Source organism: Manis javanica, chromosome 4 (genome assembly GCF_040802235.1).
Source record: "Manis javanica isolate MJ-LG chromosome 4, MJ_LKY, whole genome shotgun sequence".
Lineage (NCBI taxonomy): Eukaryota > Metazoa > Chordata > Mammalia > Pholidota > Manidae > Manis > Manis javanica.
The window spans coordinates 19506175-19788638 of NC_133159.1; the positions used below are offsets into that span (position 1 = coordinate 19506175).

Consider the following 282464-nt stretch of genomic DNA (forward strand, 5'->3'; position numbering starts at 1 on the left):
TATAGCGAAGAAGTGGGGGCCAGAGTGACACTGTAACTCTGTTAAGGCCCAGACAAATGTGTGTCCCAGGGTATGGGTGGGCCAGTGAGTTTTAGTCAGACCTTGGCATCCAAAGAGTTTTTCCAGGCAGAGGTGATTCGCAGTGAGGGGACAGGTGGCTGGGCATATGAAGTTGTCTCAGTGCAGGCTGCCATAACAAACTACCGCAGACTGGGTGGCTTATAAACAACGTAATTTTTTCTCACAGTTTTGGAGGCTGGAAGTTTGAGATCAAGGCACTGGCAGATTAGGTGTCAGGTGAGGATCCACCTCCTGGTTCACAGACAGCTGTCTTCTCTCCATGTCCTCACATGGTAGAATCCTATGCCATTCCTGAGGGCTCCATCTTCATAACCTAATCACCTCCCACATGCCCCAGTACAATCATATTGGGCATTTGGATGTTGCAGGAACATGAAAATTCAGTCTATAGCAGAGGTAGAATGGATGACTCACCAACCTCCAGCTCCCAGGAGTCCAACTACTGGCCTGAAATTGAATCTTCTGCGGGGAGGAGCTGATGAACCACCAAAGACAAAGGCTATAGCCCCAGCAGCCCCTGGAGGGCTAGGCAGGGAAACAGAGGCAAAACTCTTGTTGGGCCAAGACCACTGTGGCAGATATTACAGAAAGGCCAGGTTCACAGGGTCTCCCACAGGCAGTACAAGTAACTCCCACGCCCACCCTGTGGCAGAGCAGAAGCTGGGTCCTGGAACCAACAGATGGTGTCCCTGAGACATAGGTCCTCCACAGCTGAAATAATTCTAACCCCCAAAACATTTCAATTTAACAAAATTCTGGTTTTCCTAAAATAACTACTCTGCTTTTTTAAAAATCAAATTCCTTCAGGAAATATTTCTTTGGCATTCCTGCTGTGGTCTATTGGATAATCTAGCTTTGGGATGAAGCTTCAATTACATTCAAAACTAGGGAGTGCTTAACTTACGGGCCAGTATTTTCTTTTTTTTTTTAATTAAGGTATTATTGATATACACTTAGGAATGTTTCACTTGAAAAACAATGTGGTTACTACATTCACCCATATTATCAAGTCCCCACCCATACCCCATTGCAGTCACTATCCATCAGTGTAATAAGATTGGGCCAGTGTTTTCTAAAATATATTTTGTGGGACACCAGTGCTATGGGATTTCAATAGACATTACACTGAAAAAAGGCGGGGCAGGGGTTGTTTTCTATTGTCAAAAAGATGTAGGAAAAACTGGATTAAACAAAACTGTTCTTGGCTGCAGTACTTCGCAGAACACTTAACATTCCACTGTCCACTGTAACTCCCTTACAAGTAAGATTTTTAAAGCAGATTATGACATGTATTTCCCAAGAGTATCTGTCTCCAGAATCCTCATTCTGAGGGACATTTAGGCAGCACCTGGGAATATTCACTGTTGCAGAGGAGGGGAATTCAGATGACAGTTGAGCAGGGCTGGGCAGGTAGAAGTGACTGGGGTGACAAGTCCAACCCAGGAGTGTTTTAGTCAAACCCTGAGTAGGTGCTGGCTCATTAGAGAGTTGTCCCCATGTCAGCAAAGTCTCTAGGTGAGGCCAGGGCATGTGCCTCACCAAGCATTATTCTACAATGCTGCATGTGTCCCTCCACAGAAAATGTAAAATATATCATTGTGTTTGCATGCATTGAGAGACAGATTTTCTTTCTGTGTTAATTTTTTCTCAGGTAAATAAGAACATGGACTGTGCAAGATAGACTGGGTATGAATTATGCCTCAATTTCTTCTGCTGGGGAGAAGAGCACATTTACTTCATAGCATTGTTTGAGTATTAGCTATTATTAATATGGTTATTTGGGATTCTGTATCACAATATACTCTTGATTGTGATAGCAGAAAGTTATGTGACTGACTTAAACCGCCCCCCACAACACACACTGGTACAAAGTACCTGCTCTTAAATTATAACCCATACCTCTGACTAAACATGCCTGCCAAGATACAGACAGTGAGCTCTTAAAAAGGAAAGGAAAAAAACCTTTAAATACAACTAAAACAAGTCCAGAAATGTTTTACAGTAGTATTTGCATAACATTTTGATTTTTAACAACTAACTTTTAAGCAGTTCATCCCAAATTCAATAGCAAGTGTGAAAAGACCAGTCGCAGTAAGAAGAAAAGGGTTAAGTACTAGCTTCTCATTCATCTCCCAAAAAGCACTGGTGTTTGCCATGTCAGGACACCTTGTGGTGTACATAGCAGAAAACAAACTAGTTGGCTTGAGCAAAATAAATTTTTAAAGTACAACTGAGATCATGAAATAAAATAAAACCAAGTTTGTTGGCTCTTAAAACTAAAAAGTCCTGAAGACGACTTAAAGACCCTCCCTCCCTCACAGCTCTCAAAGGTGCTCCCTCCCTCCCCTCAGTGCTATTTCTTCATGAATTTAGGCTTTTACGAGAGCTTCTTTACATTGACTTCAAGCAATTTAGATGCTTCAGAAACTGCTAAGGTCCAAGCTACCTGTTGGCATGAGAGGGAAATCAAAGAACAATACAAATTAATATCTCCAAAAATAAAAACAATCTTGCCAGGCAAGTAACACACACCAATGGGACTGGCTAATGGAAAACAGGGGAATTTATTACAATGGAGTCTCATGGAGACCAAGGGTAGGCTCCAGCCAGGGTCTTCAGGGACTAGGCCTTGGAACTGGGGAAGTGGCAGGAACCGGGGAGTTGCCTCCCTCTCTCCTCAGTCTTGCTTCTCACATTCTGCATCTGCACAGCTTTGCTCCTCTCTCCCCACACCAGCTTTTCCTGCCTCTCGGTACACGTGACAGAGAATGGCTGCCTGGAAACTCTCAAGCTTTATACTGATTGCCTATAAGTAGGAGCCTCACTTTCTGTGAGGGGAGTGTTATTTAAGGGAGTCATTGCAGATTGGATTAATATCCCCACAATGTCTCCTCCACCCAGATTAGAACTAGTCCCTCTTCCTGTGGCATCATCCCAGGAGCCTCAGGAGACCCCTGCCCTGGGTCTTGTCCTGCAGAACTGTCCTGGGTATTGATGGCCCTGCATTGCCAGCCACAGAAAATTAAGGTGGTCTTGAGCAGCTGCTTCTTGAAGACTCGCCACTGGGTCCTGAAGGAAGGCGCCTTCTCAGCATGCTCCAAGGTCAGCAAGATAGAGGAAGGTCGCAGGTCTTCACCATGGAGAAGAATGAGGATACTTGTGGACTCCCCCTCTCTGTAAGCAAGCTGGGAGGGGCTGCCTGATAGGAATGTGGGAGTATGGGGAGATAGGGGGGTTGGGAAATGAGTGATCAGCCACCAGACCTTGCTTTATTTTAATACCATTGAGGAATAATTCTACAGAATAGTCAGATCGCCAAAACCAGACATTTTGGGGGACAGACCGTGTTGTTCCCCATCTGACTGGAAAGGCCCTTGTAGATGGTGCCATGTTTGATGGATGGGGATATTGGTTTCCAAACTTCCCAGCCACTGAACCCTTTAAAATAATAACACAACCAATATTTACTAATTTCTTACAATGTGCCATGTGCTGGAGGTCAAAATCTTTTTTACATGCACTATCTCATTAAATCTTCACAATAATCCTATGAAGTTCTCGTTTTACATGAGCAATCTAGGGCTCAGAGAAGTTAAGGGATTTGCCCAAGTTGCACAGCTAATTATTACCAGAGCTAGTCTGTGCTCCTAACTGCTCATGATGCGGCCACCTCCTTTCTTTGGAAGGGATCTTACATAAAAGCCAAGTATAAAAATAAATATGTAAAAGAAGGCCAGCTCAGACTGAATGGGGAGGGAAGAAGGGTCCCCTGTTGGGTCAGCTTCCCCTCCCCACAACCAAGGTGGGCTTTCATGCCTCCTCAAGGAGGCTCTGGGTCTCCCCAAGTTCAGTTTAAAAACTAGAGTTTGTCCTAACGGGGTGATTTAGTTCCTCCCAGTGTCTACCATTATTTTTAGTTCTGCCACCCAGAGATTTATGGGGTCTCTTAGGTAATGGAACAGAGTTCGCAATTTCAACATGCAGGCACTGAGTCCACAGATACGTGCCTAGAACTCTCCATCAGTATTCTTTTTAATAAACTGCTTTATTTATAGCAACAAAACAAATCATTTCGATTCTTTTAAAAGATCCTATGGAAAGTAAAAAATGCCAAAAAGATATCCAAATCTTGGGATAGGGACCAGAACTTGGCAATTTTAACAAGTTCCCCAGTGACTTATTTATTTATTTTTTTCCAAAGGACTCTAAAATGCTTACTGAAATTTGAGAACCACTGGCACGGAGGTTAAGAGCATGGGCTTTGGAATCAGACAGATGTTGAATTCTGGCTCTCTTGCTTGCTTCGGCAAGTCTTTCAACTTTCTAAGCCTCAGTTTGCTCTTCTTGTAAAATGGGACTAATAACAGAACCCTCCTCAGAGAGCCGTGTTCAGGCTCCAGTGCCTGGCATACAGCACATGCCCAGCAAACTTTAACCATTACTTTTATTTAATTAAACAGTTTGCAGTGAGTGAGGATGAGAGAAGAAGGTGCTTCCCCCTGGAGATCTGAGGTTAATGGCCACCTCTCTGTTTTTCCTAGACCAAGTACAGCCATGCCCTTTATTCTCATGCAGGTTCACCTAGACTTCATCAATCTGACTCCGCAATGCTCAGTTTAAGCTACACGTATCCTCTGATGACGAACATCAGCCAAACTCACCCCTACCCCGTGGTCTCCTTTCCGTGAGTTTTTTTCTGTCAGCTGCCTCTCAGGCTGAGCCCTGCTGAGGCTCCCGAGTTCATATCACTACCTCTAATCTAGGCGAAAGGAGTCAACACCCTCAGGATGTTGGCCTTGCCTTGCCTGCCCGCCAGTCATAGGTACCTCTTAGATTGAGACTAGTCGATTTCATGTAGTCCTGAAAACAACCCTATGAAGTATTATTTTCCCTACTTCACAGATGAAGAGATTAGAGAGAGTTCGGAGAGTTTACATCACTCAAAACACTAGTGGAAGGAAGAAGATGCTCCTGTGAAGTAATGCATTATGGGTTGTTTATGTAAATTACCTTGGGGTAGGATGGCTTAGATGGCTTCAAGGGTCTTGGGTCTGGGGACCCCATCTATGAGATGGCCCTTCATTTTTTAGGAGGTTTAAAGAGTGTCCCTCTCCAGATTTACTACTATCCATGTTCTGGGCACTGGAGACAACATCATCATCCTGGGCATCTTCACAGACTCTCAGCCCTCATCTCCACTTGAGAACAAACTAGTTCCCCTTGGCAAGCCTCTCTACGTAGTCCTCAGAGCCACAAGCAGTGATCCAGACAATTTTGCTCTGGTGACCACCAACATCTCCAGGACCAGTGCTGTTAAGGCCACCTAGCACTTTGTGAAGGAGAGGTAAGTGTCTATCAGGTCCCAGTAACTTCCTGCCAGTGCCAGACTAGCTCTCGGACTGTGGCTTGTGCTGGGTATTTTTGTACCCATGAGCCCAGATCCTGTCACTCTTCTTTGTATCCTCGGTACAGAAACAGTGGGAGAAAGTAAGTGCTGGGTGAATGTTTGTTGAATGAATGTAAGTTATTATTATCATTCCCATTTTGCAGATGAGTACATTAAGGCATAGGGAGGTTAAGGCATATCTAAGATTATAGCCAATAAATGTATTCATTCCTTTTATTCTTTCCTCAAAAAATTACTGAGGAACTATAATGATAAAAGTAAAAAACAAAAACAAAACTAACATTTCAGAGTACTGTACACTATGTAATATATTTGTCATGCATATTATTGAATAGCTACTACTGGCATAGCATTTACCCCATGCCAGGTACTGTTCAAGTCAAGTCAAGTTACTTTACTGTATTGACTCATTTAAGCCTCACAGCATACTGTGTGAGATAGTTGTATCTTCATTCCCATTTTATAGATGGGGAACCTGAGGCTCAGTTCACATAGTTGGTAAGTGGCAGGCCTTGCTAAGTGCTGAGAATACCGAGATAAGTAAAGCCAAGTCCTTACCCCCAACAGATTGCAGTCTAGAGAAGGAGTGGAGTCTCCTGACTTCTAGGTTGCATTTATGAATATTAGTAAGTCTTCATAAAGCACAGTGATTCATCCATTCCTCATTTAGTCCTGAAAAGAACCCTATAAAGTATTGTTTTCCCCACTTTACAGATGAAGAGATTAGAGAGAGTTAAGAGAGTTTACATGACTTGACCAAGAACACACGCTGTGTCTATTAACACTCCAGAGTTCAGGTTCTGCAATATCACCAAATCTGTCCCAGCATGATTCTTCCTTTGTCAGGCTATAGAGCCTAGGGCTCAAGGGTATGGGCAGGCACAGCAGCCAGGCTGCTACCTGAAGAAACCTGGGCAGCCTACTTAATCTTTCTGAGCCTCAGTTTCCTCTTCTTTAAAAAAGGAAAGGTCTGTTGAGGTGGAAACTAGAATGGATTTATTGATGGTAAAGTTGAGCCCTGGAATAAAGGCCCAAGAGTAAAAAGACTAAATAGGCTTTGGGGAGTGAGACAGAAATCAATGACACCCTAATGCCCATGGGAGGTAACATCTATCTGGAGAGCTAACTCAGCAGGAAAGTAATTTGTTGTCCCTAGGCTTTTGCATTGGCTGGTTTTCCTTCTCGAACCCTCAACTCTCTGATACCCACAGGTAAAACTCACCTCCTTCAAGTCTTTGCTAAAATATCACCATTCAATGGAGCCTTCCCTGCCCAAGCTATTTAGAATTGCAACTACCCTCCAGTCTCCCAGTCTAGATCCCATTTCCTTCTACTCACCACCTCCTAACCATATGCGGTTTTACACAAGATCATTTACCTTCTTTATTATGTTATTCATTTATTTATTTTTAAAAGAGGAAAGATTTTTATTTGCTTTCACTGCTTACCATTTGCTATAATTTTTTTTCAAGTCTCTACCACATACTCCATTATAGTCACTGTCCATCAGCATAGTAATATTATTACGTTATCTGTCTCTCTTCAACTACAAGAGAATAGGAGGTTTGGGTCTGTTTTCTTCATTCATGTTCCCTAATTCTCCCAAGCACCTAGAACAGAGCCTATGTATAGTAAGAATTTCTTTCTGTCCATGGACTCTACACCACAGGCCTATCCAAATATTACCAGGTATAGTGAAGGGGTTACATTTAGGTTATTGTCAACTCAAAAGAAGTCACCATGACAGTAGAGTGGACAGTGCAGACTACTATCTCCAAATCCCTTACCTCAGAATTTTCGCTATCGGAATTTGCCACCAATCCCTACAATGCCCACCACCAATAACAGATTTCCTTCTTCAGTCTGAAGCAGTTATTGCTAATAAATGATCACTGATAAACTATGCCCACTCAAGAAGCAAACTTTACTGAAAGGAGCCTTAGAAAGACCAAAAGATAAAATTAAAGAAAAACAAATGGTCATCTTGCTCTAAATTACTACCATCACACCATCAAAGTAATACTAGTGAGGAAGAAGAGGAGGAGGAGAAAGCAAAGGACAGAGGGAGAGAAAAAAAATGCAAAAAGAAAGAAAGAAAGGAAGGGAAAGAAAGGAGAGGGAGGCAAAAGTGTTGTCTTCCGTAATTCCCACTCATCCAACACCAAATGCAATGGTGTCTTTTTCCCTACATATATGTATTACAGTACCAATATTACACATAGCAGTAATAGTAGTATTAACTTCATTTGGTTTCTGGACCTGATTCCAATGTGTGTAAGTATGTGGGAGGGCATCTTCCTATACATACTTACACCAAGCAAGGCCAGCAGGATGTTGGAGAACTCAACTCAATTCTGATGCTGTCTGCCCAGAGACAGCACCAGATTCCAGGTTAAGGGCTCCGACCTACAAGACTGCCCTCCACCCCCCACCCGAGATGCCGGTCACAAGCCCTAGGCAGTTCCCTGTGCTTCCGACCTACCCGCTACAGATTGGATGTTCCCATGACCTCCCCCTTGATTAATTTGCTAGAGCTGTTCACAGAACTCAGGAAAACATATTTACCAGTTTAATAAAAGGTACCTTAAAGGATACAAGTTAACAGCCAGATGAAGAGAGACATAGGGCAAGGTCCCAAATAAACGAGCTTCTATCCTTATGGAGCCTTGGGGGCCTGACTCGGTGGCATATGAAGGCGTTCTGGTACCCCAACCATAGAAGCTCTCCCCATCAGAGAAGCAGGATCCAACTGAGCAGAGCAGAGCAGAGCAGAGAGAAAGTAAAGAGCCCTTCCTCGGGAGTTTTTCTGAGTGCTTTATTGCACAGTTTGATTGATTAAATTATTGGCCACTGGCTGATTCAGCCTCCAGCCCCTGCCCTTGGGTGGGGGGTCTAAAAGTCTCCCATTAACATGACAAAGCACCCATTTCACCTTTAAGACTGCAGTGTTTTCAGGAACTGTGAATGAAAATCAGATATACCTGGGAAGTATATATCTGGTCATATGGATGACCAAATACGTATTGCTTATAATTCATTATATCACATCTTCCTTCTAGGACTGATGTGAGGATGAAATGAAATAAGGCATGTAAAGTTCTCAGTATGAGACCCAACATTCAGAACAAGCAAAAAGGGGAAATCAATATTTGTCCATCCACACCACAGGCTGCAAACCTGGGCTCCTAACAGTGGGTGACGCTGCCTCTCCCCACAACTGCTCAGTCAGCGACCGGCTGCTCGGGGATCTGCGGGCCAACGGGGCGTCTCTGCCGGTGACTCTGGCCTTCAACCTGTTCGGCTTTTTGACCAGCGATACGCTCTACCTGCACGGCCGAGTGACCCAGTGCGATAGGCAGGCGTCCCGCCCGTGCCAGCCGGTGAGCGGGCAGCCCGGAGGGTTCCAGGCAGTCGCGGCAGCCTTCGTTGCCGCTGCTGGGTAGCCCGCAGAAGAGCCAGACCTCGAGCAATGCCGTTGCCGTCATCCTGGGGGCGGGACTAAGGAGGGCCCTGGAGGGCAGCGGTGCTGAGGATTGGCCTATCTGGCCGGGGCGGGTTAAGGGGCGGGGCTTATGGGTGATGGGGGCCTGAGTCCGGTTGTTAGTGAACACAACTGGGGCTACTTGGGTTCTCCAGCAAAGGCCCGCCCTGGCTGGGGCGGGGAGGGACCTCGCTCCCCTTACGTTCATGTTCCCCCCGCAGACCTGTAGTCAAAAGCGTCCACCTGGAGGGAATCGGGCCTCGGAGATTCCATCGCGGCAAGACCTGGAGAGCTGTGCCGCTGTAATTATATAATTAAGATGAAGTTAATTTCCTAATTTTCCTTGATTAAGTTGGGGTGGGACATACCTGGCCAACTCTATCCTTTTCATGTCATGTCAGGTAGTAGTTCGGATTTAAATTATAAAATATGCAAGAAGTCTTTTTTTTTGTTAAGGTATCATTGATATACACTCACATGAAGGTTTCACATGAAAAACAATGTGGTTACTACATTCACCCATATTATCAAGTTGTGCCCATACCCCATTGAAGTCACTGTCCATCAATGTAGTAGGATGCCACAGAGTCGCTACTTGTCTTCTCTGTGCTACACTGTCCTCCCCATGACCCCTACCACATCATGTGTACTAATCATAATACCCCTCAATCCCCTTCTCCCTCCCTCCCCACCCACCCTTCCCTTTTGGTAACGGCTAGTCCCTTCTTGGAGTCTGAGTCTGCAGCAAGTCTTTATGAAATAATAAAGTAACTGAAGATTTAAGAATATCTCATACCTAAAAATTACAAATACTCTCTGAAAGTAACACCATATGTCTTTGTCAAAATAGAAATGGGTCGGAATAAACCTAACGAAGGAAGTGAAAGACCTATATTTTGAAAACTATAAGACACTCGTGAGAGAAAGAAGATACCAGTAAATGGAAACACATCCCATGCTCATGGATAGGAAGAATTAATATTGTTAAAATGGCCATCCTGCCTAAAAGCAATCTACAGACTCAATACAATTCCTATCAAAATACCAACAGCATTCTTCAATGAACTAGAGCAAATCATTCTAAAATTCATATGGAACCACAAAAGACCCCGAATAGCCAAAGCAATCCTGAGAAGGAAGAATAAAGCAGGGGGATTACACTCCCTACTTCAAGCTCTACTACAAAGCCACAGTAATCAAAACAATTTGGTACTGGCACAAGAACAGAACAATAGACCAATGGAACAGACTAGAGAGCCCAGACATAAACCCAACCATATGTGGTCAATTAATATATGATAAAGGAGTCATGGATATACAATGGGGAAATGACAGCCTCTTCAACAACTGGTGTTGGCAAAACTGGACAGCTACATGTAAGAGAATGAAACTGGATTATTGTCTAACCCCATACACAAAAGTAAACTCGAAATGGATCAAAGACCTGAATGTAAGTCATGAAACCATAAAACTCTTAGATGATAACATAGGCAAAACTCTCCTGAATATAAACACAAGCAACTTCTTCCTGAACGATCTCTGTGAGCAAGGGAAACAAAAGCAAAAATGAACACATGGAAGTCCATCGAACTAAAACCTTTTGTACGGCAAAGGACACCATCAACAAAACAAAACGGCATCCTACAGTATGGGAGAATATATTTGTAAATGATATATCTGACAAGGGGTTAACATCCAAAATATATAAAGAACTCACATGACTCAACACCCAAAAAGCAAATAAACCAATTAAGAAATGAACAGAGGATATGAACAGACACTTCTCCGAAGAAGAAATTCAGATGGCCAACAGTCACATGAAAAGATGCTCCATATCATTAATCATCAGGGAAATGCAAATTAAAACCACAATGAGATATCACCTCACACCAGTTAGGATGGCCAGCATCGAAAAGACTAAGAACAACAAATGCTGGTTGAGAATGCGGAGAAAAGGGAACCCTCCTACACTGCTGGTGGGAATGTAAATTAGTTCAACAGTGGTGGAAAGCAATATGGAGGTTCTTCAAAAAACTAAAAATAGAAATACCATTTGACCCGGGAATCCCACTCCTTGGAATTTACCCAAAGAATACAAGTTCTCAGATTCAAAAAGACATATGCACCCCTATGTTTATTGCAACACTTTTTACAATAGTCAAGATTTGAAAGCAACCTAAGTGTCCATCAGTAGATGAATGAAGAAGAAGCGGTACATATGCACAATGGTATACTATTCAGCCATAAGAAAGAAACAAATCATACCATATGCAACAACATGGATGCTAGACAGTATTATGCTCAGTGAAATAAACCAGGCGGAGAAAGACAAGTGCCTCATTTGTGGAGTATGACAATAGAGCAAAAACTGAAGGAACAAAACAGCAGCAGACTCACAGAATCTAAGAAGGGACTAGTGGTTACCAAAGGGGAGGGGTGTGGGAGGGTGGGTGGGGAGGGAGGGAGAAGGGGATTGAGGGATATTATGTTTAGTACACATGGTGTGAGGGGGTCACAGGGAAAACAGTGTAGCACAGAGAAGGCAAATAGTAAATCTGTGGCATCTTACTACACTGATGGACAGTTGACTGCAATGGGGTATGGGTGGGAACTTGACAATATGGGTCAATGTAGTAACCACATTGTTTTTTCATGTGAAACCTTCATAAGAGTGTATATCAATAGTACCTTAATAAAAAATTATAATAAATAAATAAACCAAATGACATGCAGAAATCCTCAAAAAATGCATATATTTATACATAAGTAGGAGTCACATAGACACTGAGAAGGGACTAGGGGTTACCAAGGGGGTGGGTAGAGGGAGAGGGTGAAGGGGATAAAGGGGCACAATAATTTGCAATCAAAATATAAGGTGTTCATGGGGACGGTAGTACAGCATGGAGAATATAGTCAATGATTCTGTAACATCTTACTATGTTGATAGTAACCGCACTAGAGGGGGTGAGAATTTAATAATATGGGTAACTGTTGAACCACTGTGTTGTATATTTGAAATCAACATAAGATTATATATCAATGGTACTTTAATAAAAAAATATATATATAAATGGAGTCATTCACTTTTAAAAATTAGTAGTATGATAATGGAGTTACTTTTAAAATATAGATTATCTGTTAGAGAAAACAGTACAAATGTACTGTTTACCATTTATAAATTTTAATCTCAGCACTTTCACTGTTTCCAGTCAGGTTTCTCTTACATTCTCTGCATCTGCTCTTCAAATCCTCCCCATTCTTCTCAGTCCTACACGACCCTGTTCCTGCCTCCTCTCAAATGCTTTTCACAGAAGAAATAGAAGCCATCAAGTGAACGTGTCCACCACCTACAGTCTACTTCCTACCAGAACACAAATGTATTCATTTAGACACCTATCCTTTCCATTTATATTTTAACAAAGGCTTCTGGCCTTAATTTCAGAGAATACCCTCTAAATTCACCTATCACATCATACCCAGATTCATTATCCTTAAATCTGTATTATGCCTTCTATGTTCGTTCTTTAAAATGTTACAGAACAGGGCATAGAACTTTGGAGCACATCCTGAGTCCTTCCTCTAGAGTGAATTTGATCCAGTAATTAACTCTGTCCGGTTCTTCAAAGTTAAGAAATCACACTTTTTAATGCCTTTTCCTCCCAAGATGTTTCCAGATACCTAGAATTTCACTATCCTTTGGCTAATGGCTTTGTTTCTCCTTTTAAACAATTTCCCTGTCTGATTATTAAGTATTGTATATATTAATGCAAATGAGCTTAGTTTCTTTTCTTGCGGACTGAGTTTGAGTAGGAAGGCAAGGATAGATCCGTTACCTTTTAATCTGAGTTCTGGTCATGGACTGACCACTGATTCTAACCCAGCCCAAGCCCTGACCCTGACAAGCCAGTGACCCAGGCCACTAACTCCTGGTCATGACCTGACTCGTTACAGGTAGTACAGCTAATGTGGTGGGGAATGGGAGGAAAGTGCAGCAGGTTGGGTGGGATTCCCAAATGATTTGCCCTGGCCGGAAACTTATAGATCCACATAGGCCCCGCCAGCCACTCCAGGCCTGGGTGAGCAGGGATCCACTCACAGGTGAGACCCGGCGTGGGGCTGAGGTTACAAGAGGCGGCGGGGTCATGCGCAGGGAGAACCGGCCGAAAGCGGCGCCGAGTGGCGTGCAGGGGCGGAGCACCCAGCGGCCCGGCTCCTGATTGGCTGCAGGCGAGCAGAAAGCGGCGGGGGCGGGGCGGCGCGCGCTCTGAGGCGCGCGGCCAGGCGGGTGTGTAACGGCCGTTAGCCCGCGGAGGGATTGAACCGCCGCCCTTGGCCGACGTGGTGGCCCCAGCCGGTGTCCCTGAATGAGGGATTTCGCTGCCCGCTTTCAGGCCCACGTAAGTCCTCCTCCCCTCGGGCGCTCCGGTCGGACTGACAGACCCTGCCACACCTTGGGAAACCCCAGCGGAGCCTCAGACGCTCGGAACCTACCTCGGGGTACGGGGGGTGGGGTGGGGGTGGGAGGCGAGGGAGCGCGGGGCGCATGCGCAGAGTGACTAGGCCGTCCCCTTTGGTCTCTCAAGCCTGTGCTTCCTAAAATAAAGCCACGCACACGCCCCGTCGTGGCTCAGTTGCCGCCCCGTCTTCGCTGCCTTGCTTTTCTCCCCGTCTTTCACTACCCAGCAGTTGCTTTACCCTCGTAAACAGTAGGCCTTGTGCCAGTCACCAAGGGGGCGGCGAGAAGCACGTTCCTTGCCTTCGTGGAGCACACAGTCCGTGAAGAGTGGACGTTAAGCTGGTGATCACCAGGTAGCCCTCGGTAATGTCGGTTGGAGAATACGAAGACATAGGAAGGCGCTGGTGTAGTGTGAGGGGGCAGGGAGCCCTCCTTGAGGAAGTGAGGTTTGAGGTGAGATTTGAACAATGAAAGTTTGGGTACAGAGAGCACTTAACGAAGGCACAAGACTAATGTTTGTGAGTCCGCACGATTTTTGTACCCCACGGGATATTTGACAATGTCCGGAGACATTTTCGATCATCACAACTCGGGGACTGTTTCTAGCATGTAGTGGATAGAAGTCAGGGATGCTGCCAAACAGCCTATAGTGTGCAGGACAGCCCCCCATAGCAAGGACTTACCTGACCTAAACCGTCAGGAGTGCCGGGATGGAGGAGACCTTCACTAGACCAGGAGAGGCTAGTGCTTTGGATGAGCCATAAGCTTAGTGGGTTAAAGCTAATTTGTTAAATAGAGGGTGTTGGGCACTTCGTTCATTGCAATAAACCAGGACGTTCAGAACAGTTTTTTATACCAGTATTTTTCCAACACATGGCACAGCCAGGCAAATAATAGGCACTGAGAAAACTTTAGTTGATGAATTGAATACTGTGTGCTAAGTAGGGAGGAATGGTGATACAAGGATAAATTAGGCAACCATGGCTCATTACTTGCCCATTAGGCTTTTAGGCTTTGTCTGATTTTGTAATGGTCTAGTGGTAGTGTATGTCACAGGACTTGTTCTTTGTAAAGGCAGTTTCTCAGCAAGGATGTAGCATCTTCTTTAGGTCTGGTTTAATGAATGATCAGGGCCATGAAAATAGCATAATGGTGTGAGATTCTTACTGTGTCTGTGTCAGCTGTCCGTGTATCCCTTCAGATCCTCTCCTGTCTTGATGTGGTTCTGTCAACAGCTACCAAGTGCAATGTTCCATACTGAGATTATAATTCAAGGGGAGAAATACTTATTATAACAGTCAAAATCTAATTCTTGATGAGCAGTTTGGGAAATAGAACCTGGGTGGTTACCAAGAGCAAAGTGAAGAAATTATATGAACTCCTAATAGCTTTGGGGCTTGCAGCTCTGGCTTCATCTGAGGCAGAAACTCCAGTTTGTGGTGTCTTAGTAATTTCCTTTATTCTTCGTCCCAGACAGAAAGACTACCGACTAGACTATAGCATTTCAGCACAGTCCTGGCTTTGAAGCCTCTTCCAAGCGATATGACCTTCACCTCTCTAAACCTTTATTTTCTCATCCATAAAATGAGAATATTAGTAACTGCCTCATAGATTTGATGTGTGCATTAAACATAAGACATAATACCTATAGAGAATTTAGCACTGTGCTTGAATGGTAGTAAGTACTGAAAACATGTTGTTTGTTGGATGAACGAATGTTTCTGTAGTTAAAGTGCATTGAAGATAGAAACTAATGTTGGGTTGTTTTTTTCTGTCTGTTTTCACTCCTGCTTTTCTTGGCTGTATAATTGATTATTTGTGGTATTTCTTGTACATTCATTTCTTCACTTTTATCTCAGGAAATCTTTATCTCCTTCAAACGGCTCTAAAAATTTCCACCAGTAGTCCATCTATTCTGTAGTGTTTTACTGCCTGTCAGAGTTCTTTTTAAAAGTTGAGATAAAATTCACATACCATAAAATTCAATATTATCTGTGTACAATGCAGTGGTTTTAGTATATTCACAAGGTTGTGTAGCCATAGCCACTATCTAATCTCAGAACATTTTGATCATCTTGGAAAAGAACACCTATCCATCAGCAGTCACTCCTCATTCCCCTACTGCCCTCCTCTGAGTCTTTGGCAATCACTAAGCTATCAGATTTGCCAATTCTCCCAGATTTGTACATTTCATATACATGGAATCATACAATATGTGGCCTTCTGTGTTTGGCTTCTTTCACTTAGCATAATGTTTTCAGTGTTCATGTTGTAGCATGTATAGTACTTCATTCCTTTTTACTGCTGAAAAATACTCCATTGTATGGATATACTACATTTTATTTATCGATTCATCAGTTGATGGACATTTTGAGTTCTTTCAACTTTTTGGCTATTGTAAATAATGCTGCTGTGAACAGTCATGTACAAGATTTTGTGTGAACATACGTTTTTATTTCCCTTGAATATATACCTAGGAGTGGAACTGCTGAGTCATAGAGTAACTCTTATGTTTAACTTAGATTTCTTTTGTCATCTGAATTTGGAATGGTCTCAGAATCCGATGGGCCTACTTTATAGTATATTTTTATACTTTGTTTTTATTTTTCATTTTATTATACTTTATTAAAAAGGGGGTGAAGAAAAGGATTTTGATATTGACATGTAATATCATTAGTTGGTAGGTTATCTAATCCTTCTGTGTCACCATTAACACACTGAATGATACTAGCCATAGTATAAATTGAAGCTTTTATTGCTATACAAATCTTACCTAGTATGTGAAGACCTGGGTTTTCAGTGGATGGCACTCTTTCTATTGTAGATGCTGTGAATTAGTGAGGGTTTGGGTTTGTTACTAAGAAAAAACTATAGAGGTCAGTAAAATGCAGAGAAATAGGACCATGTATCCTTTTGTTTTCCCTGCAAAGTTGAATCTCATCTCTAATTGTATTCTCTCAACAGTTTGTCCCAAACTCTTGGGGCTCTTAAAATTCAGAGTTTCTGAATTCATACCTTATTTTCCAGGAACCATACTATGCTACTTTTTATGACATAAACTGCCAAATAATAATAAAAACATTACTTAAGCACTTAGTATGTGTCAGACACTGTTGTAAGTTAATTCTAAATGAATTAGCATGAATTAGGTCCTGTATATCCACATTTTTATGTTAAGGAACTGAGGCACAGAGATATTAAGAAATTTGCACAAGGTTTCACAGCCAACAAACTGCTAAGTCAGGCTTCAAACCCAGGCTGTCTGATCGAGTGCATATTCTTGAGCCACTTCCTGGTACTACCTCTCAGTGCTGTGCAAATGTAAGATATTATTATTTGCTGCTATTAGTTAAACTTAATTAAAGCTTTTTATTTACACATATAGTCATCAGACTTCAGGTGAATTCTCAGAACCTACTACCAGAGTAAATATAAATGTTTTAAGGAGTGGAGAAATAGAAAGAAAACCTCATGTTCCCAGCTGAGGATTGGGGTTCTGCTTATGACTAAGAATTTTGTCCATCTTTGTTCATCATATGACTAACTTTCTTTACTGGAGGAATTGGACAATTTGTTTTATGTTTATCATAATTGAAGCTATAATACTTCACTGTTGGTTTGGTTATTGGATTCTTTCGGCACCCTACCCTCCTATCCTATCCCCAACTAAGAAGATCTATGGCAAAATTTATTAGAAGTAATATTATTTTAAATTTTGCAACAATTGGAAGAGTTCTGAGATAGGATTGGCATTGGGAATCACTGTTTGGTTCTAGGTTTTCTCTCCTTGCTTTAGGAAAAGAAGTAGGATGGAGTATTGGGAGTTGCTTTGCCTTAAAAAATATCTTCAGGAGTAAAACATGTGGAAGAATACTTGAATACTCTGGACAGTTTCATTTGAACAGGAACAAGTTACAGGGGATTAAAAGAAAATGGAGAGATCTCACTGGTTATTCCTTCCTTCTACAGTTGGCTCAGATAACTGTGTTGATGGCCATGCAGGAGAAATACCCAAGGGAGAGGATCTCTCATGCCACTTCACCAGGTGAGTAGTCAAAATTTTCTAGGTTAAATTCTGACCTTTGCTCTGTTATTTCATAACAGTTTCCTTTAAAGGAAATACTGAGCAAACAAGCATTTGTTGAAGTGCTGGTACTGAGACCGAAAATAACATGGGGCTTCATTGAATAGAGAAACAGATCTCTCTGAGAGAACAACTTAATTTCTGGTGCCACATGGCTTCCAACAAGGCCACATGATTGATTGGAAGGGGAGAACACATAAAGGACTGGAACAGACTGACTTTGGGACATAGTTCCATTTGAAATCAGAAAAACACAGCATAAATTACTGTGTTCTGTGTTGTCTTTGTAGTCCAATGGGTGTGTGAGTCATCTGCTAGCCCACAAAGATGGGGATTCTTCTTGGATGCCAACAGTTGTAGTTGTGTTGTCACTACAGACTCAGGAATTTATCTCTAGAATGAATTGACCAGATTTTGAAAGCTCAGTAGATATATTAAGTGGGTATATTAAACGTATAAATATATACATGTACTCAATAGACAATATAGATAAGGTATATTCAAATAGTAGCATTTTAGAAAAGTAACTTTTTAATTCTGGGGTATTTATGAAGAATGGTACATTTTATTCAACAAGGATATGTTTTATTTAATTTTAAAATTCCACAGTTCCTTACAGCAGTTAGTAGATATTTGTTATACTCTGCTAGGCACATTGCCTAGAGTAGGCACTTTGAAAACTATTTCCTGAATCACTTCGGTATTCATTCAGCAAATATTTATTGAACATCTGCTCTGTGTCAAGCACTGTCGTAGGGCTGGATTGTACAATTTCTTATGACAGTTATGTGTATAATGCAAGTTTTTGGAATGTAGCAATTCCTAGCAAAGCTCACTGCTTTTCTGATGGCTTTGTCTTCAGTAGTCTCTCATTTCATTAGTAATGGTCTTAATATTTGATAAGGATGTTGCTGATAGGCCATGTGAAGTAACAAAAAAAATTTCATCTTTCACTGGTTAGCCAGAGATGGGTAAGATTCCTCAAGGGAGGAACAACCTAAGACAGGCACAGTCGCAGGGGGGCCATCAGGTGAGAAATTGGGGATCAACAGTGGTGAGGCTCAGAACCTCACCCCCCCTGTTTTGAGAGAAATCTTCTGCATCTGTGGATGTTTTAATGCCCTTGTCTAGCTTGGATTAACACATAGTCTACAGGCACACACCTGATCATCTACATTTGCCCTCTTACAGCACTAAACTATGTTTTCTACCTTTATCTTGCATCTACCTACCACTTCAGCATTTTATTAAAAATAAAAATAATAATAATAATAAAGGGAGAAATGTGGGATCCACATATAAATCAAGTATAAAAATCAAACGAATATTCATATTTGACCTGATTGTTTATAGTTCATAATGCGTGATCAAAACCGAAAGTGTCTGTGATGCCTGCCCTTGTACTGTTCACCATGTAAGAACTTATTCACTATGTAAGAATTTGTTCACCATGTAAGAACTTGTTCGTCATGCTTCAGAAGATTGGAGACTGACGAGAATTAGGCTTGGGGTGGATTAATGATTGTGCATTGAGCGTTGACTCCCCTATACAGAATTTTATTGTTGTTAACAACCATTTGATCAATAAATATGAGAGATGCCCTCTCAAAAAAAAACAAAAAAAAATTTCATCTTTCAAACTAAAATTTTGAAAGAAAGCATAAGCCTCTATAAGTATACCAAAACATACTTTTATATATTTTAACAAATATCTCTTTAGAATTGATGTATGGAATTGGTGGATAGAAAAGTGGTAGTGGTGAAGAATAGAAGATTAGTAGCAGTAACAGAAGTGATTTCCAATAAGGATCCAGGAACATGGTAATAGAGGTCCTCAGTCAATTTTCACTATTTCAAAAGGTCTAGCAAATTATACATTGACTAGAGTGGTAACACCATATGGACTCACCAAGAAGTCAAATTTCTTTGCTTGTCACAATTATTCTTAGTATAGTAGCACTGGCTAATCTTAGGCTGATCAGAAGCACTGATTAAAGCTGTGTTTTCTATTAAAGATTATTACAGATTAGTGCACTCATACAGATTCTTTCAGATCAGGAAGTCCACTGTAACTCAAAGAATAAAAGGAGTCCTTGGGGAATGTTAGATTGCCTTCAATAGAAAGCAGAAGGAAGGGTAGCAAAAAAAGGGAGAAAAAGTAGAAGACAGTAGGTTAACAAGATGGGAGAAGCACTTAATTTGGAAGAAGGGAATAAGGTGATTCGTGTTCAAATGTTTGCTTCCCACTAGATCAGAGAGTCTAGAACCATATATTTTCTGATTTCAGCTCAAACTCTTACACTGTAAATGGATAAGTATCCACTGTTACCTTCTTGTTTGTTTGTTTACATGGATCATCGAAGATTTAGGAAAATTATAGTGATTTTTAAAAAATAAGGTGAATTGAAGTCTTTGCTAGTATGTTCGTAAATCAAGTATTTATTGAACTCTTCCTATCTACCAGTCCTTAATGAGCAAGCTAGCGAAGTCACAGAAGTCTCATCTATCTTACTTTGTCTTATACACTCAAAAATTTTAGTGGATTCTTTGCTTTGCCCTCAAAGTCTTAAACTCTTCAGAGTGACTTTCAAGACTCACCTTGATCTGGAGTCACTGCCCATACAAGTACCCTGCTTCAGTCAAGCAATTGTTTTCAACAGGGGCCTGGACTACCTGTTAACCTGGGAGGCATTTAGAAATGTATGGGTATTTTCATATTTCATAGTGATGATGGGATGGGGTGAGGGCTGCTACTAGCATTTAGCAGATGGCCAGCAGAGATGCTGAACCATCCTGCAATATGTAGACACACATTGAATAATTGTCATGCCTGGAATGCCAAAAGCACCTATTGAGAGACCCTGTAAGAAGGAAGAATGTGGGTGTTGGAATCAGAACAACCTGGGTTCAAATCTCAGCTCTGTCTTTTCTAAAAAAGGGGTAATAATCTTGTCAGTAAATTAGTAGATGAGATCATGTTGGTAAAGTGCAGTGGCTTCTAGGCTTCAAAAAGTGGTAATTGCTATTAAATATTACTGTTGTCTGTCCCAGTACTCTGGATTCTTGGTGGGTCTTATTTCTGTCTTTGAACATTCTCACCTCTTATGCTATTTCTATTTAAAATTAACTCAGTAGCAGAAATAGGCACAGAAGAGAGAAAGGGGTGGGATGCTGCTATTCTCATAGGTTTAAGTGATTTTTTTTTAAAGTCTTTTGGGGGTACATCAGCTGGTTTACACTGAAGGTGGGAAATGCCACTTCTTTCAGGTTCCAGTGTGATTCAGAAGGGCAGTTCCCTAGGAACTGAATGGCAGACTCCAGTTATCTCAGAGGCCTTTCGGAGCCGCTTCAGCCGCTGTTCAAGTGTAGCTGACAGTGGAGACACAGCCATTGGCACATCGTGCTCAGACATTGCGGAGGGTAAGTAGATTAATGATTCAGTTATCGATATGTATTGTCATTTTCAGATTGTGTTCCACATCTGTTATCTTTTCCAGAAAATTCATAGGTCAGTCCACTCAGTCAAGGAGTCTGTTTGATTCCTGTTACCTCCCTGCTTCTCACAGCTGGTCCCTTCTTCTCAGTTTCTACTGTTTGTCTTATCTGAGACAACTTTCTAACAAGTTTTTGGCCTCAAGTCTTTCCTTCTGTTGCTAGATGAATCTTTCTAAAAGCTTGATTTCGTAGTTTCCCTTTCCTGTACATCCTTGATTGTTTCCATTATGTAGAATAGAGGCCTTGGTTCTTCTGTGATCTGGCCCTATCCCACCCATTCAAATACATTTCTTACTGTTACCAGGTGTGTTGTCTATGCTGTGAAAGTACAGAACCCTTTTTTTTGGATGCCTGAGCACTTTGCTTCTTTAATCTGGGCCCATTTGTGCAGTTCCCACCTTCTCTTGCCCCTCCCGGCCATACTGGTCTTATTTTTCACTGGTGAAGTAAGTGTCTGACAAGACTTTTCCCATCTCTTGCACCCATTACTGATCTTACTCTTTGCAGTCTTGTGTCTTTATTGTTTCTGCCACTTGTTTTTTTTGCACTTAATAACTTGCAGGCAGTACTTTAAGAGTATTTTGCTTTTTCATTTAGGGGATGAATTTCTAGAAGATGGAGGATGCAATAATATTAATAATTACTACTGATTAAATACTTTGTGATGGATTGTTAAATTTTTTCTACATTTTTTATTCATGCCTTTAAGAACTCTGAAATATTTTTATTTCCATTTTACAAATGAGAAAGCTCAATTTCAAAGTGATTAAATGAGTTGATTGAAGTAAAAACTAGTCACTTTGGTACTTTATCAGATGTCACACCCACTAGACTGGCTATAATCAAAAAGATAACAAGTATTGGTGAGAATGTACAGAAATTGGAACCTCTATATATTGCTGGTGGGAATGTAAAATGTATCTGCTTTGGAAAACAGTTTGGTGGTTCCTTAAAAGGTTAAGCATGGAGTTACCTTACTGTTCAACAGTTCTTCTCACTATATGCTCAAAAGAAATGAAAACATATGTCCACATAAAAGCTTGTACAGGAAGGTTTACAGGAGCATTATTTATAGTAGCCAAAAAAATAAAAACAACCTAAGTAAAATGTAGTATATCCATATGATAGAATATTATTCAACAATAAAAAGAAATGGAGTACTGATACATGCTACAAAATGTTGTAAAAAAAGATCAGTGGTTGCCAAAGCCTAAGGAAGTTCAGGGAAATGGTGTGTGACTGCTGAGGGTTAGGTTTATTCCCAGGTATTTTATTCTTTTTGATGCAATTGTGAATGGAATTGTTTTCCTGATTTCTCTTCCTCTTGGTTCATTGTTAGTGTATAGGAAAGCCACAGATTTTTGTGTGTTAATTTTGTATCCTGCAACTTTGCTGTATTCCGATATCAGTTCTGGTAGTTTTGGAGTGGAGTCTTCAGGGTTTTTTATGTACAATATCATGTCATCTGCAAATAGTGATAGTTTAACTTTTTCTTTACCAATCTGGATTCCTTGTATTTCATTGTTTTGTCTAATTGCCATGGCTAGGACCTCCAGTACTATGTTAAATAACAGCGGAGAGAGTGGGCATCCCTGTCTTGTTCCCAATCTCAGAGGAAAAGCTTTCAGCTTCTCACTATTCAGTATGATGTTAGCTGTGGGTTTATCATATATGGCCTTTATTATGTTGAGGTACTTGCCCTCTATACCCATTTTGCTGAGAGTTTTTATCATAAATGGATGTTAAATTTTGTCGAATGCTTTTTCAGCATCTATGGAGATGATCATGTGGTTTTTGTCATTTTTGTTTATATGGTGTATGATGTTGATGGATTTTCGAATGTTGTACCATCCTTGCAGCCCTGGGATGAATCCCACTTGGTCATGGTGTATGATTCTTTTGATATATTTTTGAATTCGGTTTGCTAATATTTTGTTGAGTATTTTTGCATCTACGTTCATCAGGGATATTGGTCTGTAGTTTTCTTTTTTGGTGGGGTCGTTGCCTGGTTTTGGTATTAGGGTAATGTTGGCTTCATAGAATGAGTTTGGGAGTATTCCCTCCTCTTCTGTTTTTCGGAAAACTTTAAGGAGAATGGGTATTGTATCTTCTCTGTATGTCTGATAAAATTCCGAGGTAAATCCATCTGGCCCGGGGGTTTTGTTCTTGGGTAGTTTTTTGATTACCGCTTCAATTTCTTTGCTCGTAATTGGTTTGTTTGAATTTTGTGTTTCTTCCTTGGTCAGTCTTGGAAGGTTGTATTTTTCTAGGAAGTTGTCCATTTCTTCTAGGTTTTCCAGCTTGTTAGCATATAGGTTTCATAATAGTCTCTAATAATTCTTTGTATTTCTGTGGAGTCTGTTGTGATTTTTCCTTTCTCATTTCTGATTCTGTTGATGTGTGTTGATTCTCTTTTTCTCGTAGTAAGTTTGGCTAGAGGCTTATCTATTTTGTTTATTTTCTCAAAGAACCAGCTCTTGGTTTCATTGATTTTTTTCTATTGTTTTATTCTTCTCCATTTTGTTTATTTCTTCTCTTATCGTTATTATGTCCCTCCTTCTGCTGACTTTAGGCCTCATTTATTCTTCCAATTTTGATAATTGTGACGTTAGACTATTCATTTGGGATTGTTCTTCCATCTTTAAGTATGCCTAGATTGCTATATACTTTCCTCTTAAGACTGCTTTCACTGTGTCCCACTGCCTTGTGTTGTTGTTATTTGTTTCCATATATTCCTTGATCTCTATTTTAATTTGTTCATTGATCCATTGATTATTTAGGAGCATGTTGTTAAGCCTCCATGTGTTTGTGAGCCTTTTTGTTTTCTTTGTACAATTTATTTCTAGTTTTATACCTTTGTGATCTGAAAAGTTGGTTGGTAGAATTTCAATCTTTTTGAATTTACTGAGGCTCTTTTTGTGGCCTAGTATGTGGTCTATTCTGGAGAATGTCCCATGTGCACTTGAGAAGAATGTGTATCCTGTTGCTTTTGGGTGTAGAGTTCTATAGATGTCTATTAGGTCCATCTATTTTAGTGTGTTGTTCAGTGCCTCTGTGTCCTTACTTATTTTCTGTCTGGTGGATCTGTCCTTTGGAGTGAGTGGTGTGTTAAAGTCTCCTAAAATGAATGCATTGCATTCTATTTCCTCCTTTAGTTCTGTTAGTATTTGTTTCACATATGCTGGTCCTCCTGTGCTGGGTGCATATATATTTATAATGGTTATATCCTCTTGTTGGACTGAGCCCTTTATCATTATGTAATGTCCTTCTTTATCTCTTGTTACTTTCTTTGTTTTGAAGTCTATTTTGTCTGATACTAGTACTGCAGCACCTGCTTTTTTCTGCCTATTGTTCGCATGAAATATCTTTTTCCATTGCTTGACTTTTAGTCTGTGCATGTCTTTGGGTTTGAGGTGAGTTTCTTGTAAGCAGCAGGGTCTTGCTTTTTTATCCATTCTATTACTCTGTGTCTTTTGATTGGTGCATTCAGTCCATTTACATTTAGGGTGATTATTGAAAGATATGTACTTACTGCTATTGCAGGCTTTAGATTTGTGGTTACCAAAGGTTCAAGGTTAGCTTCTTTAGTATCTTACTGTCTAACTTAAGTTGCTTATTAAGCTGTTATAAACACTGTCTGGTGATTCTTTATTTCTCTCCCTTGTTATTCCTCCTCCTCCATTCTTTATATGTTGGTTGTTTTATTCTGTGCTCTTTTGTGTTGCCTTTAACTGCTTTTGTGGGTGGTTGATTTTATTTTTTGCCTTTAGTTAGTCTAAAGGCTAGTTAGTTGGTCTGCTTTCTTTGCTGTGATTTTATTTTCTCTGGTGACATCTATTTAGCCTTAAGAGTGCTCCCATCTAGAGCAGTTCCTCTAAAATGCCCTGTAGAGGTGGTGTGGTTTGTGGGAGGCAAATTCCCTCAACTTTTGCTTCTCTGGCAATTGTTTGATCCCTCCTTCATATTTAAATGATAATCATGCTGGATACAGTATTCTTGGTTCAAGGCCCTTCTGTTTCATTACATTAAATATATTATGCCATTCTCTTCTGGCCCGTAAGGTTTCTGTTGAGAAGTCTGATGATAATAGCCTGATGGGTTTTCCTTTGTAGGTCACCTTTTTCCTCTCTCTAGCTGCCTTTAAAACTCTTTCCTTGTCCTTGATCTTTGCCATTTTAATTATTATGTGTCTTGGTGTTGTCCTCCTTGGGTGCCTGCTGTTGGGAGTTCTGTGTACCTCTGTGGTCTGATCAATTATTTCCTCCCCCAGTTTTGGGAAGTTTTCAGCCATTATTTCTTCAAAGACACTTTCTATACCTTTTTCTCTCTCTTCTTCTGGTACCCCTATAATGTGGATATTGTTCCTTTTGGATTGGTCACACAGTTCTCTTAATATTGTTTCATTCCTTGAGATCCTTTTATCTCTCTCTGTGCCAGCTTCTATGTGTTCCTGTTCTCTGGTTTCTATTCCATCAATGGCCTCTTGCATCTTATCCATTCTGCTTATAAATCCTTCCAGAGATTGTTTCCTTTCTGTAATCTCCCTCCAGATGTCATCCCTTAGCTCTTGCATATTTCTCTGCAGCTCCATCAGCACGGTTATGACCTTTATTTTGAATTCTTTTTCAGGAAGATTGGTTAGGTCTATCTCCTTCTCAGGGGTTGACTCTGTGATTTTGGTCTGTATCAAATTCTTCTGCCTTTTCATGGTGATAGAGGTAGTTGTGTGAAGCTGGCATGTGTGTCAGCTGGGAGAACGTCCCTTCTTGCTGGTTTTGTGGCCTTCCTCTCCTGGGAGAACAGCGACCCCTAGAGGCTTGTGCTGGGCAGCTGTGCGCAGACAGGGCCTCTGATTCTTGCCCGGCTGCTGTGGAGTTAAGCTCCGTGGTTGCTGTGGGCGTGGCCTATCTCAGGCTGCTGCTCCAATATGGCAGAGCCGGGTTGGAGGGGAAACAGGCAGGAGGCTGTTATCGCCGTGAGGGGCCTCTGAGCTGCGCTGCCACCCAGGGGGTTAGGGCGCCCAGAGTTCCCTGGGATTCCCAGCTGCTGGACTAAGTGTCCTGGAATGCTTACATCCAGCTGTGGGGTCCCTGTCCCTTTAAGACTTACAAAAAGCACTCGCTTTTCTTTGTCCCAGGGGCACTGGCTGCGGGGACCTGCTCACAGGTCTTACTGTCCTGTTTCCCTAGTATCCAGCACCCACGTACTGTGTGTCTGTGCTCCGGTGCGGATGGCTAGGGCTGGCTGTTTAGCAGTCCTGGGCTCCCTCTCCCTCCCCGCTCCAACTCCTCTCCTCTCGCCGGGAGCTGGCGTGAGGGGCACTCGGGTCCCGCCGGGCCGCAGCTTCTCTCTATCTTACCCACTTCCCGAGGCGCTGGGTTCTCGCAGGTATGGATGTAGTCTGGCTGTTGTCCTGTGTCTTCTGGTCTCTCTTTTAGGAGTAGTTGTATTTGTTGTATTTTCAAATATATATATGGTTTTGGGAGGAGATTTCCACTGCTCTACTCACGCCGCCATCTTGGTTCCACCCCACCAGCTTGCCCGTGTTTTTAAAGAGCTGCTTACAAACCCATACGAGAAGATGGTAGATCTGTACTCATACAATTCTGGAAAAGGTTAAGTGTATGTCCTCATTAACTGAGCATATTTGGTGTTGGTTGATGGGAGAAAAAAGAGAAACAAATTAAATTGGTAGTCCAGCCTTCTCTCTGGTTGATGTGCTTGGTTTGGAAAAGATTACCACACATATTTGAAAAGGGAATTCATTTATATGCCTTGTCCCCTTACTCAGTTTTCTTCCTGCTTAAAGTAACAGGTATCGTTCCTCACATTCCTGTTTTGTTTGCTTGCAGCCCACTGCCCCAGCACATTAGTTCTGTGACCCTGTATTCCCCATCAGACTAGAACTTGAGAGTTGGAAATATGTAGAAATGTGGACCTTCTGCAGCAGGGCTAGAGAGTTGTCTCCCAAGACTAGACAGGAGGAGTTAAAGGAAACAAATCCAGTCTGAAGCAAAATTGAAAAATCACAGTTGGATACAAACAAGGGGGGTAAGTGAAAGGCAAAATATAAAATAGAGGATTTCAGTGTGTACCCACTCAAGAGTGCATACTGTGCTAGAGTGAAACCTGAGAGTTACTAAGAATAACTTCACATATCCAGGCAGTCAGATCTGTTGTGTGGGAGCGAGAACAGAATACTGATTCTCAGATGCTGTGTTCCTTGCCCTGGATACAGAGCAGCACTATCCGGCTCGCCTTTTCCTTCAGATGGTTTAGATTCATTGCTTACCTTCACTGGAGAGCTTTTGGAGGTCACAGGATTCTGGCAGCCCTTGGAAAAGGTATTTTTGTTAGACTGGATTATAGCTTAGAGTTTCCTAGCTCCCAGAAAAGTAGGACCTAAGCCATTTCCTTTAAGTGATTTCTTTTTAAGTTTAGCTTTCAGCTTTGTTTATTGGCTGACAACATTTTTTATTCAAATACAAAGGACAGAGTATAACAGGGAAACTAGGGTTGCCTTTTGTTGGTTTGTTTTGTGAATGGCATTTAAGATCCTAGAACACACATCTTCCAGTAAGGCTGCCGTGTCTTTATGCCTGATACTTGTGCGGATAGTTCTCTCCGTGCCTGGTCTCAGGGCAGGCAGAGAACGTTTGGCATACCAGCCAAACTCAAGAAAGCTTGCTGCTTCAGTTTTAACTTATATTCTCTCCACAGATTTTTGCAGCTCAAGTAGCAGCCCTTCTTTCCAACCCATCAAAAGCCACATAACCATTCCAACAGCCCACGTGATACCTTCTACTTTGGGGACCTCTCCTGCTAAGCCAAATTCTACACCTGCTGGACCGTCTTCCTCCAAACTCTCTTTGCCAGGCTTGGCTGAAAGTGTAGCGCTGACAAGAAATGGAGATCTTGCTGCGATGAAACGTTCTCCAGGCCTACCTAGAGAATTCATGTATCTTTGTGGCACTACTGGAGAAAATGGAATTGAGCAGTCCTGGTTTCCAGCAGTGGGCTATGAAAGAGAAGAAGAGGTGAGGAGGTTTGATATTCCCAGCATGGAGTCTACCCTCAATCAGTCAGCAGTGATGGAGACGCTTTATTCAGATCCCCACTACCGAGTCCACTTCCACAACCCAAGAACCGAAACAAACAAGGAGTTATACAAAGTGTTGCCAGAGACCAAGAAGGCACCAGGCAGTGGGGCAGTATGTGAGCGGAATGGACCACATCCTAGCAGCAGTGGGGTACTCCCTTTGGGACTCCAGCCTGCTCCTGGGCTCTCCAAACCTCTGCCCTCTCAGATGTGGCAGCCGAATCCTGACCCTTGGCACCCCCGTGAGCGATCTTGTGAGCTCAGCACATGTCGGCAACAGCTAGAGTTGATCCGTTTACAGATGGAGCAAATGCAGGTAGAGGCCCTTCTTCCCTTGGATTTAGCAAGTTTTGCACAGATCTTAGAACTGCATAGGTTTTTTCCTCCAAGTTTTGACTTTTAAAGAAAACATTTGTAAGAGGGAAGATGTTTGTAGGGGGGAAATGACAGCTTATGAATGCCATTGAATCTATTGGTGGTCTAATTAAACACCAGATAGGTTCTTCAGAGTAGTGGATTTCAAGGGAAAACTCAAAAGGTAGGACACTAACATTGATTGTATACTTAGGTACCACTCACTAAGCTGTGCACTGAATATAACAGAATCCTTACAGCAGCACCCCGCTGAGGTAAATGTAGAAATTTACCAGGTTTTTTAGACTAAGTTATCTGTCCAGGGTCATAAAGCTGGTAGGTGGCAGAGCTAGGGTTTAAAAACCATCTTTGAACTCCTATATTCTTCCCACTATACCACATTTGTGTTTAAAAAAAAAAGTTGTGCCACTTAAGATGTGAAGGACAGAAGCAGGACATATTCTCCTTTCTTGTTGAAGACATCTTAGCTCCTGGTTTGCCTCTGTTGCCAGATAATGAAAGATAACTGACCTTTTCTTAGAAACTAGAGCCTTTCTGAGCAGGAGTGTCCAGTTGGCAGGAGTCTTCCTGGCAGGTTCTTTCCAGTCATGCATCAGAGCTAAAATTATTTCATAAACACTGGGCCTTCTCATCCTGAGCCAAAGTGAGCCTTGTGTGCATACCCGGCTGGGTACTGCTCGGGTATTTTCAGGTGTCTGTGGGTTAAGATAAAGCCCCTCTGGGCCTGCTTGTCTTGCAGCTTCAGAATGGAGCCATCTGCCACCATCCTGCTGCTTTTGCTCCTTCACTGCCTACATTAGAACCAGCACAGTGGATCAGCATCCTGAATAGTAATGAACACCTTCTAAAGGAAAAGGAACTCCTCATTGACAAGTAAGAGGGCAAGGGGTGCCGTAAGACCAGCATCTGCTCTTGCGTCCCCCACTGAGGGCACCTAGTGAGGTCTCCCCAAGGGCAGACTATCTCCCTCAGTTTAGCCTTACCTCATGGTAGAGATAGGTTGATAAGCAGTCTAGTCCCATATTTGACTGATGTGATAGGGCAGTTATGTATCTCTGCAGGGGCTCTGAGGAGTGCCTACAGGGGGGTATCTGGTCCTTTGCAGCTGATCTTCCCTCATTTCTCCTCAGTCAGCTTTCTCATTTGCTCTGCCTCCTGCAGCAAAACAGTATTGCCTAGAATCCAAGGCCTTTACTTTCATGGTATGGATTGTATCCGCTAAGGAAAGAGGGGGCTCATATTGCAAATGGGTTAGTGTCAGGACTTTATCTACTGGTTTTTGCAGGCAGAGGAAACACATCTCTCAGTTGGAGCAGAAAGTGCGAGAGAGTGAACTACAAGTCCACAGTGCCCTTTTGGGCCGCCCTGCTCCCTTTGGGGATGTCTGCTTGCTGAGGCTGCAGGTGAGCATTGGTAGCCAGGATGGCAGTCAGCTTGCCCTAACTCAGTGTTGCCCTGGCTTGGTACTGTTAGGTATACAGGAGATAGAATAGAGACCAAATGATGTAAGGTGTTTCTGCCCTGAAAGAATAAACATCCTAATTATAAAGTATCCCTTGTTCTGCCTTTGTAGGGTAGAAAAGCTTGGGGATAGAATCAGGTGGAAGTCCAGATGCCTTGATATCAGGATGTACTTGGGAGAAAGGGAAGGCAGAGCAAGATATGTAGTAAGGTTCTAAAGTTGGGTGATGTTCTAAAAAGTCTTAATCTGGCCCTGGCCAAAAGGAGGGAGAGGCAGAGGTAATTGGGATTTAGAGCCATTCTCATTTTTATTCTTCCATGTCTAGGAGCAACTGAAGGGACCCATATTCTTAGTGAGGTCAGTGGCTTTAAAAGAAGCCTGCTTTGTTGACCAAGCTTCTTCTGCAGTTTGGGTTTTTGAATTATGGGTATTAGACAGATTATAGTACTGGTCTGCCACCTAGTAGGCCTAAAATTGAGGTCCACAAAAGAGGAAGAATTTGCCTAAGATCATATAGGTAATGAATAGAGGAGAACCAGAACTTTAGAGCCTGGGTCTTCTGATACCTTGTTCTGTGTTCCTTACATTATGCTACAGTCCCTCAGGTATTGCTTTAAGGCAGTGGTTCTGAAATTTGACTGCATCAGAACAAGCTAGAAGGCTTGTTAAAACATAGATTATTGAGACCATCCCCAGAGTTTCTGACTCAGTGGGCCTGGGAGTTGGGCTGAAGAATTTGCATTTCTAACAAATCCGTAGATGATGCTGAAGCTGTTAGTCCTTTAAGCACATTTTGAAAAGCACTCCTTGAAGAAATTCTTAGATAAAGGTGATATTTCTCTAAGTATCCTGGGGATAAGTAAAATACATGGGACTATAAGGGGAAGGAACAGTTATGTTTTGAGAATCTTTCTGCAGGAGTTGCAGCGAGAGAACACTTTCTTACGTGCACAATTTGCACAGAAGACAGAAGCCTTGAGCAAAGAAAAAATTGAGCTTGAAAAGAAACTCTCTACTTCGGAAGTTGAAGTCCAGCTCATCAGAGAGTCACTTAAAATGGCATTGCAGAAGCAGTCGGAGGAGGGGAAGAAACAGGAAGAAAGGGTAAGCTAAAGAGCTGTTAATCTCTAGTTCACAAAGGAGTCGACATTCAGTCCTCTCCTGTGAACCTTAAGCTGTACCTGGCCCCCATTCTTGGAACCAGGAGGAACCAGTTGGGTAAGATCCTACATTGACTTACCACGCAAGGCTGATCTGCTGGAAATGGTCTCCTTTCTGCTTCATCTCCACAAAACTACCACAGACAGGTAAAGTCATATCATCTCCCATTGCCCCAGGTTGTGGTGGGCTGCCAACTGGCCTGGATGGAAAACCAGCCTGGGTAGTCATACCAGATGGTACTCCTTCAAGATACCTATAGTAAATTTACATCATTCAGCTGGTTTCTCCTCATTCTGCCTAAAAAGTAGAGAAGAATTCCTTATGTGCAACCAGTTTGGGAGCTTTTACATTTTTGCCAGTGTCCTTAGAATTGTCTTGGGGTAAGATTGGTCATCACAGAGGAATGAACTTAAAATCTTTTGGTTCTGTTCACAACTACTGTAATGCAAATGTTCTTGGGGGACTGGTTAAGTAATGTTTACTTCTGGACCACTTGCATCAAAATCAGCTAGAGTGGTGCTTCTTAAGTGCTTCTTTATATGCATAAGAATCATTTGGAGGTGTTGTTAAAATTGCAGGTCCAGATTTAGTATTTGGAGGGAGGCAGGCTGAGATCCTGCACTTCTGACAAGCTCCTCTGTGATATTGGTGCCATTGGTACAGCGAGGAACTTAGAAGCTTGTTTAAAAAAGAAACTTTTAATCAAAATAATACATGTATGTAAGTCAAATAATCAAATACCAATATGTTTATAATAAAAATAGGTATTTCTTTGCCCAGCCCCACTCCACAAACCTATCCATCCTCAACTCTTTTCTTTCTCTTGGTATATACCTCTATATTTTGGAAAAATATTCTTCTCTTATACTTTTTTACTGTTTTTTTGTTTCTTGGATGCAGTATCTTTTCTTTCTGATTATATTGCTTATACCTTTTGAGATGTCTACATCTGCTTGGAGTGTTCTGTGCCCTTCAGGTCCTTTTTATTTTGTTTTGTCATCTTTCAAGTTAGAGGCTTGGTGTTCCTTGAATGTGTAGGCACCCATATTTAAGAATGAAGTATTTAAAAGCTGAACGGAAGCTCTGGATTTGTGATAGTTGCCTGGTGGACTTCACTGAAGGATGGTCAGATTTAGATTACCTCTTCACTTGGGAACCCTTAAATATCAGAATCTGAATGTCTTATCTCACTCTCTTGAGGAAAGAATCTTCAGCCTGCTGCCTGGCTGGGGACAGGAATGCTCTGGCCTTTAGGTTCTCAGCATTGAGAAGGAGATTGGCTTAGTGTCCCACAGTTCTGAACATAGATTTTTTACTTAAACTTATTCCCAGTGTTGAACTCTCTCTTTCTGCTATGACTAATATCCCTGAGTCTGGAATCTCTAATTTGATTTCTCCAGAGAATAAATTTTCAGTCTCCTTTTGGGGAAACCTAGAGTGAGGATGGTATCCAGCTAACCTGTATACAGACTTCCAGTGAATCCCCCCCTCTTTCAGTTGTATAGCTGCTGCCTGCCTCAGAGGTTCCTGATGCTTTGAGTACAGAGGTTCTTGGGGGTCATGAGGACACCTAGTTAGTTGTCCACATTGTCAGTAACTTCCACCCACTGCAGATTGTAACTCTTGTGCTCCAAGTCATTTATCCCCTTCTACTTTCATCTTCTGAAAACACTGAAATCTCTCATATACTTTTGTCTCCTCTATTGACTTTTTTAGATTAATATTTCATTTATCCCTGTCATTTTAGAGATGGAGAAGAGAGAAACATCTGTGGGCAGTCCACCATTTCTTAAATTCAAATTTGGCTATCAGCATTTTCAATAAGTTTTCCAGCTGATTCTGATAAATATTAAAATGTGGGAATCACTGATCAGAGCTCGAAAGGTACAGATTATACCTGGGGTAAAACTTGTGGCTGATTTTCAGGGAACTGTCTTATTTTTGGATTAAATTAGGTCTGTACTTCCTTTTCATAAGTCAAATAAAAAGCCTTAATAATGAAGAAAAAGTGTCCATTCAGCTTGGTTGAGTGCCTGCTCTGTGCCAAGCATTACGCTACGTGTCAGGAATATAATAATGAGCAAAATGAGCACAGCCTATCCTCTCAAGGAGTTTATAGTCTCATTAGCCCTTCCATATGATTACTTCGGTTCATATCATGTGGAGTGTTCAGGGAAGAATGCATTACCTATCTCAACAGAACAGAACAGACTGGTTGTACATCTACAGGGAAGTTGTATATACTTCTTCAATTCAGTTCTAATGCAGACCACCTGGAGTTAGCATTGGACTTCATAGGTTTAAGCACATAGTCCCCAACAAGACTGTGCTTACTTCAGATGCCAGCTGCAAGTTCTGGGTTCCCCTGGCTACCTATACTTCTGATCAACTGACTACAAATCCAAGGGTTCCCATGACCCCTTCAGGTTCAGTAATTCACTAGAATAATTTAGAACTCAGAAAAGTGCTATATACTTAGGATTACAGTTTTATTATAAAGGATACAAAGCAGAACCAGCCAAATGAAGAGGCACATGGGGTGAGGTCCGGGAAAGTCCTGAAAGTAAGGCTACCATTTCCTTCTCCCCTTGGAAGCAGGGCATATCACCTTTCTGGTACAGCCATGTGTTCACCAGTCAGGAAACTCCACCAAGCTTTAGTGTCCCAAGTTTTTATTGGGGTTTTGTTATGTAGGCATGGTTGGAATCAACCTCCTGCCCCCTTCCCCTCCTCAGAGGAATTGGGCTCAACTCCATTGGTCTTTCTAGTGACCAGCCCCCATTCTGAGTCACCTCATAGCATAAATGCTTGGGCAGTTTTCTTAAATTGGTAGCATTTTTATATAATAAAGAATTTGTCTGGTCTTTGCTTTGGAGGAAGGAAGTTTCCTGGGAAATAACTTCTAAACTTTTAGAATTTCCCAAATAACAGGAGTGTCTTTGTTATTCATGTGAGCCAGAGTCCACCGTGGCATTTACGTATTTCCTCACCCTTTGATTGGAAAATTCAAGTGTATTAACTCCGCAGTTTATGCTCTAATCTCAAATGGCAAAATTTGATTAGCTTCCTCCTGCCTTCATTGCAGTAAAACATTTACAGCCTTAAGAGAGTGGTCACTTTGGGGAAAAAGTTGATGTTCAGTCTCCTAAAAGAGTTAATGGAGGCAGATACTTGACATTTCTGTCCTAGGTCAAAGGTCGTGATAAACATATCAATAATTTGAAAAAGAAATGTCAGAAGGAATCTGAGCAGAACCGGGAGAAGCAGCAGCGTATTGAGACCTTGGAACGCTATCTGGCAGACCTCCCCACCCTGGAAGACCACCAGAAGCAAAGCCAGCAGGTAACAGCAATGTCTGGGCATACCTGGGGCAAGCAGGGAGTGGCCAGGCAGGGTGACTTTACAGCCTCTGCTGTACGCAGTTACCTTATGGCCTCCTGAAAGGAAAATCCCAAAGGAGTCATGTCCAGACTCACATCTGTCAAATTTGTAACTGGACTGCACATTTTCTGAGATACCTAAACAAAGCCTTCCTTGGCTTATTGACCTAAGCATGGGATCCTGTCTCTCAGCTTAAGGATTCTGAGTTGAAGAGCACAGAGCTCCAGGAGAGAGTAACAGAGCTGGAGAGTTTGCTGGAGGAGACCCAGGCAGCATGCAGAGAGAAGGAGGTTCAGCTGGAAAGCCTGAGACAGAGAGAAACAGAATTCTCTTCCACTAGACGTAGGTAAGGAAAGGAGTGGGGTTGAGGAAAGAACTGGAGAGCTAGGTTCTGGTTCTGACTACCCCACTCACTACCTGTGTGACTTTGGGCATATCACTTTGAGCTTTGTTTTCTTTGGATTGTGAGTAATAGGAAAGCTGCTTATTGGGCAAGGAACAGGTTTTTGAGATGGAGTGTGTGGTGGGGGCAGTGGTCACATGGGACCTTATCACTGAATCCTTTGGAAGAATCCAGTGCAGTACTTGACATAGTCATAATTCTTGAGTATATAGTGTTGAATGAATGGGAGCATTTCATAAACTGGGAGATGAGTTATCTATATATTTGCAAAAGTAGATTCTGATGCTGAGGACTGGAGTGCTGTCCACATTTCAAACCTTGTAAACTAAGGCCAAGAGCATCTGTTTTTCCTCAGCCCTGGGGATTACTCTCAATTGCTACAACAGGTTCTGAGAACAAAACAAGATACCATAATGTATCCTCAGGGTATCTTGGGAGCCTCTTCCATATTAATAGCAGTTTCTGAAAATGTGATGGCTGTGTTTCAGTAGCCTCTTGGACCAAATCCATTTTCTAATGGGATGGATTGGATTTCTCATCCCATATTCAACCACAGTGACCCTTTGTTTATCACAGCAGACGGGCCATGGTGAAAGTGGTTGTGGGCACCCACTGGAGGAGACCACTGCTTGGAGTCAGAAGCAAGGTTAGGGGACTAAGCTGACTCAACCCCAGACTATGTGCCAAGAAAAAAGGAGGTTTTTTTATATTTTCCAAAATTTCTACAATGCACATGTATGATTTTTATAATCTAGATACTTGTGATGAAAGTTTGTTTTTAAAATATTGAAACAAAGAGTAAAAGAGCCTTGGGCAGGTAGACAACTATAGATGTTGACTTCTAGGACAGGGAGCTGACTACAACAGACCTAATACATTATCCTCAGCTATGGCTTGGAAGGGCCTAAGTGTCTTGCCCCAAAACCCACAGTAAATAGTAGAACCAGGAGTCAAATCTACATCTCTCTGACTTCAGATTTCTTGAAGAGGCCACTGTCTTTCAGCCTTCAAGATAAGCGGTGTGTGGAGATGGCCAGTGGAGAAGGTCTAGCCCAACAGGGAGAAGGTCCAAAAATGGAAATGGAGTCCTGGCAAAAGGAATGTGATTCTCTCCGAAAGGTGACTAATGGTGTCAGGGCTGTAATGGGGCAGGCTGAGAAAAAAAGAGATAATGTATTGGTAAGGAACTGTGAGTTTCTGGCCCCAGGCCATCTAAGATCTGCTGCTTAGAGCTTTTCTCTCTTTTTCATGATGTGACCCCTGTATAACAAGTTGCATTTTAGATAACTCATCCTTAGCACAGGCAGGCAGTTAGGGGAGGACATGCCTCTGAACATCCAGACTGGATGCTCCAAAATGGTGCACTGAAGGTTGGTACACTTCATTCATGACCCAGGCCCCATTGTGTTGGGCAGAGTTCTAACCAGTGATGGCCATCGCTCAGCAAAGAAGGAGCCCAGTGCCTGCCAGTGAGACTAGATCAGCAAAAAAGCTGCAGAAATGGTTCAGAGAATACCTGCGTTCTCAAAGGTTGGGAAACAGGCCCATTCAGATTCTCCCCTTGGACAGTCACTGTGACCAGTGCTATAAGTAGCAACAATTCTCACAGCCCTGGATGGAGCAGACTTCATTAGAGCTGAGTTTTTAGTCATATCCTTTACTAAAGAACCAGAATGTACTCTAGCGCTCTCTCTCTCTCCCCCGCTCGCTCTCTATGTATATAAAGTTGATTCCACTGGCCTGCAGTTATCAGGGCCCCACACCCAGTAGTGGTCATACTTCACACTACCTTCCTGTTTAAACCTCTTTGTTGAGTGGAGTACAGGAATGTGAAGCTAGTTAGGTAAGATAGGGTGTCTGGGTTAGATTTCTGTAAGTAGAGCTAATTTGTCTTCACCCTGGTATCACTATTGACTGGCTGTAGGCAGTGGGGTTAATAGCCAGACCACAATCTAGTGCAGCCTCTTGCCCTCTGACCTAACAAGCCTGTGATGACAGCCTTCCTTGATAACTTTGTCTTTCAGATTGTGGAGAAGCAACGGCAGAAGATAGATCAGTTGCGTTCACAAGTACAGGTGAGGTGGAGTTCTTGGAACATGGTATGCAGGACTTAATGATGGAATCTCTAGAATTCAGCCAATACTATTCTTTGGTGCAATTTGCTCAGCACTAGGAGTACAACCAGAATGAGACCCAGTCGATGCTTTTAGCTTACAGTCTTTTGGGGAAGGAGTTTCAGCACATTACTGTGAAAACAATGTCCATGTTACCCTGGGGAAGCATAGAAGAGTCCATGGGAAGTGGGGAGGCCGAGAAAGAGTTTTTGGAGGTCATGAGCCTTGAAGGAGGAGGAGGAGTTAGCCAGGCAAAGAGGAGGAGACAGATAGAAGGAACAGCCCAGGTAGGAGCATGGAGGCATAAAACAGCAGGTTTGCACATGGAGCTGCAAGCAGTTTGGTATTGTTGACGTAAGGTGGTGAACAGAGAACTGGGCTACAGGAGGGCTTTGTTTCTCTAATTAAATTGGCTTTTATTCTCTAGGTAGGTGATGGGAATCTACCATAGCACTTAATTGGGGTGTGATGTGGTCAGGTTTACATCTCAGGCTTAAGTGTGGAAGATTGACACTTGGAGATTGGTAAGGATAAAGGCTAGTGGACTGTTAAAGAAATCCTACTAAGAGATGACAAAGGAACCAGGCATAAGGCAGCACAGCAAGGAGGAGATGGGATAAATTTAAGTGAATTTGAGGAGGTAAAATTGAGAGGAATCAGTGATTATCAGAATGTAGGGGGTTGAAGAATAAAGAAAAAATTACAGGTGATTCCTGGTTTCTATTTTGGGTCTGAGTGGGGGAGTGTCCTTAATTGGGTTCTTCAAGAAATCCTAGGTGAAGCAAGTTCATTCAGGTTCTCTTTGGACTCAAAGAGGTTTTCACCCCAGAACAGGTACAGTGCACTCTGAGAAGCAACTGAAAGCTGCAGTCCTGACTTTGCCATTATGTGGGTCAGGCTGTTTATTTAGTTCATCTATTTCAAGTCCTAGAAGGAGTAGTTGCGCCTAGTAAGCATTCCTAAGAGTTTAAAGTATCTCAAAGTACATTCCCTTGAGCCCTGGAGTTACACAAAGGTTGAGAAGTCCAACATTTTAAATGGTACCCATGATGAGATTTCTCAGGCAAATCGCAATGTCAGGTGAATTTGCTAGAATTAGGTGGATTCAGAATGGTCACACTGGGTATTTCCTAGTTATGAGGCATTCTCCTTGGCGGTTTACATTTTTTAAATGGGGAAATTGAGAAATATTTTATATGCTTCATTTGTTCAAATCAGTTTCAAAATTGGGGGGAAATTGTGATGAATAGAATGGAGTCAGAAGATAACAAATTCCTCCCTCCTCCTAACCCTGATTGTCCCTACACACACACACACGCACGCATGCATGCATGCACTCAGCGTGCACACACACACAGCTACCTATGTAAGGTGCCTGTGGGAGTGCTTGCTTTCCTACCCCTTCTCAATCTCTGTCAAAAGCATTTAATACGCACTGTTGTCAAGGGCTTTGACAATGAGCTCAAGTACAGGGATTGTTGGGTATTATTCTCACTATCCTCAGGGCCTGTTACAGTGGGTGCTCAGTAAGTACTGAACTCAGCTGAATGGATGTTCCTTGTCTTCAAGAAAGTTATGGTCTAGTGGAGGGAGGAATCATGTGCACTCATGAACTGTGATGGAGGTATGAACAGCAGGGAGGTATTAGGGTTAATTGGATCTGATTTGCAGATTGAGGAAGGCTCAGGTGGATCTTGGAGGTTTCCTGGGTGACAGGCAAAGCAGAAAAACAGTCTGGGCAAAGTGGAAGAGGAGTGAGCAGCAGTGCTGGAGCTGGAGACTTCGGGGAAGAAGGCTAGTCAGTCATTCAGTGTAGCTGGAATGGAGACTGGAGGGCAAAAGAGATATAGCTAGAAAAGTAGGTAAGGGCCAGACTGGCCTGGAATGCCCTACTGAGGAGCTGGTCTCTATTTGGCACATGGTCAGGGACTATAGGAGGATTCCATTGGGAAGTCATAGATTAGACGTGTTCTAAAATAATCTCAGCAGCAGTGTGTGGGCAGGGTGGGGCTTTACATCCAGTCCAGGCCAGAGGTGATATGGTCTGAGCCAGATTTATTATACCCCCTGGGGTGTTCTCCCACTGCTCCTTGCCGTGGGATTCAGAGCTTAGAGCAAGAAGTGGCACAAGAAGAAGGAACAAGCCAGGCGTTGAAAGAGGAGGCCCAGAGGAGGGAGACAGCCCTGCAGCAGATGCGCACAGCGGTGAAAGAGGTGAGCAGCATCAGCCAAGCCTTTTAGCACTGCCTTCCCAAACTGATTTCTCTGGGTACCCTCCCCATCGCTCCTCCCACATCCTACTCCCTTGTTTGAAGGTCACTGTTGAGCTTTCTTGGCAGAGGAATAAGAAGGGACTTTGCATCATCTGTTATATTAAATGTCTTAAGCCAACCTTAGGATGGCCATAATTGCCCAGGAATGTCTTTTATTGTGAAAATCATTCTTTCTCCCTTTGTCTTCGTGCAACCACAGGATTGTGGGGTTGGGGAGGAAGGGTTCAAGAAGACTGTGGATTGGGTGTTCCTTGTGGAGTGAACAGAGCTGTCAGCAGGGGGCAACCAAGTTCACTAGCCAAGTGCCTAAGAGGGCATCTCTCAGAGCTGGGATTGTTATGTGGGCCATTGTAGGTGAAGGGCTGGGGCTGGAGGAGGAACTCTATTCAGTTCTTTAAAAGAGAATAGAGGTAGGAAGGGAAGGAGAGTGGGCTAAACTGTTCAGGGAGAGGGAGGGGAAGAGACACAGATCTCCATGAATAGCTGGTCTGTGTAGTAAAGTCAGACTTCACTGGGGTGAAGGTTTGAAAAGGGCAGGACACATTCCTGCACTGTATCCTCCAGGTCCCCGACTTCTCCAGGCCCCCATCCAGTGGCTACTGACTGTCATGTCTGTCTTGCCCCTTTATTCCTCTGAGTCACTCTGATCAGGCTGGCTGGTAGCCACTTTTGTCAAAGTGGCAGGGAGAGATTGAAACCAGTGTCTCCTCAGATTTCACAGTTCACGTTAAGCCTTCTCTAATAGCCTGGCTAACAAAGTTGGCTGAGAGACTGGCTTCATATAGAGTTCCGAGGATCAGGAGTATCTTCTCTGGGTCCTGAACAGAAACTTGGAGACTGATGTCTCAGAGCCTTGTGGAGAGCAGTTTTCTCCCCACTGTTGGAGCCCAACCTACAGTCTAGAACTAGTATCAGGGGTTGTGGGTGGAACATGCCTGGGACTCAGACCTTCCCCTACACACATCCACATTCATGCACAGATACTCTGCCTTTCCCTGGGCCTGGGTTAATGTGCTTGCCCATCTCTGCTCAGCTTTCAGTGCAGAACCAGGACCTGATTGAGAAAAATCTGACACTTCAGGAACACCTGCGCCAGGCCCAACCAGGGTCCCCATCTTCACCAGACACAGCCCAGCTGGCATCTGAGCTACACCAGGAGTTGGCCAGTTGCCTTCAAGATCTGCAGGCTGTCTGTAGCATTGTGACCCAGAGGGCCCAGGGCCATGACCCCAATCTCTCCCTGCTGCTGGGCATTCACTGTGAGTCCTCAGGCCAGTCTGGGACCCAGGAGAGAATTACTTTCATTTTCCTTTCACCCTATCCCACCTTTCCCATCCCTCTGATAATGTGTGAAAAGGGCTACAGAGGCCTGGTCACTGCCCTCTGGGAGTTTATGTATTTTCCCAAAGTAGATGGTAAACCTATTTTGGAAATGGGCATCTGTATGGGGTACCTGGGTGCAGGAGAAATAAAGTGTCCCTTAGCAAGTTTTCAGCCCATTATCCCTGGCTGCTTTTTTAAAAGTGCCATGTCCCAAGACCACAGGTCTCATAGGGCTGCCTATCCATAGTGCCCCCTCCACATGAAAGTGTCTCTTAACTGGCTTACTTACTAACATTTTCTCGAAATTACTCTCCTCCCCAGCTACACAGCACCCAGAGACTCAGCTAGATTTGCAGAAGCCAGATGTGATCAGGAGGAAACTAGAAGAAGTTCAGCAACTACGCCGTGACATTGAGGACTTAAGGACCACCATGTCAGACAGATACGCCCAGGACATGGGAGAAAATTGTGTCACACAGTGAGGAATGCTGGGGGTGGGACAGGCTGTATTCCGCTCCCCGGGAGAATCTGGTCTGCCGAGGTCCCATTCCAGCAGGTCCTGCCCTGACAATCTCTTGCCTCCTCTCTGCTGCTATTACCAGACAGAAGGGGTGGAGGAGAGCTAAGAGCTGGCATTTGGGGCTAAGGGCTGTTTTAGGGAACTGTGCCTGCCCTGCCCCACACTGGCCTTGCCTTGTTGGACTGTGTTTGTCCTGTCATGCTCATTCACCCTTTGAAGGTGAGTGACCAGTTAACTTTTGCAGGTTAACTGATAAGTCCTCACAAACTGTTCCCAGCCCCAGGCCAACATCAAAGGCAGACAGCGCTCTCTTCCCTTCTCCGTCCTCTGGGATGGATCCACATTCATTCCCATTCCATACTCTGGTCCTGCTGATACTGAGTTCATTAAAGGGCCCTGGAAAGGCTGAGTACCAGTAACATTGGACATCTGAGGATTCTCAGGCCCCATGTGCCAGCCTTCCTGGGAGCGAAGCTGGCTTTCTGGGTTTTCTTAAGCCCAGTCTCACTGCTTTTTCCTCAGGACTTATGTTCTCACAGGCATCCTCAGGGTGATCTATTGATTTGTAAAGTACCCCCTAGAATTGGGGGCCTAGGGATTAGAGCCAGCGCTCCTTCATCTCCTAACATGCCATTTTATAGGAGACCCCACTCTAGCTGCTCTGTGCCCTTAGGGCCCTGGCCATGTGGTTAGCAGAGCCCTTTTCCTTTTGTTTGTCAGGCCATCCAGGTAGTAACCTTCTAGGGCTTTGAGTGCAGACTCTTCTCTGTGATTCTGGGTTTGGACAGGATTTTCCCCCAGAATACCATAGGGCAGCTGTTAAGCTCTTCACCCCCTACCCCTGGTGCTGGGGCCATCACCTACCCTCTGATTTCTGCCAAACTTGTGTTTGGGGGCAGGGGTCCTTTCCTGTTCTGGACTCCTTCAGAGTTCCCAGCATATCTAGTGCAGGTCGGCTTTAAGGTACAGCTGTCAGTGTTTGCTGTGTTTTTGTTTGTTTCTCTGGGGCCTTTGGACCCTCTGCCTTCTGGTTTCTCTTGCCTCCTTGTTTAGGGAGCATCTTAAAACTGTTTGTATCTGGTTGTTGGGCCAGCCCCAGGCCTCCTTGAGATCTGGAGCCAGGCCACGCCAGGGCTGTGTGTGGGTATGGGGGAGCCTTGAGCAGAGTTCAGGAGCCCAGAGTCAGCCACTGTAAGATCCTTGCTAAGCTCTGGGCTGTCAGGGCAACATCCTGGACCTCACTCCCAGGCCTGAATGAGACTCCTTAAGTGTTTTTACAAATTCGTGTTTTATTTATGGAGTGATTTAGCCCTTTCCATTCAGAGTGGCCCCACCCAGCCACCCCTCAGCCTCTGGGCTCCTGCCTCCTAAAAGGAGCTGCCTGGTTGGGCTCCACCCTGTGTTGGAAGCCCAGTCACCATGCTCACGGGTATTTTTCCTCATAAAGTTTATAAGTAGTTATTTATATGAATCCTTGTTATGTTAACTGGTTTGTATTGCCTATTTTGATTACAAAATAAAACATTTATCAGACTCCTCGGTTTTCCATTGCCTTCCTTCACCATCATCCTACTCCACCCCTCATTTTGGCTTCGTTGAGCCAAAGCCTGGGTGTGTAGCCAAGTTCTTCAGAAAGCAGCAAAGCAGGGCCTTTGGCAAGTTCAGCCTCATGTCTGTTATCTCTCTATGACTTCTGCTCTGTCATTCTATTGGGACAGATGAGATCTCTTCCCAACTCACTTTCTATAGGGCAAACCTCCCCTGAGTCACAGAGCAAGTTTGTCACTGGAAAGCATTTCAGTAATCCTCCGAGAGAGGAAGTTGCTGCCTCTGGGTTGCTGTGAGGAAGTGGTTTCCCCAGAGCCAGGCAGGACGCTGGACTGCCTCAGGGAGCTGGGGTTTGTCTTCCTGGGCTACTATCAAAGCCCTGGCCCTGAGGGATTCTTCCAGGGGAATCATGTCCAATCCCAGGCAGATAGCTGAGTCTCTAACATTGGCCTGGTTGCTGCAGTCTCCTTCCCCTGAGCCTCCCGAATTTTTGCAGGCAGGAGTGTTTGAGAGGGTCATCTGCAGCATGGAGTTGGGGCTGAGACACCCCAAGACCAGCTATGGATTTTTAACAAGGGCCCAGGCCTCTCAGGAGTCAATACCAACCTCTGCCTCCACCTTTTCCAGACTGGCAACCTCTTACCTTGTTTTCCATCTGGCTCCTTAAGGGTGTGGCCCTGTCTCCTGCCACCACCCTTCTGTCCAAACTTGCCTATCTGATGGAGAGGATCTTTGGAGGAAATAATCTAAGCAGTGGCTGTCTCTGCTTTGGAGTTCCTCCTGCCTTGCGGGATTAGCCATGAGTGGGTGCCGCCGGGTATAACGTGGGGAGGGGTCCTTTAGAGCGAAATTCCCTAGGTTGGAAACCGTAGGTTGAAAACAGCAAGTCTTCAAAGCCCCGCGCTGAGCTGCGCTATCGTGGCATCGGGGGTGGGTAGCTGGGCGCCCCAAGCTCAGGCGAGGCTGAGGTCTTTGCCAAATCTTCATCCCTGCCCTCCCCGACCTTTCCTACCATCAGGTTACACCCTAGCCTCACTGTGAGCCCCAGATATGGGAAGGACCCAAGGAGCCGGCCTCGCGTGGGACTAGCTGGGGGGCTCCGCGCGCCCGGCCCCCGGGGGGGAAGGGCGGGGGGCGCCCGCGGCGCGGGGGGCGGGGTCGCGCAGGCCCCGCCCTGGCCTCGCGCCTGCCCGCGCCGCCCATTGGTCCTGAGATCAGTGACTCGCGGGCTGAGCAGGAAGGAAACCGCTCCCCAGCGCGGCGGCGTAGTCTCCAGGCCGTCCAGCTGCTACCGCCGCCTGTCCGTCTGTCTGCCCATCAGTCCACCCTCAGCATGAGCGGCCTTCGCGTCTACAGCACGTCGGTCACTGGGTCCCGCGAAGTAAGTGCGCGCCGGGGGCCGGCGCCGAGTTAGGGCGCGGGCGGCCGAGTCCTGGGGCTTCGGCCCCGACGCCCGGGACCCGCCCCCAGGGAGGGGGCGGGGCGGGGCGGGGGCGGCCGGGCGCGGGACACAGCTTCCCGGGTCGGGTCCCAGTGTGCGCTCGGCGGCCTCGTCTCGAGCCCCTTCTTTGGGCACCCTGGATCCTCGGTAGCCCCAGTATGAGCTGCCCACGCCCATCCGCCGTCACTCGGACACGCATTCTCTGCACCCTGACTGCCGGTCCGACCCTGACCGTGTCCTTACCCAGCCTTTCTTCACCTCCCCTGAGCGTGTACCTGGGGCGGGGGTGGCTCCTTACCAGCTTCTGCCCAGCCTACCCTGCCTTCCCCTCGCTGAGCTCCTGGTTGTCCCCACCCTGAACTTCATCCCACTTCCCTTCATTCTGACTCCCCTTCCCACGGTTGATGGTCCCTCTCTTACCCTGCACCACTGCAAGGCTGACTCATCCTCCCAACCCCTAGTGGCCAGAACCCTTCCCCACGGTGTGGACGGGGGCAGAGGGCAAAAGCCAGTGGCCACAGCCCCTCTCTCTCTGCCCAGGGTGCCCCACGTAAACCCTCTCTGCAAAGGGCACCTCCCATAAATCCTGCTCACTACCCCCAGCGCGTCCTCTGCCCCCAGATCAAGTCCCAGCAGAGCGAGGTGACCCGCATCCTGGACGGGAAGCGCATCCAGTACCAGCTAGTGGACATCTCTCAGGACAACGCCCTGCGGGATGAGATGCGAGCCTTGGCGGGCAACCCCAAGGCCACCCCACCCCAGATTGTCAACGGGGACCAGTACTGTGGGGTATGGGCCCAGGGGTTGGGGGTGGGGGAAGTGCGGTAGGACCACCCCAGCCAGAGTCCGACCTGAGACAGCACCAGCACTAGGTGACCACTTCTTGCCTCCCTTCCCCCAGGACTATGAGCTCTTCGTGGAGGCTGTGGAACAAAACACACTGCAGGAGTTCCTGAAACTGGCCTGAGCCAAACTGGCCTGCCGGACTCCACCACATTCCCCCCAGCCACTGCCACCACCAGGCCCTTGTGACCAACCCCCTGTTAGTCTTAACCTTCTGACCTTGGAGCCCCTTCCCCCATCCCAGCCCCTTCTCCTCCCTAAATGTAGCCCCCTCTCCTCCACTCAAAAAGGCAACATTCCTTACCCACTAATCCCAGAAATTGTCTTCAGCAATAGCCCAAGTGCTGGCAGCCCTCAGCCAGGTCCTGTGGCTGCCACCCTGCCTGGCACTGGCTGATGGGCACCTTGTTGGTCCCACTAGTCAGGGCTCTGCCAAAGGCCCCACAGTCCCTATCCTGGGAGCACCCTAGAATCAATTAAATATCCCATTCCATTGGCCCTGTGTCTGTCTGGTATGGCCTGGGCATCCTGGGTCCCTGCTGTGAACAAGGTTGGTAGATGTGGTTGTGCTCCTGTGAGTAGGTGGGTTGAGCTCTCACGTGTGGCACCTGTGTGTGTGTGTGTGATTTGCATGTGTTTGCATCTGTCCAGCACACACACATTGATCTTTGTGGACCAATGGTTTCTGGAGACTGTGGGTGGGTCACCCTCCTATTACATGCATGTGATGGTATCTGTGACATGCCTTTGCCTTGGTCTGTCCTGCATTTGCATGCCTGTCAGTGATGTGTGCCATGTGGCTGTCTGCCTGTGTTCCAGCAGATTGGCTAAGTGTGTGTCATGAAGAGGGTACACAGGTGCAGTTCTGCCAGTTTGGGGGTGGTGGCTTTGCACATAATGTTGAGGAAGTGTCCCCACATGCTTGTGGGTCTGTGCATATCTGTGCACAGCGATCTGCTGGCTGCACACTTGCACGTGAGGCTCTGCTGCCCCAACTGAGGCTGAGCCAGGGCTCTCCTTCCCACTGCTGGGTTGGTTTAGCCCTTCTAGGGAGAAAGAGGAACCTAGAGGACAAAGACCTGTGGCCTGCGGGGGCTCAAGTTCCGGGCAGGTTGGCACTGCCCCCTCCCTGGGCCAGCCAAAGAGGATCTCCTGGAGCAGCCAGTTTTGGGGGGCAGCACTTTATTTGGAGAGGGAGCCAGGGGCAGGCAGTGAGACCATGCGTGACCGAAGCAGCAGCGTTGCGTTAGGCACCAGGCCTGCAGCCTGAAGCGTGAGTGCATCATTCTGGTAGACGGTGGGTGGGAATGTACTGAAGATCTCAAAGGTGGTGGCATCCATGGCTCTGGGGACCCAGCAAAACAAGTCAGGCTGAGTTGTGGGGCCAGAGTCCCCCTGTGGCTGCCAGCCCCACCCCATGCCCACCTAGCCTGGGCAAGCAGGGTGCGCATGTCCCCAACAGTGTCCTCTGGCCGCATCATCAGCAGGAAGACCTGCTCGCCATTCTCAGACTTGATGCGCAGCATGGAGAGCTGGGGTGCTGGTGACTCGGGCGACTCCTGGTTCCTGTGGGCCCAGAGATGACCAGTGCCCCGGGTGGCCCAACTGCCTGGTCCTCACCTCTCCATTCTGCCCTTACCTCTCACGCTCAGCAGCCAAGGCAGGTGTCTCTACCACAATCTCCTGGATCCGGGCAGACTGTGGGCAGCAGCTCTGGAAGGCATGGACAGGGGTGGACACAGCCCTGGGCCCTGCCAGAGTCACACTGACCCCCAGCCCATAGAGGGGCTTCTCCCTGACCAGGGATGGATGAGACCCTCTGAGCCAAAGGGGAAAAGGTGTTGTCCGTAAACCAGAGCCCAAGGAAAGGTAATGGAAGGGAAGCTTTCGGAGGTGACACCATCATTCCCCCCAAGAAGCCTTGGGAACCTCAGTCTAGTTGGGGAGACAGAACCCCACACAGAGGATGACCTGGCCGGATGCCTAACCCCGCATGGATCAGGGAAGGCTTCCCAGGCAAAATAACACCTGAGCTGTGACTGAAGGATGAGGAAGAGTTCATAGAAATGGAATGGGAGGCAGGGATATTCCATATATCATGGGCAAGGACCCCCAGGTCAGGGAAGCCTTCCAAGAGAAGCCTTATATTTGGGAAAGGGTCAGGGGTTCATGCAGCTAAAGCTGGGAATCAAGTTGGACTGGAAAAAGAAAACGTTAGATGTGGAAGAGAACAAGCAAGAGATGATGAGCCCTGTGTGCCACGATAAGAGCTTGGCTTTAACCAAAGACCTTTAGAGGGTTTCAATAGGGAAGAGCCAAGATCCAATTTACATTTTTAAAGGAGCACAGAGGCTGCTGAGAAAGGTGGTTGCAGGGCAGGAGTGGTGGTGCAGGGAAGGCCAGTGAAAGGCCATGGCAGTTGTCTGGGAGAGACACTGGAGCCTAGACGAAGATGGTGGGCAGCAGGAATGGAGAGAAGGGATGGATTTGGGAGAAGTGCTGGGAATAGGTCAGACAGGACTTGGCAGTTGGGGGAAGGAGGCAGAGAATCGTAAGAAACTGGTTGGCACCTTTCACTGAGGTGGAGACATGGGAGGTTGTATCAGGAAGGGGAGTAAGGAGAGAGGATGAGGACCTCTGTGAGGGCCAGGAAGGGGTATCCAGGACCTAACTGGTTATTTTGGTCTGGACCTAGCAGGGTGGCCTGGGTCTTGGGCTCACCCCAGCCTGTACTCTGACATTCCCCCTCTTACAGCCACACTCTGGCCAACCCAGCTGCTCTCTGGGTCCCAGCCAGAGCTCTCACCAGCTCTACAATCTCCAGGAGGCAGTTGAACAGCTCTGATGGACTCATCTCTCCATCTAGAACCTCCTCAGGGGCGCAAAGGCTGAGCCTCCAGAAAAGCCACTGTTCTAGCAGGCGGGGCCAGGGTTGATGATAAAGTCCCCTGAGGAGGCTGGGGGAACTAGGGCTGGCCTCACCTGCAGGGTGTCCCGGATGGATCCCCGGATGTCAATCACCTCTCCTTGTATCACACACTTGGGAAGCCTGTTCAGAAACTTCTTGGCAGTTATCCTGGAGCCTGCAAGAAACGCATTGGAAGCTTTGGCCTGGGGAGTGACTGTGAGCAATGGTGGAGGCCACCTGGAGCTTATCCTGCACAGCAGCCCCACCACCTAGCTCAGCTTCAGGGCCAGGCTCACCTCCATGCTCCATCTTGTCCAAGGGCTTGCGAATCTGCCGGCCCACCACTTGGCCCTCACCTGGGAGTAGGTCCAGCCCATTCTCCAAGTAGACCTGATTGCGCAGGTCACTTATCTGGCAAGAGAGACAGTGACAGACCCAGATCTTTAGCTCTGGGCTCCACACCCACCTGTTTGCCCAAATGCCCCAGGAGTAGTATATGGTCTGATGCAATCCCTATTTTACAGATGAGGAAACTGAGGCCCTGAGAAAGAGCAGAAAAGCTGCAGTTCATGCTGTTATCACCCACCTGGGCCCTGCTCTGCCTACAAGCACCTCTCGCCATGCCAGCTGGAGCTGACATCCTCTTCAAAGAGCCCTCAGGAGCCAACAGGGAGGGGAGGGACCTGGGTGTTAGGAGAGGGCAAGTCCCATCTGGGAATGGACTACCTCAAACACCCAATCAGGACTTACATGATTTCCAAGCTTTAGTGGTGCTCTCTCACATGCCCTGTGAACCTAATGCACTGTCCGTAGAACACTGCCCCTGGGTTCCCATCACAGCACCAGAGGTGGGGATAGCCTGGCTCTGTTGCATGTCCTTCAGTCTCAGCATTTGCCTCACTGCCTTCCACCCCAACCAGATGGCTTCAGGAGCCTCTAGAAGCCAGGCGGCTCTGGCAGACTACTCAGGGACTCCGAGTTGTCCGTGGCCTGAATTCCTGTAGAGGCGGGGCAGTGGTCCTGTGTGGCTGAGGCTGTGCCTTCAGCTCGCCAGCAGGGGGCACCGCCTGCAGCTCAGCCAGAGGCTGTCCCTGCTGCTGAAAAGGCAACTGTGGCCCGGCAAGTCTCCCCAATCACTTCTCAACCCAATTTCAGGCTCACTCTCCTCCCAGAAGTGGTAAGATCAGGGGCCCCTGAGGTGGGGCAGTGACTTCCTGCCTCAGATTGGTTGATGCCTGAGGAAACTGTTTATCCCCACCTCCTCCAAATTCTCCATGTGGGATGGTTTGAGGCACAGCCCATCACCTTAAAGGGGACTCCATCAGGGTACAGCCGCTGGAGCTCTGAGGGAAAGAAGCCGTCCAGTATGTCTCGGAGGCAGCACTGCAGGGAGGAGAGGAAGGGGGAGGTCCAGTTGGACTACGGCAGTGCCCTCCCCCTGCTTCCTGTCTGGATGGCAGGACCTGGTCCCTGGTCCCTGGGCTTACCCAGCAGCTCACACTCTGGAAGTATTCAGAGCCCCAGAACTTGGAGTTGGGGGGACTCTCCGAGTTGTGCATGGGCCTGTGCCCATGAGGGGCCCGCTAGGCTGGGAGTGCACTGGGCCCCACCATCTCCCTGGTGAGCAGGGGAGCACCAGAGCAGCCCGAGTGTGTACAAGCCTGCCTCCCCTCCCAGCCCCCCACTCCTACCTGCGTGGAGGGATCGTGGAAGGGCCGGAAGGGCCCATCGAACATCATGATGCCATTCCGGTAGAGCTTCAGTGGGATGGGCTCAAGGACACTGGGCACTGGCGTCACCTGTGTGTCACTGTCTACCACCAGCTCGCTGAGATCCTTCAGGCTGGCCAGCAGTCTGTCAAAGTCCACCTCGGGGGGCACCAGTGAGTCCCCTGGCAAAGAACACAGACACGGTTAGGCCTCTCTTCGTGGCTGCCATGTGCCCTAGCAGCCCTGGCTTCCACGGTCCCCTCCCATGCAAGGCAGTGGCCTTAGCATCTCCTTAAGTGACTCCCTGGGCAGGAGGAAGAGTACTCACACTAGATAGCAGCAGCTCTTTCATTGTGCTAGGGGTTTAAAACCTTATCCTCATTCTCTCGCCATACCAACCCTATACTTTAGGGGCTACAACCGTCCCCATTTTTAAGATAAGGAAACTGAATGTTAGAGGTCAATGGCTGACCTCGGGATGCACAGAGTAAGTGGCAGGAACAGGATCTGATCCCAGGTCTGTGTCAGGCACTGGAAAGCAAGTGTAGGACTCCCAGCTCTAGACTGAGGCTGTCTGGGTTCAGATCCCAGCCCTTCCACTTCTACCTGTATGACCTTGACCAAGTCAGTCAGTGCTCTGCACCACAGCATGCTCTTCCTGAAGGGGATAACACTGTCTGTTGCTCAGGATGACTGCAAGGGATGACCATAACGGCCAGTGCGGAACAAGCACACTGACCCTGACAGTGACTGTAACCAACTCCACCTGGCACAAATGGCCCTCAGGCCAACCCAGAGGCTATGAGGCAGGAGTTATTTATCTCCATTTCACACATGAGGAAACAGGCCCACAAACATGAAAAATGACTTGCCCCAGGCCACTTGGCAAGCGGAGGAGGGGCTGACTCGAGCCTCTTTCCCACCCATCTGCACCATCAGCAGAGAACGGGTTGGGGTAGGGACAGATGGCTGCTGGGGAGGATGCTGGGACAGCTGTTGGACAGAATAAATTTGGGGCAACTATTTCTGGGTCACAGACCCCTTTGAGAAGCTGACAGAAGCTTTGACCTCTTCTGAAAAATGTGTTGACATACAGCTGTGCATAAGCTTCAGTGGGGAAAGGGGGTTGTGATGACAGATGCCAAAACAAAAAGGGTGGGGAGCAAGTAGGATGCTGACAGGACAGGGCAGGGGAGTGTCTTCAGTCCCTGAAGGCTGCAGCAAGGTGTAAGTCAGGACCCTGGGGACCCAGTTCCTTTCACCACAGTGGTACAGTGGCTTTACTGAGGCAGTGGTTGTGCTGGGGAGCACGGATGTGGGTGGCCCTGTTTCCTGTTGCCTTTGTGGCTGCTGAAAATGGTAGGCCCCAGCTGGCCTTCCCCTCTCCCCTACATTTCCTACCATTGTAGGGCTGCACCTGTCCCCTACTTCTTACTGGGGTCCCCTGGAGTCCCTGAAAGATTCCCAAGAAAAACTCATAGAATATCCTGGGCATCCCTGGCATTAGTCAGAACAATACTAAGACACTATTTTTCTTTAATAACCAGCTACTTTCAGGACACACTGGTAAACCTAAAGATAATAACAGAAAAGCACACCTCATTCAACGCCTGCCCCCATCCTTATACTCATACAGGTGAGACAAGTGAGGCCTAGAAAGGGCAGCTGACTTGGCCCCAGCAGACAGTGTGCTCATCTAGCTGCCTCCTGGGGCCAAAACTTTTCCAGGGAGCTACTGAGCATGAGGTGGTACAAGCCCAGGGAAGGATGCCAGGAAGCAGAGATGGAATACAGAAGTTGCAGAGGTCAGCCCTGATGGCTCTCAGCCAGGGGGGCAGGGCATGAAGTAAAAGCGGGGTGGGCCAGGCAGGTAACAGGTGCAGCAGAGCAGAGTGAGACGGGGCCAGGGGAAGGCACCGCAGCTCTGGACAAGTGGAGCCCTAGGAAGGGGAAGCCTGGGCTCTAAGGATCTCAGGATTTGTGCCAAGGAGCTCGGGCTTGATCTCCATGCCTCCCTACTCCTTTAATGAGCAGGAGCCCCACTGCCAAGACCACTGTTTCCAAGCTGTGTGACCCTGGGCAAGAAGGCCACTCTCTCTCAGCCTCAGCCTCCTCTTCTATAAAATGAGAACAAAAAAGTCCCCACCTCACAGGACTGCTGAGGCTCAGAGGAAGTGCCTGGCAGATGGTGGCTGCTGTTGTCACTTACGCCCCATCCTCTTGCTCATCACTGGGCTTAGGGTGCTTTCCCACCACCTCCCCTGAGAGGCCTTGCCAAGGAGCCCCTCCCCCTGAGGCTGGGCCCCTGTTCCTCCTGGGTTCCAGGAGCCCTTGGGCCCATTCCCCTGACTCTTATCATAGGCTGCTACCCTTTTCTGTTTGCTTGTTTGTCTTTCCAACCACACTGGGTACTCCTTGAACACAGGCTAGAGCCTCCAGCCCTGACCCTGGCCCAGAGTGGGTGCTCAAGAAGCATGTACTGTACGCATCCTGCCGTCCAGCAAATATGTCTGCAATGCTCGTGCTCTGCTAGGCCCTGAGAGTCATGGCTACGCCCATGCCCAGAGTCTAGCCCTCCTCAGGCTCATAACCAAGTGAAAGAGACAGGGCCACAAACAGTGACAAGGGAATGTGGTAAGTGCCAGTGGGGGGCATGGGGCCCAGAGAAGGGTGAGACCCTGCCACTATCAGCAGTGAGTGGTGGCCTGGGCTGGGCTGGCTCTCACCTTCCCTGGGTGGCCCATCTGCTGTGAAATACCAAGACAGTGCCAGCATGCCCTGCCCCCACCTCCTCAGGCAAAGGCTGTTGAACAGGAAATGGACCTATAGTTCCACACCTGCAAGCCAGACCCTGCTCTGGGACTTCACCTGCATCCATTCTGCTCCTCAGGAGCTGCTGACGAGAAAACAGGCCCTGGGAGTCTGGTAGCCTGCCAGGGCCACGACCAACACTGGCCCCTGCTGTTAAGCATCGCACCACCCGTCCCCACCTCATCCTGTGCAGAGGACTGTCGCAGCGTGCTCTGACCTCTCAGGCTGGACACCTGAGCACCACCTGCCAATCACATGCATGTGCATGTGCCCTGGCCTACAGGCCGAGCACTGTGGGGTACAACAGAGGCTAAGCAATCATGGCTCAGTCTTGTTCATCTGCCATGTGTCAGCCCATCCATGAGAACACACCACATGCACCATGGCATTCAGGGCTCTCAGCAGTCTAGGGGTCACCTGGACCGGCCCCTCATTTCACAGGTGAGGGCATGGACTCAGGGAGGTGAAGCAGTTTGCCCACACAGGGCTGGATCTGACCCAGGCCCCCTGCCACTCAGCCAGAGCCTCTAGAGCTTTCGCTCTCTCACAGCCCTTCCCATGGCCGGGGCAGCGGCAGGGTGGCACGGTGGCTGGCAGCGAGCAGGCGCTCCATGTAGGTGTGTTTTGCTGGAGCAGGTAGGGTTTGAGCTGAGCTTCAAAGGCAAGGAGAAAAGGGGGCCAGGCACTTCAGGGGACACAGCACAAGTCTGAGGGGAAGCACTAGCCTGCCTGGAGTCTAGGCCAAGCCAGTTCTAGGGGCTCCAGGGTGGCCCAGGGACAAGTGAAGCCAGATACAGCCCAAGTTGTCAAACTGGCTTCCAGAGCAGGGGAGAGAAGAGGCCCCCCCCAGAAGCAGGAGCATGGGGCTTGGGAGGAAGACTGGTGGGGGGACATGGGGGCTGGCAGGGGGAGGAGAGGTAGCGGGAAGGCAGGAACTTGATGAGAGGTGGGCAAGGGGAGAGGGGAGTGACATGCTCTGAGTGGACTGGAGCTCTCAGCCCTGAGGCTCAACACCTGGCCCTGGGCGGTGTGACCAGACCAGGACAGTCCCTTTCATGTCTCTGCATACCCTGAAGCACCTGGCATCCTGTTCAATGCTCAATATAGGGTTGTTGGGGAGATGGGGGATGGGGGAGGAGTGAATGATCCAGCCTGAGGCTAAGTTCTTGCAAGGCTTCCCCTTGGTGGGCCCCCTTTATGGGGTGGGAGGCAAGCGTCCCAGGCTCTAGAGCATTTGAATGGCCAGAGTGTGGCCCAGTACAGGTTCCCTGGCTCATCCATCCACAGCCGGCAGGTGGGGAGTAGCATCCAGCAGAGGGAGAACCAGAGAAAGGAGCCAGAGCATCAGGGCCAGCAAGAGGCCAGCTCTGTGGCCCCGAGGGCCCCGGGGCAGGAGCAGCTGGCACCTGAAGACATGGCAGGGGGGAGAGGAAGAGCAGAACTGGAGTCGAGGGGAGTCCCAGGAGGAAAAGCTGCTCATAATGAAAAACATGTTCATTTGGCAGAAGAGCTGAAGCAAGGACCCTCCTGTTGAAGAATCAAAAAATCAAAGAAGAGCCACAGAGGGAGCTTGTGGCCAGGTGTTCTTCACAAGTTGCTCTAGCTGTGAAACCGTCCGCTTCATTAGTGCCTTTGAGCGGTCCTGTCAGCACGCCCAGGCCCGCACTGCGCCCCCACCCCACGCAGGGCCCACGTGCTCCCCAGCTCCCGGCTCAGCTGCATCCCAGATGGACTCAGCATCTTTCCCCACAGCTGTGCACCCTGTGTTCATCCCTGACGCTCCCCAGCCCCTCCCTAAGGCACACTTAATCACCAGAGCTACAGGCCCAGACTCCCAAATCTAGGCTCTACTCCTTTTCTCCACCCCCACCACCCTCACCCTCCTGCTGGGCATCACCCCCACCCCCTGCCTGGGCAGTTGTAACCAAATCCCAAAGGGCTGCTAGCTCTAAGTCTTGCCCCTTCATTCAACAGGCTTCAGACTTAAGTGCCTCGGTTTTCCCATCTGTAAAATGGAATGACCCTGGCCCATGTGAAGCTATTTATGAAAATGCTTTGTAAGCTGCAAGTGTTGCACAAACGGAAGTGCACTTTTTAGAACAAGTGGTAAGGGAGCTGTGCCCTGATATTTATGGGGATCTGGCCAAAGTATTAGGCCCACAAAGGGCTCAAATATTTTGAGGCTGGGTGTTTGCCCAGCAGGAAACATGAAATCAAGGGAGTGTTGTCATCTTCCAAAGAGTCCTGTCAGGAGCCTGCTCGTGTTCCCATGAGATTGCCACTGACCATCTGACTGTGGAAGACAGAGTTCCCACGTGAACCGAGGACACGCAAGGTCCACACTAGATGCTCTGTGTCTGACTCCTTGTACCCTCACAGGGAAGAGGACAACCCATTTATTGATGAAGAACTGGAGGCTGAGAGTGGGAGCTGCATGCCCGAGCCACACCTGGAATAGATGGAGAAATGGAGATGAGGGCCCAGGTTTGACAAACTCCAGAGCGTGGAGAAAGACCTTCTGGGCAACCACCTCCGGTCTCAGAAGACACAGGCCTGGCTTTCAGGAAGGGCCAGTTCTGTGGCCTCAGGTTCATGGGTACATCCCTCTAGATATTAGCAGTCAAGTTAAAAATAGCAAGTGATAGGTCCCAGAGAGGCAGGCAGATTTCATGGCCTGGCTGCAAATGAATCTGGAAAGGGAGTCCAAAGAAGGGGTCAAGCCTAGAATTGAGGGGCAGCTTCCAAAGCAGAGGGATTGCTTTCAAAGGCATTTGGTAAACTATGGTGCCAGAGACAAATGAAATCTTGTTACATCTTGTACCTCTGGGTCTCTGGAGCCTTTGAAAGATGAGCAAGCAGAGAGTCTGTGGCAAGACCAGAGGATGAAAGTGGCGGCAGGTTAGGCGGCCTGTGACAGCAGCTGAGGCCTTTCCTTCCCGCCCCTCTGGGGGTGCACGGAGTGGGATGTCAGGCGGCACCTCGTGCTTGGAGGTAGGAGTAGGAATGAGACAGCCTGTGGACAGACACTAGCCAACAGGAAGCTGCTGCAAAATCCTTTGTAGGAGGGGCTGGGGGCAGACCCCCGTTCTACCTGGCTTCCAGAACTTCTTGGCTGTCATCCGGTCCCTTGTGCTATCCTCCGGGCCTGACCCATCCTCGTCCTCCTCGTCCACAGGCTCACCCACCCACAGCAGGCCGTAGTCGCCAAGGAACCGCTGTGAGGAGAGAAGGGGCGACGCTGGGAGCGCTGTCAGGTCAGCCTCTTCCCAGGGAAAGGCGGCATCAGCCCGGTTCCCAGCCTCGGACCTCAGCTCCCAAGGCCAGCTTGGCAGAGAGGATGGGCCCTGGGGGCCGGGCCACCCCCTGGCTGTGACCTAGCTCTAGCCTCAGGCTCCTCCCTGCTAAACAGGAGTGACAGCAGCTGCTCCAGCCTGTGAGGAAGGCTCAGTCAGCTCACTCACGGCAAGTACTGAGCACAATGCCTGGCACAAGTAGGGACTCCGCCGGTACAGTGGGGGGACCGTGTGGGCCTGGCCTGAGTGGCAGGAGGGACAGGGACACCAGGCTCTGAAGGACTGTGAGGACATGGCCTCCCACACGCAGCCTCCGTCACAGGAAACATTCTGAGCTGTTCACACCTCCTGTTGCTGCCTCCTCAGCTCCCTCCTCGATCCACCGCTACTGGCCGCCAGCTCCACAGTTCCCGGAAACTGCTCAGCACAGCCACCAAGCCCCTGCCCAGGCCGCACCCAGAGGGCCCTCTTCAGGCTTCATCTCTTGCAACACGTTGCTCCTTTTCAGTTTCCAAATTTCTAGCCACCTACACTCAGATGTCTAACAAGCATTTCAAAAGGAACTTGTCCCAAATGGCCATGGCTCCCTGCCCCCGCCCAGAACTGCTCCCCTCTAGTCTCACGGCACCCCCTCCACGTCGGCCTCGTCCATGCCCCACAGGGCCTGTGGGCACCAGACTCAAACCTACCCGCTCCGCCCCACTCGTTCCAGCCAGTCACCTCCCTCCAGGACAACTCAAAGTGTGCTTCTGCCTGCCTTCCCCTGGCTGCCCCTGGACCAGAAGCCCCCCTACGACTTCCCATCCAACCCCACAGTGGAGGAGCCCATGATGTGGCCCCTGTGGCCTCTCTCCTCCCTGGCTCCCCACAACCACCCACCACTTTGAGTGGCAGGTGGAGCCCGTCCTGTATTCCGCCTGGAACCCCTTCCTGGTCGCTTCCCGCACACAAGAACTCTTTCTTGTCCAACACCAGCCTGCAGAGCAGCCCAAACCCTGACTTGTCTCTACTGCGTCACCCATGTAAACATTCCACCTCCTCTCTACCTGGTGTATCTGTGCACTTGTTTATATCTCTGTCTCCTCCAGACTGTCAGGCCCAAGAGGGCAGAGCTGTTTATATCCCAAGGCCTGGCAGGGTGCCTGGCACACAGGAGCTACTTTGTAGGGGTTTGTTAAATTAATGAAACAACAATGTGTGACTGCAATGAACTTAGAACCATAGTGCCCTGCCCCTGAGATGCTGGCGGGGGCCCCACCCACTGTCGGCAGCTGCTCAGAGAAGGCCCAAGGTGGCCAACATTCCTGGCGGGCTGCTCAGGGGGCAGCTGTTTACCCACAGCCCCAGGTACGAACAGGCCTGAGCAGACAGGCCCTCAGCTGCAGTTGTGGTCTGGGGTTGCTTCTGTGGTCTTAAATTAGGTCGGGGCTTTGGAAACCCACTCTGCATGGAGAGGGAGAAGCCAGAGCCCAGGAAGGGCTTCTGGGGCAGGGCGGCCATGAGGAAGGGGGGACCCCTGAGTGCATGCCCAGGACCCGCCCTTGATCCTGGGGCCCCTCCGGTTCAAGTCCTGCGGTATGAACGGGAGAGTGAGTGGGGGCCAGAAAGGTGACAGCAGGAGAATGCAATGCCACGTTCAGAGGCAGGGGATGACTGTGACACGGTGACCAGGTCAGTAACACACATGGCCAGGCACCCGTCTAGGCCGTGCAGGGACGCACAGCAACAGACAGGAGGAAAGCAGTCCCTCCCTTCCTGGTGGTGCTCTGTCCCACAGAGGAAGAGAGAGGGGGCACTGAGAAAACTCAGGACAGAGAATGTGTCCTGGTCAGAGTCGCAGAGGCCATGGGGTAGGGCCCCCACCTCGATTTGAGACTGAGGTGAGTGGAAACCTGCCAGGGGAAAGTGAAAAAACATTCTAAGCAGAGGGAACAGCATAAGCTAAGGTCCTGAGAAGGAAAAGAGCTCCATGTGGTCAGAGAGAGGCAGGTCCCCATGGCTGGAGGGGATGGTGGTTCAAGGTGAGACAAAGAGGCAGGCAGGGACTAGCCCAGGCCCAAAGGAGGGCTGTGCTGGGCGCCAGACTCCCCCCTGGCTCTTTAAACTCCGCTTAGTCATGAGCCGGGGAACACAGGGCAGGGCCCCTGTGTGGGATGTGGGGCAAGGGGGGCCCAGTGCCTGAGGAGCAGACAGCCTGAGCCGCTGCCTTTCTCACCTCCATCTGTTCCACCTGCCGCCACAGCTTCGTGCACATTGTCTCCAGCTCCTCCTGCCGCTGCTGGGTCACCTCACCTTCAGGAAAGATGGGGAGGGGTTCCGCTAGCCCAGCAAGGAGGCTGCCAAGGACCTGGGGCCTTGGCCAGTGCTCCGCCCTGAGAGTCATCTGGAGAAGCTGCCCTTTGAGAACTGCAGGGATGCTGAGAATGGCCCCTTGGCCTCTCTCTGACCTCGAGAGGGGATGCTCTGATGCCCTCAGGAGGCTGCCCACTCGGAGAGAGGCTCCTGAGGGCATGCGCTTCCTCCATACTTTTGGTGGTATGGCCTCTGCTCAGGGCTGGACTGCCTCTGCACTCAGGGCCTCCATCCTGGGTGCGCCCAGCTGTCCAGAACCTGCCACGGGACTCAGCTTACTCCTCTTGCAGCCCTGACATCCAGGGGTCGCCAGGGAAGGGCAGTAGGAGGGCCACTGTCTGCCAAGACAGCCTCTTACCCCAATGCTTCTGGAGGGTCTGCACCAATTCCTCCAGGGCCCGAATCTTCCGGTCCTGAAGCAGTGAGACGTGGGGAGGTGGAAGGAGGTCCTGCAGATCCAAGGGCGCCCCCTCCAGATGGGAAGATCCGGAATTGTTGCCTCTGTTGGGCACTGGGGAGCTTAAAGCCCCTGCCCCTGCCATTCTTGGCACAGCCACCACCCTGTACCTAAGATGACCTATGCCTTGTGATTTCACTGAGGGGGCAGGTGAGGCACACCCTCGAGTGCCAGCCACTGCTGCCACCGGCCTGATGCCTGCAGGCCTTGGTCAGCTGTGGGGAAGACCCCCAGCCTCTCTGCTCAGGTCACAGGGATCCAGATCAGTCCCAGGCCACACCTGGCCTCAAACCGGGTGGTTCGGTAGGGGAGATGGTTCTCGAACCCATCCACCTGGCCTACGGCAGTGGTAGCCTCACTGGTCTCCCCAGCCCAGGCCCCTCCACCCCGCAGGCCGGACACTGGCCAAACCCCCATTGGGGTCCCACCTTGGACAGCAACTCATCAGTCTGGGCCTTCACCTGCCGCTCCAGATCTCGCATCTTCCTTGTCATGGTGGCCACCAGCTCCGAGTCGTGGAATACAGGGACTGCCAACCAGACAAGGTCCTAGAGCCCAGGCCTAGAGCTGAGGCTGAGGTATGGGGGTCTGGGGAGAGAGTAGGCTCCCCAGGAACAGAAATAAGAGCACTAACAACAGCTGCAACTTAGATAACAGGAACTGTTCTGAGTAATTTTCATACATCCACTTGTACAAGCCCCTTGCTATGCCTCTGAGGAAATGAGCTGTTTCAGGAAACTGAGGCACAGATTCAGTACCTGGTCTGAGGTGTATGAATAAGTGGTATGATAAGTGAGTGGGTCACATAACTACAAAGCCTTGCCCAAAAGTTGGCCTTTTGAATTGAATGGTGCCTGTAAAGTTCACCCCCAGTTTACAGGAACTATAGCAGATAGGGGAGCAAGTTACACAGCACCAAGGGCTAACAGGCAGGCTGATCCCCAATGTGGGGCAGCCTGTGAGACTAGCCTAAATTCTTCAAAAATTCAGTGGCAGTTTTTTAAAAAGCAAGTATGCTGATTAACAGGGGTGTAACAATAAAATGCAGTGCACAGCCCTCAGACAGAACTTAGATCAGGAATAAAAAAGCTGTAAGAGATATTTTAGAAAATGGGAAATGTGAATGCAGAAGAGATGTTAGACAGTATCACTAAATCATTCATGTTCTTTGGTGGATAGTTGTGGTTATGTATTTCCTTATTCTTAGGAGATGCACGCTGAAATAGACAGAGGTGACATCACTTGGTATCTGCTATTTTCATGCTGTCTGTGATAGATTTCTAAATGGTCACCCAGAAATACGTTTACAGTCATGCACTTGTTTATATGGACAGACAGAAAGCAAGTGTGGCAAAATGTTACTAATTGATGAATCCAGATGGAGGATGTATGGGTGTTGAGTCAACTATTACTTCAACTTCTCTGTATGCTGGAGTTTTTTCAAAATAAAAAGTTTGAGAGAAGAAAACAAAGGCAAGAAACAGGCCCTCTCCTTCCCTGGACGTCACTCTCTCTGTGTGAAGCGGCAAGTGCAGCAGCCACGTGGGGACGTGCCAGAGGGGGCTCGGGGGAAAGAGGAACACCTGAACTGCTGGTGATGCCCTCGGGTCACTGGATCGACAACCTGGAGCTGCCTCCTTAGGACGTCTTGGTATGGGGCACAGGAAGTTCTCCTCAGGGCTCATGCTAGCAGACTAAAGGGTTTTCTTTGACCTGCAGTCAAAAGCTTCTTAACTGACCCACAGACATCTGAGGGCTGCCAGCACGTGCAGCGTTGGGGAGCTCCCTGACGCAGAGTGTGGGGAGAGGCCGGAGGAGCATCACACTGAAGAGCTGGGAGGAAAGGCAGGTCCCGGAAAAGTAAGCTGAGAGGAAGGAGCGTGGGAGGCAGGAAGCCACCAGGGAGAGGGGTCGTGTGGTGGCCCAGAGCTGGGGTGGTCCGCGACGGAGGGAACGGCAAACTGTGTGGATGCTGCTGTGCAGAGAAGATAAGACAGGCAAGTCCTTATTTGTGGCCATGGTGGAGACAGGCATTGGCTGAGAGTAGGGTGAGAAGTGAAGGGCAGGGGAGAGGCAGAGAGGGCAGGGGGATAGCTCCTTAGGAAGGAGATGGTCACTGGGCTGACTGTTGGGAGTGTCCCCAGCTAGTGTGACCGAGACGCTGGCTTTGTGACTAAATGGCTGGGAGGCCAGACCTCCCCTTTCCAACTTATAAAATGGGAGCGGTGTTCGGCGGACGGTCGTCTCATGGAATCCCCACATTAACAAGCTGACTTTAGTGTTCTCATTCCCACTTCATAGAGGAAATGGAGATAGGAAGTTCCTTATCCAAGACATCACAGCTAGTGGAAAATCCCAGCCTCACCCCTGGCTCCTCCAGGCTCCCAGCTGCCTCTAGCCCTGCCCAGTGCTCTGCACAGCTCACCCTCCCTGCCTGTCTCCCCTCTGCCCAGTTCAGCGAAATCCAGCTCCTCTGGGAAGCCACCCCCATGAGCCCCATCCCACCGCAGGCACCTCCAGGATCACCCTGTCACTGCAGCCCTTTGGAGATGGTTTGGGCCAGGGTGGGAGGGCTATTCAGGGGACCTTGGGCCTTGCCCTGAGCCCTGCAGAAGCAGGAAGCAGATGGCTGGAGGTTGAGCTCCACTCTCAGATCCTCCATTCCTTTCAGACCCTGGATCCCGGACCCACTGACCTCCCACTGGATGGTAACTCCAGCCAGGGCCACTCCAGGGTCTCCAGCCACAGCCTGGCTAGCCCTCCTGAGCTCAGGGTGGGGCCTGTGTGGCGTTATGCCAAACCAGGCCCTGGACAGGTTTGCAGGTGCAGATACACGGCCATGGTCAGCCAGGAGCGGGAGCAACTCCTGAGACCCAGCAGGCGAGAGTAGGTGCCATGTTTCTCTGGGCCTCACCGCTTCTTGGGGGCCCTCTCCTGTGACAGGGGACCCAGACCCCTTTGGGCCACTCCTCTCACCTTGCCTACTCGCAGGAGCACCTATGCCAGAATTGCAGGAAGGGATGGAGATCTTTTCTTCCAAGCCATGTCCATCATTCAGCACGTCCACCTCATCTTCTGCAGACAGAGACCCAGGTCACTGCTCTGGGACTGAGGCCCAGAGGAGACTGGGGCCCTGGGCCGTGGCCAAGAGGAAGCATCCTATTCTTTGCCCCACAACATACCAGGGTAGAAAAGGGGATGTCTAGGAGCAAGGAGCCAATCTGAATAGGCCTCATCTTGCCTGGGTAACCTGAGTGGCCAGTGCTACTGTGGAGGGGGCAAGATGGGGTTGGTATGAAAGGTCAGCCTGCTGGAGTCCGGGCAGTGGTGTGAGGACAGGGCTTCAGGGAGCAAGGGCTGTCATGGGCTAGAGGAGGCTGTCAGGGGAAGGAGGGCTGGGGTCTGGCCCCCCTCATGGGTTCCTGGCACCCACCAGCCAACCCCACAGTGGGTGCATGGTTTCAACCGTTAGTGATGACATCTCTGCTAAGAGTGTGACGCCTCCTAATCAGAGCTACCAGGGGGAAGGCCCGTCCTCGGGGAGCTGCATGTGACACTGTAGTTGGGCCAGCTGCTCTGGCTGACAGGAGCGTCCATCACGCTCTTTCTCTCCATCCACCCAACTGCAATGAGCCCCAGCAGATGGGAAATGAGGACGACATGGGGCAGAACCCACACTTCCACACTTACCATCTCTGTAGATCTTTATCCCTTGCCTCCTGGGAATCCAGGCCAAAAGGAGAAGGAAGACAGACAAGTTAGGACCCCCTGGAGTGTCATCAAAGGAGAGGCCCTGGGTACCAGGTCTCCAGCCAAGCCTAAAGGAAATGGAGGCCAGCCTCTGCCTCTTGAGGACATCCCCCACCCCAGTCCCATCCCAGCACAGGGGCAAGCCAAGGGTCAGGCTTCCAAGAGTCCTACTCATTCCAACAGAGGATGGGGAAGAGCCAGAGGGCAGAGTCTTGGATGCAAGCCTCCCAAAGTTCTTGATCCCAGCTCACCTGTTGTCAGGCTGATCCCAGGAGCCCAGCCCCTGCTCTGCTTTGAAAGGCCTGTCATTGAACCTCTCTGGATCCCCTAGGCCTTTGAATGACTCAAAGTGGTGTTCAGAAGAGCACAGAAAGGTAAAAAATGCTCTGAGAAAATGAAAGTGCTAGACAGCTGTAAAGGAGTGCCTTTACTGAGAGCCCAGCCTGGACTATGTGCACCACCAGTGTTTGCGGAATTAACACGTGAACATGACTAGAGATGGGTGCTGAGCCACAACTCCAGGGCCCAGAGCTTCCCAGAAGGAACAACCCACGTACGTGTAGATACAGAGTAGAGCCTACCAGAAGAAAGCATGGAGAGAACAAGAAGGTGATCGGGGGAAGCTGGTCCATGTAACTCCTCATCGTTTGCCAGAGACACTAGAAGTCAATCTCCTGGTCCACAGGAGGGGTCGGGGGCATGGACATAGAGACCCAGTGAGGCGGGCTCCTTACCCTGAATTCACAGGCTCCGACTGCAGAGGCACTCTTCGGGTCTTGCCAAGGGAGGCCAAAGGTGAACTCATAGTTTTACTTCTAGATTCTAGCTGTCAGGAACTCCCTGAGAAGAAAAAAGGAAGTCAGCCCTTGGGGACAGGCAGCTCCGGACTTCAGGAGCAGGGGGTAGCCTGAAGCTTCTCCCATGGCTCCTTCTCTGAGGAGGGAGCACCATGCAGGGAGCAGCACCCTCCCTCCCTCCTGCTCCCCTGCAAAGGCAGCACGGCCTCAGGATCCCTGTGCCTGAAGTCTACCTGCTCCTCTGACAGTCTCACTCTCTGCTGTGACCCTGGAGGCCTCTGGCCCGGTAGCGTTTAGGAAAGAGCAGTGGGAGTGGGGCATGTGCAGCAATAAACCAGAAGCTGGGGACTTGCCCAAACCTAAAGCCTGGGGCATAAGACTGCCTGGGAGGCCTGGGGCTTTTGTCAAACTGTCAAGAAGCTGGTCAACACAACACACAGGTGTCCCCTACCCTCATATTCCAGAGGGGCACCCCAAATACAGGATTCGACTAAGACACAGTCCACATGGTAGGGAGGTCAGGAGCCCAAGCTCTGGACAGGTTCTGCCACCCACCAGTGTAACTTGTGCCTTGGCTTCCGAGGGGATTCAGAGATACACACAGAGCACCTAGCCCAGGGCTATGCTCAGAGGAAGCACCTAAAAATGGGAATTGCGGCTGTTGTGGCTTTTGTTGTTACTGGCGCACAGAGGGTGCTCAGGAACATTGGTTTCCCTTCCTTCCCTCCTCCTTCTGGAGAGATGCACACACACCAGGGATGAAATTAAAGGCCAGTACTCTGTTCAAGGGATTAAGTATATCATGTGGCTAATATCTAGAAACCCTAGAACCAAGGACCCCCATCAGGGCCTGACTCTTTTTAGGACAAATCCAAGATGTTCCACTTTGGAAATAAGTGGCACGGCCTCCATCCTGCCACTGAAGCTACTCAGCAAGGGGATCTGTGCCACTTGGAGGCAGCCTCCTCAGCCTTCATTCTGGAGTCTAGGACTCCTGCACCTTCCTCTGAGGAGCCTTCCAAGGACTAGGTCCAGAGTTTCCTCACCCACCATCCAGCCTCCCACATCTGCCCCAACCCGTCCCAGCCCCTGGCTGTCGTATCCAGGTTTCCTGATGGTTTGCGTGGCCAGGTGTGGTGGTTCCCTGCACCCATCTCCACATGCTGCCAGATGGATCTTCTTATACACAAAGCTGACATGTCATTTTCCTGCTAAAAGCTCCCAATGGCTCCTTCTCACGGACAGAATAAAAATTTAAAACTCCCTATCATGGATGATCTGGCCCCTGCCTGTATCTCCTGACCCCACCCCGACTCCTATACTCTGAACTGCCAGGCAAGTCTCAAATGTGCCAGGCCTTTGCACGCCTGGCTCCCCTGGCCTGGAACCCCTTCCTGAAATGGTGTCCCCACCCCTAACAGCATCCTTCCCTCCATTAGGCTAACTCCTCTTTTTTGGTTTATTTGTGTCTGTTCTTTAGTTACATTTTAACTTTTTATTTTAAAGTTACTATAGATTCACAGGAAATTAGGAAAACAGTACAGAGAGGTCTTGTGTACCCTTCACCCATGTCCCCCAGTAATTACATTTTATGTATGTATCCTTCTACGCCATTGCATCCCATATGTAGATTTCATGTAACCACCACTGTTGTCACGATACAGAACTATTCTGTCACCACAAAGATTACCCCACGAGGATCTCCTTCATGTTACCCCTGTATAGTAACACCCATCCTCCTCCCTCCACCATCCCTAACCCAGGCAATGACTACTCTATAGCCATCTCTATAATTTCTTCAAGAATGTTTTATGAAAAAAAAAAATGAATGGAAGCACATAGCATGTGACTTTTAAAAATATATTTTTAATGTTTTAATTGAAATATAGTTAATACAAAATATTACAGTCGTTTAAGGTGTACAACATGGTGATTTGACATATACATTACAAAGTGCTCACCACATGTCACCTTTTAAAAAATAGCTTTATTGAGATATAATTCATATATGTAATTCTTTCAAAGTACACAATTCAATGGTTTTTAGTATATTTAGAGAGTTGTGAAGCCATCACCACAATCAATTTAAGAACATTTTAATCATGCTAACAAGCCCCAGGCCCTGTGCCTTTAACGGCTAAAACTGCCCTGCCTGAACTTCCACCAGACCTGATTATTTCTCCCAGTTCTCATCACCATAATGGCGCCTCAGAAGAAACTGGTCAAAAAGACAGAAATAACAAGTTTTGGCAATGATGTAAGTTGGAACTTTACTGGGAATGTAAAATGATTCAGCTGCTATGGGAAATTCCTCAAAAGGTTAAACAGAGTTTACATTATGGGCCAGATATATACTCAGGAGAAATGAAAATTTATGTCCACACAAAAACTTGTATACATGTTAATAGCAGCATTTATAATAGCCAAATAGTGGAAACAGCCCAATGTCCATTAACCAACAAAAGGATATCCTTACAATGGAATATTATTCAGCAATTAAAAGAACACATTACCACATGAATGGATCTTGAAACCATGCTAAGGGAAACTAAGTCAGTCACAAAAGATCACATTTTGCTATGGTTCCATTTATACAAAATATCCAGACAAATCTATAGAGACGATGTTGATCAGTGGCTGCCTAGGGCTGGGGGCAGCTGGGGGTTAAGTAGGGGTAACTGTTAAAAGGTACAGAGTTTCTTTTTAGACTGATGAAAATGTTCTAAAATTGTGGTGATGGTTGCACGACTTTAGAATATCTTAAAAATTATTGAAGTTTACATTTTAAAGGGGTGAAGTACATAGTATGTGAATTAACTCTCAATAGAGCTATTATAGAAAAAAGAAGGACCTGGTCTCCAAGCCAAACGCAGCAGTCATCCCTCAAAATAAGCTCTTCCCACTTCCCTATTCTTAACGGGCCCATCATCTAATCCAAGTTTTTCTCTCCTCCCTTCTCTCTTAATCCCATTAGTTGCCACACCCTGCTGGTCAGCTTTGCAATGTCTCTCCCACACAGCTCCTTTCCACGCTGTTAGCCATCCTAGTGGGCTCTCCCTGCCATTCTTCGGGGCTGTCACAATGGCCGCCAACCGACTTCCCTGCTACGGCCTCACTCCAGGCCAATCCAAACACACGGCCTCCGGATTAATTTTCCCATGGATTATAGGAGACCCCTGAGGGTGACGACTGCATCTTCGCATCATTCTGGGGACTCCTGGGTAGGGGGCTGTCTCCTCCTCCCTCAGACAGAGGGGCCAGGGTGGGCCTGAGGGCAGAGCCAGGTCTACTCTCTTCACTTTGGGGACTTCCAGGGGCGACTGTGTCTTCCCCCTCAGGTCAGGGGCTCCTAAAGTTTGGACTATCTCCCCTTCAGACCCGGGCTTTGAAAGGAAGGCTGCGTCCTAAGCCTCCACATCTTTGGGACCCAAGTAAGGACTGTGCTTGATTGACAACATCCTGTGTCACAGCTGCATGGCCTGCCGGTTCCCGGCAGGCCCCAGGGCTCTCCTCCGCCAACACCGCCCAGCCGGCTGCACGCATTCACGCCCTGTATCTCCAGCTGGAAGCGCTCACAGCGCGACTTATATCACTACGTAACCCACTCTGGGGGCTGCGTTAGCCACGGTTGGCCACGGTAGGCGGGCGCCCGAACCCACTCTCAGGACGGTCGGGTCGCCAGGCTCACGGGTCCTCGGGGCTCGGGCTCCAGCCTGCGTGGGGGAACTCCGGAGGACTGAGGGCCTTGAGCTGGGACTTACCAGGCTCGGCCACGGAACCGTCCAGCGGCATCGCCATCTTGTTGTCAGGCTGTTTCCCAGGCAACAAGGAGCCATGAGCTTCTCATTGGCTAACTCCAGGGGGTCCCTGAGCAACCAGCAGTCAACTGAGGCGGGTATCGCCGTCTGTGCTCGAATTCTATTGGTCCACAGAGTCTAAACTCCAGCGGGATACCGCAAATCCCAGAATCCACCACTCTGAGCAGGCAACAGGTCTGGGAAAATGGAGGCTTGGTTGGGACCTCCCGTGAATGGGGAGACGCAGGGATGGAGACGCAGGGATTAGAGTCATTGAACTGCTGAAAGCCTCTGGACCTGAATATGTAATCTGACAGTACAACTGTTTTGCTAGATTGATTTTTGGGGAGATTACTCATCCCTCTGAGCCTGTTTCCTTATCTGATTAATACTGTGCTTCCGGCGGGCTATTTTGAGCATTACTTTGTTAACCTTAAAAATAAAACTGTCAATTTGGGTTCCTTCGGGAACAGCACCAACTACGGCAGAACCACAGGCATGTCCTGAAAGCAAAGGAGAGGAGTGCTCCTTTATAGAACGGGGAGAGTTGGGGGGACTGTTCTAAGGGAAAAAAAAAGTCTATTGGAGGAAACTGGGAGTCCCACATGTCTTGGCTGCTTATTGGCTGAGCTGTTGCTGGCAGAGAATGAAACTCTTCCTTCTACTGGATGATACAGTAGCCAAAATAGGAGTTGCAAGGTGTCCTTTTCCCTGGGGTCTGCAATTGACCAGGAGTGGTGGGCATGAGAGCTCCCCCTGCAGGCCTCCCAATTCTATGTCTGGGAGGCTTCCCTTTATTAATTTTCATGTGCTTTTGATCAAGATTGTTTCTATGAAAGCATCGTTGCTCAACAGTCAGGTTTTCTATATCTAGTGGTTTTGTCCCTCGGTACTAGGAAGGACCTTTCCTGATTCTCCTGTCCTATGTCGAGGAAAAGTGTACATAAGTAGGAAACCTCATAAGGCCACATTTGAGTAATTAAAAAGGTTAGGAGGGAGAATTCTCAGGCACTTCCCACCTATGGTCTGTATTTTTGAAGACTGTAAGCACTGGAGATCACCTGATTACTGGATATACATGACCTTTACAAAAGTTTGACAGGCAACAAAATAAAAAACTTAAAATAATCATATAACAGAAGAAGTAACATGATAATCTCAAGTTGCATTATGGTCCTAAACCAGGACCCTAGGTCTGAAAGTAGGCAACGGAAAGAATTATTGGCACTTACCCCAACTGAGGGCATAAAAGTCCTCCCTCCGGAGACAAACACAGAATCGTATGTGCCTTCTGGAAGTCCCTGAAAGCATCTATCAAAGCAGAATAGTGAATACTGCAAGAGCACACTGAAATAACCAAGTGCATTTGGATATAGTGTAGGTATTAACATAAAGCAATACCTGATGAACTCTGTGCAGAGCAGTGAAAATTAAAGACATTTTAAAACAGTATTTCATCTCAAAAGAACTCTTGGGAACTAATTGTTAACTCATAATACTGCCTGTAAAGTTGCAAATACAGAGACCATGCATTTGGAATAAGGAGTCAAAGTCAGATAATAATTCAGATAAAAAAAGACTTTTGTGAATTCTGAGCCTTCTGATCTTTCAGAAAAAGCTCACAGGATCATGATGAGGCTATTTCAAAAAAGGCCATAAGCAAAAGAGGAGGTTTCCCCCTTTTGCAAGAGTTCAGGAAATGCAGACAAGGTCATTTTCTTCCCATGAAAGAGAGAAAGGCAGCAAACTGAGAAGAGGTATACAAGCATGGTCCAGACATCTTGAGAAAACTGTCTTGCCTAATGTCATTTGTTTCAGTTCTGGGAAATCTTTATTTTCAGGTCACCAGATGGAATGCAGGCCCAATCAGGGTCTGGTGCTTTCTTTAGATGTCATGTAAACCCAACAGTCTATTCTCTGAAGTTAGGCAGTACAAGGGTTGGTTAGCAGCTCCTGACGAGGACCTTTCCAGCGAGGCTGAAGAGTCTTTCTGGGGTTGTCTTTTCCAATACACGAAATTTCTAGGTTGGGTATGACGCATAAAGTCATTGTCTCCTGAGAGTACACTGTGAAAAAATTGCTCTACCAAAGCATAGTTATTTTTAATAGAAGTCATTAGGCCTTTATAATACTGAAGATATATCTTTTTATCTGTGGGTCAGAGGAGGCAGGGGCCAAGTGCATTGGACATCCTGTGACTATTTCAAAGGGTGAGAGTCTATGAGTTCCAAAGGGGTGGTTCTGAGGTATAGAAGGACCAAGGGAAATGCTTTTGGCCAAGGTATTTGTAATGTCTATAAATTTTGCCAACTGAGTCTTAATAATACTGCCAGTGCATACAGCTAGCCCGAGGATGGAGGATGACATACACAATGAAAGTGGTGTAAAACTGTCCAGACAGCACAGACCAGTCAAAGCACTTGTCCGGTAACATGGGTTCCCCAGTCACTCTGAGCTTTGAGAGGAATTTGACAGGGAAAATCTTTTCCAACAGAAATTTTTAGCCACAGAAGAAGCACTAGCCTGTGTACAAGGGAAAGCTTTGGTCTAATGAGAAAACATAGTAACCACAACTAAAAAAAATTTATCCATGAGCTGGGGGACACTGTATGAAATTCATTTGCCAAACCTTAAATGAATGGCTCATTGGAAATTTAAAATGCCAAGGGCTGTGTGGACAGGTGGGACAAGTAAGATAAGCACTTTTTGCAGCCTCATTTCTATTTGCCCACCAATATTGGCTCATGAATGCTGTCATTTTGTGAGTAGTAAGCATGTATAGAGTAAGTAGTGGGAATTTTTGAATTTCTGGTAGGGCTGGATTGTTATTCAGTCCAAACGAGAGTTCTCGCCTTTTATCTAATCAATAATTATGAGATTTTCAATATCATATTTCCTTTTCTGGGGCCAATTTTTGGGCATCTCTGGTAAGTTTTTCCGAACTATCATTTGGGAGAACATCTCTTTGGAATATGACATAAATTTATCTATTTGGTTCCTTGATAGTAGTACTTTTGGTGGAAATATCAGCACAGTGACTTCCTTTGGCCCTCATGGAGTTAAGTCTAGAATGCCAGGAACCTTAATAGCCAGAGAAAAAAATATGGCATCTAATAAACTTTGGATATAGAGGTCATTTTCAATTTTATCCCCATTGAAGGTTAGGAAACCTCACAGTTTCCATAATCTTCCAAAGTCATGGGCTGTCTCAAAGACACACCTTTGGCTATAAAAGTCTGCAGTTTTACCTTTGGCTTAAGATACAAGCTCAAGTGAGGGAATATAACCCAGCTATGGCCAAAGTAGCTACAGGTAGAGGTGCTGCCTCGATGACTTCAAAAGGAGTAACAATAGCATATACAGCATGATGTTTACCATTTTCACACTTTAAGTAAGAACCATCAGTAAACCATGAAAAATCTGCATTGGTTAGAGGAGTTTATTGTAGGTTGTCACAGGGAATCAAAAGATGATCTGTCAGCATTCAGTTGTGAGCAATTTCCTCTGGATCCAAATGTAGTTCTATTCTGAGATCAGATGCCCTAGGTGTCGAAAGCTGAGTTTGAGCAACTGCAGCTTTTCTTTTGGTGACTTTATGTTCCTCTAAGGCCGAAAGTTTTAACAGGTGGATGCTACCTTCCTATGAAGAAGTTTGAGAAGGGAACAGAGAAGCAAATCATCTGGGTATTCTAACAAAGCAGATCTTGCAGGAAAAAAGTTGTACATCTAAATTAGCTCTTAAGGTTTGTGGAAAATAAGGAGTCTGTGAAACCCTGGGGCATTACTGTCCAGTTGTAGTTCCAGTCTTCCCAAATCAAAGCAAAAAGACACTGGCTATTCTTATCAAATGGAATACAAAAAAATATACTGCATAGATTAATTACAGTGTAAAATTTGCTTTCAGTAGGTCACAGTACCTCATGGAGTTAGGAACAGGGTGCTGAGGGATAACAAAGTTGCTTATTGCTCAGAGGTGCTGGGCAAGCCTCCATCCTCAGCCGTTAGGGGCATCACAGGGACCAGTGCACAGGGGGGAAGCCCTGAGCCTTGTCATCTATTATAGGCTTGATGCCTTGAAAAACTTCTTTATTTATAGGTGTAACTCCAGGAGGAAAATATTCTCCCAACCCAGGACGGAAGACCTTTGAACCAAAATCAGTCAAAGGGAGAAATAAGGTGGGATAAGCCCATTTATTGCCTACAAGCAGTCATCCACTTCTTCTCACCATGTCTCTCCCAACCTGGCTGCAGAAAAGGGCCCCACCCTACTTCTCTGTTCCACATATTCCCTCACTCCCCTGGTAATTACTGATTGCTATAGAGATGGACTACCTCTCTCCACCCCTTGGAAACACCTACTGATACAGAGATGCACTAAGGCCAGGTGAGAGGTTCTGGAAATATTGCAATTTTACCCACAGCCCACCCCTCCAGAAATCTCACCTCACAATCTACTCACCCCCATCTTCTGCAATGGCCCCTGTGCGAGAAAACTGGAGCACTGTAACCAGACTAACAACATGCAATAACAACAGTAATTGCTTGAGGATTATCCTGAGAATTCAGCTGAGTTCAAAATCCTATGCAGATTTAGTCCATAGCTCGCCCATTCCACAGGCAGTCAGTAGCTGAATGGGTAGGGAGCTCAGAGCAATCATCACGTGGCAGCTACAGCCAGGGGGCTAGTCCAGGCCACAGGAACTGTAGAAGAAAATAACCTTAAGGGTGATAAGATACATGTTTTAATGACATCAGCATAGGCAAGTCCTATCCATCAGGTGGTATGCATGCAAGAGAGTGGTCCTGCATCTAGGATAGTAGCAGGAATGGGATCTCTAGTACACCAGATTTCACCCCACCCCTCACCTCATGGGAGTTACAGATGGGTCAATATATAGGGCTATGGGAGGTACATGCACTGGCCACAAAGATAAAACAAAACTTCTCCACAAGATGTTCTTACCTCCTGGATGTTTTGGGTACACTACCATGATCTTTGGGGGCCTTTTGTTATTCCAGGAATACACAGGAGGCCAGCTTCCAGGCCTTTCCCCCAAGGTCCCAGAAGGGCCAGCCATCGCTGGTCCATGTGTCGAAATGTCCAGGGCCAGGTCCATTCAACAGTATCTCCAGGGCTTAATGAAGTAGGGGCTGGCAGCAGGATGTTGCTCTGCTGGCCAGAGCCTGGCTTCAATAACTGTTCTTTGGTTTGGACATACAATTGTATAGGAGAGGCAGCAGTGTGTGTGAGCATATCCACAGGAGTCAAGGCTCCTTTACGTGGCTTCTCATTCAAACACCGCAGCACTGTCCATAGGTGAACTGACCAACCCCATAGACTATTGGTGTCCTACTTGAGGCCAGATTTCAACAAACTGTTGTACCTCTCTATCATGCCTGCCCCAGTAGGGTTATATGGTACAGGAAACTTCCACTTTATTCCTAATTGCTGCACCCATCCTTGTAACGCATGTCCAGTAAAGTGGGTGCCTTGATCGCTCTCAATCACCTGCAGTTGTCCATAGGCTGCAAAGAGAAGCTCTAGGCCCCTTTTGGTGGATTGCTGATTTACATGACATGCAGGAAGAGCAGTCAACAGGCCAATAGCTGTGTCCACACAAATCATGGCACAGCAATATCCTTCTGATATGGGCAGAGATCCAATATAGTCTATCTGCCACCTGACAAGGGGTACTGGCCCCCTCACTATTGTCCCATGTTGCTGCGGGACTCGGTGTAAGTCCCTCTTAGAGCACACAGGCACTCCTTCCAGGTCTGCTGACTTCTTCAAAGGTCAATGGAAAGCCCCACTGATGGGCTACAGCCCACATTGTCTTTTGTCCCACATGCAACAAACGCTGATGTAACCATTGGGCCACATCAGAGGCAGGCTTTCCTTCTAGCCAGTGCACCTGGGCCATGTGTCTGCTCCATCATTCCCTGGGGATGCCAAAGGCAAATGGCCTGTCACATGATATACAGTAACTGACCAGAGGCCCATAGGTCTTGCCACAGCTCTTGCATTCAAAGGGGCTTGTGACCAACCATCCAGTTGGCATGGCACCATGTCGGTAGCCACAGGGTCAAGCCCCAATAGACTGCCCAGCTGTCAGTGCAAACAACTCTAAGGGAGGGCTCTCCTGGATGACCACGAACCATACTGCCTGCAACTCAGCCCGTTGGCTGCTCTTCCCATCTGCGTCCTCCATCCATATTGTCTCAGTCTTAGGATGGAGAGCCACAGCCCTCCACTTCAGGGGCTGCCCAAGACCGGAGAGGAGCCATCTGTATACCTACATTTTCAGGTATAGGACTCTCAGCAACCAATGATAAGGACTACCTCCTGATAAGGACTCTCAGCTACCAATGGTACAGAAGTAAGTTCTTGCTTTCCACTGGAATATGTCACTGGCCCCAATAAGCATTGGAATTCTGCGCTTAAGGGGCTAGTAGAGAGGGCACTATGCTGCTGTAAATATGCACCCTATTTGGCCAGTGTAGGCGTTTGTGCCACACCACTCCATGGCCTTTGGGTCCAGTCTCACAGCCACCCCGCAATGGGATAAGTTGTTATTACTGTGGTCAGAGCTGTCCTGGTGATGGGCTCTGTAGCCAGCAAGAGGTGGTACACAGCAGCCAGTTGCTTCACTATCAAAGTATACTGGACCTCTGCTCCTTTCCATAGTTGTGACCAGAATCCAATAGGTTGGTGTGTCCATTCAAGCCACTGCCAAAGGCCCCATCCATGACCCTCTTTTGTTACATGAACAGCTAGCTCACAGGGCCTTGATGAGCCCATTACACTCAAGGCGTGCATGGCCTTGACTGCTCACTCAGCAGCATTAAAAGCAGCTGCACATGTCTCATCCCAGTCCCACCTGATGCCTTTCATACCAGCCGGTATAAGGGCTTCAGAATTTGTGCCAAGTGCTGGATAAACACTCTCCAGTAGCCCAAGATACTCCAAAATTCTCGTAATACTGCCACAGTGGTAGGGGTGGGGAAAGCCTGGACCTTGTCTATGACTGCTTCTGAGGTAACTTTACTCTTACCCGGCCAGACAACTCCCAGGAACTTTACTGACAACCCAGGTCCCTGAACCTTGGTGCCGCTCACAGCCCATCCTTTCTCCTGTAGCTGTTGCAGCAGTCTAGGCACTACCCCTTCTCAATCTGCAAGAGAATCAGACGTGAGCATCATATCATCAATGTAGTGATACAAGCTCACTGTTTGCGGTTTCTTCCATGTGGCCACGTCCTGGGCTACAAGTCCATGGCAGATGGTGGGACTGTGGAGGCTTCCCTGTGGAAAGACAGTGAATGTCCACTGCCAGCCTTTCCACATGAAGGCAAACTGTTCCTGGCTTTCCTGTGCTATGTCAATAGAGAAGAAAGCATTAGCAAGGTCCATAACATAATAATACCTCCCTAGTTCATGACTGAGGGCATCCATAAGGGCTGCTATTGAGGGGACAGCAGCACGCAAAGGGAGTGCGACTTTTCAATTCCCTGTAATCCACAGTCACACACCAGGAGCCGTCTGGTTTTTCACTGGCCACACTGGGGAATTAAAGGGACTATGAGTGGGCTTTTTAATGCCACCTTATCCAACTCCTGTAGAGTTTCTCCAATTTCCTTGTGCCCCCAGGCAATTTATACTGCTTAGTATTTGTCCCTTGCTGAGGTACAGGCAGAGCCACAGGTGGGTGCTTAAGCATGTCCCCTCAGAACTACCTATACCACACATACCCTCAGTCTGAACTCACCTGCAATGGTCTGTAACCACAGGCCCTGCAGGATATCTTCCCCCAAAATATATTCAGGGATGGGAGAAATGTACACAGTATACTCCTTTGGGGGTAAATGCCCTATCCTCAATAAGATTTGGGCTTTCTTCACTCAAATTACCTTACCCCCATAGCCATCTATCACAGCAGGGAACTCAGGAAAATGCTCAGGGTTGCTATAAATCAGAGAACATTCAGATCCTGTGTCCACCAGCGCCAGGACACACTGTACATTCATGGGGGGCCAATGAGTTGCTAATTCTACATGTGACCTCCAGTCACTACCGTGTCCCCCAAGGTGGGGCCTTGACCCCCACGACAAACCACAATGCCCAATCATTCTCCTGTGAGGGTGCGGGCCCAGATAGATCCTGAGTACTGTCCCCCAGGAAGTCTGGCAGGGACACAGGCTGGACATGGGGCTTTGTCTCTGGCTTCCATGTTCTGGACCTCAGTGGCTGGAACTGCTGCTGTGGCTTTAATTGGTGCCACAGTTCTAACAAAATTCTATTGGGCTGTCCATCATGTTTCTATTTCACTACCCCAGCCTTTATCAAATCAACCCACATCTGGGTCCTCAAGACCTTCACAGGGCCCTTTGCACCTCTCCTTTCAGTCACAGCCCATACTTTCTCCCTTGCTCTTATTGTATTAACCTCCCCCAGATCTGCTAAAGTACAAGTAGCCTCACTTGTGGGTTGCTCTATGTGAGGGGCAAGAATAGAGATGGGGGAGCTGTATGTTACACCAGATTTCTTATTCCTACAGTGAACAACTCCTCATCAGGGCCCTGGGGGTCCATATTACAGATGGTATTTTTCATGCCCAACTCCCATTAACACCTGCTGCAGCTCTGCATGTTTTCCAGCTTGTGGGTAAGTAGGTAAATTACCCTGATTAGGCCAACTGCCCTGATGGCTGCTGTCAGTCAATCCAGAAGCACCTGATTCCCTGAGGTGTGACAGGCACTTTGCAACAGCTGCCAGAGGGAAAGGTGAGTCGTCAGGGAAACCATTCTACCCATTTCAGAATCCAACATAACAATGTCTTGCACCCTCATATCCTAGAGATGCAAAAGCCACATAGGCAGAAGTTCCAATGGCTTCTGCTGAAACCAGACGTTCGTGTCCACCAGCTCATCCTGGGTATGGAGTACTCCACAGTCTGGGAAGGGGGCAGCTCCTCCTCACGAGGAGCCTGTGGTTGTTGCGTTTTTATTTTCCTAATTACAGCCGGGTGGGCCTTTAATATGAGAGAGGCTGGTTCCTCAGGCAGTGGTCTCGGCAGATCAGCCCTCCGCCCCATCCCCTGGTTCTTTCCCGACACCTCCTCTACCACCTCCAGGGCTGAGAGCACCGCTCCTTCCTCCCCCTCCCCCACGGCCTCCTGCCGCGCAGATTCCCCTGCTGCCCCCTCCCTCACTGCTAACAGACCTTCCAGGGGCGTGACCTGTCTTCTCAATAACTGTCTCTTTCTTAAGGGCATCCCATAGGTCATCGCCCAGCTCCTCCAACTGATGCTGAAGTGTGTCTCTCTCCTGCCAAAGTCTCTCTCCTCAATAACCTTTTACACTGCCTCAGGAAAAAGACATCCCACAATCCCAGCTTCTACATGGACACTCCAGGCCTCTAAGCAGCCTTCTACCTCACAGGGGGCTAATTCCACAGCTTCCGGTGTCTCTAACCTTCCCCAATTCTGGCAAAGGACCCACCCCTGAGGGGGTGCTTTACCTTAGACCAGTTCCTCACTAGAGGCTCCCCAGTTGGAAGCTCCACAGATAGGGGGCTCCCAGGTGAAGCTGCACCCTCAATAGCTGCAGCCACTGGGGCCTCTCCACTATTTACAGGATGGGTTCCAGGTATCTCTCCACCATCTCTAGGGTCAGCTCACCCAAGTGTCACACCCATGAAGACAGATTTTGGGGTTCAGAGGTCCTGCCAACTATGCCAGATGTAACTCCAGCAGGGGGGGAATACTCCTTCCCAGCCCAAGGCAAAATACCTTTGCAACTGAAATCAGTCAAAGGGAGAAATAAAGTGGGAGAAACCCGTTTTTTTTGCTTACAGGCAATTGTCCACTTCTGCTCGCCCATGTCTTTCGCGACCTGGCTGCAAAAAAGGGACCCCACCAAACCTCTCTAGTCCAGATATGTCCTTGCTGCCCCTTGTAATTACCTATTGCTATGGAGATGGACTACTTCTCTCCACCCCTTGGAAACACCTACTGATATGGAGATACACTAAGGCCAGGCAGGAGATTCTGGAAATGTTGCAGTTTTACTCACAGGACTGAAGGCCATGCAGTTTCACTGGCACAGTTTCGCAGGAAGAGTCCAACCCCATAATGCATTTGGACTGAAGGCCAGCACAGTTCCAGGAGGAACAGTCCACTCCAAAACAGGAGTCATACCAAAAGCTTAGCACAATTCCAGAGAACAGCCCAATCCCCAAAGAATATGGACTGAAGGCCAGTACAAAGGCCAGCACAGTTCCACAGGAACAGTCCAGTTCTGAGAAGGAATCAGACTGAAGGCCAAACAAGTACTCTCAGAAAGTACAAGGCCTTAAAGCAGATCCCGAATTAAGTCTGGAGAGCTCAAAAATGCAAAGACAATGAAGATCAAAATCCAGGAGAAAAACTTGCCCTCCAACTCCCGGGTCAGCAAGAAAGCAGTAAACTCAATAGGCTTTGTAGGTATGGGCGTCCATTTGCTCACAAGCCTCTGAGCTGTTGGGGGTCTTCTCTGGATCCTACTTCTGATACCAAATAATATTAATGTTAAAAATAAAAGTTATATTACCAGCAAAATGGGTTTATTGGGGAACAGCAGAGAATTACATTTCAGGATAAGCAAGATAAGTCAGAGCAGAGGGCATATCTAGAGGACATAGGAGAGGAGACACTTTTATGGAAGAAAGTGGGGGTGTTGGGAGACTGTTTTAGCCAACAAGTCTATTGGAGGAAACCAGGAGTCCCATGTGTTGGGGCTGCTCATTGGCTGAATTGTAGTAGTCTCTCATTGGCTGGGCTTTTGCTGGGTTGTTGCTATGGAAGGCAAAAATTCTTCTCTCTGCCTACTGGGTGGTAAAGTAGCCAAAAGAGTAGAGTTGCATAGTGATTTTATAGCATCCTATGTTGATGGACAGTGACTGTGAATGGGTATGTGGGGGGACTTGGTGAGGGGGGTGCCTAGTGAACATAATGCCCTTCATGTAATTGTAGATTAATTATACCAAAATAAAATTTTAAAAAAAAGAGTAGAGTTGCAAACCCCTATGTTTATCACAGCACTATTCACAATAGCCAAGATATGGAAGCAATGTAAGTGTCCATCAGTAGATGAATGGATAAAGAAGATGTGGTACATATACACAATGGAATATTATTCAACCATAAGAAGAAAATAAATTCTGCCATTTGCAACAACATGGATGGAGCTAAAGGGTATTATGCTCTGTGAAATAAGCCAGGCAGAGAAAGACAAGTACCACATGATTTCCCTCATTTGTGAAGTATAACAATGAAGCAAAACTGAAGGAACAAAACAACAGCAGACTCACAGACTCCAAGAAGGGACTAGTGGTTACCAAAGGAAAGGGGGTGGGGAGGGAGGGAGAAAGGGATTAAGGGGCATTATGATTAGCACATATAATATAGGGGGGTAATGGGAAAGGCAATATAGCACAGAGAAGACAAGTAGTGACTCTATAGCATCTTACTACGCTGATGGACAGTGACTGAGATGGGATGTGTGTGGGGGACTTGATAATATGGGTGAATGTTGCTCATGTGAAACCTTTATAAGATTGTGTTTCAATGATACCTTAATAAAAAATTAGTAGAGTTGCAAAGTGTCCTTCTCTTCCTTCCTGTGGGGTCTGCAGCTCACCTGGAGTGGGGGGAGAGAGCTCCTACTGCAAGCCTCCCAACTCCACATGGGTGTGATTCCTCTTATCAATTTTTACAAATTGAAATGATGGAAGTACTTTAAAAATATTTCTTAAAACTGAATTTGTCCGCCAACTTCTCCACCAGATGTGCCCTGAAGGAACCCTTGAACTCCAGTACCTTTGTATAAAAGTTCGGCTGAGACCCCCTCCTGCCTTTGGATGAGACACTTTATGTGACTTTGGGTGAGATGCTTCCACTCCCAGCCTCACCTGTAAAAGTAAAGTGTCGGATTAGAGCAACGAGAGGCAAATCAGTTAAGAGCATGGACTTTGGCCTCAAGAGTCCTGGTTCCTGACTTGTATTCTTGGGCAAGTTATTCACCTTATTTTCAACATCTGTAAAATGGAAATAATACCCCATAGGGTTGCAGTGAGGATTAAATGAGTTAATACATACATAGTACCTATTGCAACATCCATACAGAGTAAGTTTTCAAAAATATTTTCCCACTTTTAACAGTCATTATCAGTACCTCTCTATCTTCCAGTTATGATGGTCTGGGAATCTATAATTTCTGATCTCAGGTACCTACTTTTTTATGCCTGGGCTCAACCACCGAAGCCCTGTCTCTGTGCATCCCAGACTGCACATTTTAATATTTCCATCTAACTTTCTAATCTACTGCATTCAGGAGAGGGTAGGCTCCTTGAGGCATTCTTTACACATCAATTAGAGGTTAAAGAAAACTATCAATTAATGAGCGCCTTCCAAGTGCCAGATGCCAACATTCCATGGTTTACAGATGAGAAAACTGAACCTCAGAGAAGTGAAGTGCCTTACTCAAAACTATGCAGGTAGGAAACAGAAGCGGATTCAGACTCAAAACTGTCTGCCTCCAGAATCTGTGTTCTTTCTAGAAGCTCCCACTTCAGTAAAACCAGCAAAGGTAAACCAAGGTATAGATAGTACAGTCCCACTGCCAAGGGCGGGGTTCAGGTGGAAAGTGGCTGGAGGTCAGGGGTGAGAGGGCGGGAGGGCCTGCTTGCTGCTGAGCTGCTCCCTCAACGTTCTCTGCTATTGAGGTATATGAGATAAGATAAGTTTGAAGTCATGCTGAGGCAAGTGGGGTTTTTTGGTTTGGAGCTATGGTCAGGGGATTAGCAACTTTATACTTTCACCTTGCTCATGTTCCTTCTGCTTTTGAAAGTAAGCAAGGACCAACAGTATGGGAGCAGGTGACAGGACAAGGATCCACTGCCCAATGTGCCAAAGCCAAACATACGACACTGGCTTTTGCAAAAGGAAAAGGCTTTATTGTGAGGCTAACCAGCAAGGAGACAGGAAGCAAAGTTCAAATCTGTCCCCCAGAAGCTCAGAGGGAGTGAATAATTTATACAGAAAGTTATTCATATTTCATAGAGTTTATGCATACTTAACAAGGTTGATGAAATGAACAGAGTAGGGGCACAACTTTTCCCCTGGGTCTGTGCCTGGAATGGTGTAGAAAGTCAAGAGGCCACTTTATATGCTCAAAAATATAGCAGCCAAACCCTGCCTAGAGGTGGAGATTTTAGTATGATAAAGAGTAAAGGTGAATTGAGGACATCTTGAACTGTTTCTCTGAGGTTCTCAGTCTGGTTTTCCGGTTTAGGCCCGTTGCAGGTACAATCGCAGTTACTCTCAGCTCCTTCAAATCCAACTGGCTCTGAAAAAGAAGCTTTACATATTTTGTTACTATTATTCCTTTGGTGTTCCTGGCCCACCAGTTCAGCTGGAATTAACTGTGGGGTAGTTTCAGCCTCATGAGCCCTGCCTCAGTAAAACTGGGGACCATGACTTGGCATTTATCCAGGCATCAGGATTTACTACATACCTCCTTTCAACCCAGGGCCTGCGGTGTGTCCTGTGATTCTGCAGTAGGCAGATGCTCAGCAAACATCTAGCTCTGTTGAGGAAGGTGGGGGCCCTCTAACCTGGCAGGCCAGTTTATTATTTTTTTAAATAACATCTACTGGGGGTAGTCAGAGCCCATTAGAAAAGTATACATTTTTATCTCAGAAACTTGGACATAATGATAGCCATAATTCATTAAGGATATATTATGGGCCAGGGTTATTTTTTTTGTTTGTTATTTTTTTTTAGTAAGGTATCATTGATATACACTCTTATGAAGGTTTCACAAGAAAAACAATGTAGTTACTACATTCCCCCTTATTATCGAGTTGCCCCCATACCCCATTGCAGTCACTGCCCATTAGTGTAGTAAGATGCCAGAGTCCCTATTTGTCTTCTCTGAGCTACTGTCTTCCCTGTGACCCCACACACACCATGTGCACTAATCATGATACCGCACAATCCCCTTCTCTCTCCCTCCCAACCTCCCCTCCCCCCCTCCCCTTTTGTAACCACTAGTCCCTTCTTGGAGTCTGTGAGTCTGCTGCTGTTTTGTTCCTTCAGTTTTACTTCATTGTTATACTTCACAAATGAGGGAAATCATCTGGTATTTGCTTTTTCTGCCTGGCTTATTTCAGTGAGCATAATACCCCCTAGCTCCATCCATGTTGTTGCAAATGGTAGGATTTGTTTCTTTCTTATGGCTGAATAGTATTCCATTGTGTATATGTACCACATCTTCTTTATCCATTCATCTACTGAAGGACACTTAGGTTGCTTCCATATCTTGGCTATTGTAAATAGTGCTGTAATAAGCATAAGGGTGCATCTGTCTTTTTGAATCTGAGTTGTTTTCTTTGGGTAAATTCCTAGGAGTGGAATTCCCGGGTCAAATGGTATTTCTATTTTTAGTTTTTTGAGGAACCTCCATACTGCTTTCCACAATGGTTGAACTATACATTCCCACCAGCAGTGTAGGAGGGTTCCCCTTTCTCCAAAACCTCGCCAATATTTGTTGTTTTTGTCTTTTGTATGGTGGCCATCCTTACTGGTGTGAGGTGATATCTCATTGTGGTTTTAATTTGCATTTCTCTGATGACTAGCGATGTGGAGCATCTTTTCATGTATCTGTTTGCCATCTGAATTTCTTCTTTGGAGAACTGTCTGTTCAGCTCCTCTGTCCATTTTTTAATTGGATTGTTTACTTTTTGTTTGTTGAGGTGCGTGAGCTCTTTATATATTTTGGATGTCAACCCTTTATCGGATCTGTCATTTATGAATATATTCTCCCATACTGTAGGATGCCTTTTTGTTCTACTGATGGTGTCCTTTGCTGTACAGAAGCTTTTCAGCTTGATATAGTCCCACTTGTTCATTTTTGCTTTTGTTTCCCTTGCCCAGGGAGATATGTTCATGAAGAAGTCACTCATGTTTATGTCCACTCCATCCATATTTTAATAGGGTTATTTGCTTTTTGGGTGTTGAGGCATGTGAGTTCTTTATATATCTTGGATGTTAACCCCTTGTTGGATATGTCATTTACAAATATTCTTCCATACTGTAGGATGCCTTTTTGTTCTATTGATGGTGTCTATTGCTGTACAGAGCTTTTTAGCTTGATGAGGTCCTGTTTGTTCATTTTTTATTTTGTTTACCTTGTCCGAGGAGATGTGTTCAGGAAAAAGTTGCTCGTGTTTATATTCAAGAGATTTTTGCCTATGTTTTCTTCTAAGAGTTTTATGGTTTCATGGCTTACATTCAGGTCTTTGATCCATTTTGAGTTTACTTTTGTGAATGGGGTGGGCCAGGGTAATTTAACAAGTCTATGAGGTTGGGCTCCTAGCTGGCTGTTCCTGCTCAAGCTATTTCACTGAGCCTCAGCTTCCATATCTGTAAAATATAAATATTAATAGATTCCACCTCATAGGATTATTGTGTAAATTAAATTCTCATAATATTGTCACATTATTGTTTTTAAAAAGGTGTTTTCCAAAAACAAAGTTATGAAAACAAGAGTCTAAGCTCACCTAATAGTTACTTGTCTGTTATGTTTACATTAAAGTTATATTTATATTATATAATAGTTATAGTTTTCTAACCCCCATCTTAGGTAGTTCTGGAAATCTTTTCAAGGTCTCCAGGGTCATATAAGACTTGAGTGTTGGACATGGTGTTGGCAAAACTGGACAGCTACATGTAAGAGAATGAAACTAGATTACTGTCCTCTTCCATACACAAAAGTAAACTCAAAATGGATCAAAGACCTGAATTTAAGTCATGAAACCATAAAACTCATAGGAGAAAAATCTTCTGAATATAAACATGACTAACTTTTTCCTGAAGGGAAACAAAAGCAAAAATGAACAAATGGAAGTACATCAAACTAAAAAGCTTCTGTACAGCAAAGGATATCATCAACAGAACAAAATGGCATCCTACAGTATGGGAGAATATATTCATAAATGACTTATCCAATAAGGGGTTAACATCCAAAATATATAAGGAAACATGCCTCAACACCCAAAAATCAAATAACCCAATTAAAAAATGGGTAGAGGAACTGAACAGACACTTCTTCAAAGAAGAAATTCAAATGGTCAACAGGCACATGAAAAGATGCTCCACATTGCTAATTATCAGGGAAATGCAAATTAACACCACAATGAGATATCACCTCACACCAGTTAGGATGGGCAACATCAAAAGGACAAGGAACAGCAAATAGTGGCCAGGATGCGGAGAAAAGGTAACCCTCCTACACTGCTGGAGGGAATGTAAAGTAGTTCAACCATTGTGGAAAGCAATATGGAGGTTCCTCAAAAAACTAAAAATAGAAATACCATTTGACCTGGGAAATCCATTCCTAGGAATTTACCCTATGAATGTAGGCTCCCTGATTCAAAAAGACATATGCACCCTTATGTTTATCACAGCACTATTTACAATAGCCAAGATATGGAAGCAACCTAAGTATCCATCAGTAGATGAATGGATAGAAGATGTGGTACATAAACACAATGGAATATTATTCAGCCATAAAAAGAAAAAATCCTACAACATGGATGGAGCTAGAGGGTATTATGTTCAGTGAAATAAGACAGGTAGAGAGAGAGACAAGTACCAGACTATTTCACTCACCTGTGGAGTATAAGAAAGCAAAACTGAAGGAACAAAACAACAGCAGACTCACAGACTCCAAGAAGGGGTGGTACCAAAGGGAAAGGATTGGGGAGGGTGGATGGGGAGGGAGGGAGAAGGGGATTAAGGGGCACTATAATTAGCAATCACAATATAGGTAGCTCACAAGGAAGGCAGTACAGCACAGAGAAGACAAGTTATAACTCTATAGCATCTTACTACGCTGATAGTGACTGCAATGGGGTGCAGGGGTGGTGAGGACTTGATAATATGGGTGAATGTTGAAACCACAATGTTGTTCATGTGAAACCTTCATAAGACTGTATATCAATGATACTTTAATTAAAAAAAAAAGGCTTGAGTGTTGGGAGGACATTGGAGGCCAATCTGTCCAGCCTCCAGGCTCACCCAGGATTCCCCCTAGACTTCTGCCCGAGGTGAGGGGAGTGCTGGGGGGAACTGGGGAGGCGCCACCCAGCCCCATCTTGATTCTATCACTGGGTGGATGTTCACTGATAGTGGTGGAAAGACTCTGCACTGGGAGGAGGGAGGTCCTGAGAAAGGCTCTTTCTGGGCCTGTTTCCCTCCTGTGGGATGAGAAAGCAGACTTGGCTGTAAGGTTTCAGGTTAGGAATGAAAATAGAGGAGGCATGGCTCAATGATTGTACAGGTTTATTGGAGATAAACCTGCGGAGGGGGTCTCCAGCAAAGGACTGAAGCCCCCATCCACTTACAGGCTGGGATAGATACATAGCAGAGGGAGTAGGTACTTTGGGAGGTGGGAAATTTTGTGGTGACTGTTGCTAGGGAGGTGACTCTTCTGGTGGGGTTCATGGGGGCCAAACAGGGTATTCTCAAGGTTTGAGCTCACGTGGGAAATTTCCATTCTTCACAAAATGGAGATGGTGTTAAGATGGCAAATCTCATGCTTACAATGGCCGTGGAGTTAGATGGCTCTGGAAGTCTCTTTTCTTGAGAATGGAGACTCCACTTTGGTTTTAGGTCATTTCCTGCAAGACCTTTATCAGTTATGGCCACTTTGGGGCTAAAGAGTTTATTGGGTCTTAGCAGCTCTGGAGGGAAAAATAAATAGTAAAGGAGAAAAAGGTCCTCTCAGCCCCTGCATTCTTTCAGAATAATAACCTGGTTATCTCTCTCACCTTCCCCCTCTTCCCCACCTACATCACAGCTGCCTTGGACAAGCCCTCACTAGCACTGGTTCAGCATGGTATTTAAGGCCCTCTAATTATAAGTCCTTCCCTCCACTCTTCTCAGGGTTCCAGGAACTATCACCCTCTCTCCTGTGTTCAGGCCTCTTTCAATGGGAACAGCCTCCTTTGCCTTTTCCCCTGGGAACATCCCCTTCAATCCTTCAAAAATTAGCTCAATTTTCCCCTCTTCTATAAGTACTCCAATTCCCCCAAGCACAACTGCACTTTACATTCTAACAGCCCTGCTTCCATTATAGCATTTCTTCCTCAGTGTTGTGATTATTTCAGTACATGTCTCCGTCTTGGACTATGAACTTCTCAAGAGAAGGGACCCTCACTTATTCATCTTGCCTGACACACTTTAGATGTCGATGAATTACCTGAAATGGATAGATTGGTGGATGGACAGATGGACACATGGATGAAGATTTACATTGGAGTGCTCGTGGTGCTATTGGATCATAGCCCTCTCTCAGTGGGGATGAAATATGCAAGGCAGATCATACTGTTAATACATGCTGCAACCTTTTCTCCTCCATCCTGCTATATTCCATTCTGTCATTGAACTCAAGTACAAATTAAGACTTGCCCTGTGTGGAACTGTGCTCAGCTCTGGGGATGGTCATTAAAAAACACTGTGAAACTGGGACAGGGAGTTGTCTGCAGAACACCCAGACCCTCATGTTATGAAGGTCTCAACACAAACATTTCCTCTGAGTGATATTCTCTGAACACTTACCTATTATATCCTCCTCCCTCTTTTCTCACATTACCCTCTAGACTTCCTCATAGCATTTATTGACATCTTAAATTATGATTATGTATTATTTGTCCTTCCCCTTCAAATGTCAGCCCCATGAGCAGGGGCTATGCCTTTTTGTTCACTTCTGTATCCGCAGTGCTTAGTCCATTACCTGGGATACAGATGGCACTTAATACATTTATTATGTTATAATAGTATTTTCTTATCTATTTTCCACTTCACTAATTCTCTCTTCTTTTGTGTCTAATCTGTTGTTAAACCTATCCACTGTGTTCTTAATTTCTATGATTGTATTTTTAAATTCTAGAATTTCCATTTGGTTCTTTTCTATAATTTCCAGTCTTGATCTTGTCTCATATATTTTTCAATATACCAAGCATTGTTATATGAAAGTTTGGTTGATAATTCCATTATCTGGATCTTCTGTGTAATTTTTCTTATTGCTTGTTTCTCTCATTTTTTAGGTCATGATGTCTTTACTTTCTGTAAGGGCTGGGCTATTGTTTCCTGTTCACTCTTTTTTTAATTATTATTGAAGTATAGTTGATATACTTCTATTCACTTTTATTCCTCAGGTGTAAACTTTTATGGTCCCAACCCAAAGCCTCATAGGGGTAGGGGAGCTTACAAGCATTTTTAGATCTTGAACTACAGTTTTTTCCCCCATCTCCATAAATTTGTAGAAAATTGTTCTCATTTTCTCCACTGTCTCTTCTGCAAATAACAACTACTTTTTGGAGGAAAACCAGCCCAAATGAAGGGCTCACCTCTCTCCTCCCCTTAATTCTTTTCTACATTGGTAACTCTCTGATACTTAGTCTGCTGTTTCCCCATAATAAGTACTTACTGACTGAATGAATATATGTAAAGCCTGGAGGTGGGAGTAGTTGCCCTATATTCATTAATTCATTAGCCATCCCTGTCACCTACTCTGCCATGTTCTGTTACTGTTCATGCTGTTGACAGATCAATGAGGTGACAAGATCAAGTACCCCTCAAGGGACCAGACCATATTCTTATTGTCAACAGAATCTGGGCTATTGTTTCCTGCTCAACCACAATCTGTCAATAGAAGGGGCTCTCAAACACTGAACAACTCCTTCTCTCTGAAGGAGTTTCCTGGGAGAAGTGGAAAGTTTCCCAAGAAAGGGGGCTTCTGAGCTAAGTCATGAAGAACAAACAAGAGTGTACCAGATAAAATAATTGGAGATGGGCTTTCTTTGCAAAAAAAACACACTTGTGAATGATATTGGGGCAGCTGGGGAGATGCAAGTTGTGTGGCATATATGGGCATAGGGGAAGAATGTTACTGAACCCAAAACATGAGTTTTTTCCCACCTGGGAAGGAAGGTGCGGGCCTTGAATGTCACACTAAGGAGTTTTGTCTTATCCTTGGTCAGAGTTGTGTTTTGGGGGGTGTTGACTGAGACTTCCCATCTTGCTGGTTAAAGTTGAGAAGTCATGTTTGGAGAAAATATACAGTAGAACATTAAAACTGAGAGACAGACTAGGTTCTACCTCCAGCTCTGCCATTAACCTGGGCCCTGAGTTCTCATCTGTACAATGGGGGTTTCTATCGGCTCTTTAAGCTTTATGATAAGGGTTCCATCTATCCAGGTGTAGTCAAAACAGAATGAAACTTCTCAGATCGCCAGAGAGAAAAAGGTATGAAGCCCCACTTCTTTTCTCAGGTGCTGACAAACTCCAGATGTCCCTCCATGCCCCAAATCCAATGATCCTTAAAAACCCTTCCAGCCCCCACAAGACACCACCACCACTAGCAGCTCAGGCTCACACCACAGGAGAGGTGCAGGATGTGGAAATGAAATTTCTAGGGTTAAGAAAATTTTTTACAACTATGAGCCTGGCATCTAACTATGAGCCTAGTATCTTCACATGCATCCACAGCATGGAGAAAGTACAACCTGGCTGGCCCCAGGGCTTAGCCTGTCCAGCTGCCTCTTTGTAAGAGGGAAGAAAATTGGGGTTAACATCCAAAATATATAAGAACTTGCATGCCTCAACACCAAACACCAAATAACTTGATTAATAAATGGGCAGAGGACCTAAACAGACATTTTTTTTGAAGGCACATGAAAAGATGCTCCACATCACTAATCCTCAGGGAAATGCAAATTAAAACCACAATGAGATACCACCTCACACCAGTGAGAATGGCCACTGTCCAAAAGACAAGAAATAACAAGTGGTGGCAAGGTTGTGGAGAAAAGGGAACCCTCCTGCTCTGTTGGTGGGAATGTAAATTGGTGTAGCCACAGTGGAAAACATTATAGCAGTTCCTTAAAACAACTAAAAACAGAAATACCACTCAACCCAGTAATTCCACCCCTAGGAATTTACCCAAAGAAAACAAAATTCCTAACTCAAAAAGATTATATGCATCTCTATGTTTAATGCTGCATTATTTACAATAGCCAATATATGGAAGCAGCCAAAGTGCCCATCAGTAGATGAATGGATAAAGAAGTGATACATATACACAATGGAATATTATTTAGCCATAAAAAAAGAAATCCTGCCACTCACAACAACATGGATGGACTTAGAGGGTATTATACTAAGTAAAATAAGCCAGGCAGAGAAAGACAAATACCATATGATTTCACTTAAATGTGGAATCTAAAACAAAACAAAACAGCAGTACTCATAGACACTAAGAAGTGACTGGTGGTTACCATGGGAGAGGGGTTGGAGTGGGTGGTTAGGGTAAGTGAGGGGGATAAAGAGGCACAAAAATCTCAATCATAACATAAGTTGGTCACAGGGAAGGTGGTACAGCATGGAAAATACAGCCAATGGTTCTGTAACATCTGCCTATGTTGACAGATATTGACTGCACTAGTGGCGGTGAGTATTTAATATGGGTAACTGCTGAACCACTGTGTTGTACATTTGAAACCAATATGAGATTGTATATCAACTATACTTCAATTAAAAAAAAAAAGTGAGAAGATTGTCCAGTGTGATGGAGTTCATTTTCAGCAGGGCAATCTTGGACTTCAGCAAAGGCCTTCTGACTCTGGGCCAGCGCCCTTCCAGCACCTGTTGTCCCCTCAACTCTGAGTAACCCCCAGAATCACCTACCCCCATAGGTGCACCACAGGCAGCCGAAACTTGAATTGAGCATCCGGGGAGACCTCTGGTGAAGCAGCGGGTGGGGCGGGCGATAGTGAGTACTTGAGGGCTTCTCCCACCTCCCCTTCCACCTCCCACCCAGGGACCTCAAGACTCCTGCCACCTCCCTTTCCATTTGCTGGCTTTTTCTCACCTCTTGACTCTCAGTTCTTTCTTCTTTCTTTCTTTTTAGCCAGGGCTCGAGGCCCCGAAGAGCCCAAAAGCATAGAGGGGAAGTGAGAGGGGGTTTTCTTTTACTATCTGGCATGCAAATGAGGCACAGAATAGACTGAAGAAGGGAGAGTGAGTGGGGCTGGAGCTGGGCTACGGAGCCAACCCCTGGGCCCTCCTGGTGGCCCTCCTGGTGGGGTGAAGCAAGCAGGGAGTCAAGACTTAATCCGTTCGTGACTTCAAGGGCAGTCCAAGAGGTCACATATATAGCTGTAGCTTCAGACAGACCTGGATTCAAGTTCAGATTGGACTAGCTCCACCATTTGCTATCTTGGACAAGTCACTTAATAGCTAAGTCTCAGTTTCTTCATCAGGAAAATGGGGATAATTATAGAACCTACTGCAGAGCCCCAGCCAGAGAATAAAGTGAGAGACTGTGTAGAGAATGGAACACTGTGTAAACTTTGCTTTGGGCTTCATCTCATCCCCCACCCCTCCAGGGACTTCACAGCCATCCCCACCCCAGCCCTACTGCTGCTGTTCAGTCACCTGCTTATCCCTCCACTAATCACCTTCCCCATCCTTCCTAGATTGATACTGTGAAAACTAGTACCGGGAAACGTTACTAAAAAATGGAGTTGAGAGGCCAGGATGGAGAGCTCCCATGCCATAAAGTCAATTACAGGAAGAAATGTCAATTACAGACCCCAACAGAGTCTTCAACAGGGAAGAATCATCAGTTACAGGTCCCAACAGGAAAAGATGTGCATTGCCATCTCCTGCAAGAAATCGACTACCCGCAGCAACTCAGCCAATGAGAAGCCCTTATCACCCTCAACTCCGGCTTTCTCCAGTGGCCTTCATTCAAAACAACTTCCCCCAACGTCCTCCTTTTCTATAAGATACTGGTCTTCTCCTTTGTTCGTTGCACTAGCTTATGGTTTTTGTCATAGCTTTCTTGTCTGGAGTTACACTTCTCTTCTATTCTTGAATAGGCCCATTTTTGCTGGTAAAATGACTGTCTTATTTTTAAGGTCAACATGACTTGCTATCAGAAGTGAGTTAAATTGCAGTATTTCCAGAATCTCTGCCTGTCCCTAGTTCATCTCCATATCAATAGGTGTTTCCAAGGGGTGGAGAGGAGTATCATCTCTGTATCAACAGGTGGTTACTGGGGGACCTAGGGCATATTTGGACCAAAGAGGTTGGGTAGGGAGGTTTGCAGCCACGTTGCCAGAGACAGGTGAGCAGAAGTGGACCACAGATTGTAATTGTAAACGGGTTTCTCCTATTTCTTCTTTTGACTGATTTCAGTTTTGGAGGTAATTTGCCTCAGGCTGGGAGACAGATTTTCCCCCTTGGAGTTACATGGGAGCCACAGAAGACCCCCCAACCACTCTGAGGCTAGTGAGCAAAGAGGCGCCAGGACCCACAGAGCCCCTGAGCCCACTGCTTTCTCACTGACCCTGGAGTATGATGGGAAGTCTCTCCTGGATTTCAAGCTGTGCTTTCTTTGCAGGTTTGAGCTCTTCCAGCTTGCCTTGGGATCTATTTTAAGATTTTTTTCCTTTTCTCAGTATACACCTTTTTGGAACCAGGCTGTTACTATTGGAACTGTGCTGTTTAGGAATTTTTCTTCTTGTTCTAGAGAAAAACTTCTAAAAAATGGGATCCCAGTCATCAAAATGCTTTGAGGGCACCCTCTACCCTGGGACACCAGCCAGTTTTAAGTTTAAAAACGGCAGACCCTCCTCGTGCACATTTCGAACTAACTAGACTAACTTAACCAAAATTAATTTGGAACATTGATGGCTATTATGGAGAACTTTTGATCCCCAGACGTACTTTTCTCAAAACTGAATTGGATAGCCATGGCTCTAAAATAGTCAAAACTGAATGGAACATCAATTTTGACTGGTATTTTGAAGCTTCCAAACGTTATCAGGAATTCAAGAGTGCCTCTCTACAAAATACAGTATCTAGACTAATTGAGGCATCCAATTAAAGAAAGACAGTAAGACCCCTGAAGATCCAAATAAACCCCAAACTTCTGTGTTCCCTGGACTAAGGTCAAATTGTGAACCACACTTACGAGAGTTCCCTGAATGACTTGAGGACCCCCATAAGTTTGCTGAAGAATTTAACATAGTCATTCAAACCAATTAGCAACTTGGTTTCTCAGATTTTTATCAGTCAGTCCACATGCTTGTTGGTGAGGGCCAAGTCACAAATCCGATGAAATATGGGAACATCCTGAACAGGATTTAGAAAACAAACCCTTAACTTGTGGCAAAATGCTAGAACACTCACTGAAAACCCAACCAAGCAATTACAGTTGCTTTTCTTAAGCCTGTTGATTGGAACAAAATTCAGTCTTGCATGGGGATGTAAACTAGTTTAACCATTGTGGAAAGCAGAATGGGGAGGTTCCTCAAAAAACTAAAGATAGAAACACCATTTGCCCAGGAATTCCACTCCTAGGAATTTACCCTAAGAATGCAGGATCCCTGATTCAAAAAGACATATGCCCCCCTATGTTTATCGCAGCACTATTTACAATAGCCAAGAAATGGAAGCAACCTAAGTGTCCATCAGTAGATGAATGGATAAAGAAGATGTGGTACATATATACACAATGGAATATTACTCAGCCATAAGAAGAAAAATCCTACCCTTTGCAACAACATGGATGGAGCTAGAGGGTATTATGCTCAGTGAAATAAGCCAGGCGGAGAAAGACAAGTACGAAATGATTTCACTCATCTGTGGAGCATAAGAACAAAACAAAAACCGAAGGAACAAAACAGCAGCAGACTCACAGAACCCACGAACGTGGACTAACAGTTACCAAAAGGAAAGGGACTGGGGAGGGTGTGTGGAAAGGAAGGGATAAGGGGATTAAGGGACATTATGATTAGCACACATAATATGGGGTAGGCGGAGCACTGGGAAGGCAGTATAGCACAGAGAAGACAAGTTGTGACTCTATATAGTATCTTACTATGCTAATGGACAGTGACTCTAATGGGGTATGTGGTGGGGACTTGATAATAGGGGGAATGTAGTAACCACAATGTTGTTCATGTGAAACCTGAGCATAAGATTGTATATCAATGACACCTTAATAAAAATAAAATTTAAAAAAAGATAAGAACAGTGCTTTAGTAAAGGAATCTCTTGACAGTGCACTCCCAGGAGATGAAGATCTCACCCATCATACCTTACAACTTGGAGATTTTGTCTATTGAAAAAAGACACCTCCAAAAAGACTCTCTGCAACCTCACTAGAAAGGCCCCTATCAGATATTAAGACTGACCCTTGGGCTGCCAAACTCCAGGGAACAGACTTTTGGATTCATGTGACATTTCTAAAGAAAGCGCTAAACCCTAACTGGACCTATACACCATCTGGTGACCTAAAAATAAGATTTCCCAGACCTGAAGGAGAAGACGTCAGAAGAGGCAGCTTTCTCAAGACGTCCAGACCAGACCTGTTAGAAGGTTCAGGATTCTTAGAAGTTACCCTTTTTCATCTGGACTGTAAACTGACTCTGGATTCTATCCAAATTCACAGCTTCTGAATTTACAACTCTACAGGCTATATTATTGTTAACACATTTGGTTCCAAACAATTCTTTTGAGATAACAATAGTGTTTTAAAACATCTTTGAAGTTTTGCTGTTTTGCAAAAAGTTCATCAGCTTTTGCTTCATGTTTATGCCTACACTTTCCAAACACACTTGGGCTTTGGACTGTCAAACACACTTGGTTACCCCTCCGTGGCTCCTGCAGTATTCACTGTTTTGCTTTCATAGCCTCTTTAAGCAGGGACTTCCAGGAGGCATACATCACTCCGGTTCTGTCTCCATAGGGATAAATTTTCTCCCCTAAGTCAGAATAACTGCCAATAAATATTTTCAGTTGGCTACTTTCAGACCTGGAGTCCTGGTTGAGAACCATCATACAATTTGGAATTCTCATGTCACTTTTTATTCTGAACTTGTTGCCTGTCCGACCTTTGTAAAAACAATACACCCAATGAGGAGATGATCTCCAGAGCTTGTAATCTTGATAAATGTGGACTACAGATGGGAAGCTCCTGAAAGCTTCTCCCCTCTGCCCCTCCTTGTTATGTGAATGTGACCTCAGGAGGTTTCCAGTCTGTACAGATTCCCTCCAAGTAGGTCATAACACCTAGGAGAAGGCCTTCCTAGCACCGAGTGACCAAAGACCACTGAACTGAGAAAAATGATGTTTTCAGAGAAGGATCTTGATCCAAAGAGGAAATGTGAAAATTAATAAAGGGAAGCCTAACTAACAAAGAGTTGGGAGGCCAGAAGGGGGAGCTCCAACGCTGTACCACTTGTGGTTACTTACAGGAAAATTGTCAATTACAGACCCCAACAGGAAAAGATGTACATTGCATCTCCCATAGGAAATCGCCTATCCCAGCAACTCGGCCAATAATAAACCCTTGTCATCCTGAAGTCTTGTTTTTCTCCAATGGACTTTCATGCAAAACAACCCCTCCCAACTTCTTCCTTCTCTATAAAATAATGTTCCTCTTCTTTGTTTGTTTGTTAGACAAGCCTATGGTTTTTGCAATAGCTTGCTTGTCCTGAATTATAATTCTCTGCTATTCCTAAATAAACCCATTTTTGCTGATAAATTAACTGTTTTTAAGGTCAACAAAAAAACAACCCACCTGCTACTCTCTTTATCCAAATCACAAAATGCTGGGTCTTAATAAACTTCAGAAATAATACATTTTAATCTACTCACTTGAAATAAGAAATGAAGCCTGGAGGGAAGGGGCCTCCCTAGAAGCTAGATTTCCAGACACCTAATATCGTATTCCTTCATTTTCAGACTCTACTAACCAGCTCCTTCCTGAATTTCAGTGTTCACCCAGCCTTCATTCTGAAACTGTGGAGCCCTCTACAGCTTTATCTTGAATCCTAAAACTATCCCAGCCTTTTCTCCTTCAGCTCCTGTCCCCTGCCCCAATGTTTTAATTAGGTTGCATTTAATCCTCCAGCAGCTCTTTTGTTAAAGGCTGGGAGAAGTAGAGTTTCTGGTCTCGAGTCTCAGAGTTGATAGGTGATTAAACCAAGATTTAATCCCCAGTATGCATAACTCCAAGCTCAGGACCCTATTCCACCCTGAAGATGCCCCCTTGGTTTGCCCACCTCCAGTCCCCTGGGGTTTGCCTCTGTCCCTACCCAGAACCCATCATCTGCCAGGACCTGTATCCTCAGCCCCAAGGGCACAGGAAGGAAACAGCACCCACCCCACCCCATAGGCCCTCCTTCCTCTCCTTCCACCCCGCCTCCCGTGCCTCCTCATTTAAAAGCAGCCAGGCCAAAGAGGCCTGCAGACAGGCCTGCACTCATCCCTAAACGCTGCTACTAAGACAGCCACCAAGACTCCCAGGATGAAGGGCTGCCTCCTCTTCCTATTCACCATCAGCCTCCTGGTTACGATTAAGGTAAGAGCCCCCCAGAGGCCCTGACCCCAGCACCCAGGACTCCCCAGACCCCCTGGTATGGGAGGGAGGGAATGTAGGCCCCTGGGCACCCAGCCTTCTCCCATGGGAGCAAAGACTCTAGCAGGAGAACCAAGGACTGGGGGCCCAGCTCCCAGCCTGCCAGACCTTCTTCCTGGGGTCTGACTACTTGAGAACTGTCCCTGAGCAGAAAGAAGCCTGTGCCAGAGGCGGGGGAGCACTTCCAGAGTGCCTCATGAGGTTCTAGGCAAACTGAGGCACCCATGGCTGCTGTGGACTAATACAGAATTAAGAGGCTTCGGAAGACAGAATGAGAACGGCATCACCCACAGGGAATCTGGGGAATTCGGTCCTGCTGGGAACAACCAGGAAATGTTCAAATGGAGCCTGATCTGGTTCTGGAAGAGGCAGGGAACCTCCCAGGGAGAGAAGCCTTCAAGCTTGGGGATGCAAAGATCTCCCTCCAGAAACAACAGGTTTCAAAATCAACTACTATTTCTGGAGGCAGCTCTGGCAGCATCCCACATGCCCGGAGTACTCGTCAGTATAGGAGATGGGAGCCATCGAGTTCTTGATCTAGAACAACTTCATCATGCATTGAGAACAGCTTGATCACCATAAAAAACAGCTTAATTTCCATCAAGAGCAGCTTTAGTTGCAGCTTGATCAAGCATTGAGAACAGTCTGATCACCACACAGCCACTTCCTTAGGGAAGAATTGTACCCTCTCTACTACATATCCACCCACTCATGCTGCGTCAGGTGCCTCTCATCAGCCTTGTGTCATGTGACTCCACAACTGTGATGGGCTCTTCTCCACATATAGAAGATAAGGAAACTGAGGTTCAGAGAAGCTAATCCCTTGACCCGGCTAGTAAGGTCAAAGGCTGGGGCCACAGGCTCCTGTCTTCCACGTGCTGGAGGAGCTGGTGGCCTGGTGGAGGTGGAAGGAGGGTTCCACGGGAGGCGGACCACGGACTACCTTTGCAGGTAGCAACTAACCCGCAGGACCTTGTGGCAGAAGTCGTAGTCATGAGGGACAGAGCAGTGAGGACTGTTTTATCAGGGAGGGGAAATGTCTCTAACAACAAACGTGAGGTTCAAAAGCCCCCTGCTCTTGCCCCACTTCTCTTGCAGATACAAATTGGAGTCTTGGGAAATATGACCACGCCAAGGGCCATGGAAAACACCGTGAGAACCACCAAGAAACCCATGAAGAGTGGGGCCCCCACACTCAGCAGTCTGGGCAGTGGCAGTGTCCTCATCTTCCTAACTAACACCCTCATCCAGCTCTTCTACCTCAGCTGAGGTGACGTGCTTGAGCTCTACCCCTGTGCCCCCGAGAAAGCTGCCACTACACTAGCAGGAGAAATCTCCTCTCATCCTTGGGAGGGGTTGATGCCAGAGATGACCAGGTGATGGGAACTGACAGGTAGTGCCTACGGGGAAATGGCCAACACGGGGAGGTACGGAGGCAAAAGGCAAGCAGTAACCAGCCAGGGGTCAATAAAGCTGTCTTGTGCTTGGAGTGGGGTCCTGTGTGTGGTTACTGGACATCACCGGGCACAAGACCCAGGTTTGCAGCAGAACCACAGAGCCTCCCACGCTTCCATTGCAAAAGAGGTGGTACCAGGGAGCTCTGGCCCCAGCTCCCCTGCCTCAAAGTCCAGATGCAGAGGCCCCTCCCCTTAGGATCACCTTGCAGAGACTTGGCCCAGAAACTGCCCTCCTCAGCATCCCTTCACCTGTCCCTGGGCGTCTGGGAGCGATAGTCCCCAGGGACCTCCCCCACTGACCTGGACATCCCCAGTTACAGAAGCTCAGAGAGTCCCCACCTTAGTGCCTGGATGTCTTCAGAATGACAGATTCAGAGAGAACATGCACACACACACACTCCCTAACCTCAAAGGCATCCTGTGCCCTTGTCTCCAACCACGGGGGCCTGAGAAGGATGAACAGGCAACTGTCCACTTCCTGCCCACCTGCTCCTGGGCTGGGGAGGCAGGAAGGACACACAGCTGCTCAAACCACTCCTCCCTCTTCTGGGTTTGGGGTGGCGGTATTGGGAGCTGCAGAGGGAGAAGGGAGCCACAGAGATGCTCTCAAGGACCTTGACCATCTCTGCCTCTTCCTGGAGGACTTTGGCCAAGGGGCAGAGCAGTGCCTGCTAGATGGGGGGGGTCAGAGAGAGCTGTTCCTCTCCTATGTCCTGCCCTCTTTGAGCTAGGTTAGGACCACAGCACTCCCCCAGCTTCTTTGACTGAGGCCAAGCCTTCAGGCCTTGAGACCAGAGTTGGGGGAGGCTGAGAGGAGCCCTGCTGGGCAGGCCCTATGGGGAATGATTCCTGCTCACCTCCCCTGTCTGGCCCACTGTGTCCTCATCACACTGAACTTCAAGCTTCACCCCTGCACTTGTCTGCATCCCTAGAACCTTTTCCTCTCCCACCCTCTAGGCTGGCTGACTCTCTTCCATCCTCCACATCTCAGCTGAGGTTCCCCTCCTCCAAGCAGTCTGTCCTGCACCCAAATGGTTTAGGGCCTTCCTCCACGCATCATCCCTCTGTATCCATTCTTACACTGTCACTGAGTGTATCACCCTCCCTGCTGGAATCCCCCACTGGCGAGTTTCCTGAAGGCAGGGACCAAGGTGGATCGTGTTTGTGCCCCCGCAGTCCAGGGCCAGACAACCTAAAAGAATGGACTCACCAGGTAGTCTGGTTCCAGGGCTCCCTCTGGTGGCAGAGATAGGCCTTGCAACTGAGCCCCAGAACTGGAGCTGGGAGGCAAGGAGCCCTCCCTGAGTAGGGGGAAGCAAGCAGGCGAACAAATCCTCACTCCTGCCCCCAAATATCAAGGTGCACAGAAACGAGGATGCCTGGGAGCATATTAGAAAAAGCTTATATTACAACAAAAAGACCTATAAAAACATTGCATCCCAGGGAAACCCTCCAGGGCTGGAGGGGAGGCGTGGGGTCAAAGCACATGGATGGTCCAGATCTGGGACACCCTGTCCTTGGCCAGCTCCCACAGCACTGCGTGGTCTCGGTCATAGCCCTGGCCACCTGGGGGCAGAGGTAAGAGACGGGGAGATGGTCAGAAGAGAGCTGCAGACTCCACTGCCCTTCCCCCGTCAGGCACCCTCCCCCCTCCCCCCACCTTACCCTTCACATCTAGGATCTGGCCTTCAAACATCTCGCTGCAGATGTGGCCTGATTCACTGATGCTCCACGTCTGGCGAGGCAGGCGGCTGTCAGCCCACAGCACCACCTTAGAGCCTGTACTAGGGGGTCCGATCACCTGCAGGCTCATAGTAGGGGCAACCTGGGGCCCCAGAAAGTCATCAGGCACTGTTCCTCCCCACAGGGCCCCCACCAAACCCAGGATACCCTTGAAAAACCCAGCTCTGGATCCTGACTCTTACAGACTGAAAATCTCTTCATCTTTCTGGGCTTTGGTTTCTTTGGGGATGGGAATCCCTGAGTGCTGATTGTTGTGAGAGTTCAATAGGAGAAACCATAAAAATTCTGGAAAAGTATTAGCTCCTCCAGGAAGTCTCCCATGACTGACTCCCAAAGCACAGGCTTTAGTATCAGACAAGTCTCCACACACCTATTGGCTGTGTGGCTTTCAGCCAGTTACTTGACTTCTCTGTGCGCTGGTTTCCTCACCTGTAAAATGGGGAGTATAATAGGACCTGCCCCATAGTGTCCTCTAAGGGTTATACTAGGCATTCGTGTGAAGGGCTCAGCACAGAGCCCGGCACACAAACAGTGTTCCCTCTCACTCCAAGTAAAAGAAACCCCTTCAGTGGCTGCCTGGCCTGTACCCCCATAACCTTTCTGCCCTCATCTGCTGCCATTACTTCCCTCACTCACTTCACTTCAACCATTCAGGTGGCCTTGCCAGTCCTGTCGCCAGGCATGCTCCCCCCTCAGGGCCTTCTGGTCCTGCTGCTTGGAACACTCCTCACACCTCTGCATGTTGCCTCCTGCAAATGGCACCTTCTCAAGAAGGGCTCCCCTTGGCGGAGCTACTGATACTCCCCGTTTCCTTTCTTCATTTATTTGTCCCCTATCACATTTTTCATGTTCTAAGGCACTTAAATATTTTACAGATTTAAACTGTTTCTGTTTCTTCATACTAGGATATAAGCTTCAGGAAGGCAGGAGTTCTGTCTTTTCACTGCTGTATTCCCAGCACCTAGAACCAGGCTGGCAATGTAGTAGGTGCTCAAGAAATGTTTGTATAAAGAAGCTAGCATAATTAATAAGATCCAAGCTCTGCCACAGGCTATCAGAGCTGGGAGGTCCCTTAGAAGCATCTGGTTTGTTCTTATTTTGCAGGTGGGAGTTTAGGGCCCAGAGAGGAGCCTGAATTGCACAAGGATGCATAGCCTGAATTTTCCACCTTCCCAGGATCCTAGCCAAGGATGGGTCTATTCCTAACTGGACTGGGACTCCCCAAAGTGGGATTGCGAGTGTCCAGGACCCTGGTATCCTTGTCCTGGCCCCTCAGCTGGTACCTGGTTCTTCAGCAGCCCATCCTCATAGTACCAGATGCAGCTGCCTCCAGCTCGGGGCTCTGAGACCACCACACGGCCCGCCTTCATATCTTCTACGTGGTCTGGCACAGACAGGAATCCCCCCAGTGCTGTGTTCCAGAGGCGGAAATACGCCCGGCGCTGGTGAGTGAGGGGGAGCTGAGAGTCAGGGGTCCTGGGCAGGGATGCTCCCACCAGGGTCCCCAACATCCTCAACTCTGGACCCTCAGTATCCCAAATTTCCAAACCCTCTTTCCTGCCCCTAACCCTTCCTCAGTCCTGCTTTGACACACACACTAAGGGAACCTACAGAGCACACACCCACACTCACACGGTTCCATGTCCATAGTGATACCCACAGACATGTGCAGAGGGACACACTGGCAGATACACCCAAGGTCCACGTGATCTCACCAAAGTTGGCAGCAGACACAAACACACGGATACACGCAGCCATGCAAACTCACACATCCTGACCTATGTATGCACGGGGCCCCCCCAGCCTACTCCACGCCAGGCACTTAGGTCTGCTAAAAGGATGCTTGTAGGAATACAGACATACACACACATTCATGATGAAGAAGTATCACAGGAGAGCAGTCACTGGCCTGCCAGGCATCACACCAGGCTGCGCCACAAACCAGCTGGGGTGCTTGGATAGTGGGATGGCATTACTTGTAGTAAGAATCACAGAATCACAGCTAATATGTGTTGAGTGCATACCTACTCAAGCACTGCTTCAAGGGCTTTACATGTGTTATTTATCTTCAGTCTTGCGAACAACTCCATATATATATCTTAACCCCATTTTAAAGATGAGGAAACAGAGGTCCATGGAGGTAGAGTACTTGCCCAAGATTGCAGAGCAAATCCTCATCCACTTCTCTGGGCCTGTATTTCCCCATCTGTAAAATGTGAGGGTTGGAGGTAATCTCCAAGATTTTTTCTAGCAATGATGTTATAAGAATCTGTGGATATAGAGAACCCACAAATGTCCTCATACAAAGACATACTCTCAAGAGTGTCACAAATACATACACGTGTAGTCATAATCACTCTCAGATGTGATCACACACGCAACCACACAGGCGACCTTTTGAGCAGACGGACATATGGATATACATGACATCATGGACACAGAGATACCCTCAGACAGGCACATGCACACACACAGCCCCCACACAGCCATGCCTCCACATGTATGCACATGTACACTCATGAGACCCATGTCAAGGCATGTGCTCACAGACGCAGGAGACACAAGTGGGAACACCGGGTTTCCCAGAGTGAGGTGTGCTTCCTACTGGTGGGTGGGACATGAGATAATTTTCAACCCTCTGTGGAGAAACTTACTGTTAAAAATGTAATGGTAATGTAGTTATTACAATGTCTATTAAGGACAAATCATACATACACATTGAACTCATGACTTTACAGATATTATTCCCTAGGATAAGGCTAAAGTAAAAAAAGTTGAGTTGATTTACAGAAAAGTATTAAGTAGGTAATGATTCAAAAGGAAGGACAATGTAGCAAAAACTGTGACACAAGGACACGAATGCTGAGTCTGGGAAACATGGGCAACACAGACGCATCCCCACATGGGCAGGCACAGACACACTCCACCCGACACACTACCCACCTGCTTGATGGGGTAGAGTGAACCCACCCTCTGGGTCCCGCTGTAGGTCAGCCAGTTGGTGATCTCGCAGCTGCCCACCAGCCACTGGCGGCCCCGGAAGTCACTGTGCTCACTTAGCACCCAGCTGGGCCCAGCAAGTGCCAGAGACACAGAGAGGAAGACAGACAGACAGACAGACAGACAGGTGGAGAAGACATGAAAATCAGAGCATCCTCCACCTCCTTTTCTCTCTTACTGGGACTTCTCTGCCTGGGGCCAGGGTGCCCAGAGGGGAGAGGGAAGCTGGGAAGTAGATTTGGGACTTTGCAGGGCAGAGGAGGGTCCAAAGCCTGGGAGCCGCTGACCCTCCAAAGTCTGCAGTTCTCCCTCCCTCCTGGCTGGGAGGGGAACAGATTAGAAACGGGAGGGAGAGGAGGCCAGAAACCCAGCCGTCACTCACTAGCAGCGCCCAATCCCTGCACCTCCCCACAACCCACTCACATGCCCCCCTTGATCCGCACGGACAGCACGTGGTTGTTGAAGCCCTGGGCTTGCAGGCTCCGCACCTCCCCGTCGAGCTCGATCTCCTTCCCCTCGAAGCACTCCAGTCCGTACAGGGAAATGGAGGGCTCTGAAAAGTGCTGGGGGCCCAGGGTATGGAGAAAGGGTGTGGCTGTGGGGGTTCCAGCCCCAGACTCAGGCCCCAGATAGGTATTTATGACCCTCTTCCCTGAAAGGGTCCCTGACTCCTGGACACGGCCAGCTAGATGTCCCCCAGATTCTCAGAGGCAACATGTGCCAGACTAGGCCCACCACTGCCCCTCAACACCTCCTCCCCAGGAAATGGCCCTTAAGAATAATAATAATAATATTGGTAATTATAGCAGCTCTCATATTCAGGGCTTACTACATGCCAGATTCTGTGCTAAGCACTTTACCCAAAATGTTGTTAACTTCTCAGCAACCCTATAAGGTAGGTGCTATTATTATCCATTTGACAGAGGGGAAACTGAGGCTGGACAAGATTAAACCACTTGCTCAGGGCCCTGAAGCTGGACTGCAGATATGTCTATTTGCCTTCAGAGCCCAACATGTAGTTGTGATGAGCATGGACCCAGGAGCTGGGCCTGCCTCAGGGAGAACCTGGCTCTGCTGTTAGCAGCTGTGGGAACTGGAGCAAATCACATGACCTCTCTGTGCTTGTTTTCAAGCACATCTGGAAAAGGGAGATGGTAATAGCAACAAACCCACACGGCGTGTGGTGAGGCTTAAACGCCCCAGTATGTGGAAAACCTCTTCAGCACTGCCTGGAGTGTGGTCTGTGCTCAGCAAATGTTGGCTGACCTGTGTGTGCTGCCCCCTGGCCAACCAGTCGGTCACTAGTCTTGCAGACCCCAGCTCCCTAATGTGACTGTGTCATTTCTCTCCCTCTCGCCCCAGCCCAGGACATCACTTGCACAGGCTTGCTTGTAGCATCTCTGCAGCCTTGCCCCACCCACAGCCGCAGAGCCACCTTCTGCTCCCTTCCTCCCAGCTCAGGACCAGCACCTCAGCTGTCCAGGCCCCTGTCCCCAACAGACCCCTGAGGGCTGGTCCCTACTGTCCCTGTACCTCTTCCGTATCTGCACATACTCTGCAGTGCTCCCTTTATGTCAGTGTGACCATGGGGTCCTTGAAGGTGGGGCTATGTGCCCAGGCTCCGTGCCTAGGACTCCTCCAGCGGCACACACTGCCTCTGGGGTTGCCTGGAACTGGACAAGGGTACTCACCAGGGGTACCTTCCGGAGAGAGCCCAGGACTGTGGAGGCTAGGCAGCCCATGGCCGTGAGAGTGGGGAACTCGCCCTCGGAGAGAATGTGCTGGTCACCCTCGAAGTTCTTCTCATCAAATAGGATCCAGCTGGGGAAGGGAGGAGTCGGGGGATGTGAGTGGGTATCTGGGCCTGCCCTTTCCTCAGCCTGCCCAGGCACCATGAGATACAGCTGACTGTATCAAGTGTCACTTGATCGTGACCCCCCACCACTTCAGGGGAGGTCAAGGATGAACAGCAGAGATTGAGGTCAGACTTAAGAAATGACTGAAAGGACACTTGTCTCTCTGGCAGCACAGCCACCCAGGCTCACACTGGTGTCGGATACAAGAGCTTGTGCTTAAGTAAGAAATCAGGCCTCACTGGAGACATTCGAGCAAACGTTGGACAACTATTTTCCCAGAACAGAAAGGAAACTCATGCATTATAAAAGGTGACTAATAAACATACCAAAAGAATATGGCTACACAAATACCAGAATCTGATCAGATAAAACAGTTTAAGGAACTTCTTGGAACCTACAATAAAGTTACAGAAACATGCTTTTTGGATGGTGTTAAAGACTTCACAACAAGAGAAGTAAAACCTGAAGAGACCACCTGTTCAGAACATTGCTTACAGAAATATTAAAAAATGACAAGAAAGAATATCCATGAGATTTCAGGATAATATTCAGTCATACTCAGCAGAATGAAGTCCTAGCAGCCAAAGCAGGACTCTTTGGTCAACCATGATAGAGAAGTCCTGATGGATGGACTTCTGATGAAAGATTGCCAACAGCTGTTGCCTGGAAATGAGGATTCAGCTGATAAAATCCCCTGAAAACAGGAGCCAGCATGTTAAACATCTGTCATGACTGTTTGGCAAACGGAAACCACTGGAAAAACAAAATTGCTATTTACCAGGAATAATCAAAATAAGTCTTCTTGTTCAATGAAAATAGTAAGATGCAACATTTATTAAGGCCTTAAAATTCAGAAGCTTGGCCTCTTGGTTAGAAAAATAAACCTTCTTTAGAAAAAGTGACTTCTTTGATTGTGACTTGCTTTAATTTTAAAGCAAAATTGTATTCAATCATGCATGAAATAGAGGAATTTTTTATTACTCAAAGTAAAATAAATGGAAATATCTGTGAGCAGTTATTTACACTATATAGTACCACAGTATTCTGACTGGACAACAGATATGTTGAAATGTTTTTCAATCAGGATCGTCCTCTAAGTATTCCTGTTCATTCATGTCTGCCTCAAATTGCTGGTAAATACATAAAATAGTTACTTGCTAATCATTTTAATGCATGATCCTTTTCTCGCCTCCCTTGTGTCAGGGTGGGCATCACACATTCCCATCCTAGCTACGTTTTCACTATCTTCAGGAAACATCCCGTCTGAGACTAGCTTGGGCATATTTAAGACTGTTAGGCTCTAGTGGAGACTGTGTTGTTTTGTCTTGTTCAAAACCATAGAGACCAATATGGACGATTCTGAGTCACACCAACAATGTTCAGTGTACTCTCAGCCATGACATGTGATTAGTGTAATAAAAAGGGAACCAAAGTTAAGAAAGAAAAAAGGAATGACTGAATGAAATCACACTGCCCCTACAGAGGGAAATTGGCAATATCAAGCAAACCTATGTGCAATTACTCGGCAACCCCATTTCTTGAAATCTATCCCAGCACCCCCTTCAAAAACATGAAATGACACATGCACAAGGCTGTTTATTACAGCGCTTTTTGCAATGGCAAAGGGTAGAAGCAGCCCCAATGTCTAATCAGTAGGGGATTGGTTGAACAAACTAAGAGTCTAGTATAATACAGCAGTAAAAATGGATGAAGAAGAGCTCTTAAAGGGATATAAAGTGAAATGTAAGTGAAAAAAAACAAGGTGCAAAAACACTGTTTATAGTATGCTTTTAAAAACTGAGATACAATCTGCATAAAATAAAATTCACTCTTTTAAATATGCAATTCAATGTCTTCAGTATATTCACCAGGTTGTATGCTTTTTTACATAAGAAAATGGGGGAGGAGAGAAATAAAACATATTTGGTTTCTATAGTCATATGTAAATGTATATATGAGAGTATATTTGCTTGTCTTCAAAAAGAAACAATGGATGAATAAACAAAACACTAAAAAGAAAAATTACCTGCAGGGAGAGAGGGGGGAAAAGATAGCAGGGACAGAATGGAAGCTATCGTTTTTAAGTGTTGCCTTTGACTGCGTACTGAGTTTGTGTCTCCCCCAAATTCACATGTTGAAGCCCTAACCTCAAAGATGATGGCCTCTGGGAGGTAACTGGGTTGAGATGAGGTCATGAGGATGGAGCCCCCATGATGGGACTGGTGTCATTATAAGGAAAGGAGGAGACAGGAGCTCTCTGCCATGTGAGGACGCAGCAGAAGGGCAGCCAGGAAGAAAGCCTTCACCAGGGAGCTAAATGGGCCAGACCTTGATCTTGGATTTCCCAGCCTCCAGAATTGTGAGAAAATTAATTCCTTGGGTTTAAGTCACCCGCTGTATACTATTTTGTTATAGCAGCCCAAACTAAGAATATTGTAAATATTCTACATAATTAAAAAACAAGTATCCTTTTAAAATGTATCCTAAAAATTAAAACAAATTAAATAAAATAAATTAACTTAACTGTGTATCAGGTTGGTGGTGTAACCAGACAGAAAAAAGTATTATTTCAAGTGTCTTACAAACACAATATTTTGAACTGTACATACTGAATGGGATGTTGGTGAATGTGCCAAGAACAAAATGAACCACAAGGAAGCCTCAAACATCATTCACTGGTTTTCATTGTTAGTAGTATTATTGGTATTATAATTTTGAAATACCCAACATGCAGATTTTGGTCTCTAAATACCATTTCCCGCTAAAAGGAATCAGAAATGGCTGATTCCAAGTTTGGAGTAAAAAAATGTACAAAATGATCCTGGAGTGTCTTATTGCACTAGAAAAACAAGATCCTGAAGTGTCTTATTGCAATAGAAAAAAAAAACTATTGGGATCATATCAAAAGGACGCAGCAGGCAATTTGAAGGGACTGCCATTTGTCAAAGATGTCACATAAAAGAATAGTGACTCCAACAGATTGAAGCATTTTGAAAACATAAAACTCTATGAGTTCATAACAATACTTTAAAAAAAAACTTTATTGGTCAGCTTTGGAAGTTGCTAGGATACCAATTCACAAAGTATTCTGAAAAATGATCAAGAGAAAGGGGCAAACTGATTGTTGAGAAAGGACCAAACTGCCTTTTTTATATATACTATTTCAGGTAAACAAATGGTTGCAAAGGTAAGGTTCCTTATAGAAGTGAGTTAGAGCAGGGACGTGGGACAGCATCACACCACTACAAGGTCCAGCTTGCGAACAAAGGCCAGCCTATTCTTTAACATAACCTTAAAATGTTGTTTTTCCTTCTCATGTTTTTCTTCCAGTCACACTAATCAATTAAGTAATGTCTGTGTCCAAGGCAAGAAAGAAACCTCCAAGGAACTGACCTCCAGAGCATAACAAACTGACAGAAAGTTGTCAGCTTTGATGGATAAAGAGTGCCAGGATGCAAATCAACACAGTTACCTGGAAAACCCTATCCTTAAGACAAAGACTACATACATCTTGCCTTATACTGACCACTACCCAAAAGGCCCTATAAAACTCCAAACCCTAAACCCACGAGCATACCACCTCTTTCTCTGAGATTGCCCTAACTCCTGTCAGAGTTTATACTGGCACTTTAAATAAAACCTTCCTACTCTCCCTCCAAATAACCTGTTTGGCACCTTTTCTCTGAGGTTTCCCACCCTCCCTCCTTCTAGTGTGTACTTTACTTTAAATAAAACCTTCATACTGCTTAGCCTGTTGCACTTTTTGTTTGAGTTGTTTCAAGCCAGCTAGAAGGTTACTAAGAGACCTGGTCCATCATTGGTAAGTGTCTTTGATGCTGCAATTCCATTCAACTTTACAGTCTTAATTGTGGAAAGCAGATGGAGGTTCCTCAAAAAACTAAGAATACAAATACCATTTGACCCAGGAATTCCACTCCTAGGATTTACCCTAAGAAAACAGGATCACAGATTCAAAAAGACATATGCACCCCTATGTTTACTGCAGCACTATTTACAATAGCCAAGATACGGAAGCAATCTAAGTGTCCATCAGTAGATGAATGGATAAAGATGTGGTACATATACACAATGGAATATTATTCAACCATAAGAAGAAAACAAATCCTACCATTTGCAACAACATGGATGGAGCTCCAGGGTATTATGCTCAGTGAAATAAGCCAAGCAGAGAAAGACAAATACCAAATGATTTCACTCATCCATGGAGTATAAGAACAAAGGAAAAACTGAAGGAACAAAACAGCAGCAGACTCACAGAACCCAAGAATGGACTAACAGTTACCAAAGGGATAGGGACAAGGCAGGGTGGGTGGGAAGGGAGGGATAAGGGGATTAAGGGGCATGATGATTAGCACATATAATATGGGGGGGCACAGGGAAGGCAGTATAGCACAGAAAAGACAAGTAGTGACTCTGTAGCTTCTTACTATGCTGATGGACAGTGACTGTAATGGGGTATGTGGTGGGGACTTGATAATAGCGGGAATGTAGTAACCACAATGTTGCTCATGTGAAACCTGAGTATGAGACTATATATCAATGATACCTTAATAAAAAATAATTTTAAAAAAGCAAAATGCAGCAAAAAAAAACAAAAAAAGTTACAGTCTTAAGCACAAGCCTTTTCTCTCTCCCTGTTTTATTTCAGCCAAGTAGGGAAGTGGCTGTGGGGACCTCTGATTTGGGGCCTTGCATGTTCCCCTTAAGTGGGTGACGCAGATGGGACTGCAGCCATACGATCATGTTCTTTAGCAGTCTGCCTGAATGTCTCCTTTTCTCTGCTTTGGAAAGTTCCAAGAACATAAATTCACTCCATCCAGAGTTCCAAGGCTTTCCCAGTTCTGGGGTGGTAGGGATATAATTCCTTTGCTGTGGAGATCCAAGTGGACATCGGACGACAGGTGACCCTGGCTTTATGGGTTGGCAAGGGATCTGTCCCTATGCTGAGCAGGAGTTCAGTGAACTTTGGTTTTCTCTCTTCTGTTCTTTCTTGCTTCCCATGGCCTCCATAGCTGCACGAATAGAAGAGCCATTCTTCCTGGCACTATGCAACTGTGACACTTGCGATTACTTTTACTTTAACAAATTTCTTCTTGCTTTTGTTCAACCCATTTGTGAATTCTTTCTCGATCAGTCAAGACCCTCTCCTGGGTTGAAGTTTCACCTAGCGCTCAGGGAGAGATGTTCCCAGAAGGGACTGCCTGACAACAGAAGTATTACAGCTAATCTATGTAGAAGGAATAATACAAATTCAAAAATCGTCATTTTTAACCTCTAAAGAAATAATGGGTCTAGACAATTATTACCAATGGATGCTAAAATCATTAGGTGAAAGGTAAATGGGGAAGCTTATAATGCAGGGGCTTAGTATCATTAAAAGTGGGACATCCAGACACCTGCCTCCCAATATGCTGCAGTGGCAAGTACTTGGTACCACCTAGATAGTCTTCTTACCAAGAAAACAAAATACAACACCCTGAATCTCATAAAGCCTCTAGGTCTAGCTACCATTTACAGAAAATACAGGGCATAAAGGAATAGATAAAAGACACCACCAATTAGATGAATGGATAAAGAAGATGTGGTACATATACACAATGGAATACTACTCAGCCATAAGAAGAGGGCAAATCCTACCATTTGCAGCAACAAGGATGGACCTGGAAGGTATTATGCTCAGTGAAATAAGCCAAGCGGAGAAAGAGAAATACCAAATGATTTCACTCATCTGTGGAGTATAAGAACAAAGGAAAAACTGAAGGAACAAAACAGCAGCGGAATCACAGAACCCAAGAATGGACTAACAGGTACCAAAGGGAAAGGGACTGGGAGGATGGGTAGATAGGGAGGGATAAGGGTGGGGGGGGAGAAGAAGAGGGGTATTAAAATTAGCATGCACTGGGGGGGAGAAAGGAGAGGGCTGTACAACACAGAGAAGACAAGTAGTGATTCTACAACATTTTGCTATGCTGATGGACAGCGACTGTAAAGGGGTTTATAGGGGGGACCTGGTATAGGGGAGAGCCTAGTAAACATAATATTCTTCATGTAAGTGTAGATTAAAGATAACAAAAAAAAAAAAAGAAAGAGAAGGGGGATTACTCCCTGATAAAACTAACTGTAAATGAACGATTAATGCATGCTTTAAATATCCTTAATTTTGATCACTTAAAGGGTGTCAGATGATCAGCTATGGAGGTACACTTTTCTGATAATATTCCTTTCTCTTAAAAAAAAAAAAAAAAAGCAGTTCCTGTGTGGTGACCTCCAATGAGTTCTACACAATGGTATAAAGGGCATATCAAAGTGTGGGCAAAGGGTCTGTTTGTGTTTATACAGAGGATCAAAGCCTAATTTGGCTACCCAGAAAATGAACTAAGATACGATATGAAGAAGAACTTCCAACATCAGCACTCTCTGGAAGAGTCATACCAGAAGATGATCATCAAAAAACCTCAACAAAGATCCAGGCGATGCTGCAGTTGTAGCTGCATTCATCCCACCGGTTCCTGGACTTGCCATTGGAATGAAGAAGGAGATATCTAAGCTGGCCTGTGCATACAGTAAAACAACAAATTTGACTGGATCTATACTGTTGGAACTCAACCAAGAATTAGGAGAAGTGCAAGTTGTAGCGTTCCAAAATCTTACAACTACAGACTATCTACTGTTAAAAGAACATATGGGATGTGAACAGTTCCCAGGAATGGGTTGTTTTAATTTGTCTGATTTCTCTCAGACTGTTCAAGTACAGTTGAACAATATCCATTATATCATAGATGAATTTCACAAACGCCTAGGGTGCCTAACTGGTTTTCTTGGCTTCACTGGAGATGGCTGGTAATTATAGATCTGCTTTGGTTATGTAACTGTATTCCTATTATGTTAATGTGTATACGCAACTTAATTAGTAGTTTAAAACTTATACATGCTTAAGTTACTCTAAAAGAAGATATGTCAAAGAAATAATCTTCCCATGTTTTCTTCCATCTGCTACCTCTATAGCTTTTCTTCTTCCTTCCTAATTACAACCCTTAAATAGAATTCATGCCTCATATCGAATTCACCGAGTATCATAATTCCTCCAAGTGGTAAAGATACCTCAAGACAAATGCTGGGCATAGAAGCCACAGGGCATAAATCTGCAAAGAAGTAAAAAGCTAACCTTTTCAAACAATATGGCTTCTCTCTCACTCATCAACTTTACATTTCCCTGTATGGCCCCGGAAGATGACTGGTTAGTCAGAGACGGGTAAGATTCCTCAAGGGAGGAACAACCTAAGACAGGCACAGTCGCAGGGGGGCCATCAGGTGAGAAATTGGGGATCAACAGAGGTGAGGCTTAGAACCTCACCCCCCCTGTTTTGAGAGAAATCTTCTGCATCCGTGGTTGTTATATTGCCCTTGTCTAGCTTGGATTAACACATAGTCTACAGGCACACACCTGATCATCTACATTTGTTCTCTTACAACACTAAACTATGTTTTCTACCTTTATCTTGCATCTACCTACAACTTCAGCATTTTATTTTAAAATAATAATAATAATAATAAAGGGAGAAATGTGGGATTCACATATAAATCAAGTATAAAAATCAAACGAATATTCATATTTGACCTGATTGTTTATAGTTCATAATGAGTGATCAAAACCAAAAGTTTTTGTGATGACTGCCCTTGTACTGTTCACCATGTAAGAACTTATTCACTATGTAAGAATTTGTTCATGTAAGAACTTGTTCGTTATGCTTCAGAAGATTGGAGACTGACAAGAATTAGGCTTGGGGTTGATTAATGATTGTGCATTGAGCACTGACCCCCCTATACAGAATTTTATTGTTGTTAACAACCATTTGATCAATAAATATGAAAGATGCCCTCTCAAAAAAAAAAAAAAAGACACCACCAAGAATCAGTCAACCAAATACAGAAGATGGGAAATTTACAGGGCAAATTATTGGGTTTCTTCAAACAAATAAATGGTATAAAACAAAAAGAAGGGGAGGAGGACTGTTACAGATTAGAGACCAAATCAACCAAATGCAATGTGTGGACCTTGCTTGGACCTTGAGAAAAACGAACCGATTTCACAAAGGTATTTTTGAGACAATGGGGAGAAATCTGAACATGGACTGGGCGTTAGGTAATGTTAATAAAGTACTGTTAAACTTACTAGATGTGATAATAATTTGAGCTATGTGTGCGTGGCAGGAGCAGTTCTTTCTAATTGGATACACATACTGAAGTGTTTACCTGTGAAATTTTATGTTGGGTAGGGGATTTTAAATACTCCACCAAAAAAAAAAAAAGGGCAGGGGAATAGATGAAACGAGTGGGGTTCTTTATACTATATTACATACAAGTTTTACGTTTTCCACCAAGACTTTATTTTGCCTTGTTTGTTCTAAGACTGAATGATTCAGAACATAATAGCTAATCTCAAGAAAGCCGAAGGAAGGAAATCATTGGAAAGAAAGACCCTCTTCCTTCAGTCCAGATCTCTAAGCTGAGTTAAACGCTTCTGGACGTGTGCGCCCGGCCTTCCCTCCCCCCATCCTTACCTGCCTCCGTGGACACGGCAGGACTGGGGCTGGAAGGAAGTGGGTAGGGAGGCCTGATCATCCTCGAAGGAGAAGTGGTCACCCAGGAAGTCGGGGCTGGAAAAAAGCTGAATCTGGGGGCAGAGACGGGAAGAGATGAGAAGGAAGGAGGGAGATGGAGAGAAGACAGAATGGGGAAGAGGCGGGGATATGTGAAATGAGATCAGAGGAGCCAGAGGTCTCGACCAGCTTCTTACCTTTGAGACAAAGTGTAGATTGTGCTCCCCGACCTGAAAGGAGAAACCGAAGTTTCAAGACTTAAGGAGCGCACCAACCCCTAGCCACACAGTTCCCAGGTTTCAATATTTCTCAACTCTCCCTCCTCCGTCCAGATTAGCCCCGCCCCTTCCTAGAGGCCCCGCCCCACGAGCTCCCCGCCGGGTCCTTCCAGCCCCGCCCCACTGCGGTGGGATCTTCCCCGACGCCAAGCCCTTCCCCTCTCAGGAACCCCGGCTGCTGCACGCACCTGCAGGACCGGCTGCAGCGAGGCGAGGGCGCTGTTGCCCGCCCCCCAGTCGTCGCAGTTGCGGTACACGCCCTTCTCCAACACAAACTGCTCGCCGGAGAAGCCCACCTTCTCGTAGGCCACCCACCTGCAGGAAGGGCGGGGCGCAGGTCAGAGGGGCGGAGCCGGCTCCTCTGCTGGACCACTCCCTGCACGCCCCGCTCCCTAAGCCCTGGTCACTCACACGCCGCTGAGTACGTGGATAGCCTGCGTGCGGGGGCCGTGTCGTGCCAGCTCCACGTCCAGCAATGCCTCGCTCACTTCCACACCATGCCCCTCGAAGTCCGTGGCCGCAAACAGCACGATGGCCGGGTCCCCTAAGTCCTGGGCCCCAGGAACAGTCAGGTCTCTCCCACCCACCGATGGAAACCTTGGGAGTGCCCAGACCCTAGGAACACAGCCCGCCCCCAAAGGGGACTTTGGGGTAAGGCGATAAGTGTGGCCTCAGGAAGAGCAGCAGGAGGGAGAGAGGCTAGACCTCAGGAAACGCTTCTGAGTGCTCTGGAAAACTGGGAGGGGGGCACAAATTCTTACGTCAACCAATGGTACTAGGGGGAAGTCTGGCCACGGCCAATGGCAGAGGGATGCCCCAATTGCCCTTGCTTACCGTCCGGATGACCCGGAGGGACGTGAGCACCTCGTCATAGCCTCCCCAGTGTGTCCAGTCAGTGTATTCCCCCTCCTCCAGCAGATACTGGTGGCCCCGGAAGCCCTCCTTCTCGTAGCCCACCCAGCTGCGGGAAGGTGGAGGCAGGCGGACAGACTCAGGAAGACTGATGTGTAAGACAGCTGCCCCACCCCCAGGCAGCCCAGTCACTCCCCACCCCGACGGGTAGAGGCCAGGGGGAGGATGAGGTAGAAGGCAGGGTTCTGGCGTCCTCACCAGCCCCCAAGAACTCGAAGGGACCCCACAGAGGCCAGGTGGGGGCTCTGGCTGTCCTCTGGCTGCTGAAGGTTGTAGATGTCTCGACACAATTCCCAGCTGCGGCCCTGAAAGTCTGGGGCCTCATACACCACAGCCTAGGGAGAGGGGGCTGTGTGAGATTGGGAGGCAGTGATCGGGATCCAGACAACAGACAGCTGGGGTTGGCTCTGCCCAGCAGCAGCCCAGAGCTAGGCATTCCCACTCCCTCAGTGAACCCCATTCCCTCACCTAAATCCACTCTCTTCTCTGACCTGGTCCTTACAAATCAAAAGCCAATTCCCAGTGAGCCCACTGGCTTCCACCCTCCCAGACCCAGCTTCTGGTCCCCAGCACCCTCCTTTCCCACTTTCCAGTCTAGGCCATGACGGCCGCACACATACACACACCCCACCCAAAGGCCTTCTTTGATCTTGAAGCCCAGGCCCTTACCTTGGGCTCCCCTGGTCTCTCCACGCTTGGGCAGCCCTGTAGAGGAGACAGAGCTGAGACACCCGCCCAGAGGTGGGGAGACAGATGGGGCTGGTGACCTAGGATTTACTTGATCCTGAGACCCCTAAAAACTGCAGACCCCATGTCCTCCCTCTCCTCCACCCCTCGAATCCTCCTCTCTTCCATTCTCACTCCCAGTAAGAGCTCCCAGGCCCTGCCTCTTCCCCGAGACTCTTAGGATAAGGCCACTGTCCTGCTCCTTACCAATCTCATGGGCTTTAGGGAGCCCACGCTGGGGTCTGAGGTACCCCAGGACTCTGAGGTGGGGTACTCTCCAGGTTCCAGGATGCAGGGAGTGTCCTCAAAGGAGGGTTTGGGGTACAGCAGCCACCTGGGGAGAGGCAGAGGGGCAGCTGTACCCCCAGACACCCAGGGACTGGGGATTGGGAGGTTTAGAGGGGAAAAGGTTTTGGAGGAGAGGCCCCCATCAAGGGGACTGGGGAGGACATTTCAGGCCCCCGTGATATCTCACAGGAGCCACTCCATCAGTCTCTATTCCTCTGGCCTGGCCGTCTCTAATTCCACACAACAGCTGGAAAGTCCTTTCTAGCATACATACCTGCTTAAAGACCCCAGGTAGTTCTCCCATTAGGCTCACAGTACAGCCCAGCTGCACACAGAGGCCCTTTGATCTGCCCCCTGCTTCCCTCTGGACAGCACATCTCCCCACCCGCTGCTTTCTCTGGCCAGACTGAACTCAGAAGCTTAGATGGCTCATCTCTTTGCAGCTTCTGTTGCCTCTGCTAGAGAGGCTCTTTTCCCCATTAATTCAAATAGCAAATATCTGGAGGCATCTACCCGGTGCCAGGCCCTGTGTCAGGCATCAGGGATACAGTAGTGAACAAAACATAAAATCCCTGCCTTCATGGAGCTTAAGAGTTTTCTGGCCAACTCATCCCCCCTGAGGTGTCTTCTCTAGGAAGGTTTCTCAACCTCAGTCTTCTTTGGGGCTTTTATGTGCTCCCATGCCCCGTGCTCCACCCGTCCCAGAACTCTGCATTACTACTGCTTATTTGCCTTCCCCACCAGTAGAGTGAGCACTTCTCAAGGGCAGAAACCGTGTCCTGTCACCTCTGTGTCTCCAGCACCCAGCACAGTGAATGTTAACTGAAGGGATTCCAGAACAGCCCAGACTCACAGTCCTGCGGAGACTGTGGCAGATGCCACCTGCAGGGGCCTCTCTAGGCTTTGGGAGTCCTCCAAGGCCTCAGTTAGCTTTATTTGCTCCCCTTTAAGGCCCTCCTCAGAGTACAGGGTGATCTCTGGGGTAATGTAGGTCTGCAGAAGGAGAGAGGTGGAAAAAGAAAAATGAAGTGTAAAACAAATCCCTCAGAAATTAGCCCTGCCCATACCTGCTTCCCCAGGTCTATCCAGTGTGGCTCCAAAGGGCTTCTGGGAAACTTTGTGGCCATCTCCCTAGAAGCCAGGAGCATGACTGGGATGTTCTCGCAAGGCTGGTTCGACAAAACCAAGACCAAAGCCCTTGCTGGTCCAGCACTAGACCTTTGGGGGAACTTAAGTTCCCAGCAGGAGCTTGTCAAGTGCCAGGCCCTTTGCCTTATCTCTGGATAGCCTGACTTCCAGCCTCCTGGAGGGACAGGCAGGATGGACAGCTGCTTCCTAACTTTGACCCTTTCTGTACAGTTCCTGCCCCTGTCCAGACTGGCTTCCACTTGAATGTCATCCCAGAAAGCAATAGTTCCTCTGTGCATTCTGGGAGTTTCTTCCTTACTAGGACCATATCATTCACTCACATCCTCATCAAATTTATGAAGCATCTACTGAATGCAAGGCATTGTGCTAAAGGATGTCCTACCCCATTTCATTTGGTCATCCAGATAGGAGATATTCTCCATTCACAGACTAGGAAAGTAAGTCTCAGCAAAGGTAAGTGACCTGCCTGAGGACACACAGCCTGTGAGTAGCAGGGCCAAGAATGCCGTGGTTGTTTCTGTTCACTCTTACAATCCAGCACCTCCCAAGTGCCTGGACACATTAGGTGCCCAATCAGTGCTGAATGAATCAAATAAATCCAGGTCCACTTGACTTCAAAGCCCTTGTTTTTCTCTTGTGCCTCATTACCTCCCACATGAAGGTGAATTTATTGTGAGAAGCTCACAATAAATTGTCCACAAACATTTGTGTGCTTCTAGAGTGGCTTTAAAAGCTGTCCCCTCTTTTGTGTGGCTGGGCTACTGCCTTAGTTAAAACTCGTCAACTCTTGTCTGCTCTTACCAGGACTGCAACAGTTCTGGTCTTGGAGTTATTCATCCTTCCATTAAACAACAAACAAATAAACATCTGATAGGCCCTTGCTTTTAGAGTTACTGCTTTCTCTTCTGGGGCTCCCTTGTGGCCAAGGTGGTTTTGTCAAAGTTTATTTCAGCAGTCTTTTTGTGTTATGAAAACAATATTGTTTTTTCCCATTTTACATATATGAAACTATAATATCGACCATGCCTTTTCAAGCCACACACCCCTCCCTCATAAACCAGAGTGCCCCTAGGCTGGGAATCACAGCCCTTCCTGGTCTTCCTGCCTCTGGGATCCCCATCCAGTCTTTTCTCCTCTTGGCAGCCAGAGGGATGTTTATAAATCCCTAGTCTGGTTATATGACTTTCCTGCTTCAGACCCAACCCTCGCTTGACCATGAGTCCTGCAGTGCACAGAGCAGGTCTCCCCAGCACGCCCATAGCTTGGCATGGTGCCTGGTGCACAGCGGACATTAATGAGCATCCGTGTGAGCAAATGAATGAACAAATGACTGTGACACTTCGGGTCAACTGTGGCCTGGGCACTGGGTAATAGGCAAGTGCCCACGTCCACACTCACCCATTTCTGTTGCTCTAACCCATCCCTTCTCTAGTGCCAGCTCAAGCCTCCCCAGGCTGCTTTCCCAAGCTGGGCTTGGTCACTGCCTGACCCTTGTCTCCCCAAACCAGGCTGAGCATCCCTCAGAAACCCTTTCTTCTCCAGTTAGCTCCAAGGGCAGGGATCTATAGGTGAGTCCATAATAAAACCTCTTCAGCCTCCTGCCCCATAAGATCTCTCCCAGAGACTCAACTCCAGGCATCTGAGGCTGTTGCCCTTCTCAGGGGACCTGGACTCAGGATAGAAGGGGCAACACCTGGCCTCCCACCCCCACACTCACCCAGACAACCCTCCTCAGGGAGCCAATGCCTTGGGTGCTCCATGCCGATCCCGGGACTCCGAGTTCCGCATCTCCTTCAGGCAGGACCAGCTTTCGGCCCTGGAACTCTGGCTCTTCATACAGCACCCAGCTATGAGCAGAGATCCAGGGTCAGCAGCTAGGGATTGGTGTGCCCACAGGCAGGGGCCCTGGGTAGCTGAGGATTTCCTCCCGGTTGGCCTGGACACATCTCACTGCCCTCACGTTCCCCGGGTTCACAAGCAGGCTCTCCCCACACCCCCGACCCTCCACACTCACCAGCCTCGAACCACCCTCACAGAGGTCACATGGTCCCAGCTGGAGGTATCGACCGTGTCTTCCCAGACCTCCCTGCTGCTGCCTTGGCAGCCAGCCTCTGAGAAGAGGATCATCTGGAGAAGGCACAGGGGAGTTCCTCAGGCCCTGCCCCCAGGCCCCTGCCTCCTGGCACTGGCTTGCTCCCCTCCACACACCTACCTTCCCAGGTCTAGTGTTCAGCTTGCCCTGGATCTTCAGTGCTGGGCTCTGGCATGGAGGGAAGCGGTAAGTCTTAGGGGGTTGCCGCCTTACTGCCTCCCTGCAACCTGCCATTCCAAGGATCCCACACGCCCCGTTGGCCTCCACTTCCAAATAGCTGGCCCAAGAGGGTACCATGCTTGTTCCCAACCCCCAGGGGCCTCATCAGTCTGTCCCAGGAACTGAGTGCCTATCACTCCCTTTCCCCAGATTCCGAGAGAGCAGAGTCGCCAAGCTCTTTGGAACCCACAGTGCAAACCTCCTGCTGTTTGGATAGGGAAACGGAGGCCCAGAGAGCCATGGCTTGCATAAATGAAGTCACACTGGACTAGACCTCAGATCTAAGCCTCTGTCTGGCCTCTGGACACTCTTCTCCAGTACCTCAGTCCTCACAGCAACCAAATCCTGGCCTAAGTGGGGCCAGGCACCCTCCCTGACCCACCCAGGGCCTCACTCACCCACTCCTCCAGGGGCCAGGCACATGCCGGCTTCTCTGGTGGTGGCCTTGCACTGCAGAGCAGGGGCAGCTGTCCTGGCACCTTCCTGAGCCCTGGTGCCCCATGGGGTGGCAGAGAAGATAGTTTTGTGCCCAGTGGTTCCAAGGTGGGGATGTCCTTGGTGGCAGGCACCAGACCACCAAAGAGAAGGCTGCCTCCAAGACGGGAAGTAGGCCGGCTGCCTGCCTGCCATTCTAGCCCCAGCTCTGTGTGGGGGCCCTTGGCACCTGCTACATGCCTCCTCATCATCTCCAGTGGAGAGCAGGCAATCTGGGGAGGCCTGGCAGGACGGGACTCCCAGGAGAGGCCGGACCGAGCCTTCTCCTGCCTTCGCTGGAGTTTCTCATCATCGCTCAGGTAGGGGTTCTCTGGTTCTTCTTCCTCTTCCTGCTCCTTCTCTTCCAGGTCAGGCACCTCCTGGGGGCTGGGTCCCAGCACCCATGGTCCGGGCTGGTCCTCCTCGATGGCGGGCAGGGTGGCATACATGGCCAGGGAGGAGGAACGGGGGGCTCGAGGCAGCCGGTGAGTGCGGAGGATCTCAGGGGGCTCCATGCTCCTCAGTGTATCCAGGAAGATCTCCAGGTCAGTGGCCAGGGCCACCTCATCCTCCCTTGCTGGCTCTGGGAGCATCTTTCCCTCACTGGAGTCAGGGACAGGCTGAGCCTCTGGGCTGGCCTCTTCTCCCATTGGCCCTGGGGAAGGGGGGCCTCCTGAGCTGAGGGACGCCTCGCCCACTGAAAAGGGGTCAGGGAGACCTGCAGGGCCATGGACGACCACTTTCTGGGTGGAAAATAGGGCATCAGAAGCACCAGGGCCCTGGGCACCTTCTTTTTGGGGAGTATATGAGACGGGGCTCCCTTCAGAGCCCTGGATCACCTTGTCCTCTTTGGGGGATGGGAGAGCAGGAGCAGTCAGGCCTTGAACAGCCTCGTCCTTGGGGAGGGGAGGGGAGAGGCTGCCTTCAGTACCCTGGGTAACCTTCCTTGGGATGCTAGGGCTGCCTTCTGGGCCCTGGACAACCTTGGTCGGTGTGGAGGAAGAGGAGGCAGGAGCGCCAGGGCTCTGCACTACTTCTTCCTGGGTGGGGGAGAAGATGGGGACATTTTCAGGGTCCTGTACAACTTCATTCCTTGGGGAGGATGGAGAAGAAAGACCTCCTGGGCTGGGGGCAGCCTTTCTTCTCGCAGAGGATGGAGCAGGAGGTTGTCCAGGGACTGTAACAGGCTCGCTCCTCACCGTGGGCAGGATGGTGGCAGCCGGGGGTTCCATGAGCTTTTCCCTTTTTACAGAGGGCGGTGCCTGGGGAGTCCTGGAATCAAAGGTGAGCTGGGCCCCGGGGAGAGGAGTGGGCACCACAGGCCGCTGTGGGGAGTGGGCAGGGCCCAGAGATGGGATTTGGGTCTGGTGTCTGGGAGAGGAGGGAACCGGTGCCTGGCCCTGAGGAATCTGGAGAAGGGCGTGGGCGGGGCTGGACGCTCCCTGCACGCTTGGGACCTCATGGGCCCTGGCATCTGGGATGCTGCCCTGGTCTTGGTCCAGGTTGGTTACAGAGACATCCTGGTTCTGAGGTGGGCGAGCATCCTCTGGGATGCCTGCAGGGGCCAGGGCAGATCTGTCCCTTGGTTCCACTGTCCCTACGCCTGCCCCCACTGTGCTGCCCAGAACTGGACTCCTTGGCACAACAGCCATGGGCCTGGGGAGCTGGCTGGCAGGTGGGCTACGCTCAGCCAGCACAAGGCTACTTAGCAGCTCTAGGGCCTGACTGCGGCTGGGAGAGTTCTCAGCCCGGGGGCTCACCACCACCACCCGTACTGCGCGGGCAGCATTGCGGCCCCTTGGCAGGGCCTTGCCTGAGAGCGTTGGCCCCACGGTCACAGAACTGTTCACTCGTCGGTCCACGTGCCCACCCACCACCATGGTGGTCCGCACAGTGCGAGTCACCTGCAGTTCCTCTGGGCTCTGGGGGCTCCCACTGGTGAAACTCACACGTGGGTGGGGGCTCGGCTCACGGGGCCCAGGCAGGGGCACCAAAAGGTCAGTTCTGGCCATGGCTCCTGGGCTTGGTGGCTCAGTCCTGGAGTCTTGGGGGCTGCCATCACTCTGTTCCACAGTCTCCTTTAGCCTCCCCACTGGCCTCTTCTCCTTGAGGGGTGGGGTGTACTTCTTGGAAAAGATAGGCCCATGGGTCTGGAAGCTCTTGGAGCCAGCCTCGTACCGGGGTCCCCGGTGATTCACAGTCTCTTCCCGTGGAGCAAAGCCATTGACTTCCTCTTGACGGTGACGGTACTCAAACATCTCCTCCCGGGGGGCATCCGTCTGGGCCCCTGACACCAGGGACACCTTGTGAAAACAGTGTCTGATCTCTTCTTGGGCAGGGGGCCGCTGCCGCCATGTCAGTGTGGCACTCACCACTCGGGCCTCAGCCCGAGTCAGGGGCCCACCTGCCTCCTCCATGTTGGGCCCCAGCAACCTGTTCTGAGGGGTCCTTGGCTCACTGTGATCCAGCTCCCTGCAGATGGTGCCAAGAAGAGACAGGGTCAGGGGGCAGCTCCCCACAGTGTAGAACAACTACCTCTGCCAAGGTCAGGCTTGCTAATGTCAGGCAAGTCATTTGACCTTTTGGGCCTTTGTTTCTTCACCTGTAAAATGGGCATGTACTCAGGTCTCCCACCCTTCTCCCCACTTTCAGGTGATCCCCCACGCCAGGGTCCTTCAAGGGATGAAGCTGAGGCCTGAGCCTGGAAGGAAGCAAAGAGAGAGGGCAGAAAATTGTGTCTGTCTAGGGAAGGAGCTGTGACTGCCCAAGGAGCCCTAGGTCTAGTCCTCCAGGAGCCAAAAATAAAACTGGAAAGCTAAAAGTTAAACAACTGTCCTTGACCCTGTTACTGATCATTATAAAGGAAGGGAAGGAAAAACAGGCTTTGGCCACAACCAAAGCTGGGTTCCCCCTGGTCCTGTCGCTTTCTAGCTGGATGACCTTGGGCAGGCCATTTCTCCCCTTCAAGCTTCAAGGTTCCCAGCCACAAAACAGGAAAAATGAGTATGTGCTTCATAGGGTTATTGTCAGAATCCAATAAAACAGAATGAAAACTTGCTTTATAAACCGAAAGGCTGGCTCATAAATTTCCCACTTGCACCTTGGAGAACTGGGACCAAACATTAGGTGTTCACGAACACGTGTGTACTAACACAAGCATACGGAAAACCATCAGAGCCTAGTGCATGTCTGTAGGCATCTGTGGGTCTGAACAAAGATCCGTGGGACACAGGACTTTGGACTTGAATGTACTTTCCCTCCATTCTCTCCTCTTGATTATTCCCCCCATTGTACAGATGAAGACACTGAGGGTCAGAGAAGAGGAATGACTGGTCCAGGTAACACAGGTACTAAGCTGCCCAGGCATCTTCCCTCTTGCCCCCAAGGCCAAGGCCCTGAGCACGTCCTGCCATTCCTGTGATCCTCTTCAGCAGAGCGATTCTCACCTCAGCTCCTTGATGGGTGGGGCCTGGGTCTTTCTTTTCTGTCCCTCCCTTGATCTCCCTGGGTCTCCATTACCGCCTTTACTAAGTAGGAGGGTAATAATAACTGCCTAAGAAGACCTCTAAGCACCCTATTCTCTGGTGAATCTGTTTTAACAGTAATAATAACAACACCAGCCATTTGTTGAGGGCTTACTCTGTACCTAACAGCTTGCTAACTGCTTTATGTTCGTTGTCCTGCTGAATCTTCAAAAGAATCCCATGAATTTGATAACTTACAAAGAATAAATTATAAACAAGCATCTCCATTTTGCAGATGATGGGGAAAAAAGGTTCAGAGAAGTTAAGAAATTTGCCCAGAGCCACACAGTAGTAGAGGCAAAACTCGAACCCCAATCCTAAGAGCTTAACCACCATTCCAAACTCCCTAATGTATGTATCCAGTAAACTGAGATTCTGTGGTTTAGAGGTTTACTTTTAAAGGGGTTCACAGTAGTCCTGGAGGGACCACCCAGCCCCCACCGTACTTCAGGCTGCACTGACCAGCGCAATCTTATTGTCACTCCCCAAGAAGCCAAGGGGTCAGGCTGTCCATCCCAGACTCAGGTCCACCTGTCTTCAAGTCTGCTGCTCCTCTCCACGAGGCAGCCCCCAGACCATTGTGATGAAAGCTAAGACCAGAAATGCCCCCATGCGCCCAGTTCCCCACCCTCATCTCTTCTTCCCTCCTGAGAAGCTGGTGGAACCCAGCACTTTGACCCCGCTCCATGGCCCTAGCAGTGACTCAAGTTTTATGAGGGGCAGAGATGAAAGGGGTTGAGGGCCAGGGAAGCCTGACTTGACTCCAGGACCACTGGTGGCTACGACAGGGCCTGAGTGGCCTTGGAAAGGCCTCGTATATGGGGAAGGAAGGGGGCTGAAATAGATCCCCAATCATTTCCCCAGGCCAGAATTCCTGAGAGCAAGACACAATGAGACACATGAGTTCTGACCCTCTCTCCTGTGCTCACTGAAGAGGCCCCTTTCTTCCCCAACAAAATCCCTGACTGCCTTGCTGGGACTTTCCCAGCATGGAGCTTCATCCTCCTCATTGACCCACCCACTGAGTCTCCTCTCCATTCTTGAATAACAATAACAACTACCATTGGCTGACATTCCCTCTTCCAGATGGCACTGATAATAAGTGACAGAGCCTGGGCTCTTAGTCATTTATTCATTGATTAACTGCTTCATTCATTCATTTAATGCTAGTTGTGCTAAGTGATATGCTAGACCCTGGTGAGGCTTATCCAAAGCCAACTTTCCCATAAAGGTGGTACCCTAGGGGTCCAGGGGTCAAAGAATTAGACATAAACACAGGAACCACATTTGGAAGACCCCACAGGATTTGGCAAAGCAACAGAACAGCTTCAAAGGAAGCTGCTGGTAATCAGATCAGATATTGTAAATGACCTCCCAACAATCAGAATTCAAAGCTGTTCTCAACCCAACCCAACCCCTGGACAACACCCCTGACAATCAGTCATTCCACAAGCATGTGGTCATTCACTTGTGCTTGCATATTCTAGGGACAGAGAGGTCACCATTTGACAGTTGACCTGCCCCATCCCTGGCCAGTCATGACTGCTAGAATGTTCTTCAAACTATGCTGGTATCAATCTGCCGATAGCTCCCCCATTTTGTCCTCACTCTGAAGATCACCCTGATGGCCCAGGATGCCTCTCCTAGGCCAGCAGAAGTGCTCATTTCCAGAGCCCTTTTTCTCCAGGGCCAGAGACTAGAAACAGATTTGTTGGCAGGGTGACTGTGACCTCCAAACAAGGTGTGTGGGGCTGGGAATGGGAGAGACTGAGGAGGGGGTTGAGGGACTGTGGGAGAGAGCCTTGTCTAACCCAACAAGTCCTGGATTCTCCCCGCTTACCTGTGAGTCACCCCCAAACTAGGCCAAACCAGTCCACAGGGCCACATGCCTGCAAACACATGCCATGTCACACAGGCACTCACAGACACTGGTACAGACCAACAGAGTCATACAGACACAAAAATGTGTACATAAACTTAAATAGACATACACAGATACAAACACACAATCAGAGGTACAGATGTTCAGAAACACAGCAGACACACAAGTCACGCACACACATGCACACACACATTCACAGTATATACACAGTCAATTCATAGCCCCAAGCCGTCTTCCTCTTGAAATTCACCTACCTTGAACACAGACACATACACTTGGATGCATACTTATCTCATACATTCCCACTTGTAGCCCCAGCATGGTCCCACCCGCACCCCAACGTTTGCCACTCCTGGCCCAGAGAACACTCCCCCAGCAAGGGGACCTGGAAGGAGGATATGCCGGGGGTCTGCTTCCTCCCTCCCTAAGTGAGCGCCTAGCCTCCTGCCAGAGTCTGTCATTATCCATGCGAGCCCGATTCCCCTGGCTATACCTACTGCCCTTGGCTTTCCTCTGTAAAGCTGGCTCCTCTGCCCACCTTCCCTCCCTCTGCAGCCCTTCCCCCTCAGCTGGGCCACCCAAGCTTGCCTCTGAGCCAGCCTGGATCCCTCATCTCCCTTTTCCTTGCCACAGGACCAGGTACCCTGACTCCTGCCTAGCGGCCTGGGCCTCCCGATGCTGTCAGCACAGTGCTGCCAAATACACCTCCATGAGGTCCTGGTGTCCACCAGCTCTACTCAACCCTCCACTGTCTGCTCTATGAGAGGCAGGAGAAGGAAGTGGTTAGAGCGCAGGCACCAGGGTTCAAATTCCGGCCCCTTCACTTTCCAGTTGATTTTAGGCGAGTGATGTAACCTCTCTGAGCCTCATTTCCCCTATTGTAATGGGGGGGAGGAGTGAAAAGAAGGATTCATCCTATTTCATGGGGCTGTTGTGAGAACTAAATAGAATTATGTTTAGAAAGCAAACCACAGATGACAGCTGCCACCCTCATCACTAGCAACTTTTGAGCCTGTTTGAGACCCAGTGCCCCTTCCCCATGAGTTTTAGGGGACCCACCCTTCCATCTCTGATATGGGAGAGTCATTCCAACACAAATAAAAACCGAGTTGGGAATCGGGGCGCCTGTCCCTGTAGCCACCAAGACAGAGCCAGATGAGGTAATTATTGCTGTGACTGAGGTGTTATTAATAATCATCCCTGCTGTTTGGGCAGCCCAACTCCCTGGAGTTCAAAGCATGTACCTGTAACCACCTCTTCCTTCTTCATCTCCGTCTACCAAATCTACTTGACAACTCAAGGCTCAGAGAAGTTAAGCAACTTGCCCCCAGGACACCCAGCACTTTGGCTGGGTGCCTATTCCCAGGCTGAGTCTATGGTCTCCTGAACAGAAGCAGTGAGTGGTGGGTACCGCTGAGAGAAAGTGTCCCCTCTCCCATCCCCTCCGTGACAGGCTATCACCCTCTTCAGGTGTGGATGCGGAGGAGAGCAGCCGTGGGTATGAAGAGATAGCCTGTGGGAGAAGGGAGGGAGAGGAGGGCAGAGCTGGGGTGGGGAGGCCACGGCCGAGTCAGCACAGGTTCAATAAGCTGAATGAATGGGCCTTGAGAGGGAGAAGCCCAGAGATGAGAGACAAGGCAGAGACCCAAGAGGGGGCAGCCAGGCCAGTTTCCCCACCACCACCATCACCCCACATGGGGACTGACCTCTACTCACCGTCTGTTTAGGGACCCAGGTGTGCAGCAGGCCTGGAGCTCCTGCCAATGGGCTGTACTCTCCTGATGCAGTGGGGCTCTCAGCTGGGGCTCCTTGAGCGGGCTGGTCGGGCACCCCGTGATGGGGCGGGGCCCGTGGGGAGGCTCCCGCCAGCCCCAGGATTCCTCAGGGCCACAGGGATAGAGAGCTGGTCCGGCCGGTTTGGGCTCCTCAGCCTCCTCCCCAGGTGCCTCCCCACACCCCCGCAGGACGATGGTGATGTGGTAGCGGGTCCTCCTGGCAGACGGACGCTCATGTAGGCTCTGGGCTGGCTCTGGCAGGACTGGCCCTGGGGTGACAGACTCGCCCTTTGCCCCTTCTATCTTGGGGAAGGTTGCTGGGTGGGGCAGCACGTCTTTCAGGTTGGCTTGTGGCTCAGGCCCCAGAGGAACCTCTGGGGTTCTGTATGGGGACCTGGGGCAGGCACAGACTGGGGTTCCCTCCTGCAGACATCCAGGAGCTAGCACTGGGCATGAGGGGCACCTGGCACCAGAAGGCTCTGCTGCCAGTGCCAGGCTCTCCAGCCCGCTGGAGGCATAGTTGGCCAGGTCAGAGGCACTGCCCACAGCTGGCCTCTGTAGGCGCCCCAGGAGTTGAGAGGGGCCTCCTGAGCTGTGTTGTTGCTTCCAAAGCCAGGAACCACGGCTCCCTGCTCGAAGGTCCCATTCTGAGCAGCTCTGGGCTTGGGCCTAGGGAAAGGAGAGGCAGGACCCTGGTGACAGCATCTGCCCCCTGCCCTCCAGGTACCCCTGGCTGCCCTCCTTGGCACAGGAGAAGCTGAGCAGAGCCACAGGAGCTGGAAAAAGGGGCAGAGCTCTGGGAAAGACCCCCAGCAGTTAACTCATCCTCTCCCATTCTACATATGAGGCAAGTTAAGCCCAGAAAGGACATGACTAAAGTCACACAGGCCTCCAGCCCTTTGGCACCAACTGCCCTGGGGATTGGGGGCTGCGGGGGCATACCTGCCACAAGTGCCTATGGCCTCACCTGCTCCAGGCTTCCAGGGAGCCCCTCCAAGGACCCTCCCAGCCTGATATTCCCAAGCACTCCTGGGTGAAGAGACCTGGGCCATGGGGGAGCCAGGGAGCAAGTTCCCCTGAAAGTGGGACAGACCTGACCTCTCTGCTCTTTTCCCCTAGCCTGGCTGGGGGGGTGAGGAGAGAAGACCCAGGATCCCGACCCATATGGACACTGCTCCCCAAACCACAAGTTTATAGGGATAGGCTGTGTCCTCGGCAACTAAGAAAGCAAGTCTGAGATCAAAATTCCTTGTAGCAAGAGCACTTGATCCCAAATGCCTCAATTTACCCATCTATGAAATGGGGTGCAGCACCTTGTTCCCCAGGGGCTGAACACGTCAAGAGACATACAGGAGGGCAGAGTGATTAATGTGAGGGCCTGGAGCAGGCAGTGTGAGCTTGAATCCAGTAGCTCTGCTACTTCCTAGCTGCACTATCTCTTGCGCTCTTTCCCCTCAGTTTCAGCATTATGTAGAATGGGCGTGAAACAGCACCTGCTTCCTGGAAGTGCTGTGAAGATTGTATGAGACAATCCACACAGAGCACCCGGCATATGACAAGTACTCCATTAAATGCTAGCGATTATTAATGGTGTGCAATCCATGGCTCAGGCCCCACTGCAATGGGGAAACTGTGGCCAGAAGGTTAAGCCAGTGGCCCGGCAGCAGCCCTGTGGTGGCAGGAAGTGGGGGAAAAAGGACCAAAGATAGAAGGCCAAGCTAAAGGAGAGAGTGTGGAAAAGGGGGAATAGGCACTCCCCTATAGGCCTCCCCTAAGGACCCATAGCATTAGGAAACATTAGGGAGCTCATGTTTCCTGAGTGTGTAGGCCCCATGCTGAATGGTCTATACCCGTTACTTTATTTCTTACAACAGCCCCTGAGAGACATTATTTCCCCTATTTTGCAGACAGGCAAACTGAGGTTCAGAGTTGGGGAGTGATTAGCCCAGGGACACACAGTGAAGCAGAGGGAAGACTAGAGAACTCCAACTGCCTGACTTTTAAGTCAGGGTTCCCAAGGCCTTCCCAGCCCTCCCAGAGCTTCTGCCCCCCAACCATTCTCCTCTTTGGAGTCTCTCCTACCTTGAGGCTGACATCGCTGGTGCTGCCCTGGCCATGGGCCAGGTCAGGGCAGCTCTGGCCACTCAAGGGCCTGGAAAGGAAGCACAGGGGAGGCAGTGAAGCGGCCTCCTCCTCTCCCACCCCCAGACTAGACCCAGCGGCCTCTACACCTTCTCTCAGGGCTCACCCGCAGTGAGCTCCAGGAACCTTGGGAGTAGTGGGGAGGTCTACGCAGCAGCCTCCACTCTGCTCCACTCCCAGAGAGACAGAGAAGACAGAGACAGGGATGAGCTTGGGACAAAAATGGAGACTAGGCCTGTATCAGGGCCAGACTACAGATAAAAGACAGCACCCCAATAATTCAAAAGCTGACCATTTGCTGAGGCTCTCATGGTGCCAAGGTTAGCACTAGGTATTGCTCCTACATGATTTCCTGTAAGCCTCACAATAATCCTAAAAGGTGGGTGCTAGTGCCTCCATTTTTCAGATAAGGAAACTGAGGTCCAGAGAGGTGAAGTGACTTGTCTGGAGTCACACAGCCAGTGAGTCTTGGAGTTAAGACGCTAGGACCATCCCACTCCAAGGGGATTGGACATCACCACATGAATGGGGCAAGAATGGGCCCTGGCTGCCTCTTCTGTGTACTCCACTCCCTACCCCAGGCAATCAGCAGGGTTCAGAGGCCTGTGCCTTGGTGCCCAAGTCCCATTCCCACGCAGGTGGGAACTGGGTCCAAATGCACACCAGGATGTATCGTCACGCTGGCCTGGGAGCATGTGCAGTACCTCCCCTGCCCTTCCTACCCTGACTCACCTGCACCCCAACCCTGCCTCCGCAAGTGAGGAAAGGGAAGGGCAGCACCACCTGGGCCTATAGGGCAGGTCCCTGCCAGACAGGGTAAAGGGAGAGGGCGTGTCTCCCAGGTGTTGGCGGGCAGGGCACTGGTAGGGTGTGGGTACCCCGGGGCACCCAGGCTTCCAGGCACAGGATAACTAAGCCCTCCCCTCCCCTCTCCTCAGTGTGAGAGAGCAGTACAAACCCCTCTCCTTACTCTGCCCTCACCCTTCCCAGGGCGGCTGAAGACGGTTGCCTCATGATAAGATCAGAACAAATTGCCCAGTAACTGCATAGGTACACAAACAGCAGTGCCTGAGAGCACACTCCACACTCCCTTCCTCTTTTCCAACATAAGGCCTGTGAGCTACTGGGGTCATCTTCACTACCCTCCTCCCCGCCATTCAGCTCAGCCATCCACAGAGCCTTTTTCCTGGTATGTAGACATCAGCTACCCGTGAACGGAGCTGGAAGAGATGAAGCAATTTGTTCAAGATCACATGGCCAGGGGCACCTAGGGTTAGGACACAGCTCTGGCCCCAACTTGCAGTTCTGAAATCTCTCCAGGCAACAGAGTGGCCTAGTGTTAAGATGTGGGCTCTGGAGTCAAACTGCTTAAGCTTGTATCCCAGCTCCACCACTTTCCAGCTGTGTGACTCTGAGAGGTGACATCACCTCTCCGAACCTCAATTTCTGTCCCTGAATCACACGAAATACCTGCCTCATAGAGCAGCTGTAAAGATTGAGATAATCCAGGTAAGGCACGAAGCAAGTGGCAAATCAAGGTTTATTATTACAGTCTGGGACGACAGGGGAAAACCTCTCCGTGGCAAGTGCAGTGCAGTCTAAGACAGGTCAGATGCCTCTCACACTCATGGCCAAGGGCCTGGGAGACCAGAGGTAAACTGCGATGGCAGACAAAGTTCACAGCGGCAAGAAGGGCTGCTACAATTGCCTTTAAACTGTCTCTGGAGAGGAAATCATTGTCTGCAGGCCGCTTCCCTGACTTAGGGAATTGGAAAAGTTGTTTTAAAGTTTTAAAAGAGCACAGTACTTTATAAAGACCGTTTTCACATTCACATATCCAAAATCCTGGAATATCGGCACGTACATTTTTATGCTTCGCGACAATCATACACGCTTATTTGAACATCCACTACACTCTAACACACACACACACACACACACACACACACACACACACACACACACACACACACACACCAGGGCCCAGGGGTGCCCCAAGTGGTCCTCCTCCATCCCCCTCACCTATCCCGGGCTCTGGCCTCCTCCGGGGTCCGCTTCCCCCCGCGCTCCCTCCAGACCCTTAGCCGGGCCAGGCGGCGAGCCAGGCGGGTCCCCAGGCCCCCGTGCCGCTCGGTCATGGCAAAGGCAAAGCCCTGGGCTTGGGGCGTCGGGGCACCTGACCGCTCCGGGACGCGGGGGCCACCCGGATCCGCTCATTTGCGGAGAAACGCCTCCTCCGGCCCGCCCCCCTCAGCAAACAGCGGCACCGCCCGCAGTCCGTGCGGGCGGGGGACCGACCCAGATGTTGTTGGTGCCCGGGAGCTGAGGTTACGGTTCTGTAGGGGCCGCCCCCACCCCGGGCCGCTCCGCCCGAGCCCCCGCTCCCCGAGGTCCTTCGCGCAACTTCTTATGCCTCCGGAGGCGCCTTCGGCCCACAGGGTGCGGACAGCCCCCAAATTCGGCCGGCAAGAAGTGGGCAGGGAAAGAGGGGCGAGGAGGCGAAACTGAGCAAAGGACCTCCCCCAAGGGCGGGGCTAGAACGAAGGGGCGGGGCAAAGGCTGGGGCGTGGTCTTGCTGAGTGGGCGAGGCCTAATCCGCGCGGGGCAGTAGGGGTGAGGGGGTGGGCTTGGAACCCGGACCTTCCTTGATGACTGGTGGGGCCAAAGCCGATCCTGCCATTGCTGTGCCGTGATGCGCTCCCAGTGAGAGTTCTACCTCCGTCCTTGAAACCCTTCTACACAGCGGGAGTCTCCTAGTACTGGGGCGGGAAAGCCGCTCTGAAACCCACAGGGGGGCGAATGGCGCTCCCTGCTGGAAGCTGGCTAGCTATTATTATTTCCTAATGGTTGTTTATTGTGATTATAACCAAGGCTTCCACCCTCCTTCCTCCCAGGCAGGGTCTTTTCCCACCTGACACGATACTGCCTCTCTAACTCTCGAGTGGGACTGGGAAACACCTCGCACATTTGAGGGGATCTTCTAGACTGCACGGAGAAAGCTATCAGGAGGGTCCCTGTTTCCAGACTTTATGCCAGTTCTTTCCTGCCTGTAGTCCTTGTAGGGTTTCTACATGTCTCTGAGCCCAGCACCCGCTTCTTTGCCCTCTGTGATGACTGGTCCTGGCCCACGGGGACATCATGCTTCTGGGCCATGAGTGGACACTGACATCCTTGTGTTCCTGCCCCTTAATCCCCACAGGGGGCTCACATCCAGATTTGTACAGAAGAAGGGCACACCTCATCTGACACTGGCAGGGAGTACCAGCTCAGGGGGCAAGGTGGCCTCCTAGGAACTATGAGAGGAGGTGGTGGGAAGCAGCAGACAGGCACCCGGACAAGTATGGCAACATCTGTTCAGAAAAGAGGACAACATGTCCTGTGCTTGGCAGCACAGTCTGCACCTGGAAGAGTCCTGGAAAGGCTAGTCTGTCACTGGCAAGCTGAGATAGAAGGCCGGGTCCTAGATAGGTCCCTGACAGGGAGCAGAACCCAAACCCAGCTGGAGGTGGATGGCTGCAGGCACGCCCCCCGTGTGCAGGCAGCAGACTCTTCCTGGCTGTGTCCCCTGACCTGCTCCCAGGTGGGATGTGAAGTCTGGCACATACATGGTGGCTTGCTTCTCTCCTGTGGAGGCTCAGAAAGCCTCTACTTGTCAGAGAGAAAATCCTTTAATTGCTCTATTGCTCTTCCACTGCCCCCCACATTCCCCCACCTCTGGGCAGTCCTGGCACCACTGCTTAGGCTGGTTGCCCTTTCTTTCCCCAGGATGCTGAGGACACCTTGACCTTGTTCAAGTCCCAGCCCATCTGCCTCTCTGATGGTGCCTCCACGTGCCATCGGGAAAGGCAGGCAAGAGACGCCAGGGGCAGGTGGGTGTGAGCTTGGTGGCAGGGCCGTGGGGCATGCAGCTGATGGTGCAACTTCAGGTGAATGTTCTGGGTGAAGTGGCTCATGCAGACATTGCACTGGAAGGGCCAGGACCCTGAGTGCAGGCGCAGGTGGGTCTTGAGGTTGCTGGAGCTGCTGAAGCGCTTGTGGCACATCTGAAGAGAATGGGCACTGGCATCAGCTCTGCCCACCCGGCTGGCTCAGGATATCTGCTTCCCCTCCCCATCTTGGAAACCTCTGCAACCCCTCCCCATAAGGCAGGCCTATGAGCTTTCCCCCAATGATTTCTCCCTGGGACCAACAGTCTGGCACGTTAGAGCCAGGCAAACCTGGGTTAGGGTCCTGGTTCTTCTACTCCCTATATGATCTTGTATAGATGACTCCTCTTTTCTGAGCCTTGCTCTCCTTGTTGGTAACATGTGACCATGAATACCTAACCTCATAGGTATGTTGGACTGAATGAAATAATCACATAGAACATTTATATGTGGGGCTGCAGCTTTAGTAGGTATAATTAACGTTTGCTGGGAGCTGCCACATGTCAGGAATTTGTCCCACACAGTCTTCCCTATGACCCTGGAGAAGCATAACTAAAAGTACAACTCTTATCTGACAGTGAGAAAGCAGAGGCTCAGAGGAGTGAAGCCACTAGCCAAAGGTCACACAGCAAATTGGAGACAGAGCTAGGATTTGGACCCGGAGAGCCCAGACTCAGAACCGTTATTTTGCTTTCATTTCTGCCTCTGTAAAACAGGTGAAGAATCCCTGCCCTTCTGACCTCCAAAGGAATAAGGCAAGGCTCAAAGGAGGAGGGAGCTAACATGGAGCTGATGTTATATGCAGTGTTTGTATACAGGCAAACCTCGTTTTATTGCACTATGCTTTATTGTGCTTTGCAGCTACTGCATTTTATACAAACTAAAGGTTTGTGGCAACCCTACATGGACTAAGTCTGTTTGCACTATTTTTCCAATAGCATTTGCTCACTTTGTGTCTCTGTGTCATATTTAGGTAATTCTCACAATATTTCAAACTTTTTCATTATCATTGTATTTGTTATATTTGTCATGGTGATCTGTGATCAGAGCTTACAACTGCCTGAAAGCTCAGATGATAGATAGCATTTTTTAGCAATAAAGTATTTTTAATTAAGGTAAGTCCATCATTTTTTTAGACATAATGCTATTGCACACTTAATAGACTATAGTATACATAAACAGAACTTTAATATGCGCTGGGAAGTTCACTTGGCTTGCTTTATTGTGAAGTTCACCTTACTGCAGTTGTCTAGAACTGAACCCACAGTATCTGAGATATTTGCATGCGGTGTGGCATGAACTCCTCCAGCAACCCTGGGAAGTATGTAATAGGTAAGACACTCCCCAGGACTCCCCGAATTTATTCTGCTCCCCAAACAGACATACATCTCCATTCCCTGCTCGAGGCCCAGGGACTGACCTCCGATCTTGGCCCTTCCAAACAGAGATGGTCATTTTCACCCCCCTCCACCTCTCTCCCCACCTTTCAGCCTTGCCTCCTTTCCTGTCTCCACTTGCTCAGGAGGACTGGGGAGCAGAGACTGCAGATGCCAGCCCCGCCCCCCAGCCCAGCCTGGAGCTCCTCACCAGCCTGCAGGAATATGGGGAAGGGGGAATAGGGTCTCACCAGGCACTTGTGGGGCCGCTCCCCCGTATGCACCAGATGGTGCTTCTGCAGGTGGGCGAGTTGGGTGAAGCTCTTCTGGCACAGGGCACACTGGAATGGGCGCTCCCCACTGTGCACACGCAGATGGACCTGAACCAGGTGTGGGAGAGATGCTGCCAACTGCCCAGTCCCTCAGCAGGGCCTGGATCCTCTGTGAGCCTCTACCCACATCCCCACAGGACTCCTTTTTGACATCAAGGCCTCCCAGTCCCCTTGCCTCTCAAACACCCCCTCAGGGCCTCTTTTTCATTCCTAGGGTACTCCCATTCATTCTGCTGCCCTGAGGGAGGCAAGATGGCAGTGGTCAGAAGGCCAGGTCAGAGATACCCCCTGTATAGATACCCTGAGCAGTGCTACTCAAAGCGTGGGTCACAGACCAGCAGCAGCCGTACCACCTGGGAGCATATTAAAACACAGATTCTCAGATCCTACCCCAAACCAACTGAACCAAAATCTCTGGGGTGGGAGCCTAGCAGTCTGCATGTTTAGTAGCCCTCCAGGTGGTTTCAGCCTTATTAGAGCTTAACAACTCATCCCTAGCAGATCCAGAAGGGCTGTTTCCCAATAACTGTAACTTCCTCCACTTGAGTGAGTGCCAACTTGTGCATAGCTTCCTGTCCAAGATGAGCCCTTGGTCTCCCCCTGCTGGAAAATGTGGTTTAGACTCAGTAAAACCTACCCATTCCCCCACCTGACCTTCACGTGGAGGCTTAACTGGGAATCCAGTCAGGATGGTTGTTCAGCAAAGGGCCTTTCACTAAATGTTGAGACACTGAGATCAAGACTCAACGCCACTGTTAAATAAGTCTCGGGCAAACACTTCCCATTAGGAGCCTCAGTTCCCCATTTTTAATTTAAATGAGATGACCCTATAGCCAGTCTTTTAGGGCAGAGAGGACTTTGGCAGCTATCTTAACCTAGCTCTCCTCTTTACAGAAGTGAAACTGAAGAGCCAAGTGAACCATTCAAGGCCACAACGTAGAGGCTGCCCAGGAGTTCCTTCTTGCTTTAATGCCCTTGCTTCTAGAAGCAGGATGGAAGGGGGATTGAGGATGCCAAGGGGAGCAGGGGAGCCTGGGAGGCAGATACCTTGAGGTTGGAGAGCTGTCCAAAGCTCTTGCCACACACGTTGCATTGGTACAGGATTTTGCCATTCTCTTTCTTCAGAGGGTAAGGCAGTGCTGCAGTGCCCACCCGGGAGCCCAGTGGGACCTGCTGGGCTGGAGCTGCCCTGACGGCTCTCTCCAGCCCTGGAGCTCCAGGGCCTGGATTCTGGGCCTGAGACAGTCGAGTTTGGGCAGAGGCTTGGGAGGCCCTTGGGTAGGGACTCAGGGTCTCCCCCTGGGCACTGTGGTGCCCAGGCTCTTTGAAACTCATCAGCAAGTTAGGCACAGCTGTGGTGGGGTAAGAGGTGCCTGGCGGCAGCATGAAAAAGGAAAAACATTGAACAGAAAGTAGGGCCCCACAGATGAATGCACAAGGTGGAGGCAAGAGAAGTGGGTACCCGGGAAAGAAAGGTTGGAGGTGGAACGGGGGCTCTTTGGACATGGGAGCAAGTAGGGGGCAGCAGCAGAAAGCTAAGGGGCCGGCGTTCTTTCTGTTCTCCCAGGGGGCTGGAGAAGAGCTGTTGTGAGGAGAGAAGGATGGGCAGGTGTCCCCCTCGCCAGCTCTTTCTGGATGGCTTCCCATCTTGTCCCCGTTCCAAGGGTATTTGGTTGTGACCACCGTGTCACTGGTAGAGCCGGCATGTGGCCTTGGTGCCTGGTGCTCTGAGCAGGAAGGGGAAGATAGTCAGGGCCCCACAGCCTGGGGTGAAGTTCTGTTCCCCATCTAACCTGCCCTGCTCAGCCCTGGGAGAGAACTCTAGCTTGCAGGCCTGTTGGGCAAGGTATTTCCCTTCTCTGGACCTTCCTGGTCTGTAGTCGCACTTGCTAATCACAGTGGCTTGTACTTGTGCAGTGCTTAACAATGTTAGGCAGAGACAATGATTCAGAAGCTAGCAGACATCTGGGAAGAGAAGTCAGGTGGACAGTTGGATGAATTGGTTTGGAGTTTAAAGGAAAGGTCTGAGCTGGATACATAAATTTGGGTGCCAGAGGCCTAGATGAGATCCCATAAGGGTGATGCTAGATCAGTTGTGTCCAAAATGGTAACCACTTCAGACATATGTGACTACATTTAGATTAATGAAAATAAGTACAAGAAAAAATTCAGTTTCTCAGTCACAGTAGCCACATTAAGAAAGGTCAATGGGTATGGTATTAGCACAAGTATAGGACATTTCCATTATTGCAGGAATTTCTATCAAACAGTGCTACTCTAGATAAAGAGAACAGGAGGGGAGGGGAGGGAAAGAGAGAGGAGAGAGGAGAACAGGGGAGGGGAAAAAAGGGAGGGAGGGGAAGGGAGAAGGGAGGAGGAGGGGAGGAGAGGCAGGTAGGGGAAAGGAAGGGAATGGGGAAGGGAGAAGGAGGGGAGGGATGGGAAGAAGGTCTGGGCTGAGTTCTGGAGCACGGGAATATTTAGGAGGTGAGCAGAGAAGTCTCCCTTCCAATGGAGACTGGGATGCAACAGCCAGTCAGGTAGGAATTAAGCTAGGAATAATATAAAATAAAACACTAAAAAGAAAAAACTATTAAAAGGTAGATTGTTCAGATCCTCATCTATTCACCTAACCAACTTTACTGAGCTATTTCACTCTGTGCTCTGTCCTGGGGAAATAAAGGACCCAGCAGCATAGTCCCTGCCCTTCAGGAGGTCACAGCTGCATAATGGAACAGTGTATTACATGCAAAACACCTGGAACACAGGTATAGTGAGATTCTACTTTCATGGAAGAAGAAACTGCCCTCAGTGATGTGCCCAAGGTCACAGATCCAGAAAGGGCAGAAGCCACAACTCCATGACTCCCATAATCAGTCCTCCTGTCTGCACAAACACGCTGGGCAAAGTGCCGTTCTCAACCCCCAGGACTTTGGTTACACCTATGCCAGCTCCCATACCCATGCCTGAGAAAGCCACTGCCCACCTCCTCTGACTCAGGTGTCACCACCTGGAAATCCCCCTGCACCCCCAGGCCAGAACTCCAGGCCAAAATGTGGGAGTTCAGTGTGCCTGAGGCTCTGTCCTCACCAGGGACACTGGGCCCCCACCCCCTCCCATCCCGAAACCTAATGGTGCCTCTACCTCCCGCCTCCACGGAGGTGCAGCCCCGCACCATGGCCTTACTCATGCTCAGGACGTCCTCTCTGAGACTCTTCAGGTCTGTGCCCACGGATGCCTGCTGCAGAGCACACAGGTATGGGTCCAGGCCCTGGGGGCAGGCCATGAGGGCAGACCTGGCCAGTGCCAGTGGCATGGAGTACAACCAGCTGGCACAGGATGGGCCATGGGCATCCACTCTGTCTGGAAGTGGCTGCAAACTGGGAAGACCTAGAAGGCAGGGAGCAAAGGGGTTTGGGGGGTGGGGGCTGGGACTCCTGGCCCCACTCCTAGTTTGATTTCCGTGGAAGAAGAGGAAGCTAAGACCCACCCCACCATGTCTGTCACTCAGATGGCTTCCCCTTCTCTCATCCAAAAATTTCTTTCCCTAGAGACTTTCACCCCCACCCCCAAATTGCCCTCCTCTGCCCCCTAGAGCCCCTTATATGCCCCTTTCTCCTCCCCAGCCTCCCTCATCACCCTGGTCCTACCATGTCTCAGAACATCAGCTGTTTTCAATGGAGCCAAGGTGAACTCAGAAGAAATCCTCGTCAAAGATTAGATCTCCCAGGATGGGCCTGACCCCCTCCCACTAAAGCCCAGGCCATTGTCATACAGCCAAGCTTCCTGCATGGCCCTGTCCCTTCTCAGCCCCACAGAGAGTCTGACTTCTGGGGACCAGGACAGGGGCTTTGGCACCTCAAAGGTACATCCCCATGATGTGCTGGCGTAGGAGTTCTCAGGGCCAGGAGATGATGGGAATCTAGGTCTCTTCAGATTTTCCCCACCTCTTCCCGATGTCCCCTCCATCCCTAAGCAGGCTAGCCTCAGAAACAAGTCTGGAGCCCCACCTTACCTGATCACCTGGGCAGAGTTGGCAGTCCAGGCTGGAGGATAGGGAGCCCCCTGTGCCCCCCAGGGATTGGTCTGTGGCAACACCCCAATTCTGGAGCCAGTCCCCCTTTTGTGCACCCACTACCTACTGGAAGACAGGTAAGTCACAGGTGAGCAGTGGAGGACCTCCAAATAGCAGCCTGGCTTTTGGGCTGGTTCTCCCTCTAAACCACTGTGTGACCTTGAGCCTGGCACTGTCGCTCCTGGCCTCAGTTTCCCTATCTGAAAAATGGGAGAATTGGGCTGGCTGATGTGTAAAGACTCTCTTCATGCTGACATTTAGAAGCCGATGGTGCTCTCCTGGTAGGTGCAGGAAAAAGAGACTAGCCAATCAGAGAGGAGGAGCAGAGCCAGCCTAAGCCCCTCCCTGGGGAGGAGAGGAGACAGGAAGGTCCTCATAGAGGTTACTTCCAAGTGAGCTAGCTCAGGGATCTGAGGGAACACTCCAGACTTCCTCAGGACCACAGGGAACTCTCTGGGAAGGACTCACAGCTCACCATTCTACCCCCCACAGACTCCCCCACAGCCTGCCCTGCCCCCTATATCACCCACACAGCTCTTCCAGTGGTGGAGGAAGCCCCTGTGCCCCATCACCTGGACTGCCCAGGCTCAGCTCCCCCGCCAGGACCATCTGAGAGAGTAGCCAAGAGCCCCTTTGTTCCCTGGTTAGACTGACAGGGGGTGCCCTGAGCACTCCGCTGCCCACTCAGCACCCGGCTCCTCTGCCACCTTTCACTGAAACCACTCAGCACAGGGACCACTGCGGCTTGCCAGGTGCCCTGAGAGTCCTTCCCCTGCCCCTCAGAAGCCACCCTTCCCTCCCTAACCCTGAGTCCCTCAGGCCCTCGCCCTCCCTCCAACTTCTCAGCCCTCTCAAACCCTGTCTCCTTTCCTTCTTTCCTGACTACCCTAACCCTACCCCAGATCTCAAAGCAGATACCCTAAAAGACGAGACCCCCTCATGAGGCTCTTCACCTGGCTCTGCAGAAGTCCGCTTTGGTGGGGAAGGAAGGAGGTGGGCAGGCGAGTAGCTGCCTGTGGCCAAGGCCCCACTGGGTGTGAGAGGTGGCAGAAAGTGCTACATCTGAAGTTGTCACAAGTAGGAAGAAGGGGGCAGGCAGGCTGGGGGCCCTGTGAGATCTAACAAGGGGGAACCACCCACCAGCCTTACCTGCCTGTGACAACCCTATAGGACAGTGTGCTGATTTTTGGGCCACTGTGAACTAGGGCGACTGGGTTCAGTATGTGTGTGCGGGGGGCTGATGGAAGCTGGGGTGGAGTTGCCTCCTGGTTCTTAGAGAACCCAGATGCCGAGCAGGAGAGGGACAGAGCAGAGGATGAGGTCCTTCTGCAGATGGGGGCCCAGATGAGATGGATGGGCAGTGATGATGACAGGGAAGACAGTAGTAGTGATGGCAGAAGGGACAGGAATAGGTGGCGACAAGAGCAGGCAACATGGAAGGACACCTTTGGAAGGGGTGAGACAGAGGCAAGAGCAGGAATCTGATTGCAGAGAGCACTGGCCCAGGAGGCAGCAAATAAGTCTCCCTCCTTGTCCCATCTCTGTTCTCCCTTTCCTGAGGAACCCTTTCTCTGATCCAGGGAGAGTGCTGAGGCCCCAGCAGGACAAGAGATAATTCAAGGACACAGCAAAATGCTTGTAAGGAATACTAGGTATCAAAAAGGGAGGCCCGTCATCCAGGAAGCAGCTTTTTAGACCAAGCAATTGCATTTTCCTGTAAGCAGAAGGTGCATCACTCCTGGGGCCTCACGCAGATTCTGCCCAGGTGGTGGGTTTGGGTCACACAGTGTCTGGCCCAGAGTGACACAGCCCCAGGCAGGCATCTGAATCCATGCCAGCCTGGCGGCCTAGAACACAAGGACATCTCAAACTCTCCACCACGGCCAGGGGCACTGTGTTGGTGTTTGTCCGGCAGCTCAGCCTCTGGCTGGTACTCACCTTCTCCACGGCCTCCGTCACTTCCTATCATAGTTATTTGCCCACATATCTGACCCATACATGTCTGTGATCGTCTCAAGGGAAGGAACACTGTCACCTCATTTTTGTTTCCCATGTAGACATTTGTCAGGTTTTTTGGATGCCCAGCAGCTGGGACTTTTCCCCACGTGAGTCTAGAGGGAGACAGAAGGCAGAACTTAGACCCAGATAGAGACCCAGGCTAAGGCAAGTTCTCGGTGACTAGAGGGGGGTTGGGACATCCTTGTGGAGGGGAAGTAGGGCTGAGGGATGCTCAGGGATGAGTGGGGAACACTAAGGAGGCCTCTGAAAAGAAACAGCATTTGAGGAGGGGACAAGGCCTGGAGAGTGATACAGGCTCCTCAGGCTCCTGGCTCACTGCACACTTACTATTTACTTCCTTCTTTCTGTTAATTACAAAATAATACATACTAGTGGTAAACATTTCAAACAACAGAGAATATAAAGACACAAAAGGAAGCTCCCTCCTTCCCAGTTTCCAGTGATCAATGTGAATTGTTTGGTGTTTATCCTTCCAGACTTTTATCTATGAATCTACAAACAGTTAAATGGAATTTTTGATGATGTTTTTGTACAAAAATGAAGTATATGATATACACTTTTCTGAAGCTTTTTCTATCCAACAATCCACTATGGTCATCATTTCATGCCAGAACACACACATTTGTTACCTGCTTTTTCCTGACTGTAGAGTATTCCACAGCAGGGATGGACATACTATATAGAATTCCTTGATTGGTGGACTCCAGTTTTTCCCTGTTCCATGCAAGACTGGAAAGGACCTCCATACAGAGGTAATATGCAGAGTGGTTAAGAATATTAGCTCTGCTGGATTTGATCCTAGCTCTGTGACCTTATGGCAAATCACTTAACCTCTCTGTGCCTCTTTCCTCAGCTGTCAAGTGGGGATAATAATAGTACAGTACTTGCCTTGCCTCTGAGAGTTCTTTTGAGGATTCCTCAAGGTAATTCATGCAAAGCCCTTAGAATGGTGTCTGGCCCAAAGCAAGCACTTGACAAATGTGGGTTACTGTTAATATCATACATCAGTCTTTGCCTAGTTGGGCAAATATCTGCAAGTCAGCTTCCTAAAAGTATTAAAATTGTGATGGATGTTCCTGGCTCACTTTGGAAGATCAGAATTTGGGCAGCACACTTGAAGAAATAAGCTACATTCAGTTTTATTGCTTTATTCATTAACTTCTGTTTGGAGACTCCTGATCCCATCCAAAGCATCTGAGCCTTCAGCATGTGCCAGGAACCCTGCAAAGCACTTTGACATGCTTTGTTTAACTCAAGCAGCACAATGAATTCCGCTATTCCTGTTTCACAGGCAAAAAAACTGAGATTCAGAGAAGGAAAGCAACTGGATCAAGATCACATAATGCAAGTTGGGGCTGCAACATCCTAAAGCGGAAGGAGAGCTCAGGGAAGAATCCTGGCATGACATCTATGAATGGGTAAAAAGGATCACAATGTAGTACAGTAGAGTCTGGGTTCCCTTCAGGGGCCAAAGGATTTCCAGAAAAATCAAGATGGGCAGAGCTGTGGAATTAGCATCTGGCCCCCTGCAAGCATCCCAAAAGAGTCTGTCATTCATTCACTCACTCGCTCATTCATTCACATATTTAATGATCACCAACTATGTATCAGGCATTGGACTAGTTGCTGGGAATATAGCCCATAGGAACACGATGCAGACCTTGGAATTTACAGTCCAGTTATCAGAAGACTTGCTGGATGTTGCCAAAATAGAAAGTGGTGTGCAACTATTGAAGCTTATTATTATCAGGATGGAGGTTTGGAAAGAAAAGTAGAGCCAGGGGGATCAGGCTGGCTTGTGCAGTAACAAAGAACAATGGAACCATGGGCAGAAGCCCTACTTTCTCTTTGAAGACCTCAAAAACTTCTCCAATCCATAACCACTGTCACCTCCAACCTGAGGCCAGCCAGCTTAGAGCAGGGATCCTGGAGTTCTGTTGCATGATTCCTTTTGAAGGGCATCAAGTAAGGAGTCTGGGTCAGGGGGCTGTCTGGGGCCATCATTGGTTCAAAGGGTGAAGCAGTTATGAGGGATGTGACTCCAAGTACAGGGTTGAGTGTGGGGAGCTCAGCCCAGTATGCCATGCTCTTGCCTTACTCCATTCCGTGGTTAACACCTCCTTCCCTCTGCCTGATACGCACTTTTCTCATCTCTTCAGACAGCCCAGTTGACAGTCTGTCAGACGCAATGAGTTGGCCTTTGGCTTCACACCCTAGGGTGGGGAGATCCTGAGATAGGGTGTGCCAGCTCTCACATTTGCAGAAGGGGCCTTGAGACTCTTGCGTCTTCCCCTACACCCACCTGTGACCTTCCACTCCCTCCTGCAGATGGGTCTTCAAATGACATCTGAGGTCATCCCGTCCCATTCTCCTCTCATCCTCCATTCCAAGGCGATAGGAAACAAAGAGATCACACAGGTGGAATCTAAATCCAGTAAAGTTAATATACTCTTAACCACAATGCAACACCGCGTAGTGGACATAGGTGTCCTTTCCAGCCTGTGTGAAACAGGGAACAACTGAAGTCCACCTATATGTCCACTATTATTGGAATGCTACCTACTGTGTACATCCATGTAACAGAAATTCTAGGCAGCCAGGACAAAGCAAGGTTAAATTTATCAAGTGCTTCCCATATGCCAAACTTCTTTATTTCATCTTCCTCATCTCATTTCATCTTCCTCAAAACCTTCCAAAGACATATTAATGTCCCATCTTACATATAAGCAAAGACTCAGCAAAGGCAAACCAGGTAGCATCAACTTAAATGCCTACAGTGGCCATGCAGCTAACATAGAGTGCTCCAGGAAGACGTCTAATACTTCACTCAGCCATGGTGTCAGGATCAACAGGGACAGGTGGGAACTGAGGCAAACCATAGAACATGGGCCATTCGCCATGACTCAGCAAAATAAGGAGCCAGTGTTGCCAGTTCTGACTTTCCCAGAGAATCTGAAAACCAGGATTTTTCTGTGCAATCTCTAGATTTTTTAAAAAGTTGGTTCAAATATTTAAAAATAACGTTCACCCCAATCAAGACAGACCTGTGTGGCAGGTTCAACTGCCTCTGCCCAAGATCACAGAGCCCTAGTCCCTTCCATGTTTCTAGCTGTCCTAGAACATGTTTCTAGTTATAATAGCTAAAGAGTGGAAACAACCCAAATGTCGATCAATTGATGAATGGATAAGCAAATGTGATACATTCATACTATGATATATTCTTCACTCACAAAAGGAAATAAGGTACTGATATACCCTATATTATGAACATTGAAAACATGTTAAATGAAAGAAGCCAGTCACAAGGTGGCATATTGTATGATTCCATCGACATGAAATGTCCAGAATAAGCAAATCTATGGATACAGAAAGTAGATTATGGTTGCTTAGGGATGGGGGTTCTTGTGGAGAAATAGTGAGTGTCTGCTTTTAGTATGATGAAGATGCTCTAAAGTAGATCATGGTGGTTAACACAACTCTGTGAATATACTAAAAACCACTGAATTGTATACTTTAAGCAGATAAATTACATGGTCTATGTATTATATCTTAAGACTGTTAAAAAGAGAGCGAGAGAGATGAGGATAGTCTTGCCTTCCTGACACTGTAATGGAGTTTCCAATAAATGACTCCTGCTGGGATGGGAGCTCCAAGAAATGAGGACTCAAGTGAAGTCTCCATTAAAACCCTATGTCAGCATCCCCACAGCATCAAGGGTATGCAAGCAAGAGCAGGCCCTCAGCAGGGTGCTCTGCACTGGCAGAAGAGGTGGTGGAAATGGAGACTTGGCACTCAATATCCCTTGCTCCCTCCTAGCATGCCTTCCTGTACTGCACAGGTGGAAAGTGAAAAAAAACTGTATTTCCCAGACTCCCTTGCAGCTAGGACTCTGACTGAATATGGTCTGCTAATCTAGATACATTTGGGTGAAATTCAGAAAGTGAAGAGGTCAAAGGTTCTAAGCCAACCATTTCTGAAACTCAGCAGAGAGCCCAGGGTCAAGGTTGGGGCATATATTTTTCTTTTCTTTTTTTTTGGTGTGGATCTAGTATAGGTCTGGTGCCAACAATGACAGATTCTTCACCTTTCAGAGTGTTGCAGAGGAAGCAGCTTCCTGACTGCTCAGTTCTGTGGAGTTGTTCTGTTATTCCCGGAGGCCTAGTCTAGAACAAGCTCCCTGTCCCTTCTAGTTATTTTGGAAGCACTTAATACCCTGTATTACATACCTTCCCACTTGGCAATAATAGTTTATATTATCTGCAGCTGATTCCTGATGCATTTGTGCACTTCACCAAGTGATCTTGCCTAAAGACATGCAGTCACTCTGGGCCTCTTTTTCATCGTTAGAATGGAAATAAGAAATGCCTAAGTGAGCATTAAATACAAAGTATTTTAAGTAGCTAGCATACTATTTGATAACAGTTTCAGGAACTGAAGCTATTTTTGGTTATTTATCAGGAGTCATCACAGCTGTACCCCTGTGAGGTACCAAACAGATACAGTCTGCATCCTCCTTCCTCCCAGACGTCATCCTGATCTTTCCTAAATTTTAATCCTCAAAACTCAGAGTTCAAGACTTCTGGGAAGCAAATGTTAAGAGGGAATTAGACATGGGATAGATTTATTGGGGAAAATACCTGTGAGGGAAAATGGATAATCAGCCAGAGGAAGCTGAAAGAGCTCGTGGACCACAGTGCAGGTGAGACACTCCATAGAGGACAGAGGAAGGAATTAAGTTTGGACGTGAAAAGTCTTAGACTGTCGTGCAATTAATTCTAAGAAAGTTTCAGCAGAGCCAATGTGGCATCCTTGATCCAAAACTGCCCATCAGAGAACCCCGTTGTCTCCCAGGATGGCTCCATCGTCCATCCTTGCCTACTTAGTCGCTGTCGGGGAGCAACCCAATGGAAGCTAGCCTCAGAGGGAATTTGGTGATGGATTTTGGCCATTACAGAGGGACGTGCGCAACACTTGGGTATGGCATACCATTTATTAAAGGCAATAATTATGTCACAGCAAAAGCGATCATAGAAATGTGTTGAGTTTTTATTGTATGTATATTTTTCTAATAAATATCACTAGCCTTGATTGTGTTTTCAGAATACTTCATGAAGTCTCAGGGAACATTTTAGAAAATTCTAGATTCCATGGATTCTTGGCCAAGGAATCATTGGGACTGTGGAAAGAGGACACAGGATAGAGCTGGGAGATCTGGGTTTTAGCTTGATTCTGCCACTAACTTGCTCAAGTTACTTCCTTAGTTTCCACTTCTTAAAATGGGTGCAAGGAAGAGGGGCTCCCTAACATGCCATTCAGAGTCCCCAGAGACAGACTTCAGGACAGAGGATTCCATGGCAATGTGGCTGATTTTGTGGCCTCAAAGCCTGATGCTCCTGCACTCTCTACTTGTGCCCAGGGGGCATGCCAAGCAGGGGCCTTGTTCCTTACCACCCTTTTACCCCTGGCTTCTTCTGACAGACTGGCTCGAATTCTGGTCTTGTGGTTTCCCTCTGTCAGCTCATAGCAGCTATGAGTGCTGGGAGGTGGGGAGGCTTTGAAAGGGGGTTGTGGTAGGCAGGGGGAAGGTGTCACCTTCCAAAATAACCCCTGAGGAGAGAATGTGGGCCACTTTGAAGCAGACTCTCACCACTGCCCTGCTTCCAGGAAACCTCTAGAGGCTGAGTGAAGGAGGCTTTTAAGAATGTAGCCAGGTACAAGATCATATGGCCTCCTGGATAGATGGGAGACCAGCCAAGGGTCTGAAGGTCCAACCAGATTTGGAGGAGGATTGGAGCAGAATGGGGAGGGGGAGGCATGCTCAGAGGATGAGAGCCCCAAGAGCAGGGTCTGGGTCTCCCTCATCTGACTAAGGGTTTCTTTTTTATTTCTTTATTTCAGGCTTCTTTATTATAATATACCATTCTTTTTTTTTCTTTTTGATATTGTTAATGTACAATTACTTGAACAACATTATGGTTACTAGATTCCCCCTATTATCAAGTCCCTACCACATACCCCACTACAGTCACTGTCCATCAGCATAGTAAGATGCTATAGAATCATTGCTTGTCTTCTCTGTATATACTGCCTTTCCCGTGTCCCCCCAACCACTACATTATGTGTGCTAATCGTAATGCCCCTTATTCCCCTTATCCCTTCCTTCCCACCCATCCTCCCCAGTTCCTTTCCCTTTGGTAACTGCTGGTCCATTCTTGGGTTCTGTGAGTCTGCTGCTGTTTTGTTCCTTCAGTTTTTGCTTTGTTCTTATACTCCACAGATGAGGGAAAAATCATTTGGTACTTGTCTTTCTCCACCTGGCTTATTTCACTGAACATAATACCCTCTAGCTCCATCCATGTTGTTGCAAATGGTAGGATTTGTTTTCTTCTTATGGCTGAATAATATTCCATTGTGTACATGTACCACATCTTCTTTATCCATTCATCTACTGATGGACACTTAGGTTGCTTCCATTTCTTGGCTATCGTAAATAGTGCTGCAATAAACATAGGGGTGCATATGTCTTTTTCAAACTGGGCTGCTGCATTCTTAGGGTAAATTCCTAGGAGTGAAATTCCTGAGTCAAATGGTATTTCTATTTTGAGTTTTTTGAGGAACTTCCATACTGTTTCCCACAATGGTTGAACTAATTTACATTCCCACTACCAGTGTAGGAGGGTTCCCCTTTCTCCACATCCTTGCCAACATTTGTTGTTGTTTGTCTTTTGGATGTTGGCCATCCTAACAGGTGTGAGGTGATATCTCATTGTGGTTTTAATTTGCATTTCTCTGATGATTAGCAATGTGGAGCTGATTAGGGGTTTCTTGATGGTCATGTCCAGGTCTCCCCTTGAGGTGAGAAGGCCCCCACAGAGTGAATTCTGTGTGCTGCCTTGGGGAGTTCACACAAGGCCTCTGAAATGCAGCCTCATCCACTTGTCTCCTCAGTCTAGCACAAAGCTTATTGTCATCTCCCAGAAATCTGCCTCCATCAATGATTCCTGCCTTTTATCTGCCTCCCACCCTTTCCTCCACCCCAGGGTCCAGTCCTACCATACTCCTTCCAAAGGTGTTCGCTGATTTCTAGCTGCAGCCTCCTCTGGATTTTACTGCCTGTCTTTGGCCCCCTTACCAGACTGCTTAGTCCAATTTTTAAAATATTTTTGATTAGAACTCTTCCTTCCTCCGAAAGGGGTAGAGGCCTCTAGCTAACCATCACCAGTGCACTCCTGACAACCAGCTCTATCTGAGCATATACAAATGGTCCATTAAGCAGACCACACCCAGTAAATAATAACAGCAGCCACCCCTGACTGCAGGCTGGCTGCGTGCTAGGTACAAATGCTAAAGCTTCATACCTGCCATCTTAGGTCATTCCTTCCTTCAAGACTATCACGGAGCTCCTCCTGAGCACCGGCCCTTTCTAGGTGCTGGAGATACTGCAGTTTAAAACAATGATCCTTGCCTACCTGGAGTTTACATCCTCACCACAACTCAGAGAGGTAAGCATTATTGCTCCCATTTTATATTACCTAAGGTCACAAAGCCAGTGAGTAGACTTGAATGTTCAAGCTCAGTTCTTTCTAAAGCCAAAGACTTTTTAAGAAACATGATATTTTGGATTCTACAAACTGAAATCACTTGGTTAGTAAGAACACAGCTGCTGAGTATTACTTACAGTTTATAAAACATGTGGCTCCTTGAGTAAATGGCTGATCTCAGCACTGGGCTGGGAAAGTATAGGTGGGCTTATACAGCTTGAAGTGCCAGAAGGCAAGGAAGTGCTCAAAGAAAAATGGAAACACAAGGATTCAGGAACCAGTTTGAATGGTTTTCCACTGGCCAAACTGGAGACAACTAAAGCATCAAAATAACTGATAGTAATGGATTATAGCCCATTGAAAAATGGGGCATCCATGAGTCCATTCTGATATAAACAAATGAATAAACAAATGGAGAAGGGAAAGCTCTTGTAATAAAGAGAAATAATGTAATCAGAGAATCACGGTGATCATCAAAATAATAATTGATCTAGGCCAGGATTAAGCAATGGATGCTAAAACGACTGGATGAAAGTGTGGAGAAACAGGATATTTATGCCATCTCAATGTATGACACCCTGCCCAAAAAAGATACTTATTAATTACAAAGGGAAAAAAGAGTAACCTTACAGTGGAAAAACCCAACACCTCAACCAAGTGATTCAAGTTCAACATAGAATGGTTCAAATAAACATCATTTACCTCCTGATGAGAAAAATTCTTCTGTGGTACCCCTGCCAGAAATGAAACTTTGGAATCCAATCATGGGGAAACATCAGACAAAACCAAATTGAAGGATATTCTACAAAATAACTGGCCTATTATTTTCTTAAATGTCAGGTCATGAAAGACAAAAACCAGTGAATTAATCCAGGTTAAAGAGATGAAGATGTAAGACTATAATAGAATGAGTGATTCTGAATTGATTCTGGGCAAGAAATGACATCATTAGGATTTCCATAGGACAATCGAAAAAACTCAATACTTGTAGTATATCATCCAGACTTATTGTACTATGATTATGTTTCAGAATGTCCTTTGATTTTTAGAAAATACTCTCTTAAGTACTAAGGGATAAAGGCCCATAATGTCAGCAATTTACTCTGAGATAGTTGAGTATATTTAGTATACAACAGCGGGGAGGGGGAAGGGAGAAAAAATGATAACAAATCAGGCAAATTTTTAACTTTTGGGGAATCTGGGTGAAAATATAAAGGAATTCTTTTTATTCTTCTTGTAACTTTTCTATAAATCTGAAATGACCTGAAAATAAAAAGTTAAAACATTTTACCATCAATATCCCCTTGGCTGTTCCTGTAAAAGTTGGAAGAGAAGGTCTTTATCACATCCTCATTTTACAAATGTAGCTATAAGGGTTTAGAGATCTAAGGCTACTTGCTCCGGCTGTTAAATAGTGTTGAAGTGGGATTTGAACCCAGATCTCCAGGCTTCAGCTCCAGGTCTCTTCCATGTGGGTGAGAGGGATCAATATTACCCAGTGCCTGACAGGGATGTACCCCTCTCTCAGGCTTTATCTATCCTAAGAAATCACATCATTCAAGCCATTATTACCACCACCCCCATCTCAAAATACCTAAGCAACACAAGTGGACCTGACCTGCTTTGTCTGCAACACGACCTGGGAAGGGTCTGTGGAGATGCCTCTGACTCAGGACTAACACACACCCAGGAAGGAGTTATCAGAGCCAACAAGGCCTCTCAAAGCTGCTGTGTGAGTTGGCGCAATGAAGGAACGAACTGAGTGAATGGACACCCATAAAGACTCCCATTTGGCCTTGGACAGTTTGTGGTGGCTCCTCTTTTGGAGGGGCAGCTCCAGCTCTCTGTAACCCCTCGACATGCTTCCCTGGGAACCAAAGGACCCCTCATTCCCCTTGGCATTCCCATTACCCCTGGGCCAGCCAGCCAGCCAGCTTACCCCGTGGACTACAGGGGTAGGAGAGACTGCTCAAGGGGAAAGAGGTCGGGGCTGGGGGTTGGCTGATATCTGAAGCCAGTAGGCAGGCTCTTGGAGCCCCACTCAGACAGATCCAGCTCTTAGGGGGCCTGGAGCTTTCACAGTTTAGGAGGCCCTCTGTAAGAAAAGGAATATAAGATTATAAGTATAAAATGTATACAACAAGCGAATGTTTATTTAGAATGAGAAAAGTCATGATGACACACAAATTTTAAAGTTGAAAAATACCAAAAACATCTTAAAACATTTGTATTAATTAATTGCTTGGCACACCTTTATACCACTTTCCAACAGACTAGGTGCTGATGCGTCCCATTTCAAACTCCCAACTGTGACTAAAATATCCTATTGTGCCTGTTTTATACCAGTATGTGTGCACGTGACTTGGATCCCCCCACAGCCTTGGGAGGGGCTCTGAAGCTTAAACTAAAGCTACTTCTGTTCCACTCCTTTTGGACAAAAAGTTTTGAACTTGAGGAATGAAAAGGGATGGAAAGGGATGAGCAGGAATTCTCCCTCCCAAGGTTAATTGCTGTAGAAAGGCCTCAGAGAGCTGCTGGCTCTGTCCTCCCCTTCTCCAAAAAAAAAAAAAATGCAATTAGGCCTTGAAAAGTTGAGTGCCCCAGCTGCTGCGTGTTCTGCAGTGGAAAAGGGTCAAACCTTTGAGTACAGCCACAAGCAACTTTCTTTCCCTCTGAAGGGGTCGCACTCTTTCCTGACTCAGGGTCTTGGCACATTTTTCCTGCTGCCAGAAACACAACCCCTACACGCCCCATCTACACCTCTTTTTCACACTGTCACATGGTCAACCTTTAGGCAACTGTTAAGTCTCAGTTTAAAACTTATTTTCTCAAGAGGGCTTTGTCTGATTCCTTTTTCCTTGAATCACTATAATTATTTATTTGCTGTAATCTTACCATCCTAGCACCACGAAATCTGGGATCTTACCTATCTGTCTGTCTCACTCGTCTGCATGTGTGCCGTCTGTGGCATAGGGCCTGGTGCACAGTGCCTGGCACACGGTGGTACTCAACCAACACTTTGCAATGAATGAACGAACAAAGAAACGGTTCTGTTGGGTGAGGGAAGGGGAAATATGGTGACAGAGCGCCCCCTGCTGGTTACTGGAGTATCAGGGACCCAGGACTCCGAGCAAAGAATAAACGGGCTGGTGAATTTCTTACCTGTGGGGTAATCTTGGAGACCCCACCTCATGCCAAGACTGTTGCCAGATATGCCTTCTCACTTCTGTCAGCTCCACCACAACCCTCTTCCCAATCTTCCCAGCAGAATCTGACCCCACGGTCCCACACACTGCCGACCACCTCACCCTCAAGCTCCACAGCAGCCATCGTCTGATCCTCCCTTCAATTAATATCCTTCCCTCCTGGACCTTTAGTTTTGAATAGGAAGAGGCCCAGAGTCTTCCATCGATCCTCTCTCTCCTCCTCCCTAATCAATCAGTCAGAAGCGATTGGCTGGGGCGCATGTGGAGAAGGAATGGTGGAAGCATGGAAGTTGGTGGGATGGGGGTGGGGTGGGTAGCTGTGTTTCTGAAACAGGGTCCTGCTAATGTTACGGCCAGAGCGGTAGGTTTGTTCTTGGGGGGCTAGCGGAGGCGATGAAAAAATACCTGGGATGAGATGTTTAGAAAATGGGGAACGAGAAATTCCTGTCTGCTGCTTTGACTGGAAAAGCGCAAAAAAAACTCCAAACACACTGCACATTGCGGGGTGGTGGGGAGGAGGAGTCATTGAAGGAGACTGGGCTGAGAAATGTAGGGTTTCAGCGAGGGAGAGAGGGTCTCAGCAAACAGGCTGGAGGCTCAAAGAGGAGGGGAGTAGGGGCCCAGTGCTAAGCATGTGGGCGGGGACAGAGGGGACAAGGGGAAAGCTGGGGTGAGGGTAAGGAGAAGGGGGCGGGGTCAAGGGGAGGTGCAGGCCCTCTGGTGGAGAGGGGAGAATCGCCCACACCTGTGTCTCTCCACCACGGTTCCCATCCCTGGCTCCTCCCCCAGCGGTGTCCCAAGTGGGGCTGGGGAAGAGTGACAGTTACTGAATGACCCTGAGTCCTGCCAGCTCTTTTGGGCAGCCTGTGGTCACCGGAGGACTAAAGGGGGCTGAAGCCAAAGTCCATGCTATTGATCTCTAGTCCCAAAGGTCAGCGTCAGGGGCAGAGGGAGTGGTGTTGCCTCGGGGGACCCCACAACTGTAGGGTTGTGCTGCACAGCCTGGTTTTGGTGACTACACTTGTGGTTCCCATGATCCCCCCACCACACACCTCCCCGTCCTGCCACCTGAAACTTCTTCCTGTGAGCTGTCTCAGAATAGACCCTTGGGGTCTGGATTTTTAAGTAGTTAGAGAGCATAAAAGCAGAAACTTGGGTGGAATTATTTACTACTACTACGACCCCCAAGGCAAAGCCCTGGGAGTCCATGAACTCCTTGGTGAGCTCAGTGGGAAAGCACCAGTCTGTCAGTCAGGAAGGGTGCCACAATTTGCTGTGTGGCCTTGGGCAAACTACTTAACCTCTATAGATCTTAGTTTTCTTATCTATATAATTAAGGGGTTGAATCAGCTCTAACATTTCTTCCAGATAAACAGTCTAAGATACTAAGGCATTAAGTGGGAACAGGGGCTGGCAATAGGGGCTAAGGGTAGGCATTAGGTTAGGTTTAGAAGACAGTGAAAAGGATTCTTGTACTTAGAAATAAAACCTGAATTCTAATTTTGGCCATTATTAGCCATGGAATGTGGGTAAGTCATTCATTTATTCATCTGACAAATATTTAATAAGAAATTACTTTATTGCAAGCTTTGTACTGTGTGCTGGGCCCACAGTGAACAAGAACAGACATAGTCCCTGGCTCATGGAGTTTACAGTCCAGTATCCAGTGGGAAAAAAAGACAAATAAGCAAACAGAATAAAGTGAGGCAAATACTGTTATAGAAGTGCAGGGTACTATAAGAACACATGAGAGGGGTGTTGGGTAGGTGAGTGGGTGGAGGCAAAGAGATCCCTGGATGAAGTGTCATTTATGTTGGAGCCTAAAAAATAAAGAGTGCTCAGCAAAGTGAAGTAAGGGAAATGGTGTTTTTGGCAGAGGCTTAAGCATGGGAAAACAGGAAGAGAGAGAGAGCAAAGAATATGGAGGCCCTGGAATGCTAATCGTGGAAGGAGTGAAGAGTGTGTTTGGAGGTAAGTGTGGTACAGGGGCAGAGACTTGCCTTACCTGCCAAACTGAGATAACCACATGCCTGTATTGCCTCCCTCCTTTTCCCTGTCCAAGGTCTGGTGAGATAATACATGGGAAAACACTTCACAGTTGCAAAGAGCATTGTACAAAGTAATGCACAGACAATGAAAAGAAGTTGTGGATCACTGAGGATCAAACTCAGTAAACCTGGCTTTAGGCTAACTTCCAGAGGAACAGTGGAAATTAACCAAAATTGAGACATTGAGCCTCTCACAAATTTTCCAAGGTCTCACAGCTGGGGAAGGATGGACCTGGGGTTTAAACCAAAAGCTTACCCCAGAGTCTTTGCAGAAGAGGGAGGGAGCTTGTTCCAAAGACCCCAGTGGGAAAAGGCTATAGAAGTCAGCTTCAGTTCAATGGAGGAAAGAACTTTCTAACAATGCAACTACCAGGAGATGGACAAAGCTTCCAGAAGCAGAAAGCACCCTGTTGCTGAAGGTTTGCAAGCTAAGTCTAGAAAATGGTTGGAGTTTGGGAGGGGTCAGCATGGCAGAGTGATGAGTATGGCTTTGAAACTATCAAAAAAAGTAAGGTAAAAATAACACACTCAAATGTAAGGTTCAGAAAATTTCCCATCCATGTGCCCTTTCTTGGGTGGTTGCCTGAGGTTGTGCTCCTCAGGTGTGAGGCAAGAAAGAGGTTGACATGGGGTCCAGTGGCTCTAACCACCATAGTGAGAGGTTGTGAAGGTGACAGGGTGACAGCTGTAAAGCAAGCCCAGACAGCAGCCAGAAGGGAGGGCCTCAGGAAAGAGGCTTTGGAAAAATGAGGGCCTATTGAAAGAGATAATATGATGGAGCCCTTGAAATAATTGAGGATATTTCATGACAAATATTGCAGAAAATAGAAAGGCAGTTAGAGAATACAGGGAAAGTAAAACTCAGAATAAGAAAAGAAATTTTGTCCTAGTATGCTACTTGACAATGCAGTGAGCATTTCCACACTCACAGCAATGTGGACTGGACACTGGTTATCAGTTCAGCTAAAAATGGTGATATAACTGCTGGGAGGAAAGGGAAAGGGGAAGGTGGGCCCTGTAAGAGATGTGAGTCTTCATCCACCATAACAGGAAATCAATAGATAATATCTAAAATTGATAAATCAAGGAACAGAAGTGCATGCATATTATTTAGAGATATAGAAATATCCTCTAGAAAAAAATGACTCAAAGAGTGGTTGCCTCATGGGAGTGAAGGGGGTGGGGTAGTCAGGGCACTGTTGTTTTTCATTATAATTCTTTCAATACTAATTGATTTTTTTTTAACCACATGCATTAATTACTTTAACTATAAAAAAAAAAAGTAAAGAAAAATACTGGCCTGAGCTAGACCTGGAATGCACTCTTTGTGACACATGAATCAAGGCAAGTCACTTCATTCCACTAAATTGCAGTTTTTGTTCAGTAAAATTAGGGTGGTTGAGAGCAGATGGAGACAATACACATAAAGTGTTCAGTGCACACCTAATACATAACTAGCCCTCAATAAACAGTAACCTCAAAGTCAGGGAAAGGTAGGTTAAAGGTCTAGGCTAAGTAGTATTGGGGAAATGACAGCATTTGGTTAGACACCCTGCCTCCTGCCTCTGTGACATGTGACAATCATTGGAAACATTCAAATGGGCACCAGGTGAATGGCAGCTGATGAGTTGTGACTCATAGGCCAGATTAGGTCACAGTGAGGATCACTAAAAGGATCAGCAGCCATGAGGGAAATGACAATGGGCATGGCAAGTTCTACTGCTAGAGGACACCTGGTGAGTTAGTTACTGGACAGTGGGCTACGGCAGGCTCATCATTCCCTCCTCTTGCCTGTACCTTGTGGGGGATGTGTCAGGAGGAAAAGATTTAGAGTCTGTCAGGGTGAGGGTCAGAGGTCAGCTGGGGTCAGGAAGTCTATTTCACTGAGGTCACTCTCGTCTCCTTTCAATGTGATGAAGCCATTATTGGTGAAAGCAAGTGCCTGGCATCTTGCTCTGTGAAGCAAGGCCCACATGGGGAGCAGGACTGAAAGAAGGAAGGGGACTCCCTTGGCTCATCCTCTTTCTGCCAATTCAACAGGCCTAAGAGGTGAGAGGTGCTACAATCCTGCTTGATGTGGGAAGCTCTAGTCCCTGGAGTGGGATGAAGATGACAGCATGGGGTGAAAACAGATGTTTCTCAGTGTCATTAGGAATAGGGTCTCTTTACCTTCCTCCCTCTGTCTCTGTCTCTGTCTCTTTCTCTCTCTCTCTCTCTCTCACACACACACACACACACACACATCGCATCACTTTAGAATGTCAAACATGGATAATTCAACTCCCTCATTTTTACCTTAAAGAGCAAAATGGGGTGCCTTTCTTGAAATCACAAAACAAATTAACAGGCTTGAACTACATATACTACACATTTTCCTCAATTATATGTTTGTTGTCTGCCCATCTCCTGTAGAATGTAAGCTCTATGAGGGCAGGTATTTTATGTTTCGTTCAGCATCTTACTATGTATCCCCAATGCTTCAAAGGATGCCACCTGACACATAATAGATGCTCAATAAATATTTGTTAGGTGAATGTGTGAATGAACAGATGAATGAATGGAAACAGTGCACACTTTGTATTCCCTTCCTGATGAATTACAGAGCATATTACCATAGTAAAGGCTTTAAAAAATCCTGTATAGGAAACCTAGTTAATATACTATTTTCCAAATGTTTTCACTATAGAAACTTTTTTTTTTTTAAGTAAGATCTGTTAATCATCCCATTGGATTGAGTATCCTGAGGCACACATTGTGGGAAGTACTTTTCTCAAATTCACACCATCATTCATGTTAGCAGATGGCCAGTGCTTTTACCCCAACCACCGTGGACCCCACCACAGAGTTCTTGAAATACTTCAGAAATAGGAGCTGGATGTGAATGATTGCCCAAAGGAGGACATGCTGTGGCTCTGGTCAGCTCTTTGATTTAGAAAGAAAAGGAGTTTTTGGAAGGGAGATAAATAGAAATGGCAGACAAGAGCTCTGGTCCAAGGAAGAGAAATGACAAGCTTGGGTCCTGTTTACTAATATCCAATATATAGTCTCCTTCTGCAGCCGTTTTGCTTGCATATATCTTAGTCCTCACCAGTAAATGGGGACAGCGCCAGTCATAACAGCATACTAGAAATGTGGAAAGAATGTGAGCTTTGGAGTCAAATGTGGGTTTGAATCTGCCTCCGCCATGTATTAGCTGAGCTGCACTAGGCAAGCTATATTGATTCATTAAGCTTCAGTTTTCTCTCCTGTAAGGTGGGAATATTAATATCTATTACTCAGTTATTGGTAGGCTTGAATGTGGTAAGAAATGAGTCTGTATTATTTCTTTTACTTTTTATTAAGATATCATTGATATACAGTCTTATGAAGGTTTCACATGAACAACATTGTGGTTACTACATTCACCCATATTTTCAAGTCCCCCCCACATCCCACTGCAGTTACTGTCCATCAGCATAGTAAAATGCTGTAGAGTCACTACTTGTCTTTTCTGTGCTATAGGGCCTTCCCCTACATTATGTGTGTTAATCATAATGCCCCATAATCTCCTTCTCCCTCCCTCCCCACCCACCATGAGCCTGTATTCTTAATAAATAATAGCTGTTATTATTACTACCTATCAGAATATAAACTCCACAATAGTGGGATTTTTGTTTGTATTGTTTATTATTGTATTCTCAACATTTAAAACAATGCCTGTCACAGTGGCTAATAAATATTTTTTAAATGTTGAGTGAGTAATTATTACTAAGACCTCTTTCAACTCTTCATTTTATGAAGACATGAATCTACACAAGAGGAACTTTGCAAAGTACTTTAAAGGGGAGATGTCCTTTTGTGGATACTAGACACCTCTGCCTTCTCTAAAGAGCCCCCTCTTTTTTTTCTTTTACCTAGATATTACTATTCCCAGAAACCAATACACAAGAAACTTGAAATACTTAGCTATATTAGGTCCTGTCTCTTCAACTAGACTAACTTCTTGGAAAGCAGAGGATGTTTTTTCTTTACTTTTAGGGGACACATTTTTGGTCATCACACTACTTAGTGCATATTACCTATCTGATTCCTTCACCAAATTTATGAGTTAGCACAATGACTGGGTACCTAAAAAGTTTTCATTGAGATGGAGATCCAAGAAAGGAAGATTTGGTCAGGAGTCTCCATCTTCCTATGGAAATAATCCACTGGAGAGGAGGAATCAATTATGTTGGGAGCTATGTGTCCCTTCCTAAAGCATCCTCGGCTTCCACATATACAACTTTATGAGGTCCTGAACCCCTCTTTGGCTTGTATTGTTTAGACTTTAGAGAAGCAGCCTATGAGAATAAGTATTATGACTATAACATGCATTATTTCAGTCAAAGCCTATTCAGGAAATTCTTCTTGACTGTCTTCTGTGGGTCTGGCACTGTGCTGAGCACTGGTAATTTTTGGGGAGAAGAGGCAGAAATAAAACCTGAATGGTTCCAGTCCTCAGGGAGCAAATGATCCAGGGGGTTCTAGATCATAGAGACAAGCATATGCACAATAGCTATAATAATAGTAATAATTTTCATTATTAAGAGCTAGCTATATTAAGAACTATTTTCAAAACTTTACCTACATGAACTAAATTTATCCTCACAGTAACTCTGTTAAATATTCCCATTAAACCCACTGGACAGAGGTGGAAACTGAGGCATAGAGAGGTTTAAAAAGTTGCCCCAGGTCAGAGAGCTGTAAATAGTAGAGCTGATATTCATATATGGGCAAGCTGACACCAACTCCTGTGCTCCTATGAAAAGTGATAATAATTAGGGAAATAATTTGAAAACAGAGATTAGTATCTCTACTACTCTGGTTTTCTTTGAATAAGAAGATATTATCTCCCCTTTCACCACTCTCAATGACCAAAAGCATTGGATAACCATTTTTCTGAAGGGGAGCTTGAGACAACTGCACTGCTCTCACAGAATCATGTACTGATGGAAATGCCCTCTCTCTAGTGTTCAAGAGAGTCCCTTCGTTCGTCTTAAGTGTGTTAGGATCACTGTGGGGTTGAGAATCGGGTTTTTTGGGAAGGACTTGGAGGTGGGAATGAAGAAGGCATTTTCAGAACTGGGAGCTGGGAGCTGGGAGCCAGGAGAACAAGGCTTTTAAAATTCAGCACCGTGGACAGAGCTCCAGGAGCCCTCAGCACCCTGGACAGAGAAGTTGGTCGCGCCGGCCGAGGGGACAACTCACATTGGAGAGCGGACCAAGCGAAACCAAAGCGCTAAATTCCCTTTCCCCTTCCTTTTCTTCAGCTGCACCTCAGTCACCTGCTCCTGAATCTTAGAAGCAGAGGTAGAGGGGGTGAATATATTTTAAGAGCGCTCTTAACGAGGGTGGGGGTGTGGAATAATACTCTTAGATGAAGATTATACAAATAAAAATGCCTTTAATTGATGTACTCGGAGAATTCTTGGAAGATCTAAATTCGGTCCTCAGTTGAGAGTGGGACATTGCTAACACAGTATGTTAATGACCTGTATCTTTTTTAAGCTGAATAGCAAACGGCTTCAGTTATCCTTTTTGTTACCCAAAACTCTATCCCCCATCCATTACCCTAAAATTTTAGTCTCTGGGAAAGCACTCCATGTAGAAGAGAACAAAAATCCTTCCACAGCTGCTTGCTCTTCTCCGCATCATCCCCTTCCCTATGCCCACAAACCCCTTTTCCCTTTTTCTCAAATACACACGTGCCCGCGGAAACGGGTGCAGGGTGAGAAGCGGGAGGATTCTGCACAGTTGGAGAAAATTGAATTCAGAGCGAGCGGATGCCCCGAAAGCGGGCTCTGTCCCTTTAAATGGGTTGTAGCAGTGGGGGAGGGGAACTGGCCGGAGCTGGCATTGTCCAGTTTGAACTAAGCACCGGAAGTGAAGGGGCAGGGCCAGGCCGTGCACTGAGTCCCGGGCCATTGTCCATCTCAGACGAGGGCACTAGCCAACCCCCTGGCCAACCTTCTTTATCTCCTAGAACGGGAGGCCATCTCGTCAAATGAAGAGATCCCCTACTCCAGGTCCCCTATCAACCCCTCTGCGGGGAGGGAGCGCACTTTAGGATGGGACTCTGAAATGAGGAGGGTCTGGGAACTTGAGTGTCCGGAGTATTGAAGGAAATGCATCCACCCACCTACCCACCTAGTCCCTTTCCCAGCGACGGATAGGGACCGGACGAGGATCGGGGAAGGACGAGGGCAGCTGGCAAAGAACGGAACACACTTCAAGCTTCTTGGGAACCTTCTGCTCTCTCAGGGAGCTCCACGTGGGATCAATTTTAGACACAGATTTGAAAGGAAAAAAGGAAAGATTCTTTACACAGAATCAATTAGGAGTGCTTTGAGAGATCCACAAAAACTTGGTGGGAAACTCGGAGGCAGAGACGTTCAGTTAGTCGTCAGAGACGTTCAGTTAGTCAGAGACAGAATTTGAGAGGCAGTGCCTTGCTTGGTCAAGGCTGGAGATCAGCCCTGCCGGGTCTCCAAGCCTCCTCCCCTCTTCTCCATCCCAGGCTTCCTAGTGTCCTGAACTCCAGGTCTATCTAAGCACACTGGGGTAGGGGGTGAGAGCGGGTCAGCGCCAAGCAGCCGGGTCAGCTCGGAGGCCCGAAGGGAAGGGAGGGGGAGGGGCGCTTAAGGGCTGGGGGAGGGGGAGGGGTCATCCATTTCTTCCCTGACAGGTGGTTTGTGTCTCTGATTGGCCAGCGCTGCTAGGCTCACACCTCCCTCCCCCAACTCTCTGGAATGTATAATTATCTGCACGGGGGGTGGGGGTGGTGTGTGAGTGTGAGTGTGTGTGTGTGAGCAGTCACATGGTTTTATAACTAACCCCCCATAAACACCCCCACCTGTATGCTGCTTTGGGGACCCCCATTAAGTCCATAAAGTGCAGGATCCCAAATTCCGGGAGACTCAAGACTTCTAGGGCTGACGGCCCTCTTCTTTAGATGCATGTGTGTGGGGAAGGGGTGTCAAACCTCAAGGTTCTGAGAAGGGACACCCCAGAGGTGTCAGGGGCTACAGCAGTGGGGGAGGGCCGGGGCTGGAGCCGGAGGAAAAGGGAGGGGAAAGAAAAGGGAGGGGAGGGGAGGGGGCTGCCCGCGGGGGGTTGGGTCATTGTCTTTTAGAATTTGGGAGCCTTTGAAAAGCCGTGGGCCCTCCCACCGCTATTGTGCTGGGGAAGATGTAGCAGCCTCTGCTCCGAGCCACCCCTTTGCCTCCGGACTTCTCTGGGGCCAGCAGCCGCCCGACCAGGGGCCCGGGGCCGCAGGCTCAGCCGACTACCATGGGCTCTGTGTCAAACCAGCAGTTTGCAGGTTCGAGCTCGGGACTTATTGGGGACACACCGGGCTGGAGGGGCTCCCAGGAGCCACATAAAAGGGAGGTGGGGAAGTGCCCCCCGGGTGGCCGAAGGACCCCAAGTCTGTGCGGCCTCCTGCTTCCAGGGGGCCACCTCTGGAACAGGAACCCTGGTGTCCCAGCAGCGTGCACGCCGAGGCCACGGGGGTGAAGGGAGAGAAGAGGAGGGGCCTGTCCCGCTGTCTGTCCCTGGGCACCTTGTTGTGGGAAGAGGAGCAAAACTTTTGGGGCACCACTGGTCTCAGTGTAAGCTTGGGGAGCACGGGAGGAGGCCGAGACAGGTCTTTTCTCGCGAGCTGCTTGGTAGCTGTAGCTTCCTGGGTGACCACCGCGGGCTGGACACCGGGCCTCCCTACCGGCTCTCTCAGAGGGCCTTCCAGTTCCGTGGCCCCCGGCTGAGCGCCCTCCCAACCTCCAGGTGGCTGCGCCAAGGCGCCGGAGGAGGCGCCGGAGGACGCCGCCCGGGCGGCAGAGGAGCCGCAGCTGTTGCACGGTGCCGGCATCTGTAAATGGTTCAACGTGCGCATGGGGTTCGGCTTCCTGTCCATGACTGCCCGCGCCGGGGTCGCGCTCGATCCCCCAGTGGATGTCTTTGTGCACCAGGTGAGACCGATTCTGGTAACTTTGCCGGGGGACGGGGATGTTGGTTCTCATATCCAAGGGTGAGCGGATGAACTCGGCTGTTGGATTGAGGGAGACCAAGGGCCCTCATTGTGCGTCCCTATCTTTGCCATGGCACCCCATTTCTGAGTCCCTGTTAGCTCCATAGGGACGAGAGTTGGGGGCAGAGCCGATAATCAGCACTCCCCTACCCCCTTCCGGGAACCCCTTTGGCTTACCACGTGTCTCTTACCTCTTTCCCCTGGGGCAGGGGGCAGGGAGGTGACCCCGTGTGGCAGAAACTAAGGTTGTATTGTGCTTGCCAGTGGGGGAGGGCGAGTAGGCCGGCCGGGGAAGCACATGCCCGGTCCGAGCAGGGCTTATAGAACGCCGGGTCCTTTACTAACATGTGAGTGCAGTTCCCTGCTTGGAAGAGGAAGAGGGAACGCTGCGACATCCCAACAGGGGTAAAGATGGGAAGTCAGCTGGGTCTTCTTACTCAAGTGGTCACCCAAAACTCGGGCCTTGGAGCTTTGGGTGGATTTGGCAGATCCTTGAAGGATGTATTTGGGGGCTTGAAATCTCCTGGAGAGGACTTAACTCAGGCACACAGTTCACCTACTGGGTTTTTGCTGTCCAATTCCTGCCAGGAAGGAAAACCTAAGGAGCCCAGGCTTGAGATTCCTGGGCCAAGTTGGGAGGGAGTTAGGTGGCAAACCCAAGTTCTCAGTGAAAGCAAGGCAGCACAGTGGGGGTGAAATTCAGTGTCGCTGGGCAGGGGGTGGAGGGAGATTAGCCTCTGGACCTATTCTCTTGGCATTTATGGCCCCAGACAGCCATTGATTGCTGTCCTAACATTCTGGCCTGGAACAAGGAGCCACAGACTTCAGGCTTTCCTCCTCCCTGGCCTTCTCTTCCTCTCACCGCTTCCTTGAACATCTTACAAGTGTTGCTGTGGACACCAGCCACCCCCAACTATATAAAGGAAGTTGCTGCCTGTGTCTCTTCCGCCTTCGGAGGTTTGGGGCTGTACCTAGGGAAGAAGAAATAGCTAATCCTTGGCACAGGAGGTTGACACCCACGCCGGGCAAGGAGGGGTTACTTGAAGGAGGTTGGCTTTAGGATCTGTGGGGGAGGGGAAAGGAGGATGTGGGGATTAGGGTTGGAGCCAGAGAGATGGTATTCTGGAGGGGGATGGGTGAAGAAGGGAGAGATGCTGGGTGGACTAGTTGGAGGCTGCAGGGAAGTCTCTCCGCGTGGCCCTCTGAGGACACAGAGTGGGGGAAATGAGGGAGAGAGGATGCAGGGAGATGGGAACCTGCCAGTTAAAAGATGGGGGCTGTGGTTGTTACTGGGCTGCTTGAATATATTTGCTATGAGGGTCTGCAGCAGGATGCCTCTGTACCTCCTTGCTTCACCCTGTCCTTCCCCCAACACGTACACACTTTACCCCCCAAAGGACAACTAATTCTGCTGGTGGCTTGGCCTTCCTCCCTGTCTCATTTGCATATGTGAATGATAACCCGCAGGAAGTAAGTGTGGGAGAAAGAAGGGAATTGGCCTCTTTAGATCTATTAAATCACTTTATTACAGGAACCAGCTTTGAATGGCCCTCCTCAGCAGGGTGGCCAGCTCCCCCACTCTCCCATTTATCTGATCACAAAGAGATTAAAATCTCTCCCAGTCTGGAGATGGACTGGACAGTTTGCCCAACTTTGGGAGGCTTGGAATAAAAAAGACCCAGCTTTTTCTTGCCTCCCTTCCAAAGACTGCTTGCTACACTGAGGGTAGAGGGGAGCATAGCTCTTCATATGGGGTTCCTTGGTGATACCGAAATCCCTTAGGTTTTCCTGAGCAAATGGCTCTGTCCCTCAGCCCACTTAATATTAGGATCGAAAACAACTGGAAAATACTGGATGGCATACAAGAAAGAAGGGATCCTCGGGTTTGGGGAGTGGAGCCTGTCCAGGGGCATTCCACAGTTGAATAAGTTATCAGGAGGGAGTTGAGCTGGAATAAGGAATCGGAATTGCCTCCTTAACACCCCCCCACTGCCAACAGTCACCAAGGACTGGCTGGTGGAAATTCCCCAAGCCTTACCTGGTGGCTGTGTCTATATGGTAACTCGCCACCAGGGCTTGGGTTGGTCCTCAGTCCCACCACAGTGGCAAAGTTAGACTGATGTTTACATTCCTTGCACTTGAAAAATTTGAAATAACTCTCTCGGGATCTAATGTAGAGGAATTAAGTAGATGCAGGTGATCCCTAAAAATTGTTCTAGGGAAAGAAATCCCTGAAGTGGAAGGAAGGGGAAGGCAGTCTCTTTAACAAGAAAACCTCTTTGGCTGCCGGTAGTGGACACCCTGGAGTTGGGGTGTACTGGTGGTAAGGATAATTGTCCCAAGATAACATCTGCCCAGGGGAAAGGATTGGAAGCCCCTTTCTAAGAAAAGAGAAAGTGGAGGAAGCAATTGAACATTTTATTTTCCCTTCCAAGGTTGGGCCTGTTTGGTTCCCAGAATACTGTTCACTAACGTTCTTATGTTCCCTCTCAATGCACTTCCCCCCACCCCACCCCTATGCCAGGAATGGGTCAGTGGGAAAGAAAACCCTCCCTTAGCCTTAAAAAAGAAAAAAACAAAGCAGAGAGATTTTTCTAACAACTGTTCTACCCAGTCACACATCTTGATATCTAGAACTCTGCCTGCCCCTGGGGTTTGAGGAATTTAAGAATCATAATGCATATGGCCAGTACTTAAATCACTGTTTCTCAACCTCTGCACTACTGACATACTTTGAGAAGGAAAATCCCTTGTTCTGTGCCATCCCTCAGTCGTGATGACCAAAAATGTCTCCAGACATTCTCCAAATGTCTGCTGGAAGGCAAAATCACTCCTATTTGAGAAACAGTTACAGAGGGAAAGCTGGATCAAGTAAGAGCTAAACTTGTATTTTTTCTGAGATCACCAGCATTTCCATGACCATTTTAAGAATTTGGTCTCAATTCCTGTTATCTGTGGCTCAACTCTCAAACCCCCACGATTTGTAGAGATGTGAGAGTGGGAACAAAGCTCCCTGCTTTTTCTCCCACAGGTCCTCAAAACTCCAGTAAGTTTAAAATGGCTTTCTGGCTAAAATGCTGTATTAGGAGTCCTGGAGGCAAAAGAAGAGCCCAACTTTGACCAAGGGATCAAGTCTGGATTAGAAACAAATTTTAATACTGAGAAACTGTTGAAACTGCTGCTGAAGCCATGTGGCTTACTTTTTCTGGAAAGGATGAGGGTGGGTGGCCAGAGCAACCTGAGGCAGCATCTAGTTGAGGACGCCTGGGTTTGGCGGGTAGGCAGGGTGGGGAGAAGAATGTAAAGGGATCTTTCCCACCTTGCTTATAACCTTACTGTTGCCTCAAATTACTCACTTCATACCTAGTTAGTGATGTACCTGTCTTATCTCCTCCCCCAAACTAAGCTCTTTGGAGAGAGAGACTAGCTATCTGCTTAGTTTTCTAGTATGCACTTGGTGGGCTGAAGGAATGAATACTAAATAAGGGGTTCCTGAAGAATCAGTAGTACACTAACAATTTGGGGGTCCTTGTCAGTGGAGATCTCCAGAGAGAAAGGCTGGAGATGGGAATGTTAGACTGATAGCTGTTCTCTTTCTGGACTAGCATCTAGAATAGGATCGCACTTAGTAGATGGACTATGAAAGTTTGTGGAGTGAATTTCAGTGGGTCACAGTGTTGAGCCTTAAAGAAGATCCTCTTGTTTTTGCCCAGGGACTGGAAGCCATGGGTTTGTTGGTAACTTCAGTTATTTCATTTCCGCCTTAATTGAAAAAAATTAAATTTCTCAAAAAGAAAATCACTTTATGAAGTTGGTAGAGAAGTACACAAGTGAGTTTGAGCACTATGCGATCTCCTTGGGTCCTCTTTCTGAAGAGACATGCTTTCTAGACAGTGTCCCAAGTAAAGTCTATGCCATCCTAAATAAAGCTTCCAGTATGCAAAATTTATTTATACCTTATAGTTGGTGACTATACTGCATGCCCTGTAAGTGGTTTTCAGTGGCTTTCCCAGGGCAAGATTGTTTCTTGAACATTCCTAGTCAAACTAATCACACTCCCCACCCTCCTGGAATTCCATGTTTTTTGGGGAAAACTGCCCTGGGCAAAACCTTCACCCCTCCCTTCTTCCTGCAGGCATAAATAACAATTACTATCTGTGTTAAGGCTGTCTAGGAGGTTGGAAGATGAGGGGGAGGAGGAGAAAACTTTCAAGAATAGAACATAATTAGTCCAGAATAATTTTAAATTATCTCCACTTGCAGTTACTTAATTCAGACAGGACACGTAAGTCCAAGGAGAGCAAATAAATGGCTTTTGTAAGCAGTAAAGCATAAGAACAACTGGGTTTCTGGAGTAAAACTTCCAAGATTCCTTTCTTCTCCAGAAACTTTCTTCTGCACTCCTTGAGCGGGTGGGGATCTGGTGAGAACTAAGCGCCCCATCCTTACAGGGATCCGTCCTGGAGTGCAGTCCCTTTAAAACTCCTTCCTGAGGACAGAGATTCCTGCCCCAAGGAGCCAGGGAGGTAAATCTAGGTTATCTCTTCCTACTCACAGTTCAGAACCAGGCTGCTCCTTCTCCAGCCTTCTGGATGCCTCTGTGCGGACGGGCTGATGTGCAGCACCATCTGGTGGAGAACTGCAGGCAGGAGCTGGTGGTTTCTCGCTGTGGCCCAGCAGAGGTGATTTAGGCGGTTGTCTGCCTGCAGTCTTCGGTTCTGGACAGACCTCTTTCTCCCACCCTCCGTGACACACACACACCACCAAAGAAACTGCTTCTGGGAGAACTAGTTGGTTTCCTAGCCCCTACCAAACCCTATCTATCTTCAGGAACTAAGCTAAGGTCTGACGGGGGACTCCACCGGACTGAGGATCACTGAGCTTGCTGAGCATTTGGGCAGAGCGCTTAAACCCCTCTGCCTCCATGGCTGTCGCTGTAACCTGGGGGTCATAATAAGGCCTACCTGACAGACTTGGTGTTAGGGTCGAATATTAAGCCTGATCCCCTTCTATTACAGATAATTATAAAGAACCAGAATGGGTCCAGCTTTCACAGCGCAAGAAAAAGGGAGCAGAAGACCTAAGTCCTTCACTGCCATCCAAAAAAAATTCCTCCTATAACTGTTCTGTCTTGTTAAATGTCATCTTCCCCTAAGCAGTGGGCGCCCCTCTGTAGGTTGCCCACCCTCCTACCTTGAACAAAGTAGGAAAGGAAGATGGGAGGTCTGCCTACTCCACTCACGTGTAAGATAATTTATCTGAATAAATAACCCTAATTGAGGTTCCTCTGTAAAGAGTTTGACTGAAGGCTCTTCAAGGGAGGGGGTCATGTGCCCTTCTGTTCCTAGAATGGTGGGGTGGCAGGTCAGGGAGAAGGAAAGATGGCTGCTGGCACTGACTTTGGCACACTGGCAAGCCTGACTGGGGAAGAAAGGTGTCTCTGTATCCCATTTCTCTCACAGTGACCATAACCTTAACGTGGGGAGAAAGGAAGGAACTGGTGAATGTGGTGAATGTGGGGCTGGGGGGGCCTACAGGGGGATCTGCAGCTTCTGGAACTCCAGGAATCTGACCACCAGAACCGACCAGTGTCAACTCTTTGTTTGCTGGGGTTGGGCTCTATTGGGGGAGCTCAATCCTTGCCCCTCCCCCTCGGGCCTTTTTTTTTTTGGAGGGGATGGGGAGAGGGGCGGGCCCTGCTTTGTGTGTGGTTGGGGGTGGGGTGGGGGTGGTAGCAAGAATTTCAGGCTGTTTTCTGATGGAGGCCCTGAGAGGCCAGCTCAGTGGGGCTGCATGGTGATTACCTATCTGATAAGAGAGGAATTCAAACTATGTGGTTTAGAAAGGGGTGGGGTGGGGTCAGGGAGCCACCCCTGGAGACCACCAGTCCGAAATCTTGATGGGTTATGGTAAGGAGACTGTAGGAGTAGTTTTTTTTTTTTTTTCTTTGAAAGTCTTAAACAGACTTCAAATCCTCCAGTGATGGAGTGGGTGACCTGAAAGGACTAGTCCATTTCTTCCTCTCCTCTGACACTATCATGTTGCTCTCACAGTAAGCCTATGAGGTGCAGATGGAGTTACCCTGAGCAAACAGGAGCTCAGGGAAGGGGTATTTTCCTGAGTTTCCACAACTAGTTGGTGATGAAAACCAGAGCAAAAGTTGAGTCTCTTGACACTTGGTTCTCAGTGTTAACTGCCTGGATCCAGTCTGGAGAAGTTGGTGATAATTGCCACTCACTGAGGATTTATGTGCGGTAGGCTGTGTTAACTACTTTTTCATGCATAAAACCTCACAGCACCACCATAAAAATAGTATTTACTCCACTTTGTGGGTTGGCACAGAAAGGAGGGAATCGGGCACTCCGACTCCAAATTCTTGTCTTTAATCACTTATCTGCTGAATCACAGCTGGAACTTGGAAGTGTCTCAGTTTAAGAGCCCACTAGGCAAATGGGAGAAGCTGAGATTGCCTGGGTCAAGAATGCTCTAGTCTTGCACCTCCTGACTCACTGGCTTGTCCCAGTTCAATAAGAAACAAGTCCAGTCTAACTTCACGTTCAGGGTAGTTACCCTGCAATGACACCTTGTTGACCTTTGGCCTTTCTGCAGTGCTTTGATGGCTCTACCCCTTCCCTCAATCAGCATTAGATTTGGGGTGCAAGGGTCGTCGTGTCCCTGGCTATTCCTATGGGAATAAAAAAAATGAAAGAATCCCTAACCTTCGGAATGTTTCTATGATGTAAGTGGTGGACAAAGGCTACGGATAATACATGAAGTATTCAGAGCACATGTTTCTGATGTTTCCATGCCCACATAATCTTCATTAGAGCCTCAGGTGGGTAGCTTATCATTACCCTGTTCTCTAAGGGATCTGAGGTGCAGATGTGAGTGAGGTCACACAGCCAGAAATGGGTAGAACCAATATTTCCTGAACCAGACACACCGCACCTGAGCCTGTGCTCTTAACCAGGACCTCAGTGGAAATTTTGTCTTAAGGAATACATCTAAATAAAAACAAAACCATAAATGATTGAGGAATTGGTGATCCCATTTGGCTGAAGAGCATGTTTCACCTAAGTCCCAGTTTGAAATAAATAACACCTACACACATCACCAACATAAAATATTAACTACTTTTTCATGTTCCTTCGAGCTAGGACTTAGGTATACAGTGATCCCTTTTGCTTCTCTGAACCTCGTGTTCTATAATGAGTACACCTTGTTGACAATTGATGAGTTCTTTCAATTGTTTACCACAATGGAGGAAGCTGTAATTAAGTCTGTTCTGACAAGGATCTGGAAGAGGCTGTCACCTCCATTAATGTGTTGGTGTTGATGCTGTAAGTGGCAAGGTGGAATGGGCTGTGAGCTTCAAAGCTTCTGATCCTGGGTTCTTCTGACCCTGGTTTTGCCACTCAACTGGCTGTGTGAATAACTCCCCAACCCCAATCTTTGTTTTTTAAAGGATTCTGCCAGACTTTTTGCAGGTGTCAGTATTTTGAAATTTTGGTGCAAACATGCAGTGTTTCAATGGGATTGTTCCAACCCATTCTAAATCTTTTTTTTCCCCCTTCGACAATTTTACCTGGTAATCTTTCCAAGTCAAATAATTAAAATTACGTCCTTGTTCATTAATTCATCCAAAAATGTGCTAGGCATTATTTAGGTGTCAAAATCCAGCCGTGACTTAAAGAAGGACTTTATGTTCATTTTAATGGCTGCATGGTGTTTTTTTACTAATGAGACCTTGAACATACACGGAATGCTAAATCCTGCAAATTACCTATTTATATTCTTTTGTGGTTCTTTTTTCTTTGAGTAGCTTTTTGTAGTTCTATCAGTCTATTTGTCTTTTACAGTTTTTTTTTAAACATTTAGAAATTTAATTCCTCTGGAATGTATTTTGCATACACATTAAGGATAGAACTTGCTTCATTTCTAGATGGATAGCTAATTTTCTCAACAGTTTTATTGGATTGTTTTTGTCACCTATTTGATTTCTCTGTATATACTTGGAACTCCTAATGGCCTTTGCCTTATAATTTGCCTTATAAATGCATCTGCTTAGGTCATAGTATCTTTTACCTTCAATTTAAAGGAATATTATTTTGATAAAACTTCAAATTTGAAAAAAGGTTGCAAGAATAGTACTAAAAGCTCCTATAACCTTTACCTACATTAATTAATTTGTCATTTCATCCCATGTGCTTGATCATTCTTTTCACTATATAGGCTTTTTCTTCTTAACCATAAATTGCTTTCACCTCTAAATATGTTAGTGTGTAGTTTCTAAACTACGGTCAATAACTTTCCATGATGTACAGTGATCGAGGTCAGGGAATTTAACATTCATGTATATCTACATTCCATGTGCAAATTTTAAGAGCACCTAGTATTTTTCCTGTTCCAGGATCTAATCCAGAATCAGACACTGCACTTAATTGTTGCATTTCTTTACTTAGTCAGGCTTTGTCTTTTATGACCTTTTCATTTTTGAAGCATACAGGCTGATTTTATATTTTAAGATTTTATATTTGTTGATTTCTTAAACGTGCTGTTTGAGTTTTCCTTCTGTTCTATTTTACTTAGAACTTCAAATGAGAATAGCTGTAAAAAATGTTATGGCATCTGTTTATGTAATGATTATTATATAATATATAATCTTAATGTAATGTAGATTCCTTGTTCTTGATTGTGGTGGCTCCTTAAGGCAGTTTCTTTACTGATAAATTGAAGTGTTAATTACACTTGTTCTTCCTACCTTACAAGAATATGTACATGCAGTTTTTCAGTGATAATAGAGATGGACATTAAAATCTACCATGTTTCCCTTCTCCAGAGTAAGCTGCACATGGAGGGCTTCCGGAGCCTGAAGGAGGGTGAGGCAGTGGAGTTCACTTTTAAGAAGTCGGCTAAGGGCCTGGAATCTATCCGAGTCACTGGCCCTGGTGGGGTGTTTTGTATTGGGAGTGAGAGGCGACCCAAAGGGAAGAACATGCAGAAGCGCAGATCAAAGGGAGACAGGTATGGATGGGAAGGCCATTTGCATGGTTGGTAGGGATGTGCTGAGAGTGGGGAGAGCTCTCCCAGTCTTGTGCTTTTCATGGACTAGGTTGCCAAAGATAAAGCCTGTGTTCAGTCCCTGGCAATATTAGGGATGGCTGGGATACCTGGCATTGATGTGGGGATGTGGGAGACACACACAGAGAGGGCGCTTGATGTCTAGCTCTTCTACTTGACAAGGAATTAACTCTGAGCTCTAGCTTCAACTGCTAAGTAGGGTAGTGATACTAACCTCTCACAAGATAATTTTCGAACAAGGGGAAACTGGATGGGAAAGTAGGGGCAAGATCTATACCTGGTACTTCTTCACCAGGTCTCCAGATGGCTGGTTGCTTTCATCTTGGCTTTGCTTGAACAGATTATGTAGTATGACTCTTTATTTCTTCAGTATTTTCAATGAATGACAGGCATAGTTTTAAAGGGTATGGTAGTTTTACCTATCCCCCTAATTGCAGTTCCCAGGTGGGTCTGTGATTTTTGTTTGGTAGTTGACATGAATCTGAAGATGTTATCTAGATAATTACAGATTTAGGAAGAACTTAGAGATACCTAGTCATATTCCTCCTTTTATAAGTGGGGAAATTGGTCTCCAGAAAAAGAAGTGAGTATAGTAACTAGACCAGAGCTTAGTTGTCCTCACTCAGAGAAAGGTTTCTGATCTCTTCTCATTCCTATCTCAAATTTACCATCCTGTTTTGTACTAGGTGCTATAACTGTGGAGGTCTAGACCATCATGCCAAGGAATGCAAGCTGCCACCCCAGCCTAAGAAGTGCCACTTCTGCCAGAGCATCAGCCATATGGTGGCCTCGTGTCCACTGAAGGCCCAGCAGGCCCCCAGCTCACAGGGAAAGCCAGCCTACTTGCGAGAGGAAGAAGAAGAGATCCATAGCCCTTCCCTGCTCCCAGAGGCCCAGAATTGAGCCACGGTGCATGGGAGCTATCCTTTTGCAAGCAGGAAGTTTCGAGGAGCAAGCATCAATCCGGCAGAGTGGAGAAAGTGGGGACAGGGTGGGCAGGGGGAGCTGGCACTGCCATGTATCTCAGGCCAGAGTCCACAGCATCACCCCCTCTTCCCTCTTGATGGGGGGAAGGGGTGAGGCAAAGGAACTCCATGCTCCATCCAAATGCACATGAGGGCTTTGGGGGAAATCCCTCCTTGCATTCTTTATCTGAGTCTCTATTCCCAGAATATCCAGCTTTTGAAAATGACCTGGATAGGGAACTTGTTTGCCTTTGAAGGAGAGTGTAATAATATTTCCCATGCCAGAGTGAAAAGATTAAGCATGAGACCAGATGGATGGACCTAACCCACAAGTGACTACCTTCTGTGGGAGGGAGTATCAGGGGTAAGGCAGAGTTTTTCCACATCTTGTCCCCTCACAACCCACTCTTGGGATAGGGTGTTGAGAACTGTCCCAAGCAGTGGGTTGTGAAGACAGGCAAAGGGGTGGTTGGGCGAACAGCTGCAGACTGGCTGCTCTTAAACTCACTCCCACTCTGTTCGGGACCAATACAAGTTTATTTATTTGCTCCCTTGGATAACTGCACCTTGGGTCTCACTTTCTCCAGGATGCCAGCTGCACTAGCTGTGTGCGAATGACGTATCTTGTGCATTTTAGCTTTTTTTTTCGTAATATAAATATTCTGGTTTTATATTTTTGTGTATTTTAATTGAAGGCCCTCATTCCTGCACTGTGTTCTCAGGTACATGAGCAATCTCAGGGATAAGTCAGCAGCAGCTCCTGTCTGCACAGCAGGAATACTTTTTGTTTTTATCACTAGGGAGAACAACTATTTGGAGTGTATGTATAGCTTCTTGAACTACCTCATTTTTGCCAATTAGAGCTGGCTTTTCTGCCATACTGTCCTCTTGAAACCCCTCCACCTTCAAGGCTTCATGGGAGAGTAGGTGTAACTGGGTTGCCGCATGACTTAATCTCCTGGAAGATTGGGAATTGGTCTAAGCAGGAAAAGGTGGTGGAGAATGTTAAGAGAGGCTGGGTGTGGTGAAAGGCACAGAGGGGAAGCCAAGATTTGGGGAGGGTTGTCAAATGCCTAATGAAGGAGTCCTGTTCTAGACCTCTACCAGGGCAGAGGACTCTACATAACATCCATCCTTCACTGGATTGGGGTAGGCCTACCATGCACACACAACAGGGTGTGTGTGTGTATGTAGGTAAGGATAGGTTTTAAGTATGATACCTCTGTACCCATCTTGAGCTGCCCAGGGATGGATATATGAAGCAAGGACCAAATTCCTTAACCTTTAAAAATGTGGGCTTTTCCTCTTTGGCTTCCAGAGGGACCCATAAGGTACGGCTTGTGTGTGGTGCCCAGAGCCAGTGTCCTGCCCTGCTGCAGCAGTGATTGGTGTTATTAACTAAAGGAATAATGGGGGTTTTGTTTATATGCTGTGAGATCACCACAAACCTACCTCACTGTGTTGAAACGGGGCAAATGCAATAGAACACACTGGGTGATGTGTGTCTGATTCTGGGTTCTTGTATCCTCCAGTTGCTGCCCCCCTCTAGTTATTTTATTTGTCTGGGCTTTGTAGGACTTCACGAATAGCCAATTTGGGGATTACTAGGTGGCCTAGTTTGTGTAAATACAATGTGTCGGTCTTCATGTTCTTTGGGGTTTTGTTTACAAACTTCTTTTTGTACTGAGAAAAATAGCCAAAGCATCTTTGACAAAAGGTTCTGTGCCAGGCAAAATGATCTGAAACATAAGCTTGGGAACCCTTCTTGAAGTGTGGGTGTCTTGAAACATCCTTTTTTCCCCTTCCCCTATTTCTTATTTCAGACCAGATCAGCTTCTGTCCTAAAAGTTTGACTCCTACCCTATCTCCTCTTCTATTCTCATTCCCCCGCAAAAAGCCTACACACTCATACATATGCATTTAATTTGTGGAGTGTCTCCACAGGTTTTAAATGGCTTGTGCAAAAATCAAGAAGCTAAGGACTCTACATCCCTTGTTCTCAGTCTCCTGAGTCAAGAACATTCCTTGATGTGATTCATGCCAAACACTAAAATTGCTGTGTTTGGATGATCAGACCTACTTTAATCTCTTAATTCTAGGGTAGAAAGAAGCATCGAGGGAAACTTCCATCTAGAAAGTGGGGTTGGGATACCAACATAGAGAAGGTGAATGTATATCCAAGTCACTCAGGAACTTTTATGCAGGTGCAAGAAACTTATGTCAAAGTGGCCACAAGATTGTTTAATAGGAGACAGACGAATGTAACTCCATGTTTACTGCTAAAAACCAAAGCTTTGTGTGAAATCTTGAATTTATGGGGGAGGGAGTGAGGGAGGGTAGGAAAGTGTCCCTGTCTGTCTTCCTGAACCCTTCCCCTCAATTCTGAACTGCAGGAGTCTCAGCTCCCTGGGCTAAACATTGGGGAGTGTTTATTTGATGGTTGATTTTGCTGTGCCGGGTACCTCTTTAGCATTTGCTATCATTTTTGTAACACACATGCTGACCTTTTTCCCTTTTCCTCTCTACCCTGGGAAAATAAAACGAATAAAGACTTACTGATACTGAAACTGTCCTCTTCTTACTAAGTATTTAGGGAACTTTTCTCTTCCCATAATTCCCACCTTCTTGGATTAGGACCAGAAGTCACAGAAGAGCCTTTAAGTTTGCTGTTCAACCATTTTGTTAGGAATGAATCTTGAAAATTCAGTCCTTAGCACATCATTACAGTGGGGTTTTGTTTCTAGTTAAGGCCTCTTGTCCTTTACTTGGAAGCTGCCACATTCAAGAGGGGATTAGGAGCTCGGCATGCATAAGAATGGGGTTCCCTGTGCCACTGGCTGGGATGAAAGGATGGGGCCAGGGCTTGGGGCATGAGACCCTAATAATAGTTTGTCCCCTGCTCCTCTAAGCCCTTTACAAAATCTTAATTAATTAACCCCCTGCAGCACTCCAGGGAGGGTTATATGTGGAACTTGAGAAATTGAGGCCAAAGGAGAAACACTGACGAGCTAAAAAACACATGTTAACACTTGGCAAGTTTGCTGACCTAATGAAAACTGAAGTTTTAAACATCTGGCTCCCCCTAAGGGAAGGGATATTTAGAGTCAAAGCTGACCGTGGAAGGTGCTACAAGTAGGAAACTACTACTGGGCTTCAGTAAATGGTCTTCCTGCAAAATTGGAAGTAACCGGTTAGGTTGAACCTTACTTTCCAGGTGTCAGCAGGACAGATGGAAAAACTTAAGACTATTCATGGGTGAGTTACTCATGGGGCTTTCTTTGATCGTGTTTGTTACAAGTAGCCCCTTCAGAAAGTGGAAGATAATCAATTGGCGTTTAACCAGTGTAATACCTCGTCCTGTTTCGCTTGATGAGATTGCAATCCAAACTGAAACAAACGCTCTTTGAAAATGTGTTTTTCCCTGTTCTTTTAATTTTGAGAAAGTTGAACTCCCAGTTAATTTTATGTAATGACTCAAATTCCTGCAGTGATTGTCCTTAAAAGTTTGGTAGAGCTAACGCCCTTGATTTACCCTTCAGGGTCAGTGGATGGCCTTCCTGTTTGCTACTCTATTCGTTCTTATAACAGTTTGGAGTTTCTTTGAGTAGGTCCTAAGAATCTGCAAATCCTAACATCTGAATACCTTAAATCAGCACAAAATGGACGTCTGTGGGTTGTGACCGGAGCTAGGAACTTCCCAAACGATCAAATACACTAAAATCAGAAAACAGTAAAAAATAATTTTAAATGACTGTTGTAACTAGGGCTATAAATCCCATTTCTAATGCCTTTCCCCACTTCTCAGTACTAAGCGGCCACCAGCGGCTGGCAAGTCCTTGCATTTCTGAGGTTAGGGAACCCCCAAAAGTCCGTGTAGCGGAACCCGCGTGAGGCCTCTCAGTCTGGGCATAAAAACCCCACCGCCCATCCCCATCCAATGGGCCCGACCTCGGCTACTCCAGCTGGGTCCCCAGCACGTGGCCTGTAGCCCGGCTGCCCACTCCGTTCCGGACGCGTCACAGCCCCTTCTCCCTGCCCCGGGGAGAATAAATTTCGTCCCGGAAAGCTCGCACCTCCCCTCCAGCCCGCAGACACAGGGCAGAGCCCCGCCCCCTGAGTGACGGAAGGGGGCGTGCTCCCGCGCCCAACGATGACGTGTCCTTCCAGCGCCAGGGCGTAAGGAAGTGTTGGCCCACTGGAGCAGTTGGCAGGAGCCCGCTGGAGCCGAGCAGTGGCAGGATTCAGTTGATGAACGAGAAGAGAGAGGTGACTGGGAGGGAAGGCAGCTAAGGGAGGGACAGAGGGGACGGTGGAAGAGACAAGTGAAGGAACAGCTAATTGGGAGTAGGAGATAACGGGTGGGACAACTGAAGGGTTTAGTGACCTCCAGCACAGACAATGGGAACCGGCCTGCGGGAAGATGAAGGAAGAAGCTGGGAAGGATCAGGATGTAGGCACTATGATGTGGCAGGAAGCCGACTTACATGTTAAGAAGAAATCAGTGTAGATTCCAAGGAAAACGGATTGGAAGCAAGGTCCACCAAGCCAGGAGAACCAAGGAAAAACCTCCGCATTGGAAGCCCCATTGGGTCATAAGCTACGATAGTTGAAGCATTAGAAGCTTAGACCAGTATCTTTGGACACTAATGTTGGCGGCTCTGTACAGTCCAGGTGAATTCCTACAAGTCAGGTCCTGTTTGCAAAGGTCTAGTTTCCTTTTTTTTTTCCTTTTCTTATTTTCTTTTTTTTAAAATCCAAGCCCACCTGGCTGCTGTCTTTTTGGTTTGGGCTCATCCTCTGCCAGGCAAGAACTATGTCATGGATCAAGGAAGGAGAGCTGTCACTCTGGGAGCGGTTCTGTGCCAACATCATAAAGGTGAGCAGTGGCCCACAGCACAGTTATGTGGTTAGTTGGATAATCTTGTATCAAATTTATTACTGAAATTACATAATCAATGATGTTGAGTGGTTTAGCAATGGGACCAAAGAGTCTTAGAACTGCAAGATAACCTACAGGTCTACATTTCTGGCAGATTATTGTTCTGACTTTCACATTTTCAGGAAGCCCAGGACCTCCCAAAATCATTGGGCAGCATAGACTGTTAGGTCTTCCTTATAGAGAACTGAAATTTGTTCCCTGGAACTTTGACCTATTCCTAGTACTGTCCCCTGGATTCAGATAAAATAATCTTTCCTTGATGTGGCAGTAGAGCATTGTAGTTAAGAGTTTGGGCTCTGGAAGCAGACAAACATGAGTGAAAGTCCTATCACTTATTAACTATGTGACTTTATATGGTTGTTTTGAGGATTAAATGAAACATACATCTACCTTTGAAGACTATAGTCATTCTTTTTCCTACCACTCCCTCTTGCTTTCCCAAATCTTCCTTCGGTTTTTTTCTCTAGGAATCATATCAGTATGTCCTCTGCATGTTTGAGATTGAAGCCAGTCAGCCTCGTTTTGTTTTTCAACCACAGGCTGTCAAGCAGGGCAGAGCAGTGAATTTATGAACTAGCAAGCCTCATGCCCATACAAATAGCAAGTGATCTCAGGCTAGGCCAGGAAATGGAAAGTATCTCCTCAGGGAACCACTACATTCAAGTGTTGGGAAGAGCCAGCTGCATGACTTTGACTGGAATTTTTCTAGAGGCTTCATGTGGAAGACTAAAGCAGAAGATTTCCCAGTAAGAGAAATTAAGCTAAATGTGAATTTTTGCTGTGGGTGAAAATAAAAGGCTACTCTAAGCCAGATGAGAGGTTTTGTTTGGTCCCCAAAATCTTTTTTTTATTTGCTTTGAAATGATTCCTGACTTCTATGTTTTTATAAAAACCCTGGTGCTTGGTGTCTCTTGTATAATTAGAAGATCCAGCAACTTTGGGCTCCTTTTTCTGTGTGGAAGCAATCAGATAGAGCTGAGGAGTAGATTCCTCTTCTGTGTGGAGGATGCCTCTCCATTTGCCCACACCCATCAGTATCCTTCCTGTGCCTTTCAGTTGGAGACTAACAAAACCAAGGTGGTAGATAAAAGCATTTGGCTAAAAGATGAATTCTGAAAGCACACAGACCTCACTTTGAGTCCTCACTTTGCCTCTTATTAGCTGTGTGACTTGTGCAAGTCACTTGACCTCTCTGAGCCTCATTTTTTTCACCTATAAAATGAAAATACTACTTTATAGGTTTGTATGAAAAAAAAAACAAGATGAAGTCTAAAAAGTCTAGCATAATACCTGGCATGTAGTAAGTGCTCCATAAACATATAAATAAAGTCTTTAATACCCATTTAGCTCAGTAAGTGCAAAATACCAAATTCCCTTCCTCAGGGCTTTTATCACATAACTCAAGCCTATCAGCTTGGAGTACAGGGTCTCCCTCTGTCCCTGAAGCATAAGTGATGTGTTCACCATTTATCTTCTTACAGGCAGGCCCGATGCCCAAACACATCGCTATTATAATGGATGGGAATCGTCGCTATGCCAGGAAGTGCCAAGTGGAGCAGCAGGAGGGCCACTCACAGGGCTTCAACAAGCTGGCTGAGGTGGGTGTGGTGTCATGACCCAGGGTGAACAGTCTGTGGTTTATAGCTAGAAAACCAGGCCTTGAGTTTGTGTTTTGAGAGAGTTTTTATAGCTCTTTGTTTTATTGCTTGCTTACTAGCTATCGTTCCCGTATCAACATTAACAAAAAATTTAATTGTCCAGTGAATCATCACAAGATATTAGAAATAAGAACAAAATTGCTCCCTCTTACCACCTTACTAAGTCAACAGTTTATCTTTTTCTGTGCCTTATCCCAGTCCTTATAGTATATTGCTTATTGATTTAACACTTATAAATTATTATAGCTTCAATACATTAGTTTTACTTGACATTTTGGCATGTATTTTTCTAGGTTAATTTATATATAGCCTTTCTAATGATATGTTTTAATGACTGAAGAATATTTTATCATGAGGACCCTATGTGATTTGTTTAGCTACTAAAACTATTATTGGACATTATAAATAGTACTTCATTAGAACAAATCCTTAGAAGTGGCATTTCTGGAGCACAGGTAGGGTGACTACCTATCCTGGTTTGCGTGACTGAGTAGTTTCTCAGGACAGGCCTTTTCGTGCTTAAACTGGGAAAGTGCCAGACAATCTGGGACATCACTCTAAACAAATGGATGTTTCATATTGCAAATTGGAAAACATCAAATTTAACCATAAAAATGGACTATGTCAGTCTTTGTAAAACTAACTTTAGAAGAATGGAAAATGGTCTGTAGCCCACAGATTTCAGCTTCCTGGCACATGAACGTAGCCTGATGCCAAGGCAGTGATATTTTTTGCCTCCAATGAATGGCTGGAAGGCTCTCTCCAACACTGTGTGGAGGTTTGTTGATTCAAGTTTCTCTTGTATGACTAAGTAAGAGGCAGTTTTGCCCAGGTACTGCAAACCGCAGTCACCTAGAACTCCTTGGCACCCGTGCTCTGCCACTCCCTGGTTCTGTGACCTGCAATGAGTCATACAGATTCCCTTTGCCTTAATTTCTTCATCTGTAAAATGGAGAGAGTGATGATCTCTGCCTCAGGAGATTGTATGAGATTAAACAAGATGGCACAATGAAAAGCATATGGCACAAGACCTGGCATAAAGAAGTGCTAAAGAAAATGAAGCTGTTGTTATTAGCAGCTATGTGGACTGAGGTCAGTGGTGGGTTCTGACCCAGATGTGCCAGCCAAGGTGGCTGTCCTGTAAAGCCTATAGGTCCTGAGTTGTTCAGGTGCCAGGGTGTTTCGGGTAATTTTCCTAAGGTGGCATTGAATTGGTTTGTGTGTGTGCCTATTAGCCACTCCCTGGTTCTGTGACCTGCAATGAGTCATACAGATTCCCTTTGCCTCGGTTTCTTCATCTGTAAAATGGAGAGAGTGATGATCTCTGCCTCAGGAGATTATATGAGATTAAACAAGATGGCACAATGAAAAGCATATGGCACAAGACCTGACATAAAGAAGTGCTAAAGAAAATGAAGCTGTTGTTATTAGCAGCTATGTGGACTGAGGTCAGTGGTGGGTTCTGACCCAGATGTGCCAGCCAAGGTGGCTGTCCTGTAAAGCCTATAGGTCCTGAGCTATTCAGGTGCCAGGGTGTTTCAGGTAATTTTCCTAAGGTGGCATTGAATTGGTTTGTGTGTGTGCCTATTAAGGGATTAGAAAGGCAGCTCTTCAGCTTTGTTTCTTTAGTTCTGTTTGAATGCCTTCTCTCCTACCTTTAACCTCCAAGCTTCCCATCTCAGCACTGTTATTCTTGGCTCCATTTTGTCTTCCACCTTTAGTGGGACTGGGTGAGAGCAGCCTCAAAGGACCAAGTTTAAGGGTGAGCTTCACTTTTTTTTTCACTGAAGTGTACTTTCAGTATAGTGAGATGCACAGCTATGGATTTGGACATTGGCATTTCTGTATCTGATGCATACCCCTGTCAAAGCAGAAAACATTTCCATCTCTCCAGAAAGTTCCCTTGTGCCCTTTCTCAGTCAAACCCTGGCCCACCTCCTCTTCCCCACAGCCACTGTTCTATCACTATAGATCAATTTTCGTGTTCTAGAACTTCATATGGTGGATTCATGCAGTAAAGTTATGAACTTTTGACATTTTTTTTGACTCTTTGAACCTCAGTTTTATCATTTATAAAGTAGGCATGAAAAGAATAAGGCCATTCTCAAGAGGATGTTTAAAGAATCAAATAATGTATTTGCCAATTTATGTGCTACACAGCTGAGCAGTTTTTACTTTTATTGTTATAACTCATCAGCCTCTTAGTCTAACAGAATAATGAAGTTATGCTGTGAGTAATACCTATTGTGTTTTTATATTGTTTTTTAGCCACCTTGGGAGGGATGGACTGTGATCTCATTTTACAGATAAGAAGTCTTCGGCCCAGAGAGCTTAAATGATTTGCTTATAGTCACATAGCAAGTGCATGATGGAATCAGGGACTAAAACCTGGATCTTTACTCTCAGTGAAGAGTTCCTTCAAGTAAACTGCAACAGCATCAAGCATGGTACTACTCATGAAGTTCACATTTTAGTTTCTCAAGTGGTGGTTTTCTGCTTACTTGATTCATTGTTCTGACAGAAGCACTGGTGTTACAGTAGCTCTACCCAGTTTGAGGAGGAAAAATGTCTGTGTCTCACCTCCAACACTGAGGGCCAAGGCACCTCTTAGTTCCCTTCCCTCTCTTCTAGCTCCTTGCTTTTTCCCCTCTCAGACTCTGCGCTGGTGTTTGAACCTGGGCATCTTAGAGGTGACGGTCTACGCATTCAGCATTGAGAACTTCAAACGCTCCAAGAGTGAGGTAGACGGGATAATGGATCTGGCCCGGCAGAAGTTCAGCCGCTTAATGGAAGAACAGTAAGATGCTGTCAGAAAGGAGAATGCGTTTTTCCACCCCCTCTAACCTTACCCTAACCCCCAATTCTCTAATCTGAGGCTTATTTAAGGAACACTTAACGCTTTTAATGTTAGGTGTCTGATGGCAAATATGGAAAGCCAGCTTTTCTTTCCTTCTTTCTTTTTTAAGGGGGTGTTATTTGAAGATAAAGTTATTTCACAGATTTCAAAAAGTAGTACAGCCAGCCTCAAGCAAAACTGAAACCAAGAATTGAAATCCGTTAGGTAGAGCATCTTCATACATTTACTTTCGTCTCTCTGAAGACCAGATTTCTCTGCTTCAAGAGAGCTGCCCAGAATGAACTAAATCCTTTATTTGTCCCATCTTAGATCAAATTTCTACCCCATGACTAATACATTGTGACTAGGGAAGTAGAAATGACATTGAAAAGTCATTTTCTGCTGTGCAGTCATCCTAACAAGTTACTATCTCCACAGCGTAGTCTCTTGGAAGGGACTGGATGATGTGTAAGAGGCCTTTATGAGGAAGAGTCAGTACCACTCTTAGCTATACTAGGTTTAAGCTTAGCCTAGGGAGCAAGCCAGAGAGGGACGAAGAGGAAGTTTGATTGAGATTGTTTGCTTCGAAGTGTGGAACCGTCTCTTGCCAGGCCTGCCCCAAAGTCTTCATTACAACTGTTCTCTCCCAGCTCTTCTCCACACTAGAACCAGGAAGATGAGAGAATAGAGAGCCCTAGAGCTCCAGTAGAGCTGGGCCTAGAACAGTTCTGTCATTTCAGTTCCTGTGTGTGTCGGGATGGTGGGCAGGGTAGCCAGGCTTTTCTCTGTCCATGTTAAGATGCTGGGATTCGGGGCACAGACATTGCTACCTGGTGCCTAGCAGAGCCTGTGTGGCTCAGAGTTCACACCCATGAGGCTGGGGATAGAGGTGAGGGGCACAGTCCAGTGTTCAAATTCTGTACTTCACACAAAGCTTACCTTTTATAGTGCTTATACTGCGTGTCAGGCCCTGAGCCTAACATGTATTCTTATTTAATATTCACATTATCTTGTATGAAAGATTGTTATCCCAATTGTAGGGAGAAGGAAAGTAGAAAACCAGAGAAGTTTAGGTATATATCCTGGATCACACAACTATCAGACAGGCAGAGCCAAGACAGACAGGATCGTTCTGACTCCAGAGCTGAGCTCTTGTCTGCAACACCAAATAGGAAACAGAAGGTAATATTAGTTCCTGAAAGACCAAAAATGCATGGCAGTAGAGGTACTACTAAGGTCACTGTAATCAGTCATTAGTAGAGAAGATGGTCTTAGGTTGGATAGAGCAGGAAGAAACCTTACAGTGGTTTTCCAACAATGTGCCACAGAACACGAGGGCTCTGAAGAGTGGGCGTTCAAAGAACCCTGAGGAAAAGGGTGTGGGGTGCTGCTTTGCATTTACCTATTTTTTTTTTTTTGAGAGGGCATCTCTCATATTTATTGATCAAATGGTTGTTAACAACAATAAAATTTTGTATAGGGGACTCAATGCACAATCATTAATCAACCCCAAGCCCAATTTTTGTCAGTCTCCAATCTTCTGAAGCATAATGAACAAGTTCTTACATGGTGAAGAAATTCTTCCATAGTGAATAAGTTCTTACATGGTGAACAGTACAAGGGCAGTCATATCACAGAAACTTTCGGTTTTGATCACGCATTATGAACTATAAACAATCAGGTCAAATATGAATATTCGTTTGATTTTTATACTTGATTTATATGTGAATCCCACATTTCTCCCTTATTATTATTATTATTATTATTTTTAAATAATGCATTTACCTATTTTTTATATTGGGCTTCTGTTTAAGATTTGATTTGAAGAAAGAGTTCTTCAGCTAAAAGAAGGTTGGAAAACCCCTGGCCTAGTTCAGTTTCATCAGTTGGGAAACTAAACCCCTTAGAGAAGAGAAAGGCCTGCCTGTGGTCACATAGCTAGCTAGTGACAGAGCCACACTGGGAGCCCAGATCTCCTAGCCAGGGCTTTGTAGGAGCTCCTACTCTATAGACCTCTCTGAAGTCTGTGTCTGATGTCTGAGAATAAACACATTCAGTGCTTTTATCTCACTCAACACAAGCCTACGTGGAGAGTATGGCAGGGATGCTTATCGCCCCCAGTGTGCAGGGTAAAGGGAACTAGGCTCAGAGAGGCAAGGTGGTTAAACGAGGCCAACTAGTAAGTGGTGGCGCTGGGACTTGAATCTAGGTATTCTTTTTCAGATTTTGCTTTGATTTTAGTAAACATTTGTCTACTGTAGCTCCAGTTAGTTCCCAAAAGTAGGTGATTAGATCTTGCTTGGGAAATGTGATTAAGGGTTATAGGGTGGGTAGTTTGTGGGTGTGGCCTTCAGCTTTAGATCAGAGTTCTCCAGGACCTGTCAGATCCCCCCATCCTACAGTATATTTCTTGTTATTAAGCTACCATTATTCCAAACATTAGTTGTTCAGTTACTCTTTAGCATTCCCAGGGGAGAAAAGCTGCTTGGGTAACAGTGGATTTGTGCTCAGAGTTTGGGAGTTTCTGTATGGAGGCAGTGTAATGTCGTGGGTAAGAGGATAGGCTCCAGAACCAGACTCCCTAGTTCATGTTCTGGCTCTCCACTCACCAACTATCCGATCTTAAGCAAGTTACCTAACCTCCCTGTGCCTCAGTTTTCTCATCTATAAGAGGGGAATGATAGTCGTGTCTGCCTCAAAGGTTGGTATAAGGATGGACTGTATTGATGCACATTAAGCACTTTAGACCAGTGCGTGACACTTAGTAAACATATCATTAACATTCAGTGTAGCTATTATTATCGTATTTCACCAGAAGACATAACTGATAATATAGCTCCTGCCCTTGAGTTTATTCACTTATCAAAATGGGACATAGCACAGAATATGTAAAATGCAACTTTTCAACAAGGACACATGATCAGGCACACCTGGGTTTCTGTCCTGATAGAGCACCTGATGGCTCTATGACCTCGGGCAATCCCTATCTGACAATCCCATCTGAAACTCAGTTTCCTGCTGTAGAGTGGGGAATGTAGTGAGCTCCTTTCAGAGTTGTTGAAGGGGGGCAGTGAAATAAGACATGTATAATAGTGCCTTATGCACAGGAGCGCACTCAAAAACTAGTAGAGTATTATCACCTCTCCAGCTCGGCAGACTCTGTCCCAACCCTCTCTCTTTTTCCTGATCAGGGAGAAACTGCAGAAGCATGGGGTATGTATCCGGGTCCTAGGTGATCTACATTTGTTGCCTTTGGATCTCCAGGAGTTGATTGCACAAGCTGTGCAGGCCACCAAGAACTACAACAGGTAGGCTTCGGATTTCCCTTTAGGGACCTGTATCAATCTTTGACTGCCTGATAGCTTTAGGGAGATATCCTGGGCCTTTTGTGATCTGCATTTGGTATAGTGGGGCAAGAGGGGATGGTTTGGGATGTTTATAGACTTCCTCCTAACTACAGGGCAGACTGCAGGTGGTTCTGCAATCCCATTTGTGTGTGTATACTTAAACATACAGTTTCTCGTCTTTGTGTTTTTTCATGTGCCTACCCCCAGATGTGTATGTATGTATGTGTGCATATGCACATGTGTATATACATATATGTTTTTATTTTTTTGCCTTGACGGGGAAGGGTTGGGAATGCAGCAGGTCTCATCCCTGTCTCTGAAGACAGATCCTTCAAGAAATACTTTTTTTTTGGTCCCATGCTTTTAACCCATGGATAGGATGACCTTGAGAGGTTATGCAGATGCGGAGGGGAACAGAGTTCAATAATCCAAGCTTCATTATATGTGGTTTTGGAATATAATATGTATTTGGCAGTGGATTTGTTTTGCATCAAATTTCCTTCCTATTCTCCTTTGCTTCTGTTAATATCACAGTGGATTCACATCCTCTGAAAGCTGGTTAGTGGTAGAAGGGAAAAGGTTTAGGAGGGTAATAAAAGTCATTTAGTATTTGTCTTACTACCAAATTAATAACATGTTTATTCCAAAAATCTTCAGAAAACACAAAAAATTCATAATCTCACCTTTCAGAGGTATCCATAGTTAACATTTGATGTGTTTGTTCTTCCAGGGAAGGAGTGCTTTATATCAGTGACTCCAGTCCTGAGTCCCTGGCCTTCTTCAGTGAATTACTCTGTTTGTCCCTTCTCAGGTGTTTCCTGAATGTCTGCTTTGCATACACGTCCCGTCATGAGATCAGCAATGCTGTGAGAGAGATGGCCTGGGGAGTGGAGCAGGGCCTGCTGGATCCCAGGTATCCCTAGTTGTTCAGCATGGTCACTGGTAGGGAAAACAGGCATTTACCAAACCATAAAATCTCTCCTAAGCCATGTACTTGGGCCAGAAGCCAAATCAAGGGTGCATGTGGAAAGATTTTGGGGGAATGATCACCCACAGAGAGATTCAGATTTGCTTCTTACAACCTGCTTCAGAATTTCTGTGTTCACACACCAAGAAGCCCCAGAAGACCAGTATAGCAGATAGCAAGACTGTGGCATTCAGTAAAAAATGATGCCCTCCTGGCCCTTTGACAATGTTTTTCTAAAGTTGAGATTTTAGGAATGCCGCTTGTTGGGGTATAGTCCTGTTGGTCTCACTTTATAGTTTCATACAAGGTAGTTATTTTTCAAAAAAGAAAATTAATCATCATTAGAAACTTAGTGGAATCCTAATTATTTGAGGTGGGAGAGACTTTAGAAATCATATATCCATTCAGTCCCTCCCATGCTATTATTAATCTTTGGTAATAATATTATAAACTAATTATAGCAGTGGTAAAATAAAGAAGCAAAAATAATGCAGAAAATATGCCTTGTTCTGTATGAAGTCATTAATGTCATATGGGAGAGATACAAGTCTCCATTTTAAAGATGAGAAAACTGAGCTCAGCATTGAAATGACTTCCTCAAGTTCATTCCGCTAGTGGGTGCCAGAGATGGGACTCATTTGAAGCTGTTTGATTCCAGGGTTCTTGTCTTTTACTTCTGTTAAATGGGATTGTGGTACCCAGAAATTTTTCTGATTCCCTTCTTGGGTGTTATTTGATTTACCTGGGAAACTAAACTAAAAATTGAGATGTTCCTCAGTGAGAGTGGAATTAGATAAGAAGAAAAGGAGAGTTTTTAAGGCTATTTTATGAATCCCTGTCATCCCCAATAGCTGAGGGATCTTTCAGTGCCACATAGTTCATTCATTTAATCATTCATTCAGTCAACAAGTATTTTTTAAGTCCCACTTAAAGACCAGGCTCATTGCTGTGCATAGGGGATACAGTGATAAGAATAAAAAGACATACTTCCTGCTCTCATGAGCTCTGGAAAGGGAAACAGACATTGATCATGATTATGCAAATTAGCATAAAATTATAATGGTGATAAATGCTATAAAAGCATTGATGCATGGCACAAAAAGAATTTATAAGAGCAATAGACCTGGTAGGGAATGATCTCCTGAGGAAACAAGTGACCTAGGAAGGGGAAATAAGCAGTAACTGGAGAAAGAGGTAGGAGTGTTAGGAGCTTGGCTACAAAAAGCCTGTTGGAATAATTCAACTACCTTAGAAGGGAGCTTGGCTTGTCATAGTGGTGGTAGAATAGATCAAATAGATTGCATCAAGAGCTACAAAGTAAATAAAAATCAAGGGGACTTGATACCGACTCTGGGAAAAGGATGTGTTATGAGTGACTCAAGGGTTTTTGACTTATAAAACAGTGGGTAGCTGTGGTGCCCTTCACTATACTAGGGAACCCAGAGAGAGGATCCAGTTTGACAAGGAAGGTCAGAAATTTGGTTTGAGATACACTGTAGCTATTGAACATAGATGTCAGGTTGACTGTTGAGAGGGAGATGTAGGGACTGGAGATATCAGCTTGGAAGACATCTGTGTGTAAGTGGTAACTGAAACAGAGGGCACAAGAAAGCTAAAGAGAGTCTAGAGTGAGAAGAGAGGGCCGACAATGGAGTTTTGAGGAACTCTTAAGTTTTACTAGCTGGGTAAAGGAGAATGGGCCTCAAGGAAAAAAAGACCATGAACAACCAGGAAGTAAGAAGAAAACCAGGCAGTGGGTATTACAGAAGCCAGGGAAAAAAAGGGAATTTGTTGGTGTAGGGAGGGGCCTGGGCACTGGTGGGAGCAAGAGTGTTCAAGAGCCATAGAGACATCAATTCGGATATGGATTGAAATTAACTGTTGAGGGAAAACTTAAGATGTTGGTTTAGCTGGCAGGGTGGGTCTGGACAGGAAGATGAGATATATAAGTAGCTAAAGGGTATATAAGTAGTGCAAGTTATTGGTAATTTTCTGATTCTTGGCTTGGTGATTTCATAGTTGTTCATTATTTTATTGTGCTTTATAACTAATGTTTTATATAAACTTTTGTATGAATGAAATAATAAATTAAAAATAACAAGGGACAAATGTTTGTGCTAGAAAGAAAGACAGCTGTTTACAAGCAGGTTGAATATGAATCCATGCCTAGAATTAGAACTCTGATCTTAATCCTAGTTCAGCAGGCTTTATACTCATACCACATTGCAATAACTACTCAGGGAGCTTGGTGTTCAGTTCACACTGTGCTAATCAGAGCCTGAGGTGGTGCTCTTTACATTATTCAAATTTAGACAAATCTGCATTTGTAACCGAGTCAGTGAGTCAATCACAATGAAGCTCTACCCTTCCATAGCTAGAGTTTTCCTATTTTTTCATCACTACCATTCAACTCATTTTCCTTTCTTCCAGGGTATTTTTTTGCTAACAGTCGTATTAATAGATTGGTTTTTGAGCCCAGACTTATAGAAAAAAAGACTTATGAGCACAAAGAATATTTAATAAACTCTCTTTCACTCAGTGACCTTGATCAGGTCACTTGGCACCCCCCCACCTTAGGTCTCTGTATTCCTCTTTAAAACAATAGTGTCAATAATTGCTGGAGAGATTAAAGATGGCGGTGTGAGAGGTGGGACAAAGGCTTCCTACTAAAACCGCATATAATATGAAAATACAATTAATACAACTAATCCTGAGAGAGCAACAGGAAAGGACTGCGCCAGACTGCACACACCTGGAGAAAAGAGCAGACCTCACAGAACAGGGTAATGTACCAGGGCTGTGGCCCGGCAGGACCCAAGCCCTTCCCCAACCCCAGCTCACCAGCGGGAGGAAAGGAAACTGAGCAGGGAGGGAGTGGAGGCCTGGGACTGCTGAATACCTAACTCCGGAGATCTGCTCTGGGAGCACAAACATACATTTCATGGTGCTTTCATGGTACTCTCATGATTATGGGGTTGGAAAGCTAAGAATTCCTGGAGAGACAGAGATTCCAGCCGCTTGTGGAAAGCAGGGATCCATATCCGGCTGCTCTGGGACAAAAGCTTATACCTGTGTGCTTGGCCCACTGGTTCAGGCAGTGGAGACAGGCACAGCAGCCGGGAAGCAGGAAACAGCTCTTTCCTCCCCGCAGGCACCAATACCACTCCCCTGCGGCCCCCAACATTGCTTCAGGGGCTGAGCAGCTCCAGAGTAGAGTTTCTGGACACAAGAGGGCGCCATACACAAATATGAAAGGCCAAAGGAACCTGGTCCAGAGTAAAATTAATATAACCCCTGAGAAAGATGACATGGACCTTATGACTCTTCCTGAGAGGGATTTCAAAATAAAAATCATTAACATGCTAATGGAGGTACAGAAAGATATTCAAGAACTCAGGAATGAATTCCAGTCAGTGATCCAACCATTGAAGAGCACAATGGAGGGTATTAAAAGCAGATTGGATATGGTGGAGGAGACTATAAATGAAATAGAAACCAGAGAAGAGGAATACAAAGAAGCTGAGGCACAGAGAGAAAAAAAGGATCTCTAAGAATGAAAGAATATTGAGAGAGCTGTGTGACCAATCCAAATGGAACAATATTCACATTATAGGGATACCAGAAGAAGAAGAGAGAGAGAAAGGGATAGAAAGTGTCTTTGAGGAGGTAATTGCTGAAAAGGTCCCCAATCTGGGGAAGGAGATAGTCTCTCAGGCCATGGAGTACCACAGATCTCCCAACACAAGGGACTCAAGGAAGACAACACCAAGACATACAGTACTTAAAATGGCAAAGATCAAGGATAAGGACAGACTGTTAAAATCAGCCAGAGAGAGAAATAAGATAATGTACAAAGGAAAGCCCATCAGGCTATCATCAGACTTCTCAGCAGAAACCTCAGGGAGTGGCATGATGTATTTAATGCAATGAAGCAAAGGGCCTGGAACTAAGATTACTTTATCTGGCAAGATTATCATTTAAATTTGAAGGAGGGATTAAACAATTTCCAGATAAGCAAAAGCTGAGAGAATTTACCTCCCACAAACCATCTCTACAGTCTATTTTGGAGGGACTACTATAGATGGAAGTGTTCCTAAGGTTTAATATCTGTCACCAGAGGTAATAAAACCACAGTAAAAAAGTAGAACAGCTAATTACTAAGAAAATGCAAAATTAAATTAACTATCCCCAAAGTCAATGAAGGAATAGACAAACAGTACAGAATATGAGACCTAATATATAAAGAATGGAGGAGGAAGAAAAAGGAGGAGAAAAGAACAGAACCCTTAGATTCTGTTTGTAATAGCATATTAAGTGAGTTAAGTTAGACTCTTAGATAGTAAGGAAGTTAACCTTGAACCTTTGGTAACCATGAATCTAAAGTCTGCAATGGCATTAAGTACACACCTATCGATAATCATCCTTAAATGTAAGTGGACTGAATGCACCAATCAAAAGACATAGCGTCACTGAATAGATAAAAAACAAGACCCGTCTACATGCTGCTTACAAGAGACTCACTTTAAACCCAAAGACATACACAGACTAAAAGTGAAGAGATGGAAAAAGATGTTTCATGCAGCTAATAGAGAGAAAAAAGCAGGAGTTGTAGTACTTGTATCAGATAAAATAGACTTAAAAACAAAGTCACAAGAGACAAAGAAGGACATTACATAATGATAAAGGGGTCAATCCAACAAGAAGGTATAACCATTATAAATATCTATACTCCCAACACAGGAGCACCTACATATGTGAAACAAATACTAACTGAATTAAAAGGGGAAATGGAATGCAATGCATTCATTCCAAGAGACTTCAACACTCCACTCACTCTGAAGCACAGATCAACCAGACAGAAAATAAGTAAGGACACAGAGGCACTGAACAACACATCAGAACAGATGGACCTAACAGACATCTACAGAACTCTATACACAAAAGGAGCAGAATACACATTCTTCTCAAGACACATGGAACATTTTCAAGAATAGATTATATACTAGACCACAAAAAGAGCCTCAGTAAATTAAAAAAGATTGAAATTGTACCAACCAGTTTCTCAGACCACAAAGGTATGAAACTAGAAATAAATTACACAAAGAAAATGAAAACTCCCACAAACACATGGCGGCTTCACAACGTGCTCCTAAATAACCAATGGATCAATGACCAAATAAAAACAGAGATCAAGCAATATATGGAGACAAATGACAACAATAATTCAACACCACAGAATCTGTGGGACACAGCCAAGGATGTACTAAGAGGAAAGTATACTGCAATACAGGCCTACCTCAGGAAAGAAGAACAATCCCATATAAGCAGTCTAAACTCACAATTAATGAAACTAGAAAAAGAAGAATAAATGAGGCCTAAAGTTAGTAGAAAGAGGGACATAATAAAGATTAGAGCAGAAATAAATAAAATCAAGAAGAATAAAACAATAGAAAGAATCAACAAAAGCAAGAGCTGGTTCTTCGAGAAAATAAACAAAATAGATAAACCCCTAGCCAGACTTATCAAGATAAAAAGAGAGTCTACACACATAAACAGAATCAGAAATGAGAAAGTAAAAATCACTACGGACACCACAGAAATATAATGAATTTTTAGAGAATACTATGAAAAATTATATGCTACCAAACTGGATAACCTGGAAGAAATGGACAACTTTCTAGAAAAATACAACCTTCCAAGGATGACCAAGGAAGAAACAGAAAATCTGAACAGACCAATTACCAGCAATGAAATTGAACTGGTAATCAAAAAACTACCTAAGAGCAAAACTCCTGGTCCAGATGGCTTCACCGGTGACTTTTATCAAACATTTAGTGAAGACCTAATACCCATCCTCCTTAAAGTTTTCCAAAGATTAGAAGAAGAGGGAATACTTCCAAACTCATTCTGTGAGGCCAGCATCACTCTGATACCAAAACCAGGCAAAGACACCACAAAAAAAGAAAATTATAGACCAATATCTCTGATGAACATAGCTGCAAAAATACTCAACAAAATATTAGCAAACCGAATTCAAAAATACATTAAAAAAATCATCCAACATGATCAAGTAGGACTTATTCCAGGGATGCAAGGATGATACAACATTTGAAAATCCATCAACATCATCCACCACATCAACAAAAAGAAGGACAAAAACTACATGATCATCTCCATGATGCTGAAAAAACATTCAACAAAATTCAACATCTATTCATGATAAAAACTCTCAACAAAATGAGTATAGAGGGCAAGTACCTCAACATAGTAAAGGCCATATATGACAGACCCATAGCCAATATCATACTTAACAGCAAGAAGCTGAAAGCTTTTCCTTTAAGATCAGGAACAAGACAAGGATACCCACTTTCCCCACGTCTATTCAACATAGTACTGGAGGTCCTAGCCATGGCAATCAGGCAACACAAAGAAATAAAAGGCAACCAGATTGGCAAGGAAGAAGTCAAACTGTCCCTGTTTGAAGATGACATGATATTATACATAAAAAATCCTAAAGACTCCACTCCAGAACTACTAGATCTAATATCTAGTTGCAGGATACAAAGTTACAAGACACAAAATTAATACACAGAATCTGTGGCTTTCCTATACACTAACAATGAACTAGCAGAAAGAGAAATCAGGAAAACAATTCCATTCACAGTTGCATCAAAAAGAATAAAATACCTAGAAATAAACCTAACCAAGGAAGTGAAAGACCTATACCCTGAAAATTACAAGACACTCTTAAGAGAAATTAAAGAAGATACCAATAAATGGAAACTCATCCCATGCTCATGGATAGGAAGAATTAATATTGTCAAAATGGCCATCCTGCCTTAAGCAATCTGTAGATTCAATGCAATTCCTATCAAAATACCAACGGCATTCTTCAACGAACTAGAGCAAATCATTCTAAAATTCATATGGAACCACAAAAGACCTCAAATAGCCAAAGCAATTCTGAGGAGGAAAAATAAAGCTGGAGGCATTACACTCCCCAACTTCAATCTCTACTACAAAGCCACAGTAATCAATACAATTTGGTACTGGCACAAGAACAGACCCACAGACCAATGGAACAGACTAGAGAGCCCTGATATAAACCCAACCATATGTGGTCAATTAATATATGATAAAGGAGCCATGGATATACAATGGGGAAATGACAGCCTCTTCAAGAGCTGGTGTTGGCAAAACTGGACAGCTACATGTAAGAGAATGAAACTGGATTACTGTTTAATTCCATACACAAAAGAAAACTCGAAATGGATCAAAGACCTCAATCTAAGTCATGAAACCATAAAACTCTTAGAAGACAACATAGGCAAGCATCTCCTGAATATAAGCATGAGCAACTTCTTCCTGAATGCATCTCCTCAAGCAAGGGAAACAAAAGCAAAAATTTACTCATGGGACTACATCAAACTAAAAAGTTTCTGTATGGCAAAGGACACCATCAACAGAACAAAAAGGCATCCTACACTATGGGAGAACATATTTGTAAATGACATATCCGACAAGGGGTTAACATCCAAAATATATAAAGAACTCACACGACTCAACACCCAAAAACTAAACTACCTGATTAACAAATGGGCAGCAGATATGAAGAGAGAGTTCTCCAAAGAAGAAATTCAGATGGCCAACAGACACATGAAAAGATGCTCCATATCACTAATCATCAGGGAAATGCAAGTTAAAACCACAATGAGATATCACCTCACACCAGTAAGGATGGCCAGCATTGAAAAGACTAAGAACAATAAATGCTGGCGAGGATGTGGAAAAGGGGAACCCTCCTACACTGCTGGTAGGAATGTAAGCTAGTTCAACCATTGTGGAAAGCAATATGGAGGTTCCTCAAAAATTTAAAAATAGAAATACCATTTGACCTGGGAATCCCACTCCTTGGAATTTACCCAAAGAATACAACTTCTCAGATTCAAAAAGACATGCACCCCTATGTTCATCGCAGCACTTTTTACAATAACCAAGATATGGAAGCAACCTCAGAGTCCGTCAGTAGATGAATGGATAAAGAAGATGTGGTACATATGCACAATGGAATATTATTCGGCCATAAGAAAGAAACAAATCCTACCATTTGCAACAACATGGATGGAGCTACAGGGTATTATGCTCAGTGAAATAAGCCAGGAGGATTTTCCTCTTTTGTGGATTATAACAATGAAGCAAAACTGAAGGAACAAAATAGCAGCAGATTCAGAGACTCCAAGAATGAACTAGTGGTTACCAAAGGGGAGGGGTGTGGGAGAGTGGGTGGGGAGGGAGGGAGAAGGGGATTGAGGGTATTATATTTAGTACACATGGTGTGGAGGATCACAGGGAGAACAGTGTAGCACAGAAAGCACATAGTGGATCTGTGGCATCTTACTACAGTGACAGACAGTGACTGCATTGGGGTATGGGTGGGGACTTGATAATATGGGTGAATGTAGTAACCACATTGTTTTTTCATGTTAAACCTTCATAAGAGTGTATATCAATCATACCTTAAGAAAAATAAATAATAATAAAAATAATAATAATAATTGCTAAGGTTTACTGAGCATTTACTCTTTGCCATGCTAAGTACTGCATGCATATATTTCATTTACTGTTTAGACAGAGCCTATGAGGTAGATATTACTTTTTTTCTGGTATCATTAAAATACAGTTACATGAACAACAATGTGGATACTAGATTCCTCCCATTATCAAGCCCCCACTACATACCCCATTACAGTCACTGTCCATCAGTGTAGTAAGATGCTATAGAATCACTACTTGTCTTTTCTGTGCTATACTGCCTTCCCCATGCCCGTCCCCTACATTATGTGTGCTAATTGTAATGCCCCCTTTTCCCCTTATCCCTCCCTTCCCACCCATATTCCCCCGTCCCTTTCCCTTTGGTAACTGTTCATTCTTGGGTTCTGTGAGTCTGCTGCTGTTTTTTTCCTTTAGCTTTTCTTTGTTCTTATACTCCACAGATGAGTGAAATCATTTGATAATTGTCTTACTCTGCCTGGCTTATTTCCCTGAGTGTCATACCCTCTAGTTCCATCAATGTTGTTGCAAATGCTAGGATTTGTTTTCTTCTTGTGGCTGAATAATATTCCATTGTGTATATGTACCACATCTTCTTTATCCATTCATCTACTGATGGACACTTAGGTTGCTTCCATTTCTTGGTTATTGTAAATAATGCTGCGATAAACATAGGGATGCATGTGTCTTTTTCAAACTGGGCTGCTGTATTCTTAGGGTAAATTCCTAGGAGTGGAATTCCGGGTCAAATGGTATTTCTATTTGTAGTTTTTTGAGGAACCTCCATACTGCTTTCCACAATGGTTGAACTAGTTTACATTCCCATCAGCAGTGTAGGAGGGTTCCCCTTTCTCCACATCCTCACCAGCATTTGTTGTTCCTATTCTTTTCTATGTTGACCATCCTAAGTGGTGTGAGGTGATATCTCAATGTGGTTTTAATTTGCATTTCTCTGATGATTAGCAATGTGGAGCATCTTTTCATGTGCTTGTTGGCCATCTGAATTTCTTATTTAGAGAAGTGTCTGTTCAGATCCTCTGCCCATTTTTTAATTGGATTATTTGCTTTTTGTTTGTTGAGGTGCATGAGCTCTTTGTGTTTTTGGATGTCAACCCCTTATTGGATTTGTCATTTATGAATATATTCTCCCATACTGTAGGATGCCTTTTTGTTCTACTTATGGTGTCCTTTGCTGTACAGAAGCTTTTTAGTTTGATATAGTCCCACTTGTTCATTTTTGCTTTTGTTTCCCTTGCCCAGGGAGGGAGAAGTTTTTTATGTTTATATTCAAGAGAATTTTGCCTATGTTTTCTTCTAAGAGTTTTATGGTTTCATGACTTATGTTCGGCTCTTTGATCCATTTCGAGTTTTCTTTTGTGTATGGAGTTAAACAGTAATCCAGTTTCATTCTTTTACATGTAGCTGTCCAGTTTTGCCAACACCAGCTGTTGAAGAGGCTCTCAGTTCCCCATTGCATATCCATGGCTCCTTTATCCTATGTTAATTCACCATATATGCTTGGGTTAATATCTGGACTCTCTATTCTGTTCCACTGATCTATGGTTCTGTTCTTGTGCCAGTACCAAATTGTATTGATTACTGTGGCTTTGTAGTAGAGATTGAAGTTGGGATGTAAGATCCCCCCTGCTTTTTTCTTCCTTCTTAGGATTGCTTTGGCTATTTGGGGTCTTTTGTGGTTCCATATGAATTTTAGAACTATTTGTTCCAGTTCATTGAAGAATGCTGTTGGTATTTTGATGGGAATTGCATTGAATCTGTAGATTGCTTTAGGCAGGGAGGCCATTTTGAGAATATTAATTCTTCCTACCCAAGAGCACGGGATGAATTTCCATTTATTAGTGTCCTGTTTAATTTCTCTTAAGAGTGTCTTATAGTTTTCAGGGTATAGCTCTTTCACTTCCTTGGTTAGATTTATTCCTAGGTATTTTATTCTTTTTGATGCAACTGTGAATGGAATTGTTTTCCTGATTTCTCTTTCTTCTAGTTCCTTGTTAGTGTATAGGAAAGCCACAGATTTCTGTGTATTAATTTTGTATCCTGCAACTTTGCTGAATTCAGATATTAGATTTAGTAGTTTTGGAGTGGAGTCTTTAGGTTTTTTTATGTACAATATCATGTCATCTGCAAACAGTGCCAGTTTTACTTCTTCCTTACTAATCTGGATGCCTTTTATTTCTTTGTGTTGTCTGATTGCTATGGGTAAGACCTCTAGTACTATGTTGAATAAAAGTGGGGAGAGTGGGCATCCTTGTCTTGTTCCTGATCTTAGAGGAAAAGATTTCATCTTCTCGCTGTCAAGTATGATGTTCGCTGTGGGTTTGTCATATAAGGCCTTTATTATGTTGAGGTACTTGTCCTCTGTACCCATTTTGTTGAGAGTTTTTATCATGAATCATGAATGGGTGTTGAATTTTGTCGAATGCTTTTTCAGCATCTGTGGAAATGATCATATGGTTTTGTCCTTATTTTTGATGTGGGGGTTTATGTCGATGGATTTTCAGAGATAGATACTATTTTTATCCCCATTTTAATGGTGAACATATTGAGACACCAAGAAGTTAAGTAATTTATCTAAGTTCATGTAGTTGGCAAAGTTTTGGGCTAGGATTTTAACCTGGCTCCAGAGCTGTGCTCTCAGTCACTATGGTATGCTGACTGCCATAGGAAGGTTGAAGTGAACAACAGTGCAGTATAAAAATAAAAGTTAATTAGTAATATTTATTGGATCTTACTGGAGTATGAGGCTGAGTTTATCACAAATATTCTCATTTAATTTTCATATAAAGTACTGACTATTCCTTCCTAATTACAACCCTTAAATAGAATTCGTGCCTCATATCGAATTTACCGAGTATCATAATTCCTCCAAGTGGTAAAGACACCTCAAGACAAATGCTGGGCATAGAAGCCACAGGGCATAAATCTGCAAAGAAGTAAAAAGCTAACCTTTTCAAACAATATGGCTTCTCTCTCACTTACCAACTTTACATCTCCCTGTATGACCCCGGAAGATGACTGGTTAGCCAGAGATAGGTAAGATTCCTCAAGGGAGGAACAACCTAAGATAGGCACAGTCGCAGGGGGGCCATCAGGTGAGAAATTGGGGATCAACAGTGGTGAAGTTTAGAACCTCACCCCCCCTGTTTTGAGAGAAATCTGCATCCGTGGATGTTTTATTGCCCTTGTCTAGCTCGGATTAGCACATAGTCTACAGGCACACACCTGATCATCTACAATTGCTCTCTTACAACACTAAACTATGTTTTCTACCTTTATCTTGCATCTACCTACCACTTCAGCATTTTATTAAAAATAAAAATAATAATAATAATAAAGGGAGAAATGTGGGATCCACATATAAATCAAGTATAAAAATCAAACGAATATTCATATTTGACCTGATTGTTTATAGTTCATAATGCGTGATCAAAACCGAAAGTTCCTGTGATGACTGCCCTTGTACTGTTCACCATGTAAGAACTTATTCAATATGTAAGAATTTGTTCACCATGTAAGAACTTGTTCGTTATGCTTCAGAAGATTGGAGACTGACGAGAATTAGGCTTGAGATGGATTAATGATTGTGCATTGAGCGTTGACTCCCCTATACAGAATTTTATTGTTGTTAACAACCATTTGATCAATAAATATGAGAGATGCCCTCTCAAAAAAAAAAAAAAAGTACTGACTATTATTTGCCCCGTTTTATAAGACCAATTAACAAAAGTTTAAAAAGATTACTTGACCTGCTCAAAGGCACATGTTACAAAATTGAAGAGCCTGGACTCCAGCTTAGGTCCATCTACCTCCAGAGTTCATGGTCTTTGCCATCTTTATCAACACTGAGAAATGTACTCTCCTGTTATCACAGGGCATATTTCTTTTGATCTCTCTACCTTCTAGAAAGAGTCTGCTTTTCCAAAATGGTACTGGGAACATACTAATATGTTTTTACTCTTCCTTTTTTTGTGATGCCAGGCCGTTCACCCTATTGTTGGTATTCAGCATTACCAGTCTGCCTTTCAGAGGCTGTTGCTATATATTCATTATAGGTTTTAAATTGATTTTATTTTTGGTTGGCCATTTCCAGAAATACATAGTTTATTAGGGAGGAGTCATTATCTTGAATACTTGTGCCCCTTTCCTTCCTGAAAACATGCTACTTTTTAAAAAATTGTGGTAAGATATACATACATTTTACTACTTTAACCATTTTTAAGTGTATAATTCTGTGGCATAAAGTGTGTAATTAACAACACCATTTCCAGGACTTTTTCATTATCCCACACAGAAATACTTCTTAAGAATATAACCTCACTCTAATATATACATATTCTTATAAAGGTCCTACATGTTCATTAGAGAAAATCTACAAACTATCGGATGTATAAAGATAAAGATTTAAATCTCCCAGGATCCCACCCTCAGCAACACCTGTGGCAACATTTTGATTTTATTTCCTTCTAGGTCTTCCTGTGTATCTATGTCTATGTGTGTGTATGTCTAATTAACTGTGTTGATTTTCCCCATCAGGTTGTGACAATGTCTATTACCTATGCTTGGGTTCTAGGTTTTTTGAAAGTACATTGTGAAAGACGTTTTTAGCCTATAAACTCCTCACATTCAGAAAACCAGTATGTCTGTATTTCTGAAATCTGTTTTCAGTTTATTCATTCGTTTACTTGAACACATGTTAAGTCTTTCTGTCCCAGAAAGGTCCTGTGCTAGAGGAACAGGAGTACAAAGATAAATGTGTCAAGGGGCTTGCCCTCAAGGGACTCACAATCTGGCTCCTGTACACAAAGAAGTAATCCATGGTGCTCTATGCCACTGTAATGGATGTGTTAGCAAGACCTAGTGTGAAAAAAGTAATGATCAGCTGTGGTTGGGCATTCAGCCAAAATCATCCTTTTAAAACACAAATCAAATTATGACATAAATATTTATAGCAGAAGAAATCACACTATGAAACAATTTATATCCTGAATCATGTTTTTGTTCACTTGGTGTTTACAATATGAGCATTTTTCTATATCCCCTATTTTTAATAATTCTTCATTATTTTTAATGGCTTCTGAATATATCTTGCCTTAATTTACTTAACCATTCTGCTATTTGTTGGTTATGTGAACTGTTCTTACTTTCTCCTTATTATAAATAATGCTACAGTGAAATACATGAATTTAACTCTTGCCTACATTCTGGATTGTTTCCTCAGGATCTAGTGCTGAATGTGTCCATTTCACCTGATTCTTACAAGATTTTTTAGAGAAAATATAAACTATTCTAATTTTATAGGTAAAAATTGGTATTTTACTTTTATTTAATAAAAATTATTTCTTAAAAGTCCTCATGTAGATAGCTAATGCCATTTAATGGGTTTTTATTGGCCAAAGCACAGATGTTCTATTTTCATTTTGTTAGTTTTATCTTTTCCCCTTTAGAGTTACCTCCTTTTTTAAGATAAGAATTCCACCCACTGCTTGAAGTTGGTAGAAAACCCTTTTTGCAGACACAGTTGAAACTCAGTCCAAATTGCTCTGCTTTTTTACTCCCAGAAGAATATTCCCACCAAGAAAGTTTGTCTTCTGGACCCTTTCCAAGATGCAACTTTTATCACTTGTAGATTCCAAATTCTGCCTCTGGATACTTGGTAGGACTGGTAAACAGTGTTCTCTTAATCAAATGACACCTGCCTTGCAAATATCCCCTTTCCATGGAAAGAGGAAAGAAGAAAAGTTTACTTCAGTTAAATGCTGCCAGTCCCCATTCTTCCTCCATTCCATCTCCTTTCTCAGTGTTTGCTTAGAAAAGTAACTCATCAAACACAGAAGTGATCGTTTTGCTTTTTTAAAAAATCCTAAGGAGTGTGCATTTTTTTCAGTAGTTTATGTTCCATATGACTTGAGTAAGGTCTTTGAAATGTTCTTTATAATAAATTCAATCAATAACATAAGTACACAAAGTAAGCAGAGATAGTCTTTCCTTATTTCAGAGGTAATCACTAGTAGTAGTATGGTGTATGTCTTCCTAGACTTTGTTCTTTGTTTATATATACATATATTCACATGTGTGAATATTTGAGTGTATGTGTGCATGTTTTCCACACTGTATATTTTCTGAAACTTGCTTTTTTTAATTTAGATCTTAGACATCTTTCTAAATCAATGCATTTAGATTTATCTTTATTAAAAACAATAACATAGTATTTCATTAAATTACAGGGTCAGAAAATACAGGATATTTTAATTAAAAGACAATACATAGTCTAGTGGGTACACCTGGTTTTAGGCCTACAGCTAAATGATTTTGGGCAAATTATTCATCTTGTCAAGTGTCAAGTTTCCTTATCTATAAAATGAAGATAGGAATACATTGTTGTTGTGAGGATTAAAATCATTAATTAATTTATCAGGCATTTGTTGAGGGCTTTCTGCCTACCAGGTACTTTTGACTAATATAATTGATGGTGTTCTATAAGCTGGGGAAGCCTTGTATATGGAAGTTCACCATAATAATAATCTGAAAAGAGATATGTACTTATCTTTGTCTCTTCCCCACTCACCGTAGCGATGTCTCTGAGTCTCTGCTTGATAAGTGCCTCTATACCAACCAGTCTCTTCCTCCTGACATCTTGATACGGACTTCTGGGGAAGTGAGGCTCAGTGACTTCCTCCTCTGGCAGGTAGGTAGTTTCCAGCCACTATTCTGTGTCAGCGTGAAAACTGTGACTGTGCCCACAGAATGGATTAGAGGGGCTTATTTGCACCCTCGGCTGTGCTGGCACCAGAGAACTCGAGTGAGAGGAGCTGAAATCTGGAGAAGTGTCTCCAGACCCTTTTCTATGCCTGGTAACATTTGCTGTCCCTTCCTTATCTGGCTCTGGCTCTGCCAGCCCATGGTTCTTCCTCTCTAAAATGCCAAGAGGAAAAATACAGCTGTGATAAAAAACTGTAGTGACTGTTCAGCTGTGGTGAAAACCTCACTTGTGCTCCTATTCAAGGAACTGGACTTTTGCCTTATTTACCTGAGCATATGCTCCTGCCCTGGCAACCTGCCAGGTACCCCAACACCCCTGGGCTAGATCTTGTCTTAATTAGTCTCTTCCCATCAGAATAAAGGGATGCACTGATATAAGCACAGTCCACAAGGGATATAAACTACATGCGGATTCTTTCTTGAGGGCCTGCTATTGCCTCTCAGCTCAGTTTACCCAAGTGTATGTTGTCTCCTAAAAGCTCATATCCAAATAAGTTTGTCTTTGTTTGAAAAAGAAAATCTGTATTATCTGTTAATTTGACCCCTGGGTAGCACATGACTGGGGGAAGTCCTTGTTCAGAGAGAGGTTGGCAGGAGAGACTCAGCTTGGAAACAACTGACATGATAAAGTTCCAGAAATTTTAATGGCCCATCGTTTTAAAAGTGAACTAACAAAGATTTAGCCACTGAAGATGCTTTCAGTCTTTGGCTATACTGCAAGAAGTGTAACATGCAGTTACAATTTCTGTGGCCCACACTGCTGGTCAGATCAGGTCTGGAAAGTTTAAGTGACTACAATGGTAAAATAGAGGATTTTACCAGAAGAGGCCAAGAATGGCAAGGAATCTGGAATTCATGTCCTATAAGGAACGAGTGAAAGATAATGGTTTGGAAAAAGGAAGTATGGTGACAGTTTATTCCCTTGGGAAAAAACACTGAGTTCCTTCTTTGTGCTAGGAATATAGCAGAGATCAAGTCAGAAGTAATCCCTACTGTCTTCACACTTAGAGTTTGTTGGCAAAGACAAAACGATTAAGTCATTGCAACCTTGGGAACAGATAACAAGCAGCTCTAATCTAGCCTTCAAATATTTGAAAGAATATCATTTTGAAGAAGAAACTATCTTGCTCCAAAGAAAAAACCTGAGACCCTGGTAGAAATTCAGGAAGGATGGCACTGGTTTAGTATAACAAGTTGTCCAACAGCTAGTCATCCTCCCTGAGGCACTGAATTTCTCACCACTAAAAGTATCAAACAGGGGCTATCTAGAGTGTTCCAAAAGGGATTCTTAACATAAGTGGTTATTATTATTAAAGCTCTGTGCTCTGACTGCTTTATGTGCATTATCTTTTTTAATTTTCATAGTATCCTAAAAATTAGGTTTCCATATTACCCTATTTTACAGTTGAGGAAACTGAGACCCAGAGATATTAGTAACTTGTCTCAGGTCAAATAGATAGTAAATGGTGGAGCCAGAATTCAAAGCCAGGCAGTCCAGTCCCAGAGCCCATGCTCTTTTTTGTAACAGCGCATGCTCTTAACTACTGTGCCATACTTAAAAATAACAATGGTAACTACCATTTGCTCACTGCTGACTTTTATTAGGCAGCATATCTTCCAGATGACCTCTGAGGGCCAAAAGCCAATAACATAATCCAGATTTTATTTCATTGTCCTAAAATTGGCTTTTAGAAAATCCTGGTGGAAATGTTGGTAAAGTCTCCCATTCGTTTTGCGTTGCTACAGGCAGGTGACCTAACTGCCTCAGATGACCCCTCCCCCTACTAGTGAGTGAACAGGGCTGGCGGCACCAGCAGCTGCAGCTCAGGGGTTCCTGTGCCATCTCCTCTCTGGGCTTCTGGGTCAAGCTTGGCCTGCTCTTTTCTTTGGAAGTCTGACCAGGGCTGTGTTCCAGCAACATATTACTAAGCCATGCTCTCTTCCTTTCCCCATCTTTTCCCAGACCTCCCACTCCTGCCTGGTGTTTCAACCCATTCTGTGGCCAGAATACACGTTTTGGAACCTCTGTGAGGCCATCTTTCAGTTCCAGATGAACCATAACATGCTCGAGGTAAGAACTCAGGGCTGGCCTGACTGGATGTGGCACGAGAAAAGGTTAGCATTGATTGACCACCTACTATGTATGCCAAGCACTTGCTCATAAGCATGTTAATGATGATAGCAGCTACCACTTACTATTTACTGTATACCAAGCACTGTGAACATTTTATGTGCACCATCTCATTTAATGCTCCTCAAAAACTCAAGGAGGTAGGTAAAAAAAAAAAACAACTCAACGAGGTAGGTACTATTAGCCCCACTTGTGCAAACGAATAAATCAAAATTACTAGTTAAAGACACCAGTAAGAGACAGAAATGGGATTCAAGTTACATCTTTAATCTCTTTATTATGGAAACCCAGGAAAGGCTTCTCAGAGAGATTGGCCATTATTCCCTGAAGGTGTTAGCCTAATAAACGATTGTTGAAGTGGAAGTATACAAAATCCAAGCCTCTTCCAGAAGGGGTTAAGTACAAAAAAGCACCGTCTGTTGTATAAAACTATGTTTTGCCAAGACTTTTTACTTCCAGTTTTGTTCACCAGATCTTGAAATAGAGTTCATTACGGGGCAGTCAACCTGCATCTGATTAGAACTCTTAATAATAATAATGGTGGTATGTGTGGTGGTGACAGTTTACATATAGAGGGTCTAATGAGGCACTTAGGTGTTTTCATGCAAGTTTTCTTACTTAGCCCTTCCAACAGTCCAGCAGGAGCCCTTCCAACAATCCAGCAGGTTTGGTGTCCTTGTTTTTCAGCTATGGAAACAGAGGGGCAGAGTAACTGTCCCAGAGCCACAGAATTTTACACCCAAAGCTGGTGCTGCTTCTTGAGTCTGGAAAAATAATGACCAGAAGGAAATAATGTATAAGTCAGGGCTTCTCAGACCCTTTGGCATCAAGGGCCCCTTGGAGAATGCCATAGGCTATCTCCCTGGAAAAAGTGCACAGATCACGCTAGCACATGGCATTTTGCACAGAATTGTACTTATCACTGAAATACATAGCCTATTTCCAGCGGGCTCACGTGACCCCTGAAACCTGTCCACAAATCCCAAGTCTAGAACTCCTGGAGTAAGTAAATCAGATAATGAAGGGTTGGTCATGTGCTTGATCATTTAGTCTCAGAATATGAGGAAATTGAAAGAGCATATTAAGTTTAAGTGAAAGGAAAACAGCAAAATCTCAATTATCCACCTTCAGTGAGGAATGAATATCAGATTTTTCCACATGACCTAAGCTCCCTTTGAGAACTAAAACTTTTTGGTACCTTTTTTATGGAAAACTTTCCAAAATGTGCCTTGTACCTAATTCACTGACACCTACTATAGACTAGGCACTTGCTAATAAGGATGATGATTAGAATGACCCCATTCTTAGGATGATGATAGTGATAATGGTAACTGCTGTCTGTCAGCACTTCACTGTACAGAGGTGCCCTTCCAAGGTCAGACTGTTCGCTCTAAGCTAGATGATACCAAAATAGTTGTCTCTGGGATTTCTTGTATATTTTTCTGTGTCCTCCCTCTCATTTCCTGCCATTGCCAGTAGCCAGCCAATTTGATAACATCCTCCTTACCTTCTCTACTTATTTACTGTTCTAAATCAGCTATAGTCAAGAAAACCAATCAAGCTTGTTAGAATTATATCTGTAAAGTGACGGTAAACTGGCTCTGCATGAACCCCAGGGGATTTTGGTGTATGGGCTTTTGTGTATAGGTATTCTTGTCTCTAATTTGGTGCTCAGAAGCCTTTTATAGTAATTTCAGGTTTCTCGACATTTTCCTACTTGGAATTGCCAAGCAGGAGTTGTCAGAGGAGTTACCTTCAGTAATTAAATAAATACATATCAAGTACCTAGTGAGTCAGGCACTGCATTAAGCACAAGAGATCCCTATCTTCGTGGAGCTTATATTCTTACTTGAGGATAGATGATAAACAACTAAACAAATATATAAGATAATTTCAGATTGTAATAAGGCAATGAAGGAAATAGACTGATGTGTTAGGAAGTAATGAAGAAAGCAAGAGGTATTGAGAGCAGTCCTCTGGAAGGGAGCCCTCTCTGAGGTGGGTTTTAGGCCATGATAAAAGATGAGAAGTAGCAAGACAATTGGACATAGAAAATTGTCAGGGAAGGGGTGGTCAGCAGTGCAGAGCCACTGATCCTTAGTTATAAGCGGCGTGGATGGCAGTCTATAAAGAGATAAGTCTTGGTGTGTGGTCCACCTCATCTGTAAGGACGATATTACAGAGAAAGAGGGTACATGTTCCCACTAAACCTTCTTTGATGTATTTGTCGAAGATTAAACACCAGGCTGCATCAATGGACCATTTTATTACTGTTGCTCTTCAAGTGGTCGCTGTGTTCTCCTCAGGGGAAGTTCAAAGCTTGAACTGTTTGTTGTCTCAGACATTCCTGACTTTGAAGCATGGTGCTGCCAACTAGCTGTGTGGCTGCCTGGGCAGTTACTTACCCCTTCTGAATATCATTTTCCTCATCTGTAAAATGAGAGGAGTGTTGTTAATAACAATACCTATCTCACAGGTTTGTGATAAGGGTTCAGTAAGCCGATACATAAAAAGTACTGAGTGCAGTGCTGAAACAGAGTTCATTTTGAGATTGGTGGCCACTGTTGTTCACCACATGTGTCTCTGGACTTTTCATCAGACCTTTGTCTCCATAGACACGTAGCACCCTACTCATCCTGCTAATTCCTCAGAAATGCATCTCCTGTGCTACTGACCTGGCGTGTTGGTTGTGGCAAATGGGGATTATCAGGAGGACCTGTCATTGGCTAATGACATGTTTGCAGCCCATGACCTGCAGCCTCTCTCCAGGCCATAGCAAGGTAGCAGAGGACATGAGGATTTATGTACTGAAGGGGCTATGACATCTCGTTGCCTGATTCTTCTGAGGAGAGAACAAGAGCAGGGAGGCTTAGTGCCAAGGAGAGGTTTAGATTAATAGGTTAGAGCCCCATTTCTCAGAGTGAGGTCCATGGAGTACTTGCACCGAGACCGCATAAGGTCTGTACAGGAAGTCTCTAAGAAAATTAGGAACACCCTCACCAATTGGTTATTGTATAGGGAGATAGACAGTATGGTTAAGGAGAGAGAAATTGACTGTTAGGACTTCTGTTAACCTGAATTTTTGGAGGCTGAGTACCTGAGAAGATTTAGAACACTTCTGAATGGGGAGGTAGATCCGAACCACGTGGAGGTTAGACAGACAGGCATTTACATGCAGGCCACTGGTTTCCCAGTCTGCCCCTAGGAAGTACAGCCTATCCAGGGATACAAGACCCATTTCCTATAGACCTCGCAAGAAGCAACCTTAGTTGAGAAACCAAGGGAACTTCAACCTGCTGTGTGACCTGGGCCAAGTCCCTTCCCACTCTGGTCTCGATGTCCTTGCCTGTACAAAGGGGAGGCTGAACAGATGCTGTTCAGGTGCTGCCCTGACTCCATCATCCTAACAGTGAATGACTGATTCCTGGCAAAGAGGGGCCATGTCTGCCTTGGCTGCAGCCTCTGTGTCCAGCACTCAGTCTGGAGCTGCCATATGGAAGAAGCCTGAGCCTCATGGAACGACTCATCCAGCCCTGTATTTCCTCTCTCCATAGCTGGGTGCCCCATCCTTTCTGGCTTGCCAGAACTTAGTCTTTTTAGCCCTAGCCACAAGCAGTGGTGACAGAAGAATAGCTAACCATTAATAGCCAGGCACCAGACTGGGCATTCATTATCTCATTTTTCCTCAAACCACCAAGTAAGGAGGATACTAACATCCCCATTTTGCAGATTAAGAAATAGGCTGAGAGGTGAGGGAGTCCTTTAAATAAGACTTTTCAAAGCCAGTGCTCCAGGAGGACTCACTCTGGCCTGATCAAGCACTACAATCAACTTTATGTGTGTTTGTCCATTATGCCCACTGCCTGATATTCTCCCATCTTTATCCAAATTATCCCACTGGTTAAAGCCAAGCTAAAGTACTGCCTATCCATGAGGCTTCACTGGTCCCTGACCTTCATCAACCACAATTTCTCCCTCCTCTGAGCTGCATGGCCCTTCTCTTATCTTCCTAATGACCCTTAGCACATTCTGCCCTGTGTTACGGGACTTTGTGTGCAGATCTGGGTCCTAATCAGCCTGCAGGCATGTGGATTGCCGAGACTCTGTCCTCTGCATCTCCATACCCCCATTGAGGTCCTGTACACAGGACCCAGGGTTCCTTCTGACGAAGGCCAGGAAGAAGCCCTTCCAGTCAGATGGAGAACCTTAGCATTAACTTCTCAAGCCCATTTTTGTCTCAAACCTCCATATGTGAGCACTTTATCATAGCAAAAGAGTACCCCTGAGTGCCTAGCAGCATTCAAGCGCCTAGGAGGGAGATTTTCCAGAATTTTCCCTTGTCATCTTTATTCACGCAGTCATCTTTATTGGTGAGAAACCTTAGCAGAATCACTTCTTACTCTGAACCTCCATTCTGTTTCCAGTGGATAGAAAGTACCTCCCTAGATCTGTTACGAGGGTCAAGTGCTTGTGTACATGTAAAATACTTTTTAAAGGATGAAGACAACATCAAGGTACTTTCTCACACATGGTAATACGTTTGACAGGAGGAGCTCTGGTGCAAAGACTGCAGCAGGTTAGAGTGGCAGGTGGTGCACCGTATGTTAGTGAGGCACTGCAAGGCTCCAAAGGGGTTTTTTCCCTTCTCCAGGAGCATCTCCTCTTCCTTCCTGGGCTCACATGCTCAGTGAGTATTCCCGGTACAGAGTGCTCATGTACCAGAGAGGAAAAGTTGGTCTCTGCCCTCCAGGAGTTTATGGCTACGTATGAGAATCACTGTCAGGGAGCTGATCACCTACCTGGTGTCCAAACGTTCCAGGAGCTCCAAGGGCTCTATCAAGTCTTCAAGGGCTTGTTTTCTAACAGAAAAAGTGGACCTTGGACCCTAATACCTATTCTACCAGGCAGAACACAGTAAGTGGCTTAAGAAAGCTGAACATGCTTCTCAGAATGTTCATGGGAGGATCACTTGCTGGAAAAGTCAGGACAGTCTTCCTACAGAAGGCAAATCTGGAGTCAAACTGAAAAATAGGTTCGGGAGTTGGGACGATGGCACCCTTTGAGTGACCTGGGAAACCAAAAGTAGTGACTCCATGGACATAATCCCAGCAGGAATAGGACCTTGCTTGCAGCAGAGAACAGGCAGTAACAAATGGTAAAATTGCTGTTTCTGTTTGAGAGCCTGCTCATATGCTAGAGAGGGTTTCACATATATTATCTCTTAACCTTAAAACCACTCTTCAACGTAGACACAACCCCCACTTTACAGATGAAGAACTGAGGCTAGGAAGGGATTTGCCCATAGCCACAAAGTTGGTGGGGGAACCAGAAGTCAGACGAACATTTACCTGGTTCCCTTCCAAAGGCAAACCTAAGAAGAATTTTAAGAAGTACAGATGGTCCCACCCAAAACAAATCCAGGTGGGCCCAGAATTGCCTTTGCCCTGCCTATACAGTGTTGTATAGGCATCCACTGCACGCTTACCCCAAGCCTTTCCAAATCTGGTACAGACTCCCTTCTGTTCCACTCCACTTAGCCTATTCTGTGCCCTGCCTCTTACCTCCACCCCAGTGCCACCACACCTGAAATGATCTCCCCATCCCAATCCCCACTTTTCTCTAGCAGAAGGCCCGAAACATGTATGCAGAGGAGCGGAAGAGGCAGCAGCTGGAGAGGGACCAGGCTGCAGTGACAGAGCAGCTGCTGCGAGAGGGGCTCCAGGCCAGTGGGGACGACCAGCTCCAACGGACACGCTTACACAAACTCTCAGCCAGACGGGAAGAGCGGGTCCAAGGCTTCCTGCAGGCCTTGGAACTCAAGCGCGCGGACTGGCTGGCACGTCTGGGCACTGCATCAGCCTGAAAGAGGCTGGCCTCCTGCCACTTTGCGCTGCCCTCTGCCTCCAGGGCCCCACTCCCCTTTCTTTTCTTGGTGATAGGCACCTCCCTCCTGATTGTGTTCCCTTTGCTTGGTGAGGGAGCCTCTGGGGCCAGGTCTGCTGGCATAGCTATCTTTGGGCTGCCTGGGGCAGCAACCCCTGGGGAGGACTGAGGCTAAGAGTCTCCCACAAGTATACTACACCCAACTGGCCAACGATAGGTCTGGAGAGCAGGGACCTAGCTCTTGTGCTGCCTGCTCCTTCTGCCTTTGCCACCTCTTCTTGTGCTCTCAGATGCACGCACTTTTTCTACTAGCACATCCTTCAACACACAGAATTTTGGGGAAGAGGTCTCCCCAAAACCCTGGCCCTCTACCCATCCATGTTAGCCTTCCATCCGACTTTCACAAAAGATTTGGCTCCACCTTGGATCTGCTGGTAAATAGCTAATAGCCAGCCCCCGTTATTTGGGCAAGGAAAGGGAGAGAAAGAAAATTTGCCCATCTGCTGCTCCTCCCCCTTTGCTCTCCACCTGGGATTTGCTATTGAATCTCTGCCCCCTCCCACCATGCAGTGCTGATTGCTCACTGAAAGGCTCAGCGCCCCCAATGGCGCACAGAAGCCAGGCGGGTGATTACAATCCAATTACCTATTGTCGACTCAGCCCACACAAGCTTTTCTCCTCCTTTTGCAGGGCATGGGGCCAGGCTTCACTCCCCAATGAGTCTGGCCCCCTCTGTGGCTACAGGGTAACAGAAGGGCCTATAGGCCCTGGTGAGTCTAATCTTGCACAGGCCACCTTCCCTGGACACATCAGGACCAACAGCACAGAAACAAGCATTTCCCCCAACCTAGTGTATCCTGCCCTCACCATCTCAGACTCTGCTTCCCACCTCCTCAATCTTTGAGGCTTCTCTAAGCATATGACCTAGTCCCCTAAAGAGACTCTGAGACAATTTATTCTCAGCATGGCAAAGTCTCAACTTGTGAGGGCCAAAGCTACCCAGCAGGGAGAAGAGGGTCGTGTCAAGGGTTGTGTCCTCTCAACTGTTCTTGCCAGGCTTTGCTGCAGAGCTGAGAACTAGTGCCTTTGAAGAGCTGTCTGCCTGAGCAACTCTGCTTCAGGTGCCCCAGAGCAGCAGCACCAGCTACAAATACCAACCAAATGCTATGGTTTAGTCTTCTCATTTTACTTTGTGCAAACTGTTTCCCCAGCATCTCCCTCTACGGGAAAGGTGGCGTCTTGCAAGCAGTGTTAAGAGCATAGTCTAAATCCCCAACTTCCTTAGACTCCAGTCTCTTCCCCTGCCTGTGCATGGATACCTAGCACTAGACCCCTTGGCCAGCATTCCTGCACCCAGAATCAAGTATAAATGCCAGACATTGCGATTGAGAAGCCAATCAGTGCACCCTTTGGCAAGTCCCACACACACACCTGGCACTCCCCACCATAAGTCCCTGGCACAAGGTTCCCAGAGAGCAGGTGCTGTACATTTTCCAGCTTTACAGTGCGGCTGTTGACAGACTTAATTAGGGAGGCATGAATTATGTGACTATAATACAGAGCCCTACAATTAAGGCGGGAATGAGGGGCTGGAGGCAGCAAACGGAATCTGCCCTGTGAGCATGTCTGTTGAGTCCTGCCTTGATTCTGTGTCTGACTCCCTAATGTGACTGGGGTACAGCAGAGGTGATTAATAGGGCTGGTATCTCTGTGGCCTGAGGTTCTGTATTCTGGGAAAGGTACAGAGTGGGGTGGGGTGGGGAGGGGCTGCCCCAGGAGGCACTGTAGGGGTGGAAGAAGAGCTGACAGAACTGCCCAGGAGCAGAGGCTGCAAAATAGTTGATACGAATTCATTGTGGTGGTTTTCTACTAGTATGATTTGTACGAATCAGCTCAACCCTTGCCTCAACAAAGTAGGTGGGACCTATTTAAATGTCCTCCCTCCTGTATGAACCAAGTCCCCACTTGATACTTATACTGTGTTCTTCTGGGAGTCAAATAGAATTTTAAAGATTTCTTAGGTGAAAAACTTGCTTTCAAACAGTGCAACAAAAGAATACCATGTTTTGCTGCTGGAATTGTCTGCCCTCCCTCAGGTGCACTCGACCACCTCCAGGATCCTTAACTTCGTGGGGGTGTGAGGTGGGGATGCCACCGGGAAGAGCCCTTTTGCCATGCAACACCTGTTCCTCTACTTGTTTCCTAATCCTCGGACGCGTTCCTCCACCCTCCTTTTCCTCGGGCAAGTGAAAGGAAGCCAGCCTGCCAGTGTGGCAGGAGGAATATTGCCAGCTGCGTTTGCAGCGCCCGGTCTTGGTGGCCGCGCCGGGTGGGGGCAGCTGAGCTTGATGTCTTCAAAGCGAAGCAGCATAGGAGGGAGTGATGGTGGACCTGGGCGGCCAATCTCCATCATTCTGTGGCGAGGTCCTGAGGTCCGGGAATACAAGAGGCCTAAAGGAGCCACCAGACAGGCTTGGGCAGGGTGGGGGCTTCGTTGGCATTTGGGGAGGCGGCTGAGCAACGGGTGCTGAAAGGACAGCTCCTACCTGCCCCACTGCACCCGAAAGGCACCTCTGCGTGTAGTCTCCCCCTCGAACCCTTACGCCACATCGGATGGACCGCCTTCCAGGTAAGGTGTGGAAGCCTTTCCACGAAAGGCTTCCTCGGAGTGGCAGCTTGGAAGGATGCACGTCCGGCTGCACCAAGCTGGTTTCCCCGCTCTTTCCCCACTTCAGCGTCAGTCTTGGCCCAGGGAACTGCAGCCTGTGCCTCCAAGCCGCGCGCTTCCTCCCGCCTCTGGCGGGTAAGGGCGGTGCGGCCAGGCCTCGCAAACCCTTCTTCTGGGGCCCCCAGCGGGAACAGGAAGGAAAGCTGCCGAGATGCGCCCTAAGTGTCGCATGGTTTGGAGAAGTGGGTAGCTCGGTTGCATAAGGTGGAAGGAACTTGGTAGTTTGCAAGAGCCAGCTCTTGGCGGGAGCTGAAACCCTGAGCCCGCCGACTTGCACGCCACCCCCTCCCATTTATTTCCTTTAACGCGCTCCTTCCCCCACTGCGCCCCCCATCCCCTAAGCGCGCCACCGTCTCGCGAGCCCTCCCCCCACACCCCCCTCCTCACTCCCTCCAGAGGAGGTGAGTTTAAACCCCGCCCACGTGACCCCAGCTGGGCCAATGAGCAGCGGCGGGAGGTGAAATCCGGTTCTAACCGGTCCGGGGCTCCCAGCGCTATAAAAACTTTATAAACCCCCCGGAGCCCGAGCAGTGTGAAGAAGAGACGAGAACGACCCCCGGACCGACCAAAGCCCGCGCGCCGGTGCACCCACGCATCTAGCGTTTACGTCTCGCCGCTGTCGCCACCATGCCTAAGAGAAAGGTACGTGGCGCCAGGGCCCCAGGCGCTGGGCCGCCACTGCCGCCGCCACCACCTCTGCTGCCGCCGCCGCTTCCCCAGCTTTGGGGTGCGAGAATCGACACGGGGCTGGAGCAGGCCCAGCAGTCCTGCGCGGGAGCTCGAGACGGTGTCAGGCGGCCCCGGGCTAACCTTGCGCGGCTCTGCTGCCCGCGGGCGCCAGAGGCCATATTGGAGGAGCGGCGGCCGCGGCGGGAGGAGCCATGTTGGCGGCTGTTTATCCCGTTCCTCTCGGGCTCGACGTGCCCGCCCCGCGCCCCCTCCCCCATCTCTAAGCCCCCACCCCTCCCCGCGGGCGGGCAATTCAAATCCGAAAGGGCGGGAAGGCGGCGCTCGGGGTTGGCGGGCGGGGGAAAGCGCTGCCGCCAAAACGCCGCCGTGAGGGGGCGGAGCCCGTCTCTGGGGCGGGGCTTCGCCTTGTGGCCCCGCCTCCCCTGCGCACGAGACTCGGCGCCGGTGCGCGCCACTGCCGCCTACGAGTTCCCCGGCGGCGCGCGCCTCTCCTCTCCCGCCCTCGATGGCTGCCATGGCAACGGCGCTCGGGCCCCGCCTCTGGAGGGGTTGGTTTGCACCGTGTGCAGCTGTTGCTTGGGCCCGGCGCGAGCTGCGCCCCTAGCTCCAGCTTAGCGCGCTCCTACAGGGGCCGCTCGGCGGACTGGGGCTCCAACGACTTCACTCCCTGCGCGCTTTGGGCCAGATCCAGCGTTAACGCTTACACACACGAGCATGCCCACACCTTTCTAAGCACTCGCAATATTTGCATAGGAGCCGAGGGTGCTAAAACTGAAGATTTGTGTGTGCCAGAAAAGTGTGCAAAACTTCCCCTTCAGTTTTTCCTTAGAACCCTGTTAAGCTTAGCGAATCAGCAGCAACGTTCTTCGTTTCTTTTTTCTTTAATAGGCTGAAGGGGATGCTAAAGGAGATAAAGCCAAGGTGAAGGACGAAGTAAGTCTTAGTCTCCCTTCTTTCGGAATCATGAGGCCTAGTCCTCCTTTGTAGTAATTAGCCATACCACTGGTTTCTGAACTTGCGCAAGTTAAGCACTCTTCACTTCGTGTAGTCTAGAACAAATTGGCAACAAGACTTTTTTTTCTGAAGTGGTTCAATTGTTCTATTTCCAACTTACTTTTTTTTTCTTTAATAGCCACAGAGAAGATCTGCAAGGTTATCTGCTGTAAGTGTGTCTGCTTTTACATTTTCACATTTATCTTTGAAACTAAGAAAAGCACTGTAAAGCAATCCCCTTTGCTTTCCATGAACTAATGGTCAGTGGCTGGTTTTGAATGACCTACTCTGCTGTGAACTTTTGCTCATTTGAGATATGGTGGTTCAGAAATTCTGATGGCTGCAGTTAAAATGAGAGAGACTTCAGAATCTTACCTGAATGGGTTTTTGAAGATAGGAAATTATAGCAGAAGACCAGCCACAAAAACTTTATGTAGGAGGGGAAACTTTCATGCCAGTGGTACTGTGGTTTGGTTGTGGGTTATCGCTCTGGTAGGTTGTACTAAAATTCTGTTCTCTCTCCCCTAAATAAAGAAACCTGCTCCTCCAAAGCCAGAGCCCAAGCCTAAAAAGGCCCCTGCAAAGGTAAGCAAGACTGGGGGACAAACTTGCTTTGAGGAGTTACATAATAAGGCTGAGCGGTTTCCCTTGTTGATGACAGGATATCTGTGTAACAACTTCATCTAGTGGCAAAAAGTTGAGAAAGGACTAAGTTAATAGGACTGGGCTTTAGAGTAATGTTGAAATTGGTCATCTTCACAGTATCTTAATTCAGCCTAATGGTGACTTCGTTCTGGTTATTTTAAATAGTTTTAATAGCTTGTTTTATGTCTGACATTTGTGATACTGGTTTCCTGATCAAGAGTGCTGTCATTCGTTTACAGAAAATTCTCCACTTGGGTATTAACCATTGAAGGGTTTAAATTGTCTTCAGCTTTCATTTACATACAGAAAATTTTGTGTACTGAAGACCACAGCAAATTAACACATAATTTGGCCTAGTTTTGATCATTTGTTTTTAATCAGCGGGGGAAGATTTATAGTTCGTGTTTATCTTTGATAAGCAATTCTTATATTGAAATTTGCAGGCCATACCCTGGTGATATAAGGCAAAACAGTTCTTTCTTTTTTTCTTTCTCCTCCTCCTCCATCTTAGAAGGGAGAGAAGGTACCCAAAGGGAAAAAGGGGAAAGCTGATGCTGGCAAGGATGGGAATAATCCTGCAGAAAATGGAGATGCCAAAACAGACCAGGTACAAATGCAATTTCACTTTTTGTAAAAAAAAGTCTGCATACTCAATCTGTACTGATTCCAAATGCTGTTACTGACATCCTGTGTCTGTATCACACCAGTTGTGCCTTTTGGCCCAGAGTTTGCTCGTGCTTTTTCTCTTAGCTTAAAACCTGGGTTCTTAGTTTCTGTCATCCAGGAAGGGTCACGTGGTTTGAATCCTTATCCCGCTCTCATGCTGTACCATCGAGTTTTCCATCTGGGAATAATCTCAGATCTTGTGCTGATGTGCCTCCTTCCCTAATTTTACAGAAAGGTCCAGAGGGGAAGTGATTAGTAAAGTTACCTCCCAAGTCCTTCTCAAAGAAGTATCAAGTCTCAGTGTTGAATTACTTAAAACCTGAGAACAAAGTAATTTTATAGGTGTGATATGAATGAAGATAGTTTTAAAATCTACACATTGTATGAATCTGTCTGTTTTCTTCTAGGCACAGAAAGCTGAAGGTGCTGGAGATGCCAAGTGAAGTGTGTGCATTTTTGATAACTGTGTACTTCTGGTGACTGTACAGTTTGAAATACTATTTTTTATCAAGTTTTATAAAAATGCAGAATTTGTTTTACTTTTTTTTTTTTTTAAGCTATGTTGTTAGCACACAGAACACTTCATTGTTGTTTTTTGGGGAAGGGCATATGTCACTAACAGAATGTCTCCAAAACTGGATTAATGTGAGGGGAAAAACACCTTTCCCTTCTAGTTTTGAGAGACTTCCTCTTGGCTCCCATGAGGAGGGATTTCTTGATGTTGACACATATTAGCCACCTTGGCACAAATGCCTTGTGGTATGGAAAAACTAAAATTTGTTTTTATGTCCTCTTCTCCCTCTCTGCCTTCAACATAGACTTGACTCCCTTAAACCCAGGGACCTGACCCCAAAATTTGGTTACCAGTTTGTCAGGCAATCTGGACTTTGTGGTGCCACCATTGAGATGGCATCTGTCAAAAGAGTAGCAGTTCCTTTAGATCATGAATCTTGAGATTGATAATTCTGCCATTTTCATTTCACTTCCTGAAAGTCAGGGTCGGCTTGTGAAAAGTTGTTAAACAACATGCTAAATGTGAAATGTCAACCCTCACTCTAAACTTTCCCTATTGAGAGCATCAAATGAAGACTTCATTGGGTTTTTATAGTGGCTTTCTGATTTTGGTAGTCCAATCATTGAAGAAGGGAGTTCGAAAGTTGTTGTATACTGTTAACGATTGTCTGCCCATGTCCTGCCTGAAATATGATTGTTTATGAAAAGTATCTTTAATAAAGCTGGATACAGTTTGGCTTGGAATGCTGCCTTGAATCTTTTCCCAAGAGTGGGGGAGCCTAGTTTGTCCAAGTCTCTAGGGCCAGGGTGTGTTTTGGTGTGAGATACAGCTTCATGTACAACTATTCTCTAGAATACAGTGCTAGGTGGAGTTAGGAAAGACCCCAAGAGTAGGCTGGTGGTGAGAGGCTGGGAGCAGACAAGTGACTTTGTACTTGGTGATGCAGCATTACCTGAAATGTATTTTTAAACGCAGATTTTGGTAGATCTGAAGGTTTGGCCTGATAGCTGACAGCAAAAGAGCTTTTCCACTTCATTTAACATTTATAATCTGTAAAATTAGCAAATTAGTAGATCCAACTATAATCTTTGATTATAGGAAAAATTGCTTCTGGGTCTATACACAATTGGCAGTAAGATGTGGAAGAAAGCTGGCACTCTGCTCTTAAGCAGGCCTGTGAGTGAATTGCTTAGATTCTTGTCCTGGCTGGTGAACCTCTAGCTCCAAAAACAGGATGTTAATGAGGACTTTCCTGATTGCTTTAGTTTAGAGACCCTGCAGAGAACCCCTTTCTTTGTAAGAAAGTGTCTGGTAAGAAGTAGAATTTGTAGTAAATTGATGCTTGCTTGCAATCTGACTTTGCCTTTGAAGGTCACCTTATATTGCTTAGTTGAGAAGTAGAGCTAGTATACCAGTTAAGCTCTTTGTAAGTACTTTGTGTATTGTCTTTGATCATCAGTCTGGGGCAGCTGTGTAATGCACGTGTTAGCGCCCTTTTTATGGGTAAGGAAATGGGCTCAGATGAAGAAATTTTGTTCAAGATTATGTGTACTTCCAGTGAGTAACAAAGTCAGGATTCCCACCCCCAGTTGTACTTTAAAAGTTATTTCTGACTTATACTTCTGTTTGGAAGCACCTTTTGAATAAATAGAATTGGTCCACTTAAGCAATTGGCTTTGCCATTTGCTTTTGTTATTGCAGGAATAGTTTTGGGTTGTAGATGACGTTAATTTTTATTCGAGGGGAGTTATCATCTTCCAGAGTGGAAACCTTTACAACTGTTAGGAGTTGGGGGCACAGCAGCTTGGTATTTGAGCAGAAGTTAAAGAAGTTAAAGCCACAGTTGGGGTTATTTGATCAGTGAATTCAGATTCAGTGAAATGTGTTGAGCTCTGTAGACCACACTAGGGGCTTGGCCACATGCTTGCTCTTTTTGGGTATTTGGCCACATGCTCTTATCTAATCTTTGGGTAGATCCTATGTGGGTGTTGCCCCCGTTTTATAATTAAGAAACAGAAGTGACTGGCCAAGGTTAAAAACTAGAAATTAGGATCAGTAGGGTGAGCTCAAACTTTTTTCCCTTCCCAGAAAATACTGATTTGACTAGCTGTGGACCATGAGAGTACCTGGGCTTAAAAACTAAGAAACAGGACATAAAAATGTGGTAAGGGCACTTAAGACAGCCATAATAGTAAGTATGCTGAGTGCCAGCCATGACCTGAACTAAGTCTGATCATAGTGAGGTCATATAAAAGCGGATTGCCTCCTCCGCAGTTCTGTCTCTAACACATTGTAAGGGAAGAGATACCAGTAACCTGATGAGGATGCTTGAGGCTCTAAGTAGAAAAAAGTCCAGTGGTTTCTCTCCCTAAGAAAAGTCCTAAGGTAGGGTGGCTCTAAGGACCCAGACGGTTCAGCTTTTCTGTCTGTTGGCGCCCAGCATGTTGTCCAACCACCTCACCTCCAGTCAGCTGCTCCAGGCTTTTAATTTGACACACCAGTATCCCGTGGCAGAAGACCTCTTTCTTCCTCTTCATTAATACTGAGCCCCTCAGCCTGAGTTTCACTGGGCAGAGCTGTATTACCTGCTCATCTTAACCAATTGTGGCACTAGGGATGAAACTACAGGATCTGTTGAGGATTCGGCCAGAATTGTTAGAATTCAATGGAGGTGACAGAAGAAGGCTGTTAAGTGGACATGACTGCCATGTTCTCATCCTCTGGTGTCTCTAGGCCTCGCTCTGCCTGGCCTCATTTCATACTTATGAGCACAGCCCCCGCCCCCACCTTTTATTAAGTTGAGGTACAATCACTAGTACCATTAAATTCACCATTTTAAAACAATTCACTGGTTTAGTATATTCAGGAAGTTGTACAATAATCATCACTATCTAATTCCAGAATATTATTACTCTTAAAAGGAACCCCATACTTAGCTGGCCATCCCCCGTCCTTAGGCAACTACTAATCTACTTTGTTTCTAGAGATTGGCCTGTTGTGGACATTCCATCTAAATGGAATCCTAATATGTAGTCTTGTGACTGGCTTTTACTTAGCATGATATTTTCATGGTTCATGCATGTTACATGTACTTCACTTTATTGTCAAATATTCATCATACGGATTTACAGACATCCCTCACTTTTATGAAAAACAGCATGTTTTTGCTAACTGAAAGAAATCCAAAGAGGATTTTCACTTGTAGGAAGAAAGACAAAAAGCAGAGCTAGAGGTCAGCGTTTGTTTTACAGTGCGCCATTGTAGAGGCAGCAGGGAAGCATGTACCCCAAGCAGTGAGAGTAGCTCTCTAAGCTCCTTCCGCAGTAAATACACAGTATCTCAGCATCCAGGTGCCAAGAGTTTTGGACTGTGAGCATCTGTGCTTTATCTCTAGTTTGTGCAGCCATTAGCAAGATGTGTCCTCGGGTATCAAAAAAGCATAAGGTTATTTTTTGGGTCTGGGAATGCTCAAAAACTTTTCCAAATTGTAATTGCTGCTTTGTTTAATGCCATTTTGGCTTACAAAAGGTTTCATAGGAATGCTCTACTTTGAGATAGAAAGGGAAACCTATAGTGTATTTATTCGTTGATCTGTTGCTGGACATTTGGGTTATTTCCAAACTTGGCTATTATGAATACTACCCTGAGTATTGTGTACAAGTTTTTGTGGGAATGTATATTTTCAGTTCTTTTGGACATATACCTAGGAGTGGAATTGCTGGACCATTTGGTGTCTTCAACTTTTTCAGGACCTGCCAGACCATTTTCCCACAGCAGTTATACCATTTTACATTCCCACCAGCAATGTATGAGGGTTCCAATTTCTCCGTATCTTCAACAGCACGAAACATGAAACAATGTTTCGTGGTACTGATTTGCATCTTCCTACTGACTAGGATGTTGAAAATCTTTTCATATGCTTATTGGCCATTTGTGTATTTTTTTTTTTTGAAAAATGTCTTCAAATCCTCTGCCCATTTCTTAATAGGGTTATCTTTTTATTGTTGAGTTGAAGTTTTTAAATATACTCTGGATCCTAGGTCCTTATCAGGTAATGATTTGCAAGTGTTTTCTCCCATTCTGTGGGTTTCTTCACTTACAGTGTCCTTTGACTCAAACTATTTTTAATTTTCATAAAGTCCAACTTAGTTAATTTTTGGTTCGTAGTGCTTTGGTATGATATTTAAACATTGCCTAGTCCAAGGTCATAAAGTTTTCACCTGTTCCGAAACTTTATTTTAGCTTTTAAATTTAGATCTTTGAACTGTTTTGAGTTAATTTTTGTATATGATATGAGATAGGAGTCCATACATTCCCTCCCCTAAGAAACTGTTCTAGACCTCTTTCTGGGTCTTCTGGTTTCTAAGACACCACTCCTCACATCCCTTGGAGCTCCTCATCTCTGTAGCTCTCACTGTGACATCATCCAGTGACTCACATGTTCATTTCCCACCCACAGCTTTTGAGTTCACTACCTCCGCCAACCACCTGTGCAGTCCCACCCAGATGTACCACAGGTGCTCCAAAGGCAACATGGGCCAAAATGGAGCTAGGGTTTGTTCTTCCCAAACCCTCCTCCCTTGCCTTTCCTAGATCTGGTAAAAGCACCAGCCTCACCCCCCCATTCCATTCCTCAAACAAGAAACCACAGTTACCCCAGATACCTCCCTTTCTCCCCATCATCACACATTTCCAGTGAGTGCCTAAATCTTAGTGACTTTACTGTAGAAAAAATTGTTTCCATTTTTTTGTGGTGGAAGATGAAATGTGTGCAGAAGTAGACTAACAAACCCCCAGGTGCCTATCAGCCTCAGCAGTTATCACCTAGCCAATCTTGTTTAATTTACATCACTGTCTACTCACACTTACTATAACCTGACATCACATTATTTCATCCATAAAAATTTCAGTATATAACTAAAGGATATGGACTTTTTAAAAAACATAATCATAATACCATTAGCATACCAACAAATTAACATTAATTCCTTAACATGAAATACTCAAGTCCTCAAATTTCTAATTGCCTTTTTTTAGTAATTGAAAATCCAAACAGGGTCTATATTGCAAATGGTTGGACTATTTCTTGGAATCTCTTTGAGCCTATAGATTTCTCTCCATCTCTGTTTCCTAGTCTGGATTTTGCTAGTATGTCTTTTCTATATCATTTAACAGGTTTCTCTATCCTTTGGGTTTCCTGTTAATTTAATTAGGAATAGATCTAAAGATGTGACTGGATTCTGACTTAGTAGCAAGGAAACCTCATAGATGGCATTGTATGCTTTCATCAGGAGACACATCAAGTCTGGTTATCTTTTTATATGTTATATCCATTGAAACTCAATGTCTAGATACATTAATTCATCAAGGGTTGCAAAATGGTGATACTAATATTCTACCATTACTTCTTCATGTAATATCTGAAATACCACTAGAAAGAGAAGCTGATTCATCTGCTATTTGATTACCCAGAATTACAGTTCCTATCAGAAAAAGAAATGCCCATAGCTTTAACCAGTTTTGAAAATAATGAGTTGGTTTAGAGCATCTTCCAAAAGTAACCAGTAGGCTACTTTTTTAGTGGTTTTAGAATTGTGATCACTGAATTAAACACTTTATGTTTCAATTCATTGCAGTTATTGAGCCTAATTATGCTCACATTGTCCTAATTTTTGTCTAGTGGAGGCCTCTTCAAGTTGCCTCATGAGTCTTTCTGATAAAACCCTTTTGATAGTATTTGACAACTTCCTTGCTGTCTAGTATGGTAGGTTGTTCCAGACTTACCTTGTGCATTTCCTGTACCAGACCTGTAGTCAGCTATTTCTAAGGGGAAAAAAAAAACACTTGGTTCTTTGTGTAGTGGATGGCATTGCAAGACCAAAATGTAGGCTCTAGAATGTGCATTGCTGATGTATTGGTCATTATTTCTAGACCTTTTTGGTGCAGAGAACTAGGACACTTTTTTCTTTTAAAGATAAAACACTATTCAAATCAAGACTTCAGAGAATTTTAACTCTTTTATCTGTATATTTTTTCTCACACTGAATCCCAGTTCTCATTTGTACCCCAAATACAAAATTATAAAATTAGAATATGACAATCACTCATTGTTTTATCCCGTATTACACAACAGTATCAGAATAACAAAAGGCAGCAAAAGGTTTTGTACATTCCCTTTCTGTCCTTGGGGGTACTTCCTACCAGTGTTTTACTGGGTCTTAGGTTGAGTCTAGTGCCTCTACTGTGTGCACGTGACTTTCTACTAACTGTACATTTATGCTAACCTGTTTTGTTTTTCCATGTTTAAGAACTTCTTTTGATTTAATTTTAATTGTGTAAAATACGTAGTTCCAAATCTAACTTAGAAAACAAGACCTATTCAAAGAGTTCTAGTTCTATTCTTGTCTCCTGCCTTAGTCCTTCCCTTCTCATTCAGTAACCTTTCCTGTTTGATTTAATCACTCCATTGTTTTTTGTAAAAAAGATAAATGTGATAGTCTCCCTTGCTTATATAAAGATAGCATACATTTCTTCACCTTGTTTAATCACTTAATATATTTTAGAGATTCCTCATCCCTTTACAGCAGCGTGAAATAAGTATTTGGCCTCGATTCCATCATATTGTTTTATGTTATATCTACATGTATTCCAGGTCTTTTAAAATACAGTCCTTATGTAGTCTCTTTTTTTCTCTTTAAGTCTTTTTTTTTCTTTTTTGGTATTTAGAAAAGTGTGTTTTTGTAAGTTGGTTAACTTTATTTTAATGCCTTTGTGTAACGGACCTTAGCCTCTTACAGCGTGAGGCGTCCAGTCCATTGACTCTGCCTCTCTCACCTTTTCCCCACCAGTCACCTCCTCTCTCTTACTTCAGCTCCCTTCTCTCTGCCCCGCACTCAGGGGGCGCTTGCACTACCGACTCACTGTAGTACGTCCACATTTCAGATGGGCCCTCAGCATGCCAACCTCTATCCTGTATTTCCCTAAACCACTTGGCTTTCCTTGCTCACATAAGCTGTTTCACACCTTCATCTCCTCCCACCTCCAACACCCTTCAGTGGCTTCGCCTCAAACCTCAGAGACTAGAAGATGCCATCAGAAAGGAGCTACCTCATCTCCCACCACACCTCTGCCAGCCCCGGGCAGGGTGGTGTGCACACACCCCACTTCCCCTCCTACTCCAAGTCCAAGCCTTCCACATGGGATCCAGGTCCATCCCTGTCATGTCCTCTAAGACTGACCCCAGGCAGATACCCCCTTTCTCTCTTGCCTTCTCCATTTCTTCTCTATGGGATCTTTCCCACCTGCAAACAGCACACCTTTAAAGCATCCTCGTGGGCCCTCTTGAGCCACCATCCCATTTCTCTGCTCCACTTGATGGCAGAACTCCCTAAAGAAGTCTGTGTTCTCCACCACCACTTCCCCTCCCCCACATTCTCTACTCAGTCCACCCAATAAGGAGGCTTCTGCCCCCACCACCTGGTAACCAGGCCACCAACGGTGTACATCTTGCCAGAGTCAGTTTGTTTCATCTCCCTTCTCAACCAAGCTGTTTTCTTAGGTGTCCACAATTCTGACATTAAATACCATCCATATGACAATGACTCAGTTTCTCATCTCCAGACATAATCTCTTGCCTCAGATCTAGACTTAGACCACTTAATAGACTTCACCAATCTAATAATGGACAAAAATCTTATTTTCTTAACAAGGTAACTTCTCAAGCTTTCCCATCCAAGTAAATGGCACCATCATCCACCAAAACCTGAATTTCTCCCTCTCCCACACCCCATAATCACTCCATCAGTAAATTCTGTTGTCTTTTAAGTTTTTTAAATCTGGACCCACCAGTTACCACCGTCTCCTCAGTTCTATCTGCAGATCCCTCAGCTGCCTTTCAGCGCTCACATTTGGACCCCACCTGTACCCAAGTCACCGCTCCAGTTTCAGACTTGGATGAAAAACCACTCCTAGGGGCATGGGTTTGGCTTAGAAGGCAGCCAAGTGGCTGGTTTATTCGGTCCTGAACTGTGGAGATATTACCTCCCCAGAGGTAAATGTTGAAAAATAGGGAACAGGATGGAAGGGGAGGAAACTGCGCCAATAACTGCCTCCCAAAGTTCCTACTTTTAGCCCTTCCAGAAAAGTCTGTTGTGCCAAGGATTTACACATGCTGAGTGACTTACTGTACCTCTGCATGTTGATGGAAAGCAGTGGCCTGCCTGTACGTAATGACGGCATCACATCTCACTGCTTACATCTTCCGTTCTCCACCCTCACCACCCTGGGCTTGCATCTCCCAAAATATCAGCACTGTAATCCTTTCCTCAGCCTCCTCTTTTCTTCAGGACCAAGGTTAGCACCAGGGGCAGACACAAACCCAGTCCAAGCAACCATTCTTTCTGAGGCCAGTGCCTCTGCATACCATGAACTTGTTAGCAAGCAGATCTTGAGTCCTGCCTCAGACCCAAGAGTCACAATCTCTGGAGAAAGGGGCTCAGGACTGTGATTCTAAAAATTGTTGAGGTGATTCTTCTGCCCACTAAAGTTTGAGGAAGATTTTCTTGAGGATAAAAAGAGTTTCTAGAGGAGAAAGCCATGTTGCTCTCTTCTTCCCTCTCATTTACTGCTTGGGTGGTGGGGTAGGAGGATGTGAAGGTTAGAACTGCAGCAGCCATCTTGTGACCGTACGACCATATGTTTCCAATGCACTATCTCAGTTACCAGTTCCCCACAAAGCCTGAGGTAGCACCGAGCTGCCACGCCAACCAACGTGAGAGCAACCGAACTCCATAGACTTAAGTGAGATATTGACTTTGTTTTTATCAGGTAATCTGTTAACTGCAGTTTAAAACAGCCCTAACTGATTCAATAGATTGGTTTACTCTCACACTAACTTGAGAAGTGGGAATTAATTTCTGCATTTTATAGGGGAAGAACCTGGATCTTGGAGAGGTAGAGCCTTTCCGAGGTCACCCATGGCGTGAGGCACAGCCAGGAGTCCAGCCCAGGCCCATGTGGCCCCAGAGCTCACCTCACCTCATGAACCATGAGTCTGTTCTACAAACTGGCCCAGATGGCATTTGGTGTGTGAATGAATGTGCTGGGCTTGAAAATACAAATGTAAATCCTCAGGGCTTGGACTGAGCTCTGGACTGGAAGGTTGAAGCATTGTTGACTAACCACAGCAGAAAAATCCCCTTCATTTTGCCACAAAAATGCAGGGAGTAGAGAATGTTTTCCTCAGTTATTCAAAAGCTTTGTCATTCTTCAGAGCTTCAGGTAGAACTAAACAGGAGAGATTGGTCTGGTCAGACACTTAGAATGAATTTTAAAACCTGAAAGAACCCAAGTATCGCTGGGCATTCTGTGCAGTCAGGAAATAGCAACAACTCTCCCCCCTTACTGAGCCCTCACCATGAGCCTGGCGGTCTTCTAAATGCCTTATTTCAACAACCTACTAATATGGTTCCCATTTTACAGATGGCAGGATTGAGGCACCAGGAGAGTTAACTAACTTTCCCCAAATCACATGTTGACAAATGACTAAACCTGACTTGAACTTGGAAGGTCTGAGCCTGAAGGCTGCACTAGAAACCGCTATGCTATTCTTAGTCCCCAGTAGTCCCCAGGAGTAAGGGCCACACTGGGCAGAGTGGAGACTAGAACCCACACCTGCCTCCATACTGGTCTGGTCCCATGAGATGCCCCAGCTGTTTCAGTGCCAACTGCTACTCCACCACCCACTATTCTCCATCACTGAACCTCTGGCAGTGTCCAGCTTCCCTGCTGGTGCCACTGCCCCAGGACAGGGTCTCCAGGAACTCACTCTCTACGCCTAACAGAAACTGGCCCTTGGGACCCCACAGCCCACCCCTATGTTAAACAGAAAAAACTTCATCCCTTCTGACCTCCTTCACCAGAGCTGGAGGGTTTAGTTGAACAAAGACTAGGTTTTGGAATGTTCTTATTCTAAGATCACCTTATGCTACATGTATGACATACATGATCTCATTTACCCTCACACATTTTACAAAAGAATACTGAAGCCCAGAATGTTTAAGTAACTTGCTCGCAGTGAGTTGACCAAACTGACCTCTGTGCCATGAGAAGGCAGCGTCCTTGATGCCATGTGTCCAACACAGCCCCTAAATTGTGCCCAGACACACCTAAGGCCTAGAGCAGACCCTATGCCAAAGCAAGGGCCCCGCTTTCAACAGGGCACTCCAGGCATAGGCGCCAAAATTCCTGAAGCAGCCCCTGAGCCCTAAAGCAACCTTTCTGGCTACCCTGGGGCTGGGGCAAAATGGTGTGGCCTGTCAGAGCCTGCACTACACGGGGCTAGCCCAGAGGCTGAACATTTCCCCAGAATTAGCAGCTATTGAGCGAGGAGGGAGTTTGTAATGACTTTTGTTTGTTTGTTTTTTATGACTTTCTTGTTCCTACTTGCATTGCCAGTACATTCTAAATTTTCACTAGCCATGTATTCCTTCAGCGGGCTGGGAAGCAGGTGCAGAGAGGGAGTATTTTCTTTTCCTTCTCAAAAGTATGACCTGCTCATTATAAAAATATATTTTGAAACAATTCAAGAAATACACGAAAATCGCCTCGCCTCTCCAAACCTACTGGCAGCCACCACTGTGTTGGTGTGGGTCCTTCTAGGCTTTTTGGGAGGCACTTATAAACATATAGATGTCTTCTGAGGCCCCCTGTATCTCTTAGATGCAGCTGAGATGGGCTCAAACCTCCACCTCCATGAACCATGGGAGGTCAAAAGTCACCTCCAAATTCTTTGCATCCTAAGAAAGGCTGTTGGGTGGGAACTGTGTGTCCAGTCTCCCAGAATCTCCCAGCCTCCTTGGTCTCTGGCCCTTGGCTCTGCCCTTGCCAGCTCTTCTCTGACCCAGATAAGAACCTCAACCTCTCCCTTCAGGTTCCTGGACCCAATTGCAATGTGTGTGTGTATATGGGAGGGTGTGTTCCAGTGTGTGGCACTGAGCAATTCTGGATCACCAGCAGAGTGTCAATTCTGACCCTACCTGCCGGAGACAGCACCAGATTCTTCATATAAAGGGCTCTATCTTATAAGGCAGCCCACAAAACCCCACTCCAGATGCCAGTTACAAGCCCCAGGCTGTTACCTGTGCTTCTGTCCAAATGGCTACAGATCGAAGGTACCAATGACCTCTACCTTAGTTTGATTAATTTGCTAGAGTGGTTTAATAAAGTGTAGCGTAAAGGATACAAGGTAACAGCCCGATGAATAGATAAATAAGGCAAGGTCCTCCAAAAAAGGAGTCTGTATCCTTCTGGAGCTTGGGGCTTGGCTCTGTGGCATGAGGAAGCTCTCTCTGGGACAGGGTGGCCAGATGCAAAATGAGCAAAATAACTCCTCTTGGATTTTTGTGATGGTTTCACGACATAGTCATAATTGACTAAATCATTGGCCATTGACTGACTCAACTTCCAGCTCTTCTTCCCTCCCTGGAGGTTGGAGTTTGGGGTCTGAAAGTTCACACTCCTGAATTACATGGTTCCTCTTGGGGCAACCAGTCCCTACCCTAGGGTGGGGTCCGAAAGCCTCCTCATTAACATAACAAGACACTGTTAGATTTACAGCTCTGAAGCGTTGCCTGTGAATGAAGACCAACTATATCTGAGAAATACATATTTGGTCACCTGAATGACCAAATATATGTTTCTTCAAAATCATTTTATCATAGCCTCTTTCTGGATTCTACCCTAAAATTCATGTACACAGACATGGGTCTGTCAAGTAGATTTCACAAAGGTTTTGGGGATCCCTGAAGTGTTTACATTGTCCCCCACACAGCAGATAATTTTAAGTGTCATCTCTGGGTTGATTTCAAACTCCCTTCAGTCATCTCCTGTCAATGAGTGCTCCTGGCTCTTCGTCCCATGCATTCCACCATCTTGTCCCTCACCTGTCCATCCCTGGGGAAATTTAAGTTCTCCTCCCATCTCTACCTGAGCATTCAGCTCCCCAGCAGCTCCGTCAGACTCCTCATGGAGCTGACAGAGGCCGTCTGCTGTCCTGGGCCCGCTCTCCTTAGCAGGCATCTGTGGCTGCACATTTGATTTTTCCCTGAAGCTCTCATGGATTGGGAATGGAGATCTCATTAGGCAAGAAGGCTTCTGTTTACATTTGGGTTACATATTTAAAATAAATAAATAGTTTGGGGGTGGGACAGTACAATAAGCGAAATCTTGTTGTATACAGTGCTCAGAGACTTGCTTGTTACACTCACCTTAAAGCACAGACATCTTCCAGATCACCAGTAATAACAGCCAAACTTCATTGGAAACTTAACTAGGTTGTACCAGACACTTTATATCTGTGCTGTCCCAGTCTATTAGCCACTTAATCACACGTGGTTCCTGAGGCCTTGATATGTGGCTGGTTACTACTAAGGAACTAAATTTTAAATTATAGTCAATTTTCATTTAATTTAAAAATAAAAACATCTGTTAAGTACAATTTTATATTTTGGTAGGACTATGTTTAACTTTATTACATTCCTTGAGATAATTGTATAGCTGAAATGTGCCATAGGTATAAAATACCAGATTTCAAAGACTCAGTAGGAAAAAAAGAATGGAAACTACATTATTAACTTTTATATTGATTTCATGATTCAGTGATATTTTGGATATGTTACATTAAAACATTAAAATTAATTTCACCTGTTTCTTTTTAATTTTTATAACATGGCTAATAGAAATCTTAAAATTATGTATGTGGCTTGTATTATATTTCTATTGGATAGCTCTGTTCTAAATGCATTACTTTATCATTCCACGAATTTGTTCAACAAATATTTATCAAATTGCTCATATTGTCAGGCACTAGGCTAGGTACTATGGATACGGCAGATGAACAAAACAAACCAAATTCCCTGCCCTTAAAGAGCTTGCATTCTAGGTTGCTCATTTTTCACAACTTTACCAGGTAGATACCATGGTTATCCCATTTTATAGATGAGGAAACTGAAGCACAGAAAAGTAAATAATTTCCCTAAAGTCACAGAACTAATGAGTGGTCAAGCTAAATTTGAATTTGAATTCAAGCACTCTGAGTCCATTGAGGTTAAATTCGTAACTGCTGTGTGACTGTGGATATCCAGCATACAGTATTACACATTAGAACACATACAATATTCATGTATTCTAATTTACCCAATCAGGCCTCTGCTGGTGGATACTAGAGAGGAACCAAACAATAAATGTTATGCGAAAACAACTGGTTGAGGGCAAATAGACGTGGAAAAGAGATAATCTTTAGGTCTGAGGTCATAAGCAGGGGCAGAGATGAGACAGTGAGGGACAAATTCAGAAGCTGGTGGGTGGGCTTTGCTGGAAAGTATTGAAGAGCCGCATAAATGGGGGATGGGGAGCTGGAAAAGGTTTGTGGGTGGCCTCTCAGGCTGGGAAACCATGCAGGACAGAACAAGACTAGCAAGGAGGCTGCATTTGAGGGGCAGCACAGGGCAGGGCTAGCTGCCAAGGAGTCAGTGCTCAGAAGCCACTGTGCTACCACTGAGCCAGGCTATGCTGACAAACATTTCACATGCATCTGGTCAGTTGGTTGGTGACTCAAGAAATATGTACTGGGTGTCTACTGGCACCAACCTCAAAGCAATAACCTTGCAACAGCCCTACAAACAGGTTTTATTCCACCCATTTTACAGCTGAATAACATGCAGCTCAGGGAGGCGTAGTGACGCAGCCAAAGTCCCCAAGTAAACTTGTAGCAGAGCTGAATTCAAACTCAGGCTCTCCTGGTTCCAGAACCCATGGTCACCTTCTCTTGCTTTCTGCTCCCCAACTCCCCACTTCTGGACATGCCTAGAGTGCACCGGCGTGGAGTGGGCGCACGTCTGTCACCAGCTCCTGAGCTGCAGTCTTGGGCTGGGCTCTAACCCAACACAGGAAGATGGAGGGAAAGGGGTGGATATAAGGGGTTTTGTGCATAACTTAGACCTGGAAAAGGAGCATTTTGGTCTCCTACTGAAGGAAATGTTCCCTTCTGCCCACAGAGGGGCAAACAACCAGCCGGGTGGCAGCTGATGCAGTTGGAAGGCGCCAGGCTCAGGATCTGGGTAGGCTCAGGTCTGTTCCTGGCTCTGTCCCTGACTCTGTGACCCTGGGCAAGTGACCTCTCCATTCTGAGCCCTAGTTTCCTCATCTGTGAAATGGAGATCATAGGAAATTATACTTCCTCCTGTCTACAGGCTAAAGCAGAGAGGAATCCCGTCCCTTGGTGTTCACCACTAACCGGGGGCAGAGAACCAGCAGACCCTGATTGAGCAGGGGCGCTTCAGGAAAGGAAATAATAACAACCATAACACCTACATAGTACTTCCTATGTGCTCAGTTAACCCCCACAATAACTCTATAAGGTAAGTACTATTAGCATCCCATTTGGCAGAAGGGAAAATTGAAGTACAGGAGGCAACAGGGCTGACGTGAACCAGAGCGCTCTGGCTTGGAGGTCTGTGCTTCCAACCAGCTGTGCTGTGCTGTCCCTCAAGCTCCTCTCCCATTCAGAACAATGTGGGGCCCCCCCAGGGCATCCAGAAGAGAGCTTTAGCTAGAAGCAGCAGCCTTGATCCCCCAGGCTCCCTGTCTGCCTTTGCGGCGCAGTGAGGAGAGTGGGCTTCATTTTTAACTCCCTCATCAGTTCTAAGATTCTGGATGTCACTTTGCCTCCATGAGCCTTGGTTTTCCCATCTTTAAAATATGGAATACATGACCAAATGGAAGGGGTTAAGAGACAGCTATAAAGATGCCCAGCACAAAAAGTCCTGGAGGACTTCCTGGGAGAGCTGAAATGAGGGAAATAGTCTCCTGGTGGAAGACAAGGGCAAGCTCAGTGGGGGAGAGGCTGCACAAAGGTTGGGAGTGACATAAACGTGGCAGGGACACAGCCTGGTTTCAGGACCTGGAACCCAGGCTAGGGGTGGCAGGGTTGGGCAAGGCCCTCCCTCCGTCTTGATGAATATGGGGGGGAAACCCCTTTTATGGTGAACACACAGAAAATGATAGCATGGTCTTTCAAAAAATGCCTCACCATCTTCTTACAGCTTTATTTTGCTGAACGCCTGTTCTGTTGTGATCTGTTGTACTTCACAGCACCATTGGACCATGGTGATGCCTCATGTCCATGATGTGCACATTGTGTTTAACGTGAAATACATTTTCACTGAAGAGAGGGAGAGAAAAAAAAAAGACCCAGGCAGCAAGCTTGGCGTTGCAGAGGGAGGAGTGAGCCTGAGACTCAGGCCGGGCTCCACCTCACCCCCTAGACCCCCCTCAGCTTTCAAAGTCTCTCTCTAGGGCATCCTCCTCCAGGAAGCATTCCCTGATGCTCTCACCAGGTGTGATCTGCCCATTGCTCAGTTCATAGCTTATCTCACCAAGTCTGGAGTTACAGGTATGCACAGGCACCCGAGTGTGCAGAGCTCAGGGGCAGGCCCAGAGCCCAGCACCAACCAAAGGCTCAGGGCTGGTTTCATTCAACTGAACCCGCCTGGCACTCAGACCTATAACTTCCTCTCCCAGAACTTCTGCCCCTCACTTGTGCTCAGGCTGTGCCCTCTCCCTTCCAGATGCTGCCATGTCTCCTCTAAGGCCTCCACTTCACCCTCTTCTCTATCCACCATCTCTGCCAGATGACACCTACTTTCATTTGGGTCCTTCAATAACTATTGGTACAGCAAGTGTTAACAATACTGTATTGTATATTTGAAAGATGTCAAGACATTAGATAGTGAAAGTTCTCATGGCAAGAAAGAGAAATCGGTAGCCATGTGTGGTGATGGATATTAACTAAACTCATTGTGGTGATCACTTCACAGTATGTACAAATATTCAATCATGTTGTACATCTGAAACTAATACAATGCTATATGTCAACTATATCTCAATAAAAAATTAAGAATATTTTTAAATTTAATGAGCCTACATCTGTGTGCCAGCTTGATCCTAGGAGCTAGGGACATAGTGGCAAGCAAAAGAGGCTGGTTCCCTCCCTTGTGAAGGTCACACTCTGTGGGGGAATCTGACATTAAGCACATCATCTCACCAATGGCCACACAATTGCGAACAGAGGTAAGAGAGTTCAGCAGAAAAAGAACATGGTTTAAGAATCAGACTGCGGCCTCCTGAGGCCAAGATGGAAGTGTGGAGAGATGGGGTGAGGAGGTGGGGTTGCAAGATGGTGGGCCAAGCAGAGGGCACAGGAGCAGCCAGGGCAGAGTGTGACAGGAGACAGGCCGAAGGTGAAGGGGCGTGGTGATGCAGGTCCTGTGAGCAGGTAAAGGCCTGCTTTCACCTGGTCACCCCCGTGCTCCCTCACCTTCACTGGCTCCCTCGGCTGCACACTCCACAGCCCTTCGCTGGCCTTCAAGGTTTGTACCAGGCAGGAGAAGCCTGCAGGTCGTCCTCTCCCCTCCCTTCCTCACTCCCATTCACAAACACATTATAAAGTGTCTCTGATAGCTAGGGACATTGTTAAGCTCCAGGTACACACACAGAAAGGAACAAAATAGACAGGGTACCTACCCTCTTGGAGGTTACAGTCTGTCTCTGACCTGAGTGTCTCCTTCCAGCTCTCCAACCACCTCCTTTCCAATTCACCTGTGCTCACCTTCACCTCTGCAATGGCTATCTCACTGTCTCTGAGTCTCTGACCACAGGCACATGCCTGTCTGGTCTTATGTACACAGCAGCGTGGGGCATGATTTAAAGGTGTAAATCTGTGCTTTTTAAGTCTGAGTTGTCCTGCCTGTTGTTCTCTTGGCCCTCTGTAGCTTTCATGGTCTGTAATTTTTAATCTGTTTACTGGTTTAGTAAAATGGAAGCTCTGAGAATCACAGCAGATTGAACACAACCATCTAATTGCACTCCCTCCCCAAACCCCACTAAAACTACAGTAAAGAGATTTTGTTTAAGGCATAAACCCACTAAGATGAGGAGAATGAAGGAGGAGACAAGAGTGTAGCATTTGGAAGGTGGAAAGCAGATAGCCAGGTGGGAGCTACAGAACAAACCCAAGAAAACCACAGCCTAAGTGGGACGTGGGGAAGAAGAACCAACCCAATTCAGATCACAGGCTCCCCCAAAAGGCCCAGATATCTTTTTAAGTGGGTGAGAGGGGTATGAAATATGGAGAAGAGTTTGGAAGTTGTTTCGCAGAATTGTTAGGTCTCTGGGTTCCTTCCCCAATCCTGGCAGAAGAATGGAAGTTTACTTTCTGGAGACAATAGAGCAGGATCCCTAGAATGGGAAACCACAGGCCCAGTGGAGGACAGGGGTATCTTCCCCAAAGGAAGCAATGATGTGAACACACATACACTGTGAATGCTGAGATAACCCCATTCCCAGACCCTGTTTTCCAACTTGCCTCCCAGAAAGCTGGCAGCCACGGCTTTGCTCTCTAGTCAGCGGATCACAAAGTTTTTCCAAAGGTAATCTGACCAGGCAAGAGGGAGGGCCTACTGAATGGAGAGATCTGCGGATATGCAAAGGTCTCAAAATGTCACCTTCCCTGGAGGTTTTATCTATGGAGACAATAAAGCAGGATCCCTGGAATGGGGAACCACAGGCCCAGTATGTCACCTCTCATACATTCTTTCCCAATAAACTACTGGAGTACGTGCTCCACCAAAAAGATGGAGTAAATCAAGAAAGAAGCAAGCCCAGGGAGATCCAACATAGAAGCCGGATGAGGGGAGTCCCAAGGTGATTGTGAAGAAGATCCCAGGGTCAGAGGCAGGCTTAGCAAGATGCTCCTCAAACCTAAGCTTCAGGTTCTTGAACTCCCACAGGAAGTGAAGAGGGTTCTAGGTGGGCAGGAGAAACCAGGCTGCAACCAGAAAGCCTTTCTGCTAGACTGCTTAATGAGGCCTCAGAAGAAAAGGTCCAGGAATCTAAAACTCCAGGCATGCATTGGTTTCTTCTATCAATCTAAGTAAATTATACCTAATTTTGCATTTTTTTAAAAGGGTCCCTGGGTTGTATAAACTTTAAACCTTAGAAAATCTGGGTCTTTCCCTGCTGAGAATGATAGCTGTTCACCAGGTATAAAGGGCAAACACAACAGACTGAGCAGAAGGAAGACCCCAAGAAGATGTAATTGACAGTATGCATGATGTGGTAGACATGAAACATGCCTCCCAGAGCCCACTTGGAGGAAGGGCTAGCTGCCCAGCTGCGGGGAGCTTGGAGTGCTGACGGCTTCCAGCTGTTGGTCCTTCAGGGTGGGCCTCAGATGCAGAGCTGCCTTGCCCAAAATCACATCCTTCCCTGGGGCAGCCCACACTGGGTGACTGAGCCAGACAGGGTATAAAGGCTCCGGACACTCTGACATGCAATGCCTGCTCCAGTGCTCCCTTCCACGCTGGCAGAGGCTTTGCCAGGACTCATTGCAGGTCACTTCTCCCTGTGCCCAATCCTGCTTCCACCCTGTTCCTTTCACATCTCTATTTCCATGTCTGCTTTCAGAGACACCTGGTTCACATAGACATCTTAAGATTTGGGTAAGAGGTGGAGAGTGGAAGACATAAAAACTAAGCAAGTGACAAAACAAGGACAATTATTAACTCTGGGGAAAACAAAAAGTTGTACAGGAAAAGAAACTCGTTGCTTACGTATAATAATGTAAACAGTGACTACTGAGCTAACCAAAACTACGTTGGTAGTTTTGGGGAGGTGGGGACTATGTGTATGGTTGGGCAGGTAAAGGGGAAAGAGAGTTAAAACTTTTTTAGCGCTTTAAACTGAAACAACAAGTGGTGAAACAAGCATGTTACTTAGAGATAATGGAGATAAATACAGAGTCAGCTAAAAAGAATTGAAAATAGGTGCCTCTGGAAAAGTGGAAATGGGGAAAGAAGGTGGTGGACTGCCTTTTGTTTTCATAAAAAACCTTGCAATACTTCTTTAACCCATGTATATGTGTAATTTTTGTTTAAAGAAGAATATAATCTTGATGGCAGGGACCAAGAGAGTCTTAGTACTATAAAATCCCCAGCGCAGCACATGTAGTAGGTGCCTAACAGGTATTTGTTATTGGAGTAACTGAATAGAAGCCATCGCCTATTTGGAACTCTAAATGGTTTCCCACAGAGCACAGCAGTAAGATCACAGGGCTTGTGATGCCTCCCTGGCAACAAGGATCTAGTCTCTGTAAACGCCTCTCCCTGACTCTTCCTCATGCCTCTTTCAGGTGCTCATATACTACACATTGCTCCTTCCTGCCTCTGGACCTTTGCACATGAAAAAGCCCTTTACCTACTTTTCTCCCATAAATCATAGATTTCAGCTCAAATATCACTTCCTCCAGGAGATCCTATCTTCCACCTCCCTCTTTCACCAGCACCATGGTGCCATGGTGCTGCCTACCCCAGGATCCCAAAGGGCCTTGTAGACCATGTTAAGGTATTTACTCTTTTTCCAGAAAAAAACAGGGAGCTACCCAAGTGTTGCCAGCCAAAAAAGATCATATCAGATATGCTCGTAGGTCTGGGGCTCAGAATTATGAAAAGCAGCAAGCCCCTTACTTGGGACATAGGTAACACCTGCTCAGTAGAAACCTTGTCCTACCTCCCCAGAGCATTACCTCCTCCCATAATTCCCTATGATAATGTTTTCCAGAATGGGCTATGACATCCATTGGTATGACTACATCTAGGGATGATTTTAGTATATATGATCAAGTATTTTTAATAGTTACATGTTTATTTCAATTGGCATTCAAAAAATAAAACTTGCATATTAAACTCATGACTTCCTGGCTATTATTGTTTAGAATAAACTTCATAAGGGTTGGTATTAAATTGACTAAAATTTGGGACCTTCTGCTCAACCCTAACTCACCAAGTACCTTGAAAACCCCATCCACAGCTTTATATACATAATTTTTCTTCCTGGAATGTCCTTCCCACCCCCTGCTTTGGAAGTTATACATACTCCTCAAAATCCCCACTCAGTAAAGTGGCCTTCATTTAGAGCAGGAGGTTGGCATAGGTTAAAAGCCAAGTTTTATCAAATGTAAAGTTTGGACTTTGATAATGATGGTAATGTAAGTTCATTAACTGAAAAATCCAAGCCTTAGAAATTCAATCCTTAGGTAGCTGTGTGACTTTGGACATGTTACTTAACCTCTCTGAATCTCAATTTCCTCATTAGGTATGAGTAAAAGTGGATTGTGGTGAGAATTTAATGTCATCATGCATATAAAAGTGCTCAGTAAGTCTACGCTGATGGACAGTGACTGGGGGGGACTTGATAATAGGGGGAATCTAGTAACCATAATGATGTTCAAGTAATTGTATATTAACAATATTAAAAAAAAGTGCTCAGTAAGTGCCTAGCATACAATAAGCCCTCCTTAAGTGTTATCTGTTATTTTCATGGAATAGGGAACCACGAATATGAGAGGGCTTTCCCTATACTTAATTCATTTTTATAAGCTTTTCACACAGTAGGTGCTTACTTAGGAAAAGCTGGTTGGTTGATGGCATCGCTGCCTTTGGGAGGGATCGTTCTCATTCACAGCACGTTGCATTTGGATGGTGAGCAGGATGAGCAGTGAGCAGGATGGAGGTGGATACTGGGTGTCCACACCCGATTCTCACGCGGTCCCGAGCATAACTCAGAGCTGCCAAACCAAAGACCGCTTCGCCGTCGCCAGAGTAACCGCAGCTGCATTCCCGGAACTTGTTTGGAAGGGGCGGGGTCTTGAAAGCCTGTCTCCCTGGTCCGGAGTCCTAAGCCGAGTCCTCTCCGGGTGCCAGGCCGACCTTGTTCATTGCGCCACATGGTGGCGACGTAGAGCCAGGCCCAGGCCTGGAAGGCGCTCCTCGGCTCAGCTCCCCACGCCTACCAGGGCAAGTCATGACATCCCGCCGACCAAGCCGCTGGGCCGGAGTGCACCTCAATACCTCCTGCTCGGTCATGGATTCCCGAACCTAGGTCGGACATCCCCAGCTCACGTAACTCGCCCTCCATCCACCCTAACCAGTGCTCCTGGTGCCACCTCGCCTCGCAGCCAGCCCCTCGCAGTGCACCTGGCGGGTACTAGCCCAGCCCCCTGTTCAGACTCGGGCTCCGACCTTGCCGGCTGTGGGTAAAATTGTAACATTTCCAGAATATCTCGCCTGGCTTTATTTAGTACAGCTGCATATCAATAGGCAGTCAGAGGTGGAAAGAAGTATGTATGGCTTTAGTGCATTTGCATCTTTCCTTAGGGATGGAGAGAAGTTCATCTCTGTATCAATAGGTAATTACCTGGGCAAGGAGGGCTTATCCGTTCCCGAGAGGGGAGGGGAGGGCCGGTTTGGCCTCTGCTGGAGCAGGAAAGAGAGAAACGGCCCAAGACTACAGTTTGTAAGCAATAAACGGATTTTAAACTTTATTTCTCCCTTTGATTCCGGTTTTTGGAGGTATTTTGCCCTGGGATTTCCTCTTACTGGGATTTCCTCTCACCGGATTTACAATGGCCCAGATTGAGCTCGACCCGCTCCCAAATGCAACGGCCTGGAGGAAAGGAGGTGGGCGTGGGCTCGAGCTGCCCCGACCTCGGGCTCTCGCCATTCTCTGCTTCCGTCTCCGGGCTTGCATCTTCTCTGAGCTTCTCTGAACGCTGCGACCCTCCTCCCCAATCCGAAGAACGCCAAGTCCGCCAGTATAGGCCCGCAACGGGACTCCTCATAGGCCCTGAAGTGGACGGAGCACGCGCGGGCAAATGCCAGAGCGGGGCCTTGGGGCGGGGCCTGTGGGTGGAGTTCCCGCGGGCAGAGGAGGTGCGCAAGGCGCGCGCGGGTTGCCGGGAGGCCGCGGGCTGGAGCTGGTACGGAAGTGAGGCGGTGGTAGGTGCACGCCCGGGGGCGGGGCAGAGCCTCCTCAGGGCGGGGCGAGCAGGGGTGGAGGGTGGTTTGAGAGATCGCTGGGCAGACCGGAGTCGGAAGGTGAAAGGGCGGGCCCAGGGTCTGGGATTTGGGGCCCCAAGCGAGAAGGGCAGGAGCTAGGACTAGACTGGAACCCCGCCCACGTTCCGGGTAGGGTTCTTGGAACCAGCCAGGAAATCCTGGGACTCAATCTGTAGCTTGATCTGGAGGTGGTGGTTTTTGTAAAGACAGCTGATAGGTGCCCTCGGTGTGTCATCGCACTCATTTCCCGCACATTCTAGGAACTTCTCAGGCTCCCTCCCCAATGTTTAGGGACTCAGCGGCCCCCTCCCTCCACGCGCTGCGGGCAGGTCCCACCCTGAGAAGCCATCAAGGCCTCGCGGCCCCTCCATAGCTTTCCCACATCTTCAGTTTCAACAAGATTGAGGGAGGGGAATGCGAGGCCACATGCCACGTCTAGAAAGATCGCTAGACCCCAGTACCTACTATTCTCTCTGCCTTCCTCGTGGTTCCCACACACTTTACTCTCCTTAGAAGGAGGTATTAGAGGGGCCCCCAGTGGGAGGGAGGAGGGAGCAACTTCGACTGGCACCTTTATGTTGCTGTCTTTGCAAAAAAGACTGGCTGGGGGAACTTTGAGCGTTGAAGACAGGTGCGGCTGTTAACCCCTCCCTCCCAACCTTGGAACTCAAGCTGCGCAGCATAGGACTGGGGTGCTTTTGTCACGCTCTGTCCTGCTCTTGGGCCTGGGAAACACACCGGGAAACCCTTTCTGCCTCCTTTCCCGGCTTGAAAGTTATATTATGTAAAAGTAATTCATGTGTCTTATTTAAAAAGTTAAACCTTACAGAAATATTTTTAAAAACCCTCATTTCACTGCTAAATTAGCAACGGTGTTGAGCTTTCTTCCAGCACTTTTTATTTACATACTTAACATATAAGTAAATAAATGTATGGATCATGCTACACATACTGTTTTGCAATTTACTATACTGAGGACATTTTTGTCATGTCATTATTCATAGACACATTTTTAACTAGTTCATAATATTCCAGAGTATGAGTACTCTATAACTCATTTAGTCCTCTACTGATAAACATTTTATGCTTATGTTTGTAACAGTCTCTACAGTATTTCATTTTAAATTACAAATGTGCTTATTGTAAAAATTAATAAATATTGTAAAAATTAATAAAACATTGATAAAGGCAAAAAGCATTGATTAAGACAAAATAAATTTCATTCCTACCATCTAGAGATAATTCCTTTATTTTTTGTAAGCTACACTTTATGGAACACTTACTATACATCAGATACCAGTCTAAGGAATTCATCTGAGGTTTCGAGAAACAACTCCAGGGAGGCTTGCCCAAGGTCACACAGCTAGAAAGTGCCAGAGCCAGGACTTGGGCCCAATTTTATCTGATCGAAAGCCTGTACTGTTACTATTCAGGTAGTAAAGATTCCTTCCAATCTTTTTTTTTTTTAATGCAACAGGATAAAAATACTCACATGTAAATATTAATGGTTTTCCTGCCTTTCCAATCTTAGTTCTAAGGAGTCTGTAAGGAGGGCAGAGGGAGAGGAACAGACCTAAAACAAAAGAGTGGAATGACCTAGGAGAATTTCCTTCCTATCCCACTCAGGAATGGCTGCTCTGCAGACAGGGGAGGGGAGTGAACTGACAGTTTGGATGGTCGGGAATTTGGGAAAAAGAATGAAAGGAGAGGTTCAGGGAGCTGCTCTGACAGTGGAACTTTGAGGAAGAGGGAAGCTGTAGGACGATTTTGAAAGGACATCTTGCCTTGAGGTGTGCTGTGTAATCCCTTTGCAGTGTCCTCTGGAGATCTTTGGTAAAGACTTTTATTTCCTGTCAGTGCTTTTTGGAGTTGGATCGATTTCTTTTGGGGGAAGAGGTAGCAAAAAAAATACAAGCTTTATTTGGGTTCACATACATTTTGTACAACATGTGTTCTTTTACAAAAATGGAATAGCCTTTCTGCCCTTGCTCACTTGGTACCCTCCACCTGAAATGCCCTGCCTTTCCCGTGTTCCTCCATTTCCCTCAGCCTCTAAGGTCCACCTCCCTCCACCTCTTTCCCCTCTTTCTGTTGGCCCAGCTCTTTGCAAGTCCCTCATTGTAGTCCAAATCAAGACAAGTGACTGGTTTCTTTTCTGGTGACCTGATGGGCCATGTCAAGCAGGAATTTTGCCATCACTGGGATCTCTTTGATTACAAGAAACTATGCTGGTTTGTTGGTTTTCTAAATCTCTTGGTGTCAAGTGGAGTACCTTTCACCAGGTATTAATCCCAAGAGAGTAGAGTACCATGCACTGTTTACCAGTCCCAGAGGAGGACTCTATACCCTTCTAACCCATTGCATCTTGGTATCTGTATTGCTAAGGAAAACACATGCAGTCAAGCACTGGATGGAACAATGCCTCACTTACATAAGAGAAGAAACAGAGCAAGATCAGCTTCAATCTTAGCCATCGGTTCCTCATGGCTAGCAGATCTCTTCCAGTGGCAAACAGGGCAGTTTACTTATGCTCACCCTTCTTGTGCCACAGACAAGGTATCTCATCTCCTCCCAGAGGAGAACAGATAAAGCAGTGGGATTGGCCAGATGCCATATGACATACATGCCTTAGGCAGAGACAAAAGACTACTCATTGTGCCTAAAACATGGAAAGATATTCCCACACAAGATGATAAACCCAGCACAGGCTATATGACTCATCTCGTGCTTAGGAAGTGTTCCAGGCCCAAGGTCCATTCTTATGAGGTTGAGTGGGAATCAAAAGACTATAGGCATGAGACCACCTTTCTCAACAGTTGGCTAGCATAACTCTTGTTTCCCTCTTTGCTTTGGCTAGTAAGAAGCTCAGAACTTTTCTATTTCTTAATCTGCTTTTTCTCTATGTCCTGGTTTTCTTAATTATTTACTTGTAGCTTTAAGAAACTCTTTATTATGAAAAATTTCAAATGTACATAAAAATAGAGAGAATGTAATAAACTGTCATGTACATATCACCCGACTTTAATAATTACCAACATTTTGCCTAACTTGTTTCAACTAGCTCTCATTTCTCTCTTGAGTTTATAAAGCAAATCCCAAACATATCATTCCACCCAAATTATTTCAGCATATGTCTTTTTCAAAGACATCACTATTATATCTAACACAATTAATTAAAAAGTCCTGTAAATCATTTAATACCTAGTTCATGTTCAGATTTCTTTAGTAGTTGATTTATTCCAATCAGGATTCAAGTAAGGTTCACACATTTCTTTTGGTTGATATGTCTCTTAAGAAACTTTTAATCTGTAACTGTTCCACTTTTCTCTACTTCCTTTTTTCATGTTATTTATTTGTAAGAGAAATTAGGGCATTTGTCCTGTAAAGGTTTCCACATCACAGAAGATTTGACTGATTGCTTCCTAATGGTATAGTTTAGCTTGTTCTTCTGCTCCTTGTATTTCCAGTAAACTGAAAGTCAGATCTAGACACTTGTTAGATTAAGGTTTAATGTTTTGACAAGAATACCTTATTGGTGATGGTGCTATATACTTATTATCACATTACATCTAGAGGCACATAATATTTAGTTGAAACTGATTGATCTGTGGGTTCAGGACTCTTGGCCTACTCTCTTCATTATAAAATTCCCCATCAACTTTTTACTGTTGGTTTTAGCTTCCAACTAATGATCCATTATTTCATTAGATGTTACAAAACAGTGATTTTCTAATTCTATCATTCTTTTTGCATTCAAGCTGGAACCCTTCCATAAAGAAGAACTCTCCCTCATTCATTATTGGATTTTTCCTGAAATAGAGTTTATACAAGAAAGATAGGATAAATGCTTGATTCTTCTTATGTATTTTTATAATTTGCCTGAACTCCTTTGTGGAACGAGGTGTTTAGAAAAAAAAGGAATGGAATGAGCATGGGCCTTGGACTCAGAATACTGACTATTACTCACTACCTGTCTGATCTTGGGTAATCCTTCTGAGCCTCAGTTTCCTTAATTGCAAATTGAGGATACTGATCCCCAACTTCCCCAAACCTTCAGTAGAATATTTTCCAGGCCCAGATCAAGAAATTCCTTGTATGGAAGTAAAGTATATTCATCGTGGGAAATTTAGAGGATGCCAATAAGCACAGAGAAGAGAATTTAAGGTTGTGAAAAGCATCTAGCACATTTCTGGCATATAGTAGGTATTTTTGACAACTGCAGCTTGCCTCTCAGGCTGACCCATGTCAGCATCCTCCTGTAAGCGAGTAAATTCCAGGGGAACTCCAGCCTCAGCCCAAGAAAATCCTAGTGAGTGAGAGAGGGAGATGCATGCAGGGAGGGAGTTGGAGGTAGATTCCTCTGGTCTTATGTCAAGAGCTAGTGGACTGAAGTTAGACAGACCTGCTGCAATGATCATGGGAAAGTCACTACTCCACTGGAGAACCTACAGTTTCTCACCTGTAAGTAGAGGTCCTCAAGGCCGATCTGCCAGAATGCTTGGGAGGGCCATATTAGATGTGGACATGGAAATGCCACCTCCGTGCCAGCCATTGGGCAGTGCTCAGGAAATGATAATTAGCTTGATCCGAGACTGGTAAACTCCCTTTCTGAGTGCCCAACAGATGTAAAGTCACTCACAATTGTCTCCTGTCACTGTTGGGCTGTGTGAGGCCTGGCTTGGAGCCCAGCTTTGTCACAAAAGTACTATGTGAACTGGGTAAGCCTCTTCCTCTGTGGGGCTTGGATTCCACCATTTTTGAAGTAGCCAGATTAGGGGCCCAGATCCAAATGCCCCCACGATCAGGCAGGGAACAAATGAATGAAACTGGTAAGGAGTTGAGCAATAAGAGGTGGTGGGGACTATGGCGATCCAATCTGATGAGCTTATCTAGGAGAGGATGCCCCTCCATCCCACTGATGGTTACAAAGCAGGAATGTGAGCCGGGGCTGCCAGGCTTTTAAATAAGCTGAAAAGCTGTATTTTTTATTTTAAGTTAAAGTGATGGCAAATTATTTGAGATATTTAACAACCTGTATGGACAAACCAAAATAAATGTTAAGTAAGGTTAAGAACATGGGCTCTAAAGTAAGAGAAGTTCATGTGCTGGTTCTAGAGCCTAATAACTGTGTGGCCTTGAACAAATCATTTGGCCTCTTTGTGTTTCATTTTTCCTATCTGTAAGACAGGGTTAGTTATTGCACCTACTTCACAGGATTGTTGTGTGGGTTTCATGGGCAAGGATAGAACTAGGGTGCGATTAAACAGAGTGAGGTCAATGAAGCATATGGGGGCAAAATTTAAGGGGGCACTAAAAAAACAATCAAGATAATTAATATTTTAAGATAATATTTTTTTAAGTCAAAAGTAATGCAAAAAAATATCCATGATGAACAAAATATCAGCATTTTAAATAGAGGCAGGGTCTGACCTTGTACTTGTGTGACTTGGCATCACTCACCTCACCCTAATCTTGGCTCTGTGGGATCCTGTTTTTATTTTTAAAATGAGATGATACACAAAGAGAACCCATCCCACCTCCAGGCTCGGTTGTTCAAGGTTAAGAGAGAGAAAGCATTTAACATTGTTCACTGCCATATCCCCATACCTACAATGGTGCCTCACACATAGTGGGATCTTTTTTTATATATATACACAAGTTTTATTTATTTATTTATTTATTTATTTATTTATTTATTTCTCCTGTGATCCCTCACACCATGTGTACTAAACATAAGACCCCTCAATCCCCTTCTCCTTCCCTCCCCACCCGCCCTCCCACACTCCTCCCCTTTGGTAACTACTAGTTAGTTCTTGGAGTCTCTGAGTCTGCTGCCATTTTGTTCCTTCAGTTTTGCTTCATTGTTATACTCCACAAATGAGGGAAATCATTTGGCATTTGTCTTTCTCTGCCTGGCTTATTTCACTGAGCATAATGTCCTCGAGCTCCATCCATGTAGTTGCAAATGGTAGGATTTGTTTCTTTCTTATGGCTGAATAGTATTCCATTGTGTACATGTACCACTTCTTCTTTATCCATTCATCTACTGATGGACACTTAGCTTGCTTCCATATCTTGGCTATTGTAAAAAGTGCTGCGATGAACATAGGGGTGCATATGTCTTTTTGAATCTGAGAAGTTGTATTCTTTGGGTATATTCCAAGAAGTGGGATTCCGGGGTCAAATGGTATTTTTATTTTTAGTTTTTTGAGGAACCTCCATATTGCTTTCCACAATGGTTGAACTAGCTTACATTCCCACTAGTAGTGTAGGCGGGTTCCCCTTTTTCTGCATCCTCGCCAAGATTTGTTGTTCTTAGTCTTTTCCTTGCTGGCCATCCTTACTGGTGTGAGGTGATATCTCATTGTGGTTTTAATTTGCATTTCCCTGATGATTAGTGATGAGGAACATCTTTTCATGTGTCTGTTGGCCATCTGAGTTTCTTCTTTGGAGAACCGTCTCTTCATATCCTCTGCCCATTTGTTAATTGGGTTATTTGCTTTTTGGGTGTTGAGGTGTGTAAGTTCTTTATATATTTTGGATGTTAACCCCTTGTCGGATATGTCATTTACGAATATATTCTCCCATACTGTAGGATGCCTTTTTGTTTTGTTGATGATGTCCTTTGCATAGTAGGATCTTAATAAATATTTATTGAATGGGAAAGAAGAGAAAGATGATATAGATCAAATCTTAGAACAGCCCCTGGCACAAAGTAGGTGCTTAATAAAATAATGCTGATTATGATTGAGAAGGTGATGTCCTTGTCTGTGAGTCCTATTCTGTCTTCTGTCTAGTGTATTTAACAGCCAGAGTGGATCATTTTTTTAACCCAACATAACAGAATTATCTTTAATAATAACCATGAGATAAAATAAATAATAATGGCTTAGAAAGAAACACATAGTGAAAAATTTCTCTTTTGAACTTCATATATACACTCAAACCAATAAAAAAATGTATTATAGTACAAGAAGGGAAAAAGTAATTAATAGTTTTTAGTTACATTAATGTATTTGTTTTGTTCTGTTTTGTTTTTTACAAAAAGGAACATGCATGTGAAGAAATTCCTCCAAAAGAGGCAACTTGGCAGGGCTAAGAGAATGATTTGCACAGACAGTGACAGAATCGCAGTAACAAGTTCTGTTCCTTTGTTTTTACAATCACTGTGCTATCACTGTTGATTTCAAATCTGCTGTTTAAATGCAGGAATATGAGGATATGAACACTGCCAATGTGAGCTCCAATGATTCCAACCAGCCATGAACTCTCAAATTAAAGGTGTATGTTGGGGGCCCATTGTGTAACTGGGAGTTCCCCAAATTAGCTTCTATGAAGAATGTGTTATTTATTATAGGTTAGGTGATAAAAATGTACTAATTTGAAGCTTACATATATATTATGTTCTCAAAGCTCATAATAATTACAGCAATTATTTAGAACTTAGACCAACAGAAAGATCTCTTCAGGAGGGAGAATTTTATCACCGACATTGTTTGGAATTGCCAGGGCATGATGATAATGAAAAGCAGACCTACCCAGTTTCATTAACGTTTTAAAATCTCTACAGACAATGCATGCCTTATTTCTTGCATTTGGAGGATTCACCACCACCCTTACCTGATTCACCTCTGCCTCGGGCCACCAGTTTTCTGGCTCTGGCTAAGACAGTCCCAAAGGCCCTCCAAAGCTGACATTCCACTAATTTGTAATTCTGTCTCTGCAAGCTATTTCATGCTGTGTGACCCCAGGTAAGTCAGGTCATTCTCTAAGTCTCAGCTTCCTCATCTGTGAAATAGGAACAATAACCCCTAAAAGGGCTCTGTGAGGTAGTGTTGGAGAAGACCTTTTTAAAAGACAGAGGCACTGCACATAGGTGGCAGGTACACAGGTGGCAGGCCTCAATGACAAAAGGGGTTGATGTTCCTCAGAAATCATTATGATGTCGTTCTTCCTGGATCGAATATCTGGGAGAGCAGAATGGGATCCAGTGAGTGTTGGACTTTCCAGATCATTTCATGTGACTTTTTCCTTCTAGGCAAAGGCTAGATCCTCTTGGCCCAGAGGCAGGGGGCTCATCACAGCGATTGGCTCCTCTGCTGCTGTATTGTAGCCCAGCTGCATGGGGCACTTCTTTTCCAGGGGTAGGTGGCTGAGGCAGGTGGGTGTGAGGAAATACTGATGCCAGCTGGTTCTTGTCCTCAGAAGCACCCTAAAATTAGCTTACCTGCTTGTTTAACTGTCTCCCCAAAGAGAATGGAAGTTCCTAGAGCAGGGGCTGACAAACTTTTTTTCTAAAGAGCTAGCTAGTAAACATTTTAGGCTTTCCAGGCCATATGGTCTGTGTTGCAACTTCACGACTCCACTGTTGTGCGAAAGCAGCCCTAGACCATACGTAAACGGAGTGTGGCTGTGTTCCAATAAAACTTTATTTATGGATACTGAAATTTGAATTTCACATGTCATGAAATATTCTTCTTTTGATTTTTTCAATCATTTAAATATATTAAACCATTCTTAGCTCACAAAATAGGCCAGATTTGGCCCCTGGGCTGTAGTTCACCTACCCTTCTCCTAGAGAGCAGAGAAACTCTCCGTCTGTTTCTCTGCTGCATCCCCAGTGCCTGGAATGGTGTCTGGCACATAGCTGGTGCCTAATAAGTATCTGTTGATGACCAGCTACTTTCTCTTCTGACCCTCTACCTCCCTTTTCTTGCTGCTATTGTCCTCCTCCCCTGTCACTCAGCAAGCTTCTCCCTCACCCCTAGTCTCCAGGTCAGTGAGGAGCCCACTGGCAGCCTGGGGCTATCCCACTTGCACACTCCTGTTCATCTTCTTCCTCTCTGACTATTCCTTCTTTGGCTTCATTCTTTCCCAGCTTTGTGATCAGTCATGGGAGTTCCTTCAGGCTGGAGCCTCTTCTCACATCTTCACCACACACCGATGGAGAATACACCCAGTGAACTCCCCAGGCCCCAGTCTCCTGTCCTCCTCCTCCTCTGCAGAGGGAAGACTTCGGAGGAAAGGGAGAGTGCCTGTGATTGTCACCTACCATTTCTATTGGGCATCTATCATGTGCCAGGCACCACACAGCTGTTTTCTTGCCTGATCTCACCTAATGCTCATAACCACCCCTAGTTTACACATGTGGAAGCTGAGGCTCAGAGGGGCTAACTGAAATGCTCAGTCACACAGCTAGGAAGTGGCAAAGCCAGGATTAGAGTCCAGGATTGGTGTGGCTCCATTCACAAGTATATTTTGAGGGCTTGCAGTATCTCAGCTATATCCTGGGATATAGCAGTAAATAAAATAGAGAAGTCCTGCCTCACAGAGCTTTATTCTAGTGGGAGAAGCAATAAACAAACAGGTAAATATACAATGATTGCTTGTAGAAAGGCATGCCATGAAAAAATGATAACATAGGTGATACCATTGATGGGGAGCTATTTTAGATGGGGAGACTCCTCTCTGAAGAGGTGGCATTTGAGATTTGTGAATGAAATGAGGGAGTGAACGGTGACAGCTGGAAAAAGAACGTTCCAGGAGTGAAAACCTGAGGTGGGGACATACCTGGCATGTCAGTGAGCAGCAGGGATGCCTGGTGGCAGAAGTGCAGGGAGGGAGGGCAGGGAGTGAGTGAGTGCTACGAGAGGAGGGGCCAGAGGGAGCAGGGAGCCAGGTCCTGTGGGGCTTTGCAGGCTCAGCAAAGTCTTTGGATTTTGTTTGAAGTGTGACTGGGGAGCCATAGGAAGATGTCAAGCAGGGAGTGATGCCACCCCCATCCCTCAGACAATGAGGCAGACAAGAGACTCCATCCCCTCCCCTGTTCACTGCTGCCCAGTGTGCACACTGTGTACCCCTGTAGTATAATGAAGTGGGCTTGCAGTGTGATGAAGTGATTGAGAACACTAGCTTTGGAGTATGAAAGAACTGGGCTCCCAACCCAGCTGCAATACTTACTAGTCCTGTCCCTCTCTGAGCCTCAGTTTCCCATCTGTCTCATTGTGTTGTTGGGATGATTTGATGAGCTCTTACCTGTTAAACAGTCAGGTGCAGGCAGGCCATATAGTTCTCTCTCAGTAAACCACCATAATTGGTGATTATTGCTGTTTAAATGCTTAGCCAAATTCTAGCACTTTGTAATCACCCGGTAAAGGTAACTACCATTATGATTATTCCCCTCATCCTGTTCCCTCTGCTGCCAGAAGACATGTGTGCCTAGACCCTACTGTACGAAAAGGCCAAGAAAGAATAATGACAGACCCTCTCTCTGGGGAAGGGCCTGTCCAGAACCTGTGCTCTTGGACACTATAACAAGCACATGCCCATGCTGCAGTAGAGGGACCCAAAACCCACCCCCTAGCCCATCAGTTCAGCACCATGCCAGGATAATCTCTTCAACAGGGTACAGGAAAATAACCACACTTGTGTCCAGCAAAGCCCTTTCACACTCATGAGTCACTCATTTAACAAACACCTTGTGACCATTCCGAACAGCCTGTTCTAACCTTATTATTATTATTATTATTATTATTATTATTATTATTATTACTAATAGCTGGCATTTATTCACTACTCAGAGTGTAGCATTTTAAGAGATAAGGATAGATAGCTTGAGTCTGAGTCCTGAATTTACTGTTTTGCAGTTAGGTGATGTTGGACATATCACTTAACCTCTTGAGCACCTACTGTATGCCAGGCAGTGTGTCAGGTACCAGGAAGATAATAAAGAACCAGGAAGATGCCACTGCTGCCCTCTCACAGCTTACTGTCTAATTGAAGAGCCAGATGTTTACCAAATAATCATATTTGGTAAACATATATAGAGGTACAACCTTGAGAAGCTCTAGGGAGACGTATCCATTGCTATTAGTGTGTATAAGAGTGGTAAGAGAAGATGTCCTGGAGGAAGTAACTGGTGTTAGGAAGAAGGAAGACAGTTTCAAATAAAAGGAGCAGCATGTGCAAAGGCCCTGTGACAGGAGACCTGGAGGAAAGTCAGTGTGGCTAGTACTTAGAGAGGAACAGAGAAAACTGAGCTGAGGGTGCAGCAGTATCAGCACATTTTGGCCTATAGTTTGGTCTCTATAGCTCTCTGCTGAGTGACTGCTATCCCTACAGCACAGATGGGCAAGTTGATCTGCCCACACTCCCCAGGCAGAGCTCAGGTGTCCTCAGGTCTCTCCCTTTCCATCATGACCCACTGCCTTTCTAATACCTTTGGGAGAAGGGACACAGGAAGTGAAACTTTTTTACAGGAAAGCACAATCACTACTCAGTCCTTACATTGATATGATGTATTTGATAAGGAATCCTCTCCTAAGGAGGGGTAGGAAGAGGGCCAGGAGTCCCAGGAAAGGTACACCCTGAAGGCAAAATTGCCCCTGCTTTCCCCTCACCTCCTCTACTCCTGCCCATCTACACCATCTCCCATACCCAGTCTTTTGCCCTCTTCTCTGGTTTTCAGTAACTTTCCCTAAATCTAACAAATCCAGCTTGCAGTCAAATTATTTGGTACCCGTGTGCTATCTGTTCTGAACCCTGAGCAGGATTATTAGATTTAGCAAATCAAAATACAGGATAACCAGTTAAATTTGAATTTCGATAAACAACAACAGTTATTTTCCATCCAAGTATGTCCAAATATTAACATGCTAGCCCTCAGCAGCAGGGGTTGGGGCATCACAAACTGGTTCCAGGCAGCTGAACTGGGTGATCCTAACACTGATGTTAACAATGGCTGCCAACTCTGGTCCAGGCTGCCTCCAGTTTAGCCCTCACCTTTTCTCATCAGGGAGGTAGAAAGTGAGTTATCAGGGAACAAAGTCTGGGCCCAGCTTGCCAGGGTTGTCTCCCAGCTCTGCCATTTTCCAGCTGTGTGACTTTAGAGGGACCCAGAGAATGAGATGCTAAACTTCTCTGTTGTTTTCTCATCTGTACACTGGAGGTAATAACAGCACCTCTCTCGTGTGGTGAGGATTAAACTGGGTTTATACAGGTAAAATGCTTAGAACAGTGCCTGGTCCATAGTAAGCACTATGTTAATGTTAGCTGTAATTATTTATTTCATCACATCAGACTGAATGTAAACTCTAAAACAAAGCAGGAGCTTTGTTTTATTTATTGCTTTAGCCTCAGCATCTAGAAGCAGGCCTGGTTTACAATATACGCTCTGGAAAAGGACCTGACATATAATATTTATTGAATTAAAATGAATGCAGTCCTCAGAATATACCTGAACGATTGGGATTATATTCTTTTACAGATAAGGAAACTGAGGTTTAGAGACATAAAGTGAGTTTCCCAATGTTAAGGGGGTGGTAGCACTAGGATTCATATCCAGATTTGTTGGGTTCCAGAGTCTTTTCCGCTGAAAACTCTTCACTTCAACTGCTGAGGTGCTACTCTGGGAAAATCATGGACTAAGGGAAGCACCTGGGTTTAGGAGACAGCCTTATGCATTTTGGAGTTTTAAAAGTCCAAATCTGTTCTTAACCTGCTATGTGACCTTGGGTAAATCGCTTCCGCTTTGAGACTATTTTGTGATTTGTAAATGAGGTGGAGGTGAGGATTCAAGGAAATCCCATGTTGGTAGAGTTGGTTTGCAGAGGGCTTTTGATATAGTCCTTTCCATCTCCCCGTTTTAGAACAGTTTTGCAAATAACTGGCCATTCTTCTCTACCCATGAAACCCGCAAGCCCGTCCCTGACTCCCCCGCATGTGAATAAGTCCCACCTGGATCCCTAACACCTCGTTAGGTGGAGATCCAATAACTCGATGGGGGAATCTCTCTCCCTGGCTTTTTATCCAAGAGCAGCCCAAGTGTCAGTCAATCCTGAGAGGGTTGAACCTTCTCAGAGGGAGCACAAAGCCCACATCAGCTCAGAGCTGGGCCTGCAGCTGGAGAGATTCTGAGGAGACTTGGCTTGAAAGGAGTCCCCTCAAGCACAGACTGCAAAAATAAAGCGTATTAAGAAATCACTCTGGGGGAGCTGTGGGACCTGATGGTGGTGACGGAAGATAAGGAACCTACCTGGGACTGGGGCGTTAAGATCCCTAGGGTGTCTATCCATCCCAGTGTTAGCTTCCCTAGCGGGGGAATCCCTAGAGCCTCGTGAGGTAAAGGCCTGAGGGGAGTGTGCCGAGGCTGCTGTCAAGCCGCCGTCTGGGTCAGGCCCGGGACTTTCAGTGTGAAGGGGGTGGGGGGGAACAGGGGGAACAGGGAGCCTCCTTCCCGCTGGTGAGAAAAGGAACCTCTGGCGAGCGATTCCAAACGAGCTGAGTTGGGGAGCGCAGTGGCCCCCGGCGTGGTCGGGGCCAGGGGACCGGGTTTGCGAGGGAGGAGCCAGCCGGGCCTCAGCAGGTTAAGCAGAGCACGCGCCGAGGGAACGCCGTGGAGGCTGGGCCCGCGCACCGGGCTCGGCTGGGGCGGGGGTCCGCTCCGGGAATGCCGCGCCGCGGGGCCTGAGGCGGGGCTCCGGAGGCTCCGCCCCTCGCGCAGGTAGCCAATGGGCGCGGCGGCGCCGGGTGACGGAGGGAGCCGAAGTGCTAGTGCCGCGGCGGCGGCGGCGGCGGCGGCGGACGGCCCTGCTCCAGTGCTAGGGTCTCGCGTTTGGGTGGGGGCGCGGGGGGCGCGAGGGCTCAGAGCCTGGAACCCCGGGACCAGGGAGGCGGCGCGGTCCGGACCGCCGGAGGAGCGCGGGCGGCCCGGCGGCGGCGCGATGCCGCTCGCCCAGCTCAAGGAGCCCTGGCCGCTCATGGAGCTGGTGCCGCTGGACCCGGAGGTGAGTGAGCGGGGCGGCGGACGGGCGCCGGTGGCCGGCGAGCCCAGGTCCCCACAGGGGCGGGGCGGCCCGCCGCGCCGCTGTAGCCTAGCTGGCGGCAGCGAGGGCGCGAGTGCACTCCGATCTCTTGCTCCCTCTCCGGCTCCACCCCCCTGTGCCCCGGGTGTGTGTGTGCGAGGGACAGTTCCGCCAAGCTTCGAGAACACCTAGCCCGGAGGAGGGACTCCGTGGGGCGCTGGGATCTGGCCATCCTCACTCCACACACCTAGGACCCGTAGCAGGAGCTGTCAGAGCTTCCTCCATTAGCGCAGACTGGCGAGTTGGGGTACCAGATGTCTGGGATTCTACAAGACACAGGGTTATGGGACCCTCCACTTCTCCTTGACGTCTCCCCAGCACCCCACCCCAAGAGCTCTCCACCTCTCTCCTCTGCTCCGCTGTTGACCGTAGAAGGCTTGCCCCCTTGACCTTCGGCAGTTGTGGGATGTGGGGTGACACTACCATCTGGGACTGAAACTCTTGGTTTTCTTTGCCCTGAGGCTAGAGCCAGAGGACACCTGTGTCCCTACCCCCAGGCTGTGGAGAAGAGAGTGAGAAAAAGCCCTTAGACCTTGTGAAGATTATTCCTGGAGTGACAGTGAGGACCTTGGTGCTTGCCTCCCTTCTTGTACCCCCTCACATAAGAAGGGCTGGGCCCCTGGAGAGTTTGGCCTCTGCCAGCCTGCTTCTCCTAGAAGCAGCGTTTGTCCTTAGGATTCTATGGTGTCAGGCCCTAAGCATGCAGGCCAGCTCTTCCTGTGCCCTTTGACCCCCAGGGTCAAGGTCAAGCCACTGAACCAGCTGGTTGAGAAAACTTTCCCCTCACCTCATGCTAGGCATGAGGCAGGTGATACTCTCTTTCCAGAGAGATTTGGGGTTTTGCAGAGAGGGTGTGGAGACCTCAGTCAGCCTGGGAGCCAAGGTGATTTTCTACTGGCTTGGGCTCCTAGCCCCTGCCTAGGACCCTTCCTCTGCCCTCTCTTACCTTGGCAATCACAAAGTACCCTGCCTGTCAGGGCCACAGACCGAGATCAGAGTGAAGATCCCGGGTCCCCAGTGCCCAGGGTGTGCTGCCCCTTTAAAGGGATGGTTACAGCCAACACTGGCTATTGGAGGGTGGGCGCGGCAGGATTAGGTAACCAACCTGAGGTACAATTTAGAGTAAATTGCTCTGGGATCCCTGCCATGGGGTTTTTACAGGCCCTGCACAGCTCCCGGAGGTTCTCTCGCTGACTCACCCTGTGAGGTGAGGAACAATGTCCTCTGCAGCCCCAATTCCCTCTACCTGCCCCCAGGACCAGGGCACAAGAGCCTGGGGTGGGAGGGACACTCAGAGGTAGATTCCTTTGCCCTGGAACGCCCTTGCCACCTAGGCCTCCCTAGAGGAAGGTAGACTGGGAGAGGCCAGGAGGGACTTACCTTCGGTTATGCCGGTAGGGAGGGCAGACACCGAGGAGCTCCATCCCAGTCCAGGGCACTACTTCCTGCTTCCCTTTGGGGAATCCTGGGACAGGGTCCAGCTTAACCAAGGGGCCAGGTTTAAACGGGAAACCCAACTCAGATTTGAGTATTACTGCACCTGAACTCTTGGAGGCGGTAAGACTGGCTTATATCCTAGGATTAGGGGGTGCTGTAAGCCCAGGAGCTTTACCCTGGAAATGCTGTGTGACCCTCAGTCAGTCCTTAGCCTTTCTAGGCCTCTGTTTCTCCAATGGCCAGGGCTGGGTTTTAGTCTCTGCTTCCGGGGCCTGAGACGGTGCAAAGCCTTGAGTACTGCTGCCCATTTCCGCCCTCCCCCATTCCATGGAGGTGCCAGGCTACTGGGTGTTATTGTTTGGGTAACAGGAGCCATGGGGCGGCCAGGGTGCAGGTTGGGCTGTCCTTACTGGAGAACAGGGCCTTGCTGTTCTTAGCCCAGGTGGCGTGTAAGTGATATAGCAGCCTGACCTGCAGGTACAGATGCTGCCACTGGCTCCCGGCCGGGAAGGAGGCAGGCAAGGGGCTGGCCGGGACGTTTGGCAGAAGATGGGATCTGGACTCCCCTGATCTCTCCATGATGCTGCCGAAAATGGGCTGCTGGGAGGCAGGGCCTGGCCCAGAGCATGGCCCCGGTGGAGTAAACCCACTGGAAGTTGAGGTGAAGATTCTGCCTGGGCCTTCCCTAGCCCCTCTGAAAGTAGTAACGTTGTCCCCAGGCCCAGCCCTGCCATGTACAGAGCTTTACCATGTGCTGTCCACTCTGCTTCACCCATATCACCTTATTAAAATAAAATAATTATCAAAACAACTTCTCAAGGTAGGGATTATTACCTCCATTTTCATATGGGTACTGAACTGAGAGAGGAGAACTGGCCTATGAATTAATGTCAGAGGCAGGATTGGAACCCAGAACCCCTCCCAGTCTTCCACCAAGCAGGGGGACGCTCAAGGATGAGGAAGGGCTGGGATCAAACTGGTCCAGGTGGAAGGTGTTCCAGGAGAGGCTCCGGATGTTGGCAGACTCTCCTCATCCCTCAGGGCCCCTGTCCAGCTTCTGCTGAGGGCTAGTAGTGCCAGCCAACCCTGGCACCTGGCCCCCAGCCTCCAGCAGTGTTTTCAGGGCTGCCAATGCTGGGCTCTGAACCCAGCTCCTGGGGCTGCTTCCTGCCTGTGGGGCACGTGCTGTCTTTGTCCATCTGCTGCCCTGCCCTTCTTCCAAAGACAGAGCTGCTTGGGTTGAAAGGAAGGATACCTGTTGGAAATCATCTCTGACCTCTGGGGAGGATCTGCAGTGGTCTGGGGTCCCTGGGCAGCTGTCTCCAGTGCCCTCTGAGGGAGAAGGAGAAGAGTAGGTCTCCATCCTCTAAGAGGCCAAAGGGCCTTTCCTGTACCAGACTTTCTATTCAAGGTCCTCATTCCAAGAGATCAGTATCACTGCCTGCTTTTCGTTCACTCATTCATTCAGCAAATATTTTTTGAGCACTTAGTATGTGACAAGTACTCTTCCAAGCAATAAGGTACAGCTGTGAAAAAGACAAACCTGCCCTTAGGGTACAGATGAGGAAACAGATGCTCAGAGAAGTAATGTGACAGACTCAAGGTCAGAGTGAGTGGGGGACAGAGTGAGAATTAGCAGCTATGTCTTTGTGGCTGCAGAGCTGTATTCTTTCCAGCATCCGTGCAGCAGTCAGGCCAGAGGGGCAAATGAACCCTGTCTTCATAGGACCCTGGCCCAGAGGGGAGCTCACCTGTGGTCCTCTGCTCTCCCAGACCTTTTTCCAGGGCTACCCATTCTGTTCTACAGAGCTTACAGTTGTGGGGTTCCATGAGGATGGCACCCAGGCCAGAGACCCTGGGACTGGAGACAGCTAAACAGGGCCTGTGGGGCCCCCTGAACCATGGAGAATACTGCTCAGTATGCCCACACCTCTGGGTACACCCACCACCTCCTCCCCTCCTTCACTGGGGATTTAGGCTTGCAGCCACATAACTTTGGCTTATGATCCTGTATCTGTCACCTGCTAGCTCAGGGACCTCAGATATGTAAGTCTCTTAACTCTCTGAGCTTTGTCTGAAAAGTAGGAGTAATAGAACCTGCTCTGTCCTCCCTGCTGTCTTTGCTAGGTTAAGATTTCATTTGACAGACTATATGCTATACCCTGAGCTGGATGCCAAGAAGATGATGGCGTTAAACCTGTGTTCTGCTCAGTGCTGTGGGGCCCAGAGGAGAGAGGAAAGGACTTGAGGCTGTGCGGACAAAGGGGATAACATTTGAAATGAATCCTGACAGAAGGCCAGGAGTTTGCCAAAGTGACAACACAGGAAGGGTTTTTTTGGTGGAAGGAGCCACTATGCAAATTCTTGGGATATGAAACAAGCTGGTCTGTTGAGGGTCTCAGCTCATTCAGTTTAGCTCAAGAATAGAGCCCAGTAATAATAATGACTGTTGTTTGTGAACCAATTATATGCCAGGTGTATACATTTATAGGCACGGTTTTCTTTGCTTCTTGGTGGAGGTACCCCACAAAATACATCACTTTTATCCTCATTTCACAGATGAGGAAACTGAAGCCCAGAGAAATGAGATAACCTCAGGGTCCTGCAGGTGGTAGAAGCCAGAATTGGAACCCAGAAGGTTAGGTTCCAGGACTCACTTTCTCGATCACCTGTGTTGAGCATTTTGAGATGATGAACTTGAACACTGTGCCAAGGAGATTGGACTTTATTCTGTAGGTGATGGGAAGCCATGGAAGAGTTTGGGGCCTGGTACATAGAAGATTCTCAATAAGGAGTGAGTGAGTTGGTCAAGAAAGTTGATAGCTCAAATGCAATGATCATAGTTGAGTTTTAGGAAGGGTGGGGGTTTGGAATGAGAAAGGCTGGGAGGAGGACTGGTGTGTATGTAGGCTCCTGTGACCATCTGTGGTAATTATATCAAAAGTCTATAATGCTGGGTGAAGTAGAATTCAGTCTACAAATGCGTTGTGCCTTCCTCCTTCCCCCCACCCTGATTGACCCAGCCCTTCTCCCCAAGCTGCCGAGAGATCACAGCATGTGTATGTATATATGTGTGTGTAGGGGTCTGCAGAACACTGGCCCCTGGAGAGGATTAGGAGCATTAAGGGGACTCAGGGGGCAGGATGTCCTGGGAGCAGCAGGGGGTAGCTGCTCCAGGGCCTGGGAGATTATGTCATGGGAAGGACACAGCTGTGCCTGCTGCTGCCAAGCAAAGCCACAGCTGTCCTGTGGACCCAGCCCCTGACTCCAAAGTCCTGACCTGCCTAGGTTGGGTCTTCCTGGCTAGTAGGAGCCTCTTGTTTGCCTCACTACATTCTTGCTGTGCCAGAAGGGGTGGGGACCAGCTCCTTTCAGCTTACCAAGGCCCAGATAGGGTAAGTTACTCATCTCATATCACACAGGAAAGGGATGGGCTGGGTTTGGCATATGCCAGGGTGAATAATGCCCACCTGAGGGTGAGCTCAGGTGACTGGAAAGAACAAGACTGCCCAGAGTTCAGTGCCCACCTGTCTACAGGGTGTCCCCCTAGCTAGGGTTTTTTGGAGCAGCAGACCTTTTATGAACATCTCCTGGGTGTCAGAGATCAGATTTTGCATCCCAGTTTACCAGTTGTGTGACCTTAGGTGCTATTACTAGGCCCCTCTGAGCCTCAGTTTCTTCTTTTGCCAAATGGGGCCAGGACCTTCCCAGGTCATGAGGATTTAATAGTGCCACAGGTGTGAGGCACTGAGCCCAGTGTCTGGCATATAGCAGGGGCTCAGAAGAGAGCAGCTGTGAGTAGCAGAGAAAGCCCTAATCTCTGCCCTCCCAGGACTCCCCATGTATTAGGAAGGGAAGGCCTGTGTGTAAATAGCCTCTGCAATGTGACAAGTGGTACAGTGAAGGAATGCAGGGACATAGTGGAGCAGCAGTGAATTTACTTGGCAAGGTACAGAGGTGCGGGTGAGGTGGGTGTCATCCCAGGGCAGGGCAAGGCCAGAGCAGCCACCATCTCTAGGCTGGACTGTTCTTCAGACTATCTCCTTCCACCCCTGTACCAACTCTGGGAGGGAGGTGTAACTATCCTGTTATAGATCGGGAAACTGAGGTCTCTTGCGGTTGAGTAGTTGGTACAGAGTCACACAGTTTTTCTCTGTCAGAGCTGGGAGCCGTACATTCCCTTTCCTTCTCCCTGGGAGGAGGTGATATTTGAGCTGTCTTCAAAGATGAGGTGATTGCTAGGCAGAGAGCATGTGGGCTGGAGTGTGGGGGGCTGCTCTGAGTTGTGAGGGGCTATTGCAGGAGGGCTTGTACCCGTGTCCTTACTGTGAAAGTGAGAACTCCTGCCCCCACCTCCGCGGCCTCCCTAGCTATTGGGAGCAGCCCAGGGTCTGTCTTTGCCCACACCGGTAAGTTCTGACATTGTTCCCCAATCTCCCTTTTCTTCCAGAATGGACAAGCCTCAGGGGAAGAAGCTGGACTTCAGCCATCCAAGGTGAGAGCAAGGGCTAGCACCCTGGGCTAGGGACTGTGTACATGGCCGTGGAGGAGGAGGGAAGCCTGCTTTCATCCTGCCTGGGTGTGAGGGCCCTGGCCTCTTGTGCCTCTGGCCCACTCAGCCTTCCTTCTCTGGTCCCACCTAATCCTCAAAGCAGTGCTGTGCATAGCGAGCACTTGCTCCAACCTTCCGATTTCTTAAGTGAGGGGACTGTGCAGCCCAGTCAGGGTTGGGAGCAGAATTCAGGCTGGAACTCTGGCTACCCATCACCAGGCCAGCACACTTCCTCCGTTTATTTACTCATGGTGGCTGGGCGGGCTGTAAGGAAAGGACTGAAGGGATGAAGGGGCAGGCTCAGGTCAGCTGTGCCTGGCGAAGGCCTGGAATCATCCAGGCACATGATGGTGGAGGGAACCTGATGGCCTCTCAAGTCTGACCAGGGCCCAGTGCCTAGCATGCGGCATTTCACAGGGCTCCCACCCTGGCTCTCACGACTGCTATCTCTGTATTTCCCCCCAGGTTCCTCCCTTTAGCTCTCAGCCCCCATTGCTAGTTTCATGTGTTGACAAAAGTGCCAGGGGATGGGTGACAGTTGTGTGACCTTGGATGGGTCCTTTGCCCCCTCTGGGCCTGGGCTTTCTCATCTCTGAGTTAGGAAAGATCACGTCCAATTCTTGGGATGCTGTGAGGTCACAGCACTGCTGGCTCTGGAGGCACCTTGGAAGCCGCATAGGCAGGACAGAGCATGGGCTCTGGTGGCAGAGCAAACCCGGCTTCAAGTCCCCATCTTGTCCTCACCATTTGATCAGAGGCCCTTCTCCCTTCCAAGCCTGTTTCCTCCTCTGTAAGTTGGGGATAATAGTGCCTACCTCCCAGGAGTGATGTGAAGAATGTATGAGGTAGTAACCACTTGGCACACAGTGACATCAGCATCAGCACCTGTGTATGCTCAGCTCCACTTGCTACCAGTGGCCACACCCCAGGCCTATGTCTGGGCACCAGGCCAGTCACAAGCTGGACCTTTGAGATAGACCCAGGGCTGGTCCTGATGTTTGCCTTGACTCAGCCTCTTGAGATAGGGGAGCTGAGCTGCCTGGTGTAGGGCAGGGTGAGAGAAGCAGGCTCTCCACCTCCTCTGTTGGTGTCTATGGCAATCTTGGTCTACCCACAGGCCAGGCCAAGTGGTGCAGACTGGGCCCCTTGGTTTGCCTTGGTCCCAAGTCTGGAGAATCTCCTCCTACAAAGGAGCTGCCCCTAGTTGCCTAGTAACAAAAGGATGGGCCTGTAGGTTCTCAGTGAAGAACCAGGATATTCAGATCTTGGTGCTGAGGTTTTGGGGGTTTCAGAGCAGCTTGTAGCTCTGGGGGAGCTGATGGTGAGTGCAGCTGCTTGCCTCAAGAGCTAGAGGTTGGGAGAGGACTAGAGCTTCCCCTGGCAGGTAATAACCTACATTGGATCCCAAGTGTCTGACTCCTGCTCTAGAGCAGAAGATCCTGAGGTGGAAGGGAGAAGAGGCTGGGGATGAATGGGACAGGGAGAGTCTTAATTGCCATGTTAAGGAAAAGAAAGAGCTTAACCCACACCTGACACCACACCAGGAGTTTTGCATTTAGTTTGCACAACACCCCTGAAGGAAGAGATTGTTACTATCCCCATTTCACAGATGAGAAAGTTTAGGCCCAAGGCCGTATAGCTGATGGACAATGGCATCAGGTCTTGCTTGATCACAGAGCCCACACTCCTCCTAGCCCATGGACCACTGAGTGCTGAAGAGGAGGGACATTCGGTCAACCTGTGACCCCAAGTTCCACCATTGCTAGGCACCTGCTCACCCATCTTTTCTGTTGCTCCAGAACCTGTTTTCTCAGTGTGCACTTCTGAGTTCAGCACACCAGGGGGCGCTCAGCCTATGATTAGGATCTCATTTTGTGCCCTAGAAAGAGTTGGCAGTGGCTGGGTTAATCTTTGCTTCATCAGACTTTCCGTGCACCCTCCTGTGGTACTGGGGGACCCCAAATGAAGTCAACCCCCCCACCTTCAGGAAGCTCCCAGTCTTGGTGGGAGGGAGGAGACAGGAAGCTATGTGGTGGGCCTGTGATGGGCCAGAAAATAGCTGTGAGCACATAGAACCTCCATCCTGGGCCAGGCCCATGTTGGGCAGAGAAATACACCACCTTCCAGGTACCCACATCAGTGGCATGATGAGATGAGCACATCCTGAGGAACTCAGCCAGTGGCATCTGAGCTCAGGGCTGAGGGTGGACTCAACAGACGGTCACGGCTGTGTGTGGCCGAGTAGGAAGAGGTGGTGGGCTGTGGGGCACCAGGCCACCTTCCCCACAGAGCTGGCCTCTAAAGGCAGGATCTGGGAACTGAAGAGAGAAGTGGGGCTTCCAGGGAGAGAAGACACGGAGAGGGGGACTTGGGAGCGGAGTCTGGGTTCAGTATCCCGCTCCTCTTTCTTGTTTGCCTTATAACCTTGGGAGAGTAATTTGTTGCTTTGAGGTTTAGGCTCTTCCTATAAAAGTATAATTGGGTCCACCCCTCAGGACCACCCAGAGGACGGAATGTGATGCATGTAAATTAAAGAATCCATCAAGATTTGAGGCATAACGTTGGTATTTAATGCTTGCTTATTTTATCATTTCAGGCAGAAAGGGGGATTTGGGTTTTAAGAGCTATAGTATAGACAGCACAGTGAAAGCTTCTGATCCCTTCAGCACCCTGGTACACCTGGTGTCCTCAGGGACTCTGGGGCTCCATTCACCAGCCCTCTCTTCATCGGGGTGGACTGGGCACCCCAGGCCCCCTCCCCCGGCTATCTCCGGAGCTGGACCCCTTTGAAGCGCCTGTGAGTCTATTTTGAGAACTGAACGTCTCCCCCCTCCCCTCCTCTCTTCCTGTTTATGAAACCCTGATCCCTCCCGGATCCCTCATGCTCCCCTGGCTGTCGCTCAGGCAGGATGTGACTGTGGACTTCAGGGAGCCTCAGGTGTTCAGAGGAACTTCCTTGGACTGGCCAGGCAGGCTAGCCCACCCTCCCAGCACCTGGCACCCTGTGGCTGGTCTCTGCCCCTTCAGCCTTCCCAGAGGAGACCCTGTAGCCCTAAGACTGCCCATCTAATTAAGGAGTTCTGTTTATAACATCCCTTTGTCTCTGTGGTCCTTTGTTTCTAGGAACAACCATCTGAGGGTGGAGCATCTAGTTTTAACCCCTTTTTTACAGAGGAAGAAACCGAGGCTCAGGTAGGGAGAGCAGGTTGCCTTGGAGCACTCAGCTAGTGAGTATACGGTTCTGAACTCGCCACCATTCACTCTTGGCCTCAGCCTCTTGTTCATGCTGGTCTCTCTCTGCACCATCCTTTTTTCCTCCTTTCTGCCAAGCTAACTCCTTTTCATCCTCAGGGTTCAGCTGGACTTCCCTTTTCCTGGAAGGCCTTACTGGTCCCCATGCTAGGTAGATATAGTTACCACCTTTGGACACCCATGGCACCTTGATTGCAGCTCTGCTGAGGGACAATTGTGTTTTGTTATCATGTATTTATTTTGGGAGCTTCCTGAGCACAAGGCTGGAGTCTGGCTTACGTGTGCATCTCCTAGTGCTCCTGGCCTGGGAGCAGAGCAGGGGGCCAGTAGATGGGCAAGTGATGTCCAGAGGAGAGGCAGGCCTTGCAGGGAGAGCAAAAATGAAGTGCTCGAGTGTAGGTTTAGGAAGCAAACAGACTTTGATTTTGCTCTTAGCTCTCCCCTTTGCTAGTCATGTGGCCAAGGACAAGTCACTTTCTTTCTGAGTCTAGTTTCCTCATCTCTGAAATGAAATAATAATAATACCTCCCTTGGAGCTAAGACATAGGGATACAAACCCACAAAGGTTGAAGGAAAGAATGGATTCGTGTAATAAAAGCTCATTAGGAGGCATACCTCTCATTGTCACTCCTGCCAGTCCTGGCCTAGTACCTTGAGGATGGCTGGGAACTGTGGTCCTCTTCTCCTCCCAGAGGCAAGCTGGGAGATACATCTGGGGACATCTGTCCCACCAGAGGGGACAGTGCCTGGGAGGCCCTGCAGATGTTGCCAGCTGGGGAAGGGGCTGTTGGTGTCTGTTAGGGCCAGGGATTGGCAGGTGGGCTTGGGCTGCGGCTGGTGTGGGGAGGTCCAGAGCAAGGCCTCTGGGGCCAGGGATCAGCCCAGGGAGCCTCCTCTGGGCTTCTCTCCCAGCTGCCCTGTGAGAGGAAGTAAATGAGAGGAAGTATCTACAGTAGAGAACGGGGCAGGGACCGAGGGATGTGGTCTGGTGCCTGTCCTCACCCTTCTGCCACCAGAGGCCTCAGAGGCCCTGCACACACTCCTCAGCAAAGGCAGTTCTGAGAGTTTCCTTCCTGTACTCCGCTTGCCACAGAGAGTCCTCCTCTGCTTCTGAGGAACTCGAGGGCAGTGGACCCCAGCTGGTGCTGGACCAGAGAGCTGTTCCCGGGGCTGTGCCAGCCTCCAGAGCCCTGCCTGAAGAAGCTGGGGTGCAGTGAGCAGCCTCTAAGAGGCATCTTTCCCAACCCCGACAGGCCATCATCAGACTGTAGTTGAAGGCCCTGTGAGGACTAGAAGGGGAAGTCCAGATGTCGTGAGGGCGTGTGTTTCCACATAGGGGATGTCTGTGGAAATGGCTTCCGGTCATCGTCCTGTGTGTATTAGTGGTCATGTCAGTTCCTGTGGGTGTACCGGCGTGAGTGATGCAGTGAAGCCATGTGGAAAAGGGCCAGGCCTGGTCAACTCCTGCCCCCTGGCTACCTGCTCCTCAGACCTCTGTGAGGTCCTTGCCAGGCCCATCCAGGGCCCTGGACTGGCAGGCCTCTTAGGGTGGAGCTGCGTGCGGTGGTGCTGCTCTGTGGGCTGCCATTTGGGTGGGCCCAGCCTTGGGAAGGTCACTGTGGGGGAAGGAGGGCCTACGCTCTGGGCTGGGACAGTTGGGAATGTGGCCTTGCTGACTTCTGCCCCACATCCTCTCACAGGGATATTCGCAGGTGCCGGGATGCCCTCTTTGTCATCACCTCATTTCCCGTGACTGTTCTGTGTCCCAGTCTCCCCTGCTTAGGATCAGGGGAGATGAGGAGGAGGTATCCCTGGGCAATCCTTGGAGTCATGGGCTTGGGAGTGTCCCCTCTTCAGCAGGGGAGCCTGACCCATCTTCTGTCCCTCCTCCCTGCAGAGGGGGAAGTGAGAAGGAGGGGGTTAGGGACCCTGCCTTCTGGGCTCGGAAGGCTGAAAAAGCAGAAGTAAGAGATGTAAGGGGCCCTTTGGCCACCGGCTTGAGCCCCACCATGCAGACCCCGGCAGATTTCCCCAGGGTTGAGAGAGACTTACTCCCCTGTCCCAGAAAGGTGAGCAGGGGGTTGGCCAGCCTCCAGCAGTGTCTGTCACCACGACTTTGGGCGAGAAGTTGGTTTGGGGGTGGCTCTCCCCCCTGGGGTTTCCGGGTGACTGCCTCTGTCCCCAGGGAGTACGCTCAGTCAGAGGCAAACAGGTGGAGGCTCAGACCTCAGGGCTGGGTGGGCAGGGGTTGCTGAGTGGCTTTGGCCCACCCCAGCCCCTGTCTGTGCCAGGCTTTTTGCTGGTCTCACTCTGGGTTACCCTCAGGGCACTGATTAGCCTGCAGCTTTTTGTGGCTGCAGCTTCTATGGCTGTTCAGGGTCCCCTAAAGATGAATCTACATCTCTGAGGGTCAAGACCTAGAATGGGAAGTCCCCGGACTGAGCCTAGGGGAGGGGGTGGGCTTAGATGGGCAGGACGTAGCTCTGACTGACTTACCTGCCCACCCTTTCCTGGCATTTAAGTCTACTGATGGCAGGCCAGGCAGTAACCAGGGGAAGCACTTGGGCTCAAGCTGGCTCCACCACTAGTTCAGTTTGAGCCTGAATGAGTCACTCTCCTCTGGTCCTCAGTTTCCTGCACCTGAAATGGAAATAATAGCTTTTAGGATTTTGGATCAGAGTCAAAGCCATTGTATTACACTTAGGAGATGTCCCTCTTGGCCCACTATGTTAGTCCTAGGCACCCCCCCTGGCCTGGGAAGAAAATCCCAGAGAAACGGAGACAGTTCTGCCACAAATACTGGTCTGCCCTCCCACGTGTGGGTGTTTGCAGGTGATGGGCCCCTTACCTCTTTCTCCACCCTGAGGCAGACGGAAAAGAACCCAGAGATCTGCCCTTGAGTCCAGGGTCTGACTTTCTGGGTATCTGTGCATCTTTCCCGCCTGCATGTCTCTCCTGGGTATCTGTCTGTCTGCTTGGGCCTCACTGACTCTGGCTGTCTCTCGCTGCTGTGCATTTGCCTCTGTTGTTGGATTCCTATCTCTGTCTCCACTTGATGAGCACCTGTCTTCACCTGCTGGGCACATGTCACGTGTTGGGTGCCTATTAAGTCTTGTCCCCTTCTGTCTCTGCCTGTTGAGAATGTGTCCCCATCTGTCTCCACCTGTTGGATGCAAGCCCCCACCTGCCTCTGCCTGTTTGGATCCCATCTGTCTGCCTTTTGTGTTGGGCTCATGTCCCCTTCTGTCTCTGCCTGTTGGGTACATGTCCCCATCTATTTTTGCCTGTTGGATATGTCTCCCCATCTGCCTCTGCCTGTCAGGTATGAGTTTCTGTCCACCTCTGCCTATTAGGTATGAGTCTCCTCCTGCCTCCGCCTGTTGGGTACATGTCCCCATCTGTTTCCGCCTGGTGGTATGTGTTCTTCCTACCTCTGCCTATTGCATACAGGTCTCTACCCCTTCCTGCATGCTGAGCATATGTGCCCTCCTGCCTTTGCCTGTTTGGTGTTCCACTTTATCTGCCTCTACATGTTAGGTGCCTGTCTGCCTGTTGGGTGCCTATCTTCTCACCAGCTGGATTGGCATGGGGCTTTCCCTCTGTAGGCCCACAGGGAGGATGGGGGGAAGGGCCAGAGGGCAGCCCTCAGGCAGTAGGGTTGGGGGAAGAGAGAGGAAGGGAACATGGTGAGAGTGCAGGCCTGGAGCTGGGAAACCACAGGCCCTGAGCGATTGGCGGCCCTGAGCCCGGGGCCAGCCTCCGCCCTCACCCGGCACATCCGCCTTGGGCCGGGCCCCCTCTGGGCAGCCCCAGCGCTGCCGACTCCTGCCATGGTGCCTTGGCCCCACGGGGCGGATGGAGCAGGAACCCAAGCCGCCCCGTCTGCGGCTCTGGGCCCTGCTCCCCTGGCTGCCCAGGAAGCAGAGACCCAGGATTGGCCAGACATCTCTGCCTGCCCCTGGCCCTGGCTCTGGCCCCAGGCGGGACTCGGTGAGTGTGCCCGGATGTTTGATCCTAGGCTGGCTGTGGCCCTTGGAGCAGGTACCTGGGTAGCCAGTTTGGCCTCAGCTGGCTTTAGGTTCTCCCAGCCCTGCTGGGTGACTGGACCCTACCCAGAGTTGCTTCCTAGGGAAGTCAGGAGGTACTTCAGCGCTCCAGGGCAATACTGGTAGATTGGAGGGAGGGCAGAGAGGTCCTAGAACAACTAGGACCCTGCAAGGGTTTCTGGTAGACTTGCATGAAGGAAGTTTTGGCGGGTGGGGCATGGAGTGTCTGGCTTTATCTTCTACCCTCCTAAGACTGGCACTGACTGAGTTGGTGGGAGTGTCAGGTGACTCTTGGGTCCCTGTGCATCTCAGTCTTTCCTTCTGAACAAAGGGATCCTATCATCCATCCTGACCAGGAACAAAAGCCCAGCTCTGCCTCCCCATGTTCAGTATGTGAACAAACCTTACTTCCTATGGTGGCAAAACCAAAACCTCTGCAGGGGGAGGGGAGCCCGACAGGGAGGATCTGGGGCAGGTCTGTAGGCCTCAGCCAGAGCCTGGGGTTGACTCGGGCTTTGGGCCTGACCAGGCTGGAGCAGGAGGAGCAAGAGGAGCAGTGCCTCACTGGACCTGACACCTTGATAGTTTGACCCTCCCTGGCCTCTAAGGCCCTTTTGGTATTGATGAACCTGGAGGCTGGCCCTGTAGGGTAGTTGTCAAGTTGCGCCTGCAGGGCCCTGACTGCTGAGGTCTGGTGGGAGTGGACTTGGGTGGGGGGACATGCCTCATTCTGGCCCAGATGGGGCCCACCATGCCCACCAGCTCTATCCCTCCGTCAGGATGAGGGCGTCCTCAAGGAGATCTCAATCACGCACCATGTCAAGGCTGGCTCGGAGAAGGCTGACCCATCCCATTTTGAGCTGCTCAAGGTTCTGGGCCAAGGATCCTTTGGTAAAGTGAGTCCTGAGCCCTCAGCCGGTAGTACAGCACTGGTCATGTCAGGGGTGGGGGTAAGGGGTCACCCTGGGGCTCAAAGGATCAGAGGGCAAAGGTTGATGGGTCTGAGGGAAGGATGAGGGGTTGCCTTTGGTACCCAGGAAGGGCAAAATGTTGACTTGGGGCTCAGGGAAATTAGAGATCGGTGTGGCACCTGGAGGATGGGACATGGCAGGCTCAGCCCCTCCCCCGCCTCTCCTCTGCTTCCCCTTCCCCCACCCCCACTGTCTCCTCAGGTCTTTCTGGTGCGGAAGGTCACCCGGCCTGACAGTGGGCACCTGTATGCCATGAAGGTACTGAAGAAGGCAACGCTGAAAGGTGAGTGGAGGGCACCTCCCCATGCAGAGCCCAGACCAGACACAGGACTGAGGGAGACAGCCCAGCCCCCAAGAGGCTTGGGTCTGATGGAAGGGATAGCTCTGTCTTCAGGAATGCCTGGTCTGCAGGTAGAAAAACAGGCCTGTTCTCAGCCTCCCCATTACCACCCACTCCCGCCCCCACCTGATGGGAAGATAGAGTCCATTCTAAAGACAAGAATTCCGGGAATTAACTCCATCACTCCCCTCTCCCCACCAAGCCAAGTGCCAATGACCGCAGCTGAAGGTAAATGTCTAGGAGGCAGTGGGTGAGTGCAGTGTGTCTGGGGTGCGGTCCTTCAAATATCAGGCATCAGTTGGTTGGGCAGAGGCCCCCTGTTACCATAGTTGCTTCGTGATGCTAGAAGAGTCTGAGGGAAACCTGCCAGGGTGGAGGACTACAAGAGGGAAGAGGCAGGGAGCCCAGGGAGGCAGTGGGTAGGAGAGGGTGAGTGGAAGGAAGGCCATGGAGGTAGAAGGCAGAGAGGTTCAGAAAGGAGCCCCAGCCCAGAGCTGTTATTCCAGGACTTAATAAAGGGCATGAGGGTGATTGGTGGTGGGCTGGGGCAGTGACTCTGACTGGCCTGGGGGCCGGTGGGGCCACTGACTAGGTGGAGCAGGCCCTGGCTGGGGTGAGGTGGGAGAAGGAGAGGTGTTGGCTTTGGGGACTTTAGGGGTCATGTGGCCCATGAAGGACTATCTGCTGGGTGACAAGGCCAGCCTCCTAAGGTGGGGAGTCACTCCCCAGGAGGGATGGTGGGAGCCACAGAGGGGAGAGAAATATGAAAAGACTCGGCTGCTGCTCTGAAGGGTTCCTAGGCTGGTGGGGGAGACTGAGCAGCCCCTGCAGTGTGGCGCTGTCGGCGTGGTGACCAGGAGCCCAGGAGAGGGGGTTGTAGCCTCACAGGGGAAGGCTCACAAGAGGAGCAGTCATTTGAGCTGTGCCTTGAAGGATGAATTAGGAATTCTCCAGGCCAAAAGTGGTAGAGGAAGGGTACCCCAAGAAGGAGGAATTGTTTGCCTGATCAAAAGTGTAGGTGTGGTTTGAAAACATAAGGTGTATTTGGGAAACAATGACAGAAATAGCTAATCCACATGGTACCCCCAAAATTAAAATAGAGGGTAGGAGTGCTCTGAAGGGGGAAGCATGAGGATTGTAGGAAGAGGGCCCTAACTCAACCTGACAGGTTAAGGAAGACTTCCTGGAGGAGGTGAGGTTTGAGCTGAGTCAAAGAAGAACCTGCTGCTGATTTGATTGCCTGTGGAGTTTTATTCTTTAAAAAAAATAAGTATGTGGGGTACCTGCTTAGACCCATGAGTCTGAATTTTACACCCAGGGACTCTGCCTTCTAATTAGTTCCTCAGATGATTGTTCTCACCAGCCCCGAGACTGGAATTGAGGATTTTTATGCCAGATGAAGAGGGGGCTGGTGAAGGCATTCCAGGGAAGTGAGGGGAGTAAACACTGAGGGCACACAGAGGAACAGGTTGTGCAGATTGGCTGGATTAAATGGCCTTTGATGGGGCATGGTGGGAGACGGGGCTGGAGTGCTGGGCAGGGCACCAAGGGCCCAGTCCTGGTACTGCTATAAGATGTGAGGAACAAGTGAAAAGGGAGCCCTTAGCCTTCTTAGCCAGGGCTGTGTTGAGTAACTAGACTTTTGGTGATTGCCTTTCTTTGGCCAGTGCGTGACCGTGTGCGGACCAAGATGGAGAGAGATATCTTAGCTGATGTAAACCACCCGTTTGTGGTGAAGCTGCACTATGGTAAGACTACAGACCCTACCTGAGTTCCCATCCTACCTGCCAGCCTTTGCCCTTGCCTGTGGGCTGCTGACTTCTCTGTATGTTGCCTCTTCTACTTGGCAAGCCAAGGGAACTGGGGATGAAGGGGCAAGGAGCAGGGCCCAAGGCCCAGCTGGCTTCACCATTGCCTGTTCCCCTCCCCCAGCCTTCCAGACCGAGGGCAAGCTCTATCTTATTCTGGACTTCCTGCGTGGTGGGGACCTTTTCACACGGCTCTCTAAAGAGGTAAGCTTATGACCCACTACCACAGGGCCCCAGGATGGAGCTAGGAGGAAAATGAGGCCCCCCTGCCCAGGGCCCTGTGAAGAACTTGTCCATGGTGGCCTGGACCTGGGACCCCAGGCCTGCCTGGCAGCCCTGACGCAAGAACCCACCCTGAGACAGAGTACATACCCTGGCAAAGCCTTTGAGAGTTTTCCTTAGGAAGTGTTGACGAGAACAAAGCCCTGGATCTGATGCCACCCTAATTCCAGGTAGCTGAGGGTGGCTTTCACTTCTCCACCTCCTCTTTCAGGGCTGCCCTGGGTGGGGCTGCAAGAGTGGGAGAAGCCCAAATCCACCCAGAAAGTTAGATACTTTAATGTTACGTCCCACGTGTTAACCAAAAGGATTTTGAACTGACATAAGAGCATTTGAGCCAGATATAAAATTGGGACCATTAATACAATCCAAACTTTAGAAGAGAACTTACAAAAAAAATTTTAGAATGTTATTTTAATGTTTGAATAGGTAATAAATTTGCATGATTGAAAAGAAAAACATTCCTTGAGATGTCTTCCTCCCACCCAGCTCCCTCTATCCCTGCATCTGTAAACATGTTTATTGGTTTCTTGTTTAAGCTTTTCATGTTCCGCTAGAAATACAAACCATTCTGGTATATGTTCTGAATCCCGACCCCCTACTTTCTTATGTAAAAAGTACTATTCTGTATGTACTGCTCTGCACCTTGCTTTTTCTCAAGACTGTCTTGGAGCTCAGTGCATAGCAGAACATGAAGAGACTATTGTTCTAGTTTATGGCTGCATAGCACTCCATTATGCAGGAGAGGCTTCTATGGCTTCACCCTCGGGCTGTTTCCAACCTTTTGGTATTTCCAAACAGTGCCACAGTGAATGACTTGTATTATTAGCCATTTCATACCTCTTCATAAAGAGAAGAGTATGTGACACTTGGGTCTCTAAGGGTCCTCCTCAGAGCGGACCCTTAGGGGCAGGAAACTGCTCACTGCGTGGTACCCTAGCTCCCAAGGAAGAGGTCATCCCAGCTGAAGGCCCCTCCCACCTCTTGCAGGTTATGTTCACAGAGGAGGATGTGAAGTTTTACCTGGCTGAGCTGGCTTTGGGCCTGGACCACCTGCACAGCCTGGGCATCATTTACAGAGACCTCAAGCCTGAGAAGTGAGTGAAGCCCCACCCCGACCCTGGCCTCCCTGGGGACTACAGAGGCAGGCCCTGGGGCATCTTCTAGGATGGGGCCACTCCAACAGCAGTGGGTGTGACTCTCCTCAAGGATGTCTCCTGTCTCGTGGGCTGCCCCATGAATGGATGGGTGCAGCAGAGTGGTGGTGGCAGCAAGCTCACCTCCTTGGAGGGCTGCCTAATCACTGCCATTATCAAAGGCCAGACATCAAGGGCCTTTTTGCTAATCCAATGTTAAGTCTGAGATGCCACCATAAAAGGTCATTCCTTGATACATCCCTCTCTAGAATTTTCCTTGGCATCTAAATATCTTCAAATGGTAACTTGGGTGCCAGGGGTAGGTGCTGACATGGAATGTGACCTGGCTGCAGAGTTAGGCAGACCTGAATTAAATTCTTGTCTCTACCACCTACTAGCTCTGTGACCATGAGGAGTTGCTTAAGCCCCCTGAGCCTTTGTTTCCCCATTGTCAAAACGGGGCCATCAGAGTACCTACCTCACACAGCTGTTCCAAGGAATAGCAAAGAAAGTAGGCAGCAGACCTGCCTGACTCAGCCACCCCGCCATTCGTCAGATGGTGATTTGGGTGGGTTACCTTCTCCGGGCTGGGCCTATCCCCCAATCTCTCTATTCCAGCATCCTTCTGGATGAGGAGGGCCACATCAAACTCACTGGTGAGTGGAGGGCCTCTGTCCCCTCAGGTCCCAGGGGAGGGCAGGAGGGCTCTTGCTGGGCCTGGGCTCAGTGCTAGGGGATCTCTTCTTCCCAGAGGCTGTACCGGGCACTCAGAAGTGGTGAAAAGCCCAGGCCTAACTTGGAGAGGCCTGGGTTTGAAACCCACTTCCCCACTGTGTAGCCCTGGGCAAGTCGCCTGACCTCCTCTCTGGGCCTCAGCTGCCTCCTGAGTGTCACGGGAGTGATGTGCTGAGGCCTGCAGGCCAGGGGTTTGGGTGTGCAGGAGGTGGCCGTGAGGAAGGCGGGGCAGCACTGAAGACGTCCTCTTGTCCTCCTTGCCACAGACTTTGGCCTGAGTAAGGAGGCCATTGACCATGAGAAGAAGGCCTTTTCCTTCTGCGGGACGGTGGAGTACATGGCCCCTGAGGTTGTCAACCGCCAGGGCCACACCCACAGTGCAGACTGGTGGTCCTATGGGGTGTTGATGGTGAGTGCCTAGGCGGGCACAGAGCATCGAGCTGAGGCCTCAGGCCTCAGTTTCCCCGTCTGTGTCATGAGGGGTTTCATAGTATCTAAGGCTGTCCTCCTGTTCCCTCACAGCCAAGTTGGCCTCACCCTCCACCCATCTGCAGTTTCCTTCCTTGGAAGGAGTCCAGGCCTGGGCCCACCTCAGGTGCCCCCAGCTAGGGTCTGGGCTTCTCCCCAGCCTTAGGACCCCAGTAGTGCTCCAGGTCGTCTGAGTAGCAGAGTAGACAGGGACAGATGCCATTCTTGGTCCGGGTGGACCCCCAACAGCCATCAAATATCCTGGGAGGGGTGCTGAGTGGCCTGGATGGGAGGAGGTTGGCTGTGGGAAACAGGGGCCAGAGCTCAAATGTAGACCTTTGTCCTCTGCAGTTTGAGATGCTGACAGGTTCGCTGCCCTTCCAGGGAAAGGACCGGAAGGAGACCATGACACTGATTCTGAAGTAAGCACCAGCCACTCCCTGACACCTCAGGGTCTTCCCCATGCCTGGCCCTAGTCTGAGTCAAGTACAGGGAGAAGACTCAGATTCCCCCATCAATGGGACACAGTTAAGCTTTATGCTTTCCAGGGCCCTCTTTACACATACCAGGGCCTGTGGGAGGGGAATCCCTGAAGTTTTTGGGAGGTGAGTTAGTAGATGACTTGTCTGGATTGAGCTGGAAACTAGACCTGGACAGAGTGGGGAGGGGAGATGGGGCCTCTGGGGTGGGGCTGAACCTTAATGAGCCCTGGGGGCTGTTGCAGGGCAAAGCTAGGCATGCCCCAGTTTCTGAGCACGGAAGCCCAGAGCCTTCTGCGGGCCCTGTTCAAGCGGAATCCTGCCAACCGGCTTGGTAAGCAGCCCCATCTCGGGAGGGGAGCAGGGTACAGCTGCAGCCTAGACCGCAGAGCCAGATCTGGGGCTGAAAGAGACTGTTGTCCTTTGTGTGGGCAGACAATGCTGCTGGCCACCCTGCTTTCTGGCTCCATGCATGGTGTTTCAGGCCAGGGGGTGACCTGTGTGCAGGGGAAAAGCAGGAACTGAGTCATCCTCACTCCCCCTGGGGACCAGGACAGAGGGCCCCACACAGCTCCTATGCCAAGGCAGCTGGCACCAGGGAAGGAGCATGAACTCAGGAGTCAGAAGTCTCAGGTCCCAGTCCTGGCCCCACATCAGGTTCCCACTGCCTAGCACACAGTGGTGGCTCCATAAATATTTGTTAAATGAATGAGTGCCATTTATGAGCTTAGTGACCCAAGGCAGTTGACTCCACCTCCTGGAGCCCCAGGTCCTCATCTCCATGGGAGATGATGATCTCAAGATCTGTTGATTAAATGAATTGTGTGAACATGCCTGGTGTGTGGTAGCTGCTCAATATGTCTTGGCTCCTTGGCTCTGGGTTCACCTGGACCATGACTGGCTTTGTAAAGTCCAGTCCAGGTCCCTGGGGCTGAAGGGAGTGAGAGTCTGTCTGGCGGCTTATAAGGGCAATGGGATAAGAACACAGATTAGGCCTGAGTTGGGAGGGAAGTGGGGACCCTCTGCAGATCTGGGAACAAGTCTGGCCTCTGTCCTGACAGTGTGGCCTTGGACAAGTTGCCTAGCCTCTCTGGGTTCTCCCATCAGTACACTGGAGATTGATCACAGGGGCTCCAGAAAGTAGGAAATGCTGAGTGGACAGTAGGCCTTGGGGTGATGGCTGGGAGGATTTGGGGCAGGGTAAGCCCATCCTCCCCCATGCTCCTGGTGGACTCCTCCAGCTGCTGGTTCCAGACCACAGTGAGGCCACTCAGAGAACATGGTGGGTGTCTGGGGGTTGGACCAGCCAGGAGCAGACCCTTCATCTGGGCTCTTTCAGGGTCTGGTCCTGATGGGGCAGAGGAAATCAAGCGGCATGTCTTCTACTCCACCATTGACTGGAATGTGAGTGTGTCTATCCACCCCTTTCAGGGCTTCAACTGTGGAGGGAGGGAGCTTCTACCAACTAGGGCCTCGAATGTAGGCCTCCGAGTAGAGGGTGACAGCATGGCCTTGAACGCAAAGGCTGGCTCCCAAGGGCAAACAATTATGCCATCTGTGTAACCTGTGCTCAGGCCGTTTACCTCCTCCTGCATGAGCTCCTGGTGAGCTGTGGGGGTGCCATGGTGACCCGAATGCCCACGTCACTTTGTAGAAGCTGTACCGTCGTGAGATCAAGCCACCCTTCAAGCCAGCTGTGGCCCAACCCGATGATACCTTCTACTTTGACACTGAGTTCACATCCCGCACACCCAAGGGTGTGTGCCTTGTCTGGTTTGTCTTGGCCTGGCATAGGAGGGAAGAGGGAGTCGGGGGCATCTTGGGAAGTAGCAGTGATTAGGGACTGTGGCCAGGCCAGAGTGTGGGCAGACAGACAGGTGTGTGGATCTCTGACTGTTTGTCCCCATCTCATTCTGCCTGGCTCTCCCACTCTGGGGCTCTATTGGACTCTGTTTGGGTGACAGGGTGGGGATGAGGGGGTGGTTAAGGTCACAATAAAAAGGCAGGTCCCCTGCCCCAGGCATCTTCCATTCCACTGAAAGACCAAGCACATCTGTTTCAAACTCACATCAGGACTAAAAAATCTGACCTAGCAAAAATTCAAGGTAGGGACAGAGCAGAGGTGACAGCACCCACAGGTCAACTTTGGTAATCGGCTTTGGCTATTCTGATTGCTGGGCCTTGGTGTACTCATCTGGAACATGGGCTTAGCCACAGACCTGCTTAGTCCTTGGGGTTACTGCAGGAAGCCAGGGAGGGGGCTTCTTGGAGGGAGCTTGGTAAATCCTAACACTTTGGCCAGGTTTTGAAGAGGAGTGTTAGTTCTGAAAGGTGTCCTGGAGGGGCAGGTTTTAGCAGAGGGGGTGCTTTTCTTATTGTGGTTTGCACATCTCTGATGACAGGGAGCTTACTACTTCTCCAAGCAGTAGGTACCATCTTTATTCATTATCTGGCAGGTATGTACCAGGTCCCTACTGTGTGCCAGCCATGGGGGGATTGTCATGAATAAAACAGACCCAGGCCCTGCCTTCGTATGGCTCAGGAACATGTAGAGACTTTAAAATAGCTACCGAGCAGGGTGATGAGTACAGCTTAATAGGGGCGAAGCGCAGGAGGAGCAATCTCAGGCCAGGCTTCTCAGAGGAGAGAGAGAGTAGGCTGGGCTCAGTAGAGGGAAAGGCAAGGATTATCTAGTTGGAGTGAACAGCATGTGCAGTGGCTCAGGATCTCCTTTAAGGATCTGCAGAGTCCAGCATGGCTGGACTGTGGAGTTGGAGGAGAGGAGGCTAAGATCATAGGGACCTTGATTGTCAGGCTGAGGAATTGACCTTTCTCCTGAAGGCAGAGGGGGACATTTGAAGAGAATAGGCCAGGGGGTAGATTTGTAGGCTTGAAGGGGCAGCCATGAGGCAGGGGGCCAGGGAAGAAGCTTCCAGGGAGGGATGAAATGTCTCAGTCTGGACTGCATGCTGGATGTTGGGGTCTTTTATGTCCCTTGCATGTCAGGGCTGGGCAGGTCTAAACACACATGGACAGATGGACTACCAAGGCCTGGGGTGAGGGGCCCTTCCCAGCTCCCACCACAGCCAGCAGGCCTGGAAGCCCCATGGTCTCCGTTTGCTGGGCCGCCTTGGGGTCAAGGAGCCTCATCAGGCTTACATGCCCCTCCCACCCCTACAGACTCCCCAGGCATCCCCCCAAGTGCTGGCGCCCACCAGCTATTCCGTGGCTTCAGCTTTGTAGCCACCGGCCTGATGGAAGAAGACGGCAAGCCTCGGGCCACACAGGCACCGCTGCACTCGGTGGTACAGGTGAGGAGGCAGGAGGCTGCTGCTCGGGTGTCCCTTCCCACCTAGAAGCCACAGCGCTAAATGCCTGAAAACACAGGCTCTGGGTCGTGCCAGGGTGGTGGTGCTGGGGTGGCTGTCAGGTCCCTGACGGGTGGGTGGCAGGAGGCTCGTGTCTCCTCACCCTTATCCCCCATTTGTACACCTGCCCAGCTCCATGGGAAATTGAGAATTGAGAGGCAAGAATGTAGACTCAAGCTTATTGCCTGGGTTTGGAGATCCCAGAGTAAGGGACTTTGGATGAGATGCTTACCTTCCTTGTGCCTCGGTTTCCTCCTTTGCGAATGGGGGTGAGGCTTGAACCTTCTTTATGGGCCTGTCGTGAGGTAATACATGTAAAGTTAAGGTGACCATGGAACTTACTATCCAACTGGGACATCTTTGTGCAGGGCAGATGTTAAAACCAGACTGGGTACAAGGACAACAGGTATAAACCGTGGCAGTCCACTGTCCACAGGACATGTGGTCACCTGATGAGACGTGCTGAGAATAGCGCCTGCCACACACTAAGCACCACAGAAGCATTTGCTCTAGTTAATGTCATGGAGCCTAGAGAGACCTCATGAGGTGGGCTGTGACACCCCAGAAGGAGGCTGTGGCTTGCCCAAGGCCACAGTAAGTGACAGAGCTGGGACCCAGCTGAGGGCTCCTGCATCCCTCTCAGGTCTGCCTGGGCTTCACAGAGCCGCAGACCTCTCACTGTGTGTTCTGTGGCTCGTTTTATTGTCTGTACTCTCCACCACCCTCTGATCAGAGCCTGAGAACCAGCAGGTGTGCCCATGATAGAGGGTAGAAAACTGAGGCCCAGAGAGGGACAGATTCTTGTCCAAGGCCCACACAGCCAACATTCTACCCTGGGCCTCCTAGCTCTTGCCTGGTGCCGTCTCCACTGAACTAAGGCCTTCTGTGCTGCAGGACGACCCCTCCATTGTAGAGCAGAGGGTGAGCTCCACCTCTTGGTTTCCTTCAGCAACTCCATGGGAAGAACCTGGTTTTTAGCGATGGCTATGTGGTAAAGGAGACGATTGGTGTAGGCTCCTACTCCGTGTGCAAGCGCTGTGTCCACAAGGCCACCAACATGGAGTATGCCGTCAAGGTGGGCCTTCTTATGTGTCTTGGACTAGCCTGCTGGGCTGGGGGTAGGCCAGGGTGGCCTTGGCCCTTGGGCGGAGGAGGGTTTGTGCCTGAGACTCTGTGGATGGGTGGAAGGTGTGTGACTGAGAACCCCGGGCCCTGCAGCTTGGGCTCACGGCAGGGGGGGCCTCTGGGGACCACCCCCTGTCACTGTCATGCACACCCCCTCCTCAGGTCATCGATAAGAGCAAGAGGGATCCCTCAGAAGAGATTGAGATTCTTCTGCGCTATGGGCAGCACCCCAACATCATCACTTTGAAAGATGTGAGTGGGGGATCCTTGAGGCGAGGCTAGAGATGGGGCACTCAACTCTGGGATTTGTTTCAGGGCTGCCTTTCCTTGGCATTTGCTCCTCTTCTGCTCATGGGATGGGGGGACCCATGGTGCCTCCAGTCTGGCCGTGCTGCAAGAGCCCTCCTCGGGCTTGGGCATTCTCTGAGAGCTCTCCCACCTGTCAGGACCAGTGCCAGCAGCCTCCTGCCTGGAGGACAGGCACCCAGATAGGTGAAGGCCCTGCTAGGGCCACTGCAGCACAGAGCAGAACACATGCCCAAGGCTCATGTCATTCTTTCCTGGCCTGGTGAGCTGAGGACCAAGGGGCCAGGCCTGGCGTTGAGGGGAGGGGCCTGATGGTGAAGTCTCCGGCAGGTGTATGATGATGGCAAACACGTGTACCTGGTGACAGAGCTGATGCATGGTGGGGAGCTGCTGGACAAGATCCTACGGCAAAAATTCTTCTCGGAACGGGAGGCCAGCTTTGTCCTGCACACCATCAGCAAAACTGTGGAATATCTGCACTCCCAGGGGGTGAGTCTGGGGAAGGGGAACCAAGTCGGGGTGGTGGGCTGCCAAGAGTCATGCCGTCAGCAGAGTGCGTGAACCGTGGGCTGGCCCAGGCAGTGGCAATCTTCAACAGCCAGACAGAGGGGAGACTAGTGGATGGTTGTAAGAAGGGAGGGAGGCTGAGGCCAAATTGTGAAGAGGAACATTTATTCATTTTCTACTATGTGTCAAGCACCATGCAAAGTTCCTTCCTTACGTTATCTCAGTTGATTTTCACAACACCCCTCTGAGGTAGGTGCTGTTAACTGCCCCACTTTACAGGTGGGAGACTGAGGCTCAGAGATGAGAGGTCATCTAGGGGAGAAGGGGCCAGCATGTCAACCGAGGGATTTGGGTGGGGTACTGCAGTTGGGGAGTGGGTTTTTGAGTTAGGAAGCAACAGAGTTATTGTGGGGATTTGCAAGGTTTCAGGGAAGTGAATCTGGCCATGGGTTCATCTGCTGGGACAGAGGAAGTGGACGCAGGGGGAAATGCTGCTGGAAATGCAGCAGGCGCTACAGAAGAGGCACACATCCAAAGAGGACTTGACCTTCATTATTGCACAAGGCAGAGGTAGAAAAGCTCCTTGCAGTGTATCAAAGCCGAAAATCAAATTAGCATGAGTTTCTCTCTGGATGAGGGAGTTTTTTAGGGTGTGTCCAGTCAGACGGTGTGGGGGTTAAGAATGCAGGCTCTGGAATCTGACTGGCTGTGTCTAAGTCCTATGTGTGAGGTTCAAGCCTGTCACCTCTCTGAGCTCTTCCTCGTAGTAACAGAAGCTGGCACCTCACAGGTGGACATGGGATGGAGGTAGCATGCCGGGAAAGCGCTGCGGTCCAGGCAGGCCCATGGAAAATGCCATGTAAGCAGGAGAAATCAGACCAGATCACGGCTATGCCTTTTTTTAAGTTAACTTTCATTAGGATAATTTTCAAACATACACAAAACTACAACAGTGGTATAATGAACCCCCAGATATCCATCATCCAGATGCAAGAATTGTCAAGATTTTTACACCCCTTCCTTTCTTTCCCTCTCCTTCTCCCTCCCTCTCACCCGCTTTCTTTCTTCCTGTTCTCCCTCCCTCCCTGCTTCCTTCCTTCCTTCCTTGCTTGCTTTTCTGTTGTTGCTGAAGGATTTTTCCCAACTTTTGATTCAGGAAAAAGTTTAGACCTGTAGAGAAGTTAAGAGTAGTACAAGGAAAACCATTTCCTTCTAGATGCACCGTATCTGGCAGTCTGCCACATTTGCTTTATCACTCTCTTGCTCTGCCTCTTTTTGTCTCTATTTCTCTCTCTATGTGAATATATGTATTTTAATTTGAAAGGAAACTGCAGACATGACATTTCACTGACCCATAAATACTGATAAAGTATATCAAAGCATATGTCAGGCCTCACATCTTCTTAGTTGTATAACTCTTAAAAAGGCAAACATTTTCTCTCATAACAACTAAGAAAATTAACAGTGATTTGTTTTCACGTAGTACCCAGTCAACAGACACATTTCCTCTATTGCCCTTTCAAAAATATCTTTTTGCAGTTGGTTTGCTGGAATCACAGTCTCTGCAAAGTCCACACCTTTCATTCACGTGTTATATCCCTTTAGTCTCCTTTCTAAACCTGAGATGAAATTTTCATACAGAAGATCTTAAGTGGATAATTCAATGAGCTTTATTAAATGTGTATATTCACGTAACCTTCATGGTAAAGCCTTTCTTTTTTATGCCACTGACTTGTTGGAGAGATCAGTTCTGTGGAATGTCCTACATTCTGAATGTGTCTGTTTGCTTCCTGTGGCATCATTTTAATTGTCTCTCTATTACCTATCTTTCTGTAAATTGCAAGGTGCTCTAAAGTCTTAATTAGATTCAGCTGCAACTTCTTTTTGGCGCCAAGGTGTTAAAGAACACATCATGGGAGCTGCAGTGCCTTTCATAGGCACCCCGACCACGAGCAGTGTTAGTTACATCAGCCCACCCCCATCCATCAGTCACTCTTCGCCAGGTGGTAATGGTCTAAGGGTGGGTGAATGGTGGCAGGTGGTAGGTGGTCCTGATGGCGTATCACAAAGATCCTTTTCAAACTTTCATGGAATGGTATCATCCTTTCAGGATTTTTGCCCAAATCAGTTATGTCTCTCGGATTTGCAAAACTGGCAATGTCTGATTCTTACTTATTAGGGGGGATTCTTCTGCAAAAAAAGAACTTTACCTCATAACCAGAGCTTCAGTTTGGTTACCACATGTACTGTTAATGGTCATGTTTGAAGTGGTTTTGGTTTTTGAAATGGCCAGTGTAAACAGGCGAATATTTAAATGTGTCAGGTCAAACAGTTAATGTTTCCTTTTTCTGTTTTGTTCCTGAGTACCAGTTAAAGCTCCTCCAAGAAGGTTTAGAAGACAGAGTCAAAGCAGTGAGTTTCAAGTGGGTTTCCTAAAGCTCAAGCAAGAAAGGACTTTCTAGAGTGGAAGCTGCCTCTAAGAGTAGTGAGCCCCCTTCACCAGGGATATATAAGCTCCAAGCAAAGATAACAGTTTGGTGGGGAGGCCACAGGGGCTGCAGTTGTTGGGGGAGAAAATTCTTTCCTTCCCAAAGCCAGGAGCTGTGGGTCTCCAAAGTTTCTGGTCTTTTTCAAATACCAGTGGCAGATGATAAGGAAATGGGAAACTCTTGTTGAGGTGTCTGGAGGCAGATTCTCTGGGCTAACTATGCATTGGCAGTGTCGCTGGTCTAGAAGCTGCAGTCTCATAAGAGCCGAGGAATGGGAACACGGTGACCAGGAGCAGGGTCCGCTGGGACCTCCTATTTGTTTTAAAGTAATCATTTTATTAAAGTATTTCATAAACACAAATCATATACAAGTCAAAAAATGCTCAAAAAGTGAATACACTCCCTTGACCAGCACCCAGATCAGAAAATGAAGCATTTCCACTTCTCCAAATCCTCTTGTGCCCCTTCTGGTCTCTAACCCCTCCCCAGGGATAACTATTCTAAGCTAACTTCTAATAGATTAGTTTTGCCCACCTCTGAATTTTGTATGAACATACTCTTTTATGTCTGGCTTCTGCCGCTCAACATTCTCTAAGATTCATCCGCGTTGTTGGGGGGCTGCAGCCTGCTCATGCTCGTTGCCGGGTGACCTCTGCTGTATGAACAGCCCACCATTGAATTGTCCGCTAAATGGTTAATGGGCATTGGGTCATTCCCAGTTTTTGACCATAGCAAATAATGCTGCAGGGACATTCTGGTTCTTGTCTTTTGATGAACATATGTACATCTGAACCTTGGGTTTATACCCCTTGCGGTGGAATTGCTGGGTCAGAGTGTTTTGCATGTTTCATCCTTAGTAGATCTTACCAGCTTCCTAAACTTGTGTAACCAATTTACACTCCCAGCGAAAGTGTGTGAGTCCTGGCACTCACCAACACTTGGTGTCTTGCATCTTTTCCATCCAAAGCCATTCTGGTAGGCGGGGAGTGTGTCTTGTCGTGGTTTGGATTTGTGTTTCCCTGATGAGGTTGAACATCCCCCCATGTGTCTCTTGCCGTTTGGACAGCCTCTTTTATGAAATGCCTGTTCTAGTCTTTTGTCCATTTTTAAGAGTTGGATTGTCTGCCTTTTTCCTCTTATTTTGCAAGAGTTCTCTGTTTAATATGTGGAAGCTTTGAAGTCCCAGCTCCCTCCTGTTGTTTTGTAAGGCCGCCAGCATGCTGGCAAGCCTGTCTGAGAACTCAATGCAGACTCACGCTTGGCTTTTCTGTTTAACCAGATGATTTACATAGAGCTTCACTTCTTTCTTTCTTTTTTTTTTTTTGCTAGTCATAGGCGCCGAAATGCACACCCTCCGATGATGCTCGTGATGACACAGGTGCTGCTCTGCCGCTGGCAGGAGGCACCCTGTGCCACTTTGCACAGGCTAGACAGAGTTCTAGGCACTTTATATATCAACTCATTCAGTTGTTCCAACAAACCTATGAAAAAGGGATTATCATTAAGCCCATTTTATAAGCAAGGGAACTGAGGCTCTGGGAGCTTAAGTGAAAACCTCATAGCTAATCTGGCTCCAGTTGGTGCTCCTAACATGTGTGACATCATATGTGCTTTGGACAACATCTGTGCTTCTTGTCCTTCTTGTCCGCTAAGCTTTAAGTGCTTTTTAACAAGCATGTTCTGTATCTTAACATCCGGCATGATGGTGGGGTTCAGCCCCAGATGTGCTGGGGTTACTGTGAGAGCAGTTGCCATTTCCCAAGCTTTGTGCTAAGTAGTCCTGTTATATAACTCACACCCTTCTTCCTACATCCCTGGGGGCTGAGCACTATTATCAGATGAGATAATCACCCACTTTACAGGTGAGAAAACTGAGGACTAGAGACATTATGTGAATATCCAAGATCACACAGCTACTGCTGGTAAAGCCAGGATTCATACCTTGGCCTGACTGAAATCACAACTCTGCCAGAAGCCACGGCCTGTTGACTCAGCTGCATTTGACCTAAACACGTATTTTGTTTGACCTGCAAAATATGGGTTTTTAAAATTCTGTTTTGGGTTTGGTTTGTTTGGGTAATTTGGCTGCTTTTGAAACTTGGGCCTGAGGTGCTGCGTGGTGACTATCAGCTAGAGTAAGTAGCATCTGTCCCTTTAGACTGGTTGGCAGGGCTCCCACTCAGCCTGCCTTCCCTCATCACTTACCCAGCCTGTTGTACTTTTCAGTGCAGTGAGATGTGAGAATAGCTCCCCTCTCCCAACATATACAGCTTGGGGACCGATATCAGAATCACCTGTGGGGCCACCTGCCGTGGTGACCACAGTTACCTGTAGGAGTTTGATTTCTCCAAGTTGTGTTAGGGCAGGATAAAGATTGAAACTTCCATATCCCTATTTTCCAAAAGTGTCTTCTGGGCCACATGAAATTGGAAAGACTGTGGAGTTAAGGATAGAACTGGGTTCTGGTGTCACCTGTGCTTCTTACTCACCTGAGCAAGTCCTTTCTCTCAGAGCCAGGATTTCCCTCTCTGTGAAACTGAGCTGGCACTCCCTGCCCTGCCCTCCCACTGGTGTAATGGGCAGCTCCCATGAGACCATGGCCAGGAAAGTACTATGTGAACCAGGAGGTTCACTGGTGTAGGCTAGCTGGTGTCCTTAACCCTGCTAAGCATCGCTGATCTCTGGGAAGCTTGGTGGGCCCTCTGCAGGGAAAAGAGAAGAGTCTCCATTCTTCAGGGCCTGGGCTGGTCCTCTGGGCTGTATGATTGTACGAGGAAGGAGGGAGCCAAAGGACTGGGCAGGCACTGCTCAGGAAGAGGCTTCCCCAGAGCCAGATAAAATTCTCAGCATGTTGCAGGGACTACCCTTCTCTCCTCATCCACCTGGCACTCTTCCCTCTGTGGAGGTGGACCAACCTAGGCCATGTCTACCCTCCAACCTGCCCTCCCCATGGGCACCTGCTGGAGGGCTTGAAGCTTAACTGGGACTATGAAAGAACCATGTCATAAAGCCAACTGATCTGTGAGACTCCATTGATCTAACCTGCAGGGTCGCTACATGTTTTAGAGGTGTGATTTGTTCATTCATTTACAATGAACACAAAGTTCACTTAGCACGTACTCTGCTAGGCTCTGTGCTGGGTGCTGGAGGTGAGCAGGTGTTCTGCAGACAAATACGGTTATTTATGTAACTCCCTTTGGCTTGAAGGAGCCCCCATTGGCCTGCACTCTGGGCACTTGAGGCAATGCAGTGGACAGCGAGGCTGGAATAGATAGCTTAGCCTCCCACACCAGGATGGGGACTTCGGGCTTTATCTTACAGATAGTAGGGAACCATTGAAGGGTTCGACAATACCCAGGAAGGTACTATGAGCTCATGGGAGGAGCTTGAGGGTGAGAACAAGTGTAGTCTGGAATGTACTGGGTTTGAGAGTCCGTGGATCATTTAGATCATTCAGGCTGTCATCTGGTAAGCAGCTAATGAGCCTGGACTCTGGAAGGTTCTGGGCTAGGGTTAGAGATCTGAGTGGCACTGATAAGTAGGTGCTAGCAGAGTGAGTGTGAGTAGAGAGCCATACAGAGGGAGGGGAAGGATGACGAGTGGAGGGCGTCAGCCTCCTCAGATTCTAGACGAGCAGACGGGGGCCAGAGGAAATCCATTGCATAGGGCCTCAGTAGTATCATTCAGCCATTCATTCGGCATATCTTATTTGAGAACCTACAGCGTGCTAGGAACTACTATATGCTGGGATGCAGCAGTGAGTAAAACACTCATGGAGCTTGCATTCCAGTGGGTAGATTCAGAAGGCAATTAAGTAAATATGTCAAATTATGATAAATGCTATGGATAAAAATAAAGCAGGGTAAGGAGACAAGTACAAGCAGGGTAAGAAGCACTGCTCGGTGATCACTATTAGTATGGGATGGCCCAGGGAAGGTCTCACTAATAAGGTGACATTTAGTTGAGACCTGAAAGAAATAAGAGAATGAGCCAGGCAGATGCCTGGGGGAGGAGTGTTCCAGAAAGAGGGAACAGCAAGTGCAAAGGCCCTGAGGCAGGCATGTGCTTGGCATGTTGAAGAAAGAGCGAAGAGACTGGTGTGGCTGAATCTACTTGAGCAAGGAGGAGATTGCGGAGGACCTGAGTGCAGGGTCCATGGGTGGGGGCAGGAGATCTGGTGGGGTTACTAGATCAGTAACGACTTTTCCTCTTAAGAAAGGAAGAATTTGGGGGTTTCAATCTGGGATGACAGGATCTGACTGACGTTTAACAGGATGGCTCTGGCTGCCCTGTTTAGAACAGACTGTAGGAGGCAAGGACAGAGCAGGAAGACAGGTTAGGGGGTTGCTGTAATCCGGCGGGTGGGGGGATGAAAGATGAACGTGGCTGGGATCAGAGCATTGCCAGTAGAGGGATGAGAAGTGGTTGGATATATTTTATTTGTATTTTAATAGTACAGCCAGCAAAGTCTGATGGATTGATTGAGGAATATGAGGAAAAAAAGAGGAATTGAGAGTGAGTCTTAAGGTTTTGATGCAAGCAATGAGAAGGATGGAGGATGGAGTTGCCATTAAGTAAGAGTGTGTACAAGCAGATTTGAGGGGAGAAGTGATGTTAGAGCTGCCTCGTAGATACTGACACAGAGATCGCAAGTTGTAGTGCTAAGTACGAGCAGCACCAAAGGTCCCGTTGCATCCCCTTCCTTCCATTCAGATTCTGGGTCTCTCCCTCTCTTGGGGGGCCTGCCTTCCTAACTCTCCCATTGCTGGCAGTTGACCTGGGCCACTAGCAGCCCACCTGTATTGATAACTGACCCCAACCCTCTGCCCCCAGGTTGTGCATAGGGACCTCAAGCCCAGCAACATCCTGTATGTGGACGAGTCTGGGAACCCTGAGTGTCTGCGCATCTGTGACTTTGGCTTCGCCAAGCAGCTGCGAGCTGAGAATGGGCTCCTCATGACACCTTGCTACACTGCCAACTTCGTGGCACCTGAGGTGAGAGGCCAGCCTGCTCAGCTGCTAGAGTGAGGGGCCTGGCATAGGAGGCTTTATGCCCCTTCCAGAGTCCCCATGCTGTCCAGGACCCTAGTCTGTGTGGCCTTGGCCCAGCTACCAGGGAGGATCCAGCCCGTGGCTGGGACCCTTGTCCCATGTTTTGAGGACTGGCAGACAAGCATATGGGTCTACTTGCTGCCAATCCTCACACTGACCACCCCCCACCTTCCTGCCAGGTGCTGAAGCGCCAGGGCTACGATGAAGGGTGCGACATCTGGAGCCTGGGTGTCCTACTGTACACCATGCTGGCAGGGTGAGTGTCCTGCTGGCCTGGGCCACCTCCCAGCCCTTCCCCCTCCCTCCAGCCCTGCTGTACAGGATGGGGGGTGCTTGTCTGCTGGGAGACTCAGCTGTGCCCTAGGAAGGTCTGAGGATGGGGTGTGGCCCTGCCTCTGGGAGCTCTACTTTGAGGAGGGAGGTGCCGCCCTTGGTAGCACCCAGTCTAAAGGGGAGATACAGCCCCCCAACCCACTGCTAGCCCCAGAATGGAGGTCAGAGGCTGTACCCAGACTGGGTGGATTTTTCTCCAGATATACACCATTTGCCAACGGACCCAGTGACACACCAGAGGAAATCCTGACCCGGATCGGTAGTGGGAAGTTCACCCTCAGTGGGGGCAATTGGAACACAGTTTCAGACACAGCTAAGGTGAGTCTGTGAAGCCTGAACCCAGCATATGTGAGGCTCAGGAGGCAGGGTCCCACTCCAAGGCTTTTTAGCAGTTCATGAATAGGTGACCTGCAGCCTCATTTCTCTTAAGCGAAATGTCCCACAAATCCCTGTTGCCATCTTTCTCCAAGCAGAAGATTCCCAGGTGACTACCCCCTCCCCCCACCTTGTTTGGACAACTCAGTAATCATTCAGTAGCCCTGCCATTGTGCTGGGCCCTGTGGGGAACAGGGGCTGCATCATCACAGCCTCTGCCTTATGGGAACTTGGTGTGGGGAGACATACAGGCTTGTACCCAAGTAACAGAGATTCCAGCAGCAAAGAAAGGCAGTTCCTCCTGGCAGGGTTATGGGCAAGCTACTGAGCATGGCGGGCAGAGAGGCCTTCTCAAGGGAGGGAACATTTGAGCTTTCAGTATCCAACAGTTTCCAGTTATGGCACCCTCTGTGCCAGACACTCGGGTGCGCCCTTAATGAATAGCACCACCTCACATTAGCCAGATGAGGCAGGTGTTGTTGTTATCCCTGTTTGTCAGAGGGGAAACTGAGGCTCAGAGTTGAAATGACTTGCTCAGGATACTCATTCGATGAGCAGAAGAGTCAAGTTTTGAACCTTGTCTGCTGGACCCCAACCTTAGGTTCTTTCCACTTTCTTACATGGCTTTTAGAAGGTGAAAAATAAAGGAAAGGACTTTCCAGGAAGAAGTCCCAAAGAAGGGGATGTGCTCAGGGAGGCCCTGGGCTGGCATGGAGGGTGGATGGCAAGGGCTACCACAAGGATTCAGGCGGGAAATGATAGGAGATGGTTGCCGTGCTGATTCCCCATCAGCGGGACACAGCTCCCACTGCCCCCTCCCACTGACCCCATTGCCTGCTGTGTCTTAGGACCTGGTGTCCAAGATGCTACACGTGGACCCTCACCAGCGCCTCACAGCTAAGCAGGTTCTGCAGCACCCATGGATCACCCAGAAAGACAAGCTTCCCCAGAGTCAGCTGTCCCACCAGGACCTGCAGCTTGTGAAGGTATGAATGCCCCGGGCATCTGGGGACTCAGGCCAAGGTTCCATGGCAAGGACTTTGGGTAGCAGAGCCAGGAGAAGTCAGGTCTATCTGTCCTCAGGGAGCCCTAGTCTAACATGCAGAGGGGTCCACAGTGTACTCACTGGCCACCAGTCTTTTGGGGGACACAGCCCCAGAAG

At 47.2% G+C, this 282464-nt stretch overlaps 10 protein-coding genes and 1 pseudogene across 33 annotated transcripts in view; 8 read left to right on the forward strand and 3 right to left on the reverse strand.

Moving 5' to 3' along the window:
- The first annotated feature begins 13229 nt into the window (after nt 1-13229).
- On the forward strand, nt 13230-42649 carry CEP85 (centrosomal protein 85). Of its 7 annotated transcripts, none has more exons than XM_037017880.2 (14): nt 13230-13366; nt 17395-17470; nt 20777-20929; nt 27725-28419; nt 29218-29351; nt 29764-29881; nt 30859-31044; nt 34291-34443; nt 34674-34828; nt 35890-36004; nt 36910-36960; nt 39106-39213; nt 40306-40531; nt 40917-42649. In XM_037017880.2, the coding sequence occupies exons 1-14, from the start codon at nt 13334-13336 to the stop codon at nt 41075-41077; spliced, it is 2364 nt and encodes a 787-aa protein (XP_036873775.1). In that variant the 5' UTR covers nt 13230-13333; the 3' UTR covers nt 41078-42649. The 7 variants fall into 7 exon arrangements, with proteins under 7 accessions (XP_036873775.1, XP_036873777.1, XP_036873774.1 ...); XM_037017882.2 differs by lacking the exon at nt 13230-13366 and adding an exon at nt 13448-13466; XM_037017879.2 differs by lacking the exon at nt 13230-13366 and adding an exon at nt 13590-13878.
- A 1142-nt stretch (nt 42650-43791) lies between these two features.
- SH3BGRL3 (SH3 domain binding glutamate rich protein like 3) lies at nt 43792-45443 on the forward strand. Of its 2 annotated transcripts, none has more exons than XM_017663492.3 (3): nt 43792-44044; nt 44726-44893; nt 45006-45443. In XM_017663492.3, the coding sequence occupies exons 1-3, from the start codon at nt 43997-43999 to the stop codon at nt 45069-45071; spliced, it is 282 nt and encodes a 93-aa protein (XP_017518981.1). In that variant the 5' UTR covers nt 43792-43996; the 3' UTR covers nt 45072-45443. The 2 variants fall into 2 exon arrangements, with proteins under 2 accessions (XP_017518981.1, XP_017518980.1); XM_017663491.3 differs by having other exon boundaries at nt 43866-44044; nt 44708-44893.
- Nucleotides 45444-45547: 104 nt separating this feature from the next.
- Nucleotides 45548-66939, reverse strand: UBXN11 (UBX domain protein 11). 9 transcript variants are annotated; one of them, XM_017663503.3, is made up of 15 exons: nt 66786-66939; nt 62962-63067; nt 62168-62295; nt 61454-61552; nt 58906-59006; nt 58379-58433; nt 57884-57960; nt 55467-55590; nt 49547-49746; nt 49161-49238; nt 48152-48266; nt 47930-48030; nt 46587-46660; nt 46373-46513; nt 46093-46292 (listed from the first exon to the last, which is right to left on the reverse strand). In XM_017663503.3, the coding sequence occupies exons 2-15, from the start codon at nt 63030-63032 to the stop codon at nt 46130-46132; spliced, it is 1527 nt and encodes a 508-aa protein (XP_017518992.3). In that variant the 5' UTR covers nt 63033-63067; nt 66786-66939; the 3' UTR covers nt 46093-46129. The 9 variants fall into 9 exon arrangements, with proteins under 9 accessions (XP_036873801.2, XP_036873800.2, XP_036873806.2 ...); XM_017663501.3 differs by having other exon boundaries at nt 58379-58490; XM_017663505.3 differs by having other exon boundaries at nt 46094-46292; nt 62168-62196; nt 66786-66938.
- A 12857-nt stretch (nt 66940-79796) lies between these two features.
- Nucleotides 79797-128790, reverse strand: CRYBG2 (crystallin beta-gamma domain containing 2). 5 transcript variants are annotated; one of them, XM_073233453.1, is made up of 22 exons: nt 128515-128778; nt 126433-126502; nt 124292-125019; nt 117094-119641; nt 116597-116644; nt 116399-116511; nt 116102-116231; nt 114089-114228; nt 113155-113281; nt 112891-112926; nt 112420-112556; nt 112144-112270; nt 111721-111860; nt 111498-111624; nt 111229-111261; nt 110993-111105; nt 102246-102375; nt 100978-101117; nt 100498-100621; nt 98838-98996; nt 97477-97636; nt 97197-97377 (listed from the first exon to the last, which is right to left on the reverse strand). In XM_073233453.1, exons 1-22 carry the CDS (start codon nt 128628-128630, stop codon nt 97289-97291), a joined length of 5535 nt encoding a protein of 1844 aa, XP_073089554.1. In that variant the 5' UTR covers nt 128631-128778; the 3' UTR covers nt 97197-97288. The 5 variants fall into 5 exon arrangements, 4 of the variants coding, with proteins under 4 accessions (XP_073089555.1, XP_073089554.1, XP_073089557.1 ...); XR_012130073.1 differs by lacking the exon at nt 97197-97377 and adding an exon at nt 98191-98303 and having other exon boundaries at nt 128515-128786; XM_073233454.1 differs by lacking the exons at nt 97197-97377; nt 97477-97636; nt 98838-98996 and adding an exon at nt 79797-80215 and having other exon boundaries at nt 128515-128790.
- Nucleotides 94140-95843, forward strand: CD52 (CD52 molecule). Its single transcript, XM_017663495.3, has 2 exons — nt 94140-94297; nt 95453-95843. The coding sequence occupies exons 1-2, from the start codon at nt 94244-94246 to the stop codon at nt 95621-95623; spliced, it is 225 nt and encodes a 74-aa protein (XP_017518984.2). The 5' UTR covers nt 94140-94243; the 3' UTR covers nt 95624-95843.
- On the forward strand, nt 102386-107054 carry LOC108399015 (mitochondrial import inner membrane translocase subunit Tim9 pseudogene; annotated as a pseudogene).
- A 389-nt stretch (nt 128791-129179) lies between the features above and the next one.
- Nucleotides 129180-137238, reverse strand: ZNF683 (zinc finger protein 683). Of its 2 annotated transcripts, XM_073233457.1 has the most exons (6): nt 137155-137238; nt 136142-136267; nt 135313-135516; nt 133174-133853; nt 132046-132174; nt 129180-130535 (listed from the first exon to the last, which is right to left on the reverse strand). In XM_073233457.1, exons 3-6 carry the CDS (start codon nt 135440-135442, stop codon nt 130230-130232), a joined length of 1245 nt encoding a protein of 414 aa, XP_073089558.1. In that variant the 5' UTR covers nt 135443-135516; nt 136142-136267; nt 137155-137238; the 3' UTR covers nt 129180-130229. The 2 variants fall into 2 exon arrangements, with proteins under 2 accessions (XP_073089558.1, XP_073089559.1); XM_073233458.1 differs by lacking the exon at nt 137155-137238 and having other exon boundaries at nt 136142-136676.
- A 20960-nt stretch (nt 137239-158198) lies between these two features.
- On the forward strand, nt 158199-169112 carry LIN28A (lin-28 homolog A). The gene is made up of 4 exons (XM_017663497.3): nt 158199-158354; nt 158816-159000; nt 167899-168083; nt 168827-169112. The coding sequence occupies exons 1-4, from the start codon at nt 158324-158326 to the stop codon at nt 169041-169043; spliced, it is 618 nt and encodes a 205-aa protein (XP_017518986.1). The 5' UTR covers nt 158199-158323; the 3' UTR covers nt 169044-169112.
- A 4153-nt stretch (nt 169113-173265) lies between these two features.
- Nucleotides 173266-208274, forward strand: DHDDS (dehydrodolichyl diphosphate synthase subunit). Of its 2 annotated transcripts, none has more exons than XM_037017828.2 (9): nt 173266-173371; nt 173865-173981; nt 175526-175642; nt 178357-178499; nt 181730-181846; nt 182697-182798; nt 197994-198108; nt 200146-200253; nt 205937-208274. In XM_037017828.2, exons 1-9 carry the CDS (start codon nt 173354-173356, stop codon nt 206174-206176), a joined length of 1077 nt encoding a protein of 358 aa, XP_036873723.1. In that variant the 5' UTR covers nt 173266-173353; the 3' UTR covers nt 206177-208274. The 2 variants fall into 2 exon arrangements, with proteins under 2 accessions (XP_036873723.1, XP_036873724.1); XM_037017829.2 differs by having other exon boundaries at nt 205940-208274.
- A 1074-nt stretch (nt 208275-209348) lies between these two features.
- On the forward strand, nt 209349-213175 carry HMGN2 (high mobility group nucleosomal binding domain 2). The gene is made up of 6 exons (XM_037017830.2): nt 209349-209566; nt 210503-210547; nt 210747-210776; nt 211142-211192; nt 211764-211859; nt 212326-213175. Exons 1-6 carry the CDS (start codon nt 209552-209554, stop codon nt 212359-212361), a joined length of 273 nt encoding a protein of 90 aa, XP_036873725.1. The 5' UTR covers nt 209349-209551; the 3' UTR covers nt 212362-213175.
- Nucleotides 213176-247927: 34752 nt separating this feature from the next.
- RPS6KA1 (ribosomal protein S6 kinase A1) overlaps nt 247928-282464 on the forward strand; it is a 35659-nt gene continuing 1122 nt past the window's right edge. Inside the window, exons 1-21 of one of the 3 annotated variants that reach the window (XM_037017852.2) lie at nt 247928-248166; nt 254132-254176; nt 262311-262427; nt 262704-262785; nt 264510-264590; nt 264775-264854; nt 265920-266026; nt 266684-266721; nt 267067-267209; nt 267620-267690; nt 267993-268081; nt 269087-269151; nt 269402-269504; nt 270928-271058; nt 272065-272190; nt 272403-272492; nt 272877-273035; nt 280376-280537; nt 280774-280850; nt 281128-281245; nt 282151-282288. In XM_037017852.2, the coding sequence (XP_036873747.1) occupies nt 248104-248166; nt 254132-254176; nt 262311-262427; nt 262704-262785; nt 264510-264590; nt 264775-264854; nt 265920-266026; nt 266684-266721; nt 267067-267209; nt 267620-267690; nt 267993-268081; nt 269087-269151; nt 269402-269504; nt 270928-271058; nt 272065-272190; nt 272403-272492; nt 272877-273035; nt 280376-280537; nt 280774-280850; nt 281128-281245; nt 282151-282288 (2085 nt within the window). In that variant the 5' untranslated portion in view covers nt 247928-248103. Of the gene's footprint in view, nt 248167-254131; nt 254177-259415; nt 259555-260039; nt 261476-262310; nt 262428-262703; nt 262786-264509; nt 264591-264774; nt 264855-265919; nt 266027-266683; nt 266722-267066; nt 267210-267619; nt 267691-267992; nt 268082-269086; nt 269152-269401; nt 269505-270927; nt 271059-272064; nt 272191-272402; nt 272493-272876; nt 273036-280375; nt 280538-280773; nt 280851-281127; nt 281246-282150; nt 282289-282464 lie in introns of those variants that run through there. The other 2 variants (XM_017661432.3, XM_017661431.3) reach the window with 2 other exon arrangements.

Bases quoted from the DNA above. Each gene is read 5' to 3' on its own strand.
- UBXN11 (XM_037017905.2), bottom strand. From the start codon at position 63,032: ATGAGTTCACCTTTGGCCTCCCTTGGCAAGACCCGAAGAGTGCCTCTG. The intron at 61,553-62,167 runs GTAAGTGTGGAA...CTCTGTCTGCAG, and splicing joins GATAAAGATCTACAGAGATG to AAGATGAGGTGGACGTGCTG. The intron at 46,514-46,586 runs GTAAGGGCAGAA...CTGGGCCCACAG, and splicing joins TTGGCTGCTGAGCGTGAGAG to GAACCAGGAGTCGCCCGAGT.
- HMGN2 (XM_037017830.2), top strand. The intron at 210,548-210,746 runs GTAAGTCTTAGT...TTTCTTTAATAG, and splicing joins AAGCCAAGGTGAAGGACGAA to CCACAGAGAAGATCTGCAAG. The intron at 210,777-211,141 runs GTAAGTGTGTCT...CCCTAAATAAAG, and splicing joins GATCTGCAAGGTTATCTGCT to AAACCTGCTCCTCCAAAGCC.
- DHDDS (XM_037017828.2), top strand. The intron at 173,982-175,525 runs GTGAGCAGTGGC...ATCTTCTTACAG, and splicing joins TCTGTGCCAACATCATAAAG to GCAGGCCCGATGCCCAAACA. The intron at 200,254-205,936 runs GTAAGAACTCAG...ACTTTTCTCTAG, and splicing joins TGAACCATAACATGCTCGAG to CAGAAGGCCCGAAACATGTA.
- ZNF683 (XM_073233457.1), bottom strand. From the start codon at position 135,442: ATGCCACTGGCACTGGCCAGGTCTGCCCTCATGGCCTGCCCCCAGGGC. The intron at 132,175-133,173 runs GTATCTGCCTCC...CACCTGGTTCAG, and splicing joins GACAGCTCTCCAACCTCAAG to GTCCATCTGCGTGTGCACAG. The intron at 130,536-132,045 runs GTGAGACCCTAT...CATTCTCTTCAG, and splicing joins AGCGGCCCCACAAGTGCCTG to ATGTGCCACAAGCGCTTCAG.
- CEP85 (XM_037017879.2), top strand. From the start codon at position 13,792: ATGTCGGTTGGAGAATACGAAGACATAGGAAGGCGCTGGTGTAGTGTG. The intron at 20,930-27,724 runs GTAAGTAGATTA...TTCTCTCCACAG, and splicing joins GTGCTCAGACATTGCGGAGG to ATTTTTGCAGCTCAAGTAGC. The intron at 34,829-35,889 runs GTAAGGAAAGGA...ACTGTCTTTCAG, and splicing joins TTCTCTTCCACTAGACGTAG to CCTTCAAGATAAGCGGTGTG.
- CD52 (XM_017663495.3), top strand. From the start codon at position 94,244: ATGAAGGGCTGCCTCCTCTTCCTATTCACCATCAGCCTCCTGGTTACG. The intron at 94,298-95,452 runs GTAAGAGCCCCC...CTTCTCTTGCAG, and splicing joins GCCTCCTGGTTACGATTAAG to ATACAAATTGGAGTCTTGGG.
- CRYBG2 (XM_073233453.1), bottom strand. From the start codon at position 128,630: ATGACCGAGCGGCACGGGGGCCTGGGGACCCGCCTGGCTCGCCGCCTG. The intron at 126,503-128,514 runs GTGAGGGGGATG...CTTCCTTTCCAG, and splicing joins GAGGCCAGAGCCCGGGATAG to GCCCTTGAGTGGCCAGAGCT. The intron at 111,861-112,143 runs GTAAGCAAGGGC...CCTGGGGCCCAG, and splicing joins CCCTCCGGGTCATCCGGACG to GACTTAGGGGACCCGGCCAT.
- SH3BGRL3 (XM_017663491.3), top strand. From the start codon at position 43,997: ATGAGCGGCCTTCGCGTCTACAGCACGTCGGTCACTGGGTCCCGCGAA. The intron at 44,045-44,707 runs GTAAGTGCGCGC...CACTACCCCCAG, and splicing joins CGGTCACTGGGTCCCGCGAA to CGCGTCCTCTGCCCCCAGAT. The intron at 44,894-45,005 runs GTATGGGCCCAG...CCCTTCCCCCAG, and splicing joins ACGGGGACCAGTACTGTGGG to GACTATGAGCTCTTCGTGGA.
- LIN28A (XM_017663497.3), top strand. From the start codon at position 158,324: ATGGGCTCTGTGTCAAACCAGCAGTTTGCAG. The intron at 159,001-167,898 runs GTGAGACCGATT...TCCCTTCTCCAG, and splicing joins TGGATGTCTTTGTGCACCAG to AGTAAGCTGCACATGGAGGG. The intron at 168,084-168,826 runs GTATGGATGGGA...GTTTTGTACTAG, and splicing joins CGCAGATCAAAGGGAGACAG to GTGCTATAACTGTGGAGGTC.